Source organism: Scophthalmus maximus, chromosome 15 (assembly GCF_022379125.1).
Source record: "Scophthalmus maximus strain ysfricsl-2021 chromosome 15, ASM2237912v1, whole genome shotgun sequence".
Lineage (NCBI taxonomy): Eukaryota > Metazoa > Chordata > Actinopteri > Pleuronectiformes > Scophthalmidae > Scophthalmus > Scophthalmus maximus.
The window spans coordinates 10,665,979-10,951,894 of NC_061529.1; the positions used below are offsets into that span (position 1 = coordinate 10,665,979).

Here is a 285,916-nt window from a genome sequence, read left to right on the forward strand (position 1 = left end):
TCTCTCCCAGCTACGAACACCATTAAGAAATGGCTTCAGACGACGCCTTCCTTTGCGCTTTGGTGCCGATTTCGAGGGACAGAACTGAGCTTAGTTGGAATGTGAGTGGTTGTTAGACAAAAATAAGCAACTCAAACACAGTAGTGGGTGGCAACTTTGTGTAGTGGTGGGCAAGAGGATGAAAACTAAAATATAACTATTGTTAATGTCCAGGAAAATAGAGGGTTTCTTCTCTGGAATGGAACTATGTTAGTGAATCTACAGAACTACAACACAGAAACCTTCACATATGTTTTGACTTCCTAGTGATGAGTCTATATCTCATTCTACAGCATGCTAAATGAACCAGTGTTAGCATTAAATATGAGGCAGATATAGGTGTAAGGTGGGCAAAATGCTGAATGTAGTCAAGAAAGTGATGAAATCAAAGTGTGTACCTTCTTTATTTTGTAAGGTAGCGACTTTAAATGCTTCATAAGGAGGGGAAAAAAGAGAAGCAGACAGACAAACTATCAGTCAAAAATACACACAGACAGTCATGACATTATTAAGCCGGGACGGTACCTGTGAAAAAAGAGTGGAAGCAGAAATTGAGACAGAAAACACAGACACAGGGTAGACACATGTTGAAGTCATCATCGGGGGACAGGAGAGACATTGACAACGGTGCAGACAGACATTACAGCTGCCCCATAGTCGGCTGGCCTCGTCAGACGGGAAAAGAGGAGGCTATTGGAAGTTGAATTATTACACAAGGAGATTTTGTTTTTCGCTATTGTCAGCGGGCTTTCTCAGTCATAATGTTTGCAGACAGAATGGATAGTGGACGAGATGGAGACGGCGAGAAAGTGAGAGAGTGAGACATCTCACTGCGCAGAAAAAAAAGAAAGCAGGTTTCACTTCAGGAAAGGGCTTTGAATACGACTCCTCGATTCAGACTGCGAGCATGTGTTCTAAGAACATGAGCAAAAGCGTAAATGTCTGTGGGTGTGTCTGCATGTGTGTGTGTTGGTGTGTGTTTGTGTGTGTTTATGTGAACCCTCCCAGTGTGTGTGTGTGATAAGACCGTAATTACAGCTGGGCTGAGCTCAGGGCCGGGCAGAAGGATGGGGGAGAGGAAACAGAGCTCTGTGAGGGAGGAAGCGTCTTGGTAAGGAGATAAGCTCTTCCAGCGCTGGGCTCATTGTCAGTGTGTGTGTGTGTGTGTGTGTGTGTGTGTGTATGTGTGTGTGTGTGTGTGTGTCTTGCCAGCACCAACAGATACTCTGATGATAATCCCAGCAGGCCAAGGAATCCATACTCACACTTATATCAGCGAGGCAATTACACTGGGCTAGGCCTGCTTACATATGACAAAGAGTCGCGCACAAATGAGCGGTGTGCACACACATCCACATTCGCAGATTTGTAGAAATACAGGCACACATGCATGAGCACTGCAGAAAAAGATAACGTGTGAACCAAAAAAAGGGATAAGATGGGCTAATGTACATTACGGAGGAAACTGAGGAAATGTATACCGAGGAACAAAGGAGACAAAAAAGCAGGGGGAATGAAAGATGGCACAAAAATTTAAGACAGCGATGAAGGTATAAAGGAAAGGATTTTAATAAATGTAAAAATAGAAACATACAGACGATAGAGATAGAGGGAGGGAACATAACATAGTTATCTATATTTAAATCTTTCATACAGCTCCTTTAAAAGCTTGCTGGCAGCGCACTGATAAGTGGCTTTGTGGAGAAGAGTAGTGTTATCATTAAATTGTTCTAATAGTGGCTGCCTTCTCTTGAAATGTGTGAATATCTGGATTTAGAAATTTATTTTCAGTGTAACGCCATGGATTCCTGAAGTGAGTTAACCACATTTAATTTACCCATTAAGAAAGTGGGGACTGCTACTCTGCCAATATCACAGTTAACTTCATTCAGCGTGTTTTATTTACAGATGCTGGAGTTTGTGTATTTATTGTAAAGTGTTCTGCGGCGGGCGGCCAAGAGTGACTATCTATATCTGTTCTCTCTGCTTTTATAAACCACAGCAACAACACAAGTCGTCTGCACACGTACAGGCGTGCGTTTTATACATGCAACACAATCAGTGAAAAACGAATTTGAAGAATCAGGACAGCAGGTAGATCAAGAGGAACTGGTTACATTTTGGCATAACCTCCACAACTGTACGTGTGCAGCATATCTGCTAATGCGTCAGCTAATGTTAGTAAGGGTTACCATGGCGGGGTCAGAGGGAGGGGAGGGGAGGCTTTCTCTGGCATCCTCTGCAATAACATCCTGACATGGGCACAGAAGGGAGAAAAGGAGTGTATAGAGAGAGAGAGGGGCTAATGAAGTTTGTATTCATACTGAACTCAATTTATACTTTAATCTTTAACTTTACACTGGATTTGGTGTCAGAAAAATTGTGTTATTAAAAAGATCAGGAGTTAATGGAAAATATAAATTAAAACACAAGACGTCACTCTGAGGAGACGGAAGTACGGAGGAGAGAGGCAGATGAGAGAAGAGGTAATGCTGTGGGTCGCCACAATGGACCTCATAGCATATTCAATACTGAACAATACAATCGGAGTATGTACTCGGCCTGAGTCATTGTAATTTTAATTACAATTAGGAAATTATCTTTACAAACAGAATAACACCTCACGTAGCTGGTGCTGCTGGGAAACTGCTCAGGGAAATGAAGAAGACCGGAACCGTTTAAAAAAATCCAATCACACCGACGATATTGTTGTGTAATGTAACTGCGACAAACAGTACAATCTGCTCGAATGCAACATAAAAGAAAACATTGAGTCGATCTAGCGCCGCTTCTTTACTTACAAGTCCACTGGTGTCCTTGGGTTGGCCGAGTGGTTTAATGGAATGATGCGAGGATGAGGGAGCATGGTGGGAGTAATGCCGAGGCTGGTGATACACATGATGGGGGAAATAAGGCTATGGGGGAAGGAAGGAAGAAATGTGGAGAGGAGAGGAGGTAAAAACAAAATGAAAATCATAAAATGATATGAGGGAGCTCAGGCATGTACATATGACAAAAATGCAGAGGGGAAATGATAACAATGCTAACTTAATCATGCTCAGTAAGGTGCTTATTCAAAAGGCACTGTCACGTGGTACAAACAGAGATCTGTCAACTGCACAACCGACTCAGTTGTAACAGCCAAGTGGGTTGCTATGAGCAGCTAAATCCAGAAAGGTGTGGTTGTCTTTGCTTGTGGGGATCAGTGTGTGTCACTCAGGCTTTTCTACATCAATGTGGACTCCTGACGGACCCTAAATAGTAGGTAGAGGACTGGTCGTCTAAACTCCGTTCTGTCTCACCCGGTTGTAGAAGGGGTGCTGTGGGCCAGTCATCCCACTGAAGTAGGCACTGTGGGGCTGAGGAGGCAGGGATCCAGTGAAGGAGCCTGTTGGGGAGCAGGCGGCGGAGGGCTGGCCGTAACCTGACTGGGGACGGGGCACTGCCTCTTGCAGTGGCAGCGTGGGATAGGTCACCCCTCCCATGTGCATCTGCTCCCTGGCCGCACGCACATCTAAGAGATGACAAGAGCAGTGTGAAAAAAAAGAAAAGAAAAACAAGAGCAGGGGGAGAGAAGGAACCATTTATCTGCAATGCTGCTGATCATGTCTTGGCGATGACTATAAAGACCCTTCAGATCCACCCACACATTAATAATTTTGCGTTATTTCATCATCTCTAGAGAGTTTAGACAGTTGTGAATCCACATATCAAACAATCGACGCACACAAGAGCAAAACTGCTTGATTCTCCAAGCGCTGGGGAATACAACGAGAACATTGTTCCTGAACATGTTCCCCTTATCCAAAATACAAGATGATCAAACAACTAAAAGCTGGAGAGAGAAAGAGCGCAGATGTTACAATTACAAAAACCTTTCGCTGAGAATTACGTCCCCATTTTGATTTGCTATTACTCTGTTTGCCCATGAACCAGCAGGCTCGCTGATATTCTGTTTTCCAAATTATATACCAGCCATGTGACGACTCTGGCACACGGAGCGCCTCGCCGTCCCGGACAAACAAAATGGCCCATGTAAACAAACAACGGAGACCATGTGAACCCATAGACACTGTCTCATAAGCACTCAACCACAATTGTTTTCACATAAATCAATTTGACTTTGAGTCGAAGTGGGAGCTGAGAAGGGAGCTTTGGTGAAATCTCCCAAATTAAAGTCAAATAAGCCCAGAGGCAGAACAGAGTGGCTCTGTGTGGCTGGCAAGAAAGTACGAACCAGAAACAGAAGCAGGCACCAGAATGTCTCCTGGTTATACAAGTGGCTGCTGAATGACACACTGAGTGAGACCCAATCCAGCCTGCGAACACAATGGGGGCCTTATGATGTGAGTCAGCCTCATGGGCGGGTATCACTGACAGCACTGCCCACTGGCTGGCCACAGGACACTGGGCACCAAGTGCCGACGGGCCGTGGAGGAAGGGGAGGGTCTGGGATGATTGGTCGAGAGCGCTGGTCACCTTCCGCTCCCACAGGACACGTGTGGAGGTGAAAATACCTGCGCACTCCAGAGTAAACACACACAAATAAGCACATATGGCGGATGTGCAGAGCATATACACACCGACACAATTTTAGAAGAGGAGCGCTGTGCTCACAGACTGGACGTCTGGTCGTAGACCTTGGTCAGCTGCGCCCTCCGTGACTCAACCTTGGCTTAATGGAACAGACTTTGTGTGTGTGTGTGTGTTTTCTGTGGTCTCATAACAGTATGATGCAGCAGCTTCACACCAGGCGTCATTGACACTCTTGTATAGGCTGAGCGGACACTGACGCATTGTGGCAAAAGTAAAGATGAATAACGAAGGTATTATTACGTCATGGCAACTGTGAAATCTGGTGCAACACTGGAGGCAGACTGGTGACAGCGGGGGGAAAATATTGTCCCTGTCCCGCGGCGTCGTAGTGGAAACCTGTTCGACATTTGATTGTTTGGAAATGAAAAGCAAACTGTAGGTTTCTGAGAGCCCCAGCAGTGGGCGATTTTAGAGCAGACCCTTCTGCAATGTTCCTCAGTAATGTGTCTGCCAAATGAGCTGGCACCGAATTCAACACATCACATACAGGACAGCTCTTTGTTTCTTCATGCTACTGTATACTCAGGCCTTTTAGGTACATCTCTCTAACCCACATATATATACAAACAAAACACTACATTCACACACTTCTTATGATGATGACACTTAAAATGCCTTATAACATTTTAATCTCGAGTATGCAGCAGAGCCCCAGAGTTTTTTGACCTGAGAGTCTTATAGGTATCATAGGCTTTCTCTGTGCCTGTCATTCAGGGTGAACATAAGAGGCTCACTGGCCAATCACAATAATCAACCAGCCTGAACCCTGGTCTCCTCAGACATGCACCACCACAGATAGAATCGAATTCTATTGAAAAGTTTTCTCAATACAAATTTTAAAATTTTAAAATTTTAAATTACAAACACTGTCTATAGATGCTGCTATTGACAGTCAGGTCAGTCAGTGGTTTGAAGAAAACAAATAAGCTGTGTCTTTCTGAGCCAAAAAAACACACATCAGGTCAAACTTATTTTTATGTCTGAGGCTTTAAACCACGTCTTCTTGTCGTTGTCGTGGAATTGGCTTGGTTGTCTTTTTGTTTTGCTGTCACACAACTAAATAATAACAGTTAAACCATCTCCAAGGCAACTGAGCAACTCCAACACTAGACTAAGACATTTGATGCTAATTTTTTCACGCATCTGCACTGTATGACGAGTGTGTATGGACCTGCTATGATCTCCCTGAGTTTGGGGTCGAGGTTGACGGTGCAGGGCAGGAACATCTCCACATCTCTGGCAGTGAGAACAGGGGTCCTGGAGGAGAGGAAGACCTCAAAGCTGCGGATGTCTCCATCAATCTCAAGCAGTGGCTCCACGTCCTTAGTGGTGGGGATGTTCTTTGAGATTCTTCAGAGGAAAGCGAGAAAGAGAATTTAAGCACAAGCTATCATAGCTAATATAGTGATAGTTTTGACAGATCCCATCATTCACAAATTTTAATGAGTTGGAGATTATTTCATTATTGGGACCTAGGATCTTCAATTCATGGACAATACTATAAATCATGCAGCGTTATTGACATATGACACATAAATGTCAACATATCAGGTTACACTTAGTTCTGACTGGTACTTTTGTAGCTGTAAAAAGCAACGCATCGCTTTCTGGTGAAAAAAGAAAAGAGGAAATAGCAAGCAGCACTGTTTAAGATTGAATAGATATGCAACGGTCATCATCATCATGAGAGCAGAGAGATAACTGGATTTAGAGAAGGCAAGATAGCGAAAGGGGGGGATGTTCGAGGACAGATAGAGTGAGGGATGTTATCTTTTCTCAGCAGAGGAGGAAACCTGAGAAGATGACAATCAGGGCAATTTAAGCAAGGAGCAGACGGAAGCACGTCATGATGAGCTGCTACAGTTAACATCATGTTTGTTATCATAGGCTTGAAGTAAACAGCACGTTTGGAGTTTGTTCCGTTATGGCGTCATACAGTTTTCCTGTGTATGCTGCCGAAATTTTTTTTGTATTATAACATGAACGTTGCTGTTTTCAGTTTATTTAATATCACATTTAAACTTCCGGCACCATACAATGTGAATTAAAGCTTAAACCTTCAGTTTAGAAGTAGCAGCAGCCTCTCTGAAATGATGAATACTGAATACAAATACTGAAGAGTCAATAGGTGGGAAATTTCAATTCAATTTCCGCTGCAACAAGTTAAAAAAAAAATATATCAGTTAAATCAAGGACAGTGTAACATGTGGCCAAAGCTACAAGGGAAGCAAACACCCACGCGCCGATCAGTATATCTCGTTAATCCTGTCATTCAGACATGAAAATATGAAACTCTGAGTGACTTGTGACACCGGGCATTAATCACCAGAATGTGCCACTTTTATCAGATGACTGAGGAGACTCCAGCGAGGGGCAGGCATTTTTCTCACGTTTGCGTCCATTTCTCACCCGAAACCCTCCATCATTTTCTCAGTCGATGCTCTTCTCCCCCTACATCCTGCTTAACCTTCCCTCCTCTCCGATCAACCCCGACTCACCCTCCTCCTCATACATCACCCGGCCTGTGGACTGGTCGGCTGTGCTGAGAAAAGACCACCGGCTGATGAGTTGGGTTTTTCCCTGGGCCTGACTTGTTTGAAAGCGAAATACAGACAGGCCCTTTCTGCGACTTGATTGGATGATTAGAACCGCAGCTGCAGCAAGCTAGCTAAGTCATTGTGAGGTCAGTGTCTGGCGGAGACTCAACACAGCACACTGCTAGCTAATAATCCACACTATCGGCTAAACTTTGCCAGTTAACATACTGGCTGAAATGTCCCCTGTCAGCTGTTACATCATTTCCATTTCAGGCTTTTAGCCGATACCCCTGCCCACACTGCTTACAGCGAGCGGACAGGTAGGGGTCCGGTCTTCTGTTCAAGGACATTTTGACAGGACAGATGGTTGGTGATGGACACATCTGCTGTTGGAGGGTCACTCAAACCTGTGACCTTGTGGTTACAGGATTCTGGCAAGAAATACGAGCAGGCGGTGTCCTAGGGAGGACACAGAGAAGTAAGAAAGGGCACAAAATGTAAAGTAAATATAAGTAACTCTAATGAATAGATATTTTCCTTTTATCACGGACTCTCACTGGAAAACTGTGGCTCATTTTATACGTGTTGCAAGTCCAAAAAATACTCTATACAAATCTTTAGGGGGCAAAGAAGGGGCCTTTCTCAAACCACTCCCTACACGAGTGCACGTTAATGTGTGCTGGCCTTCTGACCACGGGCAATGCCACACAATGTTGTGTATGAATACTCATACTCGTTAACTGTTGAAACTACGAGACAAATGCAATACTGTCATACAGATGTTAACAACAACTTAAAAGTTACATTGGATTTGGGATAAAATATACAATTATTTGGTCGACAAAACAGTTCAAGTTGTAGTGTTCATTTGTTTCTTGGGTATTGTATATTTAGAGGGGCTCAGCTAATAAATATCAGAGTTTAAAAAAAAAAAAAAGCCACCCAAGACGCTTGGGAGTAACCAAGGAAATGAAAAGTTATGACGGTTTCTGTTTCCATCCCAAAGCTTTACTAGAAATTACACTCTACACTCGTTCAGCTGCGAGTGTGACTTCAAAAAGGGATAGACTCTGTGATGGAGTGGGAGTGGGGAGGGTCAGGTTTGAGAAAGTCCCTAAATCTATATCTTTGCATCTGCACTCATCAGTAAACCTCTCCCTAATCCTCCCCTAGATACACGTCTCAGTGAACCAGCCCAGGTGGTGTCACCCAAGCACACTGCCTTTACAGACACACTTGGACTGAAAGAGAAGAGAATCGGCTGTGAGAGGGGCAGACATAGAGACACAGCTGGGATCCAGTGGACAAAGCCCTCTTAGTGTTTCCTTCCATTAGAACCTTTGACAAGACCCAAAAGGTCGAGGAAGCTCCATGTTGGCACACAGATGAACCCACGCATGTGACCTCTGCTGAAGAGGATGAGCAGGACACTGAAGGCACAGATGTGCATGCACACACACGCACGCACGCGCACGCACGCACACACACACACACACACACACACACACACAAACACACACACACTGGTGACTGGCACCGACGGAGATTCCAAATGAAATCGACAAAAACGACAGTGTAATGTCCACAACGGACACCTGGGCACTGTGCAGTGTGGATGGGGAAATTAAAAGTCACAGATGAATGGTGGTACGTGTGTTGGTGTACACGTGCAAGTACATGTACAGTGTGTGTATGAATGTGTGGGTGTTTGGTTCCTTTTCCCATGAACTGTATTAACCCGAATACAGGCTGAGAGAAGCCTGCGCTTTTCCTATTTTCCAGCTGGCTTACTGCTGTTTATTTGTGGGTCTGCAGACACAGACCAACAGGAGCCAGTGACACACACACACACACACACACACACACACACACACACACACACACACACACACACACACACACACACACACACACACACACACACACACACACACACACACACACACACACACACACACACACACACACACACACACACACACACACACACACACACACACACACACAGAAACGCGCACAGAAACACACAGAACACTTCCTTTTGCTATATCGAGAACACCCTCCAAAGACTTTCTAAGAAATCTCAAGTCTTTTTATAGGACCATCTAACACAGCTCAGTGGTGTGTCCACAACCGCTTGATCATTTTGTGCCAAGAATTACAAATTACAGTAATAATGAACGCAAAACTCAAGACTTACTAAGTTGCATCGATTTTGGTCTTGGCAACTTTGGATTCGGAATCATCTTGAACGCTACATACAAATTCAGCCTGCATGGGTTTCACCAAACACAGGGCATCCAACAGAAAATGCCACACAAAATAACAACTAGCTACAACACCCCATATTTTGCTGACATTCATATTTGCTCTGGCGTGCTGTTGTACCATTGAAAACATGGAGTAGCGCAGACGGCTGTGACTTCCAAAGACAACGAGGGGCTGGTGAGGAGAACAAATCAAGGACATCCATCACAAAGTTACACCCAGACAGATGGAAAGGAGGGGAAAAAGGAAAGTGGAGAGTCAGAGGTCCATTCCTGACGTTCCCAGGCGACTGGTCAGTGGTGTCTGCAGGAAAGGCACAAAGTGGAGCTCACACTTTAATACTGGCCTTGTAAGATCTTTGGTAAAGATCAGAGGGCACCAATCTACGGATGATCAATAAGGAGAATAATGGAAATGAGAGAACTATAGAGAGAGGACTGCATTACTGGAATACTAACGAACCCGACAGCTGACGGTTCATTAGACTGATTCTGGCCAATATGTTGAACTGCAGAACAAACAGTTCCCATTAAATGCCAACAGCAGTTTGTCAGCGAGGTTTAACCACTGTAAATGTCATCCTTTGCAGATAAAAAATGATGAGTTGTTGGCCTGGGCATTACGCAATTGACGCGAATCACTTCAGACTTACTCATCCTCGCAGTGAACAGATGATTTCTGACAAAATTAACAAAGTCATTCTTATCAGCAATCAGTTGCAAAATGACGAGAGGGAGGTACCGGGGGTTGGAGCGCCAAGGAAGCCGGCGTGCTACTTTCAAGCAGACTGCGGACGAGCGAGATAAAGGCCGGCAGGCATCTCGTGGCCGTTTCCGCACAATGGGTCCATTGACAGGGCCCGGCTTATAGCTGCACCAGCACAGACGCTTAGGTCCAACCACTCTCTGTGTGGTGTGGCCACTGAGAGCTTTCTGAGCTTATCCAAATGCTAATAGGTCCCAAAGCTGACTGGGGCACAGCCTTTCTTCTCCTCTCAACCTCCCACACGCTGCAGCTGACAGGGAACAAGCAGAATTCATCGCTCTATCCCCTCCGTCCTCTCTTTGGGCACTGAAACTAAGAATGTGCCACTTGACTTTGCTTTACAGCTGCCCTCTGTGCTTACAGACGACATGCGCATGCCACAAAGAGATGGTCTCGCTGCCAAACATTTCCATAAAGGGGCCCAAAGACGGAGAGAGACGTCTGCAGAACAGACAACCGCCTGTGCACATTGTGTTAAAGAAAGAAGCTCAAGAGCTTCAGTGTGAGACACTGTGAGACCAGTATAACAATGTGTGGTTGAAGAAGTTAACCAGGCCCAGGTCCGGCACATTCCTCTCCTGGACAGTCATATCAGAGCCGCTAGCATAGTGTCTGCCAAGCGCGTGGATGAAACCAGAGAGGCCGTCACTGGGAAAACAGTGGACAGTCGGACGGGCCGGCCTGCTGGCGCGTGGACTCGCAGCATCATTGCTCAGAGAGGTTATTGTTACAGTGGAAGCTGCCAAATCCTCCACCACCCTGGAAGCAGAGGGGAGAGCGTAAATATGTTTTCACTTTAGATGACGCCATGTTCTTTGTCTCCTTAAAATCCAGACGCATTCCCTTGATAGGAATCAAATGCTTCAAGTAATGTGGACACCCTGTGTCTCTGCTTTCCTCTCTGGCTGGAGCTTTCCCTCTTCCTCATGTCCTTGTCTTGGCAGTGCCAACTGACAACTTGTGGCAGCGTCTGCTTTCCATTCACATTCGTGGCAAAGTTTAGTCCAATAATTGAAACTCTCGTGTACTAAGCTGGACCTGTGCATCCCAAAGCAAACCACGGAGACAAGCAGACTAATGGGAAACACACCAGGCTGATAAAAAACCAAGCAGCTTCGGAGCGAGCGGCCTCTCGACAAGCAGGGCCCAGGACCCAGTGGTTCTCCGAAATGTTGATTAAACTCATGTGTACGCCGAAACGGAGCCTCCTTGTTCCAGACCCCAAAAACCTTAGTTGAACCCTCCACTCGGAGTAACTAAGGCCTCATTCTTGACAAATGGTAAAAACACTAAACCTCAGCGCGATGATTTATGCACAAGAGGACAGTTTGGAGCATCATGGCAGAGTTTGTTCATCATGACACTAATTTCACCGCAAAGTTCATATCAGTGCATGTGGTTGTTCAAGAGCTGTAATGGCCAGCTGATAGGCTGTACGATGCAGAGTTAAGTGGGTTGGATGGTTAAAGTGATAACAAATGTGCTTCTCTGCAGTAGATAATACATCTGGAATAAGTCTGTTATGGAACTAAAATCCATACAGTAAGTGATGAATGTGACAAAATAAAGCTTGGGCTCGTCCGGCTGAACCGATAATCATCTGTTTGAATTCACACACTGGGATGTGGGCATCAGAAATACGATGAGACACAGGACACAGGAACGTCAGTGAGTGTGTGGAGAGAAAGAGAGGGAGCGAGAAGAAAAATGCTGTACAGTAAAAGTGATTTTTACATTTCTTTCCAATGTGTGCCTGACTCAAAGGCAGTAAAAGAGTAAAAAAACCTCTTCTGATTATAACAAACTTTCTTAGGACCTGGGGCACATTGCTCAAGAGACCCTCACAGACAAATCTGATAAATAAATCCTTAAAGCCTTACGGTGGCTGGCACCACAAGGGCCTTATCAAGAGCTGATGGGGCAGAAAGGGACACTAGTGATCCCTCCAAATAAAGGCTTCATCTTCAATTCGCCTTCTTTGGACTTACTCGCTTGCCTGGTCGTTCTATGCCATTTTGGTGTGGTTTACACACACACACACACGCATACAAACACATACACACACGTACACACACACACACACTAAAAAGGACCTAGCCTCCATTGACTTTTGAAGGGTCAGGATGTTAGCATCAGTTAAGGGCCGGATATGTGTTTGTGTAGGTATGTGTGTTACTATCAGGAATGCCCGCAGCAGCCGAGTGGCGAATCTCACTGTCCATTTAAAGGTCATCGCTGACCCTCATGCAAGCCTGGGCTGCTATTTATAACCACACTCACACTCACACACACACACACACACACACACACACACACACACACACACACACACACACACACACAAACACACACAAACACACACACACACACACACAAACACACACACACAAACACACACACACAAACACACACACACACACACACACACACACACACACACACACACCAGTAGTTCCAGCACAATGAGACGGCGGAGCAACAGAAAGATCAGCAATGGTGCTCAACACCAGAGAAATACCAAAGTATCAGACAGACGTCTGCTTCTCAGCCCTGCGCCTCTTCTCAGCCCTGCGCCTCTTCTCCTTCCCCTTCAGCCTCACGTTTAAATGTGAATCAAAAGCTTGTCGTTACTGACGGACGACCCTAACACGTAAGGACGGAGGCCAGTCCGAGGTGAAGCGGGGGCTTTTATAACATTTGAAATGATTCTTTATGCTTCGCACAGAAAGGGCAACAGAGCAGTTCTCTTGTTTCAGACCAATTAGACTAATCCTTCAACCTCGGCTTACAGGCAGAAATGAAAAGGGCTTTAAGGATTTTCTAACAAAGAATGCAGCATGACGTTCTTTCCCTCCTCACGTGGTAGCCGTCACACACAAATACTGTACGAGGACACATAGACACAATCAGAACCTCACCTTGCGCGCGCACACACGCACGCACACGCACGCGCACGCACACACACACACACACACACACACTGCTTCCTGTGTCACCTGTACACAACGGCTGAAGTCTTTTTTTTTTCTTTTCTTTTTAAATTTTGAGCAGCTCAGCAGGGGTTGAGCGCTGGTGGAGCTAGCTGAGGCTGTATAATGCCTGAGACGCATATACACACACACACAACTGGAATCAGCAGAGGACCAGTTTCACTAATGTAAACAGCCATGTGGGACCCAGGGGGACATGCATCAATCCGTATGCGTCCACCACCTGGACTATCTCACTTGGAGCAGCAGCATCACCTAAGGCTATGAATACACCTGAGACATGAGCGCACACCAATGGCCGATTCGTCTCGCAGTAATCCTGCTGGTATCTGGTCTGATCCTCTACAGTCTTTATCTCATTTTAACCTCCTGAGATTGGGCTTTTTTCTCTCTCTTCGTGCCCTTTCTTATCTCCGCCCACCCCTCTCCCTTTTCCATCTTTATCTCATGCCAACCATACATTCTTCTTTTGCCTCTGTCTGTTATTTATCTACTCGTCAGTCATGTAGTCCTTCAGCACTGGTGTGTATACCCCAATGCTGGTATCCTATCGGTGATGGAGCCAGAACTCTATTGAGACCAAGGTGGCTTCACACCAGTCTTTACTAATTCACACACCATTTTTTATTGGTTCTCTTGGCAAATGGCAGTGCAACGAGCGATGGAATTACCACTTTTACTCCGTCTTTCACTAAAATACCTCCTGGGGGGATTTAGAACAGGGACAATGGGCTCCCTAAGAGGACACAGAGAAAGAGAAAAACTATTTTTTGAGCATTTGCAGTGCACACACGTTACAGAAAGTGTCACGAATTTGATGGGAAATCACATGAACAATAGGCCGCGTGGCAAAGAATAAAGACTTCTCATTTGAGGGCAGGCAAAGTTCAAACGCATTCATCATAAGAAAAGAATAAGATCTCTCCATTTTTTTTGTGGCCAGATATTTAAGAGCTTATTAAAAGATTCCACATAAAGGAAATCACCCGCATGAACTTTGGAACAGGGCTTTTATCCTGGCACATAATTGCAACCAAATTATAATAATTGTGCCAATTAAAGTAATCCTGAATGAAGAGAGTGTCATCTTAATGTTTCAGTGCTTTGGATAAGAGTCTCTCTAATTAACACGGAATTGCCTGGCTACGTATTTATTCAGTGTGATTAGTAAAAAAAGAGAGAGAAGTTTTGAATTGTCCAAGAAGTGTCTGGCTAGTCCTGTCTCTGAAAAAGAGGGGAGGTTTGGTGGGGGAATGCAGGGTCAGGCCAACAAAACAGAGGGGAAGAGACGACGCAGGGAAGAAAGGAATCAGAGAGAAATATTCTTCCCAAACTGTGACATGAAGAGCAAGAGTGCTTCAAGATTTGGAACTTGATTTACATGCAAATGCTGTTCATCGCAGTGTCTTCTTAACACTACTACCTCACCTTGCAACTATTTCTCTGCTGTGCTCTGCTTCCTGCGCTGTGTGAACACGTGCTCTGTGTGTGTGTTTGTGCGTATGTGTTTGTTGAACGCAGCCTGCATCTCAGGGTCTGATTAATTACACTGATTCCCAGAGGAGTTGGGGGTGACATATGTTCTTGCACTGGTGTGAGAGCTCGATGTCTGTGTAAGTGTGCGTGTGCGTGTGCGTGTGCGTGTGCGTGTGAATGTTGCATGCACCAGTTTTATGTGTGATTTGGGGAGTGTGCACACATATGTTTAATCACACATGCTTAAAGTGGCAAATACTGTTTGTATGTACCTTTGTTTTAGCATGTGTTTTACCACCATCACTGTGTGTGTGTGTGTGTGTGTGTGTGTGTGTGTGTGTGTGTGTGTGTGTGTGTGTGTGTGTGTGTGTGTGTGTGTGTGTGTGTGTGTGTGTGTGTGTGTGTGTGTGTGTGTGTGCGCGTGTGCGCGCGTGTGCGTGTGTTGAACAGAAGATTCAGGTGCAGCACCAGAAACGCACTCGTGACTGCGGCTGGGAGCATCCTGGAACATGAGGGCACCAGATGTCAGAGCAGGGCAGGAACCTGCTCTGTCCATCAGTGACACTTTTTCTTTCTTTCTTCCAGAGCTGAGAACAGAATCTGTGCGTCCAGGAAAAAACTCTCGGAGGGGCTGTATAAACCCGCTGCCCCAATGCATTATAAATTCCAAATATGTATATGGTTATTTTAGAGCCCTCAAAGGTGAATCCAAGGTTGTTTTTGTTCAGTTAAATATCAGAGAATAGAAGACAACGCCCATCAGAATGTCCCAGAATGCAAGTGAATATGTTGACATAGCTTATCTGATCTGATCAACAATCCAAAAGCCAAAGATCTTCAGTTCACCATAACAGAAAACAAGGAAAAAGTGTGAATCTTGAGGCAGACATTTTTTTAAAAATCGAATAACAAATTGGTCGCAGAGCAACAATTCTTTTTAGCTCAATGTGTTACTATCACTTAATTGCCTGTCTTCTTCAGTTCTCTGTTTTCTTTATTTACATTATAAATCCCTTTTCTCTTTGTAAGTTGCTTTTATTTCTTTTATGTGGGTCCGTTTATTATTTCTGTGACTAACTTGCATTCTATTGACTGTCGAGCCCTTACCATTGCATGACAACCTCCTGTATCTAAAATGCAAGAAAGATATGTATATGCATAGTTGTTACTTCTCAACTTGCTGATCATAAGACAGAGAGCAAATTTCTGCAGTAAGGCAGCGATGAAATCTAATCAGGTCGTGCTCCTAGAAGGGGACATCTGCAGTTTAAGCAAGAAACTTTGGTTGTTATTGAATTCAATAGAGGCAGGCCCCCAGGAAGACGAGCAACCATGTTATAAAATCTGATAGGGATCCAAAAACAAAATTTAAAAAGTTTAAGGATGAGTAGATTTTCAAAAGAAAACGAAAAAATAACAGTGAAGGGCACAACAGCAGCCATGCTTGTTCAAGAGTGTCCTTGAACAAGATCCAGAAGCTGTACTTGCTCATTCACCCAAAGTCACTAAACAGAGGAGCTTCCTTGTAATGGCTGAATGTAATGTAATGACTCTAAACAACATCAATAAACACAAATAAACATACAAAAGCCTATTAACAGTATTTGGAAATGGCAGGGCTGCTTTAGAGCAATAACCATGAAGCTGGAGAAAGCCAGGTTAGCTGGAGTCATTAAGTCTCTAATGGCAGCTAAAATAAGGAACAACTGACTCCTGAGAGACACAACACTGAGGAGGAAGAAATGATAAAGGCGAAATGAGAGTCACAAGGCTGCGGGCTCCAAATTCAATTTGGGGAAGAAAATAAAATAAAAATAAAAGAACAGCATTTGAATCGTGGATTTGGGGTTGTTCATTTGACAGCTACAAATATGATGGTCAGCACAAGCCACTCCTTGTTTTGTTTTCTGTTCAGTTTCTGGCAGTTGTGAGAGGCAAGCTCGCAGCTCGAGCTGTAATTTATAGATTTCCCTACAGAACCACTAGAACACTTTAGTTATGCTCTGTGCGTGCGTGTGTGTGTGTGTGTGTGTGTGTGTGTGTGTGTGTGTGTGTGTGTGTGTGTGTGTGTGTGTGTGTGTGTGTGTGTGTGTGTGTGTGTGTGTGTGTGTGTGTGTGTGTGTGTGTGTGTGTGTGTGTGTGTAAGCTTCACTGTTGTGAGCCCGTATCTCCGACAGACAGTGCCATCTTTGTTGCACAATGCATTCCCCCTGCTCTCTTGCATTAGTCTGGGCAGCTCCCGGTCTTACCATTAATGATAGAATTGCTGAGGTTATTAACCGATTACACATTCCCCATCAGATTAGGAAGGCTGTGCTGGCCCGCTCCCTCTACGGGAATTAGCGCTACACATTTCTCTTCATGCCGTGTCCTACAATGACACCTCACAGCCCCATATCACGGACGCCTTGTTATTGCCAGGCAAGTAGCTAAAAACAGCTTTTAGCTGTTCTGAAAGCGTGTGTGTTTGTGTGAGATATGAGGGAAGGTGGGTGACTGTTTCTATTTTTTTTCCTCCATTTCTTGGGAGTTCAGGTACATGCCACATAAGAGTGGCTGTCTCGTTCTTCATCGAAGGGGACTCTGCTATTCACACAATATATATAGTAATTTAGTTTTCATGTAACAGGCGAGGGAGGGCGCACAATCTCAACTGAGAACATCTTCTGGAACTTAGCTGGATTGACAGAACCTCAGACAAGGATCGTATTTTATTTCCATTGTTGGAAATGGCATAAAAAAAAATATTTTGTGACCTTTACAGTTGTATAGTTTATCAATAGTATGATTTACAATATATTGTTTTTCTGATGCTGTGTGCACTACTGCGCCATAGCGAGCCCCACATAGAGGAGAGAAGAGGAAGAGCTCGCTGCCTTGTGACTGAGATGCAGGGCGACAGTTGACCTATAAGGGGCTGACTCACCCCCACGTTCACTTCACCACTAATATATTCACTTAGTAACGCTCAGGGGATGTGGAGTTCTGCTGTGAAAAATTGGCTGAGCACAACAACAACGTACATGTATGCATGTTAAAACTAAAAAAACCTTTGTGAGGTCTGAACCATACTGATCTTGTAGATACAGAATTATAACAACAAACAAAATATAAGCTAATTATAACACAGGAAACAGTCGACTGGTTCAACGTAAAAAAAGAAGAAAATGTGTTTTTTAAATGTGCTTCACATGCATGTATTCATATACGCTTGAAAAGGAAAGCAAAGAGAAATAGCAATCACTCTCTGGCCTGATGTTCTGAGAGGCCGGTCAAGTGCTCATCAGAATAACTCATCCAGAGCACAAAAAAGAAAAACGGACCTAAAGAGCCTCAGATCACAAGAAAGAGGAAGAAAAAGCGCAAGCATGGAGACAGAAAAAGATACACAGACAGAGGCCAGAGTCTTATCAGCGGAAGATTAGCGCATGAGATAAGGCCTCTAGGCAAGGCGTTGTATTTAGCCTGTTTGAGGCTTCCTGTCATCATCATTAAGGCCGCTTCTGCGACGGCCACTGCGGAAAACAGAGCAGCTATTTGGAAAGACACCCAGCGAGGATGGAGATAGAGAAAGACAGGCCTGTTGGTCAAAAACAAGATGATGGCTATATTAGGTCTGACGAGCAGTGTAAGGACAATATCATACTGTGGTAAAGGCACTTGAATCCAGACCGAGTGTTTAGTTTAATTTGCAAATTTTATTTTCCACGATAATTATGGTAAACTGTGGACATTTTCTTTCGGGTTTTCCACCATACTTAAACCGTGTAAAGATATAGAACGAAGAAGTGTAGTGGCAAATTTTTCCACTTCAGTTGACGATTACAAAATGCAAAGATAATGATATCCAGCAAAAGTTACAGCATCTCACATAAATGCTTCGCATCTATTACCCTGTACTGCCCTCCCCCAAAAAATTCTGTACACATCACATGTAACACTTAACTGCCATATATATATATATATAAAAAAGGAAGGTAATGCCTGTTGTCCTTTGAAAAGCAAACAGCTAATGATATATCAGCCTGCCTTCGAGATGGGGGAGGGAGGGTTGTCTGCTAAATCTAGCTGACTGACTGCTTGACAGTAACTGTCTGTGACACTTTCCTGCCGTAGGAGCTGTGGGTGCTAGTGTATTGTGACAGAGTGCAACCTTTAAAGGCCAACGACTGATGCACAACAGCACCCAAACCCGGCAGTTCAGCCTGGGTCGGCCTCCTCCTCTCGTCGCGTTGAAAACGCCAAACAGCGTCCGTGACCCCACACACAGACAAAGGCATAAACACTCATACTGTGTACACACGAACACACACACACACACACACACACACACACACACACACACACACACACACACACACACACACACACACACACACACACACACACACACACACACACACACACACACACACACACACACACACACACACACACACACACACACACACAGAGAGAGAGAGAGAGAGAGAGAGAGAGAGAGAGAGAGAGAGAGAGAGAGAGAGAGAGAGAGAGAGAGAGAGAGAGAGAGAGAGAGAGAGAGAGAGAGAGACCTTCCCTTGCTCGAATAGAGACATCTGACTTTCAGTTGTCTTTTGTACAGTTTTTAGGAAATGTGTCCTTTCTGGATATTCAGGTTATAATACAGTCATAATTTGCCTTGTACATATGATCAATTACAAAAAAGTTGACAATCAGTGTGGCACTTGCAGACAGTAACTGTGCACTGATGTGTTTTCCACACTGTAAAGAAAATCCTCTACTGCCACCTGATGGTCAAAGACACTTACAGCTTACTCACAACTTACATATTTCAAAGAGAGAAAAACAAGTAATGTGATTCTTTATTGACCCCAAAACAGATGTTGTTGTGTTCTGGCTTGTTGATCTCCTCAGTGAACGCTCAGCGTTTAACTGGCAGAAGCTGGGTCACTTGGCGTAATTCCTCTGACTTAGTTCACATTAAAGATAAATCTAATTTTATCTTACGTTAAACGTGGTCCGACATTGTGGGCCATGTAAGAAAGAGGGGGAAGTACAGTCAAACACCAAGGGAAGGAAAGTGAGACACAGTAAGAGAAAAAATGAAAATATACACAGGTGTAATGAAGAGGCCTGTAAATCTTGTAAACCAGCCAAATTTCAGAAGAAAGGGTTATATCATACTGTCAGTGTGTGTGTGTGTGTGTGTGTGTGTGTGTGTGTGTGTGTGTGTGTGTGTGTGTGTGTCTGTGTGTGTGTGTGTGTGTGTACCTCTCATAAATGGTCTTGAGAGAGACCTGGTCAGTCACTCCGTCACTCTCCTCCAGAAAGAGGATGATCCATGACGTCCTGTAAGGCCACTCCTCTGTCAGGTTGATCCACGACGCCAGCCGATCCCAGCTGAAAATAATCTGATTGGCTCGCAACAGACGACCTGTCAAACATTCACACATATGGTTCATATATCTCACGAACTGACCAGCTCGACATCAGAACTTCTGCTGCTTAGTGTTTCTAAAACTTCTGCCTGGTTCTACTGCTCTCATATAACGTGCTAATGAAAAATATCCATGTCCTCCTCCAAATCGAATTTTTTTTCTCAATTAAATCTTCTAAACAGGTAAAAATTTAAATTATATTTCTTACTGTTACAAGATGAGGTTGGTGCCAAAGCAAAACGGTCAAAGTTATTCACCTGTGATGGAAACAATGTTGAGCAGCCTCCTCATGGTCTGCGGGCTGATGTCACTGAACCAGTCCTCAGTCACCAGCAGCTTGGTGAGGTCAAAGGACATCTGTCTGGTGACAGTCCTCTGCATCTGGCGACGTCGGTATGTGTCCTTGAGAGGCAGCAAGTGCACAGAGTCAGTACAATTAGCATAGCGATACTGGACACTACCGTAAACACTGTTGCAATCCACCATTTCAATTGTCGTTTCAGTGATGTTGATTTGATACTGAGGGGTTTTATAAATGCATTTTTACATAATTACATGGAATAAATCAAGAAAGCAGTAGAACAGCATGAAGGGAAAAAAACAAGAACTGCCTTAAAACCAATACAGTCACAGGAGGCTGTTAACAGGAACATACTCTACAGGGAAGTCTTAAAAATGTGATCTCTAATGACAGATAGAAAACTAAAAGTCAAAGAATACCACAATATTTCTCCTGCCCCTGCCCGAACTTTCAGATTTTGTGTGTAAATCATGAAACAGGAGAGCAAACATTTCAGGGTCAACATGTGATCTCAGCCAATGCCCTTAAATATTAAATAAGTTGAGGAATGATGTATGGATCGCGAACTCTGTACATCTTTAATAGCACTTACATGCTGTTAGTTTATACATTCCTGGGTCTGTTTCGCTCTTGTGCGTCAAAATAAACTAGCAGAGGTTAAAATCTAATCATAGTGCGGTCAAAAAGCGTGAGACCATTTTCCCAATCTGGGTAAAAGGGAAGCTGTTTGTGAAGTGGTGTGAGAGAAACCAATTAAAAGGATTTTTTGTTTGTTTGTTCCCACACCCAGCCCATTCCATATCATCTCCTTGGGAGCAAAACACACAATTCTGCGTGACTGCAAATGAAAATCAAAGAGCCGCAGTCCAAAGCTGAACGCGCATGACACACAGGCAAGCTATTGACACAGATCTACCAGAGAACATCTGTGATGATATCAGACAGCTGCCGTGGTCATGAGCCAAGGCAAGGTTTTTGGTTGACTTTGAAGTTGTAACGCCAGTCTCATGACCTCTTTCTCGGAGAGATGACACATATGGCCACCACTCAGTCAGGCCTGAAAAGGTCTATCATACAGACAGGTCTGTGAGGACGACTGTCCAGTGTGTATTGATTTTTACTGTAGTTCTACAGATTCACTCATCCATGTAGGTGTTTTTGTATTCATTTACTAGTTCTCCTGACAGACACATTGGTCAATCATTCGGTTGAACAAATGTTTTTACTTAGAGAGGGTAGAATACTGAATACCAAGGTTCTGGGTAATAATTATTCTGTAAAGAGAATTTGTTTAATTCTGGTAAATGGAAATGAGATGGTAGAGATACTCATAATGTCATCCACAACTTGATAAGCCACATGAAAATGGAGACACACTAATTGATTTTCCCCTCCTGCCCTCATTTCGAGCTCCACTTGTAATCAGAGGACCCTTCTGCCAAGAGCCAGCTAGTGTGGGAGCGCAAATAAACAGAGCCCACTGCCCCGAAATTTAAAAGGGCCAACGCCAATAATTGACGGTGCTAGATAAACCCGAGGTACAAACAAATGTCAAACAAACAAACAAGAGAGGGAGGCGGGAGGGAGGGAAGTAAGGGGTGGTGGTGGTGGGAAGGTCCCGCAGGGCGGGAGGAAAGCATCAGCGACAGCAGCAGAGTCACTTAGCCTCCTGCCAGCAGACCTGGTGCCAGTGTTTTGTCACAGGGACCCACTGCTGCTAGGCCTTGTCATTAGGCGGTGGCAACGCAGCAGGAAGGATAAACAGCCATTACATCAATTACACCAGGAACCTTGGCCGCACACCGAGCACCTCTCGCTATTCGTCTGTGTGTCTCCCTCCGTCCTCTGGACTCTGAGGTGCCTGCCAACACATGTACAGGAAGGAGGCTGAGAAGAGGGGGGGGGGGGTTCTAAAGCAGCACCTCTCATCCTAACCCAGTGTTTTCTATAAACGTTGTGGCGAACTAACCCGCATTTTGATTTGGTTTTAAATTAATTTTGGGACATTGAGCATCCATTTCCACTTTCATGATATTTTCAGGTGTTGTTGAAAAACATTATTTTAACTCATTCTTTAATGAAAACATGTCTCCATTTTAATATCAAAAGCTTCTCTGCAATTTGTTATTTTTATTTGGTTTTTATGAGTTTAGGGAGGGGGGGGGTTGAACTGTGTCTCTTTCAATCCTACAATGTCTACAGTGCTTGATATATTGGTCTTGGTTTATCTATATCTAATTTTAACTTACTATAATCCAACTCTGTGACTTATAATTCACATATTGCCTGTTTAATGTTTATGTTTATCTTCCTCCTACAAGTCACGTTATTTCCACTGCCATCTCAGCAGGGGGTTTCTCTTCGAATTTCCTCTCCCTTGGTCATTTGTTAATGTGCCACTGTTCTTCCTTTTACTTCTGTTCTTCAAGGTGAGATAGCTTAGTGAGGTCAGGAACAACTAAGGCGGGGCCATTAGCCCCAACAAAAAATTGTACAGTCTATACTAAAAAGAAAATTTGAGTTGGAATTGCTTTTACCCTGCGATTGAGGGCATTCTTGCTGCCGAACTTGGCCTGGTCTAGGCCCAAGTTGTTCTGAGACATCTTCCTGTCCATATCCTCATGCCACCCTGGAGAGAGACAGAGAAAGAGAAAGAGAGAGAAAAAGAGAGAAAGGAAGAAAGGAAAATTTCATGTTTTTATGAAATATTTAAATTCTAAACCTGTGGATCCATGGCTCAAAATATGGTGCTAATCATACACATATATATTTATATGGATATATATATATTAGCACTTGTCCCTTTACCTTCAGCAGGTAACGCCTCTCCATTGGTGGGAGCTGCCATGCAAAGCTTTTTGGCCGTACTGAGGCCCCTGCTGTTGAGGAACACTGGGAGGTGGACAATGTTCCTCATGTAGTCGTGGCCGTTGATGTTGGAGTCTCTCAGCACACTGTTGAGGTTTTGGTTGATGGCTTTTATTATAATATGGGGATCGCTGGCGAAGATGGAGATAAAGGGGCCTTTGGAAAAGAGTACCCTCACCTGCAATGAGAAAGGAGTCATAAATTTGTGTGTAAAGATCATAATTCACGTGGTCTTGATTTGGTTCGGCCATCTGTTAAAAATTAAAAGGTTTTAAGCAAAGCAGAAGCCTCTGTGCCGTATCTACTACTTAAATGTCAAAATGGGGGGTTCACAATCTAATCAATCAACAACATGACAACAACAGTCAGCTGTAGTACTTAAACTTAATTAGTCCTGTGGGAGCTGACTGTCCGAAGCACATGGTTTGGGGGGGATTTCCACTGTGCTAACTAAGGGACACTGTCCAAGTGTCACAGGACATCGCTTTGTGCTACATGCAGACAAGGTTTGTTAAAACCCTGGCCAGAGCCCTCAGGCTCGCCCCACAGGATGATGAACCTCTGTCTCTACAGCAGCTGTCAGCATCATCACATGATGTCTGCATCTTAAATGTCTCAAATCTGGTCGGAAAGGTACACAGACTGAAGAAAGAAAAAAAAATAAGATTTAATTTTGTAATTTGCATGGCCTGGAGAAAAAAAATAAGTATTGCAGTGTGCGCGTTCGAAGTGACAGGGAGGCATGACAAAGATGATAAGATTATATTAGCACGCAGGAGGTTGCCATGCTTTCTGGGATTACTTCACCAAATAATTACATTTGGTTAAAGGAAATTCTATTACAGCAGCTGAGAGGAAGAATACAAACTTGGAGGTAAGCTGAGGCAGCTATGACCACCAGGGGGGCTGCACTGCAACAGAGATGTGTGTGTGTGTGTGTGTGTGTGTGTGTGTGTGTGTGTGTGTGTGTGTGTGTGTGTGTGTGTGTGTGTGTGTGTGTGCGCGTGCGTGCGTGCGTGCGTGCGTGCGTGCGTGCGTGCGTGGAAAGACAGGTGAAAGACACACTTCCCATTAAGACCACATGGCAGCTGCTGTACAACAGTGTGTTTCATGGTTATAAATTGAATTGAACGACAGATGTTAAAAAAAAAACTTTCATATTATCTTGTTAACGGTGGAGGGGGAAGCTGCACACGTGCAAACACACACCGTGTCCAGCATTTGCAGAACTTTGTCCTGTTCACAGGCATCCAGGCCATCGATGATGACGGCCATACGGGTCTGGTTCTGGGTGAAACCATCGATGGTTTTGGCCATTTTTGACATTAGTTCCACCTCGTGCTTCAGAACCTGGTGGGAGACGGGAAAAATGTATTATAACAATTTACTTTATTATGAACGACAACTTAATATCATCATGAACAAATTAAATTCATCTTGGGCCATGTCGAGATGTTGCAGGGATTTTCATTCATCCTTGATTAAGTACTGACTAAAGTGCATTCATACGTTAGTACCTTCATAAATCCTTCACTCTTGAGTTTGTGCAAGTTGTTTGCAGCACTGTGCAGGCGTTTCCTCTGCGAGTTGAGGACAGAGTCAGCCACTTGCCACCAGGTCCTGCAGTTGAGCAGTAAAGCCAGACCCACAACGCTGGCCATAGCTATCAGCACTGCATTTACTGTCAAGTTCTCCGGGTTCACCTGGAAAATAAAAGGATTTCAATTGATTGGTGGGGGCATCCGAGGACCTAGTGGTTAGAAGGCATAGTGTTTTAACGCAGGGTCCCCTTCTTCATTGAGCTAACCTACCTTGAAGATGGCCAACAGGGCCATACCGGAGATCAGGCAGGCGAGTGTTAAGGCAAACAGTACGAAGGACGGAACACAACAAGTTTTCTTCCACTTTTTACCTGCAGTATGAGGGGAAAGTTAGGGAGATACACAGAGAGAAAAATATTGGGAAACCTTTTTTCTACCATTTTCTACAGACTACAATTAGCATTAACATTATCTGGTAATGAAGGATGTAGTTAATGAGGAAAACACTGAATAACCAATTAGTTTTAAGCACAGCTTATTGTGTACTTACAAAAGTTTCACAGTGTGTAAAAGAGCCACAGTACCAACAATCTAATTTTACACTGATTATTTCTATTTCTATTTCTATTTTCGGTTTCACCGTTAACACAAATTGCACAGCAATTGCATTATTAGCAGTAGCAGAATGCGCTGACATCTCAAGCCAAAGACAGTGATGTTACCTTGGATCTCATCATTCTTGAAAACCCTGAAGAGCCTCGTGGCCATGAAGCCAAACTCCCTCTCGCAGGCATCTGATAGCGTAGCAATCATCTCGGCCAAGGAGGTCTCCCCTCCAACGCTGGACAAACGGTTATAATCGGTGAACAAGAACCTATGTGACATTGGACAGAGAGAGAGGTGGAAAAATTATTATTTGCATCAAATTCAACAACCTCCTATTGAGTTTTAAAGCTCGTAATGTATGTATGATCTTAAGAAACGTTTATATATTTTTTGTCTTGGAGCTAGGAGACTGATTTTGTAATATTCCAGCAGAAAAGTGAAGTGATTAGAGAGAGTTTTTCTGAGTTTTTCTGTGTCTGCCATTGTCACCTGACAGGCAGGGCGCGGGTAGTCTGCTCAGGAAGTTCAGGGGGGTTGACGAACATCAGTTTGAGCAGCAGCTCCATGTAGCCAACCTGGCGGGCCAGGCGGGTGCTGATGACCCACGCCCAGGTCCAATTTTCCCTCTCACGTCGGCTTCCAAAGTACACCACCACTGGAGACGGGAGAAGGGGTCGTCAACCGAGGAATTCATTTTGTCTTTTTACGTAGATATCAAGCCAACAAAAATATAATTTCATTATCACTATGACTCTGAGTTCTATTCTTAAATATTAATGCATTGTTTTCTATTAAAAATGAACAACAACGTAAGAAGCTCAGCTCATCATGTTTGGTATTGGTTGTATAATAGCACCCTCTAGTGAGCAAAGCAGTTTCAAAAGTATCATGAAAAAAGGTTTGTTCTGTATAAACTGAAATGTATCACATATCTGTATCTATTATGATTTTTTTTTATTATGAGTAATCTGAAGCTCGTCTTGGCTGGAATTTCTGTAGCCCTACACCAGTTTCTTAAACTCGAAATACCTGTTGTGTTTGTCTTTTCCATATTCATTTACTACCATCGTAGTATAAAAATATGTATTAAATTTTGTATGTGATCAGATAGAAGCTCCCTATATGGTCAAATTAAAACCCAATTTCCTCATAGTTATCAGTACTGCAGTTCTACATATTCTGTCCTCTCACCAAAGAAGATGTAGAGCAGAGCCAGGAGGCTGAGGGACACGGCAATTGCCAGCTTGGGATCAACAGCGAAGCCCAGAACGACGGCCACTGAGCCACAGAGGAGTAATGTGAGGAAGACCACCAGCCATGAGAACTGGAACAACGGCTCAATTTGCTGGCCTGCAAACGTCTTCATCTCATCTAATGGGTAAAAAAAATTTTTTTTAAAAAAGGAAAATTATGTGAGGAAGGAATGTGAAAACAAACTCCTGACGTTACAGAGGGATTGAGGGAAATGCACTTGTCAAAAAGCAAATTTCCCCAAAAATTTGACCATTGTGAGAGGAAGTTTTTAATGCTGTTTTCTTACTCACCCTCCAGTTTCTTCAGAAGGAAAGACTTGCCGCTGCCCCACTGAGCATACAGACCAACACAGATAGGTGGCTGCATGGTGGGTTCACTCAGGATGTCTGCTAAAGCGCTGCTATACAGGTCATAACCCAACATGTCTCCATCTGATTCTGATGGGGAGAGGTGCTCTGGGAGAGAATAAAAAACATTTGAAAAGAAGATGAGAGAGGATAAAGTGGAGGAGTTTAATATTTTCTAACTTCTCAATAAAATGAGCTCATTTTGTCACACAATCATTTCTAAATGACAAGGAGAAACGGGTCCTACTGGCTCCAAATATCTGTGTGAGGATGCTTTTCTGGTGGGTGCAGTCGATGTTGTACGGTGTCTCTCCAGCTTTGTTGGGGCGGTAAAGCAGGCGGCCATCTTTTGGGTTCCTCAGAAGCAGCTCCGCCAACTTCCGGCTCCGCCCTCGGATAGCAATATGGAGCGGCGTGTCTGATTTCTGTGTAACAACAAAAAAAAATGACAAATTAATTTCCCTGGAAAACTGAAAGCCTCCAGATTACCAAAACTAAATATGATCAAGGTCTTCAATACAAACCAGGGTTATGTGCAGTAATGTTATGTGCTATTGTGATTCAAACGGTACCTTATCGAGCGCAGACACTTTGGCTCCTTTATCCAGCAGCAGCTCCACAATTTCTATGTTCCTCATTTTTGTGGCTTTGATAAGTGGTGTCTCTCCCTCCTACAACACAAACACACAGAATGTTTCATCAAATCAAATTCACTGAGACACTTATTTTGAACTTCTATATTTATACATATTCCACCTTCAACACCGCACAAATTAAAAGAATATACAAATCCAAACAATAGTATTTTCAGGAGGAAAGCCCAGGGCAGGTCGGTATTATATACAAAGCTCATCTGATTTGTGTTGGGCATATTTTTATTTAGTATAGTGAAGGTAAATATTGTAAAATTTGATCACAACACGGTATATTCGTTTTTATTTATTTGACAGGGACAATGCAGAAAAACATTGCAAAAGGTCACAGGAACTTGATTCTAGCCAAAATGATGACAAATGACAGTGCACATTGCCCCTTTACTTCCGATTGTGCCTTACCTTTGTGCAACTCTCGGTATCAGGGTTACACTGCAGGATGTCTCTCACCATGGTCGCGTTGCCTTTCTCCACTGCCCAGTAGAGGGCAGTCTTTCCATCCTGATGTTGAAAAGACAAGGCGAATAATACTTTTTTTTTTTTTTTAAATTTTTTTAAGTAAAAGTCTCAGAAATGCAGTGTCTATTAACATATAGCAATAACACATTTGTGCAATTCTCTCCCATGGATTTAAGTTCACTTTAACAAAGAACAATAGAGCTGAATGAACAGTATTGAGTGGCAGTGGGACATTTCACACAGAACACAAGAAGGCCTCCTGCTTGTATTTAAACAACAATAAGGCAGCAATAATAGTGGGAGAGTTTTCCCACCTGGCCCCTGACGTCAATATCAGCGTATTTGTTCAGCAGAGCTCGGACGATCTCCACATGACCTCCTCTCACTGCTCCAATAAGCATCGTCTCCCCACTCTGAAAAAGACAGATGGGAAAAACAAACAAGAGAGGGACATGAGTTTCATTTCATTCACATCGTATTTTATAATGACCATTTTACGACATCCCGTTTGTGTCAAAGAGCAGCAGGTAATGCTGCGGTGACGAGGCCTCACCCTGTCTGGGATATTGACATAGGTGCCGGCATCCAGCAGGTCCTGCACGATCTCAGTGTGTCCCTCCTTGGCAGCAATGGCCAGGGCCGTGTTGCCATCCTTGTCCGTCATGTTGACGTTCGGGTTCCTCTTCAGCAGCTCTTTGACAACTTCTGTGTAGCCGCCTTTCACAGCCACAATCAGAGCAGTCATTGAATTCTGAAAAAATAACAAAAAGAAGTGAATTTGCACATTTGAGGATTGCTAAAAACCCCAACAATTTTAATACGGTTTTCTCAACCTAACTGGGTGTAAAGAATTCAGTTGGTGTGCGAATATTCAATTGACAGATGTTCAATCGTTTAAGGCTAATCACGACAAACTGTATTCCCCACATGTTGTCAGTTTATTTCAGCAGCTCTGGGAGACTCGACAGGCTCAATGACAATTTATTATTGACATCTCATTTAGCGAGGCCCAATAATTCATATATTTTTCCAGGCACTAGTGTCTCTTAATCACACATGAATTAATTGCTCTGCAACATTAGCTACCACAGTTCCATCTGATTATTGATGCCACATATCAAACCATCACATCGTTCACTTTGTGTTGGTACAGATGGAGAACAGATGTGCTGCGTCATAGGTACAATCAATTATTTAATATTGCCCTTTATTGACACATTTACGACACTTGGCAGTGTTAAATCTTGTGTGTAATCCACACTGGTGTGAACACGCAGCTTTGAGTGTCCTGGCACCTTCAGCGACCCCCCGACAGGTGAGCGAAGTGTAATTTCAGTTCAGGAAACTGCCCAAAATTACATTATGTCAAAAAGGAGCTTCAGAACTTTAAAACTTCAAAATAAAAAATGTTCCATATTTTTCCAGACTTGAAACTTTCAAAGACTTTCCAACCCTTCCAGAAATATTTAAGTATCAAAGCAGATCATCATTTCCATTAGTTCCAAATTATATGTTCTACTTTAATTTATACATCAGAAGTTTTTTAAACTATGGTAGGTTTTTCGGAACGAATGTTGGTCAATTTTCTATTATCAATGATTATGTAAACTAAATTAAAAACTACATTTCTACTTATTTGCATCTTGACTATTACAAAAATATTTAATTAATAGGAAAATGACAGAAATGTGCAGTCTACTCAGCTCAGGGGATTGGGGGTCTTCCACTAATCGGACAGTCCGTGGTTGTGCAGTCCGTTTACTTACTGCTCCTTCCTGGTCCACATCAGCTCCGTTTGCCAGAAGGTGCATCACACTGTCATAGTGGCCCCTCCTGGCAGCCCAGATCAAAGGAGTGGTGCCATACTATGAAGAAAAGAATAAAAAATGACAGAGCACATGTGATGTGAGTGGCTGGAGATAATGCAGTCAAAAACCCAGGGACTTCATATAATTTTAAAGGAACATTAACAAATAAAGGCCGTGGGGGGAAAGATTTGGGGCTCAGGGTTGGATGTGGGCCTGAGCACTTGAATCTTTTAAGCTCATATCAGCGAATACATTTTCTGTGTGATTAAAAAGAAGTAAATGATGAACATCTTTCAGTTTGTAGTTACCTTGTCTGAGCAGTTGACCTTGGCTCCGTGCTGTAGCAGGAGATGAACTATATCCGCGTGGCCGCGACCTGCTGCCCAGATGATGGGGTAGACGCTGTACTATTGGGGCAGAGGACAGCGGATGAGTCATGCCCACAGTAACTAATGATCAGTGTCAGGCCTGCAGTCACACTCACACTTTCAGCCACCTGACATGGTGGAAACGGCAGATGATGGGGTATGGCATCGGCCTTTTCAGGTGAAAAGCAGCACTAACATTCACAACAACAAATTTTTCCGAGTATATAGCTAATGAACTAAAATCCTGCATTAAACAATAAAAGTAAACATATGTGGAAAACCCTTTTAAATACACTGCCCTACTCAGGGACTATTTTCTGAGATTAGATTCAGTTTTTAAAAGAGTGGCATAAACCATTCCTGCTTAATAGATACCTATTATCTATGTAACTTTCAATGCAGATATGAAAGAACAACAGATAAGAATGATGCCAGAAGAAATGCAGTGTGTCCAGTCTCAGTACCTGACCAGTGATGTTGGGGTTTGCTCCTTTTTCCAAGAGCAGCTGGGCCACATCTGTACAACCTTTGTAAGCTGCCCACATGAGAGCCGTCCAGCCCCCCTTAGTAGAAAATGCAAACACACAATACAAGATGAATAGAAAATATATGAAAACAAGAAGGGATAGACGATTTGCTCAGGACTAGCTGTACATATATGGACAAAAACAGTAGCCTGTTTAGCCCATAGCCTCAAAGAATCACAGATTTCGTGGTAGGAAAATGTGCTATTTCCAGCTGGTGTGACAAGCTTTCCAGTGAGTGACCAGTGCCCACAGCGTGGTTTATTATAACCCCTGTGACAGCGCTGTGATCTGTCCTGTAAACCTTAAACCTTATTGTCCTGAGTCACTCACTTCCATAGCAATACAGAAGCTTGAATTTTAAACCCCTCCCCCCCCATGAGTCATATGTCATGTTAACGTGTAACGTTTTACTGCCAATATAAAATTTTATGCCTCTTTTATGCTGCCTGCTAATGGGCGGTAATCTGTAGAACTGCATTTTTTAGCCGCTGGAAATACACATCGCCTCTTAAATGAGAAAGTCTCTGTCACGTTTTACAAGCTTACCAAACATGCTCAGCGTCAGGTAATAAATATTTGTATCCCAGCATCATATTCCCAACATTCTCATGTTTATACAAATTAGATCCTACAGTAAACCTGAAGACAACTGTCTGCCCCTGACAGGTCTGTATGCAGTGACTAAATCATATCACTGCTCCATGGGGAGACAACCAGAGCTCGGTAAATGGGATTTATACTCCAGAGGAGCTATCACACAGGAAGTAATTTCATTTTATATCCATTTCAAGGGCAATGGATCATCCTGTCAACCGGCACTGAGGTAATCACACTGAGCAGAAACCATTTATGAACATAAAATCAAGGCTTCATAACTTTATCATATCTTAAACTGTAGAGGGCTACATTTTAATAATCAACTTACAAGATGACAGTATTATATACGTTATACAACGTTTGATGTTTTCATTTTTTTTTATGATTTTTTTTTTTTTAAACTGTGTAGTTGTTGCATCTTTTTCCAATAAACATTAATTGTGAAATCATTTTGGCACTAAGGATATATTAATATCCCTTTAGCTCTTTACCCCTGAGAAATTTTCTTTTCTTAAGATAATTTGCCTCTTATTTTGTCTTCATCTTTTGGATAAAGGGACGTCAGAGTAAAGTTGTACATACATGAAATAGAAATTTGCTGTTAACAGCAAATTTTTAGAGAAAAAAAAAAAACTTTGGGAAAGGTTGCCGAAAAGTTAAAACTAAATCTCTTTCCCTGCTACATCACCCTCTCCACTCTCCACCTGCGTTCTCACCATGTCTCGATGTTCCAGGTTGGCATTGTTCTCTAACAGTTCCCGCACCACCTCGATGTGTCCCTCTTTAGCTGCCGAGATCAACGCCGTCCAGCAGTCCTGCACACAGAGACAACCATTTACTGTGGGAACTCCCATCAGACTCCGAATCCAGGTGGACAGACACTTGTCCGAGGTATACACTGGACATCCTGGTAACGGTACCGGCACTCTACCTACCAGCTGGTCGTACCAGGTGCTCATGGGAACACAATGTCGCATGGATAGACGGGAGTGACGGAGAGACCGACAGAAGTTACAACATGCAATGCTTCTCCTTCCACTACTGTGTGAGAGCGAGCACACGTTTGTGTGTGCCATGTGTAATAGCAGGTTACATGTACTTTAGATGTTGATGAGAGGTGTGTGAGCAAGCCTGTGTTTGCCCAAGTGGGAGGAGAGTATAAATGCGTGAGCGTGTGTGCGTGTGGGTGTTAGCCAGCCTGGGGATCCTGTCATTTAGTCCAAAGAGTGAAGGAAAAAAACACTGTTATAGGTTGTCATTATGGCTCATGACGGCTCGTTATAGCCGAACACTTAGCCCGAGTGTGGTGAGTTCAGCAAGATGGAAAATCTTGGAAAGTCTTCGTTGTCAAGTGGATGATGTGGTTAAAATGACCTCATTGTTTTCCACCTGTGCCTCGACGCTGATACCCTCTCCATATTACAGAAAGCCACCTGTGTGTGGGGGTGTGCTTATATCAGGCAGTTTGAGATGTGTGTGTGTGTGTGTGTGTGCGCGCATATACGTGCTTACAACATCATCCAAGTTAACGTTGGCTCCTCTCCTAATGAGTTCTTGTGCTATCTCCAGATTGCCCTGCTCGGCTGCCACCATCAGGGGAGTCTGTCCATTCTGAAACAAGGAGAGAGAGAGAGGGAACACAAACTGTTATAAGGATTTAAACAAGCTAATTAACTCCACTGCTTTCTCTGTAGCCTGCTGAGAACTCAGTGGGGGAAAAAAATGACAGATGGTGATACTATTTGATGACTGAACTCTAATCCTATCCTGTATGACATCCAGATAATCAATCCCTCCACGAGATATGGCCTACATGTTGCTTTTCTATTAGTCAGCTTAAGGGATATGTATGGCACTGTGCAACAATTTTCTTATCATAAACACAAAAATGATGATGTGCTGCTCTCAATACTCTCCAGCTCCAGAGTGTCTGTGGCGCTCAGCCCCAAGTCCGTTAGATTTCTTTAACGCCCTCTATACAGGTATCACCCTGCTGCTAGGATTATTACTGCCTCAAGAAAACGTGGCCATATAACACTGATTCTGGCCTCGCTGCATTGGCTTCCTGTTTGTTTTATGGGTTAGGGTTGATTTAAAGATTTCATTCATGACTTTTAAGGCTGTAAACACGCTCCTGTGTATATTAAGGATTTACTAACTCCCTATGAGCCTGGGCGCCATCTTAGCTCAGGTGATCGCGGTCTTCTGGTCATTCCCAGAGCCTGATTGGCGGCTATAAGCGATCATGTTTTGCAGTGCAGGCCCCCAAACCTTGGATAACGTACCAGCTGAGATTAGACATGCTACATCTGTTACTGCTTTAAATCCCTTCTTAAAACATGCTTTTAAAAAAAGCTTTCATCTCTGTGTGATGTTTTTTTTATTCAATTCTTGATTCTTTATTTAATTGCATTGTTGTTTTATTGTCGTTTTGTCCTTTTGTGAAGCACTTTGTAACTTAATAAAAGTGCCATACAAATAAAGCCTATTATTATTATTATATTATTCATTCCTACTGAATAAATACATCTTTGAAGGACCAGTGTGTAGCATTTAGTGGGATGGAGAATGCTTTGACGTCTAAAACAGTAACCTAGTCTCAATACTGAATGTACAGGTAGCAAACTTAACATCACAATGACAGAAGCTTAAATAAATCAAAAATACTGCACTGTAAGTAGTGTGCATTGCTTTTACTGGCTCTCTCCTCTAAACTCTCCTTTTCTTTCTTTCAGGGCACATTACATTAGTGCCTATAAAAAGTATTTATGTGCCTATGAACTTTTCGTCATATTGGAGCAGAACATTGAAACAAAGGGGATTTCAGAAAAAAACTGAAAATGATTAACAGGGGCGAGCGTAAAAAGAGGATCTGTGCAAAATTAACTTAAGCAATAAAGACTATGAAACATGAAAGCTTCCCAAGAAAGAACGTACCTTTTGAAGGTACTAACATTATTTATTACTGTAGCTTTAATTTTAAAATTGATTCACAATGATTTTCAGTAATATCATAATTTCCATTACAGCTTCATAGCAGATCTAATACTTCTTTTCCCACAAAAACACCTATTACATGATCCTAGATAGACTTTGATTGCTGCATACTTATCCCCAAAGTAAACTTCCTGAGCCAACATGGGGGTTGTGGTGACATGGCAGACTTACATCACTCCTGCTGTCCACATCTCTGAACATGTCCAAATGTGCTTTGACGGCCGCCAGGTTCTCCTCCTCCACGTAGCTGAACAGACTCTGCACCGCCAGTGAGGTCATCTTCAGGGAGGTGGTGGTATCCATGGCTGACTGCTAAAACACCTGTGCACCACTGTAGAGCAACAGCAGAGCAGATTAGCATTCACAGCTTAAGGACAGCACACAACACAGGTCAGTAATGTCCTACATCTGCACGACTCTACTAAGAGAATGACAGAGAAGTCAAGATCGTGGACAGGAACAGGGTGTGGCGTGTTTTTGAAGAGATGCTGTGGAGTAAGTATTGTCCAAACCCAGCTCACACGCTCAAACCGACCTGTTCTAATAAAAAACATAGGTTTGTTCTCTAAATGAAATAAAATAGAGGGTGTCATATTTTAAAAAAACTTAATTTCTCACAGAAATAAAATAAACTTATGGCTTCTAAAAGTAGACTCACTGAATAAGGATGTTCTTGTTCCTCATGCAGTGTTTCCCTGCATTTTTTCCTTTTAAAAGTTAAAATAAAGCCAGACAGTGTCCTTGCCTGTACAGTCACATGCGCATAACCACAAAATCGCCACAAAACTTTTGGGACACACTCACTTGAGTGTTTGCGTCAGTCGTGATTTTTTTCCCCCTCCAGGATGTTGAAATATGGTTACAACAACAGGAAAATGTACTGAACACACACTCGTTACACAAGAGCCAACAGGGCACTTAGTTCAGTGCCGTTCAGTTCAGTCTGCCTGCTCATGCTGAAAACACGAGCTGAAATAAGTCTGCTCAGTATAATGAAGGCAGAGCGGCCCGCTCAAGAAACTGCACCAGGACATCAAATAGCACTGAGGAAAAACAATAGTCTCCAAACTTTCCTCCTTTGAAGGACTAATGACTTGGACAATTGATGCTCTTGACTGTTCGCTCCAATTATAGCGAGGCAGACATCCGCTCTACCCTCCTCCGCTGCTTTAAATTGGACTTTGTGAAACTTTGTCTGGACTAAACAAGATAAAGTGCTGCACCGTATTTTAATGTAACTGCTTTGCATTGATGTTGAAATAGTAGTAAGATGGAGTCAGGTAGTCGTTTACATCTGACAAATCAATGCAGACGGCCCACTTCAGGGAGATTAATTATAAAAATAATAGTTATGGCTGCTTTTTAAGGAATTATTTTAAACCCAGACAGAGACGAGCATGTTCTTCTATTTTAACGAATCATTTTAATCCCTTTTTAATGCAGGAAAGTGGGACAGGGGTTTTTTTTTTACTCAAAGCAAAAGCCTGGCAATGTAGTTTGAGTTTACAAAATACATGAGAGAATCTCCTCAAAAGAAGAATATAAAATAAAAATCTCCCAGACTTTTAATGTAATAAATGTATACACCTCACAAAAGAAAACCCCTTCAAAAATTGTTTGCCTTTGTTGTATTAGGGATTCAGTCGATCGATGAAAAACTCATTAATGATTCATCAAGTTGGGCTCTTCCATCACGGTCAGCCTCCCTTCCTGCCACAATTACAGAAAATGAATCGGCTGCATTCATTGCCTGCGACTTGTCCCAGAAACGTGTTTTCACATTAAGACTACTCAGTATTTTACCATAATCCCAGAGACAAGGAGCTCAGGCTCAGGTCGATAAATGCTTAAATGTCACATGCCTCAATGGGCTGCAAGTACAAAGGCCCCAAAGCAGGCAAATTTCAGAGCTGCCAGTCAATATATATATACATATTCTTTCTTTCCGTCTCTGAACTCTGACCCCTTCTCCTCACCTATAATTCTTCTCCCATATCACCAGTGTCATGCATAAATTATTATTATTTTTTTTTAAATCCTTTGTGTACTGTGCAGCCTGTTGACACACCCGTCTCAGCTCCTTGTCTCCCAGCACAATGGGTGGAAGATAACACCATACAACAAACCAATCAGTAAACATTTAGCTCTCTCTCTGTTGAGCTATGATCAGATTGGAGCTCACACGCACACACGCACACACACGCACACGCACACGCACACGCACACACACCCTTTTAACACAGGACACACCCAGTAAAAGCCAGCCGAGACTAGAAGCCGCAACACAAAAATGATCAAAACCACTAAAAGATTGACACGTGATCTCTGGGAGATTACATAACTACAAAGGTTAAAAGAAGAGCCTCTTACCTTGGAGCAGGGTGAAACTTACATTTGACTATTTAAAACCAATTTGTATATGCCTTGCTCACTCTCACGCTGTATCAACAAGCACTGCCAGGCACACGCTCAGCATCCCCCCTCCACTCGAGGCTGAATACTAAATGAGGGGGCTGGCCTACGCCCATCGCCTCCCAACACAATAGACACACGCGTCCAGATCTCCATTCATTACATGAACTGGCTCGCCACCAAGAATACAGATGAAAATGGGAGAGCCCGTTATTTCGTTGGCCTAATTTGGGTGATTTAATTTAACGAGTAATACAATAAAGTAACATTAGGGTGATATTAATGGTGAGCTATTACTGGCAGATTACTACTGTAGTCACTTGAGTGGGTTCAAATGACTTAATTGCCCGTCAGTTAAACACAAAAATATTACACTGATCCTGGTTCACAGTGGGTTTTTCTTCAAATATCCACTACAGTTGGCCATCGTTATCTTCCGGAATGGGTAGAATAATATTGGAAAAATGTAATATCTTGTCTGATAAAATGTAAGAAAATAGTGAAAAAATGCAGTCCACAACCTTCCCAAACATAACATGACAGTTTCAAAATGTAGTGATCATCTCATTGATTAATTGACCGATTAATGACGAGCAAACATAAAAGGCTGCTTTTTCCAGCCTTCCCACTAAACCTGAAATAAACATTTAAAAATACATATATCACATAACTGCAAAGCGGAAGAAAAGCACAAATAAATTCAGAGCACCCAAAAAAATGATGTCTTGTCTGGTTTCACTGCACACATCAGTGTTTTCTCCTTTCAGGTCAGCGATGGTCCAGTATTTATGTAAAAACACTAGACCACTAGATATCATATCAAATTCACGCCGAGTCATCTGAATACACACGGATGTAGACTGTAGGGAGCCTGAACTTGAAGAGGCAACACTGGATAGGATCTCTAAATATAACCAGTCAGCTCCTTAAGGCTCGTTGTCATGTGGGTATGAAACTGCTGAGGAGTCACTTCCCTGGCACATGACAGGGCGCAGGGTCTGCTCAGAAAAACAAAAACAACAGCAACAACAGGTTCACTGGGTTGTTGGAAAACATGAAAATGGTATTTTTATATAAAGTACACATCGTGTGTGTGTGTGTGTGTGTCTCAAGTAAGTGTGTCCTGGCTGGTTAAGCCAGAGCTACGTCTAAATCCATGTCTCTCTCTCTCTCTCTCACACACACACACACACACACACACGGTGGTTCTGTGCTCGGTGTTTCCTCGCAACTTCCACTGCTTCCAGCAGCAGCGGGCGACGCTCAACTGTTTGTCTACGTGAACATCTGGACGGCGCACACACATCACACGGCTTCCAATGTGACCAGAGAGAGAGAGGGACTGGTTAAATGACACAAGCACGTTTCCTCTGGTTTATGTCAGACAGGCGTGTTACGGGTTGACTCGCCGTGTTCAGTACTGTCATAACAACACAACACGAGCTAGCCGAACTCCGAACTCCCAGCGGCTAACAGGCTAACGCTAGCGCAGAGAGGCTAGCTCCCTCCGACAGGTTGGTTCACCTGTAAAAGTACAAAACAAGTGCAGCCCACGGGCAGGAGTCCTCTTACCTGGGCCGGGCTGCTATGTGGTCGTTGATAAATGTCCCAGTCCGGGCAATATAGTTAGAAAACACCACTTTTTCAAGTCACACTGTGGCTCTGGTGCCTCCGCCTGTTGAACACAGCGGGCTGCTACAGTGAAGCCCCGCCCCCTACTACGGCTGGTTACTACCGCTGGTTACCACGCGCACGCGCACACGCACGCGCACGCCACTGCTACGGGACTTCTGTGTGGACCGTGTTCATATACAGTCTATGGTGTGGACAGTTCAAGATATTTACTCAAATACAGTGAAACACTGGGGCAACTACACTTAATAGTTACCTCACTGCTTCAGACATTAAAAAAAAAGTCTATGATGACAGAGAAAAAGTTATACGTGATGACAATAAAACACCATTGGGTATCATATTGTGTGTATCAATTGAATAAATATAGTGGAATTTCGTTCAGGTTATTATAGGCCGGGTGTCCTGTGGCGTATCAAAGGAGGCTGAAACGGATTTGACTCCCTCTGTGGAAAAAACAAATAACCAATCAGAATTAAGGTCATTGCTGTTGTCAGGTAGGGTTCTGTATCTCTTAACAGGGTTCTGTATCTCTTTTCCAAAAAAAAATGGGTTCAAGGGAGGCTAGCCCACCCAGGGCCGGATCATGGTGCCGTGAGGCCCTTGTCTTTTGTTTATTTATAATATAGGATGATAACCAAGGATATATCCCAAGAGTTTTCCTTCAACAGTGTTTTCGTGTGTGCCCATTAAAACACATGAATGGAATTTATACCATGAGATAAGATTTAGTGGTCTATAGTATGTATTGGATTCAATGATTTTAATTATGATCAATTCAACAGTTGAAATATATGAAAAAGTGATTAGTTTGTGGTGTGTAGGGAAGTGCTGCAAAGTGTGTCAATATGACACCTTTCATATAATTGTTAGATGATAATAAATAATAATATGAACAAACAATAATTTTCCAATATAACAGTTTTCTCATAAAATGTAAACATGGGTAGTTTTCTCAGCAGGCATCTTGACTTAAAGCAGTGAAACTACTACCAAACTATTTGTATTACACCGATCAGCCAAAACACAAAAACCACTGACAGGTGAAGTGGATTATGTCTATTATCTTATTTTAATGCAACGTTCTGGAGGGAAACCTCAGGTCCCAGCATTCATCTGGGTGTCACTTTGACAGGAACCATCCACCTTAACATTGTTGCAGACCAGACGGCAAGCAGACCACCAGCCGCAAAACCCACAGGACCCGCTGCCAATGTCCCTACACCACAGGACACTCCAAAAGTCCTGTGTCCATTCTCTGAGGGGTCAGAGCTGTTTTGGCGGCCAAAGAGGTCCTACACAATATGAGGCAGGTAGATATGTTGTGGCTGATCAGTTTGATGCCAATATAAATTTTTTTACCAGTAACATAAAAAAGGCATCTACTTACCAGTTCCGTCTTTATTGATATTAATTACAATTACTGGGGTGGAAAAAAAATGTTTGTCATTTTCGTGTTTAAAAATAATTTCTCTTTATTTTGCCACATAAATCAGAATTTTAATGTACTGTTATACAAATCTCTCAATAAATTTCCTTCTGACACAAAAATAACCATTATGTTACACAGGCGCGCGCGCACACACACAAACACACCATGGATACATGCTCGCTCGCTCGCTCGCTCGCTCACTCACTCTCTCACACACAGGCATACATGCATACATACGCACAAAACAAAACGCGCCATTTGTGATTTGGCACTTTGGACATATGGAGCAGTTTGCATTGATCTGCTGGTTTGGGTGGCCATGCAGTGCAATAATCGCTATGTTTGTAGAATGACATCCCTTTCCCTTAGGTGGGCCACACTCACCTACACGGGGCCCAGGCTACAAATATATTTGACTTGAGACCACATCTACTTGTACAGATCACATGAATACTGGTACACACACACACACATACAAACACATACAGTTATGGCAGGAATATGCAATGTTAGAAAGTCTTAAAAGAAATTAAAAGAGGTCCATACTTCAAAGCTCACCTGTGCTGCTTTGATATTATTTTACATTACACAAATGCACCAGACCAACTAAATATACTGGAAAAAAAACATATGGACAACGTTTTTTTTGATATTGTGGGCTTGAAATCCCAAGACTATTTCCTTCTCTAACAGATACGTGAAAATGTGTAATTTGACCGAATAAACAACAGTTGGGTGCCGAATGAGGTTTCCTTCTCCGCACCACATTCCCCAAAAATGTCTTATGATACAGATACGTATCACAAGAGTGGCTGTTTGAGCTGCTGCGTGTCGTAAAGAGTAACCTGGATGAAAGGATGAAAGGCTTAAGGTGAGCCATGGACTGAAACAATGTGAGGAGCCAGTGTCTCTTATACCATACAGTAAATGCACCCTGAAACATCCTCTAATCTAACATAAGAGCACACAATATGAAACAAGACCAGCATCCAACAGCGTGTCTGAGTCTTTGTACTATATTATGTCACATACATAAATAAATGTCAGATTTCCTCACAGACAAATGCAAATTGCACACTTGACTGCACACATTATTTATAGCCTGAATACAATGTGCTATCATGAATAGTTAATTATGACAATTAAATGAGTAATCAGTAAATGTGGTAATTTGATTAGATTTCTGTTGCATCAGTCAGATTTAAGACAATTTAAAATATAGAGTTTTATCTTTTAGGATTTGCACTAATTTGGTTTTTTGGGAGACTAACAGTCTTAGTATTACAGAGGCAAGACATTTGAACACAGAAGAAACTTGCTGTGTGAAAAATATGAACACATTAAATTTAAAAAAAATATCATCACACCCCTGAAACCATAGTCAGAAATTCCTCAGTCAGAAAAGTACTCTAAATCACGACAGGGTAAATAAACTCCCTTAAAACACACAATTATCTAATGAGAGATGTTAAAAAAAAGCAGCAGATATGAATTATTGAAATAATAAAAACAAATAGAAATCCATGTCATGACTAGAGTCCCCTTTAGACTTACCAATGCTGGAGATGGACGAAATTTGGATTCCACAGTCAATTCATCCCAGGAAAATGAATTTCAAATAGCGATGTCAGAAAAATCTAAATACAAACACGTACAATGTGAATTCTTCTTGAATAAAGTTGTTTTTTTTTAAAGACAAAGAAATCAAACAATGTTTGGAGGATCCTAAGGCCTGTTTGAAATTGGCAGCTGATGATGAAGATTTATGTTTCTTTTACATGAACACATTTGCTGTTTCCACCTAACAGAGGCTTGTATCCAGACAATGACAAAAACCCTCCACATACTGCACATCTATTCTGTTTGTACGAGCCGACACCACAGTGGTTCGACTGCCTTTAGGTTCTTGCGGAGTCCCATCATGACCGAGTACACAGAGGGTTTAAGGCAGCTCGGAAATCTTCGATTCCACTAATGTAATGTAAAATAACCACCATCACTCATTAGTTTACACTGTGGCCATTGTTACATCCTGGTCTTTTTCTCCCCATGTCAGAAGTGTGATTGCTGTCATCTTTGCTACTGGAAGTTTCCACAGGACATTGACGTTGTGTTTTCTGTCCGTCAGGATTCTCAGACCGTCCGATATTTGGTTCTTTGTCAAGTAAACAGACTCGCCACACTCCAGCTCTCAGTGGTTTCTAGTTCGTCTCAGTGTTTTTCTGCTGCTGAAGGGACTGTGTGTCGCCGCCCCAGGGCCTCATGTGGCTTTGGCTTTCTGGTTGCAGTTGTTGTCTGTGCTGTTGTGCTCTGTCTGGTTGTCCTGTAGGCCGTCAGGCTTCTCTTTGACCTGCCGGCGTCTTGATTTGACCGGCAGGGCCACCACCACCAGCAGACACAGGAAGTGTAAGCAGAAATAGCAAGACCTGCACAGACATCCCAAAGACAGAATTACCTCAACGATGTTCATTATATGTATTCGTGGGAAAATGAAACAACACAATAGGTGCAGAACATAGAATTGTAGCTGGTGGATATCAATGCGACCCTGTCATTGTGAAAATGGTAGCATTAGCACTGTGCCTACAGTAAGTACAGCCTCAGAGACGCAAGCACGGCTGTATTGTTGTTCCTCAATTAACAGCAATGTATAATAAATGTGTATGATATAATAACTTTGTGGTTGAGGGTTGACAAAACCCCAAACCTCAACCTCAACCTTTAAAGATCCTTTTAATACCTAGCATTGGCTTGTTTACAGCAGAGAGAAATATAAGTTTTAAGTTTAGTGGGTAAAAATTCTCTCAAATTTGCTAAAAAAATATTTTAGAGACAAACTGTCAAACTAACCTAAATTTGGAAAGACTGATTTTAAAGTGTTACTGACCTAGACAACATCCACAGATTGCACAGAGAACATATTACAGTTCCACCTCCCTGCTCCTTTAGCGGGCATGTTTTATATCGCCTGACTGTTTGCTGATCTAAGTCATTCAGCCCTCCTCTGAATGACACTGGCCATTGTTGGCTCTTTATTTGGTGGCAGCAGGCGAGCACTGGTAAGGCCGCTCGTTTTTTAATTCCTCATGATCAATCTTCCACCCCCTCGCTCATTAAGCTGTCTCGTTAACTGTTGCAGCCTGTTGCCGAAAACAAAAGGGAAGCAGGTTAATGAAAAAGTGTTAATTTCTACACTGTGGGCAGTAATTTCATTTACAAGCTAAATATTAAACTGGCTATAATGAACAATGGCGTGCACAGTCCACTCTACTAATTACTCCCCAGACAGATGGAGCCTATAGTTTTAGGACACTTGATTTAATGGACCCCACTGTGTTCAGCAACACAGCTCAAAGCTAAGGATCACTATCAACAACAATTCAATCAAACATGCATACCTGTAGAATTTGAGTGAGGGTCCCACAGCAAGTAGGACAAATGGCACCACTGTGTAGCTAATGGCAACCTGAGTCCACGCCCACGTGATGACATCATAGATGCACTTGTACGAGTCAGAGACCAGGAAGTACGGTCTGATGTTGTGCCTTATCTGGGCGAGAAAAAAACAAACAAGCAGACGTCCTGTAAGTTGAAATTCTGAACATGTGGCGTTGGCCAGTGGTTTCATGGTGCGTCTCTTCCTGTACGGTCATGCCACCGTCTCAACAGTCTCTACATATAGAGACTATATGCAACCATATTGGTTCACAAGACCAGAGTGCAGTGATCTGGCTAAGCAAAGATTAGTGGTAATGGCCTCACACTTAAAACGAGGTATAAGCGGTGTACAGCTATCATTATCTCCTTAGTCGCAATAAAAGGATTTTGTTGCATTTGTTTGTTGGTCTGCTAAGTAGCTGTGGTAAATCTAAAGAGCTCATAGACTCTGGCAGGCCAGTGGAAAAACAAATACATTTATTATGGCAGAATTTTGAGGAACGAATGCAGGATTCACCCTTTTGTGTTGCGATTCCTGAGTTGCAAGAGCACAATGTGTCACGTGACGAATTCCTATCTACTTTTTGTTCAATCTGGCACGAAAAGCTGCAAAACAGGTACTGTGCAGATAGAAACAGTGTGTGTACTCACTGAACGTGCAGCCATGGTCATGGCGATGCCAGTGAGGAAGGTCAGATAGTAGCCGGGGTACACCCCATGCCACATGGCAGACAGCAGGAAGGTGGCAGCAGTGGGGTTAATGTGACAGCGCTCGTAGCACACCCTGGGGACATCGCACAAAACATCGCATTGGTCAACCAACTATATTGGAAACGAAGGAAGAGTTTCATTCCATCCAGTCTTCAACAGAGTAAATAACATCATGGATTGTAATATTAGTCATAAATGTTTGTTTTTCTAAGACGTGAATCCTGTTTTGTTTAATAATGAAACAAAAAATTGGCCAAATTATTCTGTGGCACTTTTGCAATCGAAACATTCAATGCTTGACCTGAGATATGCCGACATGCATTATACACTTATGCTTATGTAAACAACCCGAGGTTGCCTGGGCTTTGTCCTACATAATATTAGAACCTGAATGCATTTACCTTTTGAGCCAAAGAGCTGTCTGGATATTCCAGTTGTCTAGGAACATCTTGAAACTGGTGGCAAACTGAAATTGGATTGTAAAGAACATACCTTCAGGCTTTAGTCGAAAAAAGGGGGCCTTTATCTGGATATAACAGATCTCATAAACGGAGCCGAACCTCAATGTCCAGAATTCTGAGATTTGATATCAGGTCCCACCGAGGGGAGCCGTCTTTGTTGTATCCATTGAAGCCAAATCCAGCAGCGTTGTTGATAGCATCAGCTGCAGGAGAGAGGGACAAATGTTTCTGAGTGCTACAGCACCAGCAGCAGTGCTGAAGGACGACGACATCCATTCATCCGTTTTATCTCAGTTTGAGAAGCAATGACAGGAACAGATGGAGATGCGGCGTCACATGCACTTGTCACTGGGAAGAATAAAGAGCTGCAATGCTCAGTTCAACACTAGATGGCACTGTTACTTCAAGATATGTTGTTAAATAAGAGTTTGTACTACTTTAAAAATAACCAGGCTCTCTGAACCCAGAATCATTGAGTTCATACCACTCAAAGGAGCAGAGGCGCTGAACAACAACCAAAACATGAACACTTCTGTGTAAAATACCCATCAGTTTTCATCCTGCTTCATCTCTAAATTCACAGACTAACTCGTTTGATGCACTAATTAAATAATTCATTTCATTCTGCAAACATTCTAATGAAAGCATGCATCTTCATTTCAAATAAATTCAGGTTGAACTCACCAAGTGTCCAGACAAAGTAGTACTTTGGCCTCAGAGCCAGCATGGCCACGTAAAGGTAGACGACCTGAAGATGGAAAGGTGTGCCGTTGACAAAGTCGTCGTCTATCGAGCGCTCCACCGGCAGCAGCTTGCACAGAGACAGATAGATGGCCAGTGAGATGGCACATGTGCAAAGCTTGGAGAGGACGTCATTCTGGGTGGGGGAAAGAAAAGAGAGAATGGGGGATACAAAGATTCAGTGCTGTAAAAACTCATTAAACTGCTTTATATTCAAAAAGGAAACAATAACCACCTTATGATACATGATACTCAAGGTTAACTGGAGTTCCTGAGCAATCTTTAATGTTTTATATTTAGAAATGCTTATGTTTGTCTCTCTCTTCCTTTCTCATATGAGATAAACACACTTAAATCCTGGAGATTTATTTAATTATGAATGTGCTACGCAGTAAGAACACGGCAATAACCTTGAGGTTTAGATATTTGGGTCATTAAATTCTCAATGTCTCAGTTTTCGGTTTCTCTAAAGGGATGCAAATGCATGATAATTAGCCTGGGCTCCTTACAAACCTTTTTCAAACACTATCCAAATATGCACTTAAAAGAGAATTGCATAGTTCAAAGTTTTGTGGGTTTTAAACACTTTAGAATGATTTGCTGACAATTACACACAATGTGGGTCTATTTTACCACAGTGTGTCTCTTACAACTATGCAGAACCTCCATAGAATTGTGTTGTACCTTGGGTGAGGGTTCGCTTTGCTTGTACTTCCCATTCTCCTTGCCGTTGGCATTCTCCTGGTGGCGTGGCTGGTAGCATGTGCCTTCGATAAAGGCCATGTAATCGTTGTAGGAGCAGGTGGGCCCTGCCAGGATGCCCATGAAGTTACAGTTGTAGCTCAGGTACTCCAGCAAGCTGGGCATCCGACTTGAGGGCCAGAGGGAGAAACAGGAGCAGATACGTCAGGACAAAACACACACAGTCCAGTCCAATAATCCAAGACCGACTAAACCCAGGGGTTCATGCATTAGAGCAGCTGCCCGAATCCTTTTTGAGACGCCAATTCAACAGACAGTATAATTGTATACCAGACAAAATACCACATGTGGCGACGACCACTTGTCCACTTAGGAACCAGCGGGGATGGTCTGAGTGCTTTTTACAGACTCTGAGGTTTTTATGGTCTCTTACCTTTTCACTAATGAATTTAATCTGCCGAGGCAGGAATCGAACTGTGGGAACAGGAGCTCTTGTTTCGACTGCTAATTCCCCACCTTCCCAGTAGCCATGTCTGAGTGAGCGGCTGACTGACAGAGGCCCAACACGGGTTTATGAAAACAAGGGTTTGGCGCCGCCTTAAAAACACACTGCATTTAAGTGGCGTCCAGTGTATTTCAAAAATTAGAGTTTTTTTTACAACAATGATGTAAAGATGTCAGGCCCTGTCCCTTATCTCTGTTGCATTAAGCTATGTTGTCACATGTCAACTCATCTTCCTTCGGCTCTTTGTTTTCTTCCAACAAATCAGCTGCACTCCCGTCTCCAATATTAATGATTTGGAGAGAACGTTCTGCAGTTGTTATGCAGGACTGATAAAGCATTCTGACAATATCGGTCACATGAGAGTAGTAAATGCATGGTTTCCTAGATACCGGGTGCCTGACAACTGCTTGACAGCACCAGAGGGAGAGAGAGAGAGAGAGAGAGAGAGAGAGAGAGAGAGAGAGAGAGAGACTGAAAGGGAGGCAGGCTGGTGAATTTCTATGCAAGAAATGATGCCTTTACTAAAAAAAAATTTTAAAAAATAGCTTGACCTCTTTCACACTGATCTGGCGAATGCTAATTTAAAGCCATGTGAACTTTTTTAGTTCAGCTTGATTGAATTTAACGCAACATCTGAAGCAGTAAAAACATACCTGAGTCACATACCTGATAGCAAGGTATTTCTGACTGGGAGTCAGCTGTCCCTCCCGCTTGGTCAGTCCTACAGGCAGACACAGAGAGACACTTTCATTTAGACACAAAACTCTGACTCGAAGTGCAAAGTAATGGCAAGTGCTGACTCAAGAACTGTGGGTACAGCATCCAAACCTAGTCGGTGTCAAAACCACGTCGCAACACACAGGCTTGGGGGCCAACAACATAAATAATTACAGCTTACCACAGCTGAGTTAGTAGAGGGCAGTGAGTGCGAGGTGAGAGGTGAGAGAGGAAGAGGCAGCACGGAGAGCAGGCAGTTGTTACCTCATAAGAACTGCTCATCTAACGCGGCTCGTTTCCATTGTTCTGGCCTTGCGTTTGCATTGGCCTCACGATTTGATAGATATTCTGAGAGGACAATCTTGGCAAAATGTTTTTTTTTTATAGCAGTTATCTTTATTAGCGAGGAGGTTTGTAAAGGTTGGCTCTATTCTTTGGGCTAACTGCATTTGTTTTAATCAGTCTGCTCTTTGTTTGTAAAGACCTGCGGGTCTGGAACTCATTAGACTGAACTCTCACGGCCGGCTCTGGCAACATGAGGCACAGGTACTGTTGAGCTAAGTTTATTTAAATCCAGCTGCTGCTCTGGCCACAATTAAACTGATTTAATGAGCCCGATCAAAAGAGGACTGCTTCTCTGTGTCTTTATCTTGGAAAGTGAGCAGTCTCTAAGTGTTTTACTGCATGAAATCAGTAAAAAAAAAACATTCCATGTATGCAAGTATAAACCACAGAGTGGAATAAGAGTGTGATGGAAGATTGCTTAGTTTCTCTTAGAGTCACTGTACATACTGAACAGAATACAAAACACGACACTACTATGCTACATACACATGCATGCAACCACCACCCAAGCAGGAACTAAGAACTATAGTCCGACTGATATATTGGTTGGCCAATGATATCTGCCGGTGTGAGCCTTTACAGTCGATGTGTTATTTGTTTATTACTTACACAATAAACAATGCAGAAAAGATGTGCATTTATATTGACATTTCATGTAATAAAATTATTTTTTCTTTACCTCAAGTTCATTATACCTGGTTGTATTTGTGTTTTTTTGTTTATTTAGTTTATGGTTAAACTTTATAATATCAATTTAATTTCTTTGGCAATGATTCCTAAGATGTTGTTATCAAACCCTTATGACAAATACACACACACACACACACATATACATATATATAGTCTCCATCATTATTTATTGCTCATAAGCACATTTGGTGCTGACTCTCCATTTCCCATTAAAAGCTGAGTGTCTATACAGCACTGTCATGGGCCTACCACACATACCTTGCTTTGGTTTCTTCATTTTGTAATAAATAGATGAAGGATTACCATTCAATTTTAACACTGTGCAGTAAACTTCAAGCTGAGCTTGTGTTTAAGCCATTAAACACGCAGAGAGGGAGGGAGGGGGGAAGTTAATACTTGGTCACTGCTCAATTACATAACTGTGTTTATGTTCTTTCTGGTTCACTGGTCCATTGTCAGAAGAGACTACTGGCGTGGAAACGTGGCCATGTCGTGTTGTTTTTAAAACTCCAAAGAGAATTTAACCGACACTCTCACTTCCGTTGAGTCTTCCACTATTTTTTCTTCACCCACACAAAATAGACACACCCTCTAACACACACGCACACTTTAGAGACATCTGTCTTACCATCGTGTATTTCAAACGCCAAGCTGGTAATCTTCTGTGTTATTACCATCATGGGCCTAATAAAGAGAAACAAGCCAAGTTAATATTGTCAATTTCAAACCCATTCCACTCTTTACAGCATAAATACACACACACACACACACACACACACACACACACACACACACACACACACACACACACACACACACACACACACACACACACACACACACACACACACACACACACACACACACACACACACACACACACACACACACACACACACACACACACACAACCAGCTCATCGCTGTATTTAGATTCCATACCTGACCTTTATTGTGGATGCTTGTCTGCTGTTTCTAAGTTGAAACATTTTGTTAAACTGCATTAGTGCATCTTCCAATGGCAGGCATTTGAAAACACTTTGCAGCATGATGTAACTAATGGCTTTGGATGCCAATTTATCCAGGAACAGCAGAAAATATTCCGCTGCAGTATTATCTTCACAATGGCAAGTTTCCTCCAGAATAATTGCAGGCCCTTTTTAACTTCCTGTAATTATGTTATCTATTCTTTTGGCCTCACTCCAGTTGCATCCCACTATACTACCCTCTGCCTCCGGATTTAATAAAACCATTCTGTATATGTATAACGTTGTACAGTCTGCTCATATGCTTTAGCCTGCATTTACATATGTAAAAAAAATAAATTCTGTTGATATATATTTAAGTTCCAGACTAATTTTATGCACAAAATCTGTCAAAAGTAGCATTAAGATAAGCTACAGAGTAAGAAATAAGCATCATGCCACAGAATTTCCGGTCCTGTAGAACAAAGCCCATTCGACCGCGAGGGTCAGTGATATTTTGAGAGAGCAGGTGAATTTGACATTTTAAAGAAACAGATGGACCGCAGACATGATAGTGAAATCTCTGCCCTTGCAAAGGCAGTATGGGTTTTCCATACGGTTGCTCAGCAACCAGCCCCCCCCCCCCCCCCCCCCCCCCCCCCTTGCAAGTGCAGGCTGTCTGCTTGATTGTCAGACTGTCTGGAGGAGCGGGAACCAACCACAGCTCCTCCTGTGGACCCAGCTGAGCAGCGTGACAAAGTCTTGTTACCGGTTGAGTCATACGCAATAATCCCTCGACTCTTACTGGTAATTTCTCTCTCTCTCGAGCATCAGATAATCACCATTTGGGATTAGGAATTAAGACCAGGGGAGGTCTTCATTTATAAAAATAAAAACATTAAACAAGCAAAAAGATTTGAAAGAGCCTTGTGCTGTTAGCGTAGCTTACCCTGTGAAATCTGCAGAGTACATGCCATAGTCGAACACGTAGACCCGTGTGATCTGACACAAGATCAGATAGCCCAGCGTCACAATGAAGCAGTACCTGTGCAGAGAAAGGGGGGAAAAAAATAAAAGGTGAGTATTAATATTTCAAATCAACAATAGAAAAAAACTGATTAAAAAAAGAAAAGAGTGTTTGTGCATTTTTTTCTCCCTGATTTGACATAAACAGTGATACAGAGCTTTTCATCTTGATACACATAATGTAAACCTTTCATTTCGTAACTTCTGAGAAGGGAAACTCCTTTATTTCCCCTAATACAGTACAAAAGAGTGACCATGGAAACAGGGCAGAGCTATGGAAAGAGGGGGAGGGGAGGGGTCAAAAATTGAACAAAAGGGCAGAGGAGGCTCTAATAATGTGTCACTGTCAGTGGCTGAAGACAGAGGACAACACACCCTTTCAACAGAAGACCAAAGACAGTGCAGCCCTGGAGCCTGCGGTACAAAGCTGTTGCAGAGTCAGCCCGAGTGAGAGCCAGCAAGACAGCATTCCTCTGCTGGCAACAATCAGAGGGCTGTGCTGCACTGAGGAGGAACACAGCCCAGCAGCTCCGGCGAGACTGCGACTGGAGATGGCACATAACAGGATCCCCTGCCCCCGAGAGCCCTACTGTAACTACAATAAACACAGCATACCATCTTTAATGCAAAGAATTGGAGGGGAAAAAGACAACGCCTCATGAAATATTCCATTTACACTGCTGCGATGTGAAATTCAAACACTTTCGAGAGTTTTCTTAGCCTCTAAAAACTTACTGCTACTGTTACACACATGATCACAAACACCTCAAAAGAGAAAGCACAGAGGAGATAATCACTATATAGTCAATTAATGTGCTCAGATATTTCTGTTTGTGTCTGACCAACACAGGGCACTTTTTTTTTGTTTGTTGAGTTTTTAAAAAAAATATTACAGTATACTCAATATCCTTCAGCATCCTACCCTTATGTGAGACTTTATGTCTCGTTAAAAAATAGCAACCATATATCCAGACAAACCCTGTAGCAAAAGGCCTCATTCAAATGTGCTGCATGGATAAACTCAGCAATACTAGTTTTTTTTGGCACAATGCTGGTGAATCAATGTGACCTAAGTAGGAATCAAAACCAAAACCACATTTATTTATTTTTTCAGCCCTACAAGACACAAACATAAGTGAACCTAGTTAGTGCACTTCCCATTTGCTGACTTGTAATTTGCAGTAGGACAAACTGCAAGACAAACTGCAAGATGTCCTCTTTCACTTGTTTGCAATAGGGTTTTGAAGAAAAGAGACAATAAGAACAGACCACAAAAATTACGTGTGGTGTTATTTCACTTGTTTAATTAGATGCATAAATATGCTCAACACTGAGCTATATGACAAACGTATGCAGTGACATTTTAGCAGAGCTTAATGTTTTTCTGTTGACGCTACAAACATTTTCAGTCCATGGCAACAGCCAAATTTCTCAAGGCTCAGCTCTCCCCACCCTGGCAGCTCACAGCTGCAGCTATCAGTGCAGATATGAGCTATATGTGCTGCAGCAGCTATATTTGCCGCGAGCCCACCAGTGAGTCTTTATCCTCATCTTATTTGTGCTCCTGTAATTCACAGCTCAGAAGGGGGTGTTTCATTTCCAATGAAGGCAACGGACGGAGCCTGGGACTAAAGTAGGTTGCACGCACGCACGCACGCACGCACGCACGCACTGTTTGGACAGCAGCAGACAGGTCAATGTATAGAAATTGAAGAAGGTTCCACAGAGGAGCTGCAGGTATAGATACACATTATAGAGGGGGGGAAATAAAGGACCAGGCTGTAAATAAATGTTTGAACACATTCAGACCTTCGCTTCATGCTCACACACGTACACAGATTCAGAGAAAGTCTGGGTCTCTTTCCTGTGGACCAGCAGCAGGCGTTGCCGTGATCACACTCGAGGCAAGTAGGAAAAGTGTCTGGAACATTCCCTATCTGCCCACCAAATCCAAAGTCAAAGAGAGCGGGGAAGTGGGAGAGGGGAAGAGTGGGAGATCCGGAGCTGCACTAGAGTGAATGCCATGATATATGACGCCCTGTCACTTGACAAAGTAGTCTAGTAAGTCTAAGAGCAACACGTACACAAACAAGTCCAGAAGAAAAAGAAAAAAAAGAAGCTTTTTGCAGATCCAGCTGTCACACTGCACACACTTAACGACGGGGGAGAAAGAGACAACCATATTAATGGGAAAATATTGGACAAAGTGAGATATGAGGAACAAATGAGAAGTAGGAAGGAAATGTAATACTCCTGAGAATATAGTGGTAAAATGAGGCAAAGTAGGAGTTTAATATCCTATGCAACCAACTCAAGGGTAGTTCAGAGATAAAAGGCCACAAGTGATACCCTGGGTTGACACTCAGTTGGCAAAAGCGGAGATCCCAGAGTTGAATCTCCACCTGTTGCTGTGACGATAGCGCTTGTTTGCAATGCAAAAACTCAGAGGATGTTGGTTCAACGGCCTCAGTAAACATGAGCATGTCGGTGCATCCTCCCTCTATGGCTCTCCTCCTCTTTGCACCATCACCCGGGACAGGGTGACCTTTATCTCTGAACGTGAGGGGAGGGTGTGTTGGTTTGGCATGGGTGACAGACAGTTTTTTCTGGTATCATAAAGGCTGCAGTACAAGGGTGTGCAGACACTTATCTACCCGCTTACACAAGAGACAGAACACCAGGCTAAAAGCGCATCGATACTGTTTGTAGAGGTTTGAACCTCGGGGGAAGTGTGTGATGTGACATTTTAATGTAAGACACTGCTCGATGTCAAAATGTCATTCTTTTCTGTTAGGAGTGCAGTTGCCATTGTGATTAATGCTTTGTTAGGATCTAATTTAATTGCTCGCCAAAGGGGTAAACATCTATTCTTTACACCTGCACTCATAACCGTGAATTCTGGTGTTGAAAAAAACAGAACATCAAAAGACTGACTCTGTGTGCGTGTGCGTGGGTGTTGCGCGTGTGTGTGTGTGTGTGTGTGCGTGCGTGCATGTGTGTGTTGATGAGCCATGGTCACAGATGGAAGCCCTGAGGCAGAACCATTATCATTGTGACTGAGGCTCATGTGCCTCAACAAGAAAATTCAACCCACGAAGAAAAAGCCAGTATGATCCATAGTTAACCCCTAGGGAACATTTATCTAATCTAACATGCAACACGTTAGATTGTTATACTCCAAGATGTTAGTTTACTGGCTTTGTCAGTTAGCCTTGTCGTGCTTCCAGTGCTTCTTTCAGGTTAATTATTGCAGGAAATGGTGATGCATTCGACCGTTCTGTGTGATTCTGACACATGACACGGTCACATAATAACTCTGATAGAAACCTTTAAAATGTATTTTTTAGAATATAAGAATTCTGCAGTTCATTTGTGCTGCACTTGTCCTCACTTGTGCATGTGCTCCAGGCCGGCGAAGACCATCACACTGTAGGACAGACCACTCTGCACCAGGAAGTGGAGGGAATACCTACGAGGAGACAGACAAGATAGAAAATTCCATTATTGACGCAAATGAGAAATACAAAGGAGCTGGTAGGTATTTAGTTTGTTGCGACAAGTGCTGCACAGTACACAGATTTGAGGAAGGTATTGCAGTGCCCTGTCTTTTTTTTGATATTTTAAATAGCATTGTTTGAAAAAGGAGCTTCATTTCCTATGAGTTTCGTCAACGTACAACGGTGGAGCAGTGTGTGTGTGTGTGGTGTGTGTGCGTGTGTGTGTGTGTGTGTGTGTGTGCAGCTCTCTGCTTCCTCTGCCTGCAGGTACAGTGGGTGTGCCAACTATTTTTAGCTTTTACTGGCAAGACAGCGAGGGCGAGTTCATTGACACCCCAAAGCAGGTGTGTAAAGTTGTTTGACACCATGAAGACTAAAGCAGCCAACATTGTTTAAAGAGCAACAGGTTGGCAAATGTGATAGATAACATAACTGCAGCTCTCCCGATACGCCAGCCCTCAAATATAAAGACAAGCAAACGTTTATCAGTGTTTGGTGAGTCAGTAGGGGGCAATGACAACTCTTTAATTTGGCTTTTTGGCCAAATGAATCCTTTCAAAGACACATGCCCCTTGTTTAAACCAGATTATATTAGACTCTATTTCCTCTCTGCTTTGCGTTCCACATCCTGTTTTGTCATCCTACACCGCCATTAGGAAACCAAAAAATTACAGCATTGCAAAACCACAGTCACACCAGCACCCACGTGACATTTCCCTCTCACTAACGAGAAATGTGTCAAACCCAGTGACAGGACACAATGGCGACGATCACGTCACATTATGTTATTTAGTCATTTCTGCCTCAAAAAGGGTTCCTCTTATCACACCGTTAAAGTGACTTGTGTAATCAAAAAACATCCACCTCTTTCCCTTCCCATGAAACAAAAACAAACATTTCAGTAGCAGCAGCAGCAGCTACCAGATGGGTCTTTAAAGGGCAGATGCTGTCGACGTCAAGCCTCCAGGAGAGTAGAGATGCCACACTGTGTTAGTGAGCGAGTCAACAAAGAGGGCAAGGGCGTCAGGGGTTTGCAGGGAACAAGGGGGGGAAGGCTGGGTGAATTAAACAAACAAACAAAAGGGGGTTATGCATGAGGTATTATATGAAAAAAGAGAGGGGAAAATTATCACACATAAGAACATTGAAACTTTTAACTGGTTTGCTTGGGACATATTGGACAAACACAAAAGTCTGTTCTCGTGTCTAAAATGCCTAAAACAAACTCGTTTTTGAAACGTTTCCACTTTCAAATCGCAACTGTGAGGGAAGATCCTTTGTGTGTGCGCAATAAAAGTTGAAATGAATGCGTTTGTGTGTGAGTGCATGTCGATAGGAGTGTGCAGATGAAAGTGTGAGCACAGACGAATTCATGCAGAAGCTTTGCAGGATCCTATAAACAATAAACACGTGCATGGGGCTTAATGTCAAGCTTAATTTCATCAATTAGTTTGAATCACAGTTCAACCTCCTCTGCATCACTATATGGTAGTGTATGAAAAATCAGAAATTAATGTGATAAGGACAGTTTTATTCTTATAATTAACATAATTATTACCTCTGCCAAGGGGGTTTTGTTTTCACCCATTTGTTTGTTGTTTGTTTGTCAGCAGGATTACGCAAAAGCTACGGAATGGATTTCCATCAAATTTTGGCAAAGAGCCAGACAAAGGGACGAACATGGGCATTTTTTTTTGTTTTTAATCACTTTGTTTAATATTGCGAGATTTTTTGACATTTTCATTGAATTCCCAGGGAATAATCCATGGATCTCGATTTAAAGAAAATGTGGCATATTTAGGGGACCGCTATCTATGATTGTGTGCAATTTGGTACAGCTTGATTGAATTTTAGGGGACTGGTAGGCGGCGGAATGTGCTCTGCTTAGGGCCATTCTAGTTTGGATAGTGTAACAGGAAATACAAATTCATGAAAGAGAGAAACAACCATTCATCTCGTTCAGCTCTGTCGTCCTTGTATTTGTCTGTCGTGAGTCCAATTCCATGTATGTTTACACGCTTGGCCAATGAAGCTGATTCTGATTCATTTAGTGTGCCCCCGTTTAAAAAAGTGGATGTATTTGCATTATTTACTATACACATTCAGTCCCTGCTTTCACCCGATTGCCTTTTTAAATGCCATTTAACTGTATTAGAGTCTGGTATCTTATTCGGGAATGAATTATGCAAAATAAGCTCTCCCAGCCACAGCAAATGAGATAATCCGACCGCAGACCCATTGTGAAGTTGAACCGTCGGAGCGTTATCAGATCAAAGTCCTCACCTCACCCCTCATCACCTTCTACCTGACGACCGGGTAACCAGGTGACATTCAACCTGATTAGCATTTTTCCGCTAGCTGGATGTCCAGCGAATGTATTCTTAGGTCTGCATCCACTCATGCACGCAAACACACATGCATGCACGTATGGCGGCACTTTGAGAGGCACTCTGCCAGAGGTGCAGTGGGTTTGTCTATTAAAGAGCAATAGCTTTCTAATTGGATATCAGTTACTACATGATCGCCCCGTTTGCTTTGGCGAGGATGAGGAGAATGAGGACAAGGTGAGGTAGAAAGAGGAAGGGAAGGGCAGTCAGGCGAGAGGCAGGAGTGAGAGGGGACAAACAGACAAGTTGCAAGCAAGGAGACGGTTGTCGGACGAAGAGGAGGAGGAGAATAAAGCCGAATGAGAAAGAGCAAACTCCGCGGGGGTGACCTTTAATGAAATACTCTTGACTGGTGTTAAGGATGTTAGCCATTTCTGACAGGTTGTTACTCATTAATAAGTAATTAACACTTTCATTTAAATTGATCTGTGAAGCAGTTAACTCAATTTGTGTTAAAAGGACACAATTACCACTAAAATGATTTTATCATTATTTGTTTTGAATTGATCAATTTATAAAACATTCAATTCAAAAGTATAATAAGGAATTTAAATTTGACAATATGAATACAACAATTTATTACTCACACTGCTTAGTTGACATTTAATTTTCACAATGTACACTCACTCAGTGTCCAAATCCAAGCAACAAGCTCTCACTTTTAGTGATAGTTAGCATGTTGCTAACACCCTGGTTCTAAAATAATACTGCCAGAAAGGCAGCAAAACACCAGGGCTGGGGGGAATACCATCCCATTCTGGCAGACCAGACCACATGGCGTGCCCTTGCAGTCATATACAGTCTCCTCAACATTCATCTTTATTGCGATGATTATATATCAATGACCTTTATGCAGCGTAGTCACAAAACGTGTTGTGTTTGCCTGGCGGGTGTGACTCTCTTTCGCTCAAACAGAAAAACACTCCTAAAGAATACCTAAAGATACACTTCAAAAAATACAGCTGAAATTAGACCGCAATCGAAGATAATTCTGATTGCGAATAAATCTGACCCAGATTGATTGCGTGATTAATCATTCGGTCAAAGAGATGTCAGGGAATAAAGGGTGGCCAAAGTGACATCTTAAAATTTCATCTCAGATATACAGTTAAAAAAAAGAACAAAAAATTTAAATTTTTTTAAAAAATTCACTGAAGAAGTTTGGAAAAGTTTTTGATTGAAGTATCCTTTTAGCTGTGGCCGAAGTGCTCAGGTACATTCTCAAAGGTTTAAAAAGAAGCATTCTGGGAAATGAAGGAAAACAACTAAAGTAGACATGGCCAGTGCAGCAGTTGACACTTCATTACATTATTCATTGCACAACAGTGTGTTACATTTCATATACTAATAACTGAACCATGAGAATAAAAATATCTTTCCAAACAATGCCATAGCATTTAGGAAGGAAGGAGCAGAGTATAATGATAAATTAAGAGCTGATGGTGAAACAGAGGAGTGACTCACCAGCCAAAGCAGAAGAGGGCCAAGTAGAAGCCCAGCAGAGTGGCCACCACATGTCTGATGAACGGACTGGTCTTACTGGGGTGGAGGTAGACCCGAAACCACACAGCCATCAGCAGGGCAAACAGCTGACATGCCACAAAGTTAACCTGCACAGAGGAACACACCAATACACGGTTACAGATGCATGCTGGCTGGAACTGGACCAAATTCTGGGATATCCACATGGAAGGGTGCACGAATGTTGTGCTTGTGTGTGATGACGTTTACTGTTATTACGATTGGAAATGCCGACCATACTGTCTACAGAGAGTTCACCACTGTTGATATTATATATATCATAATTTCACATTTGTATTTATACATCGCTTATGGTCATCCACAATCTGTCTGACAGGTAAAGCTGGTTTAAAGTGGGTGTGTGAGACCCTGTTTCATCTGCTAATGTCTCCAAATGGCACACCAAAGAGGCTTTAGTCCAGACAATGGTGGGAGTGACTGCATCTAACAAGAGGGGAAAATGGAAACCTCTTTGTTTAATCACACTTTATCTGTACTCATCGTGAAGGAGGGGCATGTACAGTATTTACTATAGACATATCCTGATCATGTTATTCTGACAGTTAGATCAGACGTGTTGATGAAATCACCATCATGACTACGACACACCCCTCTGTAGCCCCCTCCAGTTAAATCATCACTGACTGTAGACACTGCTGTAGGTATTACACAGTGTAGAGAGTGTGTGTGAGTGTGCGTGCGTGTGCATGTTCAACCGATACACAGTGATAATGACTCAGTAAGTATTTAATAATCTATTCCTCACTCTCATCATCACACTGTACACTTGCACGCACACATATACACAAAGGCACAAATTAAAGGCTTCCTTATTTTGATTCTCATTTTCTTCTGCCTACAATCTAGAAATTAAAATGAACACAGACATAACATACAAGGCGCATACAGTTACAGTATGAGTTACTGCAATTCAATAGCTGTTATTCTCGTACAGTGACCTCACCTCACATACGTGGTCACTGGTCAGACATGATCAGTGACTCTGCAAATTCTTTTTTATGAACTCGGACCAAATTACAGAGTATTAAATAGCTAATTTAGAAACAAAGGAGAAAAAGGAACACGTTTTTACACTCAGTAGGTTAAAAGGTGAACACGACTCCTTTATGAACCCTTCGTTGTTTGATGCCACGTTCAGCGATGCATATCTGTGTAGACACAATGAACCGTCCCCGGATATAGGTCATGTTAGCAGATCCGTCTGGCCATTAAGCAGTGAAAGGCTACAGACCCCACGAGCACCATCCATTATCTATGGAATCTGCATGATTAATGAGGGGGAGAGGGAGAGGGACAGACATGGCCTTGAGCATGGAGGCCCTCTTAAGTCTGCACGGGTAACAGCTGTAGTAGCAAATCATCTGTAGTAAGAGTGTGAATGTGTTATATCAGATGGCATTTGGCAGTGAGTACGGGGGGTTTAGTTTTTCCAATGTTTGCACGCACACACACACGCACACACGCACACGCACACGCACACACACACACACACTCACACACAACACACAACACACAACACACAACACACACACAGGTTTGGGGACTTGTGAGAACACAGAGTGAAAATCTCCGAAAGATTCACAGAGGGCGAGTGGGCGTGTTGATGACTAAACAGAAACATTGCTTTCTGCAGTGGAATCATCATCGTGTCCCGACTCAGTAATTCTGCGGCTGTGTTCGTCATATGTGAAGGGCAAACTCAGTTTAGGTCAGAAACACACACACGCGGAGCCTCAATAACGTTAGGTGGCCTCTTTTGTTCTTCTATTGTCAAGGACCGCATTGTTCAAAAGGGGATCCCAGTTGGGACTTAGATGAGTATAATCAACAAATAATCCAGCAGGAGAAACTAAAACAAAAGGCTCACGAGCTTGGTACTGATGCTACAGTCCGAGCTTAACCCAAAAGTTACCTCATCAATATGTTTGTGTGAGACAGACGGAGAGAGAGAGAGAGAGAGAGAGAGAGAGAGGGAGAGAGAGAGAGAGAGAGAGAGGACGGGGCTGAGCAAATCAATGCACTCCAGTGTAATAAGATTTTACTAATTTGAAATGAAAAAAAAAAAAGTAAAATCAACAGGGGGCAGTCAGCGTTGCTATTGTATATATTGTTGTTTTATATTATTCTATACACAATTGAATGTATTTGGAAACAATGAGGTGTAAAAATATTTTCGGTTCATTTTGAAAATGTAGTTGGTCAAAACATATTACTTCAGAAGGTTCTTCAATGTGTAATCTTCCACAATCCGTTGTGGCTGCATTGTCGCAGGCCGTCCACTTGTGACCGAGTCACCTCAGACTGATGGTAATGCCAGTTCTGAAAATGTCCCAAAAGCAAACAGAAACAAAGTAATCCACTGGCCATTTATTTCATAACCGAGGTGTGTCATTTCAGACGCTGTCTCTATCTGGTATCTACAAAGCAAACTACAAGTCGCCAATCTATACAGTCAGCTACAGTATCTGTGATGGATCAAAAGCAAACAACCCAGCCCAGCTATGTGCCAATAAAGATTAGTTTTTACTGACAATGGCTGCCATTTCCATCAACTATGAATAATAGAATAAGTAGCGGCCTAGAAATCAATCCTTGACCCAGGTGGACGTTGGTCAGCCTCCAGTGTAACAAAACAGGCAAAACTAGTGCCTGATTCAACTCCCCCCACCCCGCCCTTTTTAAAAAAAAAACTAAATTCTAAAAACCAAATGAGATGCTTTGGTAATGAAAGTGAATCACATCAAATGGACTTCTTACGGCTTCCTCTTCTCACGCAAGCCCCTTTTTTTCTTCAAATCAGTGTTTACCCAAACCACAGCTTTGGATGCCATTTCACGCTTTGATTACTTCAAGCTGCCTTCTTGCTGAAGAAGCCATTGCCGGCTGGTTTGATGAAAGAAAAAACTTGTCTTGCCAGCCTGTGTGCCTGTCACCAGAAATGATTGAGTGGCTCGTCTGCAAACCAGCAAACATCCCACACTTACTCACAGCCACTGATTTATCAGAGCTGCCCACAGCGGCAAAAAATAGCCAGTAATGTCAAATAGTTAGATGGTCAAAGCATGAATCAAGATGTGTTCCTCCACAGCAGAAACGTCAACAAACCAAAGCTGAACGTATCCAACACAGTATCTTAGTTATTTATTTCTTATTGCAACTACTGTTCAAATGGCTGCGTTCTAACCAATTGACGTTACAAGTGGAATGACGGATGTACTTGAACTCGAGGAACTTCAGCTTGTGCCTGAGCGTAAGAGGGTGTGAAATCAGCCCTTCCCTGGATATCAACATGTTCCTTTGTAAGAAAGGAATTTCATGTGGGAGGCTGGATGGGCGTGATAGAGGAACTGTGTTGTTCAAGGCACTAGCAAAGCCCAGATATTTGTGACTAGCCGTAGACTTATTACAGTAGCAACCGTTTCAGTTCGTGGAATAGAGTAAAACAGATATTGAATCTACATGATAACAGAAACAGACCACAAATATGCTATGATCTCTTTGACAAAAACACATTTTCTTCAGGGGTTGGAGCAAAAAACGGAACAATTGCAGGTTGGTTGATGATTTTGTTGACGGCTTTTTGCCCAAACCCGCACACCTCAGTCCAAATTATTACAAAAACTAACCCTCTCAGAATTCTAAATTTAAATAGCCGGGGCCAACTTTGGTGGTGCTGAGATTCGTGAAACTCACTATATCCGACCATGAAACAGCCGGCTGTTGTGTCCTCGTGCAGGCCTGTAATTGAAACTGTTGATTGGAGGGTTTATCAGAGATCTCAGGTGCCCTGAACCTGCACTCTCTTACAAACCGTCAGCTAGAAAACTCAAGATGATCAATGAACTGGGAAACATCTTGCAAAGAAAGTAATTAAGAGTCTTATTTTGTTCACGGTCACTTTAAAAACACAATCTCAATATGCATGTGAGCATACACACACCTACCATGTGCACAGTATGAAGAGGTGACATCTTACCAACAAGCAATTTTAGTTACAATCCAAATATTTTAACATTCCCATTCCTCAATGTTTTCAAAGTTACAAATGCACTTTTTCTTGAAAGAACCTAAAATCAATAGATGCACAAAATGTTGTGATGTAGTTGGAAATGCAGTAGTTTGGAAATCGACCGTCAAAGTAAACAGAACTGTCCTTTTGCTTGAGGAGCAGTTATACGATGAGACCACATGCCAGTCGACCTGCTACACTTCACTCGCAGATGTGATTTTACACTGTGGACTCACGCCACAGCATCACGTTCAAGATGCCTTCCACGTAAACGGAAAGCACCGCAGAAAAGTTATGGTGGAAGATAATGCACGGCATGACAAAAACAAATAGACAATGTCACTCTCTGTTCAAAAAGACAAGGCTGAATGTATTTTCCCTCAGCCAGTCTCCAAAATTAGAATAGTAGTTTACTGAATAAACATTTTGCAATAGACAAGCTCCTGTGCCAAGATGCGTTGTTTCTTTATTCATAATACATGGATCTCCTTCTGCATTATTGATTCATTCTGAAGCAAACCTTATCCTGGGGTGTCCTGAGCTTTGCAAAGGGAGCCACATTAAAAGGAAAAGCCACTTGGATAAAGACACTGAATGTACTTAAAAAGTGTGACTGCGGTTCGAACTATACAACTATGCAGTTAAGTGCAAACGGGATGGAAACAAAAGTTGGACGGTTGGGAGTTTGGGGACCTCTCTGACAAACTGCAGCCGTTTCTTGGCAGCGGACATTATTCCTTTCTTTTCTTTCCTCTCACCTGTGTTAACAAACCCTCCACTGACACTATACATTTGCTCCAGAAGCTCAAACAAAACCACCACCCACAAACAGGCTTGGCAGGAACACGCCCTTAAACAAGAACTTTTTTTCCCCCGTCCTTCATCCTCTGTTTGCCCTTTTCTTTACGCCGGTACAAGAGGAAAGTGTCTAAGCAGATCAATTGCATATCATTACAGTGTGTTGAGACACCGGGAGTGAGACATACGTGCAGATGATTGGATGGGTGGCAGGCGCCAATGAGCGATCAATGCTTAAGGGCAATAAGCTGGCAGACAGGTTTCTCCTGGCAGCTGTGGCACCGAGCGCAGCTCAGCTTTTAGATGCAGTCTACTTCATAGACTGACGCTTAGACTGGCATAGGCAACAAAGCTGAGGGGGAGGGAGGAAGTCATTGTGGATCCAGGAAGACACCGATAAGCCAGCTCCCTGACACTTGTTACTTATAGTGAAATACAGTGTGTGTGTGTGTGTGTGTGTGTGTGTGTGTGTGTGTGTGTGTGTGTGTGTGTGTGTGTGTGTGTGTGTGTGTGTGTGTGTGTGTGTGTGTGTGTGTGTGTGTGTGTGTGTGTGTGTGTGTGTGTGTACACGTGTGAGAGACAGAAACGTCACCCTTCCGGGGTAGAGCAATTTCACTACTACTTCATTCTTTATCGCCCACAATAATGATTTCACCACAACAATCATGATTTGCCTAAAAGTTTCTTTTCTGTCCCCCTGCTAGTTGTGTTATCAGCTGGAAATTTTTAGATTTTCCTCTTTCCAGAATCACCAATTTATCCTTGTGGGTCTTTAGAGATCGGTAGCACATTCTACGAAAATGAAACCAATAGTATTTCACAAAAAAAATTGTCAACCTCGTGGCTCTAGAGGAAGAGTCAGGGGATTGCCGCAGTGCTCGGTACTGTCTGACCTTTACTTAGCTGTCTGTGTCAGTATGTGGATGATTCGAGAAAATGGCAGATACACATCTCAATAAAACTGGCTTGTTGAGTCGGACCCACTCTCCGTTGATGCGGGACACCTTTCCCATTGGAGAGCTCTTTGCTTAGGTAATGACTTTCACTGCTTCAATTAGCCCTGGTTGCATTACACACACACACACACACACACACACACACACACACACACACACACACACACACACACACACACACACACACACACACACACACACACACACACACACACACACACACACACACACACACACACACACACACACACACACACACACACACACACACACACACAGTCTACTTGGGTGATATAATTTCTCATAAATAGTAGCCTTCTCTTCTCTCCCCTCCCATGTGCACGGTCTTTGTTTAGCCCAGTGACACATAAAATAGTTTCTTTTTGCAAAGACCCGTGCACGCTTCGACAAGCTGTGAGTGCATCGGTGTGTTTGCGTCTACAGAAAATGTGGGGGATATATTTAGGCAAACATTTGCATAAAGGCCTTTTTTTCTCCCCCATGTCATTAAGCCACAGCTACCCCCCATCCCCCACCCCATATTCCTGCTCCCCTCACGCCTTATGTGACGCCACAGCCCCGTTCTGCACGTTCTCATTTCCATCAGCTGTAGTCGACAGCGACTCATGTGGATTCATGAAGCGGCTGCCAGCGTAGAGGGAGGGGGGATGAACGGCCTGAAGTTAAACTCAACTTGAGTCACACTCTGAGCTCTGAGCAAAATGTTGCTATGGAGGATACAGCATATCGTATATTACACATACCGTACACTGTCCTGATCCTCCTTAGAGACCACAGCAGAGCGAGGTCTCATGTTAGATCAGAGATCATTGAAGTCTAATTCCCACAGAGGATTGAAATCAGCTGATGATAAGAATGTTGGCAAATGTTGGGGTTGAGTTAAAAAAAAATCAGATCTTATGACTTATACAGTCTATGGCCTTTTCTCTTTGAAGCGTGATGCTTTAACCCTTCTCACGCTCCTAGATCTGGACACACCAGAAATAAAATACGGTGGGAGCTACTCCAACTTAAGACCGTGAAGAGCTGGACAAATGCAAACCTGTATGCAAACTGTATGGAGGTGAAATACAGTGGACATACCATGAATATCCTACAACAACCAAGATATGCCATCTGCAGATACCTCTGATCCAAAACAAACCACCACCAGACACGCTATTTGCGTTTAAGTTATCATCCAATTCTCTGTTTCAACTTTCAAATGCAATGATACAGTATAAGCCCATGCAACATCCGATGATGGCTTCCAAAGCTTCATGAATATACCAGAACCACGATACATTTTACTGATGTGCAAATATATTAAAATGAAGCAAACCCACACACACTGTATTATTACACATTGTTTATCCCACTGTAGCTGATTCCACAAAAGCTTTGTTAAGACAATCACAACACAGTGTGTGTTTTCCAGAGCCATTAGCAATGTCTTCATTAGGTACATCTTACTGTTGAAGTGTATAATACGTGAATATGTTTAATATATCGGATTTGTTGACCTATTCATGGTTATTGACTTGATATCTCTGCACAACAAAATCTGCACATAAGAAAGCATTTGTAGGTTAGTTTTAATAATAAGTATATTATTGTAAAAGGTTTGGGGTCAATTCTTAAACAAAAATATCTTAGTTTGTAGCATATGTTTACTCTCTTTCATATACAAGCAATATTGGTATTGCAAGTGAAATATCCCTAAACAAACACTGAATTCAATTTTAAAAAAGGACTTATTACCTTGTGAACCGGAATTGAATACAGCCCTAGTTATAAAGGGAACGGATGACGCCTATACTTTGTCTTTCAAAAACCCGGTGCAGAAGACTGAAGAGAGACAGATTAGAACTATGACCGTCTACAAAGCAATAACTGGGGGGAAGGTAGCGAGAAAAGCTCCAGAATGTACGTGATGCCATTCAAAATCATCCACAGCTGGAGGGAAATGAGAGTGATGAAAGGTCTGCCAGTGTTCTCCCGCGCGCACACACACACACACACACACACACACACACACACACACACACACACACACACACACACACACACACACACACACACACACACACACACACACACACACACACACACACACACACACACACACACACACACACACACACACACACACACACACACACACACACACACACACAGCAGCCAGACAAAGACACAGGCAATGTCAGGACTACTTTAGTCTTGGCCAGCAAATGTGGCAAAATTGGTCACCGCTCCTCCAGACACACTGACTGTTTGTCTGGAGGCTTGTCTGTGTGTGTAAACTAGATCATGCTGACAGTATGGGAACATCTTTACATGATGGGTTGGCTCAGGTTGCATTGTTTTGAGTTCACGTAGAGGCAGTACGCAACAGATTTTCTACAATGATAAGGTGATTGTGTTGATACTGTAAATCATGAAAAAAGTACCAAGGCAAGAGAAAAACAACCCAAAGGAAGCACACACACACACACACACACACACACACACACACACACACACACACACACACACACACACACACACACACACACACACACACACACACACACACACACACACACACACACACACACACACACACACACACACACACACACACACACACACACACACACACACACACACACACACACCTCTGAGCTGATCCTCAGATCCCAGTCGGGGCTCCATGGTCAGGCCGGCTAATAATAGCCAAACAATCAGCCCTTTCCCCACAAGGCAAGATTATAGGGCTGCTTTTGTTCAGAAGCGTCAACTGTGCTCTGAGCAGTCGTCCCTGTGTTTGATGGCAAAGCATAATAATGAAGGAATATTATCAGAACCGGATCCAATTACACAGTGATGATGAGTGACCTTGGTTCGTGTACGTGTACATTTGTTATCTCGTCAGTGCACGAACAAACAGGGAGACAGAGGAGCAGGACGAAGGAGAGTACGAGACAGAGATAATTTAATATAAATATAATGGCAAATATTCTTCATAGAAGAAGACTAAGAGTGCCTGCCGTTGCCAGTGCACGTTTGAGTGCGGCTGTGTGTCTCTCTAGGCTCCTTCTTTCTTGGTTCTTTTACATTTCTCAATGAGCTTTGTTTGAGTCTAACGCCTTAGATACACGCAAATCCTTCCAAACAACTAGCAGCTATATCATTTATGAGCATTCATAAAGTATTCAGGCCGCTTCACTTTTTTGTTGCAGCTTTATGGTAAAATTATCAGGGTACACCCAATACTGACAAAGTAATAAAAAAAATTGAATCTTTTGCTAATTTATCAAAAAGGGGAAAACTGAAATGTCCCACCGACATCCAACCCTTTACTCAGTTCTCAGTTGAAGAACATTCTGCAGCGTCCGTAACCTAAAGTCCTCTTGGGTACGACACGACAAGCTGTGCACACTTGGAATTGGGAATTTTCCCACTCTGCGGATCCTTTCCAACTGTCAGAGTGGATGGAACTGCTAACACCAGATTATTCAATTTTGCGATTCATGGATGCCTGACATCCCTCTCACCCAGGGCTGTGAACATCACGTTAAACTTTGCTTTGCTTCAAATATTAGAGAAACACATGGCTTGCAAGTCATGAGACACAAGAAGGTAACTGGACAAACAGTGAAGAACAAACAATACATGCAGCTTAGTGCCCCGTATGTAACCAGAATCCTGAATCCTTAACAATACAAACCTGCCAGACCAATTTAGTCAACTACTCAAGACTTAAATGAACTCAAAAGCCATAAGCCGTAGAGAACAGCACCTACGTTTTAGTTAACGTAGGGCCATGTAATCAGACCTACAACTCTTAAACAATAGTTTGTGAGTAAAGGAGAAAGAACACACTATTCATAGCTTCAGCAACCACTACCTAGATGAAACAAAAGGAGGCACTCAGTTGCTATGATACGGCATATGCAGAATTCCTCAATGGTGTTCCAAGAGTGAAACGACAGATCTTTTCAAGCGACTGTGTGGAGGAGTGTGGAGGCTCTAAAAAGACAACTCACAATAAAAGTCCACTTAAACCTCAAAAAGTCACAAAAATGCTCAAATAAAAGAATTTCATCTGTACGGTAAAAGAGACTAACAATGCAATACAAATGTTACATAAGCAGCTTAAGGAACTGAAATTTTCTGGCCGAGTGATCGTTCTACTAAGGTGCTGCTCAGATATAACTAACAGCCACTGGAAGATCTCCATGTCCCATTCGATGGCTGTAGTTAATACTGTAGTTGGGAGGAGAAGTAAGTCATTGACCAGGGGTAATGCATTACAAGACACAGTTTGTCTGTGGGTGCGCATACGCGTATCTCCTCCTATTTCACAGCTCACAACAGTCAAACTGGACAGAAACTGAAACTACTATAAGTAGTCGATACTTCATTGTAACTTCTACCAAAAAATAGCAACAGATGTAACTCAACAATGCTGAAGTAGCAGGCATTCACAGGTGATGCACGGGTGATGGAACCTGCTGAAGTTGATTGGCTGGAGTAATGCTATTTTCTGATTTTATTTTCCCTGTCCTTTTGTCTTTAAGTTTTGTGTTAAGTATTGCGTTTCATGTTCTGCATTTGAAAAGAACAGCTAGCATATTTTGGAAAAAAGCATTGCAGTGCCCAGCAAGCTGGGGCATCACCTTTGATGATGTCACCGGTGACGGACGGATGGACAGAGGGAAGGAAAGCATATCCACAGGATATGGACATGATGATATAACAGGATGCACATCTTCAAAGTTGGTCTCGCAGGCCCTTTTTGGCACAGAAATCCAATTCACCCTCATGACACCACACCATAACCAACGGAACTAATGAGTTACGAGGCTGAGTCATGTGTGCAACCACTTTCATGACAACAGCGAGCGCTTCAGAGCGAAGAGGAATGACAGACCGCACAGTCACACAGTGTGTTTCAGTGCATTTGCACGGGAAAAGCCATTGTAGCCAAGATTCCCCCTCATATCTCTGACAACATAACAAAACACAGGCCTTGTCTGACATTTGACCAATGCTTTTAGTAAAATGGCTTTGCAATACGATGCCTGCAGGGAAATAAACCCACACCCATGATGCCATGAGTCTATCAATACAGGACAACAGCATGGTGAATATGATCTAACAAGCTCACTGAGGCACAGCGGCAAATGGAGTTAAATTGGATCAAGCTCTGCAAAAAAAACAAAAAAAAAAAATTAAGAGGGATTAAGGAGATAACAACATCGGCAGATCAATACAGATTATTTACCTCCATCCAAAATAAAGTATTGCATGGTGCTATTTGTATGAAACATGACCCGCTGAGAGGGTCCTCTATTTATCTCTGACAGTGGTTCGCTCACAGGGTCAATTCCTCCATTTCTCTGGATTATATTTTACACTTGCAACTGAGACAACCATCACCGAACACATGATCATAAAGTCTCAGTCGCCTTTATAAGGAACTGCCTGTTTGTGCATTACTGGGTTGACAACCACCCAGTAATGTTAACAAGTCTTTCCACATTACCCAGGAGGAATCATACATGCCTGTGTTGTTGGTTGTGCACCATAATGATGGCAGCAGCCAGGAGCACTCCATTGTACAGAGCCAAGGGGAAAGAAATCAATTGGAGGGATATGACTCCCCAGGCGGCAGCCAATTAAAGACAAAGGGGAGGTAGGGAAACTCTGACAAGACCCCCGGGCTTAATAGTGAGACCAGAGGTCCCGGGCTAGGAGCTCTGGGGACTCAGTCAGCATGCAGCAAACGTATGAGGTAAGCCAACGTGAGACTCTTCCGGCAAAGCTGCTCAAAACCTTAACACACTTCAAAAAAAACATTCAAAAGGCTGAAATGTTGAGCGATGCCAGCACCTGATTTCAACCTTCCCATTCATTATATGACAGTATCAGATCTGTATCGCTGAAAGCGGGGAGTTGTCAGCGGATAAGAGAGCGAGGAGTCCAACCCCTCAGCACCGTTTGGGCTCACGGGCCGTACAGTACAATAGGCTGGTGGAAAAACGCAGCAGTCACAACAAAAGACGGCTTGTTATCGTGATAAAAGATGTGGCTCTTGACTGTGACAAACTGCAATCCAATATGTCACATAAACAGAAGACTGATTGTACAGCTGGGACAGCACAGCGAGCCTTTTGTGACCCCTGCGACGCACAGCGGCACCACCTCTGCACTGTGGGCTCACTGGTACCTACGGGGCTGCATCCATATAACCAACAGTGTAGCTTCACTGAAAGGATTTTAGAGCTACAGAACCAGCATGCTGGCTGCACAGAAGGATTCTAATTATTGGAGTTATCAGAATTTTTTATGAGATAAAAGATGGAAATCTTCTTTTGTCATGCCGTTTAACCATGTGACTTGATCGAGAGCAAAGTGTCACCAGCTGGCTATAACTTCTCTGTATGTATATGTTGACATTTATAAGCAAGTTTACTCTGCTATCACGTTCTTGTCATCAACAATCGATTGACAGCTACAATCAGTGTCACAGCTTCATTTTGCACCAGTATACTGTACATGCAGGCTCCTTCTCTAAGGCCACAGCTGCAATTACAAATATCATCCAAAATCTATTTGTCTCTCTACTTATCTAAAGACAAAAATGTTCACCATTTATAATTATGTCAACAGAATAATCCTAACAACAACAACAACAACAAAGATGCCTCGCATTTAAAGTTGAAATGATCAATAATGGCAACTTATCGGGTGTAGGTTGTCTACCAAACACAACTTAGAGCTCCTAAGAGACATCCTGCGAACGCGGGTAAAAACATGCTGAGTTCTGGCATTAGTAAAATGAATCACCTAAATTTACAGTATTGAGTAGCGATGCAATCAGCTACTTTTAATTTTGACGGCATCAAACTAAAACATTGCCGCAAGTTTGTACTTTCTGGGCACAAAAAACGTATGTAAATGTACGAGGATGCAAGACAATAAGGGGATACACAAACAAAACGGTAAATTGTGAAGGTCCATTGTATATTATGTATATGTGAAGGAGCCGGTGGACATATGCACCGTGAGCACAGCTGCTACGTGTTGAAACAGCTGCAGCAAGCGAGTTATTTTTGAGTTTAACAAAACGAAGCGATAATCTAAATTTAGATGTTTCAGGTGGATAAACCGGACCTTTGCAAATTTTCTAAGCTTATTTTTAAACCTTAGTCATGGCAGGTAATGAATAAAGTAGCAAGATTTACAGCATGGAGTCGTTCATTTAGTGATACTTTTCTTTTGAAACTGGATATTGTGCTCTGAAAAAGAAAAAAAAAAACCTGGAAGCAAACCTTGTGGCACACTCCAAATGATGTCAGCATGGAAAATCACACTGGTGTGACATTAACATGCAGAACAGACACTGACAGTAAACAACAGACTGGAACTGGTTGTGACATACCGCCTGTAAAAATGCAAGGGAATCTGCAAGGCAGCGCTGCTCAATCGTGTCAATGTGTACTATTAAATGCTTTATGCTGAGGCCTTGAGGGACTGAGATAGAGCCATACACAACACCTGCATTTAAAAAAACAGCAGTGCAAATGTATGTGCTATGCAGTAAACTGAAAGAGAACTAAACATCTCTTCTTTATTTAAGCCAGTGAATCTAGTTGCTTGAAATCAGACATGTAGTTCTTGAATTCATGCATCATGTTTATGTTTAAACTACAGGCGGAGGCCAGACAAGATGCAGCCAAATGTCAAGGACTTGCTGAATGAAGACTGTCAGAGTGTTCAAGGCATAAGAGCTGCAATTCATACAGTATATGACCTTCATGCCAAAGGGTTTGAAAAAAAGAAGAAGACGAAAACCACTAAATAAAGCCTCATCTGATGAAGACACAGCTTAGGGTCAGGGTGGGTACTTTTTTGGAGCCTATGAAGCATCATTTAGCCCCTGAACCAGAGTGGGTGAACATAGCATTTGTGTGGGCACATAGAAATGCAGCAGGAGGCCTTATTCAAAGTAGTTCCAGCATGTCACAGAGAAGAGACCGAGCTGTGTGTGTGATAGAGAAAGAAAGGAAAGCAGAGAGAGGCAGAAGCAGAGAGAGTCAGTTCAGATTTCACAGCTCCCATTATAGCTCTGACACAGGCCAGTGCCTAGGCCTGTCTCTCCGGTGGGTTACCGCCCTGACAACATGCAGCGAGGTGCCACACTACAACAGCTTCATAAAAACCAGTGTCAGTGTCTGCAGTGGACACAGATCGTACTGTATCTGAGTGGCTGTATTGATTTCTGTGGCACTGATAGTGGCCCTGGCACAGTAGAGGCACCCAGTTGGCGGGAAGATAACAAACCACGCTGTCACAAATTGGTGTGGGCCACGATGGGCCTTGATTACATGTCGCATTTGTGCAACCCCGTTGTCACATCCTCAGCCAGTATTCAGCCAGAATCAGTACCAATGAACAAATACATGAGAAAGTGGGTGACTTCTCATTTGCCGCATAGCGAGTGCTAGACGTCCATTGGCTGCACTGTTGGGGTACTAAGGAGAGGGCTCAGGAACTGTCAGAGAATGTGCAGAAACTGTAAAATATGAGAAAGAAAAATGATCAGCAATGTAGCTAATAACTAAACTGCAGCTGTCTTTATTGTATGCACGGTGTGAATAGACTTGAATTCCAAACCAAGTTCAGAGAAAAAGAGTTCTTGCCATGTAACATTCCTATCACAGGTTGGAGGGCTTTAGGGTGGAGAGACTCATAAAGACAAACTCCAGTCTGCACATGCAGGCCGGATGGAGCTCTCGACGTCCACTAACAACGTTGCTTGGTAGGCTGAGGACATGACCTGCCGGTTAAGTTTACATAAGTGCACGGTTCATTTGAAAAGGTTCAATGCATGATTTGGAGCATTATAACTGGGAATTATAATTCCCCTTTTTTCAAGACAAAGACATGTTTAGAGTGCCATGGACCATACCACTGCTTTTTGATGTGATTTTAAACAGGAGGATACAAACTTCCTCCCGTATGCACCTTCATAATCTCAACAATGCTTTGCTTGGGCCCAACCGGAAAATAAAGTGAGTCATGAGCGTGTGGCTGGCATGCAAAAGTACTTTGCTGCAGGAAGAAATAGGCTCATCTGTATGTGACCCCATGGTGATAAGAAAAGAATACAGATAACAACTATCGATTCTCCTGCTATTGACATGGAGAACATGCAGCCAAACCGGCATGAAAAGGAGAAAAAAGGACAAAGTATATTTGTTTTTCCTCTGATTGTGCTCTTTACCAACGAGAGATGATGTTGGCAATTGAAAGTGGGGAAACCAGTGGTGTCCCTGATGCGCACGCAAAGTGGAAAGCCTGGAAATCGAGTTTGATTCAAGATCATGCTTGATGTGCTTTCATGGAACAGAACCGGTTCTTACGGCAAAAAAAAACAAGTCAATCTGTAACTACATGCATGTGGTCATTCGACCAGTAACTCAAGGGGGAAATTTCAGCCTCAGCCCTGTAAAAAACGTGGAAATCACACGGTGGTTTGGAGGAACCCCCTGTGGTTGACGTTGGACGATTCTAACCTTCGTCAGACGAGCCACAGGGGCACTTCGACAAATCAGGATCGACAATTTGGGTAATGGTGGAAAAGAGGAGAAACGGGTGTCATCAGGGTGGAGGTATTCATAAAGCCTGCGTCTATGACCCCGGGCTGACATGAGCGGGAGCTTCCACACATAACCACGGGCTGTCTCTGGTGAACACGCTCCACTCATTCATTGCTCTGTGTACATGCGTGGAAGTGCATTGGCGGGTGTGGTGCTTAGGAATCTGACAATATTTACATGTGAACACTTCCCAAAGGGATTCCACTTAGGTAAACTAATAGAATCCCCCCCCCCCCCCGCCCAAGGTGAACAAAGAGTCATCTCAGTGTTGTCTCAGGACACCAGAGGACTGACGGAGGAGGTGTGCTGAACTCTAATTACTGAGGAAAACTTTCACTTGGCCCCGACTGAGGTGCACAGATGCACAGGTCCACAGGCTGTTCTCTGCCGAGACGTCGGTGGGCATGAGCCCTTCGAATGGAAGCAGCACAGAACAGCTGTACAACGGACGATGCCGAATCCAAAAATCGGATTTCACACTTCTCACCCTGTCCACAATATTTTGAAGAAAACCCATTTAACAGATGTCTAATTCCATGACGTAACAACCGTGTTGGCAGGAAGGAAAACAGCAACAATCACAGCAGCTTGACTGTTGCGGCCTCAACGGGCGCTGCTCTCGGGCTAACTGGATGGAGTGAGCGTTAAGTGAAATCCAACTAGTTCATCCAGATTACAGTGGCGCACGGTGGATCTGAACGAGGGATCTCGAGTGAGAGTCGTCTGACTCCAGGTCGATCGCCGCTGGATCGGGGCTCGGGGCATCGCCGGGGCTCGGACCGGAGGCTCTGAACCGCCGTGTAGCCTGGCGGGACAAGGCAGGCGGGTGCTGAGAGCGGAACCGCGACCGTGATTTTTTGTGCACTCGTTTTTTTCCAGCGAATCCGCAATGTGCGTGTGTGTGTGCGTGCGTGTGCGTGTGTGTGTGTGTGAAGGGTGTAGTTCTGCGCATCACCGGCCCCTGCTAACGCTATGTCCGCACACGCTAGCTAAAAGGGATAAATTCGCTGTTTTAAAGTGAAATCTCCAACTCGGGCGGGTCGTGAATCGTTACCCCCCCTAAAGAAAACGTACCTGATCGACGGGGAGATTGATAATTTCGCTGATTGGCTGCAACAGAGTGGATCCAGTGCATGATGCCGTCGTTTGGGTAGCCATGCTTGGTCGGGATCCGTAAATCCTTTTTTTTTTCCTCCTCTCCTCTGTTCCCCTTCCTCCTTCACTTCACTCCCCTCTCCGCTGCTGCGATGAGAAATGCGCCGCCGCTGCCGCAGCTGCTGTTGTTGCGACGGACTGGATGGTTGTAATCCACAGAAGACCGACCGACGGAGAGCAGACGACCAGCGCGAGATGGTTCCTGCCGACCACTTCCTCTTTCGCCTGGCGCCCCGTTAGGCACCGTCGAGAACGGTCGTATTTTGTATCCACAAGTCGCTGCAGTTAGCGTAAGGGACATATATACTCGTTAGCCGCCTGGCAACTCTTGCTAGCTGCCATTTCACGCCGTTGTTTCAATTATTTTGAACGTCGGGCACGGTGGCGACAAGTGTGTACAGTAGGAGGTGAGTTATCTTGACGACACCGTGCCTTTGGCGACATTAAAATAGGGTGTCAGTGTGGGTGGAGAGATGATGGCGACCCAGCCCTCCGTAACAACCAGCTGTGGTTTTGAACCTATCGTGCGGAGAAAGGGAAAGAAGCATCAGCCAATCCCACTCTGTGAACGGAAGCCGGGGTGGGACTGAAACGTGATGTACAGTGTTGAAGGCAAATTGAAATTGGACTGGACGATGATTCATGTGGTCCCAGTCCCCGGCCCTCGAGCGTCTGAGGCATTCCGCACACGAAGGAGAGAGAAAGTGTGACGTAAGGGGGCAGGAGAGAGACAACCGTGAGCGGGCCTGTGATAGTTATCCAACATGAACAGCATCTGCACTTTCTGTGCCGATCTTTTTATCTTCTTGCAGGAAGAGATCTTAAGCTCTTTGTACACTTCAGCACTGTGATGCTGTGCAAAATATGTGTTACTCATCCTCTCAGATTATATGTAATCATAGGATACATGGCCACAATTTGTAAATCATACATATGACTAAATGTATTGCCAGACTCTCCAATACAAAATGAACAAGAGTTTGCTATAAATGTATTGTTAGGGCTGTTTAGGCACTTTCTACATCACTACATAGCAGGTTTTAACTTCGGAAAATGACCGAAAAATGGGGTGCAGACATTTTCCCGAGTTTGACGTTCACATATTAAGAACACAGCAAGAGATTGTCCGAGTCGGACGTGTTCACAACAACAGGAACATTTCCAGGACATCAGGCAAGGGGTGGTGCCTTATGGAGATTTTCCTGCTGAATTCTCATATGGGATCACAGGAAAAAGTTCCAGAAAATGCCCACAGCAACATTTGCAGAGATTTGAGTTCTCGCATAGGGCCCCTCCGAATAAGTTCAGGAAACTGTCCTGACTAGGAGTGCATGTGTGAAAGCAGCTCATCTTCTTGGCACCAATCAGCCACACATAACCACCGGCCCTTCAGTTGTGCAGGCTGCACCGAAAGAGTTCTGACCCGTCGAGGAGGAGCAACAGGTTAGGCAAAACTGGCAATTGCCTTGGGCCCTGACCTGAGAGGGGGACCCAATATACAGCTGATTACTTTAGTCCACAGCTGTCGAACACGCCTGATAAGGCCCCAAGTTCAATGTAGGGCCCCCCAGGTCTCTTTTGCTTGGGACCCCGAGGTCCTTCGAAACACCCCTGCCTTCGAGGCATTGACTCTATAGAACCTCTGAAGGTGTGCTTCAGTATCGGGCACCAAGATGTTAGCATCACACCCTGGGGCCTCTAAGGATAAAACTATTTGAATTAGCGCATCCCACTGATTCAAAGTTAGACTTAAATCTGAGGAATGTGGAGAGCTAAGTCATCACCTTGAGCTCTTGGACATGTTCCTGAACATTTATTTTTGCAGTGTGGCACTAGGGCACCATCCAGCTAATAGTGGAGTGCCACCAGGGTGAAATCATTGATTACTGTTGGGTGAACTGTTTGCAATGCTAGGTTGGCGGTGGGCCTTTGTGTCCAAGTGCCATGCATTCTTTCCATAGAGCTGTCCTCGTCCTGCTGAAATCTCCTTCACGGGTAAACGATGCACCGTCCACATGACTTCAAGGAAAATGTGAGTCATCGTACCAAAACACCTCCTTCAATTGCTCCAAGGTCCAGTTCTGACGCTTAGGTGCCCATCGTTGGCACTCTGACCAGTCTGCAGCGTACACATGATGGGACCGGGCATAACAATCTTTGCACAACATCATTGTTGGAAGTTGAAATGTTGGAATGAAGTTACAGTTATTGTGTATGGAAATACACACCAAAAAAACGCGTGTTCAATCAATATAAGCAGAGACTTTTGGAGTTGTTATGCAATAACTGGAAGTGTAACTTGCAGCATCATTCCCTTTTGTAGTCTTTAGACTGTCAGTTAGCGCCACTTATTGGTTTTGGCTATATTTTCCAGAACTAAACACAGATGAATATTGAGTTTCCTCTTTAAAGCGTATGAAGCAAATGTTAACAATGGAAAGGTTAAAATCAAGGATATACACAGAATAAATTCATACCATATTCACACATCATTAAACTGTAAATGTTAAAAGTAGAGTTATTTGCAGCTACTGATGGTGGACAGTAGGGGGCAGCACTTGATAACCAACAACAGCTCATCTGGCTTGGCTAGGTTTACGCCTCTGTTCATTCAGTTCCTCAGCCTAATAGTATTAAGCCTTGCGAGTTTTCAAACTTGTAAAATGTTGCAATCGAAAGTTATTAATACAAAGTCAATGACTTTCTTGTATGTGTTTTTCTGCTCGTTGAGCTGTTGTTATTATTTTTGAAGCAAGGTTATGTCTAAAGCCTTTGCACAAGTTTTATTTATGAGTTTAATAAAGAACTTGCGACCTCAGAAAGACAAACTGCAGCAATAATACTTTGTCTGTTTTAGAGGAGAGAAAATAATCCTAAATGAAACTCGCCTGCTTTGTTATGTAGCTTATCTTGCTATCTGTGCTTTTGCACATTTTTACTGCTTGCTGTCCCAGTGGGAATTCAACCTGTAATTCTGCATCACACCAGCTTTTGCTTTTAAAGAGTATGTATCAAAATTGTCTGCACTTTTAAGAGGAAATTCATTTTCGGCAATGTTCATTCATTCATTTCCTGCCTGCCTTTTCCATATCAGACTGTGACACATCCTCTTGCCCTGCCTTTCAGCCACCTGACGCTTCCTCATCCAGCTACTTACCTGTTCCGAATTCCCTAACCACCTCTCAGTATGTGTACTGGCCTTTTTACACTCATTCCTAGCCAGATTGGCCATAGTCCTTTGGATGCCGTTTCCTGCTCCTTTTGTCTGGTTTATCTGTCGGCCTAGGCCTGCTGCCGACCCTGTCGACCCATGTCCTGACTTTGCCTGTTGTGTAAATCCTTGCCTTACTCTCCCTGCAGAGCCTTAATAATAGTGAACTATTTCAAATTTTTACTAGTGTCTCTGAGTTGTGCTATTGAGTCCTCTTACACATGAGCAGGGCCACTTTTTAGTGAACCTGATTCTGAATCCCAGTCATTTGACTAGATCCTTTTAGGGAGGAGTGTGTTACATTATTTAACAAACACTGGTGTATCACAAGGTTTTTTTGATACTGCACTTCTTATTCAGTGCAAAAGGATTTCATCAAATATATATATTTCTTTTGCTTTGTAAAAAAAAACCCTGTAAAAACACATTCCCAGCCAAAGCAACTTACAGAAGAATACTTTTGAGAGCAGAGAACAAAAGTATATTGACCCATCATCTCCTAACAATAATGAATGGTCACTACCTTTCATTCATCTCACATGCTTTTCATCCAGAAGCATGTGAGATGACAGAAATGCGCATATTATTAAGTGTTATCTCATAAGGGGGTCTTCCTAAGTAGACAACATCACCACGGCTCTTTTATAATCACCATTAATCATTCATAACCACATGCAGGGGGATGGAGTATGACATTTAGATGGGCAGACAGAGATTCATTGCATACATGTCTCCCCGCTCCAAAATACATTTTAATTTGGTCTGTTTTGTTCTATGTTAAACACACAACCATGAGGACGGACACAATTCGTTTAGTTGGCATCGTCATGGCAACACCGCCACCTTCTTGGAAGCCTCTCTCACAGACCGATACTACAGACTGTAGAGCACGGTTTGAGAAGAAAGAGCAGGGAGAGACAAAGCATCTACTCTATTTAAAAGGCTGTAGGAGCATGCAAATAGTGGAAGGGTTACTGGAGGTTCCCACTCACTCATAATGGAGGCCTGGCAGCTCACAAGTGCACACACGTGTGATAATCTTTTCTTTCAGCCTTCTTTATCCTTTTCTTGTCCTCCCCATCACCATGTGACGGACTTTTGTTTACAGGCTATGGCTGTGTGGCTGCTCTCTATTGTGGTGACAAAGTCTATAAGCTCCTTTTATAGTCACTAGTTCATGTTTTGCACTCTGGGTTGCTCCTCAAGGGACATGCAGCCTTCCTCTCTACAGATCAGACAGGAAGTGTCTTTATAAGTTGGCGGTCAGGCCCGAGTCCCCTCCTGCTGGACGAGAGAGACCTCAGAGATGAACAAGCACTGTTTATTTGCCGCCACAATCCTTACGACTCTTGTTGCACTGTATTTCCCACCTCCACTCACGGTATAGTGATGCCTGCAGACTCAGAAAGCTAACTTAGAGTGTCTGCCGTTTCAATGGTTCTGCGATTCCCAGAGGGGAATTGTCTGGAAGCGCATTATCATCATAACTGAAAACAGTTCAGCAGTAAAACCTGCAGGCATGACTGAGATGTTTCTTAAAACCGGTGCCATATTTTCCAATCAATAAACTTTGTTACCCAATCAATATGCTCTTGCTCAGTGACAATTCCCAGCTTTGGTATGCCTGGAACATCAGTGTAAAGACTTGCAGTTGAATGAGTGTATAATAATAAAAAATGAACTTTTTAGTGTCGAACCTAATAATCTTTTAATCTAAAAGAAACCTTTAAGTTACAATAAATGCTTTGACCCGGGAATTGGGCAGAAACACACTTCCATCTTTTCCCCATCATAATTATGTCCTATTCTTTACATCAAGATCTTACATTATTTCCTGAGAAAATGAAGTGTTGAAAAATGTCCTATTTGGCAATGTTATGGAATTTTACTTTAAAAAGATCCCCTGCTGTAACCAGATCCAAGCCAACATTTAAATGGATTCTCATGTCCTTAATCTACCAAGTGTTATGTATAATCTTGCTGAGATACAAACAGACACGGGTGAAAACATAACCTCATTGGCCGAGGTAATTATAGGGATATGAATTTGGTACCATGAGAAACTTTACAGTGTCAAAATGATGAATTGATGTGTTTTCAATTGAAATGTGGCATGTTGTTGTTTTACAGCGGTTTGTTTGCATAAGCATATTTCCCAGGAGTCACACTATTCCTTTAAATCTCATTTTAACCTGGTCAAATGGCTCCACCTCTGATGTTCGCTTATTCCCGCTAATGTGAACACATTAAGCTTAATGGCGGATATCAGCTTTTCTTCAAGGTGACTTTAAGCATTAAATCAATAGGCCAATGAGGAAGTGACGTATCATATTCATCTGATGTCAGTCATGTAGCGTTATCTTGGGGTTAAACTAATTATCCATCCATCATGGATATTTTTTAATAATCAAAATGTGGCAGATGAAAAATGTCCCCATTGACTTGAGTATTGATCTGATGCTCACGTTCAGGCAGTTCCCCTGAGCGTTGTCTCCTACTGTTATGTATTCTGTATGTATACGGTATGCATCTGTGTGACAGATTTTTCATAATTAGCTTTTCCATTAGCTCAAAACAGATGAACATGAAGGACATGAAAGCTCCTCTACTCTTCTGTCTGACCTGTTCACTCTGGGTGGGATGGAAACAATCATCGAGTTACATGGACTGAACTCACTTCACTTCCATCAGAATTCCCAGGAGGATACCAACAGATTCACTGCACACGTAAGCTTGCTTCACATTATTCTTTCCTGTGGCTCATCATATTGCAGCCTCCACTCCTCACATCACACTACAAACAAATAATATGATATTTCGGATTCAAGATTGTGACGTTAATCATCTAACCGAGGCAGCATAGAGCAAAAAGCAAACGCCCTGAAGGTACACTTTCATCCTCTCCCGTCTCCCCCTTCAATCCCCTCTCTCTGGATCTTTGGCACAGTTACTTCAAATGCCTGAGAGGCTTTGAACTCACCGGTTGTGGTGTCAGAACAGATGCGACGCAGCTCGGGGAGTTTGCACAGTGACAGCAGTCGCTCTGGGAGTTTTCAGCACCGTCAATGAGGCTGATTTGGATTCACGGTACTGCAGAGGTTTAATGTTTACTCTGGGTTGAATTGAATGAGTGTGGATTAGCTGGAGAGAGGTGAACCTCAAGAGCCCCAAGTTTTCCCCAAGCAGAGATCTGACTTGTGTCAGCTGGTTTCCTCTCAGAGCTACTGGTTACATGACGAAGGTTTTATTCCCTGGGAGTTAATTGATTTCTACTGAATCTAGGTTTCTACACATTTATGTTTAAGTGTATGATTGTATTTTTTATGTGAAGGAGGGTGGATATCAGTATACTGCGTGTGGATTTTCTGTATGACTCAATTTAGGAAAAATCAAAAGTGTCTCTGTTTGTCATGACAAAGCTCAACAGCTTTTTTGAATTCCTGAAAAAAAGTGATTTGCAGGAACGTCTGAAATTAAGATGGGAAGAAAAGATGATTCTTTGATAAAGGAGATTTTTTGTCTGGTCTATGCATGTCAAAATATCTACACTGACCATGAGCTTTAAAGAGTAGAGCCTGTATAAAGATAATGTGCAGTTCTTTGAATTTTTCCAAGATAGACTTTAATTTGTTTTTTGAAGTTGCTCATCCATTTTCCAGCCACTATTCCTATCTAGTTTGAATGTATCTCTTTTATGTTGCCTTGGACAGAAGCATCTGTCAAATGGTAATGTAATGATATTTTTCCATCTAAAAAAAACAAGCCGGGACCACTATATTTCCAACACAGGGGCACTGTGAATGAATATTTGAGATCATAATCACGTGTGTGTTTTTATCCTGCGGTTTAACAATTAATATCCTGTGGTTTACATTGCTTGGGGACCAGAGGAGATGATCAGCAGTATACACACAGGGGGAATTCACAGCCACAGACCTTTTTTATTAGTTCAGGGGCTGTTGAGAGTTTGTCCTCATCCTCACACCATCTCACGGGACAGTGAATAAAATAACATGGAATGTTACAACATGCAATGAAATAGCACTGGGGCTCGTTTTGCTGCAGAATGCAAGATAAACCGTACTGCGGTGTAGAGGTTTTCCTCAAGGGGAATCAGAATGGAAATGACATGCTTGATTAAACACCTCAAGTTGTGGTAACTAGGAAACCAAGAAAGGATGGGGGCAGCTTGACAAGCTGCCTGTCAGGATATAATGAAGTACAGCGATACTCGATATGCTCAGGCTCACAGGGCCAAATCCTAAGAGAGGGGCAATAATTACTGTAAAAGCCTCTTTCTTCTAATGATGATAGTGAAGCAGCTGCAGACCCCCAGCTCTTAGTAAGTTGATGTGTGTGTGTGTGTGTGTGTGTGTGTGTGTGTGTGTGTGTGTGTGTGTGTGTGTGTGTGTGTGTGTGTGTGTGTGAGTGTGTGTGGTGGGCGCTGGCTAAAAATGTCACGCAATTACTTCAGTGAACATTATTTCTTGGGTGTCCTTCAAGGTGACAAGGTTGAATGAAAACCACGAGCCAGAGCATTCCGCTGGTTGGAGTGTCTGGGCCTGCTCACATTTGGATGTTAATGGAATTCTATTGGCTTACGGCTGGAAGTAAAAAAAACTACCAAGCAAAACTGAAAATAAATAGCAAAGATCGTGTAATCTGCCACTGAGGACAGGACCATTTCACTGAATTTCCTTTGATGACTAAAGGTGTAACTGCCTCCAGTGACCTTTGACCCTATTGACCTTTTCTCCTGGGTTGAAGATAGCGTACCGTCTGGAGCCTGAGGGACTGATGAAAGATTTAGTTGAAATACAACAGTATGGTACAACACGAGGATCTGTACAGGGTACAGAAGCCATCAGTCCACAATTTGCCTGAAATCATAACTGAGCTTCATCTCTGGGAGTTTGCGAGAAAAGAATAAGGCTGGTTATAGTTCACTGCCGTCCTCGGTGTATCAGGAACCCCCACGGGTGCAAGCTGCCGTTCAGGTTCACTGGGCACTGCTTGTTCAGTTCTTGCCAATGTGCAGCCAACTCATTTGTGCAACAAGCTCCTCTTTTAATGTAATATTTGGAATCTGTGATGCTAAGAGACACATCGCTGTGTTTCAGCAGTGCACGGCCCTGAGCTCCACTCTAACCCTCCAAGCTATGGAGGGTTACAAATAATTCTAAAAACAAAGAAGTCATTCATTCCACTTGTTCGAAACACAAGAAGCTGGATTGTGAGGTTATCCCACCTGCTCCACAATCATGATGTCATGGCAGAGTAATTAGGAAAAAGTGACTCCCGTCCTCAAACCCGAGCCCCTGGATGTGCTGCCATGTTATGTTTTTTCTGTTCCTGCAAACACTTTGGATGTTTGTGGCTCATTTGGCCAAAGAATGGGTGTACAGACACACCCTGTGCTTTCCTCTTCTGGTGAAGTTCACAATTACAAATCACAAACAGCTTTTCCCAGAAGGTCACTGCGTACAGTGTGACATCTGCTTTGGCTATTGTTCTGTCTGCAGTTGACCGCTTGCACTTGGTTTCAGTTGTTCATTACTAGACCAGCTTTGTCTTTAAAGGAAAGTAAGTGGAAATAACACATTTTCAGTTCAGTGGCTCTATAAATCACTTGAAAATGTTCAACTACAGCAGCCATAACCAAAGCAGATCCAACAACTCTCCGCTCTGATTTCTAGTCAAGGCTGTAGGTTGTTTGCATACAAACAAGGTCTACATTGAGGATGTTGCTCTGCTGGTGAATGAGGCCTCTGTTCAGTTTAATAAAGCAGCTGACAGCATCTGCTTTGGGACCTTTTTTCAGCAAATTAAAAAATCTAAATCTCTGGTGATTAAATGATACAATAAAATAGGAATATGGAATACTTATTCATGACAGCGTTTCCGCCTTTTTACGATCCCCCATTGAGATGCCTGCTCTTCCAGGTCCTGTAAAATATAAAACTTTGCTTTTCATACTGTGTTCTTGTCCTGTACCTGCTGGATGACGCTGCTCACCTTGATTTCCAGTGCAGCTCTTTGCCAAAGGGAAAAATCCATCTGAGGCAGCGTTCACTTAGATATTTATAGTTTGGTTTGGTCTTGATTCAAGGTTCCAAACCTGCATTAGGAAAAGCAGATGGTAATGACAACATAAAGACATGTCAGTCGTGAACAGCACGGCTGGTGCTGTTTGGTCCTGCTGACCTCATTGACTGAGCCGCTGAGTCTCTGGATGGCAGATGTTCACTGGGAGTGTTTGTGAGGAAGTTGAGGCCTGAGTAGCCACTCAGGGTCAGCCTGGGTCCTGGGCTCTTCATTTAGCAGCTTGCCAGGAGACGCTGCAGAGCTGAAAGAATGTGTGAACACTGCCCAGATTGTGATTTAAAGGCTGCCCATGGTTTTTCCTCGGCCGCCGCGATACTATTTATACCGGTAGCTGTCCTGGCGGGGCTGAAGGAGCTGGGAAACATCGGCAGAGTTTTTATTTTTCTCCCGTTGACCAAAATTCAGGCATGGGAGTCTTAACAAGTCTGAGACAGTGCCCGATGATAGAATGTTTTTTCTCTCCTCCGCCTTTCCCCCCCAAACAGGATTCTGGGTGAAAGTCTTTTTTTTTTCTTTCTTGGTTGTGGCCTTTTAAAATGCAAAACATGTCTTACATGGCGCCTTCATAATGCAGTAGCTACTTTGATTTAAACTCCGGAGCACACGATCCGGTACATTGTCAAGTGTCATTATCAGCTGAGGTGTAACACAAAAGCCCTGATCCCTTTTCTCTCTTTATACGAGGTGTAAAGTTACTCCTCACAAGACAGACGATTGCAGATACAGTATAGTGCACCTGAATCCAGGAAATACAGATAGTCAGCTTTTTAAACAGGACCAGGAGAATGAATGATATGTTGAGTATTGTTTCCATTATCGGGCTCCCACACATGAAAAAAAACTTTAACTGTTGCACTTCTGAAGATAAAGCATTTTTAAAGGTCATATTCAGATGTTTGTTATTAGAGTAAAAAAAAAGCTGCTTTTAAAAAAAGTCTCACAGTAATCAAATTAGATTGCAGTGCAGTTTTATGAAGTAGAAGTACTAACAACATTGCTCAACCAAAAACATAAGTACAATCCAAACCCACCTCCTCCTCCTGTTGTTCTTTCCCTCTTCAGTGCAGCTGTGCTGAAAACCAATAAAAAATAAAATGATAATAGACTCCTGTTGATGTCACAATTAGTGGTGCGATTACACTGAATTTACAACTTCCCTTCACAGCTTATCATTATAGCAAAGCCTGTGTGATCTGGTCTAACACAAATAACCTGAAGCAAAAGTACAGACATCTGGACAGAAAAACACACTAAACTGCACTTCCACTGAAACACTGAATTATTTTTCACATTGTTCATTGCTTCTCTTCTCCACCTTGAGCAATAAACTACTAGTAGTGCATGTAATCAAGATGATGCCTTTAGGTGCTGTGGGAAATATTTGTATTTCACATAGCCTGCACTGCACTTGATTAATGAAGTGCCCAAATGAATGGAAAATATGACAAATTGTGACTCTTAGAATATGGAGGGAGTGGGAACTGTGCCAAGAATAAATCCTTTTTATTTTATTTGTTTGATTGTTTTGTTTTTTGCGAGACATAGGTGTAATTTAAATTGCTGGTTTACCATAGGTGTAGTAGTGTAGGGGTAGTATTTGGAAAATAATAGATTAAACATCAGTCAAATGTAGTTGATTGTCTTTCTTTTTGATTGAGTTGGGTTTTGATGTATACTGTAACAACAGCAATCAGTAAGTTACATTTAATGCAGACTTGTCAAGCTGCCCACATCCTTTCTTGGTTTCCTAGTTACCATAACTTGAGGTTTTTAATCAAGGATTTCATTTCCATTCTGCTTCCCCTTGAGGAAAACCTCTACACCGCAGTACAGGTTATCTTAGGTACTGCAGCGAAACAAGCCCCAGTCCTATTTCAATGCATGGTGTAGCATTCCATGTTATGTTATTACTGTCCCCTGAATTTAGACTATTTTGTTCTTATTTCAATCTTCTGCAGTAGCCACCGATCAAAAAAATCCTAACAAGCCCCAGTTGCTGAGACCTTCTGCAATTGCACCAAAATCATATTTAAACCAAACACAGGCCAAAGTGTTCTTCCCCATTGGGAGTCCGATCTACATTGTCTATATGGGCACAAGACGCCAATGAGAGGGCAGAGCAAGAAAGAAATATGAGCCTTTTTCGTATTGTAATACTTTTTTTCTAGATTCCTATAAAATCCATTTGGTGATGGTCAGTGATGTAAACATTACCACATGACCTTCAGCCTTGAGAATAAATAAATAAATAAGGCATACACTTTATGAGAATTTTATTTTTTTCAATTTGAAGACAACACGTTGCAGACACACCAGCTCATTGTATGACGCTGCCCGTCCGAGTTATTTACGCTTATTGTACAATAAGAAAAGTATTTTAACTTTATAAGCTTTAACTCCACTTGCCGTGTGTATTCTTAATCTTCAAGAGCTTTACACCGCTTTGATCAGAGATGCAGAATAACTGTTTAAATGCGACATTACAACTCGCGTTCACGAGGAGCACCGAAAGGCAACACGAGTTCACGCCCTCCGTGAGTCCCGATTGGCTGCCAATTACCAGGCGACGCCCCCCATTGGCTGCTGCGCGTCCATTGAATCCCCTCCTCTACCTTTGTCAATTTCATTGCGCTCGCGTTGAAACGCTCGTTGTGTCCTCGGGCTCGGAGGAAGAAGAAGTTGCCCGTCCTGCTCGGTCGGACGTCAGCGGGGAAACACCGAGAGAGTGACAGAGAAAGAGACAGATAGAGAGAGAGGGCTAGAGAAGGCTTCGCGTTCCTTCCGTGACCAGAGGAGTACCTGTGCGACTCAATGGGAAGGCAGTAGTGGGGCTGAAAGGCGGAAGGGAGCGAACCTGTCCGTCACCGGCGCGAGCGGCAACGCTGCAACTGCTCGAGCCAACGTGCGAGACCCCGGACTGTGTCGGGAGCGACCGAGGGAAGGACACACCAACATCCCCAGAGATGGTTTACGACCGGCCGGGGCCTTCACAGACACTTCTACTGCTGCTGCTGTGAACTTCTCTGTCCTTAAAGTGTACAGACGAGAGGGGGGCTTAGGGAAAGTGTGACTTCTTCTTCTTCTTCTTCTTCTTCTTCTTCTTCTTCTTCTTCTTCTCTTCATCAGCAAAGGGATTAATCATGCCGGACCAAATCACAGTTTCAGAGTTTGTGGCAGAGACGAATGAAGACTACAAATCGCCGACCGCCTCCAACTTCACCACCAGGATGTCCCACTGCAGGAATACAGTGGCTGCTCTGGAGGACGTGAGTGACTCTGGACACACACGCACGCACGCACACACACACACGCACGCACGCACGCACACACGCACACACGCACACTCTCATGATATTGATGTGTGCCTGAGGATATGCATCTTACATCCTAGTCATTTTGGACGGGGTTGTTCCAACACTTCCATCCACCTGTTATGCTCCAATACTCAATATTCGAGCTCAGCCATTGTTCACCAAAGTTTTGTATTGCTGTGTGATCTTAATAAGTGTGCCATTAGACAGTCATTTCCATCAAGACGTTGAATTTGGACCGTCCCCTCAAGGACGAGCCAGCAGGAGCAGTTACAGTTGAGATAATGATATTCATGAATGTGAAGTTGGCCTCAAAAGGGCTTTTACCTGGTGTACTACACACATCTATTGATATGGATGAGGGCAAAGTACCCAAACAAATCCTTCTAATGGGGTAAAAAAGGAGGGAGGGAGAGCTACAGAGGAAGGATCCTTCTTCTAGGATGCTCGACGTGCAAAAGATGGACATGGACAGGAGAGAAAGAAACGGACAGTCAAAGGTCAATAGAGACGAAACCACGTTCCAGTACAAAGTCATTGAAAGTATTTTGTCTTAATGATTATTCCCACTGTCAAAGTCTGGATAAATAATCTTCATTTTGCAGTGGACTGGGCACTGTGTGTTCCTCCGTCATCAGGAGGAAGGACACTTCCGCTTTGTTCCCTGGCAGCCCTCCCTCCCTCCCTCCCTTGTTACAGTTTCCCTACTTTGTGTGTGCCGTGTAGCGGCGCCTCGCCCTGCCAGATGGTAAAAATAGAGTTTCCCACATGAGCTGCTCGATGTGTGTTAGTGTGTCTCTGCTCTCTGTAGTGGGGTTTGCGCTGGGAGATGCCGGGTTGACGTGTGAGGAAATTCAGAGAAAGGTCTACCTGGTCCTGATGAGGAAAGAAGTTTTAGCCAATGACCCAGATGGAATTGATTTTGGGCCTTAAAGCTTTTTCTTTTTAATTGCAAAACCAGATGTCTGAATGCTAGACGTATGCAGAGACGAGATAAGTCGTTATACCATCCAACGTCGGTTTGGCTCAGCTAATCCACATCTGGGCTCAGTGTCAACCTTACCTTAAGCTCCCTGATCCTCTACACCGTAGTGAGGGTTGTGGCTTTATATGTAACCTGCTGTTGTGAGCCAGACACACACCTGCTCTGGCTGACAGGTGCTTCACTTGGGCGTCAGGCGCGTTGCTTCATTCAAACCTCTGCTGCTGCTTGTTGTTTTGAAAATAGCAATTCATCTGCTGGTGGGAATGATTTCAGCGCTGCTCAGAGTGGAATGTGCTCTGCTGTAGAAATAAGCAAATAAGTGTGTGGATTTGACTCCTTTTTTTTTTTTACAAACGGCAGCTCAGCAGTAACTGCAGGCTTGTGAGGAGGAATCGTCGGGCCGAGGATCCAATTCACCAGCTTTGTTTCAGCGTCGTGCCGCCGTTGAAGCCGCAAGAATTGTTGTTTTGCGGAGACGTGGAGTAGCGCGTTGACCTCCCCATGCTGAAGCGCAGGGAACACAAGCCCTCATTGTTTGGTCAACAAGACCTCCGTCACTTTGGTCTGTTTGACCAATTAAACACGACAGTGGACGGGGAAAACTTCCACGTATTGTCTGCCGGCCGGCCGGCCTAAAGTCCCAACACACGCACGCAAAACCAAAACACATTCTCATGTGTACATACACAGGCATCTTTTTAATCATCTCTATTTTAAATATACCTGTTTGCTAAAAAGATTTTGACTAACTGAGGATGACTCTTTCACCCTTCAGAATTGTGATGATACATCTGAATGTTGTATATTCATGAAATAAAAATATCAGATTTAGCAGTTTCCAGCATTTTGCTGAGTTTCAAACATTCTGCTGATTCTGGCTTTTCTCTGCAAAAGCAGTTTGTTAAATGAGTTTGTACCCTTGAACTGACAGTTTAGGACGGGCCGATTGGAGTAGCATGGTGTTCTGTAATGCTTTAGTGTTCTGGTGTATTATTTTCAGAAGATGCCCCGTGTTTTGTGAATTGCCACCTCTGGGTTTTGATAATGGGCTGTCGGTCTTTTTGCAGACCTTAAAGGATTTTTGCACCGAAGACCACTCCTGTTATTTCTTGTGGACATATATATATATTTTATGAGGGTTAAACAAGGGAGATCCATTTGTTCGTAGGAGTTAGTTTATTAATTACCTTTTGCTTGTTAATCCTGTTTCCAATGAGAACAGAGGAGGACCTCATAATGGTTTGGGGATATAAACCATTTATATACCTGTTTAGCGGGTGGAGACAGTTCCTAAACCACATAAAATTCACCATCGTAACGAAAAGAAACACATGCACCAAATGTTTTTCAGTCTACAGTGCAGTTTTAAACTTGAAAAACTCATATTTGCTTTGTTGATTATTGTTACATGTCTGCCTTGTGTTAATGTGCTATGATGACTTGGCTCATGAAATTAAAGGCCGGAGATGTACTTGCTATTCAGCCACCTGAAGGTGTAGACAACCAGATGCATCTTGAGCGTAATAGTTGCTGTGTACTACGTATGTACTACTACACATGTTATTGGAGTATCCTGCACACCACAGAACTCAAACTGTATTGAACTTCCGGATTTGCATTCTGTAGATTAAAAAAACATGGCAACAATGGAGGAGGTTTAGCCAATTGTTACTTCTGAGATCACGGCAGAAAAGACAATCGCAGCACCATCATAGTGAGGCCTTCAAATCAACAAAGTTGTGACCATGACGATTATCTGCCCCCACACTGCCCTATACTGTTCATGTGTCTTTTGCATTTGTGGACGTGTCGTTGCATACATTTTTTGAGCACATGCAAAACCAACGCACCAAACGGACACAGGGTATCACTTGTGAAAACCTCGTCTTTCCTTTAAAGACGTATAGAACATCTCCCTCCCTGTGTATCCAACAATCTGAGCCCAAATATAAGAAATCAATTGCATTAAATGATCTGAATTTCCCAATTCAAGCTGTTTTTAAACAGCTGATGTACTTAGTCTCACCTACTTAGAGGACCTTTTAAAACTGACCTCTGGGTCTGGTTGTTTATTGGAGGCCTCTAAACACATTAACAGGAGAGGGGACTTGAGCACTCAGAGGTTTTTACGTAAAAGGCTGCACAATGCAGTGTAATTATTTCTTTCTAAACTTAACTGCATCTGACATAATCTTAATTAGCCTAGTAGTTTTAAACTGCTGGCTATTAAGAGACTCTTCGTAGAGCTTCTTTGCTTGTGTGTGTGTGTGTGTGTGTGTGTGTGTGTGTGTGTGTGTGTGTGTGTGTGTGTGTGTGTGTGTGTGTGTGTGTGTGTGTGTGTGTGTGTGTGTGTGTGTGTGTGTGTGTGTGTGTGTGTGTGTGTGTGTGTGTGTGTGTGTGTGTGTGTGTGTGTGTGTGTGTGTGTGTGTGTGTGTGTGTGTCGCTAAAGCCACACCAATAAAAACCTGTTTATCCAGTAAGAGGATGTTAGGCTTTGCGTCATGACCCCCCTTTGTGCTCCTGTAAAAGAGTGCTTTTCTTCCTACACTTTTTTTAGAAATAAGAGCTCTGGTTATCTGTTTTTTCCTCAAAGTTTTCATTTCAAATGAACCAAATGACTAGTGACTCCTGTAGTACTCTGAGAATGATACGATCCAGTCCTGACAATATCAATTTTGTTAGTTTCTGAATTGAAGTGAGCCCATTTCATTGACCCATTTTTGTGGTAGTCGGAATGTTGTAAATGTAGATTTTCTGATTGTTCTTACTATGTGTAATGTGACTTTGGCTGTCTTAGAAATTGCTGCGGCTTATAAAAGCTATTGGTATATGTTGTTGAAAGTGTTTTTTTCTTTTCTGGTTCAGTATACTGTGACATTTCAATGGTGAAAAATCAGTCCTATTTGAAGAGATGTCATCGAGTTCTCTTGCCAGTTGTCCAACAACAGTGGCTTCATCCACCTGTTTTTAGTTAAAATGCATCACTGTTTCTATGTTTACATCTGGTGTCCACACTACTCAAGCACCTCAAACTGAAATCATTAGAAATGCTACTGGCCCAGTTTTATTTTTGAAAACTCCAGGTGTCTGATTGAGACGTGTTAGTCACGACTTCGTCACGACTTGACTTCCAGCATTGAAGGCAAAGCTTCGCTAACACTTACTGTCAGTTCCACCTCGTTGTCCGCCCAAGAAGAGACGTCTCTGCTCGTACTTTTTACCGTTGCTATTTCTGTTTAAAAAGGTGTTTTCTGCAATTAAGCAACCAACCGCAGATTAGGCGATCTGCTTTCATTTTTGCTCCGGCATGCTCATGCCCAGTATACTCGAGTGGTCATGTGATATGCGTTTTCAGTTTATTGTTTCTGATAAGGAGCTAAAACTCTTGTCTGGACAGATATCGTTTTCGTTTTAAAATACCATTTTAGAACTCAAATGTATTAGTTAGGTTGTACCATATATTATGGAACAAACCATTCATACACAAAGCCAATTTGTTCCTCAACTTTCTGTGTCAAAAACCTGACCTCAATGGCCTCACAAGTTCCATTGAAAGGAAGCATCTAAGGCAGAGCTGACCTTGGTGAAAATTCCCCCGTGCTTTTGTTCCACCTAAGAAAACTCTCTGTTGAGGTCGTCTGCACACTGTCTGTCTGCAACTAGAAACCGGCACAAATTGCAGTCCTCTTAAGTCTATTTTTTGCATCTGTGACTGTTTTATGCCCCAGTTACTGAATCCTGCCAGGCAGAAAGAAACTCCTAAATTGATGCAATCAATATAGTTGTCTCCTTGGACAAATCTCAAGTGCGTCGGGCATGACATATCATGTAATATCACAGTGTTGCACTTACAGCTCACCGAGTGGCTTTGGCGCGTGTTTAAAGCTTTACGGGTATATTTATTATTTGCTAGAGTGGGTCAGTTATTGGAGTCAGGATCACTCTGTATCACATCAACATCCTTCTCAAAGTGTCGACTGACTGAACACAATGGGTGTGAAAACGGATCTGACTCTGATGTTTTTCCAGCCTTGTTTATTCTGTTCATTCATTTTATTTTACTGTGTTTATTCAAATGAATTATTCTTTTTAGCTGTAATAATTGTAGGCCTGCAATCCTACAGAGAAAACAGAGCTGCTGCACAGCCCATAACCTCCCTATACCGAAGAAACTCACCAACTAGGCCTCCCTCTCTGTCCTGTATGCCTTTGTCCAGTTTATTCATTTTTCACAGATGAATAACGGCTATTTATAGCCAAGTCAGCTTTTCATGGGCCATTGCTGGTGTTGATGGGGGTTGGGGCTGCCCCAGACTTGCATCATTAGTCTTCCATCTGGCTATTATTTAATCTGACGAGGTCCTTCACACCGGTATGCCAGCTATGCACTGGTAAGGCATGTTGCTACATTGCTTGCTTTATTTGAGAGATTATTGGGGACTACCTCTGGGAATGCTGATGGTATTCGGAACATGCACAGGTAACTGTTGGCACTGTGTGCCAGCTGCTTCTCACAGTCTGGTTCTCACAGACTGTTCCTCGCTTCCCAGACGCTGCTGTCTAACAACAAGGTAATGGGGCTTGTGAAACAGTAAGAAGATTCTTATCGAACTCATGAGTGTTAAAAAGGCCACCTGCTGTGAGCAGCTTTAGTCTCTCATCTCTTTATAGCACCTCCAACCTTAATCTCAGGCCACGCGTCTAACACTAACCTTTATCTTGTATTTACACATCATATGCTCATAAAATGTCCACCTGGCCAGTGGCTTCACTGCTCTGTCTAAGAATAACCAGTTGTTTCAGAGCAAAATGTTATTTTTTGCTACTGTTTTGCGTTGACACATCACATATATAAAGTTTAGAAATTTATGGCTGATGTGTTAACATCTGAAGGCAAGTGTGCTCTCGTAACTCCTCTGCAAGTGTCAGTCTGTCGGCTTGTGTTGACGCTGGAGTTGTTCCCGGGACAGGGGGGGAAGGCCTGGCCTTCTTCAGCCCTGAATCCTCCCTCCAATTCGAGGCACGGTTGGTGGTGACGGCTGTGGCCTGGCTGGGAACAACAGCTGCCCCTCGCGGAACAGGTGGCCTGGAGGAAAGTTTTAACAAGGCTTCAGACAGTTGGGATTATCGATGCAGGGACAATCCACATCTAATAGCTTTAGAGGCACACAGATAGATCTATGAGCTCTCATGCACACATGGCCTAAATGTGCAGTCTGGCCCAAGTGAGCAGCCTAACCCTCCATCCACTTGGGCCAGTCTTCAGTATACGTCCTAAGAAGCTTAATGCCTCTGATAATTGAAATGGGGATTTCTGGCTGACTGAGGTCCTGTCACCCTCACTCTACATCTGCTGTCCACACTGTCCCTTGGCTTTGTATCAGTGTAGTTAATGCACCAGAGTAGAGAGAGCGCCAACTACATTGAAGCAAAGCCAACTACATTCGTTCTGTAATACCCTGAATGTGATCATGACTTAGATTTTATGTAAGAATTGTTGAAGTGTTTCTGTGTTTGACTGTTCCAGATAGATTATTGTTCAGAAATGATAATAATAGCGATGTCACCCAAATGTTGTAGAGGGGCTCAAACCCTTTTTAACCCTTTGAATGCTGTGTACTTGGCAGGAGTTTGGCTAACGATAATGATCCCAAACATGACATGGGAGCTCAAGCACTTGCTTCTCGTTTGTACTAATGATGCTAACTGTACAAGCTGAGCTAATGTGAGATTCAATGGTGCATCAATGCTAATTTTGGTAAAAGCAAATCTCCTTTTTGTCGTTTTTGTGCAGCCGCTACCTCAATCGTTCCCATGGGATCTTTGTTTGAAATGAGAGGTGTCTCTCCAGCATCTGGGCCCGGTAATCCTCTGTTTGTGTTATCATCCAGGAACAGGCTCTGACCAGGCCCTCATTAGGATGCAGCAGCCCTCCCAATGGATCAACTAGGGCCGAAGGTCACGGCCCTGTTCTAATCGATTCCAACCCATGATCTCTCTTATCCCCCGATGGGCTTTGACTGTTAGGATGTGATATTTCACTCACTTTTGTGTCTAGTGTTGTGTACGTGCATGGAATGGGACATGGGAGTAAACTGATTGCCATTGGGTGGTGCCCGTTGGCCACTGTGAAGCCTGGTGATTCTGTTTTGTTTGATGAAGGGATGTCGGGATGACAATCATTAAAGCTCAGGGGTGAGGGGGATTGAGGTGAAGGGTAGACTGGCTGCTCTGGGTCCAACACAGAGGTTAAGGGGCTGGACACTCGGGGCACTGGGGATAAATGGAAATTTAAAGCTCATATCATCCATCAGAGTGTCCCGGCCCAGATTGCCTGAGATGGCTCCCGTTGACGGCTATTGTTCCCGGACAGGCCCTGCCTCTTCATTAATGAACTCCTCACTGAGTTGTAGTGCTGGCCACTCGGCTCTGCTAGGGGCCAGGTTCGGGTGTAGGGAGTGACTCCTCACAATTGTGTTGTCCCGCTGTCACTTTTACTCAGAACACAGTCCTGGACCTCTTCTCGGTTGGAGAAGAGTGTTAACACAAACTCCTTGGATTGTTTTTAACTCAGTTGGGACCAAACAAAGATCAGTTGTCTACTTGTGTATGAGGCTTGAATTTAACAGACAAGAACTTTTTTGCTTATTAACCCCTGAATGTAGCCTTTTTTTGTTACATGTGAAGATGCGTTTAGTATTCCCAAATTGTTTGATAATCCCCCCAAACCCTTCTTCATATTGTACAACAGAAAGCAGTTGATACTGGGAACTGTTGGGTTTTCTCTGTGATATTGTGAGATCTCGATCTTACTATGTAAAAGGCCCTGAGATGATTTATGATGTTGCCAATTTATGTTGATTTGGCGCTTAACAAAAAAAATGAACTCTACTTTTACCCATGCAGTAAGTTTTATTTGATATTTGGTGGAGTTCTCCTGAAGTCGGACCTTGACTAAGTTACATGGAGGGGCTGGGTTTATGTAAAACAAAACTGAGTGGAGTTCAAAAGCACTCGGGAAATGAAAGTCTTTCTTGGTGACTGAAGTGAGCTCAATAGCACACACAAACACAGCCATGTGTGTCTGCTGTGTTTTACTGCAGTGTGTTTTCCAGGAGAAAGCAGATCACTATCCTTCTGTCTCTCTCAGGCATCATCATACTCCATCAAATTCTGTGATAACTGTTGGGCGCTTTGCCTCTGGCACTACTGCCTTCACACCTGACGTTGAAACATGCCGAAGAGAAACTCCGAGGTGAAGTCAGAGGCGATTTTTCCAAATTGCAGCACATTTGGTCCTTATTTTCCAGCCCCTCCTTAAAATGTGGGTTTTAGCAGCCTCCTGCTAGTTTATTAACTGAACTAAATACTCCCCTTGTAGAAGGGGAGACGGTTTTAACAGGTTTTTAAACTTGGTGACAATAGGCCTCTTGAATTTTTTTTTTCATCATGTTTCAGGGTCTGACACATGTTAGATTGAGGACTATTCATGTTTATTCTCCTGACTTATCCCTTGTTTTAAAGTTGTTGTTTTTTTTGAATTTTGTGTGGAGAAAAGCAGTAAGTGAGAAAATGATCATCTTCAGCTGAGAACAATGACAAAAAATAAAGTAAATTTTAAAGTCCGATTGGGATTCTTCAGTCAACACACCCAACACAAAAAACCCAACATTGCCGCTGAAGAGCATAAATATCAGGCTCTGCGGTTGTCTGGGAAAACCCAAACGGAAACAAAAGTGCTGCCCGGCTCTGTCACCTTGTAAAGCGTAAAATGTCCTGAAAAGCGCCTGAGAGGTTAACATGAAAGTTTGTTTTCTCTAACACTTAACATTGCAGCTGATGTTGTCATCCCAGTGTGATTTCTGGCAGCTGGCGGTCAAGGCTCTGGTCCAACAGTGGTCTTTGTTGTGCTCCCTGTGGTGCTGTAAAGCACCAAGTGTCTCGGTGCTAAAATTCCTGAAGGCTTGTAGGTAGATGAGATGTTTGAATAACTTTGAGTCGGGCAGAAATGCCTGAACAGCAACTGAATTAAAAAGTCCTGTCCTGCTAATTGATTTCTGAAAAAGTTCAAAGATTCGAGAAGAAAAGTTTTTTAGGTTGACGCTAGTTAACAAAATGTCTCTGTCTGATATCGACTCAGTGTAAGTTTTCATTACTCATACAGTTTTCTCAGCTTCGTGCTGCAGTGTACAGTACATCAGGGTTGTCACCAAAGTGCTTGAGTATTAATGAGCCTGTGTGTAGCAGTCTTACACAGCAATAAGCACACTCCCCCGTCCCTTCTCTCTCCGTGCCACACTTCCACTGAACTTGCAGGCTGGAGTTTTCCATGCTGCCTCAGGGCAGGCTGACTGCACACATCTCAGCTGTCTGAGAGCACAGAGCAACCTTGCAACCATGGCCTGTTAGTGGTCGCCTGAATGGAACCCGCTTCTGTGCAAATATTGACTTAACTCACTCAGCATGGAGAGAATTTGTGAATGAAACGGTTGAAAAGATGATTTTAAGGTTGGATTTTTTTTTCTTTTAGTAGTGAATTTTGTAGTTTTGCCTCCATTGAATGGATTCAAAATGAAGATTGTAGTTAAGAGTCGGTCCAACAGTGGTGCCAAACTCAAAATGTAAATGTGTGACAGTGATCACATCTTCCTCAGGGATCTGCCTCCTCTTTAATGCCCCGAGGGCAGAACTGTACTGTATTTTATGACATGTTTTGAATGAGTGACAGCTTTTTTTCGTCCTCTGTGGACGTTGAGAGAGTGTCCTTCTTCTGTTTACCATGACTGTGCCACATGTGGAGCTGTAGATAGCAGCTCTGTGTCTGGCTGAGAGCTGGCCAGCAGCAAATACACTGGACCAGGCAGTTTCGCTTAATGCCACACCTGCAGAAAAGCTGACGTGTCTCCTTCTGCAGTGCAGCGGCCAAGACTGCCTACTAATGATGTGGTGTTTTATTTATTTTTCTCCAGGGAGAGTCTCCACAGATTACTTTCAGGTGACCTAACATAACTGTTGGCAGCCATGTAGAAGAACAGCATTGTGGTCCGGTACATCAACATTTTACACCAGCATGTCATTACACCATTTTATGCTGGTATTTTGTGTCCTCCCTGTTTACACCTCAGAAGGATGCCACGTGCTGCTGTGTTGGAAGAGTGCAGGAGGCAGGCGTAGGAGGGCAACCAGCTTAACAGTTCCAGTTCCATGGGCTGTGTTTTATGGCGAGTTCCAACTAGATGGCTTTCAAAGTGGTCGGATCGATGTGCAGTTTAAACTACACGACTTGTTATGTTGTGATTGGTAGTCTTGCAGTGTTGTGTTCATACAATACATGGCTGACTGGTGACAAGGGGTCACACGCTACACGATCTTTCACCAGGTAAAAACCCCTGACTAGAATATCTGGTCTCCAAAAAAAAACATGATGGGGTTTTAGTTTCTGGTGGATGATCCCACAAACATGTTTGAAGCATACTGATGCTTTTACAGCCAAACCATTGTAGACAGAAACTGACCATGAAACTCCTCATCATATACTGAGTTACTGCTGGTGGTCAGACCTGTTATTCACATTTATTCAGATGTCTTTTGGTTTTGGTCAAAGCATCACAGTGCATATTTTTGGAGTGATAGTGAGGGATAGTGAACATGCCACTGCCAGGGGCCGTTTCTAAATTGATCAAAGAGGAAAATTGATTACGTCTGGGAGATATGGTTTCACATTGTGCTGCTTCTCCAAACTCTGTGGGCTGACCACGCCACAGTGGTGAAATAAATATGATTAACATGATGTAAAGTCTTTCCCTGGATTTTTCACTTCAAAACCAGGGCTTTTTAAAATTGATGTACCATGTGAACGTGTTGGAAGTTAGACAAGCGCTTAGAAGTTTTAGGAGTTTTCTCTGAGGGGTAAAGTTTGTTTTTATCGTGTACCATCTGGTACCTCAATGAAACAGGGATTACAACCCACAACCATCTGCACAGATACTGTACATGCACCAGATAAATTGTATAATTAGAAACAAGACTGTCGCCTTCTTATTGTTGGCTTTCCACCATATGTGGCCGACTGTTTCCTCACAGGACTCTCGCAGAGGGGCGGCTTAAAGGGTCAGGAAGGGTTGGTAGAAAAATGATAAAGAAGCCAGACAGAATCTGTGCGTGCGTGCGTGCATGTGTGTATGAGCGAGAGTGAGACAAGTGTGTAGTGATGACAACGGTAAAACTGCAGACGGGGAGGATTTCTTAGATTGTTAAAATTGTGTGTGTGTGGGTGGGTGTGTGGTATGGAGATGGGGCCCTCTGAGAAAAGCGGGAAAGCATCTTGCTAAGTAGACATGCTGTCATCAGCAGAGAGCTCGTCGGCAGCAACAATGGGGCTGGGTCTCTGTCTTGTCTGTCAGTCACTCCAGCATGCAATCATTCAGGAATGTCTTTCTTCTTCAGACAGCGGATGAAGATGTAGAGAGCGCTGCGATTAAACAGGCTTGTTAGCTGGACTCACTTTTGTTGTCGTCTTGGCGTCTTGCTCCCCTCCCTGTCCCACTGTCTTTATGAAGTGAGCTCTTTTTTCTTCTTCATACTGGCTCAAATACTAGCCTCGGGATCTGGAGTACTTACAACGACCCGCTGTCAGAGATTTTGAGCTTTTAGTTAGTCTTTTTCTGGTCACGTCTATGCGTTAAAGTAATGCCTTTCTTGCCTTCCTGCTATAGCTAGTTTATGAACATGGGGAAATGCAAGTTTAACGATACGTGGTTTGGGCATATTTTCACTTTTGCAAGCGTATCACAATCCAAAAATAGTTCACTTTTTTCTTCTTTCTTTTTTCTCAGAAAGGTTATCCAATACAAATTTCCTTACCTTGTTTGGTCTCCAGGATTAGCTTTGCATTCTTCTTCAGTTGTAGCCGAATGAAGGGACCTCAGTGTTCGACTCAGAGAGGGGACAGTTGCTGCCTCACGAAACTGTCTATGTGAACCTCCTTTGCTAATTTCCCCATCTTGTTTTGTGATGGTAGAATTTGGCAAATGCTGGGCCAAGCACGTTGCATTTATTAGCTTTGGCTTGAGTCCTTGTAGTTGAACTTTGTGATTACCTCGCTGAGCTTTCCGCCATGACAGCAGTCAGAAATACTAGTGCATATACAGAAATTGGTTTCCTGTTTTACACTGTTTTCTCCCCTTCCCAAAGTTAGTTGTGGTAAGTGCCAGGCCAACAGGAAGTGGTTCTGAAGAGGGAAATCTGCAGGATCGACTTTTTCTTTATTCCTTTGGCTTCACATTTTATCTTCAGTTACCTGCTTGTTTGTGAACTTCTGTCTGAATATCCTCTACATTAGCCAGTCTTACAGTATTTTCTTCCCCCCACTGTCTGTCTCTGAACACACATTAGACATTATCTCTCTGCACTGTGCTCCCAGATATCCGTAACCAAACACGCGTTACTCTACAATTCAGTACCATAAATGAATGGATCACCGTGGCAACTACCTCCCTGACCAAGCTGTGTTGTGACACTCTTTGTAGACTGGCTGCAGCAGATGGTGCCCGATTGTAATCACAATGATGATGATGATGGCGATGATGATGTCATACATTAGGGGACTAAATCAATTCAGTTGTTTTTTAATGTCCTCCGGCCACTAGGGTCAACAGGAGACGGAGATAGGAGGCACTCTTTATTTTAACTGTGAGCGGCTAGTAGGAGAAGAAAAATGCTGACATTGCAAAAAATGTCATATGAAGTGTGCTTGTGAAGCAGCTCCAGGCTCAGAGGCTCAGGGTCTATTGTGAGAGGATTCAGCTCTGATCCTGCACTGCTGAAACACTACTGGCCAGTGGAATTCCCCTCTCGCTGTGAATATTTTTTTTCTTCTTTTGGGGTTATTGGGTTAACAGTGTCTAAGTTTAGAGCGTCCTGTGCTACAAACAAGAGGGCCTACACAAAAGATGGCCTGGTGCTCAGTGAAGAGTCACTTTGCTCGACCCTGGAGAGCTGTGGAAATGTATGAAAGTGATTTAAGAGTCCCGTGTGCGTGTGCGTGCGTGTATGCGTGCGTGTGTGTGTGTGTGTGAGAGAGAGTGATTTAGGGCTATGTGTTTGTTGTGTCCTGCTGGTTTATTACCCCGCCTGGCTGTCCCCTCTGTTGTGTTCCCCCCTTTCCCTCTCTGACCACTCTCTGCAGATTGAAAGTGTCTGCTGGAGCGTGATACTGACCGATTTTGTTCGTGTATGAGAGTGTGTGGGTTTGTGTGACAGCAAGGAAGACTGTGGCTCGGTGGGAGCTGTGATGCCCAAGTTGTCCATACGAGTTTGTTGTAGATTTATTTATAAATATACAGAAATGCCAAATGTAATTTTATACTTTATACCACTACATTTCTTAGTTGCACTTGTTAAAAAATGTTATTTAAGGGAAACTCATCAAAATGTTTGCATATGTCATGGGTTCTGCAAAGAAAGTTTATATTGGTTGAAATGTCGTTAATGTGTTTTTCAATCTTCTAAATATCAGTATCATCCCCAACAGTCCTGCATTGGTTGGGATATTTAAGGCCATCACATATGACCAATAGACACAAAAATGAAGTGAAATATATATGATTTTTTTCTTACTTATGATGTGATTTCGTAGATGCAGATATTGACTCTGTTTGAACATAAACCTGCTTCATTTTAAATAATTCAACCCATTCATACCTAGGAGCTTCATGAAAATTGATCCATTCCAATTTTAAATTAATGCTCTGTCATTTTTGGTGTGAGATAAAAACCTATGTAGCTATGACTGGTTTCCCTAATCCCTGACATTTTACTGAACAAGGAATCAATGGATTAATCAAGGGAGTAATTAGCAAATTGATATTTGTTATTACAGTAATTGTTACTTTGCTTAACCCAGCCCAAGTCACTACAAGCATATACACCAAATAAAAACAATGAAGAGGATATTAATGCAGCTCTCCTGTCAAGCCCTCAACACCCTCTCAGAAGCTCAGGCACCGGCAGAAATGCTTTTTAGTGCTCTCAAGGCGCTTGCTCTCAGTACTGAGAGTAGGTTTAATGTACAAACCAAAGGGAGTATCAGCTGTACTAAGAAAACTGTGGTCGTCTCCAATTACCTTTTAAAAGTCTTTGTGTGGTTGGATTGGTTTGGCAGCATAGACGGGGAGATCTGAGAAGATTTTTCTCAATCTATGCCTCTACCCTTTGTTTTTGAAGATGCCTGTTTAACAGTGAGCATACATGTGTAGCTGTGTGGGGTCTGAGCTACAGTCAGAGAGTCTGTCTGGGCCAGACACCGCTAATGTGCAAATGTAGGCAGTAGCAGACGAGTCATTCAACAGGAGTTGTAGGAACTAAAACCACAGCGCTGACAGTCCCACATTTACACACAGGAACAAGTAGCTTCTGGTCGGCTTGGTTTAATTTGCACAGTTCTTCTGGTACACAATATCTGATGTTTTCATTTTGCACTGCTTGAAGTTTGTGTTAACACAATTGTTGTGAATTTCATTTTTTTTTAAAATATATATCCTGCAAAAATATTGAGTTGTTCAAAACCCTAATCACTTTGTGTTCATGGCCTTGTTATTGTGCAAAGTAAATGAGCTATATGAACCATATAAGGTAACTTGTGCCTCATACAGGGCACCAAAGGTGGACAAAAGGTTGATGGTGGCAATGCTGCTGCAATGCAATCCGTCCTTAGCTGTCTCTGAAAGGTCAGCCAGAGGTCAGTGCCTGGGTGATTACAGCTCACCCAGGCACTGACAGCTCAGTGTGGCTGAAACTTCCTTTGCTCCTTTTTTTTTCAGTTTAACAGTAGAGTCCGTTCCAGTTTGTGTAAATTAGTGGCCAGTGGAGAAACATTGCTGGATGATCCATAATTAAAACTGACTGTAAATCTCTGCAGCTCTTGATGAATGAGATCTGAGTTTGATCAGGTCCTTCATTCCTTAGGTTTGTGTAATTTGAATGATCTTTCCTCCTCACTGAGTCTGTTCAGTCAGTGTAACTGTATGCCCCAACACGCTTACTGTGGTCCCCCTTTACAATTCAGAGGTGGCCCCTGTGAGCCACCATTTATAGTGAAAGTGCACATTGTGACAATGGTGTAATTTCTCTGATCTGTCTCTTTTATTCTGCCCATCCCCTACCAGTCCAGTGAGACTTCATTTGCCTGTCATTTTCCCTTCAAAGTCACTCCTGTCTTTCCTCTCTATTCCTTTTTGTGTATGTGTGATAGTGTGTTTTTAAGCATTTGTGAAATATGACCCTGGGGGAAATAATTGCGGAGGAGTTCCTCCATTTTGCAACAGAAAACCTCTTAAAGTTCAAATATTAATACAGCACCATTTTCTGGATTTAATAAGTTTTGTCATCTATTGTTGTTGCAGTGTGTGTGTTATTGATGTGTATATTGCAGCTGAATGGGGGCCATTGTGTTTTTGTTTTCAGAGGGTCTAGGAGATTTGATATGTTTCACTCAGATGGGGAGCAGCGCAGGGAAAAGTGGCGCCAACTTTGACCCGGTTGGGCAGCCTGGCCTAATAATGTCCCTAAAAGCTAATTTCCCCAAAATCCCCTCATCTCAAGAGAATCCCTCACTCAACGCTGTTACAGTGGTGCATTGTCTGCGCTGGATTTTCAGTGTTTGTCTTGGTTACAGTGCGAGTCTGAGATTAATGCAAGTGTGTGTGCGTGTGGTTATTCATAGGTTTGTGTGTGTGCGTTTGCAAGTGTATACACAACTCAGGAAAATTGTCCTTCATGTAAGGGACCTTAGATTCTCTCTGCTCTTGCCCTACAACCTATTAACTGGCACACACACACACACACACACACACACACACACACACACACACACACACACACACACACACACACTAACACAATAATTGACAAGGAAGCTCTGGTCTATTCTTAGCTTTGCCTTGAATAATGCATTAGATGCAGCCAGAGTGGAGATGGCATAGAGAAAGAAATACAAACTGAACTGTACCCCACATGCAGGCACATATACAGGGTGTGGACAAAATAACAGAAAAGCCCACAATGAAATTCAATTAAGCAACCACACAAAAATAAGACTTATTAATTCCAAAAAAGAAAAAAAAAAGAAAACACAAACTTAAACTACAGAATCTGCAAACCAACACTAAATCCATGTAAACTAAACCAAAATCAATTAAACCTACACACAACAAAAACAATTGACAATAAAAATACAATTTCATTAACAACTTCTGGCTTTATTATTTACTTGAGACACTTAATATGAATACACTTATGCTCAGGTGTTGTAGCCCTGCTGAATATGGACCATTGCTGTCTGTAAACACTAATATTCAGGAGGATGCTCATATGATTATATAGTACTTTATGATGCAGCTTTTATTCTTTTTTCTACCTTTAGTTGTACAGATAGCAGTCTAAATCTATCACAACCAATAAAATATATTCACATTTAGCATTTTATCAACTTCATCATCCTCACTGCCTCCCTCTTTTTTGTCTGGCCAGGCTCTGGATGTGGACCGCAGTGTTCTGTACAAGATGAAGAAGTCTGTGAAAGCCATCTACACGTCTGGTCTGGGTGAGTCCTCCTGTCTGTCGTCCATGTCAGGATTTTCATTTCCTCATTGCAACATTCTCACATTACTCAGAAACCTACAGACCGTTTCAACTTCTATATTGTGACAATCAACTAGCGCATTTGGTGTTTAAATAATCAGCCATTTGTTTTCAGTTATAACATATCTTAAATGAATAATGTATTTCTGTATTTGATATTAAAAACAATTGAAGACTTTGTTATTTTGTGGCTGTTGGACTGACTGAGCGAGCAATTTCACATCGAATTGAGCTCTGTCATCTCTGAATGTTTGTGTTTTTATTCTCTATTTATTTTCTCATACACACCATGATTGGTTTAATCTATAATTAATGCACAATAGATTGAACATGAAAATTATGATTAATTGCATCTTCAATGCTTTTGTTCCACTGTCTTTGAGGCAGGGTTCAGAGTACTTTTTCCCCCCTCTCTCTCTGTGTGTGTGTGTGTGTGTGTGTGTGTGTGTGTGTTATTACCATGCTCATTGTGGCTGGCTGTGCCAGTGTTGGGTGTTTCCAGTGTCTTTTGTTTGGCCTGCCTGACAGAACCCTGCTGAGAGAGAGAGAGAGAGAGAGAGAGAGAGTGGGAGGGAAGGAGGGAGGGAGAGAGACAGAGAGAGAAACCTCTGAACAATGTGCTGAGCATGTCTTTTTCAGAACAGTATGGACTCTGTTCAGGCCAGGGAGACAGCTGTCTGATCCAGACCCCCAGAGGAACAGCTGGGGAGGGGCACCCAATGTGTTTGTGTGTGGGTGCTGAGGCATGGATACACACTTGTGTTTCCCGCTTCACCTCACTGTTAAACATGTATTTACGCAAAAACATGTGTCCTGTACATTTTGGCTCATTATTGTGTCCGGACTCCCAGGACACGACTGTTGGATATTATGTGTGTATCAGGTAAATTACTGTGTGTAGAAGATTAACCTGTTTGGTTTTCTCACAGTGTTCAGCTGTGAAAATGAATGCCCCCATTGTCGATAGAATTGCCTTCATTTGAATGTGTGTGTGCTTAGTGCAGAGGTGTCTCAGGCAGTTGAAATTTGTTTTCATTTTGAACAAGATAATCTGCTGTAGGAAAACCCTGGAGGGAGGGAAAAAAAACAGCCTTTTTGCCTTCGAATCTGTCAGTGTTTACAGTAAAAACACTGTTTAGTCTGTGGAAATGCTACTGGGAATGCTGATATTTACAGGTCTTCCAAGAGAAAGTCAGTGTAACCTAGGTCTCTTTTTGTTATCACCAACTCATAACTCCATAAAGACCTTGATTGTAACCTTGTGTCTCAAGAGCAAGAGACAGTGATTCATATATAATAATTTTATAATGTGATTGGGTTTGATTCTACTGATGAACCCAAAGAGAATTATTACCTGACATTTAAATTCCCCTCAGCTCTACGGAGCGTTTTATCATATTTTCAGCTCATTGTTTTGGTTTCATGGCCCCTCAACTTTACTGTTGCTGCTGTTGTTGTTTTTGGCCCCAGCATGCAGCTGTTTTCAGCATTGTGCGCTTCATGTCGGCACCAAATGGTACAGAGGCAAAGTTAGCAACTGTAGTGTATACTGAGTATTTAGTAGCTAAAGAGCCAGATATATCCAGACCAAAACAGACCTACAAGGAGAATTTACATTGGACTACTAAACAAGTTTGCCAAATATGGAAAGGGCATCGGTTTGCTAACATGTTTACCATATTAACCCTAGTGGCTCCCCGCACTTACCCCCAGTGGACATCCTCTGTTTTCAGATATAGGACTTAAAGCAGTGTTGGCTTTTTAAGTTAATCAACAGTTCAGCTACCTATAAAATGTTTGGCATTTGAAAAAGGTTTGTAAAAATGTGAAGAATGCTGTTCATGATTTTTGAGCTAATGTTAGCAAAAACACTGTAATGTTACTTAAATATGAGCTTCAATATATATAGACTGATTATAATGTGTTTTTAGAAGTATTTGTGCCTATACAAATGGTCAGTGTAAATTTTCCCAGATCTTAAATTCACATCTATTAATACGGTTTAATACCCTGAGGAGCATAATCACAAACAAAATGGCAAAAAAACCCAAAAGCTAAATTGGACAGCAAAAAGTAAATGACAACAATGCATTAACTATAGGTGCTGACATGCATGGCATCAATCATGCTGCATTATTTAAAGCCAATCTCTGCCTTCTGAGAAAACGTGAGAAAGCTTGAAGAGTTTTCTTCATGTTTTTCAGAGAGGATGCTGGGATGAAGCCTGAATAATGAGGCACACAACGGGAAGCCCCGACGCTGACTGCCTCAATGCTCAGAGAATACTCTTTTGGTATCACTGGCTGTCATTCCCCAAACCCTGCAGGGATATTTTTGGATATGAGGAAATGAAAAAGGAAGAAGAATAGGAGGAGAGGATAAAAGCAGTGAGGGAGATGCTGGAGGTTTGGTTACAATGGCAAGGAAAAATAAATTTGATTACATTCATAGGGAAAACCTGAGAGCATGGGTAAACTATGAAAGTTTGACTTCTTTACATACAGTCTATACCAGGAAGAAGGAAAGCAAAAGGGAGGTGAAAGAGAAATTGGTGAGAAATGTACAGGGAAAGCTTATAGAGGAGCGAGAGAGCCCTGAGTAGCTGCAGAAACCTGTCAGGTTGTCAGCTCGAGGGTTTTGATGAATAAACCAACAGCAGCATCTCAACCCCTTGAAGAAGCTGCAGCTGATCAAGCAGAGCTGCGAGGACAGACCTGCCAAAGCTGCCGAACAGATGACGGCTCTAAGGCAGGCGAGTGTGCGTCGATGTTCCAGCTACTGTACCTATTGGTGGTCAGGATGGCTGGATGGAGTTCGTGATTAATGCAGCACTCGGCTCTCATTGCTTCAGGAAAACGCTCGATGATTGATGATTTCTGGGTTGACCGTGTCCTCCAGCTCACATTTCTCTCGAAGCTGCCGGGTAACCTAGAAAATGACCACAAGTGCTAATTTTATTAAACTGGATAGATGTCTGAGGAAACAAAAGCCCAAGGGGACAATGAAATAAAGGAGGAACAAAATGTCAAAAGAAATGAAACAGAGCCACCTGTTTATACGAGTTAGTATTTTAAATTTGTGTTCGACATTTGCTTTAATGTGTACACAAGTGTAAATGTGCTGGTGAGGTTTCGAAATGCTGGAAGATAATTTTAAGCTCTGGACAGGCCCAGGCTAACTATTTTCTCCTGTTTCCAGTCTTTATGCTAAGGCAACTGGCTCCAGTTGTATCGGTCTTCTCATCTACTGCAACCCTGTGCAAACACTTTCTTCACTGTGTGCCAGTGGCCTTATTTGTTAAGACATGGAGTCCATCGTTGTTTCACAGAGTTTGCAGACAGATATGAAATTAATATGAGGTCGACTGCAAAATGTGTTGGTGAGTGTCGGAGTGTCAGCCGACCAGAACTGATGTAGCCCAGTGCGAGGGAATGAGTGTGGGAGAGACGGAGAGAGGAAGCAGAAGCCAGCCTGCTACCTGGTGATTAGACTGTGTATGTGTGTGTGCGCGCGCGTATGGAAGAAGTTGCAAAACAAGCCTTTGGGATGTTTCATAATCCTCAGTGGAGGGCTGGAAGCTGTACATTAAGGCCGTGCGTGCGTGCGTGCGAGCGAGCGAGCGAGAGAGATAAATCCTACTGTAAAGAATTGTTCACAACATGGGTATTAGCAGGTCATTTGTGTTGGTTGTAAAAACAATGTCATTGTTTCAAGAGGTCAAGCAACAGGAATCCTTATCTCTTTCTTTCTCACAAACACAAAGATATACCACCACTCACTGCCCCATTACTTATGTTTCTGAAAACAATGTTTTTCATTCTGATATTTTTCAGTAACATGCAGCCTGTATGTTAATCTCACTAATAGTACTGAACATGTAATTCTTATTTAGCACGCAGTATGTCCGATCATCCTTCCTCAGTTTCTTATAAGGCTGCAGAGATATTTCGTGACAATGATAATAGTGGTAATACAGGGGTCGTAAGATAAACAAGTGCAAAGAAAGCGATGAAAACATGTTTTTCCTACACAAGTGTATCCTTATTCTTTAAGATTTTCCTCAAATCTTAGCTTTTTTAATTGTACTTATGACCAGCCATCACAACTAGAAATGGCTTTGCTTTAAGATGGCTACAAACTAAAGAGGTCTGCAGGTCAATCCCAGGACAAAACCTGCTTAGCAGATAAAAAGACCTCAGTTGTCTTTGTGACTCACTATTGGTTCCTTTCTCTGCCATGTTACCTTTAACCTAGCTCAGTGTGCCATGCGGCCCTTTGCGGTTGAAGGCTGCACGTGTATTTTTGTCATGTTACAACAAATTTGTGTGTATTCACTAAGCAGCTCAGGGGGTTGTTTGCGCTGTTTGTCAGTCCTGAAAAGCCGAGTTCCGGGCTCTAATGTGCCACTTCAAAAATCAACAGCAGGCCGCCGCCCTGTTGGCTCCGAGCCGAGCAGAGCCACAACCGAACAGTCGGAGCTGTGATGTGTAAACAGTAGACTGTGGTCGTGTGGTGAGGGTCGGTGTCCGACACTTGACAATAGTTGAAGCTGATCTCTTATGACACATCTCACTGCTTTGAGCCAGAAACTGTTTAGACAGTGCAGCTAAGTGTTGATTCATTATCTGCCCACATTAGTTGAATAGTTATTGGGTCAGCAAACGGCCGGGTCCCTTTTTTTCAGAGCCTAAGTTAAGCCAGAAAAGTACTCTCAAAATAGATTTACATTTTATTTTAGTCGCTTGAATTTTGTTTGAACTGTATTTTTGATGGAGTATTTAATGACAAAAGGGATTGTTTTGTGTTTGTCCTGTATGCCTTTGCTGAAAAAAAATGATAGAACAGTTTGTTGACTGAAATTAAATACACTCGCTGGCTCCAGATTCTCAAATGTGATGGTTTGGTTTAATATAATTGAGGATATCATATTTTTGGACTTTGGTCAAGCAAAACAAGCAATTTGCTGGCACCACCTTGGACTCTGGGAACTTGATTATGGTTATTTTCCTTATTTTATTGAATAGAATAAAATTACTTTGTTTAAAAAAGTTAATCTAATAGTGGTGAGAGAAAAACAACGTCTGTTTATTAAGGCACTTAATACCAGAGGCTGTTCAACCCTCTTACTTTGTCTGTTGCTCTTGTGCACAGAGTTTCACAGGAGCCTTATCATCCAGCTCACCTACTGCTTCAGTTGATGTTTTAAGGCTTAAATTAGATTTGTCTGATGTGAGGAGGTCTGCAGGTAGTGACTCAGTCGCCGTCGGCTTTCCCCTTTTAATAACATGATGGATACCTCAGCTGCTGAGACATGAGCTTATCCAAGCTTCATTTGTAAACCTGCTACAGCTGTGAACCAGAGTCTGGCCTCTGTGTGTGTGTGTGTGTGTGTGTGTGTGTGTGTGTGTGTGTGTGTGTGTGTGTGTGTGTGTGTGTGTGTGTGTGTGTGTGTGTGTGTGTGTGTGTGTGTGTGTGTGTGTGTGTGTGTGTGTGTGTGTGTGTGTGTGTGTGTGTGTGTGTGTGTGTGTGTGTGTGTGTGTGTGTGTGTGTGTGTGTGTGTGTGTGTGTGTGTGTGTGACAGATGAAGAGCTGACTCATTATTTGGCCGCAGAAGTCTTTTTTGTGTACATCCTGACATTTTTTACACACCGCTCCTCTGTGTATTGGTCCCTCCCTCATTTCCCTCCCTTACCATTTTTGTCTCCGTCTTGGTGAGTGTCGTCATAGCAACAGTCCCCCGTGCTCTGGCCCTCGCTCCACCACCGTCCCAATGGCATTAGCTGCTATCAGCTGCCTAGTCTGGCGTGAAGTGTATTAAGTGGAATCATCTAGGCCTAACCTCGTAGTAGATTAGTCCGACTTTAGACTCGCTGGGGGACTTCGGTCGCGGTTAGTTTATGGGTTTCCCCCCAACTGGGGCCTAGACTTGGCCTATGTTTAGTTCTTCCTGTTCCTCTTTGACTAAATGTTTCCTCACGCTCTCTTTTTTGTTCTTTTAACATAGTGTTTCTTGTTTAGAGAAGATGACGGTGGAGAGGTGGAAATATGTTTTTAATCACAGCTAATAGAGGTACATATTTCACAATCATGGCCTTCAAAGCTTAAGTTAAATATAAAAAGGTTATTACCTCTACACTTGGTGCCCTTCCTTCTTAGCTCCTACACTCAAGTGAGAAACGACAGGATGTTTATACTGTGAAACTGCCTCTTTAAAGCACTTTTAAATTACCTTGTGTCTAAAACGTGTGATGTAAATAAACTCGCCTAGCCTGGACGCCTGAAAGAAAAAATGTATACTGTCAGAAAATGCTTTTACACAAAATTAGTATTAATAAAGAGTAACTCCATTGTCCCCTGCAGGAAATGCAGCACAACATTTTGCTAACCACCTCCACTAACTAGTTGCCAGGGGAAAACCCTGAACTGTGTTGGAAAGATTGATCAGCCCCCAAAAAAGTGGATCTTTGTTTGCTTAAAAGGCTTCCATTCATTATTAATACACATTAATTGATTTTTCACGTGTATTGATCAGAGAGCGAAAGACCTTGGTTCCCATTTGCTACCTGTCAAAGCTGATCCATGTGTGTGTATATTTTTTCCAGCCCATGTGGAGAATGAGGAGCAGTACACTCAGGCCCTGGAGAAGTTTGGCGAAAACTGTGTGTACAGAGATGATCCTGATCTCGGTTCAGCCTTCCTCAAGTTCTCCGTCTTCACCAAGGAGCTCACTGCGCTTTTCAAAAACCTGGTGAGTGTACTTTGTGTGTGTGTGTGTGTGTGTGTGTGTGTAAGTGTGTGCATGTATGGGTCAGAGGAGTCGATAGAGTAGGGAGAAATAAAATCCTGCGGGACAAAGAAAGATTTCCATCCTGTCTCTAATTGTCTAAATCCCCTTGAGTCGCTGTGTATGTTCTCTAACAGAAACACTGAGCACATAACAAGTAGCCCTCAGGAGGCGACTCTAGGTTTCCACTGAAACAGCTGGAGCTGCTAAAACACAAAATATCTGCTGGATCTAATTCAGGTTTTAGATCCAGCTTTTGTATCGAGACTAAGTCTTTATGAGAAAAATCTGACACCATGATGTGAGGTCTGTCGCTCCCTATGGACACTGTTTGACTCTCACTGAGACCATCTCAGCACCTTATATTTAGGAAATGTGAGCCTCCACCTGATCAGGATGTGAAAAAGATATAATCTTAGTTGTGGAGCTGCACCGTTACGACGCTCCACCAGTTAAAATTCATATACAAGGCAGCAACAATCATTCATCATTCACACATTTGCATAGAAACATATCAAAGCCCGACTATTAAACTTAGAGCAGCTTGTGCTGCATCCACAATGCCCGCTGGACATGAAAGCTTGCTTTAGCTGTGTTTTTACTTTTGCCTATTTGACGAGTTTGAAGTGCCAACACCAAAATTCAAATGTAGCGTCATTTGCACAACTAAGTAAATGAAACAATTAAAAACAAAAACTACTTGTGTTTACTCATTTGAACTACTTGATGCAGCGCTAGTTATCGTCTTATATCATCTTTTACTGTTAACTAGATGTTTGGACGACTGCAGCGCAATATTCTCATATTCTCTAACATGAAATATATGAAATATTTGCTCATATGATCAGTTAAATTGATGAATGTATGTAAACTTGCCAGCATAGGAACTGTTGTTACATAACCTCATAAACCAGTCACCACCTAACCCTAACCTTGTTTAATCGATGTTCTTATATATTTGTCCTTAATGATCTGAAAATTAGATTTCTTAGTGGTTAAAAATATGCAAATGGTGCTGAGGGTGCAAAAATTTAACTTGAAGCAAAGCATCACAAACTTTTACTTCCCATTGCTTTAGTAATGGGTAATTGCTGACATCATTTCATTATATGTACCTACATTTATTTCATTCAGCCTTTTATCGCCATCATTAACTGACAATAAAAAGAGAAGAAAAGACACAGACACACACTTTCAGCAACGTTGCCCCTGATTTAATCCTCTGCTGCAACCTATCAACTCTTTTCTGTCTCTGTCTTTGCTCTCCTCCAGTTCCAAAACATGAACAACATCATCACCTTCCCTCTGGACAGCCTGCTGAAAGGAGATCTGAAGGGAGTCAAAGGGGTAAGAAAAAAACCCATCCTGCTCTCCTTTTACTCTACAACTGGAAGTGTTCTTACATAAAGTCAGACCTCGTGCTGAATCATCAGTGACCTTTAGGAAAACATATGTAAAATTCAGCCAGTGGAAGCTCCGAGGTGATTGTGGCTGACGAGTACTTCTTAACCTTTTGTTTTTTTCAAAATCAGATTTGATATTGTTAAACACATTATGATTCTAGTGCTGAGGCATTATAACATTTTGGTTCTTATTCCAATCTCAACCAATATTTCACCTTACTTTGACAAATAGAAACATGTTTCATATATAAAATCTTTTCTCTTTTATCAAAAGAAGCAACATTTTTAAATATTGTCTGGACATACAGGAACTTTGTCTCAACATGATGAAATAAGCTAATTTTGGTGAAATTGGACTTAGAAAAAGGTAAAAATTACAAATAAGACCAGAGATTAAATTTGATTGATGATGATATTTATCATCAGAGGTGTGGACACATTTTGGTGGAGACACAGACAACAGTATATAGTAATGCAACACATTAGTCAGTCAGTTGAGCGATCATGTGTGTCGACCAACTTGCCTGAACCCAGACAGACTCTCATCAACAGTCTCTGCTGCTCTGTAATACAATCAGGACTCATTACAGTCTGAGGCGGTCTGTGACCTTTCACTCCCACGGCACATGATTGGCTGCGGTTTTCACTGAGTTATGATGCGATTAACCCAGCTCTCTAATGAAGCTGGTTGCCATAGAAGGGTCAGTAGTCCCTGTGACCCTTGGCCACTTGGCTTTGTCTCGACCTCCGAACTGTTTGTCCCCAGTTGTCCTTTCTCGTCTGTTGCTCTTCTGTGCATCTCTGAAATACAATATTTTCTTTTCAGCCTCTGTTGGCTTTTCTCTTCGATTTCCTGTCTTTGTCTTGTCTCTCTCTCTCTCTCTCTCTCTCTCTCTCTTGACCCACTTTCGTTTCGCCACATCTGTCAGTCTGTACCCATCGCCCAACCCCTCACTCTGCAGCCAGTCACATCTGTAATACTTACCCACTTATTGTTCATTAGCCCTCGGATGATTCTCATTACCCCATTGACTTGGGGCTAATGAGCTGCTGGCTATCTTGTAACTCAGGACGAACACACACATTTGCACATTCGCAAAATGTCACCACTCTTGTAATGTCCATGAACCTCTGAAGTTAGTGTGTCAGTGTCAGGGAAATGAAAGTAAGGACGTTAATTAGATTATTTCCTGTCTTCGTTAGCCGCTATACCCAACCTGTTGCTCACCTCCGCAGCCCAAGGCCTTTCCCTCGTACCTCCCTTGCCCTTCATTATTTTCCTCCTCCTCTATCATTATCCTGCTCCATCACTCCTGTCCTCTCCCGGGGGAAGTACCTGCTAAAGGGGGGGGGAGCAGGAAGAAGTCCAGACCTGCACGAAAGGGCTGTTTAGACTGCAGGGAGAGGAGGAAGGAGACTATGATGAAGTGATGGTGTGATTTGTATGTCAGAGATGTATTTAAAAGATCCAAAAGTCTATGGAGAGAAATTAGTCTCAGCACTGGAGACAGATGCATGTTTCATTATCCACAAATAAAAACAAAGTTCATCAAATGTGTATGATGATTTGTGAGTAATTTATTGAGCTGATTAATGCATTTTCCAATCCACCACCCAATTTAAACAGCTGTAAAACAATTTAACATAGAAATACTATTTATCTTGAAGAAAAATTGTCAATGTTCTGCGTCTATTTTTACTTAACCAGACCCACCATTATTAGATTCCTTTTTTGAAATGCTTAAAAAAATATTTATGTCTAAAATCATTCTTCTTATGTCTAAAGGGGTCATAATAGGTGTACAGCGTCTACATGCACGATGGGATGAAAACAGCACAGTTAATTTAAAGTTGTCACATGACACTGGAGTATTTCATGTAAAACTACTTGTATGCTTTTGAAATTCCACATGAATGTGTTGAAAAGTCGGATGTCCAGATTTCCACCAAGACTTAAACACAACGTGAATATGTGGCTCAAAGGCTGTCAAAATTCCTCATACAAATGTGAGTATTTTGAAAATAAATGGAAAATGAATGCAAATTTCTCTCCATAGAAGCTGGAGCAGTGACACTGAGTCAGGAAAATACTTTCAAGGACGTGATAAAATAGCCAGTAAAAAAGGAATATCTATTTGAAGGAGAATGTATGACTTAACCCTAAAAATATCATCCCCTGTTTTCTCTCAGCGTGGATAAAAAGGGTGTGGTATCTTTAAAAAAAGCTGTGCAATTATTGCATCTGTGTGGCAGCTCCAATTGCCACCAGTCCTTTCATTTGATTTACCGCAGGACATAATGTCTTTTCTATTGGCCATTGTTCCCTTCAAACTTGTAAATATTCTGCCGGTTATGTCTCCGGCAATGAGTGCGATGGACTAACCCCGAGGGGGGCAGCCGCTAATGGCTCTGCGATTAGAGGGCTTCTACCGTCAACGCTGTTACTCAGCTTAAAAACCCCAAATTTTCCACCTCATCTACCTCCATCTCACCACATAGTATGATTGGGAATCCTTGTGTAAAAAGAAATCGACGGGGTCACTTTTAAGTTACCACCATTTCTGACCTTTTATTTTCCATATTTATGCAGTGTTGATGAAGTAAAGCACACAATAATGCAGGAACAGTGTTTAGGGAATTACTTTTAAACACATTATTTTGTTTGTGAGAGACATACTTTAGTCTTTGTTCAGGATGCAGCTCAGTCACTATGCTAGCAGCAAAAAACAGCTGGGTGGGGTCCCTGGAAGACCCACCAGTGTTATTGCTGAAGATAAACACTCGCAGTCGGGGGAAAAAGGGAAGTGCTGAGTCCACGAGACGTTCTGCTAACAGCGGACTTTGAAAGCGGACGCCAGCATGATGTCATGCCCGCAGCGGACCTTCTCATCCACTGCTTATTGACCAGTCTGCGTTTCCAACCCACCATGAGTCAGATCAGCTTATCACTGTTCATTCACAGTGTCTGGATGGTTGTTGTAGAATCTACTGTGTTGATGTAAGTAAAGAGTGTGAGGAGGGGGAGGCCTTCCGTGCTCTAATGCTTCTGGACCGAGTGACGTTGGTCCAGCTGTGTTCCACCTCTTTGTGGTTCAGTGGCTCGTGAACTCCCAGAACCACTCATGCATGATCACTGTTTGAGATTTTAGATAAGAGCAGATCACAGATCGTGCAGGGTTTCTCTCAGTTGGTCTGAAAACTACATCCTCTGGTATCGACTGAAACATCAGCATCATCCGTTGATTGTAAATCCAAGACTTCACAAACGGAAGTAGTAATAGATTAAAGGATTAGTTCACCCACTTACCCTTGCAGTTGGACAGTAAAAACAGAAAAAGGACAGTACACAATGCGACATAAAAACTGTATATTCTGGCTGCTCACTACTTTCTACCAAAGGAGTGCCAGCTTAATTATGGGCTCAGAGATGAAATGTTAGGTTAATTGACATAATTGACAAAGTCACTTGCAACAATTTTGATGATTTATTAGTTGTTCCAGTTGTTTTTCAATAAAAAAATAAACGACAAACATTATTGGCTTCCACCTTGTTTCAGTTTTTTTTGTGTTCTGGACTGTTATGTGAACAAAACAATCAATCTGAAATAGGTCAAGAAAATTATCATCGGATTCATTGAAGCTGGAATAGTCTTAGATCAGATTACTTATTAACCTGATCTGAGAGCTATGGGGCATTGGGACTGAAATGGGTGTGACTGCTGCTTGTTTTTTTCTGCATCACAATAGAACAAAACCAACCATCAGGAAAGCCTCACAATATCCTGCAAACTACCTGGTTACATCTACAAAAGTACAGCAATGGGAAAAGGTTGGAGAACTGCAATTCCTGGACATGTGTGGTAGTAGATAGAAAGAGGTGATAAGTTTTGCGAATGGAGGTTGTTGTCAATGGTGTGACATTCCTCCTGAGTCCTGTAGATTCCGCCAGACAGGGCGCTAAGAGCTTTCTTCTCTCTCGGGGATTGTTTTGCCCCGTGCTTTGGCCTATTCTGCTCTGCCCTTCCCAGTCCAGCAATGCCTGTGTCTGGTATTTTTAGCCATTGTTCCCATTATTCTCCTCTCTCTGGCTCTGACATTTCCTTCCATTCACCCTCTCTTTTGTCTCTGACTCTCTTTTGACCGGCAGCCTTCTCTTTAAGCGGCTTCCTCCTTTGTTGTGCCCTCGTTCATTTTTTACTTTAGTTGTCAGCTTTTTTGGGGTATTATTGTTACAGTCTTTTGTGCTGACTCTCCTCTGGTGGTTTCTTCCCACTGGAGCTGGTTGAGTGCTCCTTGACTTGGCCCAGCGAACCAGACCGTGATCCTGTGAGCTGACAGGTTGAGCCTGCCACTCCTCTGCTCTTGAAGTGGAGGTCAACAGTTGGATCACAGTCCTTTCTGCAGCTCTAACAGCGGCTCTGTAGCCGTAAGCGGTTTGCTCGGCTGAACAGAAATATGTGCTTTTCACATTTATTGGACAGAAATGCACAGTAAGCTAAATGAGATGAGTGCTGCTTCACCATTTAGTGCTAAAATGTTCACGATCGGAGTTCTCTGCCATGTTCCAGCAGTTGTGGGGGATTAAATTTCAAAAAGGAGTAGTGGAGTTAAATGCAACATCATTTTCTTGATTGTTTGTTAAAGTTGCAAGTTATTGAGCCTATTCTAGGCACCTTCGCTCTGTTAGTAAGCAACAATTAATGTTGCTGAATTGTTCTTTGTCTTCACACAGCTAGTTGCACCCAGTAATGTCTTCTTTTGTTTGTCCTAATCACTGTTTAATCAGCACCGCAGCAGTAGGGATGTTGTTTAATCAAGCACACCCATGACAATGGGAAATCAGCGTTGCCTGTCATCTACGACCAGAGGAACCGCATAGGTGTCAGAAACAATCATACCAAGCTTCTGCTTTCCCAAAACCCTCCACGTAACCTCACCCAGTTCCCTGCTGAGACAGCTATGGGCTGCTCTGCGACTGTGGGGAGGATGATTCAGCTTACTGATTTATACTGCGATAAGGCACACACCTGCTAACACACACACACACACACACACACACACACACACACACACACACACACACACACACACACACACACACACACACACACACACACACTCACTCATGGTTGTCATGATGGTGACATCTTTGTGAATGTGTGTGTGCAACCTTTGAAATAAATTCTTGCTTTGAAACCAGTGATGTTTAACCACAGCCTTTTGGTTTTCTTTTAACTTCCTGAAGGATTTGTTAACTGCTTAATCTTAAAAGTTGTTCAAGTTCATTCTTGATCTTCTGAACAAGTTGACAAGGCAAAGTATTCTTTTAAAAAAATGATGTTGAGTATTTTTTTTCTGTTGATAAAGAAATTGATTCACAATCACTTCAGCATTACTTTCCTTACCATTGTTAAAATGTAAACTAATTTGTGTTGTTTTTCACAGGATCTAAAAAAGCCCTTCGACAAAGCCTGGAAGGACTACGAAACAAAAGTGTAAGAAACTCAACACACTGTGTCTAATCAACAGCTCTGTCATGTTAATGTACAACCAGACATTTGATGTTTTTAGTGAATTGGATACATTTGTGTTCAAACTTCAATTGAAATGTGCTGTTTGTGTCATGTCTGTGTCTGACTTGTCTCAACTAACTCTCCCTGTCTAACCTCCTCCTGTTGTTATCTGTCAACACATCCCTGATAATGTGAATAACCGGCCCTCAATGTCACCTCTCCCCCTCCACACACCGTTGTGATTGTGCATGCAAAGAACACATGACTCTTTATTTTTTATAGCACTATCATATATTTTACAAGCTGCAAAGGACATTCTTTACTGAAAGGGTAATGCATCTCATCTCCAAACCGTTTTGATCCGACAGTACAGACTTTGTACTGACATTGAGAATTCAGCCGGATGCTATATGACTGTTCCTCTCTGCCCCATCGTATTCTTGTGATTTGACTCTATTGATGGCAAACTGAAGCAATCAATAGAGTCCAGTTGTTTGCCTGATTGGAAAACTCACCAAAATCCGTCTCTTATCTCTCTGCTGTCTGCTGTCACAACAACAGTCTATTTTCATGTCACAGCCACAGAGAGATTCAATTATTTGGTTTTTAACACCGTATTGATTTCTGATTTTTTTCCCCCTACTTTTGGTTTGCGTGCCTCCCAAACACAAGTTTGACTTCTGATTTCAGTCTCCAGATTGGAGACCATCTCACTTTGAATGTCGTCAACTCAGGAAGGAGTGCTTGATGTTTAATTTAACGCCTAAAATAAGAGGAATTCTCCTAAATTTAAATGCTGCTGAATATAGAAAAATCAAGTATCTTTTTGGTGAAACACTTCCTGAAGTGAGAGGACTTAAAGTGAATGGATTCTCGGCCTCAGCCGCAGCCAGCCAGTTTGGCTGGCAGCCAGTCAGCCTGGCCAACATGTGTCCCTATTAGCTACAGCCCTGATGATGCTGTAATGCTGTCAGGGCTTAAGATCCATGTGCTGACAAAGGCCAGCAGTGTCCTCTTGGTAAAATCCAATCCAGCATGTTCGCTAAGGCTAAATGCTAAGATCAGGACCAAATCTGAAAGCTGTCAGAAATTTTTGTTAGTGTCCTTTATGTTGTGCATTTCGGGTTTTCAAAAAAAAACATCTCACTTGCTGTGAATTTCGGGAAAATGTCTGTACTTCTGTGCATGTCTGAAAACAGTCAACTTTTCCGAACAAGACTCAAAAGGTTTTCTATTTGCTCGTGGCACTATTAAGCAAACAAACCTCAAGTTAAGTGTAGCATTCATATGCTACCTATATAACCTCTGACAAAATGCCAATTTTTTTTTCTTTCTTGTAGCCCGCCTTACATAATGATGATAATATAAAAACTGCAGCTCAGCGGAGTCATAAAACTGCTGCTCAATGTGGAGACTTTGATTTGATACACAGACAAAGACGAGGTGTCAAATCAAAGTAAATAGAGTCCTTTGTTTAATACTTAAGGAGGCTGTAGAGTAGAAAAACTAAAAATGTTGTTTTTTACGAGGGATTATACTTGTGGCCAAGAGTTGTAACTTCCTGGAGCTTTAATGTCCCCATGAGGTAACCAGGCATGCAATGGACAAATCCAGTGCCTTGCATGAAAGGGATGAAGTTTATTTCCCAAAAAGGTTGAAATATTTCTTTTAAGAGGAGGTGGTCATTTTGAATCGTAGCAGCATATTTTTGGAGCTGACTCACACGGTCGTCCCACTCTGATCTTCCCTCTTTGATGTTTTAAGTTAAAAATGTCTCTTTCACAGTTGAACATCAGTGAGTGAAGTGTAGATGCACATGAACCAGGCTGTACAGCTCCTTTAAACACCTCGCAGTCACCGACACGACACTTCCCGTCTCTATGGCAGAGAGCAGACTGCTGCATCCTTTTTGCAGGAGATATGCTGTCAGTAAGGCAGCATATGAAAAAAAGAATGCCCTTTTTGCATGGACTGGTGCCTCCCCACCTTTTCTGTGACTTGTTTTCCTGATTTCCTACGAGAGATACTGTATGCAGAGTTAATGGTCTTTGTGAAACATCAGCCCCGAGTACTGACTGTTGCAGCATGTGAAAGATTTCACTAGAATCAGGCAACCTACAACAAGTGAATGTGTGAAACCATCGATGCCTCTGACAGTCAGCTCTCCCAGCAACACCCTTCTCTTTATTTACCAGACAACAATAGGAGCTGATTTTACACAATAACCATACATTGTGTGCATTTTGTGGCGCTGTCATGGATGTGCTGTCTTTTTACTCCTGCGCTGTCGCCTCTCGCCAGCACCAAGATAGAGAAGGAGAAGAAGGAGCACGCGAGGCAGCATGGGATGATCAGGACAGAAATCAGTGGGGCAGAAATTGCTGAAGAGATGGAGAAGGAGAGGAGATTCTTTCAGTTGCAGATGTGTGAGGTTAGTTAATCAAACGATTGTTAATAATCTGTTTTGGTTTGTTTATTTTTCATCTAAATGGGTAATGAAAAAAAAAGCAGCATAACACTTTGAAATATGATGTCACACAGTGTATATATTTAAATTATCTTTCTATTAAAAACAAAAAGAATTTGCACGTTTGATCTAGCGACTATAGAATAATATCTTGAATTTTGCTGTGTTTGTGTTGTCTGTACCATTCGAATGTCCAACTTTAATGAAGCTTCACTTGAAACACGTAGGATTTTATTTTAAAGTGTGGAGATGTGACATGAATGCATGTTTGAGATGAAGCCCGAGTTCCTTTTCCTCTTGAGCAAACCTGGCCCGACACTGTCTGACTGCATCTGTATTCAATGTGTTTACAGTATCTCCTCAAAGTCAATGAGATCAAGATCAAGAAAGGGGTGGACCTGCTGCAGAATCTAATCAAGTACTTCCATGCACAGTGCAAGTGAGATACAAATGTCTTTCCCATTTTAACTGTGGTGGTTTAGAATATATTTTAGCACTTGAAAAATCTTAAATTAGGGAGAGGAGACATGATGTGCTTCTCGTTCAGTTTCTTTCAGGATGGTCTGAAAGCTGTGGACAACCTAAAGCCTTCCATCGAGAAACTTGCCACAGATCTGCACACAGTGAGAACCACAGCAGCCATAGTTGCTTTTCTTTTTTTTCTCACATTTGTCTCCCTCTATGAATTTCTCCATTTGAATTCTTTCTGTCCCCGTACGACAGATAAAGCAGGTACAGGACGAGGAGAGGAAGCAGCTGACTCAGCTACGAGACGTCCTCAAGTCATCGCTACAGGTGGAGCAGAAAGAGGTAACACACACACACACACACACAAACACACACAGTACTGAGGGTCCTCCTGGACCTTTCATTGTCAAAGAATATGCCGGTCAAATATTATTGATCAATAGTAATTCCTATAAGACTGCTTTTAAAATGAGATTAACTATATATATGAACCTTGAGTCCAGTTATTAATCAGCTTCTTTCATTGATGACTGGCATCAAAAACTCTCTCACCATTTTAAATGTAACACTGTTGTTGCTAATGTAGGACTCACTCAGGGTTTGGGGTCCAGTGCGCATTATAAGCAACTCAAGAGGCAAAGAATTCCAAATGTTTTATTTGTTTCATACATTCATTGCTATTTTTGCTCTTTTAATTAATTAAAAATATAGTTTTTAACTGACCCCAGCCCTGTGTTTAATGAACTTTTAAATATGCTGCAGCAGCAGCTCGTGGTCTCACCTGAAGATTGTTTTTATTCTCTCCTCCGCTGCCTCCGTCTTTTGTGAAACAAGTCTAGGAGAGTAAGTGGATTTCTTGTGGTTGTTTGAATCTTGTTCTCATTTTGGTGCCATTGCAGTTATAGTTGTATTTTCCTTTTACAATAGCAGATGATTTATGTGTTTTTGTTAAAATTTGACACAGCCATGTTTCTGTGCTTTTGTTATCTTAAGTTGTGCTGTTGAGTTTCAATGTCTTGTCAGTGGGAAATGCCTGAGCTGGAGCAACAGTCCTGCTCCTCCAAGATTATCCCGTTGGCTTTGTGTGTGTGTCTGCTGATACCAGCATGCACCAACAGAATCATTAAAGCCCTGCCAGTGCCGGCCTTCAGACGCCGTCCTCTCTGTTTCTTGTTGTTTCCAGACAGGAAATGACATCACTAAAAATCCTGACCTCTGTTTGGTCTTTTTTGGAGGTCGCTGTTGTTTCATTGCAGTCAGACATGTATATCAAAAAGATTAATACATATACAGTAAATAGATTTATTTAAGGTAAAATCTCTTAAAATTTTGAGGGCTTATGATCGAAATTGTGAAATGTGTTTTCAGATTTGCAAATTAAAACTAAAATGCTAATGGCAGCGTTTGGCCGCCTGCTGCCGTAGATCCCTTATTTCAGAGGGATTAGAGCTATATTTCCTTGTGTACAAAATCATTCAGGCTCGCAGCAGCAATCATCCTATTGTTTATCGTACTCGCCTTGAAATCCTCAGAGGAGCACGAGAAGCAGAGCAAAAATCAGCCATTTAACACTCCACTGGCTCCCATGTGCTTGCATGTGGATTTGCGAATCTGGCATACAGCAACTGCTTTTTGTCTTGTTTCTTTATTTGTGTAACAGCTCTGATTTGGATAATCTTTGTGTTTGTTTTCCCAGGATTCACAGGTGCGGCAGAGCACCACCTACAGCCTGCACCAGCCTCAGGGCAACAAGGAGCATGGCACAGAGCGCAGTGGTTACCTCTACAAGAAAAGTGACGGGTGAGTATTTTGAAAAAATGTCTGTGTTTTATTGTGACAAGCTTTAAGTGGGTGATGAATACATTAAGAAAGTGGTTCTCAACCTGGGAGTCCCGGCCCCCATGGGGGTTGCAATATCATTTCTGGGGCTCGCCAGATGGTTGTGGAGAAAGAAAAAAGATATATGTATATATTTATATTTGTTGCACTGCTCACCTCACAATCCTGATTATTCTGGTGGTTGAGAACCATTGCATTAAAAGAAATATTCGTCATACAATAAAGGAAGGTCTTGATCAATTTAGGAATAGACTTTTAGTTTATTAGTTAATTATTTTCATTATTGAATAACCTGCAGATTAATTTCTCTATTGATTGATTAATTAATCATTTAGTCTGTAAGTGTCACAAAATAGTGAAAAATGCCCGTTTTACCTTAAATACATCAATTGAACTTTAGAAGGAGAATCAGTGCTTCAGTGTTTTAATTATACATGTATGAATACACTGTTCAGGCTGTGAATCATAACTAATGCATGTAATGTGATCATTTTAAATATTTTATGAAATGTGTCTGCTCTGTGAATTAAAGATTGCACTGTGCCGCTGTATATGTGACATACTGAACATTGCCTTGTGTGTGTGTTTGTTGCAGGTTGAGGAAGGTTTGGCAGAAGAGAAAGTGCACGGCGAAGAACGGATACCTCACCATCTCACACGGCACAGTGAGCGAACAACATCACCCTTTTCTCTCTAAGAACACAGCTGAGCACAGGACATGATCGATATGGTTTATCGGATTAAATCTCACATACACAGGCTTCATTAACTCTTTTTCACTGCACCCACATCAGCTTCAGTGTCCTGGCTGCAGGCCCTCTCCCTCTCTCCCCTCGCATGGCATGAATACATAAACGGCGAGTGGCAGAGATCACAGGCCGAGTTCACAAGTTAATATTCTCCTCACATCGCTGCCTCATCGGAGAGTCTCACTTAACTCAGTTTGTTCCCATACGAAAGATTTAACTCTGGCCCACTCGCCAACATAGTTCATCTCACACAGAGCAGCTTATCAAATGTTTCATTTGGCTCCAGCAGCAGTCAGATACGCTCAAACACAACACACTCACTCATTTATGTAGTTGTTTTTCACCTTCCCTTCCTCTCTGTGCGTCATCCATTTGTCTACGGCAGGCTAACCGGCCACCAGCTAAGCTCAACCTGCTCACCTGCCAGGTGAAACACAATCCTGAAGAGAAGAGGAGCTTTGACCTCATATCACGTAAGTTCATCCCACTTTTTTTATCTCTTATGTACATGATCCATCTTCCTTCTCATTTTATAGGTCCCCCTCTTTCTTTTTTGACACAGCATTTATCACTTTTTTTGTGGATATACTCAAAAGCTTCATTAGCTCCATTCTTCCAGGCAGCAGCAAGTCTTCATTGGACTTCTGTTTAGAATGCAGATGAGAGAACAGATCCAAATATAAATTAACAAATCCGGTTAGACTGTGTGAGATGCAGCTAATGACCCTTTAAAAATAAAAGTATTTAAGATGGAAAGGTGAAAAATAAGCTACTAGAGAAACTACGTTTTAAATGTAAATTGACAGTCCGACCTGTCAGTGGGATAGTTCAATGCCCTCTGGAAGAATTTGGCGCAGATCTTTTCGTTCATCTTGATTCCTCTGTGATTAATTCCCTCCCTCTCTTTCCCTTACCACTTCTTTCTTCTGTTCTCTCATTTCTTTCTTTTTTTGTTTGTTTTAGACGACAGAACGTATCACTTTCAGGCCGAGGACGACCAGGACTGTCAGATGTAAGGGCCTGTTCCTTCCTTCCTTCTTTGTGTGTGTGTGTGTGTGTCTGCGCGTGTGTGCATGTGTGTGTACAGGCTGGTGCCTAAGTGCATCCTGTTTACCACCTCCACCACTTTCCACAAACTTCCTACCGCACACCGGTTCAGCCGCGTGGCCTTGTCTTCATCCAGCACCTCCTGCCTTTTAACTGCCTTCTACTCCAGTCTCACTTATCCCACCCTTCTTTTAGTCCTTCTCTTTCATCATGGTCATTTTTAAAAATCGCCTGTACGCCCCTACTCTGTCGCCCCGTCTCACCTCTTTCCTTCTCCAGCTGGATCTCGGTACTGCAGAACAGTAAGGAGGAGGCGTTGAATCAGGCCTTTAAAGGGGACCAGCATTTTGGTGAGAACAACATTGTGCAGGAGCTGACCAAGGCAATCCTCGGAGAGGTGAAGAGGATGACGGGAAATGACGTGTGCTGCGACTGCGGAGCGCCCAGTGAGTGGCAGAGATGGGAAAACCCTTGCTTTATTAACGACTGACAGCAAAGAATCCAAATCAATTTTATGACCTATGGATGATTTTAAAGTTAGGTTGATGATATACCTTCCAGGCAGGATTTAGTTACCATTTTCTTCACTCACTGTCTTACCTCAAGTCTGCCATCATCATCATTGTGCCAAAGATGCCCCCTTTATGTGCCCTGTTACGCTAACACCATCTCTCCTCTCAGCCATCTCTTGATATTCTCAGTTCTGTAAAATTATGGGAAAGCCCTCCGCCCTTGTCCTAACTTTTTAAAGCCAATTATGTGTGCATTCCAATTGATTACTTGAAGCAAAGATCAAGACTGAAACAGATAAACCAAAATGTTTGCTGCCTGGAAGGTATGAAACCCTCCTTAAAAATGTGTGCTACGCATTGGGAACGTGTCATCAGTGGTTTATATGCATAGTTATGAGCTAAAGCATGCTAAACCACTGGTATGGCCGTCCTAAGTCTCTGATTTAGAAAATGCTGAAACCTCTGCAGTTCCATAAAACATGCAGAAATATAGACTGTTAAACAAACTGTATATGACACACACATATACCCAGACATACAATGTGTATCTGGACTTGATTACAGTTTGGCTTTGTCACTTTCCTCTGATGTTTTGTGCCAAGAGCAAGTAAAATGTCCTTCGGGCAGATATTACATTTTCCGGAGCCCACAGCTTTGCACAAGGACACATCACAGATGACTCACATACTGCAGAAATTACCTTTTGCCTAAATTCCCTTTGCCTAAGAACATTGTGTCACTCTTTTCCCTCGTTTGTTTTTCACCTCCTGTTCTCTCCACTTTCTGTCTCAGACCCGACGTGGCTGTCCACCAACCTGGGCATCCTCACATGTATTGAATGTTCGGGGATCCACAGGGAGCTGGGCGTCCACTACTCCAGGATCCAGTCACTGACTCTCGATGTACTCAGCACCTCAGAGCTCTTGGTAAATCACTTTTGAGATTTCTTTAGGCAGGGTTAGATTAGAAAGGGGTAGAGTTATGAAACAGAGGGTAAATTTAGAACAGCCAATGAATAATAAGATGTAAGACACATACTAACTCGGGACAGGAGGTGATATTGTGGAGATGGAAGGTGAATAGCATCCTCCTTGGCCTCAGTCTCCTTCTTTCTGAGACCACTGGAAGTGTCCTCACCCAGAATAGCTGAGATGTTGTTTGGCTTTTCTAATCACTGTTTGGTAAAGAGATTTACTGCCTGCGGCATCAAATGCTTACAGTCATGATTACTTGGTGTTAAGACGCCAGTCATGTTGACCGCAATCAGATGGGTGTTGTGCAGTTTATATTGCTCCACATACACAGTAAAGAGTCTGTGCTGCATCCTGATAGAGGTGTGAGTCGAGCTTACAAATTAATGGATGTGGTGTAGAAAATGGCATATAACTAGTTTTAATTCGTGTGTGTGTGTGTGTGTGTGTGTGTGTGTGTGTGTGTGTGTGTGTGTGTGTGTGTGTGTGTGTGTGTGTGTGTGTGTGTGTGTGTGTGTGTGTGTGTGTGTGTGTGTGTGTGTGTGTGTGTGTGTGTGTGTGTGTGTGTGTGTGTGTGTGTGTGTGTTCCACAGCTGGCCAAGAATGTGGGGAATGCAGGCTTTAATGAAATCATGGAGGCTTGTTTAAGCACTGAAAATGTGGTGAAACCCAACCCAGCCAGTGACATGTAAGTCACCCCTATGACTCCCTCTTTCACACTTTACTCTCCCCATCTCCTCCTCTGGTCCCTGTGCCCCTCATCCCCCTCTTTTCCAGCCTTCTCGCATAACACTCAGTCGACTACTGGAGACACCTGACTGACTAGGTACCAATTCTTTTTTTCTTTTTTTTAAACCGTATGATACCAGCAATGTGATCAGGATCTAACATGACACATTTTACCCAACTTTTTTTTTTATCAGTGATGACGTGTATATGATCAATAATAGACCCACAGGAAAAAGGCCTGTTCAGGGTTAAAGCACAGTAAATATTTGTAGTAAGTGTACTGACCTATCATCATGATTTTGTTCATCATATTTTTGGTATAATCATTTTTTATTTAATTATTTTTTTTCTACAAATTTGCAGATTTAATGCTGGTCATTCTGTGCACAGCTGTTCGCATCACGTCCATGTGTCACATCTCTAACAAAGTGTTGCAGACATAATAGAGGAACATTTTGCTGTGGCTGTGTTTGTTTTCTGCACCTGTCTGACACGTTACACTTTACAGGACAGCGGCTCATTTTTTCATTTTGTAGGAAGAATTTCAGATGTTGTATGCATTGCAGAAATATGCTATTGTGGTTTAAAAGATATGCACGCACACACACAACAGTCTAATTTGGATTAACAAAAATCCAAATAGACTAGAGGCCAAGAGGTAGCGGAAAAAATCTGCCATAGATAACAGTAAAAGATTACAGGTGTATGTTGATGTAATATATCATTTAATGCAGATAATTATATTTGACTCTTTTTGTGCCACCATGTATGTTTTAAACCATGTCAGAGTTTGTGTGCAGTTTTACATGTAGTAGAATTCTCATATATTTTGGGATTAGCTTTATTGTGGTCATTTGTGTTGCGGATGTTTTTATGGCTTACAAAATAAGAATCGATAATATGTGATAATATAATTAGCAAATTTAAGAATATTTACACATCTATGACCAAAAATGACTCCACTTGTCACTTGATTTATAAAATCAGTAAACATTTTCCTGAGGAGTTCAAACACATTGTTAGATTCATAAATCATCGAAATGTAATCAGTTCATGATAAAAACCTAATTCTTGGCTTTTGATTGGTGCGTTCCCAGACTTTACTGCACAATCATGCGTACGTGATACAGTCGTGTATCTTGCGTGTGATACTTACATGACACATACCTTATGTCCTCCACTAGGCAGGCGAGGAAAGACTTCATCACGGCCAAATACACAGAGAAGCGCTTTGCCAGGAAGAAGTGTCCTGACGCAACGTCGCGCCTCCACACGCTGTGTGACGCCGTGAAGGCCCGAGACATTTTCTCCCTCATCCAGGTGTATGCCGAGGGAGTCGACCTCATGGAGCCCATACCTCTGAACAACGGACACGTCAGTACACCGCACACTTGACCTTTTGAAAATGTATCCCAGCAGTTTTACTTTTCAGTCATAATAATCTGTTGCGTCTATTATTGCACTCGACTGTCTTCAATGACAAACACTTCATCATCATTTTATGCTAATTTTTTATCTCATCTCAGGAACAAGGGGAGACAGCCCTTCATCTCGCAGTAAGACTGGTGGATAGAACATCTCTTCACATTGTTGACTTCCTCACTCAGAACAGGTAAGCAAAGCAAGAACACAGCAGGGGGCAGGCATGCATTAGTGCATTGCTTCAGTTGTTTTTTTACTGACAGGATGAAATATGATGGAACAGGTTTTGTTTGCTGTGCAGAAAAACATTGAAAATTCCACCATGGAAACAGGAGGAAGGATTCCTCTTAATATTTGTGATTTGTATTCAAATATCAGACCTGTTTGTCTATTTCTCCTCTTCCCCCACTCTTTCTTTAGACTGAAGATAGTTATAAAAATAGTAATATTTTTATTTGCCTTTCATTCTGTCAATGATATTCTTTCTTTTGTAGAGCTGTTTTCTGATTCATACCTAAAATATAACCTTAAGAAAAACGGTGTACAAATATTTTAACATATTGCACAACTGCAAATATAACACTCTGGACAACTCTTATTTGGATTTTTCTTTTGTCTTTTGTTGGAGATTATTAAATTTCCGGTGTGTCATAGGGGCAGTATAGAAGAGAGTGAGACTTAATTTAATGCCTCTAGTGTTCGGATTGAAACTTTTTCCGTCTGTGTTTGTGTCCTCTGACAGTTTGAATTTGGATAAGCAGACGACCAAAGGCAGCGCAGCGCTGCACTACTGCTGCCTGACGGACAACAGCGAGTGTCTGAAACTGCTGCTGCGGGGGAAAGCCTCCATAGAGATCGGTGAGGAAACACACTAGCGGTTCACTGTCCAACTTTCCCCTCCTCTTTCTGTCTGTTTCTCCGTCTTTCTATTTTCAGTTGCATCTATTCATAAATCCATCACTAGTTTGTGTGTCAAATCTTTCCTTAGTGCTTCATAGCTGCTGGTCGGTTTCAAAGTACTGATTTATCGAGCTACTAAATCTGGGTGGACCTTTAGACTTGTAAAGTAGCCAAATATCTGTAAAAACTTTGATTTTATTAATGAATGCAATAAGTTGTGACAGGAGAATATCTGAAGAAGCCAACCTACCCAGACCCACAGTGATTAATCAATAAGTGAATATGCAGAAATTTAATCAGCCCCTATTTCGATGGGAAATTTCTCACTGAAGGTTTTATTGTTGATTCTATGTATTAGAAGAAGGTTTGTGTGCTTCTTCCACCGCTGTCTCACAGATTTTTCTCTCAGACCCTTTGGGCCAAGTCCTCCACATTTAGTTCCCAGAGATTTGAGCTTTGCCAAAAGACCATGGCAACTTTTTCTCACAACATGAATGTATCTGCTCCGCTCTGACATCAACAACACAACCAGATAATAGATGCCCAGAGATGGAGCTCAGAGAATAACCAGAGAGTTGTTCAGTGTGGGAACGGGGAACCGGTCTAATTACACATTTCTCATGTCACAGGCATGAAAAGGGAGGAAAGAAAATGGGCTGTGACTCTGTGCTCATGCCGCATGTGGATACAACGGTGATTATATGTTTCTGTTGTTTCCAGCTAATGAGGCCGGGGAGACGCCGCTGGATATTGCTCGTAGGCTGAAACACCTACAGTGCGAGGAACTGGTGAGCTTACAGCGTTTAGATTTGGCTTATGCCTTCAAACATGTCACTTCCTAAAAACATGTGGGTCAAACGTGTTTTGTATGTGTGTGGATTTGTTCGTGTGTGTAGTTGAACCAAGCACTGGCAGGGAAATTCAACGCCCATGTCCACGTTGAGTATGAATGGTGTCTGCAGCATGAAGACTTGGATGAGAGTGATGAAGATCTGGATGAGAAGGTAAGAGACAGTTTTGCAAGGCTAAATAATAATAAAGTGAAAAAGCAGAGACTAGAAAACAGCCAAACAAGGAGTTGAGAAAACAATGACAAATTTGAAGATATTGACGAAATGAAAAGTTTTGCAGCTTATAGAGGCACGCTGAGGCCTAGAAAAAACTTGACTTTTTGTTTTGTTTGATTTTATAGTAAAACTGGAAATGTTTGTCAGTTTGGATAAATCCGAATTTCATAAGATCTCATTTCGGGAGTAAGTAATTCCCTGAGAGACTCACTTCAGGGTTAGAATGTCTCTTGAGTGTTGATCTACCTTGCTTGTAAGGAAATTGGTTTGATTGACCTCCCGTCACCATGTGCTGAATTGGGCCTGCAAATAATAATTTAAAAAAAACCTCTAACTACTATTAGAAAGTAGCAGACAAAGTATTGTGTTCATCTCAAAAGACAAATTGTCACAATTCAGAAGTAGGCAAATCAAAAATATTGTACATTGTTCATAGTAAACATATTGTGAAGATGTCTGACAAATGTCTGACAAATCTCACATCCTTACCCTTTATTTACTTCCACCTTTGATCCACACTGACCCGCTGATGCCCTTCCAGCCCAGCCCTCATCGCAGGGACGAGCGCCCGGTCAGCTGTTACACCCCGAGCAGTAACTCCAATTTGGGCCCCGGAGGCCTCGGCAAGGACAAACAGCGAGCCTACATGCCCAGCCTGGTTAACAACGAGACCTACGGCACCATCCTCAACGCAAGCCCGCCTCAGACCGCCAACACTTCAGCTCCGCCACTGCCCCCAAGAAACCTGGGTAAAGTCAGATACAGAGAATAGATGAAAACATGTCTACATAATCCAGTTTAATCTGAGGAGCTGAGTCTGACCTCTTTTTTCCTGTGGAAATAATATTTCTAAAATCTGCCCCCGAGGAAACCTCATGAGGCTCTACAGTTTCTGTGAAGGTGAAGTCTCATTTCCCCATGTGTGACCGGTTGCCATGGACTTTATGTAAATGAGTGACATTTGACCTGTTTTCGCACCACAGATGTCTCTGTGGGTACAGAAGCAGAGAAAAGTTACACAGCAGACAGATGGACAGGCTGGGGAACTCTTATTTGGATTTTTCCGAAATTATTAAATATCCTCCTCACTGACCTCCTCACCAGGGATAGTCGGCCGTGTACAGACAAATGATCTCCGGTCTAAAGGGCAGGATTTAATTTCATGTTGATAAGAAGTAGTTTGGGATAAAAAAACTGAACTTCACAAAAAAAGACAGGTGCTTACAAATGTTAAAAATGCGAGAAGCTTTTCTGATAAAGATCTGCAAACATGTTGTTCTTTAGGCGAACCGACTTGTGACAAGTCAACCACAGTCGCTCTTTAATAATATTAGCGGCCGACTGGACTGCAGCCAAGAGAGCAGAGGAGAAACGACCAGCGTGCGTCGTCCACCTCAATGCTCCGCCGCCCCAGCCTCCACATTCTGCACATTCCCTCTCCCCATTAAATGTCGCTCTCAATTACACTCACATGGGAAACGGCTTTTAAAGTGGATGCTGGTTCTGGCCACTCAGGCACACTCTCTCTCTCCTCCCTCTTTATAATCTGCTCTCTCTCTCTCTCTCTTTCAGTCCAGTTATCCAGTCTGGGAGGGATCAGTCAGTCATCAGTGTCCAGCAGTTGGAAGCCCGGTTCTTTAGACCTGGCTGGGCGACAGAGGTCGTCCTCAGACCCCCCCAACATGCACCCTCCTGTCCCTCCGATAAGACTCACCTCTACTGGAGGTATGGATAGACCTCCGCCCATCCCAGTTATGGGACTCAAAGTTGTTTCTCTTGTCTATGTCATGAATGCCTCTGGATGGAAACGTAAATGTTCCAGTTTATGGATGCACTGTCCTGAATATTCAAATCCTTGACCAATACATGCAGGGTTTGATCTTTCTTTATTTACACAGGTCAAAATAAAACATGACCCAGAAATAACAAAACAATTAAAATATAAAAAATTTATTGAATTTATTAAAACATTCGGACTGTTCAAAAATATAATTATCAACTATGTAAAAAATAAAAAATAAAAACTGAAAAAGAACCTTCTTTTTTAATTTGAATTTGTTGATTTATTTTAAAAATAATTTGATAATAATTTATAATTTGTAATGGCGTAATTACCCAGCATCCCTGCAAAGGGTGACTTCATGTTCATACTGGACAGGGGCTCCCATAGATATGAGATTCTTCTCAGTGTTACATAATTCACATAATTTTTCGTTTTACGAATGTTGATTAAACACTCAACATTCGTGAAAATCCCTGGAGATCACCAGTGTCCGAGAAGCTCAGAGTCAAAGTCACTGAGATGACATTTTTTGTAGTATGTATTATACCTGACACTGCTGCCACACGATTGACTGATTGTACAGTTGCATGAGTAGGCGTGTGTACAGGTGTTCCTATTAAAGTGCTCGGTGAATGTATTTACTGTAACCATGTTTCACTATGTGTCCCAGGCCTGGGTCCTCCTCCACTGGCAAAGATGGAAGCTTTGAGCATTCAGTCCAAGTCAGGCCAGGGACAACTGGGGTCCAGAGCGGGGCCACCCAAATCTCCTGCAGGGTAAGAATATAAAAGCACATGTATATGCATAATACAACCATGTCGGCAGCCATAAATGAAATGTCATCATGTACAGAAACAAGGCCAGAATTAGTTTAGTGGTGTTTCCACAACTTCATTATCTTACATTAGAAAATAAATTTACACAATTCAATACGCACAAACAGGATCATCATGCGTCTTGCCTTTGTGAGGGCTCGTCTTGTAATGTTTCCCCAAGAGGAATGAGCTCACATGGCTGCTGCTGTTTAGCCACTTCATTAGCTTCATGGCTGCGCTCCACGTCGAGACAGACGAGCAATAACTCTCCTCCACGTTTTTTTCTTTTTTTATCTCCCACACTGCTGATAGTGCCTCAAATAAATCTTCTGTGGAGCCTCAGATCGCTTGGCAGTTTTTCTGTGTCTTTATATGACTAATACTTTATTAATGTGGGCACTTTTTTCTTTTAAACATTCTTTTGTATTTCAGCAATGATAAAAGCTTCAACAGAGGACCTCTAAATCGAACACAGTCCATCGAAAGACCAGGTGAGAAATGAAATGAAAAGAGAATAGGAATAAAAAATATCAGCTCTCGTCTCATCTGTGTCTGTCCAGTGTCCAGAAAGTTGTTTTACTATCTGTCAAATCCTGTTTCTTCTGAGGAAAACGTGGAACCGTTGAGTTGTTGTCGTTGTGATATCATTTCCTCTTCCTGTTCCAGCCAAGGAAGTGCCAGGATGCCCCCAGAACTCCATAGGTCAGTCTCTGCCTCCAGCCCCCATGCCGAGGAAGGCCTACCCAGTGAGTCCCTCACACTTCCTCTCATTATCACCCAGATATCGCCGAGTGCTTATTCGTTGATACCATTGCACTGAATCATTCGCTGCTGCTGATTTAACGAGTCCAGGTTCATGCCGTCGTCGGTGGTGTCGTGCAGTTTCCTCCTGCGTAAGGACGACCTATTGTCTCAGTGTTTCCAGTGTCGACTTGGGCAGTTAATTTCCTTCCTGTACTCTCACTCCGTTCTCAGGCAAAGAACCTCATGCACAGTTTATGTCGAGGAGCTGTTATTGCAGATCCGTTTTAATGTTTTTAAGGTGGAAGTTGTGAATAACAATAAATAACATTTCAGAGGAAAATCTTCAGATTAGAATCTTAGCTTGTCCTTTGTTGTGCCTCGGGGACGAAACTTTTTAGTAGCTATTTTGTTAGTATTTTGTTTTAAGTTGTAAATCAACACTGCAACTGTAATTGTGGTGTCTTGTAAACCCATGAGGGTTGGGCACAAAAGGAAAATATATGAACTGAAATGTGATGACAGGACTGTGGTGCTCAATAACAACAAATTACTTTATTTACAGAAGACCAAACATGTTTGGTCATTCAACCTTCAAAAGGCTCAAACATCAAAAGTCACAAATTTGCCTTAAATAACTTTATAATCTATACAATATCCACCAGGAGACACTCACCAACTTCATCTTTTCTCAGTGTAACCTTTTCTTATTTCCCAATAATGAAAACAAGACGCATCCTAAAAGAGGAAAAAGTGAAGCAAAAGAGGAAACGAGACGGGAACTCGGGTCAAAGTGAAACTGACCACGACTGTGTTGCTGCACGTGCCAGAGACGGCTCTGAGCGTTTTCTCCACAATAAACAAAAACCTTTGCGTCGTTTCTCAGAAGCAGAGGCCGAAACGAGTGAAAGCCATCTACAACTGTGTCGCTGACAACCCGGACGAGCTGACGTTCTCCGAGGGCGAGGTGATCGTGGTGGATGGCGAGGAGGACCAGGAGTGGTGGGTCAGTATCTCTCCTGCTGTAAGACTCATTGTGCGCCTGTGGGTTTTTGTATTTTTCTGTTTTGGATGCTTGCATATAATTCTGGATTCAAGCACAAAGCGCTCCCAGTTTAGCTCATGTCCCAGTGCGGTCCAGTTTTCACTTTGTGGATGCGTTCCGTAACCATGGTGACTAAAAAAAAATGAAGGAGTCATGACCCCATCCTGACCGTTATCCCCCTCCTCTTCGTCCTCCTCCTTTCCCGCCTGTTGCTTCCTCTGTGGAGTCCCTTGTGTGAACATCCACCAGCTGTGGCTTGTTTTCCTCAGAGCCACCTCTGCAGATATGACCGTATTTAGTCATAATATATATACTTAAATCCACATAAATAATGTTTAGTTGTGTTTCAACGCTGACGTGCTCTTAGTTATATCCAGATCAGACTGGATCAACACTTAATAACAATCGCTTATTATTTTTGTCATGTGTCACTTTCAGCATTGCACAAACATCGTTAGCTTTTTTTTTTTCCAGGTATAGATGACGTTTAAAATAAATGACTTAAATGGACATGAGTCCTGTCTTCTTTTAAGGTAATATGATGTAGGAAAAACATTATTAAATTATTATTGCTAAAATATAGGTTGTGATTTAGCCTCTATTAGTTGTAGATGGTGTGAAGTGGGGATGGATGTTTGCACTGATCAGTTTTACAAAAGTACAATTAATCCTGAAAACTGCTTTGAATAACGCATTTGAAATAAAATTAATAAATGAACAGCTGCTACCTGGTTTACTTTTTGACAAAAAATTTACATATTCAGCATGTTGTAATAAGTCATTTTAAACTATGTTAACATTTTTTTTCATTATCTAAAACTGTACCATTTGTAATCAGTAGTAATCACAAACTATACACAACATTTAGTGCAAATGTACACGCATTCACAATTCCAAGAATAATTTTGGAATGTCAAGGATCAGTATTGAATCATTCAACCAAAAATGAATTTGGTCAATTTTAGCTAGTCCCAGTGTTTACTTGTGTTTCAGTGACGTAGCTGTGCTATAGTTGACTTACTTTGGTGAGAGTAGTCAAATGTTTCGGTGTCTTAAAGAAATCACACCTTCCCAAACGAGCTTCCACTCTGATGCTGCCCTCTGACCTTCCACCTCTGCCTCCTTTCTTCTCAGCTGGGCCACATCGAAGGCGAGCCGATGAGAAGAGGAGCCTTCCCTGTCACGTTTGTCCACTTCATCGCTGACTGAAAGGTCACTCAGGAAGTGCATCAGGACGCAGCGTCCCACCTTCGCCCGCGTCTGTCGGCCAGAAGAATCCCCCCACCATCGCCCGGCTGTTTTGTTTGTCGACCTCATCGGTGCGCTCGAGGAAGCGTCGCTGATCATCACTTTAGCTGCAAAAAAAAATGGTGTGCTCGTTGTCACGGCAACCACGGAACACTTGTCTAGGTGTCACTGAGAATTCTTGGGACTGTGTGATTTTAATGCTTGCTGTTCATGTTTCTGACACAGACTCTTTCAAATTAAAAAAACAAACGATGATTGTAGTGAATGGCCTCTTGCAATAAATGCACTTTCCTTGTCTTCATCCTCATTGCAACACAAGACGACGCGACATAATGAAGGTCGTGTGTACACAGTATTCTTTTCTCCTGTTTCCTGTGATAGTACTGCGAGACTACAGCAATGTATTTTGACTCTGAGAGGGAACATGGACGACATGCTTACATTCCACCTCTGTCCATGAGCGACTTGTAGCAGCCCATCTGCTTCTAGGTGCAACTGTGTTGTAGCCCTCCTGTGTGGAGGTTTGTTCTAATGGTGCTAAATTAACCCCAGAATATCCTAGAAGCTTCACCCACGGGAGCAAATCCCTGTCCCTGTTTCAAAGACGTGTGTGTGTGTGTGTGTGTGTGTGTGTGTGTGTGTGTGTGTGTGTGTGTGTGTGTGTGTGTGTGTGTGTGTGTGTGTGTGTGTGTGTGTGTGTGTGTGTGTGTGTGTGTGTGTGTGTGTGTGTGTGTGTGTGTGTGTGTGTGTGTGTGTGTGTGTGTGTGTGTGTGTGTGTGTGTGTGTGTGTGTGTGTGTGTGAGAAAACAGAGCTGCAAACGACTTCTGCGTCAGACGTCTTCCACAAAAGCTTTCTCTCCCTTCTGCCTGTGCTATTTTTAGGGTCACGTCCAACAGCATCACTCCAGCTCTTGCTCACCCTGTGCTGCTTTAGGTCAAATAATGACACTGGCTGGAGCTACAGCCTCCTGTAATTACCTTTATGTCGTGACTGACGCCCCAGGCTGTCTTCACCTGTCATTTGCCTTAGTAGACGAATAGGACTTGTGTGTGTGCGTGTGCATGTCCCGTCTGCATAGAATAAGCTGAGAATGACGGAATATCGAGGAAAGGGGACATTAAAAAAACATGTTAAAGTGATGAAAAGCTGGAGTTAGCTGTGACTTGTGTTGCTTCCTCTTGCTGTTTAGAGCACCACACTGACGGGCTGATTATTTTTCTTTTGTCTATTCACAAATGAGCTAAATTAAGTAAGGAGAGAAAATAATGTCCTTCGTACAGCTTCAACCTCTCATATATGTACATTTCTGGGGCTAAATGGTGTAGAAAGATGAGTTTGTCTATAGTGTTATGAAATCATACGATGTAACTAACTTCATGTGGTTGCAGAGCAACTTTCCTTCTGTTCATAATGTTGATATTGAGGCATTTAACCTGAACCCAGAGCCTTCCATGGTTTTGTGAATGACGAGAAGAGAAGCATGTGAATCACAGCTGATACTCTCTCTCTCTTCATCCGTGTTTAAGATGAACTCACTGGAAACAGGAAGATTTATTAACCTATTCATGTAAATACAGTTAGTTTTGTTTTGTTCATATTTAAATGTACAAAAAAAGGAAGAGCAGAGTTAGTCTGGGCAGTTAATGTCTTTTAATGTACTGTGGTGATGAGCAGTTACAGACGCGACCTCAGCTGGATCTGTGATAACACTACTGTGTAAACACACTCATTCTCATTAACTGTCTGCGAATCACTGCATCGACTCTTAACTCTATTGTGCAAGAAAATGGGGAAAATGAAACTGGAATAATAAAATATGAAATAATACAATTCTTTGGTCTGTTTCTTAAGGGTTAAAGGACTTTATAATCCATTGTGCAAATGAATGATTCCTACCTATTTCTATAAATACACAATTGTTTTTTTCAGAGCATATTTCAGCCTTAAGAACTTTATTCACAAATTAACTATTTAATGAGCTCTATGAGTATATTTCCCCATTGTGGGACTATAAAGGTATATCTTGTCTATTTATAGTGATTCTTTTTTAAGTAAAAGTATGATGATGAATCAAGAGCTCCCTCTGATGGGCAAATTTAAAGTATTTCTGCATCCACATTTCAGAACACATGTTCAGGTATAAATATATTTTTCAGTAATATCACATTAAAAGCATTCAAAATTAAAGATGACACTTAAATCAGTAAAGTACTTGTCAAAAACAACTCTCCTTTATTCTGCCACATCAAATCCTTTCATAACCCATTTCATAATCTCCAAAATCTTTCTAATGCTACTTAACAACTGATGAAGATTTCTCTGGAGTCAGGTGTTAAAACAAGGACTGAACAAATCAGACAATACATCAAGGTTTTGGTACCAAGAAATCTGCAGTGGACAAAACTGTCACTTAAAAAATGGGTAAAAAACAACGTACAGTGTAAAGAAAAAAAGTCTGATTCGGCTCCTACAAGTTGAAAAAGTTAAAGCCTCTTGGCGACGTACCTTCCAGTCAAATGGTGACTGCTATTGAACCAATACTGTTCGAAAAACAAAACACAAAGACACAAAATAATTTCGAAACCTCTGAAGGGATCCGAGTGCGTTTCCACATGAAGAGAACCAAACCATGTGCACGTTGAAAACACTGTGTACCTTGGAGTTTTAACGTCTCCCATGAGTTATCAAGCAGGGTGGAGAATGGGACTCAGCGTGATGTACCATTTTGTACCATGATTTATATTAAATAGGATTCATTTACATAACACTGTGTAGAATGTTTTTTCTGTTTTTTTAAACATGCAACCGTTTCTCTCCTTTCTAAACTTTATTTTGAAAGGTTAAAGAAACATGTGAGGTAAAGGAAGTTAATTCCAGGGGAAACGATGAAGACAAATCACTGTGGTTCTCTCTCAAATGGAGAAGGGAGGGAAGGTGACTGAGCCTAACGCATACTGTGTGACACGAGACAAAGGCTTGAGTTGTGTTTTCCTGATCACAGTGGATTTGCCCTGCAGTTAATCTGTCAAAGATAACACACAGCAGTTGGGGGAAAAAAGGGTAAAAGTCGCTTGTTTTTCTTTTGGGCAATCATTATGCGGTCATGATTGTTTTCTTATTAGCTGTTGCTTGGTTTGCAGTTGTTTCACCTCTCATCTTGACAGATGTCAGCACCCGTCCCCATCTCCGGCCTCAGGACTTGTCTGACGTCAGAGCGCAGTCGAAAGAAGCCGACAGCACTTTGCAGATGGACTGAGCCTGCTCCTATTCAGAGAGAAAACACACAAGGAAAGGAAATTATACACATACTCCCAAATCTTCTGATTTACAAAAAAAAGGAAACAGTTTAATTTTGTCGCACTCACTGAGCTGCTGCACTGGTAAACCCAGATGCTGCACTCCTCTTGTCCCGGGTCAGTGGTTTTGAGAGCCAGGAGGTTCTTCCCTGCACCGAGGCCATCGTCGTAACACAGCATACGCAAGATCAAGTACAGAGGGTGGCGATGCAGCACATCCTGACCGGGGGGACACACAAACACACACACTTAATTATTGACTCATCAGATCAAGCACTGAATTCTTGAATTGTGCTGTTAGGTCAAGAAAGCTTAATCATCTTCAGTTAATGTGGTTTCACGTGTTCTAATACTAATATTATAGTGTAGCACAAAAATTCAGCTCACACTGCGGAGGGAACATTGGGGCTATTGCTGAGATATCAGCATCAGCAGCTTTGTGCATTACCGTGTCAAAAATATTAATTGAAAGCTGAATTTCATAAACCGTGCCGTTTGGCTGTGCTGATGACCCAGTGATACAGCAGATTCGAATCAATGAGCAGTCAATCTGACGTACAGTATATCACTTGTTTTTATTGCTCTGCTACTCACACACTGGTCCAGTGAGGCCACCTTCACGCCGTACTTGGACACTCCCAGGATCATGTCCTCATCTGCGGGCACGAAGGGCAGCTTTCCGTCTTGCTGAGAGAAGGAACAGAGTGTGTAAAGCTTCTCCGACCTCTGTGAGCGGTCGTCATCACTTGGAGTGTGTCCCTGACTCTCTCCGGCTTCTCACCTGCGCAGCATCGATGTAGTTGACGAGGTCCAGAGGCTCCTGGAGCGTCTTGCTCATGTCAAACTGTAGCTTCTCCATGGCTCCCACATACTTCACCCGGAACTCAGCACATGCGTCAGATGCACTGTTACCTGATTTGTGTCAAAACGATCAGTTGGCTCATGAAGAAAAAAGGGTGGTGACAGAGTGACAGGGGGGGGGGGTGCAGTTAAATGGTTTTTTTGACTGACCTAAGCTCTTGGTGGAGTCTGTGTCAAGGCTGGCGACTGTGCTGGATCTGGAGAGACCCCCCAAACTGGAGTCCACAGACTACAGAGAGACCCAGACGTGACAGGGTGAGAAGACAGTGATTGGCCCGGTGTATGTGTGTGTGTGTGTGTGTGTGTGTGTGTGTGTGTGTGCTACAGTACCTTGCTCTTCGTGCTTATCTCACTGCTTTGCGAGCTGCTGCTGCTGTGGCGCTTTTTGACTTTCCGGAACATCCTTCACCATGACAACACCATTGAAGCCCTCGAACCCCCACCGACCTGGATCGTCAAGGACCACAGAGTCAAACAAGACAGCGCAGCCTCCTCACGTCTCAACAGAGACGATGAATCATTGAACGTGGGACATGGCGTGGTGTAAATTTTTAATAATGGCTAAATGAGAGTGTAGACTTTTAGCTGCATATTTTTTCAAACTATGATCCTAAATGTTTCTGTGACAGCTCCACTCAAATTATACAAATTAAGAGTGCTCTCCTTCTCCTGATCAGTGTTGGTTAATTTGATTTAAATGATTGATCCGGTTTATCTGCTTCAATAGAATAATAGAAGAATAGAAGAATAATTCAAAAAAAATTGCAAATCATATAAATATTAGATTTTTCTTCTTTGACCTCATGTCAATAATTCAAAAACAGTGCTGACCAAAACAATGATGCTTTCAAGTCTATGAATAAAAGATGGAAAAAACTAAAAACATACAAAAAAAACAAGGTGTATTTCAATTTCAAATGACCACTTTTATTTTAGAGAGTAGCTCGACCTATTCAATATTTCATTTTTATTTACTTGCTATGATCATTTCCACAGCTGAAGGCAACATAACTGAATATGACCGTAGTAAGACGACTCTGATACATGACACGACAGAGAAACGGAGGGGACCTGTGCAGTGTGGTGCAGTATACTGAAGTTCTGTCAGAGGAGCTGCTTCAGCTGCTGGTTATTCTGGAGAGAGTGGAAATGATTAACTGATGCTTAAGTAAAAAAAATAAAATATAAAGAGGCCAGGGTTAAACCGGAAACCAGTTCAACTGTCACACCTGCCGCAGATGAACTTTTTCCATCATGTCAGAGACTCGGCTGCAGGATGTAGTTCTGACACCACACGCTCACAGACGTTAGAAGAAAAAGACAAACCGCCACCTTCACGTCCAAGTGTTAAGAAAACGAAGACTTTCACAGCAACAAAAAACAAAAACCCGCGACGTAAGAGCAGTTAGCAACACAAGCTAACGACGTACCTGTGGACTGTGTCTCCGTGTCGCGTTCACGGTCCGTTCTTCTTTCTGTTTACCTCCACTTCGACTTCGGCAGCGTCGCTCTGACTCTCACAGCCTCCACCCAACATCGCTTAAAGGAGACGCAGCGAACAAAAAGAAGCTCTAAAGTCAAGAGCTGAGAGCCACGAGCATGTTGGTGATATATGTTGTCAAGTGAGTGATACTACTACGTATTGTTCATGTGTTCATGGCGGCCATGTCCAATTCAACATTTGTGTGTTTTATTCGTTACAGCACAAAAAACGGGACAAAACGTCTGATTCGGACCCTTTTTGCCATCGCATTTGATTCCAGCCGGCGGTGTTTTGGCACAACACCGGAAGTGAGTCGTCCTCGCTCTCATTCATTCCACAAACACAGAGCAGTTATGGCTGGAGTCATTTATTTTTTGAAGGTGTTTTAAGTTAACCTGCTGAGTCCGACACACACATGGCTACCAAACGCAAAGTAGAGGTGGTTGTTCCCGCCGAGGAGAGCGACCAGCTCATCATCCGTCCGTTGTGAGTTCATTGGAATTAATATATTATTATTACTCTTCTATGTGGAACAACAATAACAATACAAACATGTGAACTAAATGTAATTATTGTGTTTTCTCTTGTACAGGGGTGCTGGTCAGGAGGTCGGGAGGTCATGTATCATCCTGGAGTTCAAAGGAAGGAAAATTATGGTAATTACATTCTTCTTGACTCTGTGATTGGAAAATAAAAAATAGTTCAGAGCTGAAGACATTTGTCCATAAGTCAGTCAGTCAGTCAATAGTTGATGACGGAGTAATCATTTCGTGTTTGCGTTTCTGTCATTTTCTAGCAAAAGGAGAAAACATCCTCTGATTTCATCTTCTCAAATGAGACATTTTTGCTGCTTTTATTCGTCGCATATCAAACTGAAAACTCACGATTTTGGTTTCATAGACCAAACAATTAATCATGGGATAAAATCAGTCAGATTAATATATAGCATTCATAAATCGTTAGTTGCAGCCCTCATTAAATTCTAACTATGAAAGATTTTAAAATATATGCAATATATTAGCAACTATTATTTAAGTAAAAACAGGCCTGTTTGTTGAAGCACAACGTGCAGTGTGATGTTGTTACCTGTTGCAGGCTGCTGTTAGTGTTTATTTAAAAAAAATGGTTCTGTATTGGGTCTTGTGTTGATTTTATATACACAGGACATTGTAGAAAACAGTTTTGATACCAAGTTGATTTTACTGGGTGTGTTTCCACAGCTGGACTGTGGAATCCACCCCGGCTTGGAGGGAATGGACGCTCTCCCCTACATAGACTTGATCGATCCAGCGGAGATAGACCTGCTGCTCATCAGCCAGTGAGTCTTGCATTTCCCTCTTTTATTTTTTGCACCAGTATCACAGAAACACGTCAGTTACTGTTCTAATGCTCGTGTCCTCTCATTAGTTTCCACCTGGATCACTGTGGAGCTCTGCCATGGTTCCTCCAGAAAACCAGCTTTAAAGGCAGGACATTCATGACTCACGCCACCAAGGCCATCTACCGCTGGCTGCTGTCGGACTACGTCAAAGTCAGGTGGGAGCAGAAGTGTTTTTATCTCACCAAGAATCACTCTGCTCTGCTGAATTATAATGTAACTGAATTTTGTATTGTAGCAACATTTCTGCAGATGACATGCTGTACACAGAGACAGACCTGGAGGAGAGCATGGACAAGATTGAGACCATCAACTTCCACGAGGTCAAAGAGGTCGCTGGAATCAAGTTCTGGTGTTACCACGCTGGTCATGTGCTGGGAGCTGCCATGTTCATGATCGAAATAGCTGGAGTCAAGGTAAGGACCACAACAGTCACAGGACGTCTTGGTTCGTTTTATTATTACAGTTCATTTAACATGTCTGCATTGTCATTGTCTGTGTGCATGATGTCGATGTCTGAGACTGACTCAATTTTTTTACCTCTAAAGCTGCTGTACACTGGAGACTTCTCCCGACAAGAAGACAGGCATCTGATGGCAGCTGAGATTCCCAGTGTCAAACCCGACATCTTAATCATAGTATGCGATAAATGCAGTGTGTTTAAATTTCACAATTCACAGCAAACACTCTTTTTTTTGAGGATCTCCACGTGGTAAATGCTGTTCCCTTTCTTTCTGCAGGAGTCAACTTATGGCACCCACATCCATGAAAAGAGGGAGGAGCGTGAAGCTCGGTTCTGCAACACAGTCCACGATATTGTCAACAGAGAGGGTCGCTGCTTAATCCCTGTATTTGCCTTGGGACGAGCTCAAGAGCTGCTGCTCATCCTGGGTGAGAAGTCTTACATGACTACCAGCTCTGGAATTTGCCTATATATAGCCAACACCTTCATTCTTTGAGTTAGAGATTTATTTTTTTCATTTATTTATGAATTTGGTTTTGACTTTTGCATCTTCATCCCATTATTTCTCTATCAGGCAGAAAGCCTGTGAGGTTGTCTTGTATGTTCCCCTCCAGATGAGTATTGGCAGAACCACCCGGAACTCCACGACATTCCCATCTACTACGCCTCCTCCTTGGCCAAAAAGTGCATGGCCGTGTACCAGACCTATGTCAACGCAATGAACGATAAGATCCGCAAGGCCATAAACATCAACAACCCCTTTGTCTTCAAACACATCAGCAACCTCAAGGTAAGAGAGCTCCACAGACATCGACATATCTTTTTGGCTCGATGCATGTTTATCATTCCATGTGTGGCGTCTGAAAGGTGTGTTCTAACCATGTTCTCTCAAGAGTATGGATCATTTTGATGACATCGGTCCCAGCGTGGTGATGGCATCTCCAGGCATGATGCAGAGCGGGCTGTCCAGAGAGCTCTTTGAGAGCTGGTGCACTGACAAGAGAAACGGAGTCATCATCGCTGGATACTGTGTGGAGGGAACACTGGCCAAGGTCGGAGCAGTTTTATAGTCAAATTGGTTTTAATCTATTGAAACAGTTGATGTGTAGCTACAGCAGTTTACCGTGTCCACGTATCGCCTGCTGCAGCACATCATGTCTGAGCCGGAGGAGATCACCACCATGTCGGGACAGAAGCTGCAACTGAAGATGTCAGTGGACTACATCTCCTTCTCCGCTCACACAGACTACCAGCAGACCAGCGAGTTCATCAGAGCGCTCAAGCCCCCACACGTGGTAGGAGGGGAAAAGATATATATACTTATATATATTTATACTTATATACTTTTTCCAGCTGTAAATATAAATGCTTCAAACTTTCTTGGCTGTACTTTGAGGTCTGCATGTTTACTCTCAGATCCTGGTCCACGGGGAGCAGAATGAGATGGCCCGTCTGAAGGCTGCACTGATCCGGGAGTATGAGGATAATGACCAGGTTCACATCGAAGTTCACAACCCTCGCAACACAGAAGCTGTCACCCTCAACTTCAGAGGAGAGAAACTGGCCAAGGTCAGCGATCTTGTCGTTCCTCCATTAAGGCTTTTAAAGAGCTTTTTAATGGCTTGAAGCTACTATACTTCAAAATGTTGCAAAGTCGAGATTAATACATGTATCAGACGACACTGTGCTGGTGTAGGTATACATGTTAGCACACCCCTAATAATGACAGCAATAAACGGTGGCTAGCTAAACTTTGCTCTGTCTCTCAGGTGATGGGTTCTCTTGCTGATAAGAAGTGTGCCCAGGGTCAGAGGGTGTCGGGCATACTGGTGAAGAAGAACTTCAACTACCACATCCTCAACCCCTCTGACCTATCCAGTAAGAAATGTTTACTTTCTCCCAAATTCTCCAAACTTATAGATGAGGACGACTTTCAGGCATTCAAGGCTCCAAGAATCAAAACCATAACAGAGGTGGCTTCAAAAAACAATATTTAAAATGTACAGATCTTGAAATCTGCAAGTGATCAGAATCAGAATGATTCCCGAATTTCCCCATTGTGGGACGAATAAAGGTATATCTTATCTTATCAGCTGCAGAGATGCCGCTTGAATCTGTTACTTGTGTTATGTTGTCTTTCCACCGGGGCACTTTAGAGTACCACAGTCTCTCCAATGTATTTATTTGTGCAGTGCAGTGTATTTTTGTGTAGTGAGCTGATTGGTGTGTCTTGCAGCTTACACAGAGCTGTCAATGAGCACAGTGAAACAGACCCAGGCCATCCCCTTCACTGGACCTTACTCACTGCTCGTCTGCCATCTGAGGAACCTCACGGGTGAGACCTTCCGTGTTCCTGCGTGTGCACAGAGTGATGGATTTTATGTCTGTTCCTTTTATACAAAGAACTATTGTTTTCAGTTTCAATAAATTAAAGATTGTGCACATTTAAATATCTTTTTTTCCTCTGCATAAGGCGATGTGGAAGAGCTGGAAGGAACCGAGAAGCACACCTTGAAGCTCTTTAAAAATATCGTTCTGACCCACGAGGTCGGCATGGTGCTGCTGGAGGTGAGTGGTCAGGACACACTGCAGGACAGCTCTGCTCTGTTCACAGTGACTCTGCCAAGTGTTTACTTTAGTCCAGCCCTGTAGTCTGTCATTTTTAATGAATTCAGTTTGGTTCAAAGGAATTCATGTTGAGTCCAGCATAGGAACTCTGGTCATGGTCACTCCCTGCTGGTTCCCTTACACCACTGCAATTAGGCTGTGACATCTGCACAGTGAGATGTAAAGAAATCGCTATCAGACCTTGTATAAAAGTATCCTAGTGGAAACTTGGTTTGGAGAAGATTTATTAAACAAAACAAAAAAAAACCCTCCAAAAACATATGTTTTCTAAATCCCAGAAATAAGAGGGAGCCTCCACTGTCTGTAAATGCCACAACTCAACCAGCCTTTCTCCTGTTGTAGTGGATAGCGAACCCTCTGAATGACATGTATGCCGACGCTGTCACCACTGTAGTGCTGGAAGTTCAGTCGAACCCGAAGGCTCAGAAAGGTCAGTTTGTACAATCCAATCCTTTTCAACGTTTTCACTACAGGAACTGTGTAAACCCATCTGACTGTTTTACTATCAATTAAAGTGGCTGATTATTGTCACAGAGTTTTGTTTTAAGAATTCAATGCTTCACTTTCATTTTGCATCAACAGTCATGGAGACCCAGAGTGTTGTTATAGACCTGGACATCTATCAAACCCGACTGGCGGTCATGCTGCAGTGAGTGCGACAGTACATCTGTACTAACTTGTTTATAACATTGCATACGATATATACAAATTTTAAAGAAATCCAATTCCTCTGATGTGCAGTTCTTATGTAAACATTGGTTTCTAGTCTTCGTGTGTGTGTCACCTCTCTTGTCTTCAGGGACATGTTTGGAGAGGAATGCGTGGATTTCAGCAATGGCAAAAACATCTCTGTGACAGTCGACGGGATGACGGTTCACATTTGCTTGGAAACGAGGGTGAGAATAGGCCACTCAAGACTTGTTGTCCAGCAATTATTGGCGATAAACAATATTATCGTCATTTGATTGACAGTATCGAGACTTTTTGAACTGTTGTTGATATTCATTCTTATGTCAACAAACACGCACCTAGACACGGTGGCTGTTATTGTCATTTAATAATGATTGAGTTCATGTTCATGTATCGTATGACAAGTCAATAACGTACTTATTGCGACAGGCCTGGGTGAAAAGCTTCTAGCCTGACACATCAAAACAGAATAATGTGTTGGGTGCAGTTTTTTGTTTTGTTTCTCTTTTTCACCGAGTTCCTCTCGCCTCCTCAGTCGGTGTGCTCCGAGGATGACAGCACAGAGGACGACTCTCTCAGGGAGATGGTGGAGCTGGCGGTGCAGCGGCTCTATGACGCCCTCAACCCGGCCGTGTGAGAACGGAGTCTAGGTACGTGTCTGCAGACCAGTCCAGAACCAGGTAGACTCAGCCTCAGTTATCACAGACACAAAAAAGAAAATATGCTTCTACGAATGTTGTGCAGGAAACTTAACAAGCTGCTTGTATTTGTCTGCTAAACACTAAATAACGTGTGGTCATATGGTTCGTCTGTCTCATAGATTAGTCTGACGTCCGTGTTTCTACACTATCAGGAACCATAGAGTTTTTCAATAAAACGAAATTGAGTACAATGCAGCTGATTGGTCTTTATACCTTTGTTTGAATCTATGGATTCAGGTCATTGTGTGGTGTTATTTAAAGCTTCAGCAGCCATTCTCATTCCCACCTTGTGAATTCAATCTGAAAAGACTAGATTGGCCTTTTACTACTTATGGGAACATTAAGGAGCAGTTATGACATGTAACCATAGAGCCAACCCTGTAAGAGAAGGGAAAAATAAGCTACTGTATGCTGAGAGACTTTCATATATAGCGATTTTAGTTTTTGTTGTCATGCAAGCACTTTTATTTATGATGTATTTATTAGTAAGACAACTGTATTTGGATGTTAATGCACTGTGGCTTTTGTTTGATGTGAGTTTGTGACTGGTGTTACTGATATTACTGTGTACTTTGTTCACTTTTAACTATGATGGAAAATGTGAATTTCTTAATGCACCAAATCTGTGTTAATTGTCTAATATTTAAACAGAATTCAACTGTTTTACACAATTTGTGTTTGGAGTCATTTATTCTGTCACCGTTGGTCTCAATAACCGAACACAGTGGTACATATAAACAACAACGAAACACCCCAGCAACATTATTTCATGATCAGAAGTCATTTATTCGTTAAATATCTGGACAATAAAACCACTGATTTAAGTTTTTACAATAACTATTATCCAAGGCACATTCTTTAACAGTTTCTGGATGACCCTGTTTAATGGGTTCTTAAGAACTGACTGATCTGGTATCCCTTACATTGCTATAAATATTTCATAAATCGCAATAAACTCTGATCAAAACTTACTTTGCCATTAAAAATGGGAAAAAAACTGGCTTAGACAGGTGACTTTATAAAAGCCAATGGAGTTGAACTATTGCAATGACAGGCTGTAAAACAACCACTGCATCTTGATCTATCAGCATGTGTGGCACAGTGTCTACTCACTCCTGAGTGTCACACTGACCGTGACTGACAAACCCAGTGGCAAAGACTGAACCTCAAAGTGAAAGAAAAAAAAGGTACAGAATGAAAGAGGCTACGTTAAAGTTTTACAGAAAATGTATGGATACCGTCTTCACACAGTGAGAAGTAGAAACTGTACTCGTCTTGTGGTACATGTTTGCTTTTATATGCACATTTAGGCCTGCGATAATAGACTATCACTTATTATTTGGTCTGAAAAATGCCCAACATGACATTATGGAACCGCTTCTCTTCTTCAACCGATAGTGGCAATAACAAGTGATGTGATTGATTATCAGTCTTCATATGTCTTATATATGTGATCTATAGAAAATAACAGTGTCACCTTGAACTAAAGCATGATGGTGTTGCATGTCTCTCTACAGTGAGGTGATAAAGAGGGGGTCAGTTGAACAGAAGTCACGAGGGCGGTGTTGTCCATGGTAGTGGGATTATTCAAGGGTCCCACAGTGAGTCCGTGTCCATCACTCCTCTCTGGGACAACGTTCCTCCACACCTCATCTCCCTACTTCATCCCCGTTTCAAGCTCATGATTACACCGGCCGCCATCACCACCAGCAGCCCCACGCACATCTCCATCATCCAGTCCAGCTTCTGCCCGTCTTTCGTCGCCGCCTTCTCCCGGAGCCTCTGCTCTCTGCGGGCTCGGATGTCTCGTTGCCTCTGCAGCTGCTCGTTGTAGTGGGACCTGAAGAACTTGTCGAAGTCGTCTGCTCGGGGGCCCTCGCCCCCCACAGACCGCCGGCCCCCGGCCTGCTGCTGCGCGGAGCCCCCGCCGGCGCCGTCCTTGGAGGAGGAGGGTCTGACTGTTGCGAGGAGGTCCGACTGGCCGAGCAGCCCGCGGTCGTACTTCTTCCTCAGCGTCTCGTTGCCCAGCACCGTGTAGGCCTCGCTGATGTCAGAGAAGCGGACAGTGGCCTCCTCGCTGCCGGCGTTCCTGTCCGGGTGGTAGACGAAGGACTGCTTGTAGTAGGCGGTTTTTATCTGCGCCTGAGTGGCGCTCGGCATCACCTGCAGGATTTCATAATAGCCCGTTTTGCTTTTAAACAGTGGCACCGCTCGGCTTCCGTTGTCGCCGTACTCTCTGATAAACACAAACTGCCCGCGTCCCCAACACAGCCGCCACTGGTAGAGGCTGGAGCTGCAGAGAGTCCTCCGAAGCCCGACGTTACTCCGGCACAGAGGGGCGTTTCTTCCTATAATCCGACCCCGGGTCTTGTTCTGAAGTGAACACTCTTTAGGGACATTTCCCTTTCCCCACATATCGTCAACAGCACCGGGCACCGGCGTTACACTTGTGTAACCGTCTCGTGAAGCTCCATCGGTCACTCTGTTCACAGCATTTCCCGCTGCTAACTGGTCGTCTTTTTTTAGATAACCCGTCAGAAACCCAGCCGACACGTGTATCGCACCTTTACCTTGCCTATTTGGACTTCCCAGGAGGTGACAGTTGTATATTTTGTGTGCAAAGTCGTATGCACCCCTTCCCCTTCCCAACCGGTGTCCGACCTCCGCCATATTTAAAAGGGGAAAAAAAGGGAAGAAGAAAACGGATGTCAGCGGAGCGGAGGAGGCTCGGCTAACCTGCAGCGCCCCCAGTGGCGAGGACGGTGAAGTTAAATCCAAGGTCGCTGATATAAATGAAATAATACCTGGATTTCTACCTCCATGTTTTCAACAAATATTTACCAAAGTCTTTGTTTCAATATTAAAGTTATCATCATAGACATATACATTGTGTGAGTGAGTGAACACTCACTCACTCACACACACACACACACACTCACACAAACCGGAAGTGTGCAGTCAGTGAGCAGCGCATTGCACCGTCGTGATGTCTAAGTTCAAAACAGTAATTTGGCCCAAAGTGATTCTATTCGGCGACTCCATCACACAGGTGAGCTGCTGCATTAACATCGAGTTTACAATGTTTTTTAAAAAATGTATCTTCCCTCCTCAGTTAGTTAGCTTTAGCTGCTAGCCGGTTAGCTTCAGTCTGAAATGAATAAAAGCTGCTGTGGTTCCTTCACAGTTCTCATTTCAAGCGAACGGCTGGGGCGCAGAGATTGCCGACAAATTAGCAAGGTGAGCAGTTTCCGCACATTGTCTTTTTCGGTTCGTTGTTGTACCTGTGTGATTTCGTATTTTACGAGGAACTGATGCACCTGTGTCTAACCCTAATATCCGGATGTGTGTTTTCCCATTAGAAAGTGTGATGTTGTGAACAGAGGACTGTCCGGGTACAACTCCAGATGGGCCAAGATTGTTGTCCCCCGCCTCATCAGCAGCCAGAGCTCGGCAGGCGACAGCATAGCCGCTGTCACCGTCTTCTTCGGAGCCAACGACTGTTCACTGGAAGGTACAAGCCTCGCTGACACGACCTGTCGTCTGCAGAGAGTGAAAAGTTTAGTGATGCTGCAGCCCATCTGTAAGCACAGACCTTTCGTGTGTGAAGGGGCAGTCCACAGATTTTACACATGGAGATTAGTTCACTCATCACTGGGAGTGTGGTACAGAGTGATATAACAGTCCTGTGGCCCAGGCAGAGCCTCTTAAAGTGTGTGAATGTCATCAGAAAACATATCCCCGTTCTACACCACCTACTAATCTGACACATTTCACTCATCTGCATAATAGTCAGCTTGTGCAATTAGTATATTTAGTGTAGTTTCCACTGTTGGACGTAAAGTAATGATTTTGAAAGTCATGTACTTACACGGTCAGTTAAATTTGACCAATTAAAAGAAATGTTTTCGTTTTTTTCAAATGTTAAAAATGTCAGTTTGGTTTTGTGAGAATTTATTTGAATCTACCTGTATTTTATTTACTTCAGTCTACTACTGCCGCTTCTTGCATTGTAGTACTAAAAGATAATTTATGATTTGTGTAGAAAGTTCCTGTACGAGGTTGCACGGTGGTGTAGTGGTTAGCGCTGTCACCTCACAGCAAGTCCTGGGTTCGAGTCCCACTTCAAACCAACCAGGGCCTGTCTTTGTGGAGTTTGCATGTACTCCCCGTGTATCCAATCTAAAGACATGCAGAATGGGGTTAGGTAAATTGAAGACTCTAAATTGACTGTAGGTGTGAACGGGTGTCAGTCTCCGTATGTGGCCCTGTGATAGGCTGGCGACCTGTCCAGGGTGTGCCCCGCCTCTCGCCCAATGTCAGCTGGGATTGGCTCCAGCCCCCCGCAACCCTTAAGTGGATTAAGCAGTAGACGATGGATGGATGGTTTCTGCATGATTTTTCCCTCCTTGCATCTGTTCCTCCTTGCATCTGTTCCTGTGATGCAGATAAAAACCCGCAGCAGCACGTCCCCCTGCGGGAGTATGCAGAGAACCTGAAGGAGATCACTCGGCTCCTGGCTTCAGCTGGAGTGTCAGCAGACAGAGTTATCTTCATCACCCCGCCGCCTCTTCACGAGCCAGCCTGGGAGAAAGAGTGCATTATGAAAGGCAACACAAATTCTTCTTCCTTTTAGTTTTTAAAAGTCACACAGACTGTTTTTTTTAAGCCTCCACGCCTCTTTGCGTCTCTTCCAGGATGTCCTCTCAATCGCCACAATTCTGTAGCGGGGCAGTATGCCGAGGCGTGTGTTCAGGCTGCTGGACAGTGTGGGACAGATGTCCTGGACCTCTGGACTCTCATGCAGAAAGATGGACAAGTGAGCATAGTGTCATTTACTCAAAGGCCTTTCACATCAATTACATCCACAATTTATTGAAGTTGAAGGCATCTGAATCAGCACATAACTTGACAAATGTTGTCAAATGAAGATGTAAGATTTCTTATAACGCCGTCATTGTTTTATTCATATTTTTAGTGTTACAGAAGTAATTCAAATATTGGTTGTAAGACATTTTAGATTCTAAACAAATATTGTATATACAGTGATATGTTGTCCTGTTCTCATATAGTTGGGCTGATGCCAATGAAGTCAATGGGGATGCCATGCAGTCACTATAATGCTTAACTTCTCCTTGTCCAGCTTTACAAAACATTGATTTTTTTTTTTCTATTTTCATATTAAATATCTTTGGATTTAGTTCAACATAAGACATTTCGAGCCAATATCATTTTTGAGGGAAAAAAAACAATGAATCAACTGCTTGTTATAAATTATACTTTGTTTGTCCTCTGATCCACAGGACTACACAGTCTACCTGTCCGACGGACTGCATCTTTCAGAGAAGGGAAACCAGTTTGTGGCCCAGCACCTTTGGGGGCTGCTGGAGAACAGAGTGGCCGACCTGCCCTTCATCCTGCCCTACTGGGGAGATGTTGACGCCAAGAACCCGGAGAGCAGCCTGCTCTGTGACCAGTGAAGAACAAGTTGTTGGACATCGCTGAGGAAAAATACTCTGGACTGCAAACCTGCTATGAAACCCTGCAGCAGCTGTTATCTACATTCGCCAGGTTATGTCCAACACAAGACCTCGTATTCATGTTTAAAATGCACATTAAAACATTTTTATTTTCATATATACTTTGGTGATGCAAGAAAGAAACTTAAAAAATGAAATTCATGGTGAATATTTATAGCCAAAGAAACAAATCAGAATAAAGGACAAAAAACATATACTAGTTCACATCCATCCGGTTGAATAGGTTACCTACACAATACACACATTTCTCTTGAGTAACAGTTGATTACATATTTTACGATTGTAACATAAAACAGCAGGCAACAGTGGTGAGACGGCATAAACAAGAGAAAGAGATGCTTTTACTCACATTAGCACAAGGACAGAAAAATAATATTGGAGCACCTCCGGCAGTTTCTTCTAAAATTAAATTCAGGATTGTCTGGATTCATTGTTCATCTACTGGGAATTTTCTCGTCTTTTCTCCTTTTCCAGAAATAGGTCAGAACAGTGAGGCACAATCTGAAAAGGCACCATGTAGTTTCATACAGGGATCAATCACATAAAAAAAAAACGGAGAAATGACTAACACTAGCATTACATTGATCCTTGCAAATTTTCAAAGCAACCATTTATGACACAAAATAGAGAGTACGAGTAGAAAACTTAATTCAACTCCCGGTTAATGTGAAAAATACTTTAAGTGCAGTTATGACTCATTTCACGATAAACCAGTCATCCTTTAAGTCAAGTATCCATGTAGTCAACATATGAATCGCACTTAAATGTTTCCCATACTGGGAAAATAACCACTGCAACAACGTAATATTAACAACTTTCACCCTTTAAAAGTTCGTAGAGCAAACCTGTAGGTGGAGAGAGTCAAGGTCAACACTGTTAACATGTTGCCTTTTCCCCCCCTTATGGTCCACAATCAAAGCTCAATTTATTTAAACAGCACACTGACAAAAGTCTTGGGATCAATGTTATCAGTTTTCATCTCTTTTGTTCTTGGGGTTAAAAGAAGGAATCGAATCAGCTAAAAGATAATTGAACTGTTCAATGTGTTTTCAGAACCTGCCCACTGTGTATTTATTCACAAAGACCTCCTAAGGTTTCCGTGGCTTCTTCTGTCCGAAGATATCATCTGTCTAATTGAAAAAAGGCACAACATTATTTCACACAGACACACACAAAAACATGAAATCACTCAACGACTCTTACCTGCCGTCACAGCGATTTGAGACGACTCATGCATTATTTGTACAGTGACTCAATTCATGTTACAGCTGACAGAGTAATATCCAGTGTCTGGTGTTGCCTGAAATGTTATCTACAGCACTGATAAACACAATCAGGCCAACAAAACGTGTATTATATTACCTCTAAACACTTTGACTTGTGATAAGAAAAAAACCCTATGATGCTGCATTCATTTAGCATGTTCCCTAAAACACTCATCAGGGTGCATGTACAAGTTTGGTGCTTTTAAAACAAAAAGTGCTGTTTTTTTACTCAGCACTCCGTCTCTTTAGTGTCAATGCAGTTCTGCCTCAGGAGGCGGCGCCGTTCCCTGGCTGGCAGGTTCTGTTCGGTCAGATCCTCGTAGGAGGATTTCGTACCCGACGAGCAGGCTCCTCCGGTGGTGAAATCGTCCGACAGGCCCTCCTCTCCCAGGTGAGAGCCGCTGCTGGTGTCCTCCTGGATGGTGGCCATCCGCTCCCCCCCTGCGCTGTCCGGGGCGGGGCCGTAACTCTGGCTGGGGGCCTGAGTACTGCTGCTGCTGCTGCTGCTGCTGGCTGCGGGAGGGGCCCCGACCTGGCTTAGCTGCTGAGGCCGCATGGGCAGGGAAGAGGGCGCGGTCTGGCCGGCGGAGGAGGAGGGAGGCTGAGGAAGCTTGACGATGCGCATGGACGCCGACTCGAGGTTGCTCAGCATTTCTTGACTCTGAAAAGCAAAAAAAAATCCAGGTGAGTCGGAAGCACATCAAAGCGGTTCACCCCCTTTTTACTGTTCAGTTGAAATTACACCATCAGATATTTCCCATGATCCTTGCAGTTTTAACTTTGACATAGTCATTTTATCATAATAACCCTAATTTTATTCCCAACATACTGAAGAGTAATTTAGGAACTACTTGTCATCTCCATTAATTTCCCCAATGCCCCCAGTAAAAGTGGGAATGAGCGACACAATAAACATTTATCACAGAAGACATTTTGTGTTTTCAAACAGAGATGCAACTAATAATAACCATAATAATAGCTGCAGGAAATTTAAGGGCACCAGGGCCCTGGTATGTTGCAAGCTCACATGCAGGACTTATTGTCACATCTAATTGGAATTCAGCTGTCATTAATATTATTAGTTGCACCCATGCATGTGCTGTGACATTTTTCAAAATGTCTGCTGTGAGAGCCTCAGTCTCCATGTTCCCAATCAATCCTAACAAGGGATTCAAACAGTGCAAACAGTCATTAAAGTGTAAAAATACAGTGTAAAAATGAAAAAGAATAACAAAAGAAACTTAAAAATGAGGTGACACACTGCATCCGATTTCACAAATGACAACAAGGTGCAACCTGACGAGTCTCCTCTCTGTTTGAATACTCCTAAAAAAGCAATCTTGCTTTCTTGAGGTAATTTCTGATCAGACAACGGCTCTGCACTGAAGACGTCTTTGCGGAGAGTAGCATCTGACCTTTTCAGTTTGAGCGTCTCCAACTTCCCCACTCAGATCAAAGACACGGGATAGATCAGTAATTACATCAAGGAGTAAGTGACTGCAGGAGTATCCCAAACGTGGGCCACTGACCATGCATCGTCATGGAGTCAATGGCAACACAACGCAACACCAAGCCATGGCACATGCACTCACCTATGGCAGCAGCTCTACTACAAACTTCCACCATCTGCTGCAGTTCCAATGCGAACGAAAAGGGCCAAGGCAAAGAGTGATGGACAAGTCATTTGCGGCTTGAACCCGGCAGAGACAGTGAGGCTGGTACAGATGGATAAGCTGACCACTGGTTAACACCGCTTAATTTTAGAACCTCTTCTGGTTCTGCTCAGGGACTACGAGCTAATTTAGATTTGCCCTCTTCTGAGAACTGAGTGCATGTTTTGCATAAGTGACGGAAACCTAAGCGAACAACCTCAAAACACCATCAGATTTTGATTCATATGTTGCCAAATCCTGATTGGTGCACAGACATACATGACATCAGCTTTTTCTAATGGAGCTCTGCCACCCAGCAAGGATTTCAAATTTTAAAAATAAAGTAACAAAAGCCTGTTAAGTTTATTGATTATCGACATTCTAATCAAATTGTTTTTGATTGTTGGTAATTTTATCTTTGTTTTCAGCAGACACCGTCACACCTAGTTTTAAATAGTGACAGATCATAAATAGGCTTCTGAAAAAATGAGCCTCCGTGTTCCTTTTCCTTGTTAAAAGATATCAGTGTTTTCAAAAAGCACTGGGACTGTATTAGTTTTGTTAGTGTGGCAGCAAGGCCAGTGCACAGGATAGAAGAAAATGTTATAGAGGAGAGGAACTTACACTTGGAGGGAAGTAGAAGGACTTTGTGTTCTCCTCATACTGCTGGTCAAGTCGTTTGTCCTGCAAAAAGAAACAAGACAGAACTATCAACACTTGAAGTAAAATAATCTTTACTGCCTCTGGTGAAGAAGTCTAACTTCAGCCAAAGTGATAGAAATCCAAAAAGGAGCAGTTCATTGCAGACGTTAAGCAGTTTCTTACCACACAGTGAACCAGGATACTCAGAGGAATCCAGAAGATGAGGGAAAACACCACGACTGAGCCCACGATGTTATCAGCCAGGAACTTCCCTGATGGAGAGGTAATGGTGCAGGATGATTGCACAGACCAACACAGAAAGACTGGATTTGTACTTGACTTAGCTATGGTGGTCATTAACAATATAAACTGAATATCAAGACTCATCTTGTGAGTGACTCATCAATGCAAATGTTTCATAGCACTTCACATCTTCATGTTTGATACAAATTTAAAAAGGACGTGTTGTTACAAATTTACCAAACGTGTTGATGTCCAGCTTGTCGATGAAATCCCACAACCTCTCGATCACATCCTGCACCTGCTTCATGCACTTTCCCTGTTGACAAATAGAAGAGGGGGGAATCAATAAACTCATTGAGACTCTGTTGTAATACCAGTCAGAGTTGGACTGTGTTAAGATCTACAAAAAGAATGGAAAATACATAATGGTAATACAGTATGATCAGTTGGGATCTCTCTGTAGAGCGAGCAGATAGAAAAGGTCTGATGACTCACGCCCCCGTCACAGAAGCCCACGGTGCACGGTTTCCCTTTGCGAAGGAAAAGGAAACTGCCATTGGTCTGGATGAAGGGAGAGCAGATTCCATCTTTTCCCCGGCAGCACACTTTACAGGAGTTATCCGTTTCTAGAGAACAGGAGAAAAGATTATTGTTACAAATGTTTCGCCTTCTGTTTTTTTTTTTTTTTTTTACAGTATAGAGATTTTTAATATTTTGTTAAGAAAAACTGACACGCTAAGGTGATAGATGACTGTGTAAACGATAAGTTTGACAACCTGTTCCTTAAAAAAAAACTAAACATTTTGGATTAGAATCATAATCCTTACAATACTGTAATGTTTTAACAAAAGTTGTGTTTTTTCTTGGATGATTTTTTTTGTCCTCACATTTATCTCAGAAACTCCATGAACACTGGGAGACTGCTGTTAGACAACTAAGACCACCAAGATTCACTGCTCTCATTCAGACAGTGCAGTTGAGCTTTTCCCCTGGTCTTAAGACAAATGAACAGTTTTTACCATTGCAAGCACAGGACTGAAGGCTCTGCATGGCCTCACAGAAAGGGTTGCACTCTCCTTTGTGACACCGGCCGTTGTCAACACACACTGTGTCGTCTTCTGCATTTTCAGGAGGTGGACACTCACTGCTGTTGCCTAAGACGTGAAGGAACAGTTAAGAAACTGAGTTTTCCACAGGATTTTTCATTTATCCATATAAAAATGTGCCCAACATCAACTGTGCAGTTCTTGTAATAAACCAGCAGGTGGCGCTCACCTGTGCAGGAGGATGTGCCTTTACAGGTAGCACTGATGGGTTCCTGACACCTAACTCCTGCCTGCTGAAACTTGCAATCGCTACAGCACGGGCTGTTCCTGTCACTGTGGAGAGAACAGGAACATGAGAATCTATGCTCAACTCTCATTAGTAACAAAGATTTTCTGATTCATCATGTTGTGTTCAATCGATGTTTGAGTGTGTATTTAGACTTGATGGCTTTGTTTTTGTACATTTTCTTTGAGAATGTCTTTTGAACATCATACCTGCACTGTGCACCATGTTTGAACTTGCAGCCGGATGAGCAGCATGGGTCATCGTTTAGGTGGAGTAGCCCGGGGTCGCACTCCTCCCCCTCCTCCACTCTGGAGTTCCCACATACTTTACTGTTCCTCTCCTTGAAGCACATTGGAGCCTTGGAACGCAATGTCTTTCCAATGGAGATCTTGCTGCAGTTGGAGAAACGCTTTAGGCGGGAAAGAGAGGTGGGCCGAGGTTAGATATTGTATAGAAGTGGAAGCTTTTTGCTGAGCCAGTAAAAGTGATGGTGATGAAGGGCTGCCTTGAAATGAAAATAAAACGATAACTGACATAAGTCTGTTTTTATCTCATATAAATAGCTGCATTGATAAAATATACTTTTTTTTGTTTTGACAAAACTTAGCATGAATTTATATCTTCATCATCAGGGTTGTTTCCTTTAATTTAAGTTTCATTGATTTATATTGATGTGATTTAAGATATACTTTCAACCCTGGAGACTTCAAGTTAACTGCAGAACAAGTGGCAGCAGATAATCAAGTGCACTTTTGTTCAAGTCATATGCATATTAGCTGTTAAAGCTGGTGGGGGAGGAGGAACAGTACTTTCACTGTCTGTCATATTTCACAACTGTGACTCACTCTTACATAACACTTTGCAGGAGCAGCTCGTTTAGAGATGGGATTCACACTTCATATTTAACTTTTCCTCATTAACTCAATGTGTCCTCTTAACTGACTAACTGCATGGTATATATATATATTTTTATTTATTTACTAGTGATACGTCTTCAAGTTGAGGTAAAATGCAATTTTTGACTTGTCAGTACCTTGTTGTTGACATGGTCTCCGCTCACAGCGATAGGGTACATGACGAACTTCCCTCCATGGTCGTCACTGGGAGCACAATATGGGATGTTGTCAGGGTCGTGCTCTGCTCCAAAGTTATGGCCCAGCTCATGAGTGGTCACCAAATCTGCTTCCTGATGGGACACAAATACAACGGAACAAACATGTTGTTTACTGCTAGATCTATGAAAAACAAGGAACAAAGAACATAATTAATTAAATTCAAGATTATTCAGTAAGGACTGATAAGACTTTTTTCTTTAAAGATGCCGGTATGTGATTATTTCAGTCTCCGACTCATAACTCAGATTTCAATCATAAAGGTTACAGCAAAAACCTTTTGTCAAAATGCAAAAGGGTTAACATTATCTCTCATAACACCCACACAAAAAGGTGTGTCTGCTCTACTTACAATCCCAATTTGGCAGGGTGACAAGTTACACAACACCCTGGCTGAAACCGAGTGACCCCAGTTATTAGTTTTGTCAAAGACGGCAGTTGAGAAATGAGGTGAAAACAGACCTTTGTGAGGATGGTTTTGCCGTAGTTCTTGGTGCTGGTCAGGCCTGTGTTAAGGTAACTGGGTTTCTTCACAGAGTGGGAGGGGTAGTAAGCTACAAAATGACACAATCAAGGAGAGTGTTCAGTATTTTAGTTTGACAAAAAGGTTTCTGTTATTAATTGTGATGGGTTTTAACTCCATGAAATCCATGAAGTGTCTACCCAACTTCCCATGAATTTGACAGATTTAATGATGATCCCTTAAACAAGACACAGAAGCAGCACAACAGAGCAAAGAGACTTGGTAAAATATTTCACTAACACTGTAATGTAGATGTTGCATGACACCATACATGGCATTTATGTCATAACTCATGAACACAAGGCCATTTTGTCCTTACGTTTGGGGCAGAGGCCGCCCAGGGCCTGCGCTTTGGAGGGGGCCACGTAGGCCAGCCCCAGTGTGCCCTCATCAAAATCCTGGTAGGTGAATAGGTGGGCCAGACACACAGTGGAGGCGTTGCCAGCTAAGTCGGAGCTGAATTGCTGAGGGCACAAATAAAATTATTATCTATCAACATTTGTATCTGTCAACATTAGTTTTACTGAAACAAAAGTCATCAAGAAAATAGCATGTATATCTAGACATTTTGTCTGTATTGTCTATACGATTCTCCATCTCTTCGACCCCTTTTCATACCTCCAGAAGTCTCTTCACGTCCCACACCTCTTTTTCTCCCTCAGGGCTGTTCTCCATGTTATAGTTAATCCAGCCGATGCCAGCATAGCCAGAGGGAGGCCTTGTTGGCTCTTTGTTGATGATGATCTGAGAAAGGTATTCAAAGATGTTATGTGTGAACAATTCAGTGTAATCGCACAATCATACAACTTTATTTAAAGGACTCAAAAATGAAACATTTCCCATCATTTGCGATACCTGTACCAACTGAAACCTTTTAAAGATCCAGATTTTAAAAAGCACAAAAACATTCACACACTCAAATGTATTTTCTCTATATGGCATTCCAGCTGCAAATACATGTATATGTTTTTTTCAGTTAGCAACATATTTTAGAGGTTTGTGTTTCCCCAAAGATATTGTGGTTAAAAGCAACACATTACAAGTTCTTCTCGGCTTTAGGGTGAAGAAAACTGGAATATAACTCTGAGTAGCTAAATGAATGCATATCTTTTCAGTGAGGAAACCCGCAACTCATCGTATGAAAAACAGTGTCTCCATTCATTCCCACAGCCTGTGGAACAAATTAAATTGCGCCACAAGGCGCACACACAAAAGCATTCAGTTCCTCCGAAGAATGCAGTTCTCAAACTCACTGTGGGGATTGTGTTATACTCAGCTTCTCGTACAGGAGTGACTTGATGATAAAGCAAAAAAATTGTGCTATGGGTTTATGAATGAGACATCAACCATATTACAGAAAGGTACAACACACAGACAACTGCACACACCTGATGGATCTGAACCCCATAGCCTTTGAATTCATCGTCCCAGGTTGTGTTCCTGTAAATGTCATCAACTCGATCAATCAGCTCAATCTAAAGTGAGAAGAGAAAAAAAAATGTATTAAAAAGGATTAAAGCAGAACAGAACAATACTACAAAAAAACTTCCACCCAACGGATATATTTGATATAATCATTATAGATTAGATATGTCAGTATGTAAAACTGAGCTCAGGAGATGACTCTGCTCTAGATCAATTCTGTTCTGTAAATAGGATCATGAAGTCAGACCAGGTAGTTGAGAGTGACGCTCTCTTGTCCACGGCCCATGTGTTTGAAGAAGCGATAATCAGCAACCAGCAGCAGGGGGCAAGTATTCTTCTTGTGGTCGTGCGCTTGTCTTTTCTCTCTGTGATGGGTCTCTACAATGAACAAAGCAGCAGGAGCCATTTTTGAGATTAATGAACAGAAAAATGTGTGGACAGGGAAAAGAACACGGTTGGAAAAACACAAAAGAAAAACGGAAACAAACATTGGTTTGTAAGCATTTTCCTAACAGATGATTTTAAACTCACACGAAGACAGATAAATAAGGACGTCAAGATGTAAAACAATGAGGCCATGCTCCAGCATCCCACCGTTAATTGCCCTCATTTTCATATTTAGCAACACCTCTTCTTTTAGGTTTGCCTGTGAACTGATTAAGATCTGCCTCTGCTCTTGAAGCCAGAATAAAACCACCGTTTATATTTAAGTAGAGGCCTGAGCGTGTAATAATAAGTGTCAATGAGGTCAACTGTATATTTTAACAACTTAGTAAGGAAATCGCAGTAAACTAAAGAAAGATTTCATGCAGTGCAGTTTAGGTGCAGTTATCCAGCTAGAGCAGCAGTTTGAGGGATAAATTCAATGGTCTTAACATCTAGGCAGAACTGGACTTCCAAATATATAAAGCAATGCAAAGTCTAACAAGCCTCACTATCCTTTGTTTACCCAGAGTTTAAATCACTGTTCCATAAATAGATTCACTGATTTACATAAGAATTAATTTGAAACTACTGTGATGATAATGTTCTAGTTACAGCTTCTCTTTGTCTCATGTGACACCAAACTGTATAATATGGGGGTATGGACATTGCTGGTCAGTCAAAACAAGACAATCTGAAGACACCTGGTTAGGCTAGACGAAATTGTGTTTCCCCCCCACAATATTTTGGAAATAATTAGCTCAAAATACTGCATCATTATTCCAACTCCAAAATAGCTTGTTTAAGGTAATGTTAATATGGAATGTTATGACATCCTAAACTATTTGAACAGTCATTCGTTGAAGAATAAAATCAAAACAGGAAAGACATCCCATTTGAGCATTACATCATTCTGTACAAATGGCTCTACGCTGTTCAAGAGTGTGGGTGTGCATCGCTCTGGCTCCCAAAACAAGCAGTGGGAGACAATTCAGAGTCATCTCATTGGACAGCCGAGCCTCCGTGAATTTGAATGCCTCCTCCATAAGAAACTTCACCTCCACTCATCTCCCCGACGAGTGCGTCGAACCAGAAGCCAGAGAGCGGTGTTATAGAAATCTCCTCTGGGCATATTATCACCACTATATCCTTTACATTTCCAAAGCAGCACAAAAGAATCAAAAGGATTTACTCAATACACACTTGTCAGGAGTGTGTATGTGCAAAGCATGAGCTCTGTTGGCTTTTATAAAAGCGATTGTTACAGAATCTAACACCCACCACATTTGTCTCACTACAGACTCCTCCATCCTTCTCTGCACCTAAATCATTTGTTACCCTCCTACTCTTTATCTACTCTTTGCTATCCACCAGCAGGCTGCACCAGAATTGTGATCTTTGTCCTCATATTATCACGGCACAGGCACAAATGTGAACACATTTGGGCAACCGACAGCAGAGCTCACCATTTTTCTGTTCCACCTCCGGCCCGCCCCGATCCCTGCGCTCGGTCTGGGGCAGCAGGTCCATGTCCTCTGCGTGGACATAACCGCACACTTTTGGGGAGACAATGCGACTCAAATTCTTGATGTCTTCGGAGCGATAAACCAGCAACCTGCCATCAGTTGGGGTGTCTGTAAACCTCCATAGGGGCTGGATGGTCAAAAAGACAAAGGAGTATTAGAGAGCAAAGTATAGGTGTCAGAGGGGGTCACAAAGTGGAGAGAGTTTGAGTATATCCAAGATGACAGGGAATACGAGAGTAGTATGAGTAATATGGCACTCAACAACTGTGAGTGAAATGATGTGTATATTATTTTCAAAATGCTGAGAGGAAATATCAAGAAATTGTACCTGCATAGTGAATATTACGGCACTGTGGCACTGTATTTACTGAATCCTTGAACACATGCTCTTAGTTTTCTTGGCATTGTTAAAGCCCATAAATTAATCACAGTCTTTAACGGTGTACTGTCACACTCCAGTTGTGCTTCCATTTGGATTCTACACAGAAACAATGATTTTACAGCCCCTCCTTACCTCTACATTGTACTCCGCTTCATCAGTTAGAATGTGAGCAGAAAACTCATCTCCATCTATGTGTGCCTGCACACGTGAATTCTCCTCTCCTGCAAACACAGAACAAGTAAAGGTTACTATTATTAAATAACTGACACAACATGCTTAATCGTGAACTCTGTTAATCCAAGGTGCACACATAAAAAAGCAGAACTTCAAATCAGCTTAACATTTTAGTTATTGCTGACATTCAGCAAATGGTGCAAATTATTTGATCATAATTTCTTACATTGTATTTCCCCTGCTAAACGTGTTTTACACATCCAAACCATTTCTGGTGCTAGGAAAATATCAATTTTTAAAAAAATGAAATAACTTACCGACCACATGTCCAGTGAAATAGTTCTGAAGCTGAACATCATAGTTCTCCTCCCTCCCATCTTTATCAACAAACACAGCTTTGAAGTTGTCAGTAAAAAGCTCTGTGTTGGTGGTCAAGTAAAGCTTGAAATGCCTGAAGTTAGAAAAATAAGATATGTATGATTACATGGAGGTTTGGGGTCATATTTAGTGACACAAAATATTTAAAGTGAGATACAATACTTCAAATCTCACCACATATTTTGACCTGATCAAGATATTCAAAGTTCACATTCCTTCAAGCTGTTAAAATTCTAAACAGGCATGCCCGTATGTACAGTGTGTTGACAAGAGTTGTCAGTCTGGTTGCTGGAATTGTGTGCTCTGTCCATACTGCCCGTGACCTCATCCCCTGTGTGACCGCAGATGTAGGGGATGAGGGTACGCTGCGGTTCTGTGCTCACATGTATTTCACACAAAAATCTGAGACAGTAAAAAGAGAATATCTTCAAATTACACCATTGTTTCTACAGAGAAGGACGGTAACACAGAGAGGGAATGTCACTTTCTGAAATGTGTCATTTTGGAAGGGACCCACTTCATAGACTAAAACTCTCTCCCTGTGAAAAACTGAATCTCAACTGTTTTCACAAGACTGTGATTGCGGATTTTGACCCTCAAATATGAACTCATTAAACATACACACTGTGAGGGCTTGTGCGTGTTGTTTCAAGGCAAAAGCACTAAAGCATGAATCTGCCATATTATAGCCTACTGTGCAATAAAGATCCCAACGATCGCACTGCTGTACTGTACTGTACTGTACTGTACTGTACCTGTGCAGGGCTGAGAAGCTCACCAGACGCTCCAGGTGGGACTGGGTGTGGACGTCCCTCTTCCTGACAGAGTGCAGCTGGAGGCCTGACCACGGCAGCACCTCGAAGTCTGACAGGACGGAGCTCAGGGCATCTGGAAGACACACGAGTGCAGGCCGAAGTTTTGTGTCTGTCACAGGTCACACAGCGGGACGCGACAACCCAACTCCTTAACATGATGTGGTTCTGTTGAGCAGCTAGCCAGGCCTGCACAACGGAACGTTTTCTAACAGATGAGGCCTACAACGTTGGTCATTGTGACACTAAACAAAGTGCAGCACAAACACAGTTACTTGTTTTGTCATTGTCGTTTACTTGTATTAATCTCGAAGACAGCTAGCACCCCCGTTAAAAGATAATGGTAGCTTAGCTTAGCAGGCTAAGTTACTTACCGAGCTCCGGGTTCTCTTCGTGGATGCTCTCGGCGGTGACTCTTGATTTAACCGCCGCGGCGACCAAGCAAGGAGCCAGAAGGATAGTGAGTAAGACGCTCCTCATTATCAGGCCGCTCAGTCAGCTACTTCAGCACCGCTGTTGTCCCGAGTTTCATCGGTTTAGTCTGGACCGCTAACGCTAGCTGGGCTACCCGGAAGTGCGCTGGGTGGAAAACATCCGCTTTTTAGCAGCACATCCTGAAAAATGTGTTTTTATCTGTGGTTAAATAAATTCAAGGATCAGAGCCCACACTTAAATTATTACGTTTAAAAGTCTTATAAGCAAATTGGCCTTGAACTATCAAATGGAGAACGGTCCTTGTCCGATCATTATATAACCGGATTATTATTATTTCCAAAGCATTAACATTCAGTCTCTGCCAAATCATCATATTTCAGTATATGATACACTTCCAAATGTTAAACGTTAATCTTAATAGATACAAATATCTGTTAAAGAGTAAAAAAGACCAATATCACCCTTTATACTTTTTTAGTAAAGTGCAATTCATATTGTAGCTGAGATTTTTCAAATATCAATAGAATATCATACAGTAGTATGGACAAGGAGAAATACTCGAGAAAAGGACAGCATGGAAAATTGCCAGCATATAGTTAATTGCTGTTATGCTTCCGAGGCCCTTTGACTGTAAGTGTTATGATGCAGAGTTTGGGCAAACTACAGGTCATTTAATCTGTTAAAATATGGAATATTTCATAAAAAAAAAAATTGATTGTAAGAAAATGTAGCATTATCTTTCTCTAAAATTTAGCAGTCACCATTTCAGTAAACAAAATGTAAACACAAGTACCATTTTTTTAAGTAGACTACTTGAGTAAATGTTTTAGTTTATTTCCACCAGTGATGTGACATTTCATCTGCAACGCAGAGAACTGAATCAATGTTTTCAAATAGTTCCTATGTATATTATGCATTTCTTCTGTTGATACATTTAACATATTTACTTAGTACACAAAGTACTTTTAAAAGTTCCCAACAAACAGAACAGAAAGACTCATGATAAAATCAAATTGAACTAATCTCATCCCTGTCTAAAGCTATGAAATAAAGTACAGCATTTCAGTAATAAACAGACAGACAAACACAAAGTTGGTTTATAAAATGTTTTATTCATGTTAACATAGCTGATACATAGGGATTCAAACAGTTCCACGAGGCTTTTGGGGACTACAATTGAATGAATAGCAAAACAATAGTGGTCCAAATCTCTAATGACAATCACTGGACAGACTAACAAATCACCCTCTTGTAGGATGTGTACAAACCTGCATTGAAAATTACTAAAACTGACACTTGGACTCGTGTGTGTTACAGCAATTGTTCCCATTCCAGTGTAATATCTCAAGAGACATGCATGACATAATTGTCTTCTTCCCATTAAAAAGGTCCCTGCATTTGGTCAGACAAACAAGCACCACCATTTCCCCCGAACAAACAGACATGCTTCAGTGATAGAGTGGCATCATAACCAGGGCAGAAAGTGAGGATTTCACCAATGGGCACTACTTAGCTCTATTATCGTATTGTCACCAGCATCTAAGTGCACTGGCTTTCCCTGCAGTATGAAAATTATATTTGTTTGAAGTTGGACTTCAGCTGCTGTAACCGTACCACGTAACTGTAGAGACAGACGCACTAAGAAAAGAAGCTATGGGAGAAACTAGTTTTTATATCTAACATTTCTTATTGGGGAGGGGGAGGGGGGGAATCCACCTTTGTCAATTGATGGGATTTAGGCTTGTTCAACGATGGGACATAATTTTCTCCGCCACTGAATTGAGCTAGGAGTCGGATACCATTGTCAAGCTACCAATCACTTTTCTACAGCTGAAACTGCACACATGGGAAGGCCAGGACAAGCACAAACCAGATGAATGGAGGGTTTCTTTTATTTTTTCAACATTTGTCCAAATCTATATTGTGAAAAGAATATTTTTTTTAATTTATTCATTTATTTCCTTACACAACTCTTTTCAGCGATGGTTTCATTGGTAGAATGTTTGAGTGGAGCAATAAGGAATGAAGGATGTGTAAAAAGTTTTTTTTTTCCTTTTGTTGTTTTAGGAGATAACCCCAACACCGAGTTTTAGTTCTCGGTCTCGCCGCCTTCGCCAGCTTCTCCGCCTTCGCTCTCCTCAGGAGCATTGTCCGATGTCCATAACTGGGGAGAGAAACAAAATATATTTGGAATGCAGTCAAATATCCATCCTCCAACACCATTCTTAAATTTGATGGGTTATGCGGCTATATGCACAATGGCAGATAAAAAACAAATCTTCGTGAATTTACAAAAATTGCTGATCATGATTTTACTATCTGAGCTCTCATTCATGCACGCGCTCAAAAACTTTATCCAGTAAAGCCAACTTACAGTGATTTAACACATTTGAGCTTCATTATAAAAAGGTCTGTTAACATCTGAACACATCTCTGCCTTTCTGCAGGTTAGAGCAGAACACTCACTGTCAGGTTGTCTCTGAGGAGCTGCATGATGAGAGTGCTGTCTTTGTAGGACTCCTCACTTAGCTGGTCAAGCTCTGCAATGGCATCATCGAATGCCTGTGGATGAAGAGGAAAATATTTAAACATTGAGTGTACTTCACACTACTGAGAGTAAGTGACAGATTTTTACATGAAACGTCAGCAGACCTGTTTGGCCAACTGGCAAGCTTTCTCTGGGGAAGTCAGGATCTCATAGTAGAAGACTGAATAGTTAAGTGCCAAGCCCAAGCGGATGGGATGAGTGGGGTCCATCTCACCCTTGCTGATATCAAATGCTTCCTGGTATGCTTGCTGTGAGTTGCCAATGGTCTCTGGAGAAAGAGGAAGAAATCATAGCGTTTATAATAATCAATGTATATTTAGGTCAGGTTTGAAATACAAATCCATCCAGTCATTTTAAACCCCACAAAAGTTCAATAAGACCAACATTTCTCTGAGCATGGCATCTTGGTGAGCAACATAGGTTTTAAAGATTACAGATGTTTCTATTCAAAGCAATAATTGTAAAACATTTTTGCCTCATCTAGATGAATAGGAGCTGAAAGCAACATTGTTGGACTGCACAAAACGTAAAACTATTTAATCAAACTATAAGACTAGTTTAATTCTAAATTCATTGTCCAAAAATTCTATGAAATGCAAAAGCCAACAGAGAATTGATTTGATTGACTCATTTCCTGTGTGTAGTCATATCCTGCAAATGAGGTTACACTTTCATAAGTTCAACACAGATAGCACTCGCTGCAACATTTATGATGCAAAATGTAAAGCTGGCGAGATCCACAGTCCTAACCCGAGGAGAGGCATGGTCAAACACAAATATATCTAAAAGCTGATGAGTAAATCGTGTTTGGTCCCCTGCAGCAGCCACAACCAATGATAACTTGCCTGCAGCCAGAGATGAGGAAGTTGAATCCTCCACCCTCCGTCGATGAGTCATTTGAGGCATCGTCAACAACTTCATTAGCATCTTTGTCTAATTAATTAGCAAGTTGCAATAAATTTCTTTTGGAAAATAACTGGCCTACTTTCAATGTCTTGGTTAGCGTTACATTAGCATTTTTTACATGCGAGCCAACACTGGCTTGATCTAAAATTCCTTACGCTAAAGCAGCAAGTCAGATTCGTTTTAGCATGTTAAACCCAAAAGTATTTGAGTTGCATAGTGTTTACAGGGAAATATAGTATGCACTATGCAAGCACTGCAGAAGTGATGACAAGGACATTAGAGTAAATGCAAATGTTACACCTGCAGAGAGTAAAGTACAGAACAAAGGTACAATTGGCTACAAGATTAAATATGTTAGCGGTCCCAACCCTAGTGACTACCTGTGCTGCCGGAAGAACAATGAATTTTTGGCCATACAGTTCATTATAAATATGAGATGTTTTATCCAAACAAAAAGCAATTGAGAAAGTTTTTTGTGAAATACATGGAATAATGTGAATACAAGTGGCACAATGACAATTCTACACAGGTAGTGGTAGTAATTTAATGTACAGGGTTGGGATATTTTTTTTTTTTTTTAAGAAGTTTGAGTGTTTTGTGAACTAGAACATTAAGACATTAAATGACATGAAGAATGCTTAAGTAACAGCTCCAAAACAACATTAGGGTTTTGCCTAGGTAATATACCTAGGTAACTGATGCAACACAAGGAAAACTACCTGCTGCCAATAATAGAGGAGTGAAGGCTGGTGGCAAATAAAGTCTGTAACATACATTTTCCCCTTTGGGTAAGCTGCCCCATCCCCGAAAACTCCTGTTATATCCTCCTATAAGATTGGACACTGGTCACAGGACTGTGACACATCGACCCATTTGACGTCATTTCCAGCGTTTAGCTCCGAGACAAAATCTGACACATTCCTATTTGAAGTGTGAAGGGGCCCAGATTCCAAAAGACAGAGGGACGCTTATTTTGGATTTACATCAAATGAAAAGACAAACGGACACCGTAAAAACTTGATCCTTCAAAGGATGATTGAAAAGGTCTATCTTGGTCTAATGTATACTCACTTGCTTTTTCTTCTCCAGTGGCAACTTCAGCAAGGTATCTATAGTAGTCCCCCTTCATCTTTAGATAGAAGACTTTGCTCTCAGAGTTTTTGGTGTTTGCAATTAAATACTTATCCAGCAGATTCTGTGAAGAAAAAAAAAAAGAACCGACATGCCAGTTTAATTGGATGTGCAAAGGAAAAACTGAACAATAAATCTTTTCAGATCAATCATATAAACCATAAGCTGAATACAAAGTCAAACTGACAGATCCAGAACCAAATCCGAAGGATGAAAATAGCACCACCTGAAACTGCAGCCACACTATTTTTTACTGAGTACTGAATGTAGTATCTTGAGGGGGAAATTAATTAATTGATTTTATCATTAGGCTGGAGGGGGTCTGGATGCTTTCTGAATGAATTTTGGGTGGGGCTCTCCAATTAAAAGTCAAATTAGTCTCCATCCACCCAAGAGCAGAGCTGCTCAGCCCAATGACTAATGAGGACAGTAACACATGCGATGTGTCGTACTCCCAATTTAAAGGACTATGCTCAAAGCATGTGCATGTATATTAAAAAACACCAAACAACTCCATCTCTGTTTGGTACTATTAGGATCTGTACAGAGTCAACAAGTGCAGAATTAGGATGAAAGATAATAGCTGGGAGAGAATTTGAGGTCTGATGATCAATTGTGTCAACTACTGCAAAGGAACTGAAGACTCCTTTTCAATTAGATCATTGTTGAATTTAATTATACAAAGTATAGCAGAGGAGTGAATTGATAAACATCTAACCAGTATCTTCACACTAAAAATGCAAAGTGCAGCAAGTGTACAAAGTAGTAGCAGTGAAATGAAAAAAACATTCCATGTTACAAATCACACCCTGTGATTACTTGACTGTAGGTCAAGTCATCCGACTTTCCACGGACATGAGAAGATTACTAGGGCTAATCTGTCAGTGAAACCACAGATAAAGCTCAAGTTAACCGATTTAGAGGGCAGATTAATCGTTTCACCCTGAATGAAATGCTTGTCAACACCTCAATGACATTCCTGGCTGACTGTTCAGATTTTTTTAAATTAAGGACAAAGTGTTATTCAACCGGAACCTGGGAAAAAGAAGTCGCTCTTGTCGGAGTCAAACTCACACAGTTAGCCCTGCCCAAGTGATTTACTGAGATTAGCTCAGTCACAACACGTACATGTCTCAAGTGTGAAGAATTCATCTTTCACTACATGCACAGCACAGAAGACAAGAGGAATAGCTTTGCTCCAAGGACTTTCACACAAAGCTTTAATTTTAGTCATCAGTAATCCAAAGGAAGCACAAATAGTGTTGCTGGATGAAAGGCTGACTGGTTATGGGCGAGTGACTTTTCATGTCTAAAGAAGAATTGACATATTCTTTCCAAGCAGGAACCAAACCCTATTTATCAATTTGATTAGGAACATTAATATTAGCTACAGGGTGTCTGGTGACGCATTGATGTAGCATGAGATCATGGGAGTTGTAGACTTCACCACAACTGCCGCCACTGGAGTCAAATTTTTCTAGTGTTCTTTTATGAGGTCTGCTCTTTGTCAAAACAAATGGAGCATAATTACCCCCCCCCCCCCCCCCCCCCCCCCCCCCCCCCCCCCGACACACACAAATGAAGACAGATTAAAGCAGTTCCAGGTTTAAGTGGACATTTTTTGTGATTTAGAGGTTCAAAAATTTAATTTGGGGGTTTCCTAGAAGAGGTTAATATGTTATAATGTTCAATGAACACATTATTTGTCTCATACCATAGATTACTGCAAAGTTCTTTTCAGTCTGCCGATTGGTCAGTTGGCCCACTCTTTGATCACTGGTTAAGCATGTGTCAGAAATGTCAAACCCCTACACGGAGGTTCTGATCAGCTGAAAACACACCACTGTAGCCAAATCTCAGAGGGGCTGTGAGCTAAAACAGCTGCTAATGGTGGCTCAGCTCATTTCTTTGATGACTTAAAATCCAGACTTATTCATTCATTCATTTTTCCTGTTAAATATATAGGTTAAAACGAACCTGTATCGTGAAAAATGTGGTTTAAAACTGGATAAAAAGTTAACTTTGTTCACTTCTAGCAGACAACAATGCTAACACCTTCGCAAAGGTGAGACAAAGCTATTGAGAGGCAACAAAATGAAACGGATAATTCTCTCAAATACAATTAGAGATTTCTCTTGGTTTGAAAATTGCTGGAAACATTTGGGATTATGCAATGTTCTCAAGCTTCAGACGTCAAAGTAGAATCGTGTTCTGAAGAAGAGTGACTAGCCTGAATCTGCTCAGCTGACATCCTGTCTGGTTTACAAGAACTAAATTCATATCCTTTGAGGAAACTGGACACTAAACATCCCCATGCCTCTGCTGCCGTGCGACAGAGACCCGCTTTCAAAGGAGATGCAAAACCATCTGGTTACACAGTCTCTTGTGCAGGAAATGAAGAAATTGGGGCACACAAGCAGCGCATCTACTGCAGTCTTTGCTCCGCGGCCTTTGTGGGTGCAAGTTAAGGCATGAAAACTGACACACCCTCCTCTGCTGACAAACCCTCAGTCACAGACAGTGAAAGCTGAGTCACAGCATTGCAAGCGTACTGTCTGAGAAACACTCATGAGAAGCTGGTGGAAAAAATGATTGGCCCAAGGAAAGGGTTGGGTGATATGGCCATAAAAAATAAGACTTTTGTTTCCAAGCAATAAATGTCATGAATTTAAAATCATTATTTCTTTCACGTTTAAAGACTGTTTTTTTTCCTCATGGGTGCAAGTTGAAGGAACCAGACAGTTTATTATGATTTAAAACTATTTTATTCATGTGCAGAAAATGAAAACTTGCTGGACAGCAAAAATGTCTCAAATCTGCGGTAGAACATTAGAAATAATTGTACGTATTATACCTCTCACCGTGCTTGCACAATAAATGAGAATCACATGAATATATATTCAACTTTTGTCATATTCCTTTTAGAGAACATTATATCACAATAATTATTGTTATCCTTTTACTGCTCATCCCTACCCCAGGAGATCTGCCATGCATTTTAAAGACAACAGCTCGGGGAAATTGTCTCAATCTTTCAGCTAAGCTTCCACCCAGATCTCCACTAATCCATTTTAAAGGCAGGCCTGAAATAAATGTAAAGCGATCCATGCCGTTACATTAGATCAAACAAGAGGTGAAAAGCAGCCCCCACCCCCCACTGGTCCAGTGAGGTTAGCCTTGAAATCAGAGAGTAATGTCTGACAACAAATGTAGTTCATACCATTAAGCACAGTTGCATTGGAGCCCGTGGCTCAGCAGGAGAGTGTCATTATTGGTGATCTGTACATACTGGGCTTTAGTGCCAGTTGGAGTCCTTTATGCATGTTGAGTCTTGCACTTGGCTGGCCACATTAGGCCTGCATCTGCCAGATGGGACATGGTGGACCGAGAGCAGCGCAGCGTCACAGAGAGCAGAGTATGCCGATTGTCTTTCCTGTGTGTGGCTTGCGTTCTCTCCCCACCCATTCAGACACACCTTGCTTCGTGCAGTCACTCTGACCTTTTGTCAGTTGACACCCTAACAAGGTTTTCAAGTTCATTGTTCTAAATCCAGATTCCCAAAATGCAGGAACAGTGGAAGGACTACATAACACTTCCTTGTGCTCTCTGGCTTCAGGGGCCTTCTTTTTTTTACAGCAGGGGAGCTCACAGGAAATGAGGAAGAGGCCATTTGAAAAATAATCATGTGTCACTATGAATTGCAAGAGAAATGACTCAATATAGTTTCTTCCAACTTTTTTTTTTAGTGTGTCCCTAAATAGTTACACACACTAGATATTATTTTATTCGGATAAAAAAAAATCTCTCGAGTGGAGGAGTGTTAAAGGAACAGTGCACTTTCAGTCATCGCCAAACCAAAATGGTTGACGTCATGATCATTTTATCAGCGCCAAATGAATATAGTTCTGCAGTGAAAGTGCCTTTGCAGGGAGGTGGTTTCCTATCTCACTTACAGGCATGGATGCGTGCAGCACACTTTAATAAAATGATTTTACCATAAAATGATGAGGCCTTACCAAAACGTTGTTGCAGATGTCCTGCAGCTCCTTCTCCACCTTCTCCCGGTACTCGTTGACCAGCTGCAGCTTCTTCTCGGTGCCCTCGCTCTTCACGCCGATGCTGGAGATCACCCTCCACGCGGACCGCCTCGCCCCAACCACGTTTTTGAAGGCGACGGACAGCAGGTTCCTCTCCTCGTTCGACAGAGGGTCGCCCTTCTCGGTAACATCCTTCATGAAATCCGCCATGTCCTCGTAGCGCTCGGCCTGCTCCGACAGCTTGGCCATCTGAATAAGATCCGCTTTATCCATAGTTTGTGTATTTGAGGGGGACCGTTAAGTAGAAATCCGGGGACAATCGAGGACTGCTGAGCAGAAGGAGTGTGTGCCGCAAGGCGTCGACGAGGATATTCCTAAGAGTACCGTGACAAGCTGCAAAAAAAAAAACATGAATAGCATTAATAGATATAGATAAATATGAGTGCAAGCGGAGAGCGAAACAATGCGTCGATCAATATCGTGGCACAAAAGGACCATACATCCGCCCGGTTTAAACTTGAAACTAAAATTCTTAGGTAACAGCGGTCAATAAAACACGTCAAGAGAAAGAGAATCCGTTTACAGACACTGTCGGTGACAAAATCACCAACCCGCCGTGATTATCATCAACGTACAGAATGTGCAGTGTGAACAAACGACGACACTCCGAGCAGGTTCGACGCCGAGGCTCGCTCAGAGCATCAGAAGCTCTGCGGGCGAACCCGCCACAAAGCTGTCTGGTGGGTGCAGCTAGCACGTTAGCAGCTAGCAGGCTTGAGCTACATCGGCCACTCCTTTCAATAAAAAAAATGTCAGATTAGCGTTGCTTTGACAAAAGCGCTAGATTGGCCCACCGTTTAACAATTTAGCAATAAACCCGCGGTAGCACATTTAAAGAACGAACACGGTAAAAAAAATAAAAAATACTCATCGTTTCTGACCTACTGAGATCCGAATTCGCTCCACAAATTGATCCGATTTGACAGATTGGTCAGAAAGGCAGAGGACGGCAGCAGCAGCGAAAATCCGACTGTACTTGCTGGAAAGGGGCGGCTCGTGCTGGGGCCGACTGTCCAATCGTAAATCGACGTCTCCATTGATTGACAGAACTATTGGGCCGTGTGAAGCAGTAGCCGCATAGCGCGGGGGAAAGAGGCGGGCCTTCAGGGATAGTTTGACAGACCGGAACGCTGCAGCGACTGGGGCCACGGGGTTTCCTCCAATTAGAGCAAGGGACGAAGACGTCATCGCATTGCCATGGAGATGCTCATCCAATCACGCCCCGCTTTCACACACTGTAGGCTCTGTCGGCGGGTGTGGCACTCTTACCCTATACTTAGACATTTAGCTCTTAAATGTACAAGTTTATGAGAGTTATCTCATGATATTTTACGCTTTTCTTATTGTCAACAAATCCCACGAAACCGCCTTAACCCAAATATACTTGATCTCACTTAAAAGTACAGTATCTTTAGCTAAAGCTTGATGTAGGATTCTTTGTCTCTGTCATATCCTCCATTGTTGTGCAAAGACTATTAAACAGCATTTAACCCAGTACAACGCTGTGTTTTTGGACAACAATGAAGCACTATTTCACACAGGGGAATTGACTGCACAGACAAACTTAATATAGGCTCAATTCATTGTTAGGTTTGGTCATTTTGGGCTTTTGACATTAAGAAAAAAAAACAGACAAATAATTTAATTAACATTTATGTGCAGTAAGAAGTGTATACAGTATATTTGTCTGGACTAAAACAGCCCTATACATGTGTACGGAACTTCTTATTAGTAACTGACTCTGTCAGTGCACAGCTCACAGTGGCTCAAACATCAGAGAGAATATGTGGCTCAGAAAACATTAGGGGCAGTTTCTTTTCAAATCGCGTTTGCCTTCACTCACCTTCTTCATAGGTTTTCCTTTGTACGCCAGTTTGTTACACTATGCAAACCTAACTCTGACCTTTGTGCTTGCTTGATCCCACAGTACTGTATGCTTTACCTCTCAGCCACAGAGGAGGGCAGAGTGACAAGCTGCTGAGGTCATGAAAAAGGCTTGGTTTTACATACTGAGTCCTTATAGAATCTGTGGTAGAAACACCTGGGTGTAGTTGGTCTCAGCCTGTCTGTCTGTGTACATACAGATCCCGTGTGGCATGTTTTTAGATTTTTTTGTCAGCACAATTTTCTGATAAACCAATGACATGAGGAAAATGTAAACCCTGTTTCAGTAAATTAAGGTACGTCACTAAGCTTTACATGCAGTGCATACAACAAAATGCAGCCTTTGTATTCTTCCTAAACAATCAGATGCTTTTATCACAGTCTTTTATTTCTCTCATATTATGCCCATATTCTGTTTACTCATACATCTCCAAGGTAACCACAGATGTATTATTTACCATCTCCAAACCAGTTGACCTGTAGAGAGCTTTCATCAAAGCCTCAGATGGAAGATGCTTGGACAGAAAGACAGGTTTGAATTTTAATAAAACAGGTGAACACTTTTCTTCTAGGTGCTTTGTGAATTTCTCATTTGGGTTGATGGCTGGATTGAATTTCTTTTCTAATCAATCCCAGTTTTCGTGCCAATAGGGAATGATTGTAAAGGAGAAAGTAATGAAAAAAACGAATTAGCTATTTACTATTTGACTTCTTTATTCTTCATGGTTGACTGCAGGCCTACTCGCACGCTAACTCCGTGGCGATGACGCTAGCGGTCTGATGAGGTCAGGGGGACTTGGTGGCAGTGGGGAGTCAAAAGTGATTTTAGGAAAGATTCAACATGAATCAATTTGCAATCTGTGTCACTTTGACAATTCCTGATTTGACCTAGTAAATAAATTATATGATACTGATAAACAAAGCAATTACCTTTGTATTTTCTAAAACTCTTACCAGATCGTATACAAATTATAAAAAATATAGACATCCATCATATGCAATACTGCATGTCTGAATGTTTGTGTGCTTAGTTGAATATTATTCTTGGAAACATGTGTTTCACAAGAAGGATAGATAATAAACTATCACACTTTTACATATGTTTTGAAAATGTAAAAGTGTTCAATTCTTCTTTTGCATACAGTTAGTTAAGTTGATCATAATAGTTACAAAAGGAGATTCAATATTTAAAAGGATAGAGTCCCTTGTTCATTGCAATTTCAAATAGTATCTCAGGCTTGATGACGTTCTCACCATACTTAACCACAAACAGACAAACCTGAGCTTGAGTAAACAATTCCAACCTGCCTGCTGGGTGTGACTTAAAAACTCTTCTAAGTGAAGAGTTGAGGCCAGCCATAGTTGGCAGTACAATTTTGATTCTGAATTAAATAATTCGTCCTACAAAATTTCAATTAGCAGTTCAAAGGTATCGATTGTGATTTAGTTAAACTCAACAAAGTGTCCTTAAAATCTTCTCTAAAATTTGAAGTATAGAAAATCTGTTAATGCTATATGATTTTACATTGTAACTCAATGCATTGCACATTTGCCTTGTTGTTGTCTAATGAGTTGTCTAATTAATGAGTTTCAGGGTTGACTCCTTGCGTTTATTGTGTTATTATTCCCTCAGTATTTTATATTATAAACTATTATATTTATATTTTTGCAGCCTTAACTGGATAGGCTGAGAACGTAGACCTCTATTTCTGTCATTAGATGAAGAGTTTCTTGTTCACTGTAGGCCAGATGGTTATAAATAGTATTGGTTAATAGGTTGGGAAATCCCATGGCTTCAGCTCCACTTCTGAGCAGCTTGTGCAGATATTAGCCAGCAGCACAGCGGCTTCTATAGCACTGGTTCACATTTCCTGTTGTTTCATCTGATATGTGGAGCAGCCAAAGTATGAGGTTTGGAAAAAAGGGTTTGGAGCTGAGACTCAAGCCCGACCATATGTCTCATTTATGACCTGTCCTGGCTGATTCCATAATTAAAACCCAAATCCATCCATTTGTGAAACCATTTGTGAAACAAAAGCTGACTAAACATGGGATACTTGTGATAAGTAAATCTCTGTTAATAAATAAAATAAACCCACTGAACATTTGGTACAGTTGATACACTAGAACTAATATGTATTTCATTAATATTAATTCCAACAGACAACATTTTTAAATGTACTCCTCAGGTTTGCCATCATTTTTTCCAATTGTGGGCAAATCTTTAAAATCTGCATGTGCAAACTGCTTTGTTGGCACCAGTGATATGGTCTGGATTGACTCATGAGGCAAAAAAAATTGTCTCTTCTGCTGTGTGTGGTGTCTTTACTGGACCGTTTGATGAGAGTGTCAGTCACAGCTTCAGTGGCTGAGGGAGCAGAGATCTTGGAGCTTCGGGGTGATTCTCCTTGCAAATGACCTAAAATTGTCGTGTTTAGATATATAGTAATGGACATACTAGACAATGTTCAATAACATAACTGTTTGAACTGGTTTGTGTAGCATTTATTAAAGACTGGTTGTGAGGAAAACTTTAATACTTTCTCTTTTTTGCTCCAGACAGACTCTCAGTGTGCTAAGGCAAAACTGACTTTGTAAGTTTCAACATTCAAAGAGTGAGTGGAGATTTTAATGTCAAGAGAAAAGCAAGAGTCAAGCATATTTCATTATTTTAAGATCTTAAAAGAAGCATTTATTTTTAACAATAATTTGTTGAGAATATTTGGATATTCACTAACAAGGTTTGACTGACAGTCTGTCGTAGTAGAAGGCATTCTCAACGCTACACTGTGCGGTGGAGGGAGGTTGTCTCATGACTATTGAGCCTCTGTGCTCCAGTTCACAGCTCATCTCTCAGTTTTAATTAGAGGTAATTAAAACACTCCTCACCCTTCGACACAGACACATACATACATATTATCAAGCACATGCAAGGGTTTCAGTAGCATCTATGCTCTAATTAGATCCAACAGAGAATGTCACTGGATTATCAAGTAGGCTTTAGACTCTGCTCCTGCATGTCAGTACTGTCAATATGCTCTCTCCTTGTGTACCTTGTTAGTTTTCAGTGGCACTGATGTGCTGAGCCGCCTCTCCACTTCAATGTCCTCAAATTAGAAATCAGCTTCTGGACATTTGCATGCACTGCTCTTTAAACAACGCTGATTTGCCACGGAGAGTGTACTGTTAAAATTGTGTGTGCAGTAGGTAGCTTGGTATGCAGGCTGGATTCACTCGTTCACTGTTTGACTGCTTATATGAATAATACATCACCTGTGCTCACTAAGTGCACATCAATGTAGAGATTCACAACAGCAAAGCTATATATATATATATATATATATATATATATATATATATATATATATATATATATATATATGCACACACACACTGAATATATACAGTATGTGGGGGTGTGCTTCACCTTTCTGTCAAACAAGACATGCTTACTGCAGCTACTTGGTAGCATGACCTTCATCAAAGTCTCCCCTCCTCTTCTTTTTTGAAAGGTTTACAGAGGTTAATCAAGAAGCAATACCTTTTAAACCTGCGCCTCTGCGATGCTTTTCTCCTTTCCCACCTACTCTGCGCTCATAATGTATGGAGTCTGCTCAGGGCCTCTTCTCTGCCCCATCTCTATTTTCGCTCACTCCCTGTTTCTCCTGACTGACTCAGCGTTTCCAGGGATGCTTGACAGTCAAACATGTTGAGACACACACACACACACACACACACACACACACACATTTACCGGCTCATCACAGGCAAAAAATCAAGCTGCTTGTTCCGAGCCGTGCCTGTTTCCCCCGTCACGATCACTCTCCATATCCTGTTCTCTTAACAAGTGTAGGCCCACCACCTAAATTAACATGTCTACACACTGTCCACACACGTCCACAGACATACAACATGCTGCAGTAGCTTTAGCCTGAAGTACATCATTCCACCTCAGAGTGCAGAGTGGAGTGGCAGCTGGCTGCAGAAGAGCCCAGAGTGGAGCACGCTGGCAATATTTTGTGCTCCTCCGTCGGGCTTCTCCATCTGAGCCAGGAAAACATGAATAAAATCGTTGAGGGAGAGAAAAGAATGGAAGATAAAATTTAAAAGACAGATGAGAAACGTAGGATGATAAATGTTGTCATTTTATTTGGTGCAGGTAGGCTCACAGCCACTCCTACGAAGTCAGCTGTGGTGTTTACTAGCCTGGGCTTATAAGAGATACACGCTTCATGGAGCGAAATCACCATTAGATTCTGATTCTGATTACAGATAACAATAGATAAATCAACTTCAACAAAAATTAATGATGCTAATCGTGAGGCATGATTTCACTTGAGCAATATGACAATGTCATAGTCATTCAAATAATATAATGTGTGATAAATCAATGGAACAAAAATGTAATGACTGGTCATTAGATGAACATGTAGCAGTGTTGGTTAAGGTATATCTCCTGAAAACCTTCATGAATGATGTGAACGGATTAAAATGTTCTGAACCTTTAAGTTTTTTCCATTTTTACCAATGCCAGATGATTTATGTTTCTTAAAGCTCGGCATCAGGTCTCTTCAAGCAAAGTACACGCAGTGATCTAAACTCTATAGTACTTTTCTATATAATGTATTTAGAGGAATGTGGGGAAAATAGCATCAAAAATGCTGAAATATCCCACACCAGTAGATGAAAAGCTGCTGTGATCCAACCTTGTTGTAGCGGAGTTTGACGATTGTGTGGAGGATGTAAAGTTGTTACACAACAAGTGGGCCTCCAGTACTCCCACACAGGGTACAGAGTACCAGAGATTTGGCCAAATGAAGCAGTGATAGGAGGAGGCAGAAGTGCTTATTTTTCTCATTTGCTATCTGTCTCTATCTTATTGTTTCATTCAATTCCCTCGTTTCTCCCAGTATACAGTATGTATGATATACAACAGGCTCATTCTCCACAAAAACACATGCAGTGTCACCAAAACAACTCCTCTCTGTGTAGTAAGCATTGTCGCTGTGTTTGCAAGGTACACACCAAGACTACAACACAGAGAGTGCATGTTGTCAGGAGAGCAGACAGGAGGGCCGATGGCCTCCTGTGTCAACCTGCAGAGATGAGACGCTGCCAATACTGCACAGGAATGCAGCCTGGTAGAGGAGACCACCAAAAAGACAGTGAACGCCTTATCCCAGGATGTGCGCACGATGAGGACGTGTATCTCCTGAGGGAAGATGTGCCCTGGTAGGACTGTTAGGAGTGCATTTTGTTGTAGTAGCAGGAGGCATGAAAAGCATTTTCCTGTACACATTAACCGTACGTGGAGTGATCTGGTTCTGCAATTTTGAATAAAAGCATCTAAATGTGTTCTCCTTCAGTTGTGTTTTTACTCTTAAAGGACTATACCAATTAATTTGCCATTGTTTTGTAGTACATTTATATCTATTTTTTTTTCCATTAAACCAAAACAATCGTGTTGTGTTTTACCGATTTGCATGCGTTACATCTGCTGTTCCAGGCATCCATTCGTTTACACTGATTTATGTACAATAGAGTTACAGCAATGTAATGCAGTTAAAGCGCAAAGCAAATAGTCTGCACTGCATTACCTCACAACAGTGATGTAACATGAACAGTCGCTGTGATAGATGACATGACTCAGGGACGTTTTATGAGTCCATTAATTGTTGATTTTAGCAGTGCAAAAACAAATAAATGGAAAAAAATAAATGCCTGGAATTGTCAGAAAAATAAGACGGACAATGGAAAATAGACAGAAGAAATGGTATGGAACTAAAATGAACACGATGGTAGGAGCCTTCGCGTCGATCATTTCAGACAATAAAGTTGCTCCAGCATTGAGTCTGGCTGTCAGACAAGCCTCTCCCTTCCTCCTCTGTGGTGAGAAATGGAAAGTTACTCAGACTGGTTTTATGATACTCCGGCCCCTCCCTGAGGTTTACCCAAAGGTGAGGTGAATGGTGTGCTGCTGTTTCCCTGGTGCTATGTAATGTGTGACGGGGCATGTCCCCTAAGTGGCTTCAACACAGATGAGCTTATGTCTAATAAATGTAGGGATTGGGTACGATAAAAAAGCAACAGTTTGATCAAGAGATGGTAATACTGTATTTGCAAAGAGCCCTTTTTTGTTTTTTTACAGCGTCTTGAGTATTTTATGAGTCATCAGAGGGCAGGGCTCAACCACTGGGCCAGTAGGTAAATAGACACTGCCCTGAATGTGCTTCCACATGCCTGTGGAAAAAAACTCCTGCTCGTAAATCAAAGATAAGAAATGGGGCTAATCTGGAAGACACATTTATGTACAAGCCTGTAGAAAACACTACCAAAAATTATTGAGAGGACTTTCTGCACCTATTATGTAATAAGCAAGCACATTTACTGCAATCCACTTCCAAAGTTACATCATATAGGTATAAACAAAAGAGGGAGGACAAGCATGACACACAGCTACGGTTCAGTGTAATAGAGTGTGTAAGGCCAAATATAAAGGTCTCCCATCTGTGAGCCGCTGTATCATATCAGACCCTCCGCCCGGCACATCACAGCCTGCTACCAGCAGAGCCGAGTTCTCCGAGTGCTGGCCAGAGGGGCTTTTCCAGTGCAGAGGGTGTTTGGCTCCACACCCATTTTGATGATGTCAGCTCACTGCATCGAGGTCACATACTCAATTATTTACAAGCATGCCTCATTCTGGATCAATATATTGACTGGTGGGCTTTGGGGTAGAACCCAATACACCAGTTAAAACAGTGCAGTGAATTTGCTGTGCTGTCCTGCACCATAACCACCTTGGTTTCCTGGTGTTCTCTGAAGGTGCTAACATACATGTGTGCTTTAGGTCATGTTTGGTTTCTTGTGCAAACCACGAGGGAACTCTTAAAGGGTTTAATTTAGGTGGAAACACTTGTGAGAGGAAAATTATTGTTTGTATGACAAAAGATGAAAATTACATGAGTGAATGGCCCCAACTTTTTTTTTTATCTGCAAATTATTAATAAAAATTGCAGCGCGTGAGCTTTATAAACACACATTCACTCAGCTCAGTGCCTTGTGGCATATTTAGTATGACCCACATGGAATGGTTTGAGGGGTTGGTGTTAATTATTAAGTGTGTGAATCAGTCCCAGAGCTTTTCAGACAAACACCAGCAGAGAGGTCACTGGAATCAGGACACAGAGCTCATTTGTAATGATTTAAAAAGCACCCTGCAATCAACCACAGCTAATATTTCTATTCTGACGCAACTGTTATGTGATGTAAATTGTCTCTCACACACACACACACACACACACACAAATAACACACCCACAGCCCCTTGATGCGCAGCAGATTTCAGCTCGTAGATCGTGTTAAACAGAACAGGCCATCGTGAGTTTTCGTCGGCCTCCTCCTCCCTCCCTCCCCCAATGATTCTAACTGACAGTGCACTCTGTCTTTTCTGGGTTGCCTCTGCATGCCTCTGGGGCACAGATTGGCACAGAGATAAACTTAGCAGCAGTTAGCCGGGTCAGACTGCAGCCCGAATAGAGAGAAGGACAGAGCGAATGAGCAGTGGTGGTTGGGGGTTGTGTTGTGGGAGGGCATAATGATGACTTAACAGTAAAAAGTTAAAGAGATAAGTATTTCACACTTTCACAGTATGTACTGTTCTCACATTATCACTGTTACAGGAAAAGTAGGAAATGTATAAGCGTATTTGCTCTCTTGCTGGGAGTTACATGAAGAGGTCTCTCGTGTCTGTATGCCAGAGGCATTGAGAGGAACTTGAAACATAGGGGGACCTAGCCCCCCAGCCCAAAAAGAACTTTAGGTTTTCACATGACATTCCAGGGTAAAATTAATATATAGGATCTGAGACACTGTTGCTCTACCAAATCTCAAATATTATTCATATTCACCTTCTGGGGCTATTCATAAAACAATCCAGGCCGTAAGGCTCGGAGGTTCCGGCCCTGTATGCTTTACACACCAACTGAATATAGAGCCAGCAGGTGATTAGCTTAACTTAGCAGGAACACTTGAAGCAGGGGGAAAAGGGAAGCTTGGCTCTGTCTGTCAGTACCATACAGACATGAGAGTGACAATCTTTTCTTTTAACTCGCAGCAAGCCTGCAAATAAGCATATCTAGCAAAAGGTTTGTTTCTTCAACATGCATACATGTGTGTTTGTAGAGAGTCGTATTCATTTGAACGCCACACTGGCCCTCCACCACACCAAGGCACTTCAGCCTCAAGTGCATGTTGTAGATACCATGGAGCTGCTGACATTTATCCTCATCATTACACTTCCATGAGAGAAGATATGAGGACCTGCTCCCCCCATATCGCTGAGAGCCTCTTTTTCTCCATCCCTATATTTTTTTTATTTCAGTTTCACGAAGGTTATTATCATTCCATCAATGATCTGCTCTCTATTCCCTCTCATGTTACAGATTCCTGCTCTTTTGCCTTTCCCCGTCACCATAGCAATGTGAGCTGCCTGCCCACACTTTTCTATTATCATTCAAAAACAATGGCTCCACAGAATAGAATTGAAACAGAGTAGATACCTATTAAACACCACAGTTATCAGATTGCCACATTTTCTCTGTGTCATTAGAGGTTACCCTTTGATCAGTTAGTGGCTGAGAAAAGAAAAAGTGGGCGGAAATTCTCATTGTCATTTAATATTTCTATAAAATGTACTATACTGTTTACAAAAGGTTTTAACAGCCACAACACAACTGGCACAAATATCCTGTGGCTATAAACACACAGAGGATATCCCTGGAGGAAGTACTGCTACACTGTCTTCCTGGAAACAATACTTCAACAGGACGTGATTTATGGCCCAAATATGGAAAATCTGATAAAATGTTTGGTGTATTGTTACTCTACATCAGTGTCAGTTGATTTTTAATGTTTTCATTCATCATTTAAATTAGAAAAATATATTAAGATCAGTGTATTAATAACAACAGCTATCTGGTTTATGACAGAAGTGTAAGATAATTATATTTGAGCTATTGTCTGCTCTGAACTGATTACGCAAGACTATCTGACTCACCCAGATGGAGATCTTCATAGTTCTTTTACACTTGTGATGAATGCTTTGTGGCTGGCAACACAAGGTTTTGTTTCACAAAGGTGATCTGGCTAAAAAAATGAAAGAAGCACAGATGGCAGAGGAGAGAGAGAGAGAGAGAGAGAGAGAGAGAGAGAGAGAGAGAGAGAGAGAGAGAGAGAGAGAAAGAGAGAGAGAGAGAGAGAGGCTTTAATCTGTGTCCAGGCCTCAGGTCACATTGAGCTCTGATGACGAGCTCTCTCCTCTCCTCTCCTCTCCTCTCCTCTTTAGCCTATACTTAATATCATCTAGTGTTTTTTAGTCTTATTCAGTGTATTATGTGAGAGTGAATCAGTTTACTTTCACAGGTGACATCTTTTTCTAATCTTTTACCCTGAAAATCCCTTTAATTGCCACAGTATATAAATGAAAATAGTGGATGAACAAAAATAAGTATGTTGTGCATATAGTACAAAGTGGTCATACTATACATAAAACAAAATAATTATTAACATTATATATATATATATATTGTAAATGCAAAGTTGTGTTCACATGGTGTCCAATTTGTATAAATACAGGCCTGTCATGTTCATTTTATACAGTTAAATGTCTGTCAACGTGGAACATATTGCTGGACATCCATTACTGCATAAAATGAGTGTAGTAGCTTTTTAAACTGATCTCAGCATTTCCTTATAAAATCTGGTCACCCCCGGAATCTTAAATGATCTGCATCCTATCATGATTATTATCTGCAAACCTGCTTCTCTTAGTGTCTCTCTCTCTGTCTCTCTCTCCCTCCCTCTCTCTCCCTCCTTATTATTTTGACTGTCACTAGTAATAAATAAAAAAAACAGAAAATGGACAGGGATGATTACTGGCATCCCTGAGTGATCTCTGGGCAGTGAGGTCATGTGATGTAATCAACTGAGAGAGAGACAGAGACAGACAGACAGACAGACAGACAGACAGAGGGAGCATGCTAGGAGAGTGTATCACCACTGACTGGTCAGTAATCTGGCCAACACCTGGTACTACACACACACACACACACACACACACACACACACACACACACAAATAAAGGGCAGGTCTGTGGCTTCATTGCGGCTTCTATTGCTAACAATAGAGACTTATTTTTGTCTCTCTAACTGTGATTCTTGATGCGACATCACCAGCAGTGTTTACATTCCCCCTGACAGCTGTCCCAGGCCATTAACTAAGCTGATAACTGGAGTCAGTGTGCACAGCAGACACACTGAGAGAAACCACACAGAAGCCAGGACAGGTGGGGGATGTGGTTTCATGAGGTTTTTATTTTTATTTTTCAAATACGTTTTATGTGTAAATATAAAATGAACCCACAAAGGTTTTAAGCTCTGCACTTTTCCTCTTGATGTCCTGTTTACGGTGCCATTCGCCTTTGGTGTATACAGCTTTGGCCAGGGGGAGTTGATGTTGCAGGCCAACGGTCTTTGGGTGTTTCAACCCTGAACCATAACACCTTCCCATGGCAGGTCAGCAGCGGTGGCCGAATCTGCCTATCTCCTCCTCTTGGCTTCCATCGTAACTCCTCCCTCCTGCTCCATAACTAGCAAGGGGCTCTTTCTGCTGCCTCCTCCATACTGTGAACTGTTGTCTTCCTCTCACTGTTACTAAAATGACTGTGAGTATTCTCCAAACTTACTGCACAGGGAATCCTCTTTGCCACTGTTTCTGTCAAACACTTGGGTTAGGGTTAGGGTTAGGGGGTTACCCTTTCTGCCCACGGGACTGTAAGCTTAATCAGGATGATCTTCTTTAGTTCTTCAGACTTCAGCGATGCAGAAAGGAGTTTCCACAGATCTGCCCATGCGATCTTCCTCTTGGGGAGATCACATTTGGTCCAGCCTCCCCCGAATGCTAGTTCAATGGCCCAAGATCTTCGCCTTTCCCCTCTACAGATTCCGTACTTCCTCCTGGATCATTGCTCTTCTCACCTTGGTGCTTACCTTCCCCCATTGCAGCAAGCCCCTATGCATGGCATTCAAATGATGATGATGATCTCGGCTTGTGCTACAGAGATGTCAACTGCCCACTTGCATCCCATTCTTGTATTGGTGCTTGTGTCTTACTAGTTTGTCCTGGGAGTCTCTGTAAATCATCACAATTCTGCACTTTGCACCTTGAATTCCTCCACCATAGATGACAGAGGAAGTTGGAGCCATACTGATCTTATTTAGACGCCTACTGAAATCAAGCTTAGAGGGATTCACAGCCATCTTCAGAGGTGTTTATTCATCTTCCACTTTGTTCCTACTCTTGTCAGAGGAACCTCCCAGACCGTCAACAGCCATATGATTCTTGGCAACATTCTGTGTTGGAAGAGCCTTTCGCTTTGAACTTCCCTGGGAGTGCTGATATTTTAATCCTCCTTAACTATTCCTTTGTCTACTTTTCGGCACCAGCAATGTGGTTTCTGCCAGTAAATGAGTCATCAAACCACTTTCTAAGGTAACTAATAAGGGTATTTTCTACTAATGGAATGACTACTCCCTGTGCTTGCAGCTTAAACCTGTTTGTTACTTTGCCTTTTCTCATCACCATACTCCTGGATCCTTTGGCTTAAACTTCATCCTGTCCCATGTTGCTATGTGGTCAAGCACTGCCAGCGCTCAACTTGCCTCCTCATGGGCTGTGGCTGTCACAGTGAGATTGATAATGTAACTTCTTATTAGGGGTCGTCGAATGCCCAACTCCAACTTTGGTCATCAGGCTTCTTTCCCAGTAGCTCTTACGGGGGGCTTCATACTCATGAAGAAGAGGATGAGGGAGATTGTGTTGCCAGTAACAATGTCCTTTTCCAGCTATTGCCAATGAGTTGTAAACTGGACTGTTTTGAAACGTATCTGGATGCCTCTGAGGTAATTGGTGATCATTCCCTTGATTTGTGGTGGGATATAGTAGTGATCTAGTGCTGCATGGACTTGGGCATGGGGAATGGATCCATATGCATTGGCCAAGTCTAGTCAGACCACTGTCAAGTTGCCTTTGCCTGCTCTGGCTTTCTTCTTGGATCACCTCTTGGACTTCCTTCCAGCATGCTTCACTAATGTTGAGCTCTTTTCCAGGTGTTTCAGCTCTGTCGATCTTTGGGTTGGCCTCTAGGTCATGATTCCTCAAGGCGTCATTATGGGTCTCTCTCAGGGACCCAGCTTTGCTCTGGTGAATTCGTTGGTAAACTGTGCTCTCTTGTTTCCCTCTCCTTCCTCTGTTTCCGACTCCCTCTATTCTCCAGAGCCTGCACAGATGTTCCTGTAGTTGACTCATCATGTCCTTGATTCCTTCCTTTTCATCAACAGGAGCTCTTTTGTACTGTTTGTTGTGCTGATTCCTTTCCTCAAGCAATGTATTTACCCTTTTCTTTTTTTTGTCTGCTTCTTGTCCTGAACTCCAGACTGCCCTCTCACTATGTTGTATTATGTATGTCTAGTTTCTGTTGTAGCTGGTACCATTCCTTGGTGTCGCTCATCTCCAGTGCTGTGGGGTGGTTCCTGTCTGGAGTTCTCCTGCATCTCACGAGCTCCTACTGCTGTTTGCTGTACATGTGTCCCCTCTTGCCAACACTTGGTCCTGGCTTGGTGTTTTGGAAGCCCTTTTGTGTTCTTGCAGGTCTTTCCACAGTGACACTTAACTTTTTAAACCTCCCCAGTTAATGCTGCTTCAATGAACCATCTTAGTCTGGAAATGTCTGGTTTAGTCTGGAACAAGACATTTGGTTTTATCCTTCACCTCTCTGTCTCCTTTATGATTTTTTTAATGTGCCCGTGAAACAATTCGATTTGTGTCTGGGGCTGATTTTCTTGATAGCCATTTTAACATAGAAATTTAATAAAACAAATTTAGGATCAAAACGACAGAATGGATAAAAATGACTTGACCTGGTGTATATATGTGTAAAGTTAAATGTGTAGAATGTGTGTCTGTAAGTAAACACTGTAAGTATAGGACAACAAGTAAATGTATCCTTTGAAAACTCATTCAACATCTTTGTTGTTTGAGTCATTGTCTCACTTGAACGCTTCTCCGATTGTGTTTTGAACACATTCATGTACATTGTCAGGACAAAGGAAACAAAATGAGGTGTAAGATTCTTGGACTGCACTTGTTGTGTGTACAGTAAAGTCGACTGTATTAACACTAAGCACTGCCCTTGTCATGGTGATGAATGCAGCGCCTTTTCCCTGTTGTAGTTGGGTTAGACCCGTTTTCATGCTGTGATTGCTGTGAATGCTTTTCAAGCAGCCAGCAAACAGCGGTTTCCATGGTTACCAGCGGCAAGCCAGCTTCTTCTTTTTTTACAAGTACAGAGGACTAGGGATGAGGGGAATTAGATGAGAACATCTGTGTGTGAGTAGTGTGGTGGTGAGGAGGAGGAGGAGGAGGAGTGAAAGATGTTGTTGCTGTACTTATCTCTTGATGTCCTGCTTCCTGTTTCCTCCCCTGTGTGAAGTTGAGTATCTGTCCATTCTCCTTTTGTCTACTGTTTTTCAAATTGATCTGTCTGCAGCATTGATATACTACGGCTTTATCTGCGTCTGTGTATGTGTATTGGCATGACATCCTTTAATGGTGGCCTGGATTATTTTAGTTATCACAGGGAGGTTACAGGTTACAGACTAAAAGGGAAGAGATATACAGGGACACAGATGATGAATCAAGTGAGCAACTCTGGGTGTTTAGGCAGCATATTACCCAACCTGCAAACCCTTTTTTGCTGGGACACAAACAGATCAATACTGACCGACCCCCCACTTCCTCACACTCATCAAGATGAAAGAGTGGAGTAAGGAGGGGAGAAGATGAGAGAGGAGAGGGAGAGAAGCAGCCAGCAACAGGAGAATGAAAACTGTGAAATATTCATGAGAGAGAGAGAGAGCGAGGGATACAGAAAGGAATGAGACAAAGAGTCAGACACAGTGCAGCTCTCTATCTCTCTGTGTGTGTGTGTGTGTGTGTGTGTGTGTGTCAGAGAGAGAGAGAGAGGGAGAGAGAGAGAGAGAGAGAAAGGGGGGAGAGAGAGAGTGAAAAAGCACATTATTGTCTAATAAGAGGCCTCCCAGCTAAGAAGCCTCATATCAAACATGGTCTTTTATCTGCAGCGTCAGTTACAGTCCGCTACTAATTTCCATAGACAAGAGCCTCTATACGCTGACCTACAGGGAGTCATTTACATAAGAATAGAGGGGTCAGGAAAAGCTCAGAGTATATAAAGCCCTTACCGTGTGTGTGTGTGTGTGTGTGTGTGTGTGTGTGTGTGTGTGTGTGTGTGTGTGCGCGCACTGAAGTTCAGTTTATTTCCTGAAGGCAGAAGGGAACAGAACAGACGGCGTGTTGGAACAAATTTCTGAAAAAAAATCAATGTTATACAACCTGTTCTTTTTAAAACAGAGCGCAAGAGGTAGAGTGGTTCAGTGTGGGTCTAGTTCATGTGAATGTTATCACACAATGCTCTCTGCTGGCCTCTATGCTACACTGCTGCACTCACAAAGGAGAAGGTGCTGCTGTGAATGCAGAGGGAGTGATCACACTAATGGTGTGTCTCTAAAAAAAAAGGCAAAAAGACTTGTGTGTCTGACATATCAAGATTCTGACTGCTGCTTTTTCAATTTTTATTTGCCTTTAAAAAAACAACAACAACTATACTTTCTTTTGTCTTCTCTAGTGGGGACTATCAAGTTAGAAATTACGCTGCACCATTACTAAGTGTATGTGGCCTCCACAACACTGGCTTCCTGTGAAATGTGTGTATTAGATAAAATTGAAATGACTTTAAGTTACTATTAAGGTTGGTCAAGGCCTCTCTATGTCTCTTTGTCGGGCAATGACATTATACGTGTGAAACCCTGACCCGCATAAAATCCAAACCCAAAATGTGACGCTTAACTTAATCCAGCTTGTCAACTGCAGTGATTTCTCAGCTCCACCCTGGGATTGACCGAGGACAGAGGTGTTGCAGGTTTGACTGGTCTGTGGATCAGTTAACAAAAGACATCCAGGTAAAGATGTTGTTTTAGCAGCCGGTTTCACACTCCCACTGACCCTGCAATCTGCGCACACATCAACGTCCAACACGTGACGCAGAGAAGGAAGCAAAGATGAGAGCACTTTTACAATATAATTTTAAATATTGATCAGATGGGAATATATCTAGTAGAATTTGGTTCAAAATGATTATAAATCAAGAATCACAAACAGGGTTGTAGCCAGGGTTTTCAGTCAAAATGTCTTATCAATTTGATTTGCCCATATGATATTTCTAATAATTTTCTTTATTATTTCTGTTAGTCAGTTGTTGAACTGTATCATCTGCTAATTATTTACAGCAACCCATTGTGCATGTCTTCAGAATTATTTGGGAATCAATAAAATTCTTTATACTCAACACAACAAATCTTGGGAAATGACCTAATGTAATTTATTTTGCTTGGACTCAGTTAGAGATTAGATACATATTTCTTTCTCGGAAACTTTCTTCAAAACTATAAGAACATTATTGACCTGTAAAATCAAGCATGAAACTTTTGTTTGACACACAAACTTCGAGAGAAAGTACAGAGGACATGAGCTCAGTGCTCTGGATTACGTCAGATGATATTTTTTGTCCTTGATATTCTGTGTTACTGGGCTTTCCTACTTTCATTAATGGGCTATATTACCACAAATTCTAATTATTAATATAGGCAATGTGTTAGGGAATATCATCCCAATCATTCGACTTCTCACCGCCCTCAGGCTCAGAGTCTTGGCCCTGGTTCAAGCGAAACTCCTCTGTTTTCTCTTGCTCCCTGTTCAGGCCTGACATTAACTTATTTTTTGCTGTCTTGTCATTTGCTTCCACCTTTTTTTTATGGAATTCGCATTTTACTTTTCGTAGGGATCCTCTTCGACTTTTGTTCCTGTTATTAAAGAAGAAGCATCACAACCCACGATCGCCCCCAGCCCCAATCTAAATGTACAGAAGCTTACAGGATGAGGCGGGGCGCGCTCAGTGTTGCTGTGTGAGAGGTGTCGGAGGAAAGGACAAAGTTTCACTGCGGCAGTTTCTTCACAATACGAACATCGCAGCAACGGTTGGCTTGAGGACAACAGAAACTCCTGCAGGTTCATACATGCCCGTCTTACAATGACACAGAGAAATCAAATCTGAGAGACTCTGTCTTTGAGCATGTGTTTGTGTTGCGTCAAATCAATAATCCCTCAGAAAATCCTCTCAAAAGTGTTTTTTTTTTCATTCTTTTAAGTAAAATGAAAGGTGAAGCTGCCTGTGGATCAGTGGTGGGGGGCATTTTTCCTGTCGAGGGCAATTTATATTTTTAAAACATACTAAATTATTCAACACTTGTATCACACTAACCTCTCTCATATGATGGCTGGAACTACATGTCATCTGATGTCAGATGGTATTGATGATAATGATGATGATGATGATGATGATGATGATGATGATGATGATGATGTTGATGATGATGACATGGCCCCAAAGACTATTAATTCTCCCTCGTATCAAAGTCAGCAGTAATCCAGCGCTCAAAAATGACTATCTGGGCAGTATTTGTTATGTCCATTGTTTCTGATGGGCCAAAGATGAAAAAAAAGATATTTCTTGTGGTGTCCTTTCAGTGTTTGCATATTAATAATCTGCTCTGCCACAGTTTTTCTTTGCAAAAAGCGCCTTCTTGAACACTCAAAACTCCACTGAAGAGCTTTAACTCTACTCAAGAGCATTTCTCCTTGTAACCCATCCAGTTTAGCTGCATGTCTCCAGCTGTAATGAAGATTGGCCTTTTTCAGCACCTCCCTGCAAACTAGACACAGTGGCTTGTCTTTATTTCCCCCCCAGAATTCTCTTGGAAAGCACAGCATAACAGGAAGTAACCGGAATGACGATTGGGGTAACACATCTCGACATGAGGGGTAACAATTGTCTCACAGAAGCCAGAGGTTCCCAAACCCTGCTATAGATGTAATCTGAGGCTTGACCTGTTGCAATTACACAATAAACGACTTTTCAATGTTCAAGACTTATAGATACATCTACAAAAACTCGTAAATCAAAATGTTCCTGTCCTTGTTCCTATAAGACTGAACTGGAATAAGAACCAGGATTAAAATTCAATCAAAATGACAGGGTGCATCCTTTGTTATACATTTCTGGTTGTGCTGTTGTATTCCCTTTTTTAAAAACAAAAATTTGTTACTGTTTTTTTGATATTGCAGCAGTTCTACCAACATGCAGCCAAAAGGACCACATTATGTGAGTTGTAGGTGAATTCAAACATCACTGGTGCAAGTGGAGAGTCGTGTCATTTTCACAGTTCTGTCAGGGAAAAGGTATTAATCTAAAATCTTGAGGATCCGCCTATGATAAGATAATACACAATCTAAGCTTCAAGAAAACATCGGGACAAGTCAAACTGTTCTTGTATAACTATACACATTTTCCGGAAACATTTGAGATTCTACTTCTGTTTCCTGCCTCCTCCTAAAGACACATTTCAGGTTTGACAGCAGGAAGGATTCCTGTGTGTCACGCATGTGTGTTAGCGTGTGGCTGAACCTGAATATACGGAGATAGTGACGAAGTCCAGCAACATGCACAAATCAAGCTTTTATTTATTTCAGCTGCAGACTGATTTTTTTCCTGAATGACAAATATCACTAATTCACACTAACAGCAGCAAAAATCACAAAAGTACATTTCTACCAGCGTATGTTTTCACTGCAACTAAGGTGGTGGAATGTAACTAAGTAATATATGTTCATAAGTTTAAAAAGATGAGGTGTTTGTGCTTTACACATGTATTTCCACTGCATGCCACTTTTCTCAATTACATTTTAACTGACCACTTTGGTTACTAGTTACTTTACTTTGGTAACAAGTTACTTGGGAGTATATACAATTGTTGCATTTATTTTCATCTTTTAATGCCTCAGAATTGATAGATATAAGTAACACTCACTGGACCATGCAAATTCATTGAGTACATTTCCTTTTGATACTTACATACAAGTACATTTGATTAATGTTCTGTATGTAACTATACTTCCCCATGTTCAATGTCCCCCGTGGATCAATAAAGTATTTCTGATATGGATCCTGATCCTGATAATGCTGCGTGTATAATATTTGCAATAACAAGTGAGGAGGTTGTGATTGCAGCTTTTGCGTCTGAGTTAGAATCAATCACGACAGAAACAAAACTGGACTGGCCAGAATGGGAGGCTGAACCAGGTGAGGAGTGGCAGAGCTTGTTTCACAGAGTCTCCCACGCTTTCTTCGACAATAACTGCCTTCACTGAAGTCACCTCACCGGTCCAATCCATTGAGCCTCCACCAGGCCGTTCAGCCTCCATAATGCACACATTGTTGTCTGTCGCGTGCTGCCTGTAAGTCACGAAGCCTAAACAATTATCAACTGCTCTCTGAGGATTTGGTTTGATTGTAGCGGACCCTTTATCTTCATTACCTCAGGGAGAATCCAGAATAGATTGAGATTATGAAAAAGACATATTGGTTGCGAGTATCCGGCCGCTCAAGCAGATCCAGACAAACCACCTCCTTCTTTCCTGAAGCCGGATGTGGAGAGTTTAACTGATGTCAGGTTGATTTACATAATCACACTTCAAACACCTCTTCACTGAAATGTCCCTCAAATGTAAATGTATCTAAAACTGATCCAAACCAATAAGAGCAAGCAACCCCCCCCCCCCCCCCCCCCCCCCCCCCCCCCCCCCGTTTCTTGTGTCATCATATCTTATGGACCATGTCTGCCTTGGTTGTGAATTACACTTCTCTGTGTGGATTTACAATGAAGGTGACAAAGTTTCCCATCGATGTGAGGCTTAAAATAGGGCGTTGAAGCAACCGTGGTCATGAAGGAATGCCGTGTGTTATGTTCGCCAGCATTCCTCAAACAGTCAATGCGCAGTCAGGCCGCTTATAAAAACCAGGCACTTATACTTATACTGTAAATAAAAACAGTTTGTATGGTATCACTGTTAATGGGATTTAACTAGAATCCAAACAGAGACTTAGCCAGACATGTCATATCAACCACGTGCTGCCACAGTAATGGGAGCTACTGATTCATACATTCATTGGGTTTTTAAAATCTTAAGGGGTTATTCACTGGAGTGACTTTGCACATAGGGAATTGAAGGAACTGGGATTGGGGAGTTTACGTTTATCTACTGTATTGTATCTTGCCATGAATTCAAACCACTGCCTGGTTTTGTAAATGCGACCACAATCCACAGGTCTTTCTAATGTCCCACCACATTTTTTTTTGTACATCTTCTCCATGCTGACACAAAGATAATTTAAAAACAAAACCTCCCTCTTTCTTGAAAATATATGAACAGTGTAAAACAGAGTCTATTATTTACAAAAAATTATAGTCAGAATTTTAAATGTTCTTACATGTTTGATTTTTAATTTTCTATTTTAATCTAATGAGAAATACTTTAAAATCCATTAAAATAAATTTGTGCCAGAGAAAATGACTCAAAATCTCAAATAACGCTTAACTACACCACACCATCTTTCATTGTACTTGTAATCACTTGTTCCTATGTTATGACCAATTGTGGATCATTCCAAAAACAACTGAGGCAAAACATATTTATTTTATTAAATGTCATTGATCTTCTTAATGAGGCACATTCGCTTTCAAATCATCACTGCAGGTCTACTTCAGTCCGAGCACCTCACATTACAGTTTTGAATAATAACGGTCTCTTCAATGAGGCTGAATGCTCGGTAATATTCACAGCTCAGGGCTAAAAACATCAGCAGTGTTGTGAAGCAAAACACTCACACACACACAAACACCAAAGAATCCCAGAATCCCATTACACCTGGAAAAACCACTGACCTGTTTCCTTCTCACTGTGTATGTATGTGTCTGCGTGAGTGTGTTTTCGGTGTTGCGGAGCAGCATGCGGGTCTGCCGTGCCCTCAGTGTCTTTGACTGTTTTTACTGTCATCAGTGGGAAAAAGTATGATAACATCTAACCCAAGTCTCAGCAAAACATCAATTCAGATTAGATTCATCTCTGCAACTCTAAAATATCCACCAGACAAAGTTCTTGTTATGATCATTCATCTGAGAATGATAAGGTGAGAAAGGCCCAACTAGTGAGGTCGCAATAACAAAAGGAAACCATAAGTCAACTTTTAGATAGGAGGGACAAGACAATCCCCAAATGTCAATAAAATAATATTTGTAGTGGTCCAGGTAGATGTAATTACTAGTCCACACAGTCCTCACAGTCCTTCAAACCTCAAGCTGATGAGAGTTTGATGTCTGTTAACATTTAGAGACAACGACCAAAACCCTGATAATGATCTTCAAACACACTACAACACAGTTTCATTGTTCCTATAGGCCTGTCCACTATTTACCCAGCAACAGAGAACTTCACTGTTACCTCCCAAACTCCAGCTGCACCCGAACTTTTGGTTCATCGCGACTCAAGCAGACCTTAATACAGATAGCGCTCTTGGCTTCAGACAAGTGCATACATGCTAGAAAAGTGGAGTCAGATTTGCATCTTATTTCCATCCCAGTTTGATGCCTGGAGTGAGTTGGGATGGCGTTGAAAACCAGCTGCCTTCCAGGACAAGGGAGGGAATAAGGGGAAGGGAGTTGTTAAAAGTGGGATGGGAGAAAGAGCGGGAGGAGGTTCAATTGGGGTGGTGTGTGTGTGCTCGTGTGTATGTGTGTGTGTGTGTGTCTGTGTGTGTCAAAGATGACAAAAAGCATCCTGGAGGGCTTGAGTCGTTGGGAACTGTTGGAAGTCACCCCGTGTCCTTCCAAGTTGCCCTGACGCATGTTTGGATTTTCCTTGTTCACTTGTGTGGTTTATTATGAATTTGAGCATTTAGCAGCAGCCATCTTTTCTTCTTGTGTGTTTTTATCTGTGACACCTCTTCCAAATAGTCATAAGATCATCTCTTAATTGCCTCCGGCTATTGACCACCAGTAACTACAGAAATACTGGCCTGGATGTGGGAGTCTGACAGGGACAGGGTGAACGCGCCTCTAAACAACACGTTTTTCTCAAAGATTTTTTGTCCCACGGAGCACAGCTAGGTTCCAACAATTGAATGGTGGAAACTAAAGAACATTTACTCCAATATATTACAATCATGAAGTACCTGTGCTTTACTTATTAAATTTTCTGCTTCTTACGTAATACTTCTATTTCCTCTATTTTCTTGATGGAAATATTGTACTAATGACTCCACTATTTATTTAACAGCAACAGTGACTAGTTACAGAATGTTAAGATTATAAAATAAAATGCATTATGGTTTCAAACGTTTTTGGCATATGATACAAAATCTTCTTGGAGACCTTTCACCCCTCAATTTCTCCAAATGTTTCATCTGAATGACTGTTCAATGCCCTGACAGTTAAACTACTTTTTTAAGTAAAAACTTGTATTTGTCATTCATTTCGATTTTGAATGCAGTATTTTTGTTTTGTTGTATCCAAGGAGATGCTGTAATCCACAGCATCTCCCACTTTCCGAGAGTAACTCAACTGCCTTTTCTCAGGTTTGATCTCATGCTTTGATCCGGACTCGTGTTCTATGTTGTCTGTTATCCCCCCATGGTTTGGCCTCACTGTGCTTTGTTGAGTCAGCATCTCCTCAGACCCACCAACAGCCCGACACACACACACACACACACACACACACACACACACACACACACACATACACACACATCCTCGTATCCATCCCTTACAGTATTATCCAATGTCCTCAATGCAAACACAAACAAGCTCCAGGAGAAGCAGGTATCCCTTCACTGAGATAAATAAACACTAAACCAGGATCCAGGAGCAGGAGGCTGTGTGTGCTTGTGTGTGTGTGTGTGTGTGTGTGTGTGTGTGTGACAGAGAGAGAGAGAGAGAGAGAGAGAGAGAGAGAGAGAGAGAGAGAGAGAGAGAGAGAGAGAGAGAGAGAGAGAGAATGAATGATTGAGGAGGGGGAGGGGGAATTACAGTTAGTTTCTATCTCAATGTGTATGTGGGGAGAATCTTTGAATATTGCTGATAACATCTTCTAAGCCCCCTCTGTCTCAAACAGAGCTGTTTGTTTTCACTCACAGTGTCTCTTTTCATTATGTGCTTTTGGGTTTTAAGGCTTTACTTTAGATTTATGTTTATTTTTCATTTTTATCACAAGTGGCCCAAAGCTACAGTTGTGGAGGATTACGCCAAGAAGAAGCAAAGCAAATAGTACAAATAGAATGTCACCATAGATAGATAGATATATAGATAGATAGTTAGATAGATTGATTGATAGATAGATTGATAGATAGATAGATAGATAGATAGATAGACATATATAGATAGATAGATAGATAGATAGATAGATAGATAGATGGATAGATAAATAGATAGATAGATAGATAGATAGATGGATAGATAGATAGATAGATAGATAGATAGATATAGATGATAGAGAGATAGAGAGAGAGATAGATAGATAGATACAATTCATCATTTGTTTTACACACTTTTGATGATTGTGGAGGTTTAAGGGACTCATTTGCCTGCTTCTTACCTGCAGCGGGTGCAGGCTGATGATAATCTGTCCTTCTGCAGAACAGAACCAATCTTGTGTCATCATCCGCTAACAGTGACTCAGTGGGAGTATGTTTTCATCATGTCATGTGAAAGGATAGAAAACTGGCCCACAGCCATGTCATGTGGCATTTTGTCGGTTTGCTATAAACGACCATCTGAAACACAATTGTAGGACCCAGGTTCACGGAGACTAAGAGAGGGAGAACTCACCAATTTATTTGTTTCTTTTTTTGTTGTTGTTTACACATTAAAAGAAAACTAACTTATTAGTAATTATGTGACATACTTACACCTACATACATTAATTAAGGTTCACATTAAGTAAAAACAATAAGAGATGGGGAGGATACTGTAAAATTAATGTGGGGGAAATAAAAAAAATAGATTAGAAAAATAATTTATAAAATTGATTTAGTTTTAATTTTTTGTCGTTGACTTCATCAACTTAGTAGACTCACCAAAACCTCAAAGATGTGAGAAACAGATACAGTAACATTGTTTATGAGCCTCATGAAAAAACAACTATGACTCTTATTTACAATGTACTCATTACATTATGTTCATCAGCGTATGGAGTTTGGACATGTAATGGAATTCAAATACAATCTTAAAATGACTTAATTCACTTATTAAAATTTTCTACTGCATCGAACACTATTAATATTTATAAATATCTATTACAATATATACTGTATATAACATGTTAATGCCTTTGTCAGAAAATGTTGTTCTGTTTAGTGATCCAATACTCTGCATTGACAACGATGCCAATACTAACGTTTTTAAATCTTCATAAATACACTACATTTTGACAATATGAAATAATGTTTTGGGTGAAACATCATGAGTACTTCAAGTCTTCACCTAACTTTTGACAGAAAAAGGGTGTAACTAGTGAACAAAAGGAAACGATTAGATTAATTGCTCGAGCCGTTTTGCACAAAACAACCACTGTGTATGAGATTCAGTTGTGATACTACTGAATCCTTAGGTGTTTTTTTTAAAAAAAAATCCATCCTGTCTCTTTAAACTTTGAATCATTTGATTCATCTATGCTTTAACACTATCGAAAAACGACCCCAAAATGATGAAATCACAGCTGTTATTAACCCCCGCTCTCCGTCCGGTGTTCCCTGGGTCCCACCGCGGCTCCAGGTTGGCACAGAGGTGAGCCAATCACGGCCTCGGAGGGGATAATTGACAGCGGGGCCCCGCCCCCCGGTCCACCTGTAATCCAATCCGCGGGCCTGTCACAGGTAAAACCGGCCTCAATTTCTCAGCATTGCCCCAAAAAAGCGAGAAAAGCCGACAAAACCCGTTCTCTCAGTAGGGGACACCGTGTTTGTTGCCGCGGCCCTCATCCAGTGTCAGCGGCGGACTTTTCCACGGCGAAGAAGACGGATCGGATTTTCAGTACCAACTAGAAAGTCCAGTTCGACCGACCGAGATGTCACAGGAGCATGACAAGTAAGTTGTCCTGACTATCCACTTTGAGCCTGCACCGGGAGAAGGTTGGCACTATAAGCTTTAAATACTCACTCTTTTTTTCCACCTTCCTTTTTCTGTTTTTACACTTTTTATAAAAAAGTCATTGCACAGGCAGATTCTTTCTTCGTAAAGCAGAGGTCATGCGTTGCTCCAGCCCCCATCTGCAGCTTTTGATATTGGCTCCGATATTTGTTTAGAATTGAAGCATTGTTTTGAAGATTATTATGGCTCCATATCTTCTTTTTTTTCTTTCTTTCTTAACGGTGAGTTGACTTGAGGTCTGGCTGCCAAGCTTGGAAGTGATCACAGGGTTATCTCATAGTTTCCCATGGTGTAACTCCGCTTGTTTCACCTGTCATGTTCAAGCCTGTACAGGTGTACCTCCACCTGTCGTGCGAGCAGAGGCGCCTGTTAGAATTAAAAAAAAGGAAAAATGTCCCGCGGTAGCGACGGGCGGTTTAGTGTTTGGTTTTGCTCTAAGCTCTAACAGTTAGACTGTGTTGATAGGCCTAATGATGTTTGTTCAGGAATAAACACGGAGCTCCGCCACAGAAGTGTCTGGATGGGTAAAGAGAGACCAGATCCAGCTTCACCACCAAAAATAAAATACAAATATATATATATGTATATGTATATAATGCAGTGTAATATGATTTGTTAATGTTGTAGAAAATGATTAGACCGGATTCTCTATGTTTTTGAGGGTAATTGAGGGAGAGTGAAACTGTACACCTGCTAGGCGTTGGCCCGAAGACTAACACAGACAATGTAAGCAAGCACAGGGCTATGTGAGGTCTGAGAGGATTTTACTGCACATGACTCAAATGTTTGGTCAAAATTAATGGGAGAAAAAAACCCCCAGAGAAACGCATGCAAACCTGTCTAAATGTTGATATTTAAAGAAAAATGTATATTAAAGTTGCCAGATTGTGAATTGATGCTGCCCTCCTGACATTATTTTCCCACGAGCGAAATCTAATTTCATATCTGCTTGAAAAACTCACAATCAAACTCCTTTGTTTTTTTGTTGTTGTTGTCGTTTTATCGATTGGTGCCTCAGAGTTTTATTGCCAGTAAATAAACTGCAGTCTTATCAGATTGCAGTTTATGTCGGGCACAATCAGATATAGGATTACTAATTGTCACGTTGCTTAGACCATTCAGGTGGGGAAAAAATGCTGCATTTGTTGTGGATACTCAACGTGGAAACTGAGCTGGTCCACTTACGCATCATCATTATGACTTTATTGTGGCAGAAAATCAGCAGGTGGATGACTGAAGATTTACTAGAGATTGGAGACTTAAATATCTAAACCCCCAACTAATGCCTTTACTTTGTTCTACATATTAGGCTGAGCACGTCTAAGTAAATAGAAGCTGAGCAAAAATTTTAATTTATGGTAAACAGGCAACTTCATCGTTGAGGAGTTCAGTATTTTCTCACACATTTAAACTGAGTTGTTTCTGTTTGAATGTACGACGTTCATCAGTGAACCTCGATTAATATTTGAGACCATTATGAGCAGCTGAGACATACAAAAGTACAAACTGGTATATTCTTAGTAGACCGACGCTGCCCTGTTTACAAAGCAGCGACTCTCAAGGTCTCACAAAATGGTGAGGAAGAGGAAGAGGATGAGACTGAGACTGATGCAGGCGGTGACTGTACATAAAAAAAATGAAACTCGTGATTACTTTCCACAAACAGGTTCCTTTACAAAAAACAACAGCAAGGCGCTGTTGAAGCACAGGAATGTAGCACGGCGACATACGTCACTTGCGGTCAGCCTCTCAGCCAATGGGCGATCCCGAACCACAGTCGTCGCACTGGACGAGCCTGTAGAGCATCTTTTTATCGCAAGACACCTCGGTGGTTCGATGGCTGAGATTTGTTGCACAATCGTGGAAAATCCTGAACAACAGGTCTCTCGGTTGTGGTTGATCTCTGTCTTATAACCCGTTTGTCTGTTTTGAAAGAGGCCGTGATTGTAGGTCTTGGCTTCGTGCACTCATACGAAGTCGGTACGGAGAAACACTTTTTGGATTTGCTCGTGGAAAAACCGATAGAGGGGAGTTGCTAATCCTAGAGTCTCGTCTGTTCCTTTAAAACATGCATGAACCATGCCCATATACTATATACTTTTTTAAAACGTGTTTTAAATGACATCACACAAGCAGATCTTTATTAACACAAGCCTGGAGATCTTGATTATCGGTTTATACATTATAACACAGAAAACTCTTTCCACAGTAAGCGTGCGGTCCTGGTTCTCCAGAACGAGCCGGGTTATGGCGGCCAGCGTCGCTCCTTCACCACAGAAGACGAGGCCTGGAAATCGTTCCTGGAGAACCCCCTGACAGCCGCCACCAAGGCCATGATGAGCATCAATGGCGACGAAGACAGCGCTGCAGCTCTGGGCCTTCTCTACGACTACTATAAGGTATCGGGGAAACTTTTGAAAAAAGGCTTTCGAAACACGCAGGGAGAACATTTTGCAGAGAACCTTCAAAAGTGCAAAGTCTGACGTTAGTTACAAATCCACGCGGGCTTTACCTATGTGACAACCATTCATGCCGACAGCGGGGCATTAAGCAGCATCTGTGAGGCACGGCCTATGTCATGTAACTGATCTGGTTGCCCATGTAGACAGCAGGATGACCCGAGCTGCTGAATCTGATGTGGTCAGATGCTGAGCGGCTGTGTTTACCCTTCCCATACAGGTGCCCAGGGAAAAGAGAACAATAGGCCAGAACAAGCCAGACACACTGGTCTCAGATGTGGATCCCAACAAAAGGTGAGCGACAGCCCCCGCTTGATACCCCCCCCTTTTCAAAAACAAAAGCACGGCAGAGGGGAACCACGGCATGAAGGGAATGAAGTGATTGAAGCTCTTTGACATTCTCCGAAATTTTGTGTGCGGATTTGCATGTGCAAGGGAGCTGAGCTTAGTGCAGGGCAGCGAATAGAGTGCGCAATTATTCAAATCTATTGAAATCCGTTCACGCGTGTATTATCCTCGGATGAACACCTTGTTTCTTCAAAAGCTGAAAAGGCTTAATTTTCAGGAGAGAAAAAAACAGTCTGTTTTTTAATCAGAACCCGTTAATCTAAGAGATTAATTGGTCCTGTTCTTTAGTTTCCTCAAAGTTCATATAGTTTTACCACCTTTACTACTAACCTCACCCTCAAGATTGAGTGACGATGTCAAGTACTTTTGAAAGTACGTGTTAGATGAGACTTTAATCCAATACTTCATTTGTGCTGTTTCCCTGTGTTGCAGACACCAGATCCAGACTGGACACCCCCTAGGTCCACACCAGGAAGCTGGCATGGAGAGCAGGATCCAGGTCCTGAAGGGGCCCTTCAATATTCTTCAACTGGCCCAGGACAAGAGGAGCCAGTTCCCGTCACCAGGTCTGTTCACACCCCACAACACACACACACACACACACACACACACACACACACACTCACATACAGTTAAAATGGTTTAAAGCAGAAAACGTGATCGTCAGTTCACTGAATTTTGTCTTTTTTCAGACACAACCGTCACAGTTTCCATTGCTGCCGTGCCAAACTACCCGCCCGTCAAGACAGAGGTGCCCACCCACGGCTTCTCAGTGACAGTGCCAAACAACTGTGCCGAAACCGACAGCCATGTGGGCGTCTTTGACCGGCATCTCACCCACAACACGGTCCAGTTCAGCCCCAGCACTCAGTCCCGCACGCCGCCCGACTCCACCTTCTCCGAGAGTTTCAAGGACGGTTCCCAGGAGGTGAGTGTTTCGATCCCCCTCTTTCTAAAAAAAATCCCGCCACTGCTCTCCCGACAGCCTTCCCTCCTCCCCCTCCTCTCCTTCGCTTTCCTCTATTCTCTCAGAACTTTCCCATCAGACAATGGGACATTCACCTGATCCCATGGAGCCAGCGGTGGGCTCAGTCTTCCCTGGTTTTATTTGAACATGCCAAAATAGTGGCTAGTGTGTTATTATGTCATTGTCTCACCAACACAATAAAGTGCTGTACTTTTCTCCTACAATAGCCAAAGCCCTTTCTTTCCCCTCTTTCTCATTTTAACCTGGAGGCGAATTACAATATAAAGCGTAACCAACAGAACTATAGTACAGGAGGGGGTCAAAGGGGGAACAGAGAGTATAGGTATTTTCAACAAAAAGAAAGGGAGATGAAGGGGAAGTACAAATTAACAAACCCACACAAACTGTGATAAGTGGTGGAAGAAAGAGAGGAAAATCCCTTAGGGCCACTATATTAAAATGCTGATTATTCCTCTGGTAAATTATGGGATGAGCCAATTAAGCAGAATCACTTAAAAATCAAAGCGAAGTGGCTGTTTAGTATGCTCACATTTCTCTGTCCTTCTCCATCCGTTTGTGTTCTGCAGGTGTTTTCCTTCCCAGGAGATCTCCAGTTACGAATGGCCTCCATGGCGCCTGAGGACTACACTCACTTCAACACTGTGCCAGGGTAAATCGTGCTGCCACCGGCCCGCCGCTCGACTTCCACCGCCACACCACCATTCAGCTTTTGACACAACACCGTAGAAAGGCCCCATTCATCGCAGTCACAGGGGAGACACCAGACTCCCCTCTGTGCGAAAGACGAGTCTGCACACACGGCCGTTACTTGGCCCTGCTCTGACACAATTTAGCTGCAGTGGCTGTGGAGCGTGCCCCGTTTTATCTATAAACTTCTCAACGTTAATGCAGACATATCATCTTTTACAAAAAGAAAGTACAGTTTTAAGCATTTGTAAAGTTGCACTTGCTCATGTTTTTAACTAGATTCCGCCTTTATGTCTCTGCCTTTTAGGAATAATTTCGAGTACACTCTAGAGGCGTCCAAGTCTCTGCGTCAGAAGACAGGTGACGGGACGATGACGTACCTCAACAAGGGCCAGTTTTACCCCATCACCCTCAGGGAGATTGACAGCAAAGGCATGCAGCAACCCATCACCAAAGTCAGGGTAAGAAAGGATGACAAAAAGAAACGCCATCGCACACTACACGTTATTACATGTTGACTCTTCATTATGTGTGTAATATCATCTGCAGAGTGTAGTGATGGTGGTGTTCGGAGAGGAGAAGTGCAGAGATGATCAGCTGAAACACTGGAAGTACTGGCACTCCAGGCAGCACACTGCCAAACAGAGGTGTCTCGACATTGGTAAGAACCACTGCAGATAGTCACTTTTTTAAATATAACTCTGTTAGGTTAAAGACAGGAGAGCTGCAAGTCAACTTTATATTCCCAGGTGTAATGTCTGAGAACTGAGTTTCGACGACTCATCCCAGGGCACTGATTGGATGAGAGCTGGTGCGTTCGGGAGCTTAGTTTGAACATGGAGCAGGCTGATGTGTGGTTCTGACAGTTCAGTGGCTGGGGATTAAGAATATCATACAGTGACAATCATTTCAAAAAAATGACTTTGCTTGTTAGCTTTTCTGCCTTGCTAAAATTAAAAGTTTGTTGGTTTTAAACATCCCTTCACTTAATCTGTCGTCAAACTCTGTTTGCAGCTGATTACAAGGAGAGCTTCAACACCATCGGCAACATCGAGGAGATTTCCTACAATGCCATTTCCTTCACCTGGGACACGAATGAGGAAGCCAAAGTAAGACAATAAGAAGACACACAACACACACAAAACACACACACACACACACACAGATTCTGTACAGCCCTGTACTGTTTCCACTGTGGACAGAATTAAGGTTTCAGGTCGACAACCCTTCATTGGTGATTATCATCCACTTTGTTCGTTGTGATCCTCCAAAACAGTCTTAGACAACAGCATAAATAGAGAGAGGATGCCATCATTCTGTGTGTGTGTGTGTGTGTGTGTGTTTGTGTGTGTGTAGTGTGTGTGCATTTCCTGCACTCTGCGCATACACTCTTGACTGGTCCAACCTGCCTGTCACCCTATTGTGATGCTGCACGCAAAGGTATTCCTGCTCTCCAGACAGCTGTAACAAAGGGTGCAGGAATGAGGAAACTCAGCGGGGGGGAAGAGGACTGGATTGGTCAGTTGACAAATAAAATCCCGTCTGACAGGTGACAGAAAGGAGGAGCTCCTGTCCTCTTTTCCATTCTTCATTTTTTTTTGTGTCTCCTGTTGACCGTGGTGTCGCTCTCTGACACGGTTCCTCCATCAGCCCGAGATGTACGATGACTAACGGGCAGGCAGGCAAACAGACTACGAGACAACATGGTGCCGTGGCTGATCTCCAGCGTTGTGCTCTCTGTAGGCTACACTTAACACGCAACAATCCACCCTCACACACGCCGACCACACGTACACACACACACACACACACACACACACACACACACACACACACACACACACACACAACAGGATGTGGGTCTCAACTGTCTCATGACTCGAGGCCTGTGTCCATAGGATGTTCATCCTTGTGTGTGTTCATGACTTCACTGTGTGTGTGTGTGTGTGTGTGTGTGTGTGTGTGTTTTTAGAAGTACCGCCCACCAGATTATTTTAGCATCTCATCAGTGTGGTGTAAGATGACAGCTAAAGATCTGTGTGTCTGCATGGTTTGCCCCTGGGGTGATTGCCCTGCAGCATATATGTTTTTTCTGTGTGTTTGCGAAGATCAGCCCCTCCTTCATGTTTACCTACTCTGGGGCAATTCACTGGACAAAAAAGGTGTGACATGGTATCCTTTTTTTCAAAACAAACTCCATATGTCGACTCATCATTTTGTCAATTTTACAAAGTATAAAAATGCCAGAAACCCCAAACTCAAGAAAACTGATACATTCGCCCATAAGAATCTGTGAAATATACTATACAATTTTTTATGGTCCACAGACATGAATGAGATATTCTATGAAAGTCCAACATCAGCTCAATCAACTATCTATTAACTTGTCTCAACATGATATATATAAATAATAAGTAATTTATTACTATAAGTAAAACATGGTCAGTGTTCTCCAGAGGGTTAGTAAATTTGTATCATTACATTTGCGGATAGTATCTGCCATAGATGTCTTGAATTAGAGTATCAAATGTTTATGATGATAACTGGCTTCAAAACACACCAAAACACGATTTTGATCCACAGCACATCCTGCAATGGAAGTCTTTGTTTTAATAATATTTTTTATACTACTTATAACAGCGATATCTGCTCCTCCATTAGGTGTTTCAAACACTGACAGTGTGTTTTGTTGACATAATGATAACCTGTTTTCAATACAAGCAACCGGAGGCCTGTGCTATGAAGGTAGTTCAACATTCCCAGGGTATCGTTTCATTCCAAACATCAACCGTCTGGGATAATCTGCAACATAGAGCTGGTTATACTGTTGAGCACATTCATTAAACAAAAGCATTAATAAAGTACATTATATTATATGAGAAGAAACACTGAAACCTGTAGTTAAATTTGGTTAATTGACGATCAACAAGGTGAAAAATAAAAACAATTTTCAGTTATTAAAGTCGGGTTAAGGATATTGAAAAGTACAGGTATTATAAAGGTTAAATGAGTGAGTATTTTTTCACTTTTGTCTGATGAGGAACAAACTGTTATGAATATGTAATGAAGGAGCAGAGAAGAAAAAAGAAAAGTTGTAAATGTCTGATGTCGTCAACTTGAACATTCTTTTATTTCTTAATCATTTATGATGTTGATCAGTGTGTGGATATTTTTTATAATAAAATGCGTCAGATGGTTAAGTTTCAATTTCTTATTCTAAACGTCCGGTTTAGATTAAGAATGAAAAGCATTAATGATTGTATTTCTTGAAGGATTAAGGAATATTTGTTCAATTAAAATTGAGTGAGGGTAATTATTGTATATTTATTTAGTGTGATGAACCCTCCCCCAGTGTATTAGAGGCCCTGTCTTAAAACTACAGGGGACAATAATACAATTAATTTGACTCTTCTGTCCCTGTCGCAGTTCAGGCCTCAGCCTGTAATGTTTAGAGTCCGTCAACAGAGGGCAGCACAGAACACTGAATGCACAGAGGCCTCTGTTGTAGAAGAGCCTCCAGTCTTTCATAAAGATGTTCATATCAATGATGAAGGTGAAAACCTGTTATGATATAGAAGCAGACATTAGGAGATTCAGATTAAATTGACTTCTTAAATGTGTGATTCATTTTTAAAAAATTGTTCAAACTTTTTTTTTTAAACAGTTGAAGCTGGACTTTTCTTTGTCGTTCCTCCTTTGTCTCATTTGTCCTGGTTTCTTCTGCTGTCCCCGCTCCACAGATCTTCATCTCCGTCAACTGTCTGAGCACAGACTTCTCCTCTCAGAAAGGGGTGAAGGGTCTCCCCTTGAACCTGCAGATCGACACCTACAGCTACAACAACCGCAGCAACAAGCCCATCCACCGCGCCTACTGCCAGATCAAAGTGTTCTGTGACAAGGGAGCGGAGAGGAAGATCCGCGACGAGGAGAGAAAGCAGTCGCGCCGGAAAGGGAAGGTGGCCGACATCAACCCTGGCCTGTCCTGTAAGTCAACGAGGAGTATTCTATCTTGTATCATTTGAGCAAACATTTCACCAAAGTGCACAATAGAGTACGATTTACCATGTTTCAACCAAAACAGAGACAAAGGGACTAGATCACTGTTCTCCTCCAGGGAGAAAAACATAATCCTCATAATCCTAAACAGACAGAGTCTAGAATTATGAAATCATACCAACGCACCAAACCCCCACTGCAACAGGATGTAGCGACCACACAAACCAAACCAGGGCAAATTAACACAACACATCTTTCCAAAATGATTCAATGGATTGTAGGAAAGCCACCAGATTGTCAAGGCCCACATCAACGGCCGGACAAAGGAGAGGAGACCACACATGAGTTGTGACTACAACAAAAGTTAATTTCAACTGAAAAGGAAATTTAGATATTCACAAGCACAATGCAACGAGGCCAAATGGGTTTGGGAACCAGGGGGGTGAGAGAAAGACTGTCTGACTGCCACCAGCTTATAAAACCAGGTGAGCTGAATCGAACACAACACCGATCTCCAGGCTCTGTAGGGAGCGGCCTGCTCAGAGAGGGTTCTCCCAGTACGACTACATTCATGGAGAAATATCCCTCAACATACAAACACACTCATTAAACGTCTTCCTGTTGCAACCTTTTTTTTTGTCTCTCTCCCAGTTGTCGACGTCAAAGTGCCCATCCTCCAGAAACGCAACGATGTGACCATCTTCAAGATGATGACTGACATCGAGACTCAGCCTGTGCTCTTCATCCCTGACATTCACTTCTCCACCTTCCAGCGCCATGTGAGTGCCAATCAGACACAAAACTCAATTAAACACCAGTGCTCTTTTACATGTATATAGCACGCGCTGGGTGCATGTCATTTTCTAGGTATGAACGTGTGTTTTGCTACAGTTACGTAACAGTCACAGCGTCTTCGTGATCCATAAACAGTTTTGTTTTTGTGCTGCCACCCACACTTCAGCCTGCCAGGTCGAGCTGACCTGCTAGTTGGCAAGAACTGCGAGTTCTGGTTTCAAGCTCTGGTGGGAGTCCCACATAGTGATGGCTGTATTTCAGATTGCTTACTCACAAGATGAATCATTTACCAGTGATTTGTAACAAACTAGGGTTTTCAGAATATAATACTTGTGCTACGATCCTAATGTGTTTGTATGCCCACAGTCAAAGGAAATAGGTAGATGTGAAGACGGGGAAACAGCTGCAGTTTTGTTATGTATGTTTTGCTACTATTTGTAGCCAATACAGGAGATGTACAGATGATTTTTTTTTGTTTCTTTTATCAGTGCTAACCAGCAGCAGCCCTCTCCTCTGTGACCCATCTACTGTTTTCAGACATGAACTCCAGAGAATGTCCGAAAACTGGGTCCGCAGTTTGCCGTTCACATATCATGAACGCAGCATGGGACTGTCAGGCGCGAACATTCATACGAGGGGTGGCGCCTGCGTAGAGCCATAGTCTGTATAGAGCACCAACTCGCTTGCTGTGAATCTTCCGGAGATTTTCCGGAGATGGGCACACTGTGACATTTTCCGGAATCTTTAATCGGTGGCTGGCATGAAAAGTTGGCGAGCGTTCGCTTTCTCACGTACAGCCCCTCCAGAGAAATGTCCCGACTTTAGTCAATGTCTGAAAGCGGCTATTGAGAAATCTCACTATTTGTGAACTTGAAGCCCCCCTGTTGGTCAAAATACCACCAATCCCAGCTGAGCACACTTAATAAAAACAGAACTCCTCTTTTACCTGTGGCCTCACTCTCAGTAAGTTTACTCTCCTACCAGTGAGGCCGGGCTACAGGCAGGAGGTTATTTTTGGTTTGGTCAATGACACTGAACCTGACTGAACTGTCCGCGGCCACGCTATCAGTTTCTGATAAACTCTGAATTTACAGGGATCCCTCTCAAAATAGAATTCTATTAACAGCAACGCCTGCAATCAATACAGTTTCAGGGCAAAAGGCCCCAAAATCTGCAGCTTTCCAGGAATTAAAAAAATCACATTTATCCAAGTATTTGAAGTTATTTCTTTGTGTAAAATAACGAAGTTGTATGATGCCTTCTGTGATTTATTTAATAAACAAACTAGATAGTTAGTAATAATTGCTAATATTCTGCATTTCACATGAAAAATATCAAAAAATCTGAAAATTGTTCCTATCCTTCAGATAATCTTGTAGACATCCTTCACCCCTGCCTGCCGTTCGCTCCGGCTCTCTCATTTACCATTTCTCCGGCTGTAACTGTACAGGCGTTGCTCCACATATGTAACTCCACAGCTGATTTGCTGGTGTGTGCTGACCAGTCTCAGCTCTCAGTGATAAGGAAGAATGAATGGGTGGCTGTCCATATTGCCTTTGACCCTGTTGACTCGTGGAGGCGCCAACATGACAGCATTTGTAAAGCCGTAGATTCTAAACAAAGACTTCCATTGCAGGATGTGCTGTGGATCAAAATCGTGTTTTGGTGTGTTTTGAAGCCAGTTATCATCATAAACATTCGATACTCTAATTCAAAACATCTATGGCAGATACTATCCGCCATTCGGTTGCTTGTTTTACCTGTGTGTTCCATTTGAGTAAATATCTGCCTCTCTGTTTCTCTTGCAGCCTTTCTCAACAGAAGATGGAGAGGAGAGGTGAGTTCATTCAAAAACCTGATTTGCCCATTCACACGTTTTCTTTTTGGCTGTACCAGCTGCAGTCTAACGCTACATCCCTGAATATCAATGTTTGTGAGTGATAGCAGAGAGGCAGAGCAGCAGTTTGTTTCCCAGATGGAGGCTCTGCTTTCACACATACAACCCAGGACTTTTCTAGACATCACCCGGTTGAGCTTGATGTGTGAACACAATTGTCTGAATCAGTTGAGCACGAAAACAGACTTTACCCTGCCAGCTCCCTCGTGCAAAGTCTGTGTGAAGTCCGAATGAGCCCATGTGCAAACAGATAAAAAGCTGGAACCGACTGACACCAGGCAGAATATAAATATGACTCAATCATGTCATGAATATGTTAGTTGGCATGTTGTGGTTCCAGTTTTCAAATGCGTCCTCACTTTTGCACATTGATCATGCACGGCCTGACTATATACTAGGTTTTGACTTAGTCTCGTTTAATACATGTGGATTCTAGGAATGGCCTCTGGATTTTGGGAACATGTGAATGTGTGTGCCTGTGTGTGTTTAGTCTGTTAGCTGGTTACAAAGGGCATTTAGGCAGTGATTTTTGTGTGTGTGTTTGTCCACTGCAGCTCAGGGATGAAGAGATTACCCTTCAGCGAGGAGGAGTTCAGTTCGCCTCCAAACAAGATGCAGAGGGTGGAGGAAGCAAAGAAAGGTATGAAATGTGTGTGTGTGCGCGTGCGTGCGTGCGTGCGTGTGTGCGTGTGTTTCTAGTGTAGTGCTGCAACTGTTCACATGCTGATCAGGGGTCTTTGAATGATGCTTTTCTCCGGGGCTAAATCAGTGTGTTAAAGTGTGTGCACATGCATGTGTTTGTGTGTGTGAGTTTGCTGCGGTTGGCCCCTGAAGGCACCCACCACACACACACTCTTTCTAAGGCCATGTGATTATTCCAGGTCTTTCAAAACACACGTGCCTGAGGCCTCCTCTGACCCAACAAAATACCACTGATCACTACGTGCACAGACACACGCAAACAAACCTGTGCCCTTTAGCCCATATCCTATTCATAGGCATACAACAGGCTTTTTCCAATACCAAATGTGTAACTAAATGTTATAACTAAAATCATAAAGAATTAGATTAGGTTTCACGCCGATACTGTATGAATACACCTGCATGTAGTCATGAGCCTTATAAAGCCAGACTAGATCTTGCAAGGGAAGTTTTTGCTGCAGGATTTTGATCTGGAAACCATTCATGAAATTGTGTACCAAACCAATCATCGAACAACAGTGAGGTGTCAGAAGGTTCCCGAGCAACAATGGGGTGTCAACAGTGTTGCACAAAATAATTTCTCAGATTTCAATTTTAGTTTTTTTCACTAACTGGCTAATTAAGCCTCTACAGGCCTCGAAAAGTCCATCCAAAAACTCTGCCCACAACTCCTCTCCACACAAACACCATAGCCTGTGATGACAGGTTCCAGGTTAACATAACAGGAAAAATTTGGGAACGACTGGTTAAGAGGATGCCATAACTTTGTGAATCTTGGAACTATTTGAAGTTTGCGCTGTGAGTACAAAATGAAGCAAGCATGAGCAATATGTCACCTTCGATATTCTCTGAAGGGAACTTGATAAATTCAAAGGTTTAGTGGAAGTTTTATAACCTTTCCACAGAGAATTGGCAACCTCGTGATAGTTCAGATGGGATCCTGTTGACGTCATGAGTGGAGAGTCAGTCAGTCAGTCAGTCAGTCAGTCAGTCATGCAGCATCCTTGAAATGACATGTCAAATAAAGTTATCCATGGCTGCATCAGACCGCAGTGAGTGAAACAGGACTGTGTCCTGCACACACAATAGCAGTATGAACCTGACATCACCGTACAGTTAGTTTACTCCTGTTTCACTTCTGATTTACTTGGTTTTTAGTCCTGACAAAACTCTGGGATCTCTGAGGTCTGATTTTGGCCAATGTCCAATCCATGAACGTACGTGCTTTGCTCTGACACCCGCCTTCCTCCCTCTTCTTATCACCACACAGTGCTGCTGTACGTGCGCAGGGAGACAGAGGAGGTGTTCGACGCCCTCATGCTGAAGAATCCCACACTGAAAGGCCTGATGGAAGCTGTAAGTTGTCCTCAGTTTATTGTACTGGTGATGCCTTTTAGTGCACCACTGGTTCATGTTTCATATTGGTGGTCTCAGCTTCAGACACCAAAGCTTGACACCCAAATGACACAAGACGTAGAGAGTGTGTGGGGGTTAAAGGGAACACAGGATGATTAAGTCGAGGGAAGGGGTGAAGGGGGCTAATAGAGGGAGGGGGTAGGAAAGGGGTGTCTATAAGGCTGAGAGCCAGGTGTCCAGTTACTTTAGGCTTTATGACATACGGAGTACAAAAGTCATGTACGCTAATTATGGAGAACCAGTCGTGGAGCTGATATGTGAAAGCAGGTAAAATGTGTATGTGAAGGATCAGACACAAAGGACTGAACTCTTCTTTGTGTGCTTATGTTTTTATGTTTCTTTGTAAGTTATTTTATGTTTCTTTGTATGTTTTTCTCAATCAGATTTCAGAAAAGTATGAGTTGCCTTTGGAAAAGGTCGGAAAGGTGTATAAGAAGTGCAAGAAAGGGTGAGTGCCAGTCATTCACATATTCACACTACGGCTGAAACTGTAGAGCTGTAGCGCCAGTATCTCAGTGATTAACACCTTATTTCGTGTTTTTGGGGATTCCCCCCCCCCCCCCTCCTGTAACCACTTTTTCCACTAAGCTGAGCTAACCAACTGCTGGATGCTTCACATTTACCAAAAAAACATTAAAATCAGCAGACAAAGAAAAGTACACATGTAAGAGAGGCTTTTTGGGGGGATGAGGGTGAAGTATACAAGACAATAACAACATATATTTGTTTTAAAACAGTATTCTGGTCCACATGGACGACAACATCATCAAACACTACTCCAACGAAGACACCTTCCAGATCACCATGGAGGAGATGGGTGGCATGTACAAACTCACCCTCACCGAAATCTGATTGGTCAAGGAGGAGGTGACATCATCCTGTACAGAGGGGTGGACGACAAACGGTGCCATTAGGGATAGTGGTTTACACGTGATTATGGACTTGATTGAAATCATGTTGTCTGCGTGCTGTATCAACCAGATTTTTAAAACACAGAGGCCCATAAGAGGTTGTTTAACAAACCATAGCTCTTAACAGACAACAATGTTGATTAGGCACCTAAGTTATACATTTTTCTAAATTTCAAATCTATTTTTCTTGTGCATGACAAATAACAAATGAGGACAAGTTCCTATGACACCATTGTTTTGTATTTTGTGAGAATATGAGTAGCACCTAAAATATAAGTGCCTTTTTCTTTTGTAAATTTTGTTTGAAACGTGCCTAGCGATTGTAGTGCTGCTATACCTCATGCTATGCAAGCAGCATTGTCTCTGATATATTTGACATTTATCAGGAGAAACGGCTCATTTTGTCCCTTCATAAAGCCATAGCACTGATGATTACAATCTGTAAAGTTGGGTATTTAGCGCACAAAATGAAGTCAGCAAATTGTTTATGGAGCCTCAGTGGTTCAGTGTATTAATGCTAAACATCATGGCAGTATTTAGTGTGTAAAAAAAAATTCTTCAACCATCATACAATTAGGGTAGAATAGTGTAAATATTTGTTGTCTTTTTTTTAACATAGGATACAGGCTGTTTGTAAATGAAATGGCTTAAAAGATGTTTGTTCCTCAGATCAGTTTTAAAAAAGAGTCACTAAATATTTTGATAATAATTTTAAGACACAGCTACCTTTTCCCATGTAGAGTAGGTCTCTGAAATAGGTGAAATAGGTAAATAACTGTTCAGGATAGTTTAAATTCAAAAAGTGTGTTCTAGAAGTGCAAATATGATATTTAGGTCACACACATTCATAGAAGACATTCCTGTATTGCCAGTATAAAAATACATATTAACTGATGTTAATTTTGAAATTTAGATATTGTTAAGTGTGTATATATATAATGAAAAAAGGATCTATATGATCCATCCTTTTGTATCTCAGTACTTATTGTGTATATATTTATTAAGAGAATGGATGTGGGTCATTGGTATTTTTTTTCCACACATACCCCAATTTCTATTATTCCTAATAATATAATGTTTTTTTTTTCGTTTTGCTATGAACTTATTCTAAAATATGTCAAGGGACAATAAGCAACAAACATTTTTTTAATTGATGCTTACTTTCTGTTTTGGAAAAAAAATTGATGCACAAAGTGCCCAATAAAAGCTTTCAAATAGCTGCAGTCTTAGTTGTCTGAGAACTTTTCTTACTCGTCTGTTCTCAAACCATCTCATCACTTTTTCTTCTCTTTTTGGTCTTGAGAAACTTTCACCTCACAATAAATTTGTAAATTATGTAGTAGAAATGAAAATGTTTAATTGAATAAGATTAGATCTGTCACTGGTTGAATTGTTGAGCTGCGGCAGAGATCAACTGTGCCCATGGCCATGTTGTCTGCGTCTGTCCACAAGAACAGATGTCTGGGCATCAACTCTGACCCTGTGGAGAGGAAACAGGCCTGACAGGACTGCCTGGTGCAGAGAAGCTGCGATGTCGGAAACCTGGCCACAAATTCATACATGCACCATTCACCCATTTATTCAAGCTGTTGGCCATTTTTTTTAATACATGGTAGTGGCATTGCTATAGGGATAATAATCCCAACGGAATTAGCCAGTCCACCACTTTGGTCCAGACTGAAATACCTCAACAACGTGGATGTATTGTAAAACATGGATACTGCACCTCTGCTCAACCTTGCAGCATTTTTTCCCCCCACTGGCCACCTTTTAATGCACTTTTAACATCCTGTTGCTATATAAATAAAGTTTGATTGATTGAATAATCTCACTGCTCTCAAGTGCTTGACATCATTTTGTTACCTGAGTGTAAATGCTATGCCAGTTTTAGTCCTTTCCTCTCACACTGCTGCTGACGGTATCGTGTACCCCCGGCAGAGCCACGATACAGCACTGTAATCTGTCCAAAATATGTCCTGCTCCACATCTGGTGTCAGGCTGGACTCCAGATCAACTTTTTCATGATAATATATCTGTAAAATTTCATATTGAATTAAATATTAAAACGGTCTCTTGTACAGATACCAAATTGATTTGATTATTTTTTGTTAAATGTTAAAAGTTTCCTCTGTTTTATTTGCAACTTCAGTAAAACAGGACATACATTTTTGCTCACAGGGTTAAGGAAAAAGGTCTGCACTGTGCTCGATGTTTTAGCAATGAAAAGTGCTCTATAAATGAAATTTATTATTATTATTTTGTATGATTCAGAACAATTTTAAAGCACCGCACTTCAGAGTTTAAAAAAAAAATCCTTCCTACTCTCAAGTTATTCACTCACCATGAGAGGAATCGTTGACATAACGTGATGAGTAGGTGTGTAGGTACTTAAAATAGCATCTGTAATCACTTCCATTGACAGCTTGGAAAATAGACACACACCCACTGCATCCACACAGTTACACCACAACCCGCTGTTCTTCCAGGAATCTTGCACAACAAATGTTACACAAGTACAATATGGAGTAGAATCCACCTTCTCTTCAGGTTAATCAATTAGCTGTCACAAGCCACTAAATTAACACAAAAGGTTTGACAGTCACACTTGGTACTGAATCTGAAATTCAGATTCTAACTAGTTTTTGCAATTTTAGGATGAATTGTTTAAAGTTATTGTTATATTATACATGAAATTGATGTTGCTCTTGCTCACAGAGATCATCCCGCCTTGTGCCACCAGGAGCTCCACACACAGTACATGTGCTGTTGAGGCTTACAAATTCCGTTTTCAGTGGCACATTAACAGACCTTCTGAAGCAAAACCAGAAAACATAACTAATAAAGCGTTCCGTGACAGAAATTTAAATAATATTCTATATTATAATAATAATAATAATATTCTCTCTATCATGTAATAATATAATTTTACCTTCTTTATCTCTGTAAATGAGATGGCTATGAATGTACTTATTCAAGCACCATGCCCATCCAAGCCATTAATGCTTTTTTTGATATTAATACAGAAAAATATGCAGCACTATGTTGCAAACATGGAAAATCCCCAAAATATGATATTTAGAAATGGATTTTTTTTTTATTCTGTGCAACATCTCAGACTAATCTGCTTCATCACACAAATTCCACACACAAATTTCTGAGCCTTCATCATTAGGCACCGCACATGCTTCAACCGTCTCCAGGGGAACTCCTCCAGGGAGCCCTCAAACCTGCCTCCTGCTCCTTGTGTTGCCAGGACAACAGACAGCGCACTAGCTCACACAAGTGAGTGTCTCCTAGCAACAGATTGGCCTTCGAAGGCCATTCAAACCAATCAGGAGCCAGGTGCCTGCAAAAGAAACCCTGTTGATGCTCCATTCTACTGTGATAGAGTCTAATCAGTAATACAATGATTCGATAAATAATGATTAAATCTGACACATCATATGCTTACATAATACAGACCAAATAGAATAGAATGGAATGGTATATATGTCATTGCACAGCTATATGTAAAAAATGTAAGTGCATCTCCATAGTGCACACAGCACAAAAATAAATATCAATACAAACGATTAAAAGTAACAGTCAAAAAATAAATGATTGACCAAGGTTTTCAGCATCTTTGCAATATTTTCCAGATGAAAGACAGTTGCTTTGGTTGCCGTCTGTGTGAGATTTAAATTTGAAATTAGTTTCAAAAATTGTATCTACTTGTGGATACATAACATTGTATGTTATGTATCCACAAGTAGATTACATTCTCTATAAAAATATCAAAGTGCTTAAACAGCATATTAATAAAATTCACATAAACCTGCTACTTCTAGAGTGTATTGACAGAAACCATGACAAAGATAAATCTGTCAATGACCTGGTCCACTTAATTATCAAAGGGAAATTCACTGGATCAATATGCTGTTTCTACATGTTTCATTCACCCTTGATTAAAGTCCAAACCTCAACTGAGACCATCAGGACATCAAATTTCTCGTTTAGGCAGGATTATCCAAATGTTTGTTTGGTCGCTTATGTGTTTCAACTGTTGGTTAATGTGAATCCATAAATCCAATGTTAGCTCTTCATCTCATATTTGTCTTTTTGGCGCTATAGTTTGTAAAATGCACACATGACTGCAATGAGAAATGTGGTAAAGGTTTGGGTGGATTTTAACATGGAGATGAGTAAATAATGGGTTAATATAATATGCTTGAATTATTAAATTTGAAATACCAGTCTGACATACAGAAATCAGGGAAATAAATTCCTTTCAATCTTAAGGGAGAGCACTGACACACAGTCAATCATTTAGTACACAATGTTTTGAACATCAACTATGCACAATTGTAAAGCACGGTCTTTTTTGCTTTTTCAAGAGTGAGATTATATCCTAGTCTTTTCTGTCCCTGTCGAGTATGAACATTGTTTTGGTTGAAAAGTAGTCAATATAAGCAAGAAAAAAAAGAGGAGGAAAATAAGGAAGGATAGATATTAGGAAGAATGGCAGATCCCTATTCAGAGATTTTCTTCACAGCCTGTGAAGCCTCTTTACTGTGTCCTTTCACCCAGATGCCAGCTTGTTGTGATGGTGGGGAGAAGCAACTGACTGACAGTGTTTTCCCAAAGTTCAAGCGAGCACCCAAGAGCATTCTTGTGTAACATTGGCATTTAAAAAATGCTGATGATAAATACTGGGAAAATAAATAATACAAAATTGGGAAAGTGATTCAGAAGCATTAGTTAAGGTCCATTACGTTATTTCAACAAAAATCTGCATAACATAACATAAACATTTAACTACATAAAATGTAAACCAGTTGACAAGAAAAGGGATATCACACAAATGAAGTTATTCATTTGGCTGTCTCCTGTTTACTGTCCCAACAAATTTATGAAATGATAAGTCTGACTATAATTAGTCTATTAAAATCTATAAATCAAATCATGTGAGTATTTGCATATAATCATAACATGTGTAAGATAATAGTAATTTAACCACAGGGATGTGAAATATCATCATCTATATTTAGATCTATATCAACTCCAAACAATGTAATGGTGGCAGAGCATTCCCACCCCGAAATATCTTTCATAGATAGATGCATTTGCAGTCTTCAGTGTACGTGTATGTGCTCCAGAATTAATTCAGACATGTGTGTGCTCATACATGAATGTTTAACAAAAATTAAAATAAGGTAGATTTATGAACGACTAACAACAGCAACAATAGCATCAGGATATATGAAGGGAATTTTCTAATTAATATCAGTACAAAACAACATTATGATAAGTTTACCTAACATGTGAAAAGTTTAGATTTTGAGTGAAGATAATTCATTGTCTGTTTGGCATGGCCTGTGGCTGCCTGTCAGGGCTCTGCGACCGTTAGTAAAATATAGCCCCTAACCCTGCTGGGACAACTCCCCCCTTTCTGAGTAGCTCCTGGAGTTCCTGGGTTGGGGGAGTTGGCTGTGCAGGGGAGGTGTGCATGCAGAGGCCCAGATAGGGCCAGCGTAACCTTTCCTCCAGATTCCCTAACTAAGTTGAGCTGACTTCCCCACTTACATCACAAACAAGGCTGCTGAACTTAGGCCCGGGCTGTCTGTCATGCCTACGTGCTTTCTCCTTTTCCCTCAAACTCCTCCCTCTTCCGTCCTCTTCTCACTAACTGCCTGCATTGTGGATGCGCAGCTACACCTCCAGGCCCTCATTGCTCCCTGAGGTCATGCTTATATGAGTCATACTGTGGTGCAGCCTTCGTTAGCAGCCAGGCGCCATGGGTCAGGCTAACACACCTGCTACACTCCCCTTTTTGCTGCAGGCAAGCAACAGACAAACACCAAATTACACAAGGTTCATTTTTGATTTGTATAAATGTTGTTTATATATATATATATTTATATATATAAGACAAGAACGATAGAATATAAATTATCACGGGTGTGTGCTCATGTTACTGATACTTGGCCAGCCATCGGGGTACTGTATCGTTGTTATATCGAATAAGCTATATTTTTAAAAGCATAATCACAGCACCTTTTTTCATATCATTGCTCCCACAAGTCCGTTGGGAACTCTGCTTCACTTTTTCCTTTGTTTAAATGCAGTTGGTGATGTAACACATAAGTAGGTCAGGGCCAATTTGAATTCTCTGACATAGAATGATTTCATTGAAATTGTTTTACAGTAGGTCACAGGAAAATCGGCCAAACATACATTAACTTTTACAATACGTTTTAATAATGTATATAGTATCAGGGGATCAAAGAACAGTAATCCTTGCTTTACATCTAGTACAATAGTTCATCAGTGCAGTTCATCTGAGAACCTATTTAAAATTGTTAAGGCTCAATTTGTCTTCAAATGAAACTATAATGATATAAGTAAAGAAAAAAAACCATATGGATCTAAGGGAGTTCTGAGGTTGTCTCCACACCAGACATCCTTAAAAACAACAACAGCTAAACCCACAGACAAAAGATTTGTCAAGATCATGACCATTAGACCAGTTACACAAGTTACACTGTTGACTAATTGACTGACAGAGTGAAACAGGTGACCTCGAATATGTAACCTAGTTTACAATGTAACCTAAAAAATATATATCAGATGTTGGAAACATTTGAAGGGATGAGGATAAATTAATTCAGTGGTAAGTGGCTACAGGATGCAGCAATAAAAATGATTGAAAAGCATTTGACTCACTTTGTGAATGCATGTTTGTCTTCTGAAATATTAAAGTGACAGTTAAAGAACTTGTTTATGCGCTTTTTTGTGTTAGAAAACTGCACAAATAGCTCCAAAAAAACCAGACAGAAAGATGTGCTTCATCTGGCACTGGTGTTGCATTCATGTGTTGTGGGAAAGGTGGTACAAATGACTTCCCTGTAGGCCATTTCGCTTTTAAAAGCTCAAAAGAGTTTAAAATATATAGGTGTTCTTGGATAGAAGTTGTCCAGGACCAACAATGAAATCTAGGTAGTATGTCTATTTCCAATTTCTCTATAAAAAAGTATGTATAAGTGTTTCTTATTTGTGTCAAACACTCCTAATTATTTCTTGTTGAAGAGTTTCAGCAGAGTGTAAACTACTACCTTAACTGACTAATTGGGGACATCTGCATACGTTTTTAAATAATTATGGACCCTTGACGACTAGTACTTATATTCTTCCTTTTGATTTAAAAAGTATAACAGCATTCAGTGCTGTTATATTTAAATGACACATAAACCCATATTTAAGCACACTACAGATGGAAGTAACCCTGATGGAAAGAAATTATTCATTTGATCCGTAAAATGCACAACAATACAGTAAAAAGGTCATATATCTGTTCATGTGATATGCCCTAATGTGTATGAAGACTCTTCAACAGCTGATGTGTAGTCATAAGATATTAATACATCTGAATTTCTTGTTTTGGATGGGTAATATCGTGTTTATATAACACATAGCGTTGCATCGAGCCCGTTGTTAACCACAGCCCCTGAACGCATCATAGACTGAATCGACCTTTCGCCTAGTTTAGCGGCGGGCAGTTCATCGGGTTTACCCTGACACTGCTGACTCCGCGGCCCCGCCCACCGACGGCCACGCACCCTATTTCCTCCAACCGTGCAGCCGGCACGCACTGTTCACGCGCTCCCTGCCCCCCCATTGGCCGGAGATCTGCACACACTCGATTGCGATTGGCCGAGTGTTGCCAACCGCCAGTGCGTGTTGTGAGTTTTGTTTTTCTTTCCTTTTTTCCCCTCCTCCCTATGTTTTACACACACAGCTGAGAGCAGAGGCAGCCAGTCAGAGAAAAAAGACCCACCTCGACCCCCAGACGAGAACGGGCAGCAGCGCTGGCATCCGCCGTCTCTTTGTTCTACACTGGCTCTGACAACAGCAAAGTCACATTTGAACATTTTATTCCTCAATGCCATCGCGAAGATTCACGGAGATGGACTCGCACGGGGTAAGACAGTTATCTTAACGGCTATTTTGTGTGGTTTTTTTCCCCATTTAGTCCACCAACATTGAGTTGTTTACAGAGTGATTTCTGATTTCAGTAAACAAGCTGAGTCGTCAGCTAAATTCTACACTTTGTTTAATCTCATTGACATGATTTGGTGTCACATCAACGTCCTAGTGATGCAATATGATTCAATTAATATGTAAAAAAATTTTTTTTAAATTGCACCGTTACATTGCAGTTTTGCTTTACACGCGCTCTTCAAAATGTAATAACTTTATCCGTGTTGATCTAATATCATTTCAACATGCAGGCGAGCCTGTTAGTGTCACCGCGTTTAGTTGTGGTGGAGTATCAGTAATTATGCTTTGATCACCGCATAAAATTAAAACATCGTTGCAACGTAATAGGTCCACTTCCTGATCCAAACCCGCTTTATGGGGATTTCACATGGCTCATCTCTGCAGCACGTCACTGTTTGGTCTATATTTGGCCATGGGAGGCGGCCTGGCGCTGAGCCAGAGGCAATGCATGCTGGGCTGAGGTGAAGTCACCGCCAGCATCGTGCAGTCCGGCCCGGGAACTTCAGATGCGGGAACACTGACTAAACTGATGAAGTGGGAAGCCGGGAATTTATTTTTTCTGCCCCATTTCTGGTGAATAGATTGCAGAGCGTCCCCTCTGTTTGCATTTATTCCAGTAACACACCCTGAGTCGACAGTCGAATCAACACTGTCTGTCTGAAGTTGAAATGAACCAAATAATGTGGCAACGGTGAAGAACTTTCGTGTTGCCCATTTGCCTGATGCCTATGTATTGTTCCTTTCAGACTGAGTACATGGATCATTGTGGGTCAACTGCAAAGAGGAGGAGGCATGACAGCGAACAGTCCATCTCCAGTGGAACCACTGGCCTGGAGTACACGGACCTGGAGGCAGCTGAAGCTCTGGTGTGTATGAGCTCTTGGGGCCAGGGCCTCTTCACTGGCAGCAACACGCCGAAACCCTGCAAGCCCAGACCCCTCACCCCGGCTTCGGACTCTTGTGACTCCCTCCTGCCGCCAGAAATCCCAGAGCCCCCAAAGGACTTTGTGTCCCTCTCCTCCCTGGTAAGACGCTCCACATACTGTACAGGTCTCAGGCCATTTAATAGTATGAATGTCAGTTTTGCAACATTAAGTTTGAGCTAGAGGTCAGCACTGAAATCACACAGAGCTGTAAAACCACTGAGATAACACACGTTTGATTAGTCAAACCTATTCATGAATGTCAAGGTTTGCACAGAACCCTGTGACCTTTTGATGTGATGTCTAAAGATAACTGTGGTTTATGGCAAGGGTGACCTTCAGATAAAGTTTGTTCTCGTAGATGTGGGGTCATAAAAGTCTCAGTTTATAGTTATTATTTTTCTTGTATCCACCTGCCTGCTGCTTCTTGTGATCTCTGCAAACACAAGGCCCTTGTAAACCAGAGGAACATACCATGAAATCATGGTACTGGGTTGCACTTTAATAACATAAGCTTCATATTTCCCATCTTTTTCTAGTGTATGACTCCCCCTCACAGCCCCAGCTTTGTTGAGACTTCAACGTCAAGCACTGGCCTTCAGTCAAGCCCGACTGTGTCCTCACAGCGCTGCGTACCCAGTCTCCATCAACCTTTCCTGGCACCCACTGCTGAAAAAAGCCCCTCCCTCCCCCCTCCGCCACAGCCCTGCCGAGCCATGGCGACCAGCGTCATCCGCCACACTGCAGACAGCACCCCCTGCCAACACCACATTCCAATGGCCCCCAATTCAGAGAAAACTAGAGACACTGTAATGGCTACAATGGTCTGCCAGCAGCAGCAGCAGCAACACATTATAAGGACTGAGCAGATAACCTCACCTCCATGTCTTCCTGCTCCTCTGACACCATTAAAGACAGAACACCACCCCAGTACCTCAAATACCTATTGGGACAGTGTATCCACCCCCACTCCCATCAACACTCAACTGCAAAACAACCCACCCCCTCCCTCTGTTGCTGCAACATTGTCCCCACCTCCAGTCAGAAGCCCTCAAATCATCTGCCAGATGTTCCCTGTCAGTAGCCAATCAGGGATAATCTCAGCCTTCATCCCCAGCACGGTTCAGACCTCAGCTACTGGAATTCAGACTACCACCACAACCCTCCTCCCCCAGCACACCTCAGCGAGCACCACCCCTGTCCAGCAGTCCCTCATTGTGGGCTCAGCTGTGCACCAGGGCACGGTGATGCTGGTCCTCCCTCAGTCCTCAGTGTCTCAGGCCCCTCACTGCCCTCAGACTGTCATGACCCTGGGCAACACCAAGCTGCTTCCTCTGGCCCCGGCCCCTGTGTACGTGCCAGCAGGACCCAGCAGCAGTACTGCACCCACAAAAATGGACTTTTCTCGCAGGAGAAACTATGTGTGCAACTTCCCAGGCTGCAGGAAGACATACTTCAAGAGCTCACACCTCAAGGCTCACCTGCGAACACACACAGGTGAGCACTCACTGCACATGGGAGAGTCTGGGCTGAAACTAGCGAGGATGTGGAAAACAATGTGACTATCACAGATGAGTGTTGCTTCCTGTTTGGAAAGCATTCGTTCTTTGGCCATGTCATTCTTGATGGGAAAGAGACTGAGCTCATTGTTTTAGGTCAAACAGGGCTACTGTGTTGCGTGAAGTTTTTATGACTGCAACGTGACTCACTTGCTGACTCCCCACTCTCCCTGTTTTTCTCTTTCCCTCTCTTAGGTGAGAAGCCTTTCAGCTGCAGCTGGGATGGCTGTGATAAGAGGTTTGCCCGCTCTGACGAGCTCTCCCGCCACCGGCGAACACACACTGGGGAGAAAAAGTTTGTGTGTCCCGTGTGCGACCGGCGATTCATGCGCAGTGATCACCTCACCAAACATGCACGACGCCACATGACCACAAAGAAAATTCCCTCCTGGCAGGCTGACGTTAGGAGCTTGAACAAAATGGCTGCTGGCAAAACACCTCCTTCAAAACCTGGCCTTGCCACACTTAGCATGCTTGTACCTGCCAGCTCTAAGTAGACAATGAACACCACCATCCCACCCACTCCCAAGATACCACAGGGATACAGGGAGTAGCCAAGCACACAAGGCTACTGCTCTTTTACTCATGGGATTGAGAAAAACAAAAAAATATGCACTGGACTCCTTTTTTTCCCCTTTCAACTGTTAATTTGTATGTGTAATTTCTCTAAAGGATTCTTTTGTTTACTTTGATACATGTGATAATTTGTATGCACCCTTGCCAAAGCCTTTGTATGAAGTCTGTTTTACACATTTCACCTCCTCAGCCCCTGTTGTTTTAGTCAGTACAGATTGAATATATATATATATACACGTCTATGTGAATGTATTGTGTGTTGTATGAAATTCATATATTTGTCATATCTGGGAAAATATTGATATGAAACACAATGTAAATATGAATATTAATCAACAAAATTATGATTATAACTTGATTATATCTCCTGTATAACTTTTCATATTATTTAATACATATTTGTAATAAAAAAAGATTACAAGATAATGTTTTGGTCATTTTGTGACATTCTAATAACTAGTCCTAGAAAAAACATGGCGCTGGATCAATCTCTTCCCGGTTGAGTGGCTGCCCGCATCCTGTGTGCGTCACACTGTGACTGCCCCCGCCACCACTACCCTTTTTCCTGTCAGCTGAAACTCACTTGTGTCCTTTGAAATGTGCTGACTAACCTGTGGGTAGTTTACTGCTGGCTGAAAAATTATTTATTTGTTCATTTAAACTCTCGGTGAGACCATCTGGGGACATGGTGTCCTTTTCATAAGCTCCGTGCCAGAATGCTCAATGTGTCAGATAGGTCCAGTTTCCTCAGTAACGGATCATTTCAGCCCAGTCACATTGGAACAAGGAAGTGACGGAGCTGTGTGCTTGTTGCATAATGCACATATGAGTTTTATACATTAAAAAATATCAGTCTGGAATGTTTTAGGAAACACTTGTTCCTGTGATGAGCGGGCACAAATTAAAATCAGCGGTTCATACAGATTTCGACACTTGTATGAGATAGTGGTTTGTAGCATTCAGGCTTTAACTGCAGAGATCAGGAGGATTGCAAGGTTAATTTTTATAATGTAAATGATAACAAGATGCTATTAAGATGATCCATCATCTGGCCATCACCTGCTCTCAGCACCTCACCCATCCTCTCCCTCAAACACACTTTAAATAAGCAGTGTTCCAACATCTAGTAACAACGCACCCCTTCCAATCAGACATTGAGAAATATGAACCGTTGGAGGGTGCGACCAATCACCTGTCTTCACTGCATACCCGCCCCTTTGCCTTACTGACCGACTTACTCGCTGGCCTCGTGCAACCTGAGCGGTGATCTGCAGCGACACCTGCCGGCTGCAACATGTCACAAAAACCATTAAAACGCAAAAGATATTTCGACATGAAACCACATGTATGCGCTGATGACGCACTTCACTATTGAATTAGTCATTTGTTTGTCCTCTGACAATGTTATTAGTCATTTTTTGGATCTCGAACTTATTTAGGTTTCTGCTTCAAACATTCCTTATATAAATAACGATGCAAGGGATGGAAGACATTAAAAATGCCACTGCTTAAATGTCTTTGCAATATTACACAGTATCATAAACATATACTGGGGATTCCTTGGTTTCCTTTATTCCCTTTCCCCTCTTTTTCTTCAAACCCCCCTCGGTTTATTTTTTTGTTATTCTCTGCCTTCGTTAATCACGATAACTTATTAAAGGAATGCCATCTGTAAAGCATCATATCACAGCTTTGTCTCTACAATTGTTAAACCGAACAATAAGAGAATCATTGTTATCTGTATGTGAGGCCAACATGCTCAATACAAACATTTAGCAAAAATAAAATGATTGATGACAGTCATCATATGAATAAGGGATTTTTCTTTTAGTTATAAATGAGATAGTAAAGTAAACTAAAAAAATAAAATGTATTTCAAAGCCACTTTAGGTGTGTCGATAGGATTTTCTTCACTTGTTTCTGTTTAACGCACATATGGATTCTTACTTTTATTTCTTATTAGTTTAAATCATTTATCGATAATATAATTTAAAAAAAACTCCCGGATGTGATGCGAGTAAATGTTTCTCGGGGAGGTGTTTCCTTGTTACACCATCGCGGTACTGGTGTTGCTATGGTTACATCCACACAACTGTCCGGCAGAGGTTTGCTGCCGTTTGGACGTTTTAATGGACGTTAAATCACAGCAAATGTCCCGCACGTCCCCCCGTACTTCACCCAGAGAAGACTGTCGCACTTGACGAGTTCAAATTTAGCGCCGCCTTTGAAGTGTTGTGTCGTTGGCCGGCGGATTTGATCTGTTTCCATTAAACCACATCGTCGTTCCTCCTTCTCTCGGTCACCGACATGGAGGTCGGAGAAAGTCAGGGAGAACTGAACATGACGGCGGAGGAAGTCGACAGGCTGAGGAAGGCGCTCAAAGACGAGACGTTCAGGGAAATGCTGCGCGATTACGCGGAGGAAATATCAGACCCCGAGAATAAGAGACGGTACGAGGAGGAGATCAAACTTCTGGAGCGGGAGAGAGGAAACAGCGTCGAGTTCATCCACCCGGGACCTTGCAGGGCCCTGAGGACGAGTGTGAACGGCAAGCAGAAGTGTTTCATCAACATATGTGCCAATGATAAAATTGGAAAGCCTGAATGTAAGTGCGGTGTGTCGGAGGACGGCCGCAGGGGCCAGTGCTGGTCCCTACCCCACAGTCTGCACCCGGGCAGGCAGGACACCGAGCCGAAGGGGAACCAGATCGTCATCTATGATGTCATTTTCCATCCTGACACCCTGCACATAGCAAGCAAAAACAAGAGATTCATGGACCTGGTGGACAGCACCGCCATCAAAGGAATCCAGGATGCTTTTAAAGTGACTCTGGATAAAAACAACGTGCGGCAGTTGAATACCAAGTACAAGGGCACCCCTCAGCCTTGTGTAATCAGAAAACCCATCGCTGGACACGGAGCTAAGCAGCCCTCGGAGGAGCCTGACCCTCTTGCCTTCCCGTACCCGGAGGAAAAAAGACCCACCACGCCCTTGCAAACCAAACCTGGCACACCTCAAAGCTTCCAGATCCAGCCTCAGGAAAGCAAGGAGCCAACCAAGCCCAACTACACGGTGAAGTATCGATCTTTTGTCGACCTGCAGGACTTTAGATGCTCCAGGGACTCGGCCAGGGGCCCCAGGCCCAAAGAGATAGTGGTCACCATCAACGTGCCGCTGCTGAAGTCCATAAGAGACACCAGCCTCGAGGTTGAGGAGAAAAGACTGCTGCTGGAGTCCAAGAAACCAGCTTACAGGCTGGAGCTGCCTTTAGCCTACCCTGTGGACGAAGACAAGGGAGAGGCCAAGTTCAACAAACAGAGAGGGCAGCTGACAGTCACACTGCCCGTTCTTCCATCGAATGAGGGTTGTGATTTTTCCACAGGGCCTGCGTTGACTGTTGTTGACGCACAGAGAGTAGGTGACGACGAAGGGAAGGGGATGGAAAACGAGGAGGATGAATGGAAGGAGCTGGAGAGGGGGAGTGAGAGAGGTGTTGAGCAGGAGAAGGTAAAGCAGGACAGAGGAGATGAAGATGAGGATCTGGAGAAGGGAGGTGAAGACGAGGAAAGACAAGAGCAGGTGAGGAAAGGTGCAGAGGGGGAGGAAAGTGTAGTGGGTGAGGAGGAAAAATGGAGAAAACCTAAGCGAGGAGGAGAGAGTGATGAAGGGGGAAGTGGTGTGGACAAGGAGGCGAACTTGATGGAGCCAAACAGAAAAGTCCAAGAAAGTGTGAAGGAGGAACGAGGAGTGGAGGAGATTTCCGAGATTTCTGAGATTGGAGTGAAGGAGAAATTGAAAGAGCAGAAGCAGGAAAATGAGAATGATGGGAAATTGACCGAAACCCAGTCCATTTTATTAAATGAACACTTGTGTGGCACAAGAGAGGAGGTAGAAGTCAATCCGCACTCTTGTTTGGAGTTAACGTCAAAAACAGAGACTTCAGACGTCCACATGGAGACCGAAGAGACCAAAGAAAAGACAGAAGAAAATGTGCAGGTGAGATACAATCTGACAATCAGGTTGAAGGTAGAAGAAGTGTGTGGTCAATTTAATCTGCTAATATCTTCCCCTTTCATATTTTTCTGTTCCAGCTGGAAGCAGATGTTGTGTCTCGGAATTGCGCATCCAGCGAGGAATCACCAGCCATGACGACCGCTTCAAGCCACGGCGTTGTAGAAGACTGCAGCACTTCCCAACGGACTGACATCGCGTCTGCAACGGCTGAAGCGAACGTGTCTGGTGGAGGAGTTCCAGCCTCAGGACAGCAGGGCGACGGGGAGGAGGTGGACGAGGACGACCTGCCGACGGAGCAGATCTTTCCAACCCAGGAGGGCGAAGACAAACCGCCACCTGCCTTACTGAGGGAAATTGGGAAAGATGAAAAAGAAACGGTTATCAGTGATCATTCCACTTCTGCTGGGTTCACCTTCCAAAACAGCCTGATGTATGAGCTGGACTGAGGACCCTTTTTTGTTATCTTAAAACATTGTTCAGTTATTCAAAACTCAAAAATAAATCACTCCAATAGTAAATTACTAAAAAACAAGACAATTAATTATTTTATTTTATTGAATTTTTCCACATACAGTGTACAGTATATATATGTTTATATATATATGTATAAAAAAAGGTTGTGGGTCTTTACCACAGTAAAAACCAACTCCCTTTAGGCGACACCTATGGACCCTGAGGCACTGGGTTCAGGAAATTCATCTGACGTCTTTATTCCCCTGCTGAGTATACGTGGGTCAGTGGAGGAACCTGCATGTTGCTCTCAGAGGCAGCAAGAACAGAAGAAGACACCGTGGGAGTCTTTTTGTCTCCCAGTGTTGTCGCCCACTATCATTGCATACAGTTAAGTGGCCAGTAGATGCCGACAGAGCAGGTGTGAAGTTTATGCTTGTCTCATGGCCCGTCCTTGATATGTGGGAGGTGCAGAATGTGGGTGTAAAACAGGCAGCTTGAAGCACTTATAAAAACAAAGCTTAACAGAGTCAACATTGTCCTTGTATTTAAGGGCGTTACTAGAAAACTATACAACTGAGCTATTAACTGCTTCTTCATCAGATACACTCACGACAGTCTCCACAGCGATTTCCAGCTGTTGGCAGATTTTCGGTAAAACGTTCATGCTCATCTTAATCCTCTCTGGAGGGAGTTGTCTAAAAATTCAGAGTAGCAGGAGAGGGAGCAGAAGTGCTGCTGCACCGGTGCGTCAGTGCCTCCCATGTCGTCCACCAGGACAACCGTGTGAGAGACTTGGTGCAGGTTCATGCTGACCGCCGTCTTGATGTAGAAACTGATGCAGACGCTGCCGCAGTCGCAGGTCTTGGCTATTTCGAGGTCCCGACACAGGTGGGCAGGGATGAGGTGAGGTCCGTACGGTATCCTGCAAAGTGAATCAGAAAGAGAAAGATCTTATGAATTTGCTGTGATAACTTATCAGCCACAGCCTAAATAAACAAGGTCTATCTTTGATGCTAACCTGAGGTTGGACACAGCTCTAGAGGCCAACTCTTGAAGTGGGAGGGGGAATGTGAGCCGCATTGTGTGGTCAAGAGGATTGGGCTGGATAAAAGGGTTTCCAAACAGGTCCAGGTTCTCCAGACTCAGCTTGCGGAAGTCACCGGGCAGCACAGCCAACTGGTTGTGCGCCGCTGACAGGAACCTCAGCTTCGAGAGTCGGCCGACGTGGAAAGGCAGACAAGCGAGCTCGTTGTCGTCCAGTTTGAGGTTGACTAGTTCTCGGAGCTGGCAGAACTGCGCGGGGAGGGACTGCAGTCGGTTCTGGCTGAGGTCCAGCAGCTGGAGAGTCCGCTGCAGCGTGGACAGGCACAGCGCCTCGCTGAAGGCCTCCAGGTGGTTGTTGTGGAGGACGAGTTCAGAGAGGCATCCGAGGTCACCGATAGTGGCGGGGAGTTTCTTGATGTGGTTGTTGCTGAGGTCTAGTTTGCGAAGAGCTGCAAAATCAGAACCAAAGACAAAATGTGAAGAAAATGTTTGCAATATTCTTTGGTTGAAAGTAACCACCTTTCAAAACAGTGGTCATATGTTTGTTAAATTTTTACATTATTTAGCTTGGGAGTGTAGCTGTGGCTCGAAATGATTCTGTTTAGCCCGGATGGGGAGAGAGGGACAAAACAAGACCCAATCGACCACCTTTACCTTTGAGGGACAGCATCCGCATGTCCACGCGGGAAAGTTTGCAGTAGGAGACCTGCAGCTGCTCCAGGGAGTAGGGGAAGTTGGAGGTGAGTGGGTAGTCCTTCTTGGAGACGATGGTGAGCTTCTTCTTGGGCTGCTCCACGTCCCTGGCACGAACAGGCGTGAGCGTGGAGAGGGGGAGGCTGCTTGCGTCGCTCCCTCTGTCTGCCAAACGGGCGGCCGAGAGGAAGTTCTTCAAGCTGTTTGCATCGGCCTATGAATGAATGAATAAATAAGGTCACCGATGGATTGATAGATGAAGAGGTAACAGAAAACAGCAGCTCACAGTTTCCTCTCTGGTGGTTGTGTCTGACCGGATTCCTTAAAAATGTTTGACCTACATTCACGGGCCTAAAATATCCTGACACACTCCCTTTGACTGAACAGGTTTGCTGTTGAGTACAGGGATTGGGTGCCATTTTGAAACACCTGTACTTTGAGCTTATCATTTACATTTTAAATTTGGGCCTTTTTTTAAAATCCAAAGTCTCTCAAAAGTGGCTCGGCTCGGTTAATTGGACTTGTTTTCCTTGTTGACGTGCATCATGTGGTGTCAGTCAGTTTGCGAATGTGTGTGTTTCTGTCATTGTAACAGGTTGAACTAAGGGAGAATCTGGGTGAAAGGTCACCACTGATTAAAAAGAACCAGTGGAGCTTTACAGCGACTGGAAACAATGAGGCTGCTTCGGTGTCTGTCCGGGCAGCGGCTGCAGTCAAAACAACCTCATGCGTCTGTCTGGTTGATAAATGAGCAAGTAGACAGTCTGACTCTCGTCTGTGTTCCATGTTGTTCTCTCCTCCTTCTCACCGACAAAGAGCAAACGCAAAAACGAACCTGTGCACTTCATGTACTTTTAAACACAAAGCCTGGCAGTGTCATTTTGGTTATACCTATAAGGACAATGTTGCCACTTTGTAAATCTGAAAATCTTGTTCCTCACTTCTATAACACCCTCCTGTGCAGAATGTAATTACCCGGTCGCCGGACATCGTACCTTGCTCAAACAAATGTCAACAGCAGGTTCCTTTAATCTCACAGTGGCCTTGCCTTCCTCCACGAACCATGTGAAGAACTTCTCTATGTTGTCTTTTAGCTGCAAGAGAAAGTTGGCAAATGTGAGTAGTGGAAAAATACATTTCACAACACTAGGGCGGGCAGCGAGTGATTCACTCTTACAAGTTTAGACAGGAATAAGCAAAGTGACGTGCTGCTTTACAGAGAAATGACTGTTAAAATCAGAGACAGAAGCTCTTGAATGTGACAATATAATAAATACAATACAATAAATAAATAACAAACAAGGACTGTCTTGTCCGTGTGCATGCTGGTGTAGGCTCCAGTCCCCTGCCACAAGACAGAGGAATAAAGTTTAGAAAAAGGGTGGTTGTGTGTCTGCAACATCAACAACAGACCTTCAAAATGCCAAGGACAGACTGTGAGGCCATAACAGGCATTTTAAACACACTGTACACTAAACAGTGTGTTTAAAGCCTGATCTAAATTTGATAACATACTAAATATGCAGTCATTGTTTTTTTTTCACTTATTCACTCAACCGGAAATGCTCGTCCATATATTATTAATAAAACACGTCTGCTTCTAAATGAGCTAATTAAAACCTCATATGATCAGAAGTGTCTCGCAATCAGCCTCATTTGGAAACGACAACAGAGGCCACCTGACCCACACGACCAATCAGCTGCGACAACCCGAGCAAAGGCAGTAGAGTTCATAAGAACCACAGCAGCAACACGGACCTTGTACTTGGACCCTGCTCGGTCTTTAGCCGTGCAGATCATCATGAACACGTTGCTGCGCTGACTCGTCTTGTCCAGGTGCCTGCCGATGGAGAGCACCGCTCTCGTCCCCTTGCCGCGACTCCTCATGCCGAACGTGGGGAGCATCCGATTCACCACCTCGACGTCACACTGCAGCTTCATCGCTTCGTCCGCCGGCTAAAAAAAGACTCGGGGGTTCGGCTCGGTGCCGAGCCAGGGCGAACTAAGGGTTTGAATTCATGCCAGACGAGGGGGAACTTCCGCCCGAAAGTCACTAGCTAGCTGGAAAAACTTAACGCAGCGGATCTGGAGCCACATCCGTGCTCGTCATGGATGTCAACAACACGGCAGCTCGCTCTCTCTCTCTCTCACCCCGCAGGATCACAGCTGCCCCTGAACGCCCCTCGGTGTCGTCACGCACAGTCTGCAGCGGGGACACTTCACGTGTCGACGGTAACTGCAGGTCTCTTCTCGGGGTTTTTGTCAAACCGCGGACGTCCCGGGCGGCTCTCGGTTGTCAGTCGGTCGCTTAGCTGCCGTTAGCAGGATCCCGCGCGCGTGGGAAGTGACGTCATGGAGGCGTTCGGTTGACGCCGTTCGCCCATTGGACAGCAGAGGAGTTCAGAGCGGTGTCGTGTCACACGAAACAAGCACTCATACATATAATACAATACAGTAATACATGTAATATAAATACTAATCTACAGTGCTGGAGGGAGCTCCATGTATAATCGGTTAAATTAATTTAGTTTTAATTCAAGTTGGAAGATTGAACAATAACGATGATAATAAGCCTGGGAGTTTAGTCAGTTTTTCCCTTCATGAACTATGGTGCAGGTTCGGCCATTAAGTCGTCTCTTGTTATGAAGTATATTGTTAGGGGAGACAGTCTTGTTCCCCTGATGCAGGCTCTGGTTTGAGATACGCCCGTCCTACAGCGACACCCAGTGGCCATCAGTCGTCAGAGCAGTTTCATCCGTGACCTCAGTGACACAACCCTAACCCAAGGATTTTGCGTGAACATGTTATCAAAGATAGGCCTTTGCCATGGTAACTGGTGATTTATTTTTGAGAGGGATCCGGATCTGCGGATCTGGATCCAGGATTTTTTTAAGGATTCACCATTGTGAGATAAGGCACTTGACATTTTGAGTCACATCTTCACAAATACATAATCTTTTTTAACATATGTAGGTCAGATGGAGATGGGAATGAAACAGCAACTTGGCGGGGGATTGCTGAGCCTTTGTGGAGATCTGTGCTCTCTGAGTGCTTGTGTTATTGTTGTTATTATTTAATGGAAAATGTATCTCTGGGAATTTGCTGGTAGAGGTAATTGAACATCAGTGCGTTCTCTCCTGAATCTACCCAGCATTTCTTCTTTTGCACAGCAAGCTGTGGGTCTCACCTCAGATCAACATGATCACAGGATTAAGTTAACTATGATCTTTCTTCTTCTTCCTTTTCGTCTTTTAATCTTCTATATTGAAACCACGCGCAAGGACTTCACATTTATTTGTGACCTTGAATGGAAAAAAAATACTGAAGTTAGGGATATGGTTCTGTCTTTAAACTTTTTTTTAATTAACTTATTTGAGAGAGTGAGAGAGTCAAGTCAAGCCACAATACCATGCTGGGATGTTACCTTTACAGACTTCTCCTTATACAATTCCACTTTGAAAACATCCATTTCAATCTGACAGGTACAGGTAAACAGTTAAAATGAAATACTCCAGAACCAATCTTTATTTCCTGTAGATTAACATTCATTTCACGTTCTCCACTCTGCATATCTCTCATGGACAAATGCTTTGTAAATAATAAGAAACAAAACAAAAAGCAGAACATGTCTTTGGTTTCACCTTGCTGTATATGAATAACACAAAAAGACAATACCTTTGGTAACAACATGCAACTTTTTCTTTTCCTCATTTATATTCTTACATACGCCTCGAAGGGAGACCATTTCCAGAAGTGTCTGTGATGAACTGTGGGAATGACAGATCATGCAGTGTCATGTATCAAAGGCATGTACGCACCATCTTCATCAGACAGGTATTATTTACACACACACACACACACACACACACACACACACACACACACACACACACACACACACACACACACACACACACACACACACACACACACACACACACACACACACACACACACACACACACACACACAATGGCAAGGTGAGTGTCCCAATGCACTTAGATGCATCACACCTGCAGTTCTTCCTTTGCTTCATATTTGAGCAGATTTTTTCCAGTCTGTCTCTTTTCATCTTCATCCTTCACAGAGACGTCTCCACACAGGATGACCCTCTCCGAATGTAATAGCGCCTCACCTCCCTCCCATCCTCGCTGCCACAGCACTCGGACCGATGCACAATCAGAACTGGAAAGAAGCGAGCGTCCCTGTACGTGGGCGGACTGTCGCTGAGGGCCAGCTGGCTGGAGTCGGACCTGCAGCACTGCTCGTCCACGCAGCAGGGCTCCGTCAGGTTGCTGCTGTGGCTTCTCCACAGAGCCACGGTGCGTTGGGAGCCGTACATGCGGCAGAGGGACAAGCGAGACGTGTCCGAAGAGAGGTGGGACTGGAACAGAGCACCCCGACAGGAGAAGATGGAGGAGCAGCTGGAGCTGGTGATGGTCCTCTGCCTGCCTGCCCCGTTTCCTCGCTCCGGCAGCTCGCTGCATTGCTCGCACTCGCCCTGGCCTTGGAGAGCGCCGTAGCTCTGAGCCTGGCTGCCGTCCAACAGGAAGCAGTTTGAAGAAGAGGTGCATTCAGTGTCATGCAGTGAGTTAGAGTCTGCTGTGCTCATGTTTATCAACATGGCCTCTGAGTAGCTGGGGATCACCTGGCGGTTGCAGCGTATGTGCCACTCCATTTCAGTGCTGTCCAGTGTGTCCACTCGTGGAATAGAACAACCAGTATTATTCCCCACAGGCGTGTCTTCATCCAGAGGAGACGGGCTGCTGTGACTGTACTCTAACCCAAATAGTTTCTCTATGCGGTAGTGGACATATGCAGTGCGATACTCTATGAGCACTCTCAGAGGCCAGGAAAGCATGAACAGAGCTGTGAGCCAGAAGGCAACCTGGGAATTGTACCATGGCATCCTCTCTGGGTCGACAAAGGCGATCAGGTTTTCTCTGAAGTCCACATTCTTCAGCTGCATCCCCTCCCTGGCTTCCATGTAATCGTCCAAACCCTCGATTTCAGAGAAGAACCTGGCTCTCTGGTTGAGGTAATCGTTTTCTGGACCCGCCTCTGTGAAGCTGAAACACTTCGTGAAGCGCAGGCGAGTTGCTGGATGCCCCTCCAGGCCTCTGAGGTCGCGCGACACATCTTTCATCCCACAATGGCCATAGTGAAACTCCCCCTCTGCAACATGTGTGTTCACTCTCTCGTGGTACACCTGCGTGCTGGTGTACGCGTCCCCATTACGGTATCGGGTGACCTGCCGGGTCCGTCGGACAAAATGGTAGCTGATAGCCTTCCACCATATGCAGGGCTGGGCCTGCTGCATCCGCAGCACGCGCTCATACACACTGTCTACATTCGCCTCGCACTGGAGCTCGCTCCTGGCTCTGCAGTGCCAGCACTCCACCATGTACAACACGTAAAGCATGAGCAGGAAGGCCAGCGGGATGTAGATGTAGCCGTCAGAGCAGGGGCTGTCGTGGTAGATCATGGAGTGTCCCCCAACGCCCATCCCAGACGCGCCTCGAAGGGAGGAGGTGAAGGAGGCCGTGAAGGAGGAGGTGAGGGCGGAGTTGAAGCTGATCTTGGTGACCCGGGTGAGCTGACACCAGGCCACCACGCCCACGCAGCTGTACATGAGCAGAGACAGCAGCAGGCAGCGCCAATGGGACTCCCGGCAGACGCAAGCGCCCAGGGACTGTTGCACCGGACGCTGCTGCAGAGAGAGAGAGAGAGTAATGAGGAAAAGGCAATTTAGAACATCGGGCCCTAGAAACATGGCAGTGATATCATGACATGCAGTGGAAATGCAGATGAAGGTGGCTGTGCTATAAATTGCCGAGCTTTTCCATACCTAAGCAGGAAGTAAATCAAACTAAAGAAAGCTCAGTGGAATTCAATTAACCACGTGGTGTCCCAGAGAGGCTGTGCGTCAATGCAGCTGACAGGCAAATATCAGGTGTTTTCACTCTGAAATTAATCTAAGTTATATTGCATAAGGGCAAATGCAATGGCAAGTAAAGATGTCACACGAACATCACAGGGTAATGCTGGAGATTCAAATCCACAGCTAGAATTTATTGACATTGGGTTTTTGAGGGAGATACCAATATTAATATTTGATAGTCATTGATAATATATTTTATAATCATTGAAACACTATTTAACACTTGACTATTTAATACGTAGTCAAAAACATAACAATACCAGATAATATCATATCATATAACACTTTAACATTCTGTACATCTCCCTCTGCCTGACTCTTAATCTGCTGAGCGCTGGGTGTACAGCTCAGGGCAGAAAAGACTAACAGAAACACAACATGCTCACATTTACAATAAGTCAAATTGTCCAATTCAGCAAACACAGAGGCCCAAAGCTATTTCATCAGTACTAGTGGAAGAAGCTACAGCTTAACCCCTTTATGCATTAAGAGATGAAACTAGAAATGAAAAAAACCCCAGTAGTTTTTTTTCAAGATTCCATCTTGTCAGACACATTTATTGAGATTTCCATGTCACTTTGTGACATTCTTGTCCGGTTGTTTCTTCCCATGAGGCCCTGCGTTGTTGTAGACTTCCTCTGGTGCTTTATGGAGTGAAAGGATTTATGTTGACAACCGGCCATCCATTACTGCACTGACAGTAGTAGGGATGTCACGTTGCTGGTTCCACCTCAGTTATTTATGGAGCAAACAGGGATTCAATTCTCGTGTACCAGAGAGGATGGACTCAGTAGCTGCAGGGCTGCTGACTATGTACTCATTTGCCTTAATAACATCATGTTTTTAGTTATATGTAAGAAGTGTAAAAATCTACCTTTCGAAACCTAGACAATTTTATCCAAATCAAAAGTCCGATTGAAAAGCAGGATATCCCTGGTCACTACTAAAGATTTTCCAAGCAACTGGATTAAGTTACTTAACGTTTACTTTCATCTACTCCACATTATTAAATAGGACCTATGGTTACATGGGCAGTGGGACTAAAATCCACTTCTGTGTCATTTTACTACCTGTGCATGGAGGCACACGGAAAATTGTCCAGATGGAATCGCCAGGATTACACCAGTGATTAACTACAAGGTGGGGTTTTGCATAAAATAACTGTTAGCCAGAGATGACGCTCTCTCTCCAGAGCAACATATATCCGTTTGTAGGTGGCAGTAACCTTTCCACATCACTGAAGTCCACTGCTGTCGCCATGTGAAATGGACTATTCTGTCATTTCAGCAAGATACAAATGCTGTTTGGCTGCAGGTGGAAACAGTTGTACTGTAGTGACACGGGGAGGAGGTCAAGGGATGGATTTCTTTACCAGCGACACCACTAACAGCAAAAAATATAAATAAATAAACAAATAAATAAATAAGGGTAAAAAGATGAGTCACAAAAGTAAATCTGTATATTTTTTTGACATGAACTATATAAGTGCTAAGGAAAAATCTTAACCGTGGCCTTGTTGAGACCTACGTTGCAAGAACAGGCAATTTATGTTTTTTTATGAGAACTGTCTCAGCTGATGTTTGTACACACACACACACACACACACACACACACACACACACACACACACACACTAAGATCAGAACTAAGACTAAGACCTGAGCTGTTGTCTATACCTACCTCCTCCGGGACATCACTCTCAGCCGGGGGGCCCTGCTCCTGCTCCTGCTCCGGCTCCTCCGGCTCCCTCTCCTCCCCCTCAGCATCACTGGGAGCGCTGGCCGTCGTGTCCTCCGCAGAGTCCAGGTCGGAGGAGAGCATGCTGCACTTTTTTGCATGTCAGAGAGAGACAGACTATGAGCTCACTGCTTTTTCATTCACACGCTCAGCTCTAGACATCCCTCCGTTCGCGCCCCCTTTTTGTGCCCCCTCGCAACCCCACGGTGTCTGGGCCGGAGCCAGCAGGCTGCTGCTGCGGCTGCGGCTGCTGCTGCACGGAGGAGCGGGGTTCCCGCGGTGGTCCACCCGCCTGGCCGGACGCAGGGGGGCGGGGCTGAGGGATTTCACCGCAGCAGAGGCAGCAAAGGTTCACCATGATGTAGTCAGTCGGTGGGGGGCTTGTTGACAGTGGTCGATGCTCTGCAGTCGAAGTCGCCTAATAAAACCTTGCATGCATCATAAATAAGTAAACGACACTGCACTGTGTTCACCCCAGGCTCCGATTGTCCATTGTCCTGCAGGAGGAAGGAGGAAGATACAGTCATCGTGTGCACCTATTCTGCGACATTAAACAGCGAAGATGCACTTAAAAACATTCGTCGATGATTCAGTTAAATATTGCAAGATTTATAAGCCGCTAAATTACCTCATCTGAATGCTGCTGGGCGGACGGGGTGTAGTGGTGGAGGAAGTCGACGGGGCCTCTTTCCTTCCCAGAGCTTTTATTTTGAAGGCGAGGTCGGGTGTAACATCAAAACTCTTCCGTGTGTGTCTGTGTGTTTTGCAGCCGAGTGTTGAGTGTCTCGGAGCCTGCGCTTCACTGAAGGTTAGCTCTATGAGGTTAGCTAACACAACCGTGAAACGCTTCAAATCCACAAAACCAGTCCCACTGTGGCGACGCTGTTTGGTTTTTGTTTTAGGATCATTTTCACGCCTCAACTGAGTGAGGTTAGAGATTCCAAGCTAACGCGAAGCTAACGTTTACTGTACGTCACATTCGTGCCAGGTGCGTGTCCGCAGAGAACTTCACCACACGTGAAAACGAAGAAGTTGAATTAAGCTAACGTAAAAATAGGGCTAATTTATTTGTTTACTCATGTTTTACTTATTACATTACTGCACTTATTGTAAGTCGCTTTGGACAAAAGCGTCTGCTAAATGACTAATGTAATATTTGTTTACTCAGTTTGAGTTTGCCGCTGTCTGCTTCCGGTCTGTGATGACCCAGGAGTCCGCTTGAAACGGATCAATTCAATGTGGTCGGTCCGTATCTGTCACCAGGGGCGTAGCTTTTATTTTTGTGGTCACCCACCGACTTTGGGCCCCTTCATGTTTGAGAGATGCCTGGCTGGGCTCCTGTTGAAGCAGATGCTTTCAGACATGCACTGATAATCTGGACATTTTTTTTGTACCAGCGCTTTGGGTCCATGAAAAGCGCTTTATAAATCATATATATTATTATTATTATTATTTTATGGAAGTGTTCCATAGCGGAAGTATTGTCGTTCCCTGCCTCCTGCACGTTCCACTCAGACGCAACAGAATGTTCTGGACATTTTCCTGTTGATGAGAATGCAACTTTTTCAGACAATCTCCCGCTGCATTTGTCATTTTCTGGAGATTTTTTGTCTGAAAAGAGTATTATCGTATATATGGAAAGATAATTAGACTGAGGCAATGTCATTAAATTTGATCTTTTTGTCTCTTGCGCAGGGATGTTGCAGCGTCCCAAGCCAAGTGACTCGGAGGAAGACCTCCTGAGAGAGCAGGAGCAGTTTCTGACACGTGGTGCCCTGTCCGCCGCCAATGTGGTCCGCCGTCCCGACAAGAGGAGAGGCGAGGCTGGCGAGGGAGGAGGAGGAGAACACAACGGGGAGGATGAAGGACGTCAGAAGGACGTGGTGACTATAGAAGGTATGAAAGTTTGAGGGTCTTCCTAACCAACATAAATATTTTTTAAGGACACATGTCACAACAACGTGGAACATATCATTATCTGCGTAGTTCATCTGTATGTATGTTCTAGATCTTCCAGACCAGCTCCCTTCTCTGACACCAGCACCCCCAAAGAAGTCTCGCTTTAAAGCCAGTCGTGTCACCTTCGAGGATGAGGATGCCGGGGAGAGGCTGGACAGACACGACACTCACATCAGCGCTGTTCTCTCGAGGATTGTTGTAAGTGCTGGATGTAAAGCCTCAATCATACTTTCTTTAAAAATTGGAAATGGAAAACTGTGTATAAGTGGATCTGTGCTCCATAAAGTAGCTGACTTCCCCAGTTGGACCTCTACCAATGTAAATGCAAATAGTGTTGTTTTTTGATTTTGTTCTTCGGAGTCTGGTGGCATATAGTTTCTTGTCACACAATTCAGTTTCAGTTGTTTATTTATTTAAATTTTTCTCAACCCTGAATAAATAACATTATTCTTTATTTCAAGGAGCGAGATACCAGCTCTACTCCAATATCTCTACCGGCATTTACAGGCATGGCTTTCCCCAAAGTGTTACACCGCTCAGAGAACAGCACCCAGGTACAGAGATATTGATTTTGATTTTACTCGAACTGTTTGAATCTTGAATAATAAAGTGCATGAAACATTTAAAGTTGCATAGCCATTTATAATTACACAAAAGACACGTCTACTTGCTTATACCTTTAAAAAAAGAATTGTTTTTCTGTTCATACTTGTTTGTGTTTGTGCATTTTGATATTTTAAGTCAATGATTCCTTACAACCAGGTGCCTCTGCCTTCAACTGGAGGGAGGAAAAGCATCTTTGCTCATCAGATCGCAGCTCAGAGACTTAAAGAAGGAAAGAAGCCATTACACCGTGCACCTGAATCAGCTCGGACACCTGAACCCAGGGAGCAGAACCTCCCTCCTGAGACGAGTATGGATACAGATCACTGTAATGCTGCAGGTGATCATGAGTAAACTTCATTTAATGACACATGACCGTTTTGTTGGACTTGTTTAGGAGTAAATGGCTTGTGTTGTAATTATTGAGAACAAAGTCTTTTTGACACATTATTTCATCCTTGACATAGTTTCATCCTCACTCCTTTCCATTCTCTCGAACCACCTATAATCTCAGGTCCGAGGCTGGTATCTGGTCAGGGCCTCGGGGGCCCAGATAGCCCCGGAGAGACCATGAGGATCCACAAGGAGAACCAGACCAGACTCCAGACGATGTCTCGGTCTGAGATAATTGAGGAGCAGAAGAAACTCTTATCACATCTTGGTTGGCAGCACTTTTGTCCACACGATAGTTATTAAGCATCTAATATAGATCGAAATGACGACTTGAGCTGTTATGGACAATAATGTGTAGCTCTTGTGCTGCGTTTGTTTTGACTTGTGCATCAGAACCTTTTTTTTCTTTTTTGTTGTTGCCTCAGTGTGTAACAAGATTATTTCTGCTTCCCAGATCCGAGACTGGTGGAGTTTGTTAGATCTCGCAAAGACCAGAGTGTCCCGTCCTCTCCCTCCCCATCCAAACTACCCGAGGGCAAAAGCAGCAAGGGAAATTTTCCTCTTAAAAACGTGAGCAGAGAGTCAGGCTCTTCCAGCGCCGCTGTGTTGTTTCACAAACCACAAGAAGTGGAGATGGAGGGGGAGGAGGAGGAGGAAATTTCACCACCACCTGCTATGATGGGTATGATCTATTCAAACTAAACTCTTTTATCACTAACTTGCCAGTCCCTGCTCTCTAGATATGAATTATGATTATGTGTTTTACTAAACCATATAACAATCTCACATCACCCTTTGCTTCAGTCAGATGAGTGAAATTTGAACCTTCTGCTGAGGCTGTAAAATCATTCGATCAGTGATACTTTACATCTCATCTCATCTCTTACCTGGCACTCTGCCTGCTGTCTCCCCCTCCATACTCGTCTTAACTGTATCTGTCCTCTTTTTACTTTACTTCCCTCTCTCCAGTCTTTTTAGCATCCATCCTCTGTGTATATAGGGTGGATGCTAATTGTATAACTCAATGTGGGAAGCTTGCGCTGCGTGGTCCAGACATAAAGCTGATCATTGACTTCACTTTGTGTGATTAGCAATGAGGCCCGGCTGAGCCAGAAGTAGCCACTCTATGCAATTAAGTCACTGCAGATGATTCAGAGAATACTCCCAGTCCTGATGAAAGTGTTGCGAATGGATCACACGAAGACAGATCCTGCTCATCATTTATACCATTTTGTTTTGCTAAAAAAAAAATACTCAAAAAGAGTAAAGTTGTTTTTTGTTGTTCTGCCAAAGATAATTTATTATTGCCTTGTTTATCTTCCCTTCAAGAGAAAGCAATATGTCCTTGTTTTGGGTTGAGAATAAACAGCCAGATATTGGACGCAGCTTCTTACAGAGCATCTTTAAATATAGCTGAAGTTCTGAGGGTGAGATGTGAGATATTCTTTTTCAGTTACATTACAACCCACGTCTCTCAGTCGTTGTCACCAAGCTTTTCCAGATGGTTTTGTTAAATGATTTTCATAGTTTAGTTTGATCAGACAGCGTGTTCTAAATACTTATCTAGATTGAATGCGTTGTTCCACCAACAGCAGCACTTGAAAGTGGGTTGGTATTTAAAGGAGAGCAACTCTCTATCCAGTTATTATCTAATGGACTTAAGTCAATTTCCTAACTGCTGTTTTCATATAGTCATATTGTTTGGCTCACTCAGCGTCAGTCGGTGCTGTGTCAGGATGTAATTTACACTGTTGTCAGAACCACACACTTGTTATGATGGGCATAGCATTACGTTTGTGTAATATTCTGGTAATGTTGTAGTTTTTGTTCACTGTGTGTGCGTTTGTGTGTTTGTGTGTCTGTGAATTCAGTGAAGCCTCAGAAAGATTGGGTCCATATGGATAAGCTGGAGCCAGAGAAGCTGGAATGGATGAGAGATCTGCCTGCACCCAGAAGGAAAGGAACTACGAAGGTGGAGATGTTTCTTTCAATACCAGTAGAAACAAAGGAAACCTGCCATTTTCACTCATTTCTACTCAAAGCCATAGGCTACATCATACTACTATGTTTGTTGAAATAATCTATCCAGACGAGTGTTTTAGCTCCATATCAGAAGTAACCCCTCCATACCAACACACCTGAAAATGCACATCACTTGACCATTCATGTACACTGGGCATGTGTGTGTCGGTGTAAACAGGAAGCAGATCTGCTGTTGGTAACTTAGTTACAGAAAATACTACGAACGAGAAACAACAATGTTGAAAGTAAGATGAGGGAATTGTTTTTTCCTGAATGTAGCCTTAGTGACAGGGCTGGGGTTAGTTAATGTTTTCCTCAGTAAGCCGTATTGTATATCTGAGCCAACGCATTCTGTTTTTGGTTATGTATGTCCTGACAGGCCATGGAGGGTCGGTTTGACTTTGCCGGGAGTTTGATCCCGCCCACGGAAGATCTTCCCACTCACCTGGGTCTGCACCATCATGGAGATGAGCCAGAGGTCAGTTAGCAAAACAAAGTCAAAATACATACACTTTGTGTTTGTATTTCAAGTGTCATCTTGGTGGCTCATTTATTTCTTTTTAAAAAAAGAAAGAAAAATTGAATCACCATTTTGGAGGTCGGGTTCATATAAAAGTTTGCTTTTTAGACGAGGACCCTGTTTTTTTTGTTTGTTACGATTTCATTCTGGACACTGAGGATTTCTCCCCCCAGCGGGCAGGTTACTCCCTGCAGGAACTCTTCTTGCTGTCTCGGAGTCAGATCATCCAGCAGAGGAGTCTCGCCCTAAGCACTTTAGCCAACATCATCTCCAAGGTACACAAACACACTCACTCAATGTCACACAAATCGACGGTGCCTGTGCTCACTCATGCAGCATTGTTTTTACGCTGCAGGCACGAGCTGGAGAATACCACTCCATTCTGAAAGGCAGTGTGATGTCCACTCTCCTCGACGCCGGACTGCTCTTCCTGCTCCGCTTTGCATTGGACGACAGTGTTGAAGGAGTGATGTCTGCAGCCGTGCATGCACTCAAAGCACTTGTAGTGTCTGCAGAAGATGAAGTAAGACAACTTGAAGCCGTGCAGCTTATCATCATAACCTTCAGTCTTATTTTATTTACACAGATTTAACTTGACTCATTTTATCTCCCAAGACTCAAAATTTAAATTAAAGGTTTGATTATCAAGTGATTCTGTGGAGTGCATTTTAAAAACAAAGTAATAATGAACGATTTGTTCCTTTGTAGCATTTGAATACAGTGTCTCGTCCCTCTAAGTGTGTCTCTCCTGTCAGGAGTGTTTGGACTGCACCTTCTCCTGGTTTCGTGGCCTGGCTGCCTTCCCTCTGCTGCCGTCTGCCCAGGAGGAACAAGATGAGGAGGATGAAGGGCTGGAGGAAAGTCTGAAGGAGACAGCCAAGGAGAAGGAGGAGAGGAGGAGTGATCATGATGTCGCCAGGCAGGATGTTGTCAAGGTAAACGAGCAGAATATATCCTTTGTTTTTACGCTTATGTTTTAAATGAGTCAAGTACATGAAGGTTGATTCTTGTTTATTCGTTCTTTTCTTTCTCAGGGTCTGCTAAAAATGAAACTGCTCCCGAGGCTACGTTACATCCTTGAGGTGTTGCGACCGTCCCCTCGAGTTGTCCAGGGCGTCCTGGACATCTTGATTCGTTTCGCTAGGCACTCATCCTTGTCTGCCACCCAGGTAACTACAGTAACAGCGACACTTCCGTAAAATCATTCAATCAGTGATTGGATTTACTATTGTCCCAATTTATTTATTTTTCCCACTCAGGTGTTGGATTGTCCTCGCCTGATGGAGACCGTGATGTCCGAGTTTCTTCCCACCTCTTGGACGGCAACATCTTCGCCTCACCCTCAGTCTGTTTATGGACTCCCACAGGCCAGCGCCATGAAGCTCTTAAGAGTTTTGGCCACCTCTGGCAGACATGCTTGTGCCAGACTGGTTAGTGTTTGTGATTTTGCATTGGAGAGATCATCACTGATTAGTTATGTGGTCTTAAATGCCTGGTTGAACTATGTCCATATGCAGACGGGTCTAAATGTGTTGGAACCCTTTACTGAGCACTCACACATGCATGTTGCTTTAATGCTCTACGGTGTTCATCATAACAACAACAACCACAGTTTCCCACAGGCAGGCAGGCCAGATTAGACATGGATTTGAAATCGTATTATGAGGAAAGATAGTGACCGTCACCTTACATTTCAAAAGCTGCAACCAAACAAAAAAAGAAAAGAGAAGAATTAATAATTCAGAGTGTCTTAAATATACTTCTTATATAAATTATTTCTAACTTCTGATGAAGATCTCTTCTAAGTATGTGTTAATGTGTTTCCATTTTTCCTACATGCATATGCATTAATAATATATCTTCCTCTCTCTGCAGTTAAACTCTTTGGGAGTGAGGGAGCGTTTGTGTCGTCTGCTGAGTGCCGAGCTCAGTGAGCTGCTGCTGGAGACCACCCAGGCTCTCAGGATCACCACTGAGGCCTACAGGCTGTGGGCTGTAGCAGCCGCGTACGGACAGGCCAGCGACTTATATCTGTAAGCTAATATCATAAAGCTAAATTTTCGCCTGTGCTCTTCTCTCACTGTTGCTCGTCTTTGATAACTGTTGTTGTTTTTCCTCAGAGTCCTGTACCCAGCCTTGGTGAAGGCTTTGCAGTCTGTTCAGCGAGCGCTGAACCCCTCAGATCCCCTGTTGCCTCTTCAGCTGCAGCGGGTTCTGGCTCTGCTGTCCTTTCTCACACAGGTCACACACACTGCGGGATGCCATCAGGAGCTACAGGCCGGCATGGTCAGGTACAGATGAATAACCACGTTGCTACATGAATCATCACACAAACACTCTGCGTTATCTACGTGACACCTGCTCTGTTTGTACTATAGCTCCCAGGGAGAAGAGTGCCCCCCTCCTCCTCCAGTGTCCTGGGGTCATGTCACGGGGTTGCAGGCGTCCTTGTTAGGCCATTTAAAGGGCTTTGTGAAAAGCCTTGATAATTCAATTCCGAAAGACAGCAGCCTCACTCTGATACCAGCGTACCTCGTCTACCTAGAAGCGTATTATCATCAGCTCTCCAGACAGGTACCATTTCTCACTTTTTACCTCTTACCGGTATGTGTGCAGGTAACTGTACAGCTGCTTTCAGACATGCACGGAAGTCCAGACAATTTCGCCCCAAATTTTTCCAGTGGGGCTGTATGTGATAACGCAAATGTCCGCAAATCTTGCTCCAGATATTTTCTGGAACTTATCCTGCTAGTCCCCTTTTCTTCGAGTGAGCCCATATGAAAATACAGCAAGAAAACATCAGAAAAATTACAGCAAGCGAGTGGGCGTGTTGATGACTGAAAGGCAAACTCCGGGATATGTCTGGACCCAATTTTCTTTTTTCTAGGGTGCACATCAGAAAACAGCTTCAGTTGCAAATGTGAAAAAATCAGTACTGCTGAACTATTTCTGATATACAAAGTTAAAAATCTATGAACTGCATGATATATTAAATTGACCACTAATCAGTTAGGAAAAGGAGTTGGGCTACATTTCAACGAAATGTGGAAGTGTAGCCCAATGGCGTAGGTGTGAAATGTAGACAAATTGCTGAACTCAAATGTTTTGTTTTGTGTAATGTCACTCGGTTCCTCAGAATTGTTTCAAGCCAGTGGAGACGCTTCAAGAACTGGAGCAGCTCACATCTGAGGTTCTTCTCCCGTTGTTTTCTCACCGTGTTGTGCAGGACCTGATAAGGAACCTCGGGTATGTTGGATTTACATAGACCTCATTCTTTTTTGTTGTTGCTTGTTTGCTCAGTTTATTTTGTTCAACATAAACAATTTCCACATGAAATAGGATACAAATTAAATAAAACAAAAAGTTAACTTCGAGTCCGATTCACTGCGGCCTCATGTTTTGTGAACACGATTTATCAGGAATGCCCAGAGGGAATTTCATTACACCTGGCACAAATATTCCCTTGGACTCAAGGATGACCTAATTAGAATTTGGCAGTCAAGGTCAATGTCACCTTGACCGCACAAAACATAAATCTGGGCATTACTCAAGAAATCTGACAGTAATTTTGACAAAATCTACCACAAAGGACCAACAGGATAAATGATGAAGTGATGATGGTCAAAGGTCATCTTCACTGGGGAATCATAATGGTTGGCAAAAACTTGCCATTATTCAACAATGTATTTCAGCAACTGAAGGGAAGATTTGCATCATATTTCCTGCAAATTGACTTGTTGGCAGAGGCATACAACCACAAGGCAGTAATTCTAGTTTTGTATTTCTCATAAAATCTTTTGGATCCATTATACTCCTCTTTTTTTGCCACACCAGGTCGTCCTCAGTATTGTGCAATGTCCAGTCTAGTCATCAGAGCCCAGAGACCACCCCCAGCCTCCCTGGCTTGGCCTGTCCTGGCTGGAGGGATCGTCCCGGGCTGGTCGTCCCCAGCTCCCCCTTCCCTCTTCTCACAAGCATGGGTCTCCTTCTGCAAACGATCACTGGCATCCACAAAGGCCTCAGCTGTAAGGTAGGTCGTACCGAGGAGTCTGCGAGGACGGCGACGAGAGGTGAAGTGATCATAACTTCATTTACTGCTTAGATCCAGTCAAAGAGGAGGAACTTATTAGTAACATGTAGTCTTTGGTTAGAGTAAATCCCTGCATCATCTCCATTCTATCTGACTCATAGCCTGTGATTGAGCTAAAATTTGCCGCCATCTAGTGGTGACACTCAAAATCCCATATCATTGATCTCAGTTTTCCTCTTTGCTCTTTCCTGTGTTCAACTCCCCCCCCCCCCCCCCCCCCCCCACACACACACACACACATACTCTCTAGTTCAGTGCTCTCCTCCTGTCAGAACCTGTGATTGGATACCTCCGCAGTTGCAGTCGGGCTACACCCAAGCTATCTCACACCAGAGCCTGGCTCCTCCGACATGAACACCACCTCCTCTACCTGCTGCTCAGACTGTCACACAGACTGGTGCTCATTTCCCTTATATCTGATCTTTGGACAGTTGGTTTTAAATTTCAGATTTCTTCAGTGTTAATCTGATATTATTTGCTGCAATGTACGTATCATCATCACATTGTGTTTTTTTGTTCATATGCCACCATCTCCATTTGCAAATCTGCATTCTTTTTTCTTTTCTCAGATTCCCATTGATGTGGAAGTAGCAAAACATGCATCACTGTACCACCAGGTGGCGCTGGTTCTGCTGTCCTGGTTATTACCAGGCAGCGAGTTCCTGGCACATGAGCTGTTCTCCACCATCATCTTCAGCAAGGACTTTATATCGTGAGTTAACATTAATTAACTGAGTTTAATTTGAGTGTAGGTTCCAGTAAATGCCTAAATAAAAAACACAATCCTCAGCCTAAAGAGCCTGTGTTGTTATTCTGCCTTTTTGTTTTTGTTTTGTTCACAATATTTTAAATAATCATCTAAAACATTGCGTGACAATCCGGATCATGTCAGGTCTGTGGAGATTCTTAGTCGTTTTCTGTCATCTGAAGAATCTGGATAATGGTTCTGAACTGAAGACGAGATGTGAAATGTCTTCCTGTATCCAAGGCCAAGTCCAGTTGCCCTTGATTCAACTTTTCATGAAGAGGTCTCATTGTTATAATCTAACTTCACAAATTAGATTATATTCAAAATCACATTTGGTTGGAATTTTTTACAAATTAATACTTGACCCATTTCCACTAAGAATGTTGTTTGACATTCTCAACTTCCTATTTTTTCCGGTGTCACTCAGATTTTGTTTGCTTGTTTGTTTACCGTCCAGTGAGGGCCACAGCGGAGGGCCAGAGGCTATAGAGCTGGGGCAGCTGAAGCTCTGTGAGGAAACGCAGCATCGCACCTCTCCCTCTCTCCAGACTGTTGGTGCTCTCCTCAGAGAAGCATGTGTCCAGCTGCCATCTATCCGGGGCTGCTTCCTCTCTCAGCTGGCCCATCTGGAGTCATCTGTGCTGGTGTCTCGAGACGCTCTCCTCGGCCACAACCCTTGGATCAATTCCCATCTCCTCCCAGAGCTCACCGGTCCCACCCTGCCATCTGATTGGCCCTATCTCCCGCTCGTCAGCCTGTACGAGCGAACAGGGTTGTCTGACGGCGGAGCGTTAACAGTGGAGGAGCTGCCTCATGGGGCTCTGCAGGTGGTGACCCACTGTCTGCAGTGGCTGCTGCTGCTGGAGGTCTGGAGAGAGGAAGCTCTAAAGGTACGAGGTCAAGTCACGTCAGTTTTGTTTGTCTAGCACATAATCATCGATGACTTCAAAGGACTTTTCAATCTGTACAGCAGCATAAGACCATTGATTCAAAACTCCCCCATCAAAAAACAATTTAAGCCCACATCCAAAACTACATATCATCTATTGTATTTATGAGGCTCTGAAAGTTCCATATAAAAGTAAATAAGAGTTTGGTAAATGTTAGAGCTGAACTGATCCTGGATTTGTGAGGTAACAAAATAATCTCTTTGGGTTCTGAGAAACTATAATATACCCTTTCAATTATAATGATAAAAATAATCAGTAGTTGCAGCCATAAAATCAAAACTTATATTAATGTATTTTATATAAAACTTGTAAATAATATTGATCCTCTGGCAGTGAAGCTCCTCCTCGCTGACGGGCAAACACACACTGTAGTTGTTATCGTAACATCCAGAACATCCTGTTGTAGGTGATCCCCCCGGTCGCCAAGCTCGCCCGCCTGTCCTGTGTGTTCCTGTGCTCCAGTGACTTGTTCCTGGAGAGACCTGTTCAGAAACTGACCTGGGGTCTGTTCAGACTGATGACCAGGTCTGAGTTCACACTTATAAAAAAATAAATTGAGCACAGAGTGACGTGGCCTAGATCCTGATAAACGTTTTCTTTTTTTTTTTACAGGCCCTGCAGGCTAGACGCTTTGGACCTGAATGTCCCTCCTCCAGGTTTGGCTTCCTTCCTTGACTTGTATTCAGCCCTTTTGGCTCAGTACGAAGCCGTGTCCTTCGGAGACTGGCTGTTTGGCTGCTGGCTCCTCTTACCCCTGCAGCGGAGGTACAACGTCACCATGAGGCTGGCTGTGTTTGGAGAACATCTCGGGATGCTGAGATCACTGGGAGTAACTATGGAGCAGGTAATGATACTGATGATGATGATGATGATGATGATGATAATGTTTTTCATTATCATTAGCTCTTTCGTATACAAATATAGTTTGATCATACAGTGTTGATGATTTGAAGTCATTTTAATATCTCTGTCTCCCCACTTGAAGCTGTCCATCCCTATTGAGCGGTTCACCTCTCCCCCTGAAGACTCTCTCCCTCTCCTCCGTCTCTACTTCCGCTCCTTGCTAACCGGCACCCTGAAGCTCTGCCGGTGTCCGATCTTGTATGTGGTTGCTTTGTCTCACGTCAACTCCTTCATCTTTTCTCAGGACGCTGCAGCACAGGTACTGCACCGCATGCAACACAACTGAACAACAACAAAAACTCCCTTAGAACAGTGTGTGTGTGTGTGTGTGTGTGTGTGTGTGTGTGTGTGTGTGTGTGTGTGTGTGTGTGTGTGTGTGTGTGTGTGTGTGTGTGTGTGTGTGTGTGTGTGTGTGTGTGTGTGTGTGTGTGTGTGTGTGTGTGTGTGTGTGTGTTACAAGAGCAAAAAGTAGAAAAATCTTATTAGTTTACAAAATATCTCTTTATCTAAGAAAAAAGAGCTGTGCCTCGTTCAAACTATATAGCTGTAGCTTTTGATTTTTTCTTATTTAGCTCCAAAAATTATCATATCGATTGATCATAACCCTTATGCCAGAGTCCAACTAACAGTAGATTGTCCGTGCTTGATCTTGAGATGATGTCGAGAGACGTAGGCTGTCTGACATCTTTACAAATCCCGATCTTTTGGAAAAATAATGGATTTTTTTAAAAAAGTAGAAAAAAAAAACATTCAATAGAAATACACAGTAAATGTCCTTAAAGAGCTTCCTCAAGTATGGCAAGAGTTCCCACTGGGCTTCAAAAATGATTTGCAGCCCCCTTGATTAATTCTCTTGTCCTGTTTGTCTAATCTTTCTCTGATTGTGAATTTGTGGTAATTGCTGGGCTTTGTGGCTTTTTTAAATCGGCCACAGTGAAACCTAAAGCAAACTGCCACATGTGCGAAGGTTTAGCCGACCCACAAAGTGCTGCAGCTGCGCTGACTAGGAGACTGGATTTGTGGGTAGTTCTCAGCAGCTTTTACAGGGATTTCCATACATTGTCTGCATCACACATGAGCTAGTTGTTCGCAAGTGCTTCATGAGTCTACAAAAGTGCTCCTCACGTTACTGAGCCCACAAAATTAACTTGGCTTTTCTCGTGCTCATAAATATTCATTTTACTCATGGTATGTGACTGCTATTTAACTGTGAGGTTTAGGAGTTGACATCAAGAATAAGAAACACATTTGGCGACTTTAACTTATTTACTCCGTCCATAAACACATTCTTTCACAGCAGTGAGGCTGAAAACATTCATACATGCAGAGTTTGAGAAAACGGTAGATCAGTAGAATACATCGTGGAGGCCCATCAGCTCTAATCCTCTCTTTCTTTTCCAGGAGGTTGAAGCAGCTCGACACAATATGCTGAGGAAAATCTACTACCTGACGGATATGGTACTCTCTCTCTCCTTCGCGCTCTCTGCCGCTCTCTGTCTCGCTATCTTTATACGCTGCAAGGTGTTTATTGATCGTACCAACTTTTCCCCCACTTGTCACGTAAATTTCTGACAATGTTCTCTCCACATTCCTCCTCTCCAAAAACGTGGCCTGTTTCTCACTGATTTTCCATCTTGTTGACGACCATCCAAGTTACTGTTGGCCTGCTGGACTGTTCTTTCCTTTGCATCTATGGTCATTGTGGCTTATCTTTTATTTAATTTGTCATTAATGTGCAGTAGCTTTCTGTTTTTGTGTCTCTGGTGTAATTTATGTGTGTGGTTATCCTTCAATCTTTATTTATTTTTCATCTAGAGAAGATACTTTGAGTTGAGTTTTCTTTAAGTAATGCAGTTTCTCTATAATGAATCTAACACATAGTTTCTGCCTTAGTTTCAGCTGTTCTTTAATTTCAGTTGTATTTTCCTACTTCCATTTAATACATTTGCAACTTCTGCATTGATTTAATATAGGTTATTTTACCAAATACCTTGTTTAGACACTTTATGTGCTTCGAGTGGTCTATATGACTAGAAAAGCACTATATAAGCTTTTCTAATTTCAATTTCCTCTTTACCATACCAGTATTTTTTGCCAGAAATATCCACAAAGCCCTGACCTCATGTCATGTTCCACATGTGAACAGTTTTTTTTACAAAAGTAGATATTGTTACACAATAATTTCATATAACTGAACTGTCGGTGTTTAAGTCTCTCTATCTCTCTTTATGATATTTCCAGGTGTTGAAGAACCATCTGCTGCTCTTCCGTCTTCCCCGGCAGCATTCAGAGTTTGGGTTCGATACGTACGACCAGTTGCCTCCCATCAGGGCGAAGCGCTTGGAGAGTGTCCTGGGTCGGCAGGACAGCAGTGATGACAAAGGAGACTGAGTGAAGCAGCGAGTGGGGAAAAAATAAACGAGAAAACATTTCTGTGACCCCTGTTGCTGAAGGAAAGCAAAACCTGAGGTAAACGCGAACAGCCCCGGATGAAGGAGCACACAAGTAGTTTTTAGTACTAAACCAGAGACCATCTTGCAATTTGATCACATCACCTGCGACACACGTCCTCGTGATAACGTTCTGACCCATGAGGGCCCAGAAGTCATCAACACATTACTGACTGGCATTGCAGCTGGTGTGATCTCATCGAAAGACAATCTGTATTTTCACCTAATGTCTTTGAGTTGACAGGAATGATCCTTGATCCGCCTTTGGTCCCGCCCCTACCTCCAACTCGCTGCCCTTGCTCAGACCACACCCATCTTCTGACGCAGCCCTCATTTGGTCTCACTGTGGAGACACAAATACACACACACACACACACACACACACACACACACACACAAACTCCCAACATGAACAATACCAGCCTTGCCGTCGCGGCTGGTAATAATACAGGATCATCACTGGAAATTATCTGAAAGTTTGTTTTCTAAATTTCCACAAACCTTTCTGAACCACAAAACAGCAAAAGGCTTGATACAAATGCTAATAATGAAATGCAGATAAAAGAACTTTTCCTGTAAAGCAAATGGCCGGGGGGGCTAAAATCTTTTTCTTTGTAACACCAGCACTTTGCCAGATTTACAGTGTCTGCTGTGGGCGCGGGTTGATTCTTAAGTGAAGGCAAATATTCTTCTTTAGAAAAAGTGCCTGAAATTGTCTTTTTGGGGCGGAATAAAACATGATTTCAAGTATGTGTAAATTATTATTATTTTATTCTTTTATCACTGTATGACTCAGAACTGCAGCCCAAAAGATTGTATTAAACCCTGTTGGGGGGTTTATAGCACCTGTGGCCACATCACAAATGCCAACACAAAATAAAACAAAATAACAACTCAAATCTTGATAGGTTCTGGGGAAAGTTCAGTTAAGCAGAATGCTTTGTTCCCTCTCAGTGTCTGATCAATAACAGTCACTCTGACATCCTGACAGAGACTCGCACTTTTCCATTGAAGCTGCCCTCCTTAAAAATCTGTGTTAAATCGCATTTGGAAAATGCCCACAAGGTCCTGATGGGTTTTCTGTGCATGTGCTTGTGTGTCCCCTATTGTGCTCAGTTGGATAACAAATTAACTGCATCACACAAGTTAATCTTCTCACTTAATCTATTAGGAATCACACATTATTGCAAATTTTTGGCATAACTTCGGAGAGTGAATATATATAATGGGTTTTGTGTTATTTGTGTCCTTTATAAATTCTCTCAAAGCATTTGAAAATAGCGACAGTTCATTTGCCAGGAAAAAAAGAACAACTTGTAAATCTGATTTTGGTGATTTGATTATCTTGCAAGCATAAAAATTCCAGCACACCCCAGTAATGTCCAGATTGTCTTAGTTCATTACTTTAGTCATACATAACTACAAATCTGTGTTTAATATTTGATGATCTGTTTTCAAGCATTGCAAATTCCTTCATCATCTAACCATTATTTAATGTTTCATCTTTGGCTCCTGTCCTTTTCATGGTTGCAGCAGTAGATGCCTAAAACAGACTAGATACATTCTGTTTACTTGTTTTTTTCTACTTCTGGAAATGATAGAATGGTTCTTGGTTTGATTCTGACCTACTGCAACATTGCAGCATAGAAACTTCAAATACAACTGGAGAAATAATTTTTCAACAAGAACTGATATAGAAAACTCTGTTCAATAACAATAACTAATATATTCCTTCTTTATTTTAAAGGAATGTGGCCATGATTTACTTCAGATGAAATGAGGTGTAACCACAACTCAGTTGTTTATTTGCAGATTTGGTGTTTCCAATCAGCAAAAGTTATGTCAGTGCCTCTAAAATGATAATAATATGAACATGGTTTCCAAGGGTCCTGAACAAATCTGAAATCAAAAATCCTTATTTTGAAGTGTTTTGAATATGATTTTGACTGGTCTAAAAAGAAAATTGATAATCAAATCTATACGACTGTTGTTAAGGTTGTTAAGTTAAACTAATTCTGCCATGAAAAAACCCAACAGCAAATGCACACACATAGTTGTGTGACATGTAGTCATGTTCACGGTGAACGTGAATAAATTCACTAGCTTTGCCAGTAATGCTGGGACATTGATTTTCCCCTTTCCCTTTTATGGTTCTTTAATTTTTTTCCCAGTACAGACGTGAAATAGGTCTTGAATTCCGTCCTTAATGATCTCAAAAAAGTATTAAGTTGAAAACTACGGAAAGTCTGTATGAAAAAGTACTCCGACACCAGTTTCTGGACAATAACATTTGCCTTTTAAAATGAAGAACTTTAAATGCCTGACAGCAACACATCTAATTATGATTTTATTGCAGCTTTAAAAATCCACCGTCTCTGTTTCAACATGTGAAATGTTTCTGGGGTGAGATCAGTCTATTCCAGGACTAAATGGCCCACAAATTTCATAACCGACTATTTGATGTCTCAAGATCTTATTCGGATGGTCATTCACTGGATTTACTTGGCGTTGCATGAAGATTGTTTGAGTGTGGCGACCTGAATTATACTGAATGTCACGTGGCGGCTGTTTTGATCTCTGCAATAGGAGTCCATCTTTATCAATAATAACAGGTACATAAAGGCAATCTGAAACTTAAAACCCAGACAAATACTAATTATGAAATGTTTAATCTTTCAAACACCCTCTCTTTTGTCTCTGGTCCATCAGTAATACGGTTGTGAAGGTGAATTCCTGTTTCTGATTAAACTCATTTGTTTTTTAACTCTTTGTTGGACCACTGTCCATATTGTCACATTGCACGTCAGAGCGTGTCTGGCCCCAGACAGCTTGATGTCATGTTGTTTGTTCATCCCTTTGTTTCCCGCTCCCTCTGATAAACTGCACTGACCTCATTTTTTGGTTTAACACTTTTTTTTTCAAAGACAATAAATCTATTGATTTATTGGCTGTTCTAGATTCTTGTTCCAAGTTAAATTCCCTGGGATGTAATTAGCTGCTGAAAGACAATGGCTGCTCCTGTGGGTACTAATGGTGGTCACATGGTTCTCTCCACATCTGGTCCGTATTGGTCACATTCATGGGGAAACATGCAGAATTGTGGGGCCACAAAAGCCAGATATCTGCAAATGGCCCCAATTGAAAATTGACTGATGTGATTCAAAAGTTACCTACAAGGAAAAACAACACTTTGACTTTGGTCTCAACCATTTAATTTAAATTCACTTAATGGGATTTGTAGCATAGATTTGAGTCCTTCGTAGATTTATAGATCTTTGGGAATATCCTCATGGAAGACATCTTCAGGGACACATGGCCAAAACATGGTGTGTTTGTGTGGGTGTGTCACCAATTTGTGGTTTCACATTTTTTCCAACACTTAGTCAGGCACCAGTTCGTTTTATGGGATCCTGAAGTATCTTAGTATTTATCTCCGATTCAAACCCTTCCTCCACATGTTATCGTGAATTTCTGAAATCTGTGCTGTCTTGTCGACTCCTCAATCTTCTGCCTGCCAATACTTTTTGTGGTAACAGTTTCATGATATTGGAAACTACTTCACCACTCTAACATCCCACTGCCAAAAAACTAATCTCCGAGCCACCTGTTTCCACTGCTGCTTTAACCAAGGAAATTAAAAAGAATCAAGAGGCAGTTAAACACTGCTGAGATTAAACCTTTAAACAAATAGGTTGAATAGAAAATAAGTGAGTGCTTTGTTTTTATTTCTGCTTTGAAAGGCGCATAAACCATTTACCACAGAGGGCAAGATTCAATATCCTGAGTAATTATTCCTCTAATAAAAGCCCATCTTCTAAATTCTTCTCAGGTGTCAAAGTCTGTGCCAATGAAGTGAAATCTAATTTAAATCCCATGTTTTTCCACTAATCTTTGTGTAGTCCTTGTCAAACGCACTCTGCTGTGTAGATAGAATCTGGGAAAAACATGGATCTAGATGCGGTGTGCCGAGCAAAGGTAATCCAAAGGATGTGGTACATGAAGTTGGCTGATGGATTTGGGGTCTGGTGATTTGACCACAGCCAGCAGAGTTCAGGCCTGCACTGTGGTGGGAATCCCTGCAGATCTGGGAAACCGACAATGAGCTCACTCCATGAATTCTGTGGTTGAAAAACTGGTGTTCGACACATTGGTTTCAAAAAGTATACTCCCCACAACACATGCCTGAAGCAGACTGCTGGGGCACCTTGAAAGAAGAGCCAGAGGCCCCTTACTGCAACCTGTCAGATTTGAACATCATTGATCGGAGGTGATAATTGATCTCAACACTGTGAAGTGAAGTAACTCTGGTGTCCGAGGTGTCGATCAGCTCAGACCGGTGCCAGCATTCAGAAGATGTAAGTCGAACATTGATGACTTCCTGGGTCTCTCAGGAGACGGAACTCAAAGTTGCTTTTGTACCGGTTGAGGAAGTCCACTCTTTGGGCCAGATAATCCATCTGGCTGTTTAGATCTAGTTTATTCTGATTAGATTCCCTCACAATACTTCTTGGCAGGAGAGTAATGGTCAATTTATTATGAGGGTTGATCTGGACTCCTGTTTTGGAGTTTATTTTTTTAATGCCTTTCAGTAATATCATAATGTCATGATATAATTATCTATTATATTTATTTTTTCTGTAATGCAGTGATTTAAGCATTAGTTTGATAATGTGATTTTGCCGGCATTGCACCGGTTGTGGAAAGTAGCTAATTATATTATCTAACAACTTTACTGAAGTACAATTTTGTTCTTTACTTGAGTAGTTCTGTTTTATGATACTTTATACTTTGTATTCCACTATGTGTGTGTGTGTGTGTGTATATACATATATACATATATATAATTAATAATGTTGAATTTTAATATAAATAATGGAAAGTATCCTTATCAATCCTGCAATCGGCACAGAAAATAGTCTACGTAGAACACACCCAAAGTCCTGGATGACACTTTTGTATAAACAGAGTTTGGATACCTAGGACAAATATGAATATGAAATGCATACATATTGACTTCAATAATGACCTCTTTATAATACAGTTCAGTAGGCCCCAAAAAAAGAAAAGCGGAGTGAAAGAAAACGTTTCTTTAAAGGTGGTAAGATATTGCTCAGTCCCTTCCATGAAGTCCTTCAATTTGAGTTGAAAGTCAGTATGAGAGGTGCAAAATCATTCGAAATGAATACATCGGTGCAGCTCTGGAGGATTATGTGCACAGACACGCTGAGTCAAAGAAAACCACCCCCTTTAAGTTATTGAAGGCCTCATCAGATATTCCAGCCAGATCCAAAATCAATTTTTTCTTCTCATCAGTTGTGCTGTGGTTAAATACTGTTTGATGTGACTGCGAAGAAGAGACCATCAGATGATCTTACTTCATAGGGAACCATGTCCAAGAAAGTGCTAACTAAGTCTCTCTTTGAGCTGTTCTTCCAAGCTCCTGGGAGGTTATTGAGATTGGATATTTATGAGACCGTGTACGTATTATATCTGGCCACTGTGTTGCTTTCTAAACTGTCGGCCTTGGATTCTCTGTATCATCATTGACGATATTCTTTTGAGCTTTTGACATCAAATGAAGTGAGCTTCGAAGCAGAATAATAACCCTTTCCAATGTTGTGTGTAGCTCATTAACTGCAGTTATGGAATCACCCACAGAGCGTCTTCAAAGGGCCGTGTTTATCATGCTAAGAGCAAATACTCTGTACGTCATTCAGAGGCTGAACTCGGGTATGAATTAATGATGGCAGGAATATTTTCCTTCAGCGTGCCTCTATGCATTCTGAAAAGGGTGATTATGTTAGACTTGTGAGGAGACAATTTAGCTCTGCTCCACAAAGAAATATAAATTGTTGATTGACTAATTATAGTTGATGTATAGAAAATGAATCTGCACTAACAACTGATTCATTTCAGAGGTCAGTTTAAGCATAGCTCACACTGTCTGCCACTTTTTTCCAGACCATAGACTGTAAATACTGTAAAAGATGGACGACATGGTAGTGTCACGTGGTAGTGAATATTTAATTAAAACATTCAAGAAAGCATTTAGATTCATAAAGTTTGAAATGCTTTATCAATATTAACATTAGGTATTACATATTTGGATCTTCGCACAATGTGTGTGGGATGAAAATACGGAATAAATTGCGTCCCGTGTTGATTCAAAAATTGACACAACATTTAAGTGTCAAATGCAGGATGCCCCGTATTTTGAAGGGATGGGTGGCTACTCTAGGTAAATGGCCCCCAGGAGAGGAAACGCGACATTGGTGATCAACAGTACACAATTTTACTCTGTCAAATATTTTGTTTTATCACAACCTACCAAATTAATGACATCGCCTACTCTGCACCAAATATTTGATACTTTCAGCTATTTAAATATATATTTGCTGCGCGTCTTTGTCTAATATTTTAGTAAACTTTCTTTTTTTAACAACAAATGATTAATAGAGATTGTCACATTACTTTGTTATGAAATACATGCCTCATTCAGAAGATGACGAAATTGAACTCAACTCTCTTAAACTAATTCACAATTAATGGACAGATAGCTACAGATTCAGAGAGCGCCTCAAGTCAAGATAAGCGGCCTTCTTCAAAGAGTCTTTTGCGCCTTTGGAGAAATATTTTTTGTTGAAGACTGAACATACGCTGTGAAAAAGCCCGCTTGTAATTCTCCTGCCACACCGGGAAGAGATGCTGTTTGGACAGCTGTCACTCTCTCCACTCTGTCTTCCAACTCTTGAAAGTCTCAGACATGCTGGGACGTAAGTGGACTAAATGAGTGTCACCAGGTCCTAATGCATTAGGCCCTGTATTTACTGAAACTGATCATATTAGGGCGAGGACATGATGCTCTCACGATGTCTGGCTAACAAAGCCGGCCTTCAGGACACAGCCAGCCTCATGGCAGGTTGAAAAATGAAAAAAAAAAGGAGACGGGAAGGGTTAAGGGGAAGAGAGAGGAAATGCAAACGTTAGAATTGCAAATGTGACTTTACAAAGCAGCCGATGCGAAGCGATTGAGGTACATGCGGTGTATGCAGTTTGCATTTATAAAAAGCGATGCATGCATAAAGTGCGTTAGTCCACGCTTGAGACTGTGTAGTATGTCAATCAACTGCATTTAATAAATTACGTCTGACAAATGTTTTATTAATAGATACAGATTTAATGGCGTACACTTGGTGTTTGTTAAAGACTGTAAACATGAACGCTAACACAGAGGTGCTGCTTATGTTCATCAGTGAGTTTGTGTGTTACTCACTGTCAATTCATGAAAAAGAGTGGTACAAACGAGGCAGAAAGCATTCATCCGTGTCTACATTTACACACATATTGCTTTATTTTCCCAATAACACTGGCTTTATGACTTCATGTGCTCTCACACCCTCATACTTGGCCATGCGCAGGACCCGTTTTCAGACGCGCTGCCACTACGTGTTTGCATCAGGTTGCCTGCATGTATCTGGTTCTTGCTTGTTCACCGTCTCTCTCTTTCTCTGTAGTCTGGGGCGTATTAAATATTTAAAAACGCAGCTAACGAGGGTCATGCTGCTCAAGCTGGGCTGAGATGTGCGAGTCTGAAGGGACTGTGTGTCCCAGCGTGAAACGGAGAGACTCAGTTATTCTTCCAGGCCCCAACGAGAGATGAGGAGCTCAGTGACTTCTTTCAGCGCGGAACCATCGAGAATTCTTTCACTTCCGCTGGATGTGATGTGTGTGTACATGCAGGGAAAGAAACTTAAAGAAGAGGAAAACACTATCAGTTGGAGAAGGAGAGAGGAAAAGTAAGTATTTCACTTGGAGCAATCTGGATTTTAGTCTGAGGTTGTGTCTCATTGACCGTTTCAAGAAGGTATTTTTTTCATGGCATCAATGATAAAATCCTTTCTGATTCTCCTTTCTATCATCTCGATCTGTTTGTTCATATGTTAGCAATGTGTCAAACATCCAGACCCCTAATTGTGTAAAAACAACACCTCCAAGGGACGTGTTGGAAACATTAACAACTACGTAAATGGAAAGGGTGTAAACGTAAATGAAGCTTTTCCATTACAGCCATTAACCTACAATAAGGACAACATCTGAGGTCAGAGTGAATGAGTCAGTACACACTAATTAATTAGACCAAGAGCAGTGTGTGTGTGTGTGTGTGTGTGAGAGTGAGGGGGGTGTAGTGGATGTGTAGATGTGCTTATAAACCCATTAAAACCATCAATACTAAATTGATGACTTAGAACAAGGGCCCTCAGTGTGTTGCGATGCACTTGCACTAACACAAATGCCCTTTCGAACACAGAAAGATATTGATCGTGTTTGCAGGATGTGCAGAACGATCATACTTTAGAATTAAGCTGATCCAGGGCCAGTGTACGTGGCGCCATGACCAGGTCCTAAGGTCATTAGCAGACCCAATCAGCACAGCAGTTCAAAACACCAAGAACCAGTACCCTCTCAAGCGATCCAAGATTTTCATCAGTGTTTTGGAAAAGGCACAGCACAAGCCAAACTCCTCTGGAGGGATTCTTGCCTTCCTGCTTGCAGCTCCAAGTCGACCTAGGGAGGCAGCTCAAGTTCCTGGAAAACATTATGACCATTTTGACACATATGATGCTATCCTCAGAATCTATGAAGCAAGAGGTCTTGGTGGAACTAACTGCCCCCAGAAGACTGGATACAAGAAACCAATGACTTAAAAAGAGCAAAATATACAGGACTGGTGGTAGAATGCAGGCTGGAGAGCACGCCGCAAACGAGTCGAAGTCGGGTTTCAGGGGCTTTGCTGGCCACTCACTACAGCAGGCTCCAAAACTCCTTGGAGTGAGAAGACTGCAGGAGAGCCATAAAGAAACATTAGACTTGTGGGCCTGTGGCTGCGGAGGGGGGATCTGTGGACATGCACGCCACTTGGACACAAGTCAGGGGCTGATCACCCCTGGCTGGTTTTCCTGGGCGAGGAAGTCTGGTGATCAAAGATCTGAAATCCCTATGACTCCGGGTTCAATCATACCTTATTATAAAAAAAACAATTATTTTCAGCTTAATCTGAAGTGCCAGGTTTCCTTTAACAGGGAAATCTGGAACTTCACCTCACCCCACATCCAGCCAATTCATTCTCACAATGGTGTGCGATTCATTATGTGAATTTGAGAATCAATGAATTTGAGAATCCGAGAATTCAACTTGGTTTCAGTTTGGAAGAGCTCAAACCACCCAGGCTCAGATGTGCAGCGTTCCAGGCATACAAATGTTCTGGACGGGGGAGATAGCAGTAGGTGGTCTTCTTTACCTGCGGCTTTGGCGTTCTCTGCTTTGCTCACACGCAGCCAGCTGGCAGGCTGGGCACATTTGGTCTGATGACGTGTGTGTGTTTGTATGTGTGTGTGTGTGTGTGTGAGCTATGTTTACATTCCATATATGCAGATGTGAATCACTTTACCGGCTCTGCAAGGATCACATAGTTTGACCCTGTAGAGTCCACAGCTTCACAGGTTGTCACAATGAAATGTTTTTTTTACTTCAGTCAGAATAAACAGAACAGATTCAAACGTGTACTTTGGAGCCCATTGTTGACAGGTATGTAGGTTTCTGAACCGTGCATACATAAACACGTGTGATGGATGGAAAAAAGAGCATGTTGGCAGTAAATACAAAGTCAGTAAGTGGGCCATGCAGTTCTTTATATCTATATTGATGTAAACCTACTGAAATTAAATCTGAGACTTGTCACTTTTAATGTGTATTTCATATCAATTAAATGTGATGAAACACAGAGCCAAAGACAATGTGTAACTGTTCAAATACTATTGCGTGGAAAAATCAAAACTACAATGAAATAAATGTAGTAATGACAATGGTGGTCTGGAAGTTGTTTGTTCCACAAGTTTGGTCCAGACTAAAATATCTGGTATAGCTCAGTGGGTGAGCTCACTTTGGTACAGAAGGTTGGGGGGGGGGGACAAAAGCCCCAGCTAAATGAGTGTAATGTAATGTAATATTTCCAAAAAACTATAAGATGGATTGCCGTTTAAATAAAGTTATTCACTGTAACAACACAAAGAAAATGGCTTAGTCATTAAATTGAATATTTTAAATATTTTTCTATTGTCCTTCATTATGCCAATTTTCACCTAATTTATTAGGGTTTTTAAATCTGACTTGACTTAAGGCAAATTAAATCACTGGGTCATTCCAGGATGAGGAAGATACTGATAGGGTGAACATTTATGGCTGACATTGTTCAAAGGTATACATGCCAAAAAAAATGCTTGGCTTGAGTTCCTCTCAGCAGGAATGTGTATCGCTATCACTGATGATTTTGCCAGAATCAAAGACATCATATATTATCTCTGAAAAGAGTGACCTCCAAACTCTGAGATTAGAGTGGAATGATGAACCTGAAGTATTATTTTGTACTCATCACTGTACTCGTCCATCATTCTCCAGAACATTAGACAACGAGATGAACACCAGCTGCAGCATTACTGTCAGGCCCTCATAGAAAGTACAGCCATAGATATTTTCTCAATAAATTCCTCAGCGTACAGGTTGTCATTTCAGGAGCTGGATCAGGGTTTTTTTGTTTTCTTTTGCATCAAAACCCTCCCTCCACCGTGACACGAAGTGCGACACGTCTTTCAAAATGCGCCATGGTTATACAGCTCGCCCTGTCAGATTAACTTTCCACCGTAGCCACAGAACACATTTCTGAGGATTTGTTTCCTCCACTCTGTATAGAAATGCAAATACTGTATATGTACTGTCCAGAAGGATGAGACATCATTGTAGAGAAACATAGTTCAGGCGTTTGAAAGTTGTTGGGTTAAGTTATTCTTTAAATCCGCTGCATGTGTACAGCACAATGGAGAAACCAGAGCTATTTTAATGAAATCATAAGGACTGGCTTTGTGGATGTGAACATGAACATGACTATTGTTTTAAACAGAGGTGAGCAGAAGTCAATCAAAGTCGTCATCACTTATGTTACTCTAAGTATCTTTTTTTGTCTTTGCAGGTGACGTGAAAATATTAAACGTTTATTGCCGGAGGACCAAAGATTAGTTGTGAAGACAGTTGCGAACTTCACGTGCACAACTTCAAGGCCTGCCTTGAAGAGCTCTAAGAAGGGACCCTACTGTTGCCCTCAACGTGCAGAAAACACCACTCCAGCTGCCTCAGCCTGCTTTTCCTCGAAGTAACCCTCCCACAGAGGAAACAACACAAGTCCAGAGTTCCAAAATGACGTAGTGAGAGGCCAAATGAAGCAATATGTTCTGTTATTGATCTTTCCTCTGCTCTCACCGGACATCTGCTTCGGATAAATCTTTCCGAGTGCATTTTTAATTTAATTTAATATATTTAATTTAATATTTTTGGTGATACATGCTCCTGTCACAGTTCAGTCTTCACTGGACGCTTATTCCATATGGATTTTTTTACACATTCATCTGTTTTTTTAGTTTTTCAACAACTGCTGTTGTTGTTCGAACTATACCCCTAATTCAAACAGCGATAAGGTTGAAAGGCAGCAAAACATCCTTAATCCTCAGTGGATATTTCAAATACATTTTTTCAATCTATTTAATTTGAATGCCGTGCTAATTGCAACTTGGCACCTCCATGGGATTGTCTAATACCAATAGTAAGATGTTTGACTGGAAGGTAATGTTCTCAACATTTGTTCTTGTGGTCAGTTTAGTGGACTAACGACAACTTAACCGCATGTGAGCACGAATGCACTCACACCATTGGTGCACACCAGCTGAAACAAACAGCACAACACCTCTGATAGAATATACTGAACAGACATAAAGGAAACTAAACCAAACTTGTTCCAATATCGATATATCTTGAGTGAAAACATATATACGGTAAGATAGCCGTTATAGTGAAATAGAACCAAAGTAAAATCAGTTCAATTGAACACATGTGGAGTGATGAAGGGGTGTTTGAGCTCATGAGAGCGATATGTTGATACACAAAAAGACCGGGAACTACTTTCACAATATAACATTATCCTACCTCAGAGCTGACACAACAGATGTTTTCTGTTAAACAATTTATTGTTTGAATATTGTTAATTTCTAACCATTTCTCTCTCTATGCGGTTGTTAATACCTGTTGCCAACAGCTGTTCATGAGTGGCTGTTGGTTGCAAATTCAGACTTGTGGACAAAACAAAAACCACCTACACCTACCGCTTAAAGTAAGTTTCTATGATCTTTATGTCAACTCAGCTTTAATAACTTACATAATGGTAGTTATACACAACAAATGTGATGACAGCATTAAAAGGCTACATCAAAGGTGGCCACTCAACACAAACAATTATCACACACCCATCCTGTATGACATGGTTTATAGGTCACACAGAACATGTAGTTTGGTTTGGGGGATTAATTGATTCAGTATGAAAAGAGGAAAACTAAACCCATAGGATCAAATGCAATATCCTGTCAGCATGAAATGCATAAACAGAAACTGTCCACATTTGGCATAAATTTGAAGCATCATTTCATGTATACACACACACACACACACACACACACACACACACACACACACACACGGTTCTTTGTTGACTCAGGAGAATACGCAGCATCACCAACAGCTCATATCTTTTCTGCTTCTGCTCTGTTCAAAAGCCAAATCCTGTGGAGGATTGAGAGGTTGGTGAGGCGAAGGACAAACAGGTCAAACTCTCTGAATCATTCATTACCTCATCACTTCCTTTAGTGGAGAGAATGTAGACAGTCAGCATTTCTGTCGTTACTGAAAGTAGGACACGTTAGTTCTGCTCTAATAAACAATAGGCATATACAGTATTGTACAAAGAAATCACAAATCTTCAAAGAATTTTGGGCATTTTGGGAAATATGAGACCAATATGTGACGATTGATAATATCCTCATGTCTGTGTAGTAAATGTAAATGTAGGGGCTGGTCTTATTACACAGCTATGTCAGCTTAGTTGCTGTTGCTGGTGGTACTATACAATTAAAAATACATTTTTTACATTTTGCTTGAGGTGATGAATACAATTGAGCTGTCTATAATAGGATGTTCACTCCTTCTGATGCAATGATTTTTTGTTTTTTAGGGCCCCAAGCCCGAACCACCCCTACCCCCTACCCCAACCCTCCTCCCCAGGGAACAAGCTGAACTCAAAAGTTTGTCAGTCCTGGCCCATGAACTTTGTATTAGTTTGTTTATATGTTTTTCCTTTCAGCCGTTTACTTTTGACCATTAAAACACATTGTCTTACTACGGTTTTTAGGCAACATAATAAATCACCAGTGTGTCCTGTGAGGAAACATTAGGTCCGCATTGCAGCCCTCCTCAAGTTTTGATGTTTTTTGACACAGTGGTTGGGATATTAATGACGTTTCTTTTTTCTGTTGATCATGACACACACTGATACCAAACACGGCAGCATGTCACAAAATATTTTTTATTTTATTATAGTTTAGCCTGTGAGCTTGCAAACTTTTGATACAGTAAAAGGACAGCTGAGATGGCTGAGGGGAATCTGAAGTGTTTGGATCATCCACACATCCCCGGCTCTTGTACGATAGGGACCATTGATCAGAGCATTTAATGTGTACTGACAATTTTGCACATTTCAAACTATTACTTATTATTATGTGACAAATCCTGCCTTTATACACAAATATTTAAATCGTAAATACTTTGTTTGTCACAGTTTATTTCATGTCTTTGAGGCAGAAACGGATTTTTAGCTTTTAGTTCATAGCCAAAGCCACACTGGTGGTTAGGGGAAGCTTTAATGAAACAGTTAAGTGCTGGCATGACTCCCATTGATGTTTTAATGGAGCTGTTTGTTGCAAATTGCACAGGCCCTAAGAGGTCAGCAAGCTTATTTGACCAGTTTTTAATTATGGCAATTACGCCAAAGGCGGGCTGTGAAGAGCAGTGGGTTTCCTATTGACCTTATTAGTATACGAGTCTGGTAAACAGGAAATTCAGGTCTGTGGAGAGGTTAAAAGCAGGGTTCAACCAATGTTTTTTTCCCTTTGGTCATTTGATGTGTTTGAAATGTTTCTTGCAGAATAGGAAAAGGCAGTGTTTGCATGCAATGCTCAATTTAATTTTGTGCACTTCTTCACAAATTCTCCTTCTAAATGAAGTTTCAGCTTCTTAGCTATTTGTTCGCTCACTGCAAAGCTTGACTGCATAACATTGTCTCTGTCCGAATGCAGCCCATTGAAGGCAGCTGGTTGGGCATCCAAAGTCCGCCGAGCAGCCTCAACGTTATCCAAGCACATTTGTTCTTGAAACACATCTGGTTTTGCTGCATGTTTCCAGCCGTGATGAAGCTTGACATTGGCCTTTTTCATCACTGTGAGCGCCTCCCTGCAAACTAGACCCACTGGCTTGTCTTTTACCTCAAAATAATAATAATAATAATAATAATAATAATAGTAATAATAAGAGTTTGTCAATTTCCCCTGGAAAGCTCATCATTCTGCATGACCTTATCTTGAAAGATGCTTGTCAGTGACGACACATAACAGCTACATGCATATTGCATTTACATTTCATTACATTCAATTTTAGATTACCCTGACAGTGATCCGACAGGCATACCATTAGAAGGCACCACCATGTTATTTTCTTCTATTGTGGGAAAAATCAATTGCTGTCATGAGAATTTTTTCTTATTTCTGAGTTACAGGCCGGGTATCAGGGTAAAGATCTTTGAATTTCCTTTGACCCACCATTCATAAATCCACATTCTGTGATCAGATTTACACTGGAAATAAATGATTATTTTTCAAAGTGAAATGCACACATTTTAAAAAATAGATATCTAAATCACTTTTCTTCACCTTTGAAACATTTTCAAACCAAATTTAGCATGACCCGACATCTTGACTTGCAAATCTAGTGGTTATGGTGGGAAATGTGCAAAAATGGATCATGAAAGCTCCAGCATCACAAAGGAGGATTGTTTTTACTGTGCAGCAACGACAAAAAAACCTGTCTGTATTTGGGCAAGTTTAGTTTTATAAGTCAGAAGGCGGACCAAAGGGCTGTACAATAAAAAAACATTAAGAGAAGTGAAGAGTAAGACAGAATGAAATGAATGAAATAAAATCAAGCGTGTGGGTCTTCAGTTTACTCCTAAATATGTCTCCAGAAGGGAAACACTTAATTGTAAATGGTAAACCGCTCCAAGGTTTTGGAGCAGCTACAGAAAACACATGATCGCCTTTATTGCTTTTACATTATCCAAGAAGTTTAAGATCCCCGTGCACAGCAGTGCTTCTCCTGGGTGCCAGCTGGTGCAGGATCAGTCAGAACGGAAGGAGCCCCTCTGTTGTTTCATTCAGTGAGTGAATAGAGCCAATCCCGGCATCCTGGTGTGCACTAGAATGTTTTGTTTTTTAATTTACTTATTTTACTTTTACATTATGTTTTCCACGTTGTGTCTAGGTTATAAATTGATATTATGAGTATGTGGTTACAGACCACTAGGATAAATATTTAAAATGGAGCATGAACATCTGTGTGGAGGAGAATGGCTGCTGTTTCCTGTGAGCACGCGGGTCAACAGCTACCTGTAAATGCACTGTTATTAGGGGAATTTATGTAGCGCATGTAATGCCAGGAAAAATAATCTTGTTTTCGAGAACTGTGTTCTAGGTAATAAATGCACACATGCACCGTAATGTTGCATATTGCACTCCAGTGGTTTTGAATTACGTGACACAGTTCACGCTTGTGCCAAGGCTTTCTCCTCTAATGGAGATATGAGCTGGGTGGCTGAATGGCCAACATGAATATGTTTTAACTCTAGGACTGTGACAACACAGAGAGTAGAGATGTGACTTAACTGATTGGGTTAGGAAGAGTGTTCTGGCTTATCTGAGACTGTGGCTTCCTTCTATAGCTATCTAAAATATTGTTCTATGTCCTCAAAAGGTTGTGGTTAGTGTGATTAACAGCGTGACAGAACCAGCAGAAGTAACGTTAACAGAGATGTGATTGTGGTCCTGGACTGGACCATGAATAAACACTGAAAAACACACGCACACCATTTTGTTTCTGGTTCATTTCATCCTTGTAAAAAAAAAGAAGAAAAGCTCATTTAACAGAATCGTTGACATTGGGGGATATATGCTCCTTCTTTACTGAGAGTCAGATGACAAGATTAAAACCTCACGTCAGTTTGTTAAGTATATGGCTTCTCTTTTTGTTTCTCCTTCATCTCCTCTTTGTTCTCTCTGTTTCTGATAATATTATTATCATATGTATAACCCTCTTGAATGTTTCATTATATAATACTGCTGCTGATATTTCAGAGTTGAGTTCAGGACAGTTCCCTTTGACATCCTTCATCCTCTTCATTATCCTTTTCTTTAATCATCTCTGCTCATCTCTGGTTACTTCTGCGTGTGACAGCTCTTTTTGACTGTTCAAAAATGTTTCCATTTGTGCAGCGCATAACCTCATTGTTTGTTCTGCATCAAGGTCCTCAACGGCGCTTCCAACTATTTAAACATTTTTCCCTGGAATTGGTGTTTTGCCACAGAAGAGGAAATTAAATCCAGCCAGAGATTTTACCTCTCATGCCAAGATCTCATGCCTGGTTCCAAATTTCCAGCAGCAAAACGAGCCACAATTATTACTGAGAATCCCATTTTTTATTATTGTTTTTTCACAAAATCTCTCTCTTGCTCTCTGTCTCTGTGTCTCTCTCTCTCTCTCTCTCTCTCACACACACACACACACACACACACTGACTTGTACTGTATGTCCTCCCAGGAGTTTAAATCAACTGGCCTTGAGCTGAAGTGCACAAAATCCACCAGGAAATGTGATCTTTATTGACTTAGATGAGATTCCTGTGGAAACCTGCACAGACAAGGAAAGTTATCTTCTTGGTATTAACTGTGTCAACATGTCCAACAGTTTGAACCAATGTGACAGAACAAGTTAGGGCAGATGAAAGTAGAGTTTCAGGTCTCATTCGTCCACCTCTTGTTAAGTTACAGCATGATGATATACAGTACAGTATACAGTTTGATTCATTAGCTGTCATGTCAAACCTCTGCAGAGGACTTTGTTTAATAGCACCACTTTATGAGGTATGGGGAGAGTTGCTCACAGTGACTGGGAGACAGTAAATTGGGGGACACTTCCTGATAGCCCCCAGATAATACACACACACACACACACACACACACACACACACACACACACACACACAAACTAAAGATGGAGGAAACACATCCTAATAGACCCAGGCAGCTTTGTAGTTCACATTTATTGCATTAGACATCAAGAGTAATTCGTTTCCATCCCACTGTGGGGGTAAACAACATGTTCGCTGCTGGATGACAACATCTGTCAATACATCTGTCTGTTAATAAAGTTAAAAGTGATGGATAAATCAAGAATTTACAGCAGTTTTGAAAGTCGTCCATGGTTGTTTTAACCCCTGAATTTTGCCTTCCATTAATTTTTATTCCTTTTTTGGGTAAACACCAAAACAGAAGTTAAAAAAGCACTGTGTGGATCGCGTGTGTCTCATGGGGAGAGAATATATTCAAAAGGTCTTTTTTTAATATGCACAGACATAGGGAATTCATGTTTCATCTAAAGTGACATTTTGACCATTTAGTGAATAAAACATCATGGAGACTATTAATTCCCTATAGATTCACAGTCTGTCGAGGCAGCCGTGTTCACTACATGTCATCAGCTGCATAAATGTAGTTGAATATGGAAATCACTTGCACAAGGGAAAAATAATAATTCTGCACAACTCACGTCAGATTAAATGTAGAAAGTCCAGCGCTGACATTCCCCTTAATGCCACATCAAATTAACCAGATGTGCAGTAGTGCACATGTACGTGGCTGCAGCCCTGCAGTCAAAGGATGAAGAGATTCTCTTGGTTTTCTAGTGTGCTCAAGTGTCCAGCTTCACTAAAAGGGCAGTTGACCCAGAACATCCATGCAGAGGCGGGCATGTAAAACAAAAATTACATGCCGAACAATAAAATGTCAAAAGGGTTTTTCACACTGAGTTTTGCAACAAAGGCTGTCAACAAAAGAACCCTGTTTTAATCATTGTTTCTTTGTTTTTGGCAAGTGATAGAATGCACAAATGGTCAGAATCTTTCCAAAATGTCAAGCGCTGTTTCCAGATATTTTGTGCAAACAATGCTGTATGGAATAACTAGAAAAACATGTCACTTCATTGTTCTTAGGGCTAATCACATTTGACTCAGAAAATGTTGAAACCACAAGCTAGGCCAGTGTACATTTGTCTCAAATGAACACACTGACACATGTTTTTTCTTTTTTACATTATGAAGTTTTTTGCCCACTTTCATACAAGAGAGAGCAACATTTAACACTACAATGAATATCATGACATGTTAAAGAAAATCAATACCTTTCTCACACAGTCACATCAGAAACTGATTCAAATCGATTGTTTCAAAGGGAATTTAAAAAACAACTGTCTATGTTCTGATGTGCCCAGCTGTTGCAAGGTAGATCATACAGTAAAGATTTGTGAGGTTGAATTCCTAAGAAGAGGAGCAGTATCAGCAAACTAACATTTTTGTCCTCAACAGCCCTTTTTTTTTACTTTATCAATTTCTCGTGGATGGGGACAGGCCAAAATACGATTTTTCACCTCTTCACTCCTATAAGCATGTTTTGATTGTAAATTGCCTTTTTTAATTTTTGCATTACTGTTCCATGAGCGAAATAAATGAAAAAAAATGAATGAAGGAAGGCCTCCACTTTTAAACCTCTCCCCCTATCTCATCTTCCATCACCCATCCTGCTGCCAACAAACAAACCAGACTGCGTTCACAGAAGAAGAAATGTTATGCGCTGCGACAAAGCCTTACTTTTGTAAGTAATGAGGTTCTTATAATTGAATCACATGATTCAATTTGAGATCCTCCTGAGAGGACAAAAAGTCAGGGGAACGTTTATAAGAGAGAGATGACTACTTGGTGCCTTAACGCTGGACGACCTCAGCTCAGTCACTTTTAAGGTCGTTAGAAATGTACTGTAGAGTTGGCTGCATGTTGTTGGAGGTACACCCTGAAATGCCCCTGGTGCAGGCACAATGTTTTCAGTGATCTGAGCAGAAGACCCCAGACAGGCCCCACAGTGAGCAAAAAGACCACTAACAGATGTTGGAGCGAGACCCTTCAAAGCTTTCCTTCATAGAATTTTGAGAGGTCGTATTCATGAAGCTCCCTAATACAAAGAGCTGCTCCTTCTGAAAAAACTCCAAGAAGAATTTCCCCTTACAGGTAAGACTGGGTCCTGGTAAAAATGAAAGTTATTCAAAAAGCATTTTAGCCCTGAAGAGATCTCCTGCGATGAAAAACTCTTTTGTAGCACTAACACGCTCACATTGGAGGCTTCAAAGAAAATCATGCATATGCCAATTGGAATTGCCAATCAAATTGTTTTTTTTAATTTATCAAATGTTTATGTAAATACAGGTTCAGCCAAAAGTCAAAGAGAAATTATTATTGAGGTGGGGCATCGCCCCGTTCTCTATGATGAGAAACCAGGCCCGGAGTGAGGCAGCAGAGGTGAACATAACTAACCTTTGTACAAAGTCAGCCGTGACACCGGGCTCTGGTGCCTTTTGCATGTCCTGAGCAGGGATTGTTTGGTGATGATCGAGTTACCACCAGGCATTAGGCACGCCCACCATCAAGCATTAAGACAAAGTGTACGTGTGAGCGCTTCGTTAGAAGTAGGGAGGAGGAAATGGCAAATGTGAGTGGCACAGCACCATTGCATTAAAATCGCATTTGTGTGCCGCAATCTCCCCTCTCACTTGTAGACAGCATCACCCGCTTTACGTGCTCTATGACGCATTGATCTGTTGCTCTTCATTCTCCAACGCCTGCCGCAGGCTTGTAACACTGGGGCCTTACTAAAATGGTTTTGTGGTTGTCGGCTAATTGAGCTAAAAGTAAACATCATCTGTACAGTTGAGTTTTCTGTTTCTTTTACTTACTCCCATTGCTGTTTACTTGTTTGCTGGCTTGTGGTAGATTTTCTCTCAAACCAACACATACTTTAAAAAGACTGGCCAGTAATCACAGAAATTGATGAAGCATTTTTTTTCTCCATGAATGTCAAATTGATTTAGTAGGCCTAATAAATGTAAGTGATTAAATAAAAAGCAATTATCAACATGTGAACATGCTACTGCACAAGTCGGCCTGTGTTTTGGAACTTTTGTAGACTACATTTAAAGTATGGTTCATAGTTTATTCAACATTTTTAATGTATTAACACAAAATGGGCTTTTCATAATAAGCCTACACCATGTCTTAGCAGAGAATAAATTCTACGACTACCCCTATCAATTTCTCTGAGCATTCTATGTCCATTATCACAAAGATATTTGTATGTTGTTTTTGAAAAATTACATAATCACACATTTTAAAAGAATTTGTCATAACAGTCATGATTCTGCCCGTTTGGAACTTTTGATTTATCTTTGTGAACTTTTGTTTTTTGATGTAACAGTTATTGCTTTTTTTTACTATGTAAAACCTTGAGTTAGGACTTGGGGTGAGGTCGAATTGTCAGATTGGCTTAGGATGTTTACTTGTATTTCCAGAAGTATTTCATCGGCAGCCATAAGAACTGTTCAAATTCTCTAAATGCATAGGAAAGGAGCTTCAATGCTTCCTTACCTATCTCCTTTAGCATAGGGTACACTGGAGCTTCTTATGTGAGAGTAAGGAGATATAGACGGCCCACAATTCATTGCGGCAGTGATATTTAATGTGACATGCCTTGCACGGACGTAAACGATTCACTCCGAAGTAGTAGAAGAAGAGTATGAATATGACCCAGAAGAGATGCACGTCATCATGTCAGTTCCTGTTACATATGAAGCATTTACATCTGATGCCACACGGTGGTAAAACACAATAAAACATGCTGATGGAGCCGCTGCGTTTTTTGTAGTTCATCTTCGGAAATTTGTAGTTTCACCACGGCAGACGCACGTCAACAACATCCGCCGTCGCGTGATGATGTAGTAAAGTGAAAGCCGAGTCGGAAGCTCTGAGCAGCGCTGTCGGCTTTTGCTAATTCATATCAGTCTTCCTTTACACCTTTCCTTGACCTCATGATGTTTTCCACTGAGATCAAGGAATAGTAGATAGGAAGGACAATTCGACCTCCCCCCAGTTTTTCAAATGCGTTAACCTTGAGCCTATGATTTCCTGTTTTACTTTGAAATGATTGAGCTCTGCATCATTTACTTCCTGTCACTTTCCTGTGTCCCCGCTTTTGTGATTGTCTGCACCTGCCCTAATGTGTCACACCTGTGTCCAGTTGTGGCCCCTCCCACTGAGTGTATTCTCTGTGGCTGTGTCCGAAACCACCCACTCATTCACTCCCCCTACTCACTATAAAGGGAATTCGTTGCAGTGGGCTATATAGTCCACTCACCAGCTACAATTTCGGACGAGTTGCGATCATAATTACATTTTTGTCGCAGGATTATGACATAACTCCAACGACGCTGGCCGGTGGACGATCCCATTATATTTAAATTATTTATTTTACACTTGTATTAATACTTATTAGTAAAACATACTTTGAATGGTTTGTTTAAATAAAAGAACATATGTATGCATTCGTTTCTGTTGTGGTGCACTGCTCTGTTCTTAAATAAAACAAAAAAACAAACTACAAAACCGCCCCAGCCTGTCTCGATAAAATACCCGCGAAAATATCAACTTGTCCGTGTGTATTTTCACCATTTTTCAATGGTTTTTGACAAAAATTAGGCGAAATAGAGCAAGAAGAGAGAGAAGGCTGAGACATGTTGCTGCTGCGAGACGCGCTGCACCGCCGTCGTCTCGTCTCGTCCCTCCTCCGTTTATCTGCGCAGCGAGCGCAATGCATCATGGTATATACTGCTCGGTTGGTGACCATCAGTTGTCCACTACTTTTCACGATGCATATATAGGGTATATGAAATTTCACTAAGAATTCAGACACCACTACAAAATGGCGAAGGCCCTATATAGTGCACTTTATAGTAGTTAGGGGGTGATTTCAGACACAGCCTGAGTTTCCCTTTGTCTTTGTCTGTCCGTCTGTTTAGGTCCCCCGGTTTTTGTGCCTTTCTTCCTGTGTTTCCGATTGGCTTTGCCTTTTACAGTTTTGGATCTTTTCAGTTCACCTGCCTGCCAACAAAATCCCTAAGCCTGCCTTTTTGGTTTGGTCCTCAGTAACCCCCCAGCAAAATAACCTGGCTCTTCAGCTGCTGAAAGCTCCACTGCCCTCCCCAGCTAACTGCTAACTTTAGCATGTCCAACACCTTTTCTCACTAGACAAATTGCAATACAGTGAGTTTGAGTTTTTTCCTAACACAAACAAACAAAACAAAAACGGCTGCCTTATTCAGCCAAAAATAACACAGATGAGAGCAGTGCACATTATCTCACAGGATGTTAAAAAAAACTTCACAGATCTGAGAGGAACTGCAGCTTTCACATCGAACATAATCAATTGATCCAGTGTTGTCATAAAAATATTGATCGCAGCTGCATTCAGGCAGCAGAAAGACTAGAAAAGCCACTTGATGAGACAAAGCTGAAAACGGTGGTTTGGCACTTTGTGTAGCCCTAACGAAGCAGAGCTGAAGAGAGGGCAGTGCAGTCGTGACCTGCAGTCAGATTTTCAAATTACATGTGTGTGTATTATGCACACTTTTACAGACACACAACGATGGTCTAAGGAGTGGTACTGTAGCTGCATCTCCTTTTGGTCTACTGGGCTTGGAGAGAAATGTAGCTTTGTGGTGCTGAATCTGAAGTGTGTGCTTCTGGATACAGTTGTTTGGACTCATGAACTAATTCTGCAATCGTATGTCACTGAGGCCAAGCTGGAAGGACTGTGATCTGTTTCCCAGGTTACCACAGAAATAACATAAACCTTAGCTCCAACAACAAGGTGTTGTTTTTGTCAAAGTGTACTATCATGCACTGCTCACAGGCTTTATTGATGTTGGCCAGTGTGAAAGTATTTTTTCGTAAGACTATGACAACATTCTCATATAATATATGAAAATTAGAGAACAGGATGCTACGTGCATATTGTGTAATATTTTGTGATTATGATTTATCAGTTTGCTTCTGTTACTGGTTTCATATAGCCACTTTTGCTATGGTCAAGTATTTTGTGATGTATGCTTGTGTTCAAGCATTGGGGTGTTCAATGGATATTTGAGTATTTTTTAGTATCAATGAAATATTGATATTTTTTCCCCTATACATTCTTACTTGCATTTACACACAGAAATAATGTTGCCTTGTGCAACTGATTCTTGGCGGATAAAAACTACTAAATGTGACAATTCTGAAATTCTATGGAGCCCTGGAAGGGACATGGAAGAAAAAAAAAATGATTGTACTTTTGCGACATCCTGCAATACCTTTGAGAGATATCGCATAACTTTCAGAATGTGCTTCCGAGTCAGTTCAGCATGGCACGGAAACCGTAAACTAACCAAACACAACAATGGACCAAGTGCGCACACCCGTGTGGCAGAGGTTTATAGAGTTTTATTTTGAGATTAGTCTCAAATATAAAGATATGAAGAGACAACTTAGCTGCGGGGAAACTCTGGTCGCAAAGTGTACTGACCTGGCATCCTCCTGGATCATTCCCAATTTCCTTCATCTTCTAATCCTTTTATCTCACTTTTGTTGAAAAATCTCTCTGTTTTGTAAAAGCCAACGCTATGCTAATTTTAGCCCATTGCAAAATAGTTGGCTCTGTATCATTGACAGCAAACTCAGAAAGAACATAAGATAAAATCTTTAATCTATTTGACATTTATTTTTCTCTGCCAGAAATTGTTGATGGTGTTTATACTTTGTTTAATTGTGATTTGTGCGTGGTTTACGCAGCAGGTTTGCAGCTCCACTGACAGCTGCGTGCCTTTCCCATCACCAGAAATAGCTGTCAAATTACAAAAACCACAGGTCCACACATCATTTTGATCTCAGCTGATTTGCTGCATGTGTTTTGGCTACGGTGTCTCTTTTGAGATGCAGCCGAGTTGTCTTTCTGGACTGCTGTAGACACCAATTTGTTGTATTTGACTTACATTTCATATGAGATTGTGCAAATGTCATGACAACAGCACACTTAGAGGAATAGGAGCTTGTGTATTAGCTTTGGTCCGTGTTCACAGCCTCGTTAGGCTTCATTCTGTGTGAAAACAGTGTAGCAGAAAGCATGACAACGTGTCCAACGGTGTTTATGTTGGATGTAGATTCAAAGCTCAAATAATATGGAGACACTGGATGCTGAAAAGCGATCATGACCATCTTATAATCCAAACACAAGGAGTTCTCCTGTACAACAGCAGACGTTTGAGAAGGCCAGCTTGAGGTGATTCTTTGGTCAGATCTGGCTGACGATAAAACACTTGGTTTGATAGAGACCTCTCTGTAGAATAGGAATCAGTCACACTTGTTTGCAGTGATTGAGCTCTCTCGAAGATTCAGATTTCTCTGCAACTTTACACTGGAAGCTTGCAGACAAGTTTGTTCCCTTGTAGAACTGTCCAATTGTTTGCTTCTGGTGACAACATAATTAAAAGTCTGCATTGTTTCACTTATTACTCAAATGTTGCATAAGAATATGATGAATGTGTTAGGATTCTGCCCCCACGAACTATGGGACTGTTTAGTTTTTGGAGTCTTGTTGCTTGATTTGCCTTTGCCATTGTGTTTTGTGGTTGTCCTTGTGTCTAGGTTTTAGTTAAGTTACCTTTGTATTTCCTGTTTTATTTTTGAAGTCGTGTGCCTCGTGTCTCTACACTTCCTGTTCCCCTGTGTGTTTGTTCACTTTACTTTGCCTGTCTCCTGCCCCTGGGATTATCGGCACCTGTTCCTAATGTGTCTCCCCTGTGTTCAATTGGCCCCGCCCACCTGGTGTCCATTTGGTCTCTGTGCTTCATTTGTCTTTGTCAGTTCGTCTGTGATTTCCTCTCCAGTCGGTCAGTGGTTTTAGGCTCCTATGTTTGATACTGGTTCTGCTGAGATTATCTGTTTCCCTTCCTACACCTGTGGACACCTTTTGTTTGACTTTGGTTTTGTTTTACTTTGGACTTTGTTAGTTTGTTTTCTCTTATATTTATTAAATCGCTCCTCTGTATTTGGGTCCAGTTTCTACGTCCACTGTAACAGAATGTGCCCATATTAATTGTTAATATCAGCAAAAACAACCAAATGTCTGTCTTCAACACAGGAGACCACTGTGAGATAAGTGTCTCCTAGCGACTGAAACAAGAAGGTATATATTTTTTCTCTTTATGGACTAAACAAGCCTTTAACACGCCTTTAATGGAAGTGGTAGTATTCCTGCCAGACTTCCAACATGTGAAAGCACAATTACAGGCTGCTTACCAACAGGCCACCAGTGTTGGTGAGAGTCTGAGTCACATTGGAGTAACAAACCACATGCTTAGCTAATTTCAGTCAATTGAGGTGAAATGCAAATTAGACGGACTAGTAACAAAGTTATAATTTGCAGTTTGGCATTCTGAAGAGAATTGTGCTCGGGTGCATGCGCCAGCTGAGATGACTCCAGGTAAATAAAAAAAAATTCTTCCATGTATTTTCAATAAGCTTCATTTTATGTTTCACTCAATTAACTTAATGAATTGCTAGCCTTCATTCATAAGTGGTCTCTTGTTGAAGTGGGCTATTTTTGTATTCAAAGGCCTTCGAGTCGCCTAATAACCTTTGATTTAGCACTTTTTATTAAATGATTCTTAAGGTCTTGAGCATGTCTGACCTTCCCCTTTGTAGTTGAATTAAATTTTTAAAAAAGTAAATTGTCATTATAGTAAAGATGCTTTGTCAATATCTAAATCGGACTTTGTAGTTCAGCTGTATACTTCTCAAATTTTATATTTCAAAGGAAAGCTGTATGTCCGGCTCATCAACTCAGTCTGGTGGATCAATATAAAAGTGATTAGTGATAATGTTTGAAAGTGATAACGGTAAAGTCTATAATGTGTAATGAGGGAAGTATTTTGGTTTTTTCCACATCCTTTGGTATACCCCTCGCACTGAGGAGAGCACTGAATTATAAGCCGTTGGTGTCCCTTACATCTGTACATCCCCCATGCTTCAAGATGGCTCTTTATGGAACAGCAGGTTTAAGAGTGGGACATGAGAACCCCAACCCTGCATCATTGTCCCCATGTATTTCTACATTTTGTTCAACCCCATATGCAAATAATATTGAGTTCAAAATGTTCATTGCAGAACCCCATGTTCACTCCAATGTACATATTTTTCTTATTTTCTAATTTCATTCTCAAATATATATCTATCCATCCAGCCATCCATCATCCATACCATTGTATCCTTTAAGGGTCACGGGGGGCTGCAGCCAATCCCAGGTGACTTTGGGGCGAGAGGCGAGGTTGACCCTGCGCAGGTGGCAAGACTGTCACAATTTAGAGTCTCCAATCAGATTATATATAGATATATCTATATATCCTCCTACATTAAGGAAGCAGTGCGGTCTTGATTCTGATAAGATGACGGTAAACATTGAAAACAATTTCCTTTCACTGCTCATCTGTGCAACATTAACTATCTCCTCTCATTGGGGTTGATGCCTTATTTGATTTCCTATCCTGAACAAATAAAACCGTAATTGAGATGGGATGATATTTTTTGATTAAAAAACAGGTTTCAAGCACTGACAAGTTGTAAAATTGAATGATGCAATCTTGCTTCTTTATTCCAAAGCAAAGGCCTAGCATGCTCAAAGCACTATAACTCCACTTACATGAGTACTTGAGTGGAAAAATGATACATTCTCCTGCTATAGATATGTCCTATCTTTGAACAATGTCTCTAAAAAAATTAAAAACGTCAGCACATCCAGCAGATCTGTGTGGCTGTCATCACCACGCCCCTTTGAGGGAAACAATCTTGTCTACTTTGTACAACAGCCTTTAAACAAACCAGTTTACATTGATAACACTATGATGACGAAAAGGCTGTGTAGCTGGTTGCAGCAAAAGCAAATCCAGAAATATCTACAATTCAGTGTCCATGCACCACACAAGAGCATAGCCTTAGATCTACATCTACAGATCTAGCCTCATACATTGCTATCAAAGCTCAGCAGATTTATGTTTAAAATGTTAAAAAATTGTCTATATTACAGCCAAGGTGTTACTGCCTGTATGTGTATATCTTGATAGTCCCACATTTCGTTAAAATGAACAGTTTGTTTTTGTTTTTAAAGGGACATTTTGTCGGGATCATTGGGGGCTCAGCACCCCTGAAGCTCTGATCCTCGGATTCACGGTGCAACGTGCGCGCACGTCGGTGGCTGTTGTGGGGATCGCCAGGGAGTTCATCCAATGACCGACGGAGAAAGTTCTCCGGCGGTTCATGAGCCGTGGGGAGTTTGACGTTTCTTTTTCAATGTTCATAGCAGCTAGTATTCAGCCTCTACACTGTCTGTGTGACAAAGGCATCCCGACAGCAGGCGCACAGTGACGCGTGACCAAAAACAAAAAGAAGGAAAAAGACAGAGCGTCTCTAGGACCAAGAGCCCTTATGACTGGTGACTAATACCCAGTGAGGGGGCGGGGAGGGGTGGGGGTGTCGTCACCGGGAGCTGCAGCAGCAGCAGCATCAGCATCACCGGGATGAGTAACAGTGCGCAACTTGGAGAAACAGGCACACTGTCCGGGAGGAGCGCGCGTCTCTGTGCGTCGTCCGTCCACTGTGCGCATCAGCAGCCTGTTCGTGGCGGTGTCTCCAACGTGTCCATGAGGACCTGAAGGTGCCAAACGCCACACGGACTCTCTGTGGAGCTGCCGAGGAGAGGGGAGCCATGGATTATATGAGGAACCTACACACTTGTCTCTCCATCGTCATCGTGATAGGTGAGCAGGAGAATTGACTTCCACCCTGATTCGTGGCTCTTAAATCAATTAGTGCTTTCTGAAGCAAAATGACATGTTTGGCCAGACTGAAACTTTGCCACCTCAGCCTGTTATTCCTTCATGCTATTACTAAACGATTGAATCAATCAATTTGTCCAAAGCTGCTGTGCTGCGCCCGCTGCCCGTCTACCACCACACAGGGATCACAGGTTCACTGTTTGGTCCAGTCAGGAGCAGATTGATTCGTGCATCTCTCTGTCTCTTTCTCCCACTCAAAGGATGTTCTTACATCCACTGTGAAAAACCTCATCAGTCCAGGTGTCATATTGTCTCGAGGCACACTTGAGAGAATTTGATTTATCTTCATTCACACTGCAGCACGACAACTCTTGGCACGACCCGGGCTCTGCAACAGTCCTCACAACACTCAGCGGGTCTCCAGTTACAGAAGATTGTGTGCCGTTTGCAACAGTGGCTGTATGAACTAAATGACAGGAGATTTTGAGATTTCTATTCAACATCAATGAAGCTAGTCAATCCAGATGTGTTTCGTTGACTCCTCCATGCGTTTGCTCCATCTGAGAAGGGTAAAAACAATAGTGAAGACAGTTCACAGCATATTGAAAAATGATGAATTATTCACAGGCTCTATTTCTGTTCACTTTTAAAATCTCCCACCAGTCTTTTTGTATGTTTAAAAAAAAAAGAAAAAGAAAAACCAAAAGAAAATAATGTTTATTTTGTGCTCCTTGCCTACCAGAGCTGATCAGCCTGATTGTCATATGAATGGAGTGAGTGTTCAGGACCAGCAGAGGCATGTCATGTGGGCATATAAATTATAATGAGCTTACTTGGATCCACCAGAGTTGGCTTATTAGCACCACTGTGACTCCATCTGGCTTCAAATGTTCCCACGGAGCACATTACTTCACCTTTTACATTTTGAGGGCAGATTTGGATCACCTGCTCATTCTGATCGGCAACCAACTTTTCAGTTGTCGGGGCTTGTTTTTCCAGAAATTGTGTCTCATATAGTTGTTACAACTGTTTCACACGGGCTTCCTCTTCCTTGTAAATAAGTCCACATGCTCCGCAGTCACGTTCTTGTGTCTGCTGGACCTCTCTGTGCACTTCATTTTGTCGAGCCAGTCACGACGAGCCAATGAGAAGGCAGAGAATAGCTCTTTATTTTTCTTTCCCGAAACTTGGACCCCGGAGGAGTCGGTCTCTTGGCCTGTCCCCTGGAAGGAGTAAGTGGCTCTTACTGCAGTCCCAGTGACAGAAGCGAACCCAGGGTGAGCTTTGCCAAAACTCACAGTAATATAGCTTCTTATATAGAAGTCTGCTTTATGTGCTGTGAGTTTGCAACAGCAGATCTAAATGATCAAATTCCATCTTTATCAACAATGTGGGATTAAAGTGATTAAATGCTCCCAATGATTCCTCCCGACAATTGCGATACTACGGTCTGGACATTTGCCGAGCGGGTAATAGAGTTGTGACGTCAGCGGAAATTTTTACAAGAAACGACGTTGTCGGCTCAGTATCGAGCACTTTCTTAGATCTTTTCATATTAGATTTTGCTGCGGGGCTCTCGTGGTGCATGGGAACATTGCGTCATTATGGTGTTATCAGGTTCCCCTTTTGGTATTCATGTTAATTCCAAAATATTGCCAAATACGCATTTTTTGCCGACCAGCCATCGGACCACCTCTCTGTAGGGGTCAGTTTTGTGGCCAGATATATGGTACTGCACTTAAAAGAAATACCTTAAGGTTTATATGTACAGAGAGAAAAGTAGGCCAGCATTGCCCTGGTGAGTACACATTGTCATTTTGTCACAGAACTGAACCACTGAAATTTTGGTAGCGTATTTGCCTTTATCTTTTGAAATACATCATACCATACTGATTTATAAGTTCCCCGGAAAACCAGTGTTTACACCTTTTTTAATTTAATTTAAAAGTTAATTTTGTTTTCCAGCACTTTACTACGCAGGTATCTAGTATTTAATAAAAAAATAATCTACAACATTCAAATTTTGCATAGGTTCACTTGTTGCTCATGAACTTTAAGTTCCTGTCTTTATGTTTCCCTTTGTTCTTGCAGTACTTGCTTTTTAATTAGTTTTGTCCTTCCCATTATTTTTCTATTTACTATGTTTGTGATGCACCAAATCAGCAACGCAAATTCCAAGTGAGAACCTACCAGGCAATAAATAATTCTTCCACATTATTATCTTGTTTTTTTCTGCACTGTATCTCCATTTACAGCAGTGTAACCAATATTCTATTGATACTTGATTCATACTAAAAAATATATATCCTGTGATTAATGGCTGTATTAAGTTTTAAAACAAAGTAAATAATAATAATAAATTAGAAAAAGGTGCATTACTGTAACATTTCACCTTCTGACCAACCTAATTAATACTTTGAAATTAAAATGCTACCTTCATCTTGTACAAGTGAGATGTGGCTCAAATGGCCAAGAGCAGTTAAATCATAGTTACACAAGAGCACTCAGAGAGAGCAGACTGGCAGCAGGCTGAGCAATCCCCCAGATCCGGATCTGGATCTCTACCAAAATTGAATATCACCCATCACCATGGCCAAACCTATCTTTGATCAAAGTTTCATGCAAATCCATTGCATAACTTTTCCTAGTACCCTGCTAAAAAAAGTAAACAGATAAACAAACCTGGCGTAGGTAGTAAAACAATAATTTTACAATGTTAAAATTTACTGGAGCTAAAGGAAAGTGATCCTGGTATAAAGTAAAGTGATCGTTTGAAATTGTTACATTCCTCAAGAAAAAGGTTTTGAATATTTCATTTTAATTCATTTTCTGAAGCAGTATTTTAAAATGAACTTCATCTTTAGTTGTTGCATTGGAAAATACTGCCAAGATTCTTGTATATTAGAAAATATATAATGTGATTCAAAACAAGTGACGGTTTTCAACTCACTTGTCTTCTCTGTAGTCAGTGCTTGTTCTTTGACTGAACTCTTTGCATGTTATAAAGATTTCATAAATGCAGTGCAGTCTCTTTCAGACGTCAGCTATGTCTCTGGCTGAAAGTTGCCATTGGTCTTTTAGAGCGAGAGTGCAATTTTTCTTCACTATAACTTCTACCTTGCTTTTGTTATCTGAAAGAATTTAAAACATGCAATCCCGCCCAGTTATTTCTGTCTGTACTTAATTTAAAGTGTCAGTTTGCTTCCCCCGTTTTCAGCCTCCTAGAGTGAAAACCAGATGAATTACACCTTACATTTCAGTTAAGACCCCAGCTTTGATTTGACTTTTGCTTTTTTCCCTGACGGACTGGAATAGAAATGGAAGTGATTTGTGGTTTCTTTGAGGTATGACTGAAAAAAAAAAAAAAAAAAGTTTGCTTCAGGAGTAAACATTGCACTGTTGCAGGTAATTGTGGTAGAGCCTGATATGTTTTAGTTTATTTGATTGTTGCAGTAAGTCTCACACATCAGTAACATCTCTGCACGTGTGTGTGTATACAGCTTTAATGATCCCTCTTAAAGTAAACATCTGGCTTTACTTTGCACCTCTCACTCCCCACTAGTTTCTGTGAATGTTGAAAAAAAGTGATCTGTGCTCCATCAGCAGAGTTTAAATGTCATTGCTGCAGACAAGCCACACTGTCATCATTACTGGAACAATTCACTTTAACTCAGTGTGGAAATATTTCTAGACAAACACAAGATCATCTCCAGCATTTGTTTTAATTTCATTTAATATAAGTAAATCCTGCTGTTTAAATTGAGGTGTGACACTTTTGAGATTACGTGGCACAATTAGTAACTTGATTCTTTTGTGGACATCAAACAAACGTCAAAGTGGAGGCCCACCCTGACCTGAGAGGAGCTGGGTTAGGTTGTAAATTAGTCAGACTCTCTAACATGTTTGGGAATTAAATGTGTTTTCACTCAAATATTTCAGCTGTCTTGCTGGTGGGATGTCTGAGCATGATCACTCAGTTTGTTTTCCAGACGTGCAAACTACATCACTTATATATTTTATTCTTTCCCCTGCAAAGTATCTCATGTCCTTGTTCCGCCTCCTTCCAGAATCTTTTCTGGCAGGCTTTCGGGACAGACCTTATGCTCTGGGACTGTCTCTCTCTTTGTGTTTATTGCTTTCCGCCTTCCGCACCAGCAACAGCCTTAACACAAACAGACAAAGTGTTTCCTCCTGTTTCCGTGTAGTAAGGCCGCTGGATGAGAGTGTAATGTCTGTTGCTCAGGTGTACCGATGTATCCACAGCCAGGTAGAAGAGAGAGCGAGGTGGCAGATGAAAGCTGTGCCTCGGGGGCGTCACTCTGCTGGCTGGATAACATACAGATGAGCAGCCAGCTGTGCCACTCTCGCATTCAATTGCAACCATGAGTCGAGGCAAAACCTGTCAGATGTTTTTAAAGTTTTTCTTTTTCTTGTCATCAAAAAATGGGCAACAAGAGACACAGTTAGTGAGCAACGTCAAAGATAAACATGGCGTCCATGGCTGGGTAGAAATTCAAAACAAGAGTCGGAGGTAAGAAAAATAAATAAGAGGAATGAGGGGTTCAATTAGGGTTGTAACTAATGTTTTTATTACCTCCACCAAAGAATTATGTTTTCACGCGTCTGTTTGTTATTTTGGTTGGTTTATTTGTCTGACAGCAGGATCATGTAAAAACCACTGATGAGGTTTCTACAAGGTGGAAGGACGGGACATGGGCCAAGAAAGAACCCATTAAATTTTGGCACGGATCTGGACAAAGAGGCCGATCCAGGAATTATTTTTATCACTTTCTTTGACACTGGAAGTTTTTTGACAATTTCACTAATTTCCCTGGGAATAATACATGGAAATAAATCAGGCATGTTTAGGGGACTGGTATGCTCTCTACTTAGGGACAAACAAACAAAAAATTACCTAACTGTTTAATCAATTTTCAAAAATAATTGCTGGTTAATCTTGTACAGATGGTTTTATCCATTGTTTCAGCTCTAGTTTAATTTATTCT

At 42.2% G+C, this 285,916-nt stretch overlaps 16 protein-coding genes and 1 long non-coding RNA gene across 33 annotated transcripts in view; 9 read left to right on the forward strand and 8 right to left on the reverse strand.

The window, feature by feature from the left end:
- Window positions 1–38,558, reverse strand: part of kidins220a (kinase D-interacting substrate 220a) — a 43,893-nt gene extending 5,335 nt beyond the window's left edge. The window contains exons 1-27 of one of the 4 annotated variants that reach the window (XM_035611380.2): window positions 38,402–38,558; window positions 34,589–34,748; window positions 32,933–33,031; window positions 32,137–32,235; window positions 30,761–30,859; window positions 30,237–30,335; window positions 29,887–29,985; window positions 28,674–28,871; window positions 28,435–28,533; window positions 28,064–28,162; window positions 27,581–27,679; window positions 27,256–27,433; window positions 26,952–27,116; window positions 26,599–26,778; window positions 25,897–26,062; window positions 25,524–25,675; window positions 25,072–25,172; window positions 24,778–24,963; window positions 24,470–24,610; window positions 23,201–23,438; window positions 22,930–23,021; window positions 20,349–20,493; window positions 19,925–20,087; window positions 5,807–5,985; window positions 3,342–3,553; window positions 2,841–2,954; window positions 2,232–2,291 (exon numbers count right to left, since the gene is read on the reverse strand). In XM_035611380.2, coding sequence (XP_035467273.2) covers window positions 2,232–2,291; window positions 2,841–2,954; window positions 3,342–3,553; window positions 5,807–5,985; window positions 19,925–20,087; window positions 20,349–20,493; window positions 22,930–23,021; window positions 23,201–23,438; window positions 24,470–24,610; window positions 24,778–24,963; window positions 25,072–25,172; window positions 25,524–25,675; window positions 25,897–26,062; window positions 26,599–26,778; window positions 26,952–27,116; window positions 27,256–27,433; window positions 27,581–27,679; window positions 28,064–28,162; window positions 28,435–28,533; window positions 28,674–28,871; window positions 29,887–29,985; window positions 30,237–30,335; window positions 30,761–30,859; window positions 32,137–32,235; window positions 32,933–33,031; window positions 34,589–34,720 — 3,594 coding nt within the window. In that variant the 5' untranslated portion in view covers window positions 34,721–34,748; window positions 38,402–38,558. Of the gene's footprint in view, window positions 1–2,231; window positions 2,292–2,840; window positions 2,955–3,341; window positions 3,554–5,806; window positions 5,986–19,924; window positions 20,088–20,348; window positions 20,494–22,929; window positions 23,022–23,200; window positions 23,439–24,469; window positions 24,611–24,777; window positions 24,964–25,071; window positions 25,173–25,523; window positions 25,676–25,896; window positions 26,063–26,598; window positions 26,779–26,951; window positions 27,117–27,255; window positions 27,434–27,580; window positions 27,680–28,063; window positions 28,163–28,434; window positions 28,534–28,673; window positions 28,872–29,886; window positions 29,986–30,236; window positions 30,336–30,760; window positions 30,860–32,136; window positions 32,236–32,932; window positions 33,032–34,588; window positions 34,749–35,075; window positions 35,973–36,787; window positions 36,929–38,401 lie in introns of those variants that run through there. The other 3 variants (XM_035611381.2, XM_035611382.2, XM_047337570.1) reach the window with 3 other exon arrangements.
- A 1,352-nt stretch (window positions 38,559–39,910) lies between these two features.
- mboat2a (membrane bound O-acyltransferase domain containing 2a) lies at window positions 39,911–74,564 on the reverse strand. The gene is made up of 13 exons (XM_035611385.2): window positions 74,107–74,564; window positions 57,542–57,687; window positions 53,585–53,662; window positions 50,117–50,212; window positions 48,832–48,887; window positions 47,118–47,172; window positions 45,929–46,115; window positions 45,188–45,380; window positions 44,603–44,706; window positions 44,444–44,508; window positions 43,983–44,115; window positions 43,292–43,443; window positions 39,911–42,319 (listed from the first exon to the last, which is right to left on the reverse strand). Exons 1-13 carry the CDS (start codon window positions 74,188–74,190, stop codon window positions 42,154–42,156), a joined length of 1,515 nt encoding a protein of 504 aa, XP_035467278.1. The 5' UTR covers window positions 74,191–74,564; the 3' UTR covers window positions 39,911–42,153.
- An 11,543-nt stretch (window positions 74,565–86,107) lies between these two features.
- Window positions 86,108–136,772, forward strand: asap2a (ArfGAP with SH3 domain, ankyrin repeat and PH domain 2a). 2 transcript variants are annotated; one of them, XM_047337796.1, is made up of 29 exons: window positions 86,108–86,567; window positions 86,663–86,769; window positions 103,328–103,400; window positions 110,041–110,186; window positions 111,495–111,569; window positions 117,071–117,120; window positions 119,440–119,569; window positions 119,959–120,044; window positions 120,153–120,228; window positions 120,329–120,415; window positions 121,770–121,873; window positions 122,508–122,577; window positions 123,047–123,134; window positions 123,625–123,673; window positions 123,988–124,154; window positions 125,013–125,146; window positions 125,785–125,879; window positions 127,105–127,294; window positions 127,447–127,532; window positions 128,085–128,200; window positions 128,963–129,030; window positions 129,139–129,246; window positions 129,851–130,058; window positions 130,882–131,034; window positions 131,763–131,868; window positions 132,340–132,398; window positions 132,574–132,653; window positions 133,535–133,654; window positions 134,828–136,772. In XM_047337796.1, the coding sequence occupies exons 2-29, from the start codon at window positions 86,731–86,733 to the stop codon at window positions 134,900–134,902; spliced, it is 2,838 nt and encodes a 945-aa protein (XP_047193752.1). In that variant the 5' UTR covers window positions 86,108–86,567; window positions 86,663–86,730; the 3' UTR covers window positions 134,903–136,772. The 2 variants fall into 2 exon arrangements, with proteins under 2 accessions (XP_047193752.1, XP_035466851.1); XM_035610958.2 differs by having other exon boundaries at window positions 86,108–86,440; window positions 86,630–86,769.
- Window positions 136,773–137,151: 379 nt separating this feature from the next.
- itgb1bp1 (integrin beta 1 binding protein 1) lies at window positions 137,152–140,663 on the reverse strand. 2 transcript variants are annotated; one of them, XM_035610965.2, is made up of 7 exons: window positions 140,530–140,663; window positions 139,430–139,546; window positions 139,250–139,328; window positions 139,020–139,150; window positions 138,833–138,925; window positions 138,308–138,457; window positions 137,152–138,206 (listed from the first exon to the last, which is right to left on the reverse strand). In XM_035610965.2, exons 2-7 carry the CDS (start codon window positions 139,499–139,501, stop codon window positions 138,135–138,137), a joined length of 597 nt encoding a protein of 198 aa, XP_035466858.1. In that variant the 5' UTR covers window positions 139,502–139,546; window positions 140,530–140,663; the 3' UTR covers window positions 137,152–138,134. The 2 variants fall into 2 exon arrangements, with proteins under 2 accessions (XP_035466858.1, XP_035466859.1); XM_035610966.2 differs by lacking the exon at window positions 140,530–140,663 and adding an exon at window positions 140,171–140,191.
- On the forward strand, window positions 140,584–148,094 carry LOC118286481 (cleavage and polyadenylation specificity factor subunit 3). Of its 2 annotated transcripts, XM_035610962.2 has the most exons (20): window positions 140,584–140,721; window positions 140,803–141,068; window positions 141,175–141,238; window positions 141,803–141,900; window positions 141,990–142,118; window positions 142,199–142,376; window positions 142,509–142,598; window positions 142,701–142,851; window positions 143,038–143,213; window positions 143,317–143,475; window positions 143,572–143,718; window positions 143,840–143,992; window positions 144,193–144,301; window positions 144,660–144,758; window positions 144,897–144,991; window positions 145,394–145,481; window positions 145,634–145,700; window positions 145,851–145,947; window positions 146,277–146,391; window positions 147,960–148,094. In XM_035610962.2, exons 2-19 carry the CDS (start codon window positions 140,998–141,000, stop codon window positions 146,376–146,378), a joined length of 2,073 nt encoding a protein of 690 aa, XP_035466855.2. In that variant the 5' UTR covers window positions 140,584–140,721; window positions 140,803–140,997; the 3' UTR covers window positions 146,379–146,391; window positions 147,960–148,094. The 2 variants fall into 2 exon arrangements, with proteins under 2 accessions (XP_035466855.2, XP_035466854.2); XM_035610961.2 differs by lacking the exon at window positions 147,960–148,094 and having other exon boundaries at window positions 146,277–147,113.
- LOC118286482 lies at window positions 147,208–149,112 on the reverse strand. Its single transcript, XM_035610963.2, has one exon. It carries the CDS (start codon window positions 149,110–149,112, stop codon window positions 148,105–148,107), a length of 1,008 nt encoding a protein of 335 aa, XP_035466856.2. The 3' UTR covers window positions 147,208–148,104.
- A 171-nt stretch (window positions 149,113–149,283) lies between these two features.
- On the forward strand, window positions 149,284–152,521 carry iah1 (isoamyl acetate hydrolyzing esterase 1 (putative)). Its single transcript, XM_035610964.2, has 6 exons — window positions 149,284–149,491; window positions 149,627–149,679; window positions 149,802–149,953; window positions 150,888–151,049; window positions 151,137–151,258; window positions 151,743–152,521. Exons 1-6 carry the CDS (start codon window positions 149,429–149,431, stop codon window positions 151,917–151,919), a joined length of 729 nt encoding a protein of 242 aa, XP_035466857.1. The 5' UTR covers window positions 149,284–149,428; the 3' UTR covers window positions 151,920–152,521.
- On the reverse strand, window positions 152,042–164,465 carry adam17a (ADAM metallopeptidase domain 17a). The gene is made up of 19 exons (XM_035610960.2): window positions 164,243–164,465; window positions 163,812–163,944; window positions 162,996–163,129; window positions 162,637–162,725; window positions 162,063–162,249; window positions 160,421–160,551; window positions 160,137–160,223; window positions 159,367–159,492; window positions 159,068–159,212; window positions 158,688–158,779; window positions 158,147–158,299; window positions 157,323–157,522; window positions 157,057–157,160; window positions 156,801–156,935; window positions 156,277–156,407; window positions 156,019–156,097; window positions 155,722–155,810; window positions 155,521–155,580; window positions 152,042–153,905 (listed from the first exon to the last, which is right to left on the reverse strand). Exons 1-19 carry the CDS (start codon window positions 164,346–164,348, stop codon window positions 153,474–153,476), a joined length of 2,613 nt encoding a protein of 870 aa, XP_035466853.2. The 5' UTR covers window positions 164,349–164,465; the 3' UTR covers window positions 152,042–153,473.
- A 930-nt stretch (window positions 164,466–165,395) lies between these two features.
- Window positions 165,396–174,021, reverse strand: LOC118286027 (14-3-3 protein beta/alpha-B). 3 transcript variants are annotated; one of them, XM_035610110.2, is made up of 6 exons: window positions 173,867–174,021; window positions 172,905–173,318; window positions 168,829–168,952; window positions 166,956–167,119; window positions 166,770–166,865; window positions 165,396–166,467 (listed from the first exon to the last, which is right to left on the reverse strand). In XM_035610110.2, the coding sequence occupies exons 2-6, from the start codon at window positions 173,196–173,198 to the stop codon at window positions 166,393–166,395; spliced, it is 753 nt and encodes a 250-aa protein (XP_035466003.1). In that variant the 5' UTR covers window positions 173,199–173,318; window positions 173,867–174,021; the 3' UTR covers window positions 165,396–166,392. The 3 variants fall into 3 exon arrangements, with proteins under 3 accessions (XP_035466003.1, XP_035466005.1, XP_035466004.1); XM_035610112.2 differs by having other exon boundaries at window positions 173,871–173,963; XM_035610111.2 differs by lacking the exon at window positions 173,867–174,021 and adding an exon at window positions 173,561–173,715.
- A 12,094-nt stretch (window positions 174,022–186,115) lies between these two features.
- Window positions 186,116–191,327, forward strand: LOC118286028. The gene is made up of 3 exons (XR_007032191.1): window positions 186,116–186,417; window positions 189,874–189,962; window positions 190,841–191,327. It is a non-coding gene; the product is annotated as an uncharacterized LOC118286028 (long non-coding RNA).
- Window positions 191,328–198,850: 7,523 nt separating this feature from the next.
- On the forward strand, window positions 198,851–214,519 carry grhl1 (grainyhead-like transcription factor 1). 3 transcript variants are annotated; one of them, XM_035610862.2, is made up of 16 exons: window positions 198,851–199,034; window positions 201,307–201,496; window positions 201,777–201,850; window positions 202,337–202,470; window positions 202,597–202,832; window positions 203,459–203,541; window positions 203,887–204,040; window positions 204,129–204,240; window positions 204,594–204,688; window positions 207,320–207,563; window positions 208,227–208,354; window positions 210,179–210,207; window positions 210,822–210,907; window positions 212,240–212,325; window positions 212,769–212,833; window positions 213,123–214,519. In XM_035610862.2, the coding sequence occupies exons 1-16, from the start codon at window positions 199,015–199,017 to the stop codon at window positions 213,235–213,237; spliced, it is 1,851 nt and encodes a 616-aa protein (XP_035466755.1). In that variant the 5' UTR covers window positions 198,851–199,014; the 3' UTR covers window positions 213,238–214,519. The 3 variants fall into 3 exon arrangements, with proteins under 3 accessions (XP_035466755.1, XP_035466756.1, XP_035466757.1); XM_035610863.2 differs by lacking the exon at window positions 198,851–199,034 and adding an exon at window positions 199,057–199,078; XM_035610864.2 differs by lacking the exon at window positions 198,851–199,034 and adding an exon at window positions 199,139–199,318.
- Window positions 214,520–221,035: 6,516 nt separating this feature from the next.
- Window positions 221,036–224,817, forward strand: klf11b (Kruppel-like factor 11b). The gene is made up of 4 exons (XM_035609465.2): window positions 221,036–221,253; window positions 222,080–222,358; window positions 222,796–223,753; window positions 224,011–224,817. The coding sequence occupies exons 1-4, from the start codon at window positions 221,215–221,217 to the stop codon at window positions 224,310–224,312; spliced, it is 1,578 nt and encodes a 525-aa protein (XP_035465358.1). The 5' UTR covers window positions 221,036–221,214; the 3' UTR covers window positions 224,313–224,817.
- Window positions 224,818–226,451: 1,634 nt separating this feature from the next.
- dnaaf2 (dynein axonemal assembly factor 2) lies at window positions 226,452–228,934 on the forward strand. Its single transcript, XM_035609463.2, has 2 exons — window positions 226,452–228,387; window positions 228,483–228,934. Exons 1-2 carry the CDS (start codon window positions 226,699–226,701, stop codon window positions 228,849–228,851), a joined length of 2,058 nt encoding a protein of 685 aa, XP_035465356.2. The 5' UTR covers window positions 226,452–226,698; the 3' UTR covers window positions 228,852–228,934.
- Window positions 228,935–228,941: 7 nt separating this feature from the next.
- On the reverse strand, window positions 228,942–232,944 carry lrr1 (leucine rich repeat protein 1). The gene is made up of 5 exons (XM_035609466.2): window positions 232,354–232,944; window positions 231,591–231,689; window positions 230,557–230,809; window positions 229,877–230,351; window positions 228,942–229,780 (listed from the first exon to the last, which is right to left on the reverse strand). The coding sequence occupies exons 1-5, from the start codon at window positions 232,534–232,536 to the stop codon at window positions 229,525–229,527; spliced, it is 1,266 nt and encodes a 421-aa protein (XP_035465359.1). The 5' UTR covers window positions 232,537–232,944; the 3' UTR covers window positions 228,942–229,524.
- Window positions 232,690–255,680, forward strand: rpap1 (RNA polymerase II associated protein 1). 5 transcript variants are annotated; one of them, XM_035609462.2, is made up of 28 exons: window positions 232,690–232,827; window positions 234,332–234,429; window positions 239,969–240,169; window positions 240,282–240,430; window positions 240,694–240,786; window positions 240,995–241,175; window positions 241,350–241,496; window positions 241,683–241,910; window positions 243,100–243,200; window positions 243,630–243,728; window positions 243,944–244,045; window positions 244,126–244,293; window positions 244,526–244,705; window positions 244,805–244,939; window positions 245,030–245,200; window positions 245,646–245,803; window positions 245,891–246,061; window positions 246,149–246,344; window positions 246,907–247,016; window positions 247,605–247,800; window positions 248,111–248,257; window positions 248,430–248,572; window positions 249,066–249,498; window positions 249,965–250,083; window positions 250,171–250,402; window positions 250,544–250,720; window positions 251,863–251,919; window positions 252,703–255,680. In XM_035609462.2, the coding sequence occupies exons 2-28, from the start codon at window positions 234,381–234,383 to the stop codon at window positions 252,850–252,852; spliced, it is 4,293 nt and encodes a 1,430-aa protein (XP_035465355.2). In that variant the 5' UTR covers window positions 232,690–232,827; window positions 234,332–234,380; the 3' UTR covers window positions 252,853–255,680. The 5 variants fall into 5 exon arrangements, with proteins under 5 accessions (XP_035465355.2, XP_047193530.1, XP_047193529.1 ...); XM_047337574.1 differs by lacking the exons at window positions 232,690–232,827; window positions 234,332–234,429 and adding an exon at window positions 238,996–239,081; XM_047337573.1 differs by lacking the exons at window positions 232,690–232,827; window positions 234,332–234,429 and adding an exon at window positions 239,006–239,095.
- si:dkey-13p1.4 (transmembrane protein 151B) lies at window positions 233,930–239,019 on the reverse strand. Its single transcript, XM_035609464.2, has 3 exons — window positions 238,902–239,019; window positions 238,217–238,770; window positions 233,930–236,305 (listed from the first exon to the last, which is right to left on the reverse strand). Exons 2-3 carry the CDS (start codon window positions 238,355–238,357, stop codon window positions 234,677–234,679), a joined length of 1,770 nt encoding a protein of 589 aa, XP_035465357.2. The 5' UTR covers window positions 238,358–238,770; window positions 238,902–239,019; the 3' UTR covers window positions 233,930–234,676.
- A 24,974-nt stretch (window positions 255,681–280,654) lies between the features above and the next one.
- Window positions 280,655–285,916, forward strand: part of ltk (leukocyte receptor tyrosine kinase) — a 46,644-nt gene continuing 41,382 nt past the window's right edge. For all 3 annotated transcript variants that reach the window (XM_035611282.2, XM_035611283.2, XM_035611285.2), the window contains exon 1: window positions 280,655–280,892. In XM_035611282.2, the coding sequence (XP_035467175.1) occupies window positions 280,841–280,892 (52 nt within the window). In that variant the 5' untranslated portion in view covers window positions 280,655–280,840. The remainder of the gene's footprint in view (window positions 280,893–285,916) is intronic.

Bases quoted from the DNA above. Each gene is read 5' to 3' on its own strand.
- mboat2a (XM_035611385.2), bottom strand. From the start codon at position 74,190: ATGGCTACCCAAACGACGGCATCATGCACTGGATCCACTCTGTTGCAG. The intron at 57,688-74,106 runs GTACGTTTTCTT...TCCTCTGTGCAG, and splicing joins TCAATCTCCCCGTCGATCAG to GTTAACTTTGTGGCATGTCA. The intron at 44,509-44,602 runs GTTCGGCTCCGT...ATCCAATTTCAG, and splicing joins TCAGAATTCTGGACATTGAG to TTTGCCACCAGTTTCAAGAT.
- asap2a (XM_035610958.2), top strand. From the start codon at position 86,644: ATGCCGGACCAAATCACAGTTTCAGAGTTTGTGGCAGAGACGAATGAA. The intron at 131,035-131,762 runs GTATGGATAGAC...TATGTGTCCCAG, and splicing joins AAGACTCACCTCTACTGGAG to GCCTGGGTCCTCCTCCACTG. The intron at 132,399-132,573 runs GTGAGAAATGAA...TTCCTGTTCCAG, and splicing joins ACAGTCCATCGAAAGACCAG to CCAAGGAAGTGCCAGGATGC.
- itgb1bp1 (XM_035610965.2), bottom strand. From the start codon at position 139,501: ATGTTCCGGAAAGTCAAAAAGCGCCACAGCAGCAGCAGCTCGCAAAGC. The intron at 138,926-139,019 runs GTGAGAAGCCGG...TCCTTCTCTCAG, and splicing joins ACTACATCGATGCTGCGCAG to CAAGACGGAAAGCTGCCCTT. The intron at 138,458-138,832 runs GTGAGTAGCAGA...CCCCCCGGTCAG, and splicing joins TGGCCTCACTGGACCAGTGT to GATGTGCTGCATCGCCACCC.
- LOC118286481 (XM_035610962.2), top strand. From the start codon at position 140,998: ATGGCTACCAAACGCAAAGTAGAGGTGGTTGTTCCCGCCGAGGAGAGC. The intron at 141,901-141,989 runs GTGAGTCTTGCA...TCCTCTCATTAG, and splicing joins GACCTGCTGCTCATCAGCCA to TTTCCACCTGGATCACTGTG. The intron at 145,701-145,850 runs GTGAGTGCGACA...TCTTGTCTTCAG, and splicing joins CGACTGGCGGTCATGCTGCA to GGACATGTTTGGAGAGGAAT.
- LOC118286482 (XM_035610963.2), bottom strand. From the start codon at position 149,112: ATGGCGGAGGTCGGACACCGGTTGGGAAGGGGAAGGGGTGCATACGAC.
- iah1 (XM_035610964.2), top strand. From the start codon at position 149,429: ATGTCTAAGTTCAAAACAGTAATTTGGCCCAAAGTGATTCTATTCGGC. The intron at 149,492-149,626 runs GTGAGCTGCTGC...GTTCCTTCACAG, and splicing joins TCGGCGACTCCATCACACAG to TTCTCATTTCAAGCGAACGG. The intron at 151,050-151,136 runs GCAACACAAATT...CGTCTCTTCCAG, and splicing joins GAAAGAGTGCATTATGAAAG to GATGTCCTCTCAATCGCCAC.
- adam17a (XM_035610960.2), bottom strand. From the start codon at position 164,348: ATGAGGAGCGTCTTACTCACTATCCTTCTGGCTCCTTGCTTGGTCGCC. The intron at 158,780-159,067 runs GTAAGGACAAAA...GTCATTTTGTAG, and splicing joins GGGCGGCCTCTGCCCCAAAC to CTTACTACCCCTCCCACTCT. The intron at 156,936-157,056 runs GTGAGCGCCACC...TTCACGTCTTAG, and splicing joins AGGCACATCCTCCTGCACAG to GCAACAGCAGTGAGTGTCCA.
- LOC118286027 (XM_035610110.2), bottom strand. From the start codon at position 173,198: ATGGATAAAGCGGATCTTATTCAGATGGCCAAGCTGTCGGAGCAGGCC. The intron at 167,120-168,828 runs GTGAGTATACAT...CTCTTTCTCCAG, and splicing joins CACTGGAGAAGAAAAAGCAA to AGACCATTGGCAACTCACAG. The intron at 166,468-166,769 runs GTGAGTGTTCTG...TTCTCTCCCCAG, and splicing joins TCCTCAGAGACAACCTGACA to TTATGGACATCGGACAATGC.
- grhl1 (XM_035610862.2), top strand. From the start codon at position 199,015: ATGTCACAGGAGCATGACAA. The intron at 199,035-201,306 runs GTAAGTTGTCCT...CTCTTTCCACAG, and splicing joins ATGTCACAGGAGCATGACAA to TAAGCGTGCGGTCCTGGTTC. The intron at 202,471-202,596 runs GTCTGTTCACAC...GTCTTTTTTCAG, and splicing joins GAGCCAGTTCCCGTCACCAG to ACACAACCGTCACAGTTTCC.
- klf11b (XM_035609465.2), top strand. From the start codon at position 221,215: ATGCCATCGCGAAGATTCACGGAGATGGACTCGCACGGG. The intron at 221,254-222,079 runs GTAAGACAGTTA...TGTTCCTTTCAG, and splicing joins CGGAGATGGACTCGCACGGG to ACTGAGTACATGGATCATTG. The intron at 222,359-222,795 runs GTAAGACGCTCC...ATCTTTTTCTAG, and splicing joins TTGTGTCCCTCTCCTCCCTG to TGTATGACTCCCCCTCACAG.
- dnaaf2 (XM_035609463.2), top strand. From the start codon at position 226,699: ATGGAGGTCGGAGAAAGTCAGGGAGAACTGAACATGACGGCGGAGGAA. The intron at 228,388-228,482 runs GTGAGATACAAT...TTTCTGTTCCAG, and splicing joins AGACAGAAGAAAATGTGCAG to CTGGAAGCAGATGTTGTGTC.
- lrr1 (XM_035609466.2), bottom strand. From the start codon at position 232,536: ATGAAGCTGCAGTGTGACGTCGAGGTGGTGAATCGGATGCTCCCCACG. The intron at 230,810-231,590 runs GTACGATGTCCG...ATTCATTCATAG, and splicing joins TTGACATTTGTTTGAGCAAG to GCCGATGCAAACAGCTTGAA. The intron at 230,352-230,556 runs GTAAAGGTGGTC...CTGATTTTGCAG, and splicing joins GCGGATGCTGTCCCTCAAAG to CTCTTCGCAAACTAGACCTC.
- rpap1 (XM_035609462.2), top strand. From the start codon at position 234,381: ATGCAGTGTCATGTATCAAAGGCATGTACGCACCATCTTCATCAGACA. The intron at 240,170-240,281 runs GTATGAAAGTTT...TGTATGTTCTAG, and splicing joins GGACGTGGTGACTATAGAAG to ATCTTCCAGACCAGCTCCCT. The intron at 243,201-243,629 runs GTGGAGATGTTT...ATGTCCTGACAG, and splicing joins GAAGGAAAGGAACTACGAAG to GCCATGGAGGGTCGGTTTGA.
- si:dkey-13p1.4 (XM_035609464.2), bottom strand. From the start codon at position 238,357: ATGCTCTCCTCCGACCTGGACTCTGCGGAGGACACGACGGCCAGCGCT. The intron at 236,306-238,216 runs GTAGGTATAGAC...CTCTCTCTGCAG, and splicing joins AGAGTGATGTCCCGGAGGAG to CAGCGTCCGGTGCAACAGTC.